This window comes from Mustela putorius, unplaced genomic scaffold, assembly GCF_011764305.1.
Source record: "Mustela putorius furo isolate JIRA1106 unplaced genomic scaffold, ASM1176430v1.1 tig00000765_pilon_pilon_pilon, whole genome shotgun sequence".
Taxonomy (NCBI): Eukaryota; Metazoa; Chordata; class Mammalia; order Carnivora; family Mustelidae; genus Mustela; species Mustela putorius.
The window spans coordinates 10,793,965-11,075,754 of record NW_025421470.1 but is presented as its reverse complement, the minus strand read 5'-3'; the positions used below and the strand labels follow the sequence as shown (position 1 = coordinate 11,075,754).

Here is a 281,790-nt window from a genome sequence, read left to right as displayed (position 1 = left end):
GGTTCCCAGCCTTTAGGATGCATCTGAACTACCCGGAGAACAGGGTAGAACAAGGTGCCGCCGGTGCCCACAGGTTTCTTATTCACTAGACCTGGGCTGGGGCCAAGAATTTGCATGTCCATCTAGCTTGCTGTAGACCCTGATGAGGCAGGTCAGGGAGCAGACTTTGGGAACCACTGGGCTGAAGTGTTTTAGGTCAACTAAAAGTGAGAATATGGAGGAAGGTGATGGGTCCCAGCGTGTTTGTGTTCCCTGACGATTTTAGAATCATAAAGAAAAACTAGTTTTGAAACAGAAGAGAAGGAAAACATGGTGATAAATCCTTAACAATACCCTGTGGTAGTAGTAATGGTTGTTATAGTTAAAATAGCGAAAGAGGATTGGGAATGACTTCATTTTTAAAAGTTTGTTTTACCTTTTAAAAAATAAGAGCAATGTAAGGCATATTCACAATGGAAATTGTATAAATAGAGAAAATTTTCTCTTCCAGAAGAGAAATTTTCTTCAATTATTATTTTATCGTGTGAAGATATTGTTATTTATTGTCTGTTTATTTTTTGGTAATTTCCATTCAGTATCTGTTTTATGCCTAGGACTTTCGATTTTGTTTCCCCCCCCTCAGAGTTTTGATTATCTAACAATATATGCTCAGTGTAACAAAAGAAAAAGATCACAAAGAATGCTTAATCTTTCCAGACACAACCACCCCTAACTGCCTACAATTTTATCATTAGAGATCGCTTGACATGAAGATACGTTTGGATACATATTATCCTGATCATAGGTTTTTATTACCTAAATTTTTTCTGCAGTATCTTTTTGTGTCATTAGATGTAATCCTGAAGCAACCTTTTTTAGGTACAGAGAATCCCAATCCGGTAAGAATGATTTATACCTAAATCTTTTCAAATAGCCCCTGAAACTCCGCACCCTTAGGATGAATTCCCTGAAGTGGAATTGTTGGGACCAAGAACATGTATAGTGTAAGGTTCTTGATACACTTTTCCAAGTTATCTTCAGAAAGGGCTTAGTAATTGCTTCCCAGGCTCCAAGTCTACACTCACTGTCACTTTAATATTTGCCAGCTTGGTAGGTGAAATACAGTATCTTCTTGCTTTAATTCTGTTCTTTTGACGATAAGAAGCTTAGCACTTTTTTTCCTGTGCTAATTGGTCATTTATATTTCTTCTCTTTTGAATTTCTGCCCTTGTCCTTGTCACATTTTCTTGTGGGGTTAATCTTTTTTTATTAATTTGACAGAACTCCTTCTGTCAAGTGCTTCAATACTTTTGACCAATTTCTTTTAAAATTGCTTGTAAAACTTGTAGAAGTGTTTAAACCCCATCATCCATCATTATTTTCCATTTTTAAGGATTTTTTCCCCATGACGTTAAACAAGAACATTCTCTCCACGGTTTTATAAATGTTAACCCTGATTTTCTCCTGGTACACTTTCATGGTTTCGTGTTTTTCATTGGACTCTTTAAGCCATCTGTAATTTATTTTGGTGTGAGCAAATAAATATACTCTAGTGTGAGCAAACGTAATTTACTTTTTTTCCTTTCTCTCATTTTTACTGTTTTGCAAGGTAATACACTTTCTTAGCACTTAATTAATCTGGTCACGTATGCAAATAGGCAAATTTAGGTAGCAATTTGGAGATAAGCATTCAGTTTTCACACTGCTCTGAAGAGCACTGGGAATTCCGAGAAGACTTTTAAGGGGTTTGCAGTGAGAATATAGAAGTAGGAAAGCAGGGAAGACCTGGGCAAGTATGTGGGCATTTATAGCTCCAACTTCTCCCAGGAACTACAGACTATGATGGTCAGCTGGGCACCTGCTAGCAGATCTTGTGTTGCTATTAATAATAGGCCATTCAAAATTAACATGGTCAAAACGGTTCTTTTTTTTTTTTTTTTTAGATTTTATTTTTAGGTCATCTCTACACCCAACGTGGGGCTCAAACCTACAATGCCAGGATCAGTAGCCGCGTACTCCACTAACTGAGCCTGTCAGGCGCCCCAAAGAGAATTCTTAATACTATCCCTACCATGATCTGTATATCCCAGACCTTTCTCATCTTAGTAAATGGTGCCATTAGCCATGCAGGTGGGCAGCCCGAAAGTGTCACAGCTGTCCTTTGACCCTCTCTTCCACTCACTTTCTGTCTACTCCATTGTTAGATTCTGGAGGCTTTCTGTCCAAAATATATCCCGAGAATCTGACCCCTCCTCATCTGACCCCTGGTATCTGTCGTCACCTCCTCGCTGGTTTTCTTGATTCCAGTTTCCCGGGAATCTCTTCCCCACAGTAACTTCCCCAGCATAAATCAGATTATGTTCTTCTCTTGCTTAAAACCTTTCAAAGACTTCCCACACTTAAAATCCAAACCTCACTTTACGAGTTCCTTGTGGTCTGGCCTCTCTTGCCTTTCCTGCCTCTCCAATTTCCTTTCTGTACTGCCCTCACTTACTGTTGACCAGCTAACCTGCCCTCCTTCTGTTCCTTGAACAGCTTCTGCTCTTTCTTTCTTTGGATCTTTGCATCGGCTGAACCTTCTCCGGAGCCACCCAGAAAATACCTCGGTGTCTTCTTAGAGAGGCCTTTGATAACTCAGGCTCATGAAGAAACCCCAGATACCACCTCCAGTCATGACCTACCTCGTTTTCTGTGGATTGGTTCTCTGTATGTGAAACGATCATATTTATTTGTTTACTTATTTATTAGCTGTCCCCTCATTCTAGAACATAAGCTCCCTAGCAGCATGGGCTCTGTTTTGTTCCCTTCTCAAATTCCCTACCCTTAGGCCTGTGCCTGACTCGTGGTGCTGGTCCTGGGTACTGGGTCACCATTTGTGGAACTCCCTTCCTGTGACCCAGCCCACACTTAGTCAGAGCAGCTCAGCTTTTATATCTTGAGCTTGTGTGAGGCTTTGTTTACAGAACATTTTGTGGGTTAACAAAAGTTTGAAGATAATTTCCTTAGAAGGTAGGAATTTAAGGATATATGGGAAAGAAAAGATTTCATGGAATTTAAAAACAGATGAACAGGGGCGCCTGGGTGGCACAGTGGGTTAAAAACTCTGCCTTCATCTTAGGTCATGATCCCTGGGTCCTGGGATCAAGCCCCACATGGGGCTTTCTGCTCAGCAGGGAGCCTGCTTCCTCCTCTCTCTGCCTACTTGTGATCTCTGTTTGTCAAATAAAAAAATAAATAAAATCTTAAAAGATTATAAAGAAACAGATGAATATAGAGGAAGGGAAGGAAAAATAAGACAACTCAGAGAGGGAGACAAACCATAAGAGTCTCTTTACTTAACTCTAGGGAAGAGAGAGGGTTGTTGGGGGAAGGGGGGGATGGGAAAATGGGGGGGTGGGAGATTAGGGGGATTAAGGAGGGCGAGGGATGGGATGAGCACGGGGTGTCACCTGCAACTGATGAATCACTGAATTCCACCTCTGAAGCTAATGATTCCCTATATGTTAATTAAATTGAATTTAAATTTAAAAAGATTTTAGTTGAACATTTGTCAGAGCATTCCATCTGCTTCTTAAATATATTGTTGTATGCTTCCTGACTTTTTAACCTGAAGGGGCACACTTGAGAACGGCATATGATTTTAAGCATTTCTTGCCCAAGAGTGCTTTTTCTTTACCTACGGAGTTGCGTACCCTAGATTATTTTTATCCTATAATTAGGGAGTTTATAAGATTACATCCTTTTACGTTTACCCTTTTTAGAGTGCTTCCTGAATCCCCAGCCAAAGCATGTATGTAGCTTTATTGTGTAAATATTTGCGTTCCAGGTGTATTAGCATATAAATGTATGTTCCCCTAGATGTAGATGTAGGTGCATAGTATTTTTATGTGTTTTCTTTTTCCCCATTAAATTGTAAACACTTGAGTTTATGACTTCTGTGCTTCCTTTTGAACTCCATGCACCCCAGCCCCCCAGCCAATTCTGATGTGCGCCAGGTTGCTACTCCCTAAACAAGTTGGTTTTTGTGCCGCTGGTCCTATGGCAGTGCAAGTAGGTTAGTTTGGCTACTGCGTTAATTAGGTTGTGTTTTTAAGTTTTATTACTTTCTGCATTTTAACCAGTAAGTACCAGAAGATTGCCTTTTGTTTTTGCTTTATGTGTTTTCATGTTACAGCGTGGGCAGTCTATGAAGTTTTCACCCGTTTTCATTGTGGGTTATATAGCTTATGAAAATAAATTTCTTTATTTTTTAATCACATTTTCCTTGAAAATGTGACTTAATCACATTTTCCTTGAAAATCACTTTTTCCTTGAAATGGTGCTTTATTAATTTAGTGACTCTTCCTTGCTTTTTATGTTTTTTTTTGGTGGGTCTTTACTAATTCTTGAATCTCTAACTTCGGGTGCATTCTAGCTAGCTTGGCCTGCTTTCTTTACAGCAGCCTCTTATTTAATAGGTATGATATTCTTTCGCATTTTGTTGTTTCTAAAGCAGATATCTTCTAATTAAAAAAATAACTTAATAGATAATTTTTAAAAAAGTGAGATATAGGGATTCCTGGGTGGCCCAGTCGGTGAAACACCTGCCTTTGGCTCAGGTCCTGATGCCAGGATCCTGGGATCCAGTCCCACATTGGGCTCTTTGCTCAGTGGGGAGTCTGCTTCTCCCTCTCCCTCTGCCTGCTATACCTCCTGCCTGTGCACGCTGGCTCGCTTGCTCTGTCTCTCAAAAATAAAGAAATAAAATCTTAAAAAAAAAAAAAGTGACGTATAATTAACATGTAATGCTGTATTATGTTCAGGTGTACAACATAATGATTCTTGCAGTTCATTTATTTCAAATGAAAGGGGTAGATTTCACGACTCTGGACATTTCTTGTTATCTTGTGTCCTGTGGAGTATTTTCATTGGTGCCATTTTTTTTGAGGGTTTTTTCAAGAAAGGGATGGTGATATGGCTAGGGGTTGAATGAGAGGTGGTCTCCACCAGCTTGAAATGCAGCTGGTTGGCTTGCCCGGACTTCGGGGAAGAAAATGAAACAAAACAAAAGAAGCAGTGGGCAAGTGACTGCTCCCTTTAGGGGCCGAAGTATTATCATCTGTCTCTTACAAGATTAAGTTACATACTGTGGAGTGGGCACAGCTAGGGAGAAGGTTATTTTCTTCTACCTCCTGCCCATTGGGCTGTAGTGTTCTTCTATATATCAGAAGTTTTGTCAGGAGCACAGGAATTAGTTCAGCTTTTGCTAAATTATAAACAATCCTGGATCTCCATAAACTACAACAACAAAACTTTCCTTTTCACGTGAATGCCCTTTGTGTGGGCTTCATTCCAGGACCCAGTATGAAAGAGTGAAAAGAGGCACGATAGAACCTCCCCATGGTTCCTAAGGTTTCTTCTGCTCAAAAATGCCGCATGTCATTGCAACTCATACTTCACTGGCCAAGGCAAGTCACGTGGCCGAACATGGACTGAGTGGACAAGAGGTATAATACCTTGCTGGGATGGGCAGGTAGGGAGGTATGTGTTATGGGAAGGGCAACAGTATTTTGACAAAAATATTGTCTGTTGGAGTATATTTTTGGATATAGTGACATTACAGAAAGGTTCCCTGCTTTGATGGGTGTTCAGAGTTGGAAGGGGGGGGCAGGAAGGTTTGCAGCCTATGACAATGAGAACTGACAAGGAAATATCTTTATTACCATGTTTGGGACCTCAGCTGATAGTGGTTCTAGTACATGATAGCTTCTTCTTCTTCTTCTTCTTTTTTTTTAAAGATTTTATTTATTTCTTTGTCAGAGAGAGAGAGAGATCACAAGTAGGCAGAGAGGCAGGCAGAGAGAGAGAGAGAAAGGGGGAGGAAGCAGGCTCCCTGCTAAGCAGAGAGCCGGATGTGGGGCTCAATCTCAGGACCCTGGGACCATGACCTGAGCCAAAGACAGAGGCTTTAACCCACTGAGCGCCCCAGGAGCCCCACATGATAGCTTCCTAACAAATGTTTATTGAGGGAGTGGGCAAAGACTTCTGACAATAGTAAGAAAGTCGTTCTTTTCATTGTAATGCCTTCTATAGCTTCACTTGAGACCATTGTACAGAGCAGTTCCTATGAATAACTCCTTGTATTATTGAATGAAAAAATGCTTTTTGGACGATCTTTTTTTTTTTTAATTTTTTAAAAAAGATTTTATTTATTTGACAGACAAAGATCACAAGTAGGCAGAGAGGCAGGCAGAGAGAGAAGTGGAAGCAGGGTCCCTGCTGAGCAGAGAGCCCCATGTGGGACTTGATTCCAGGATCCTGGGATCACGACCCAAGCCGAAGGCAGAGGCTTTAATCCACTGAGCCACCCAGGTGCCCCTGGACGATCATTTTTGCTGTAAAATTTTTTAAAATGAATTTTCTAGAAATTTTGAAAAATGTGCATTCAGTACAAGCAAGGCAAAGATTATCTTCTGTCTGGCTACTCAGGAGCCCACTACTGATCATGTTTATTATATGCTGTCCAATAATTCCTTTTCCTCTTTTTTCTCCATATAGTTTTGAATAGTGCCATGGTGATAGTCTTACTATGATCACTTATTTTTCTCCTTTTTGCAGTATCTCTTGCTTCACTTGTCAATCAACAATTCCGAGGGCCATAGATGACACAGGGAAGTAATAGAAGATGAATTGTAACTTTCCTTGTTCTCATTCTCTTTCCTCAAGTCTGGACTCCACTCAGTCACAAGCATTACCTCCCATTTCCGTGCCCTCTCTGACCGCAGCGAGAATGGAAACAGGCAAAAGAAGGATGAAAGATGCCTGAAAACTAAGGGACGAGGCGATTCTCAGACTAGACAGTCAGCTCCTAGAGAGAATCAGGCCCCCCCCCCCTTTTCCTTTTTTTGTTGCTCAGAGATCACTTGTTCCCATTTGGGAGTTTGCACAGTCTTTTGAATGTCCTGGAAGTCAAGAACTTGATAATAAATTGGTTTTAGTCCTATCATCTTTTTGTGACCGATACCCTGGAGAAGTTAAATGTGAGTCATTCAAGAATTTAGCCCCTGCCTGAACCTCTGTCTTGAGTGCCTGCTTTATCTAAAGTTGAAGCATTTTTTTAAGGCAGCCACTGACTCTTGTAGGCGAGCCATTGAACACGTTCCCCATCCCTTGTTCTTTTGAATCATTAATCATCTTCCCTCTGAGCTCTGGCAACAGGACTGAATCTTGAGCCATTTGGCCCTTCACAGCGCCGGGAAATCCTCTGTGCTGAGGTATTTGTTGTCTCAGTATAGATCGGAGAACTGGTTTGTCTCCTCTAAGGCACAGATGCATTCTTCCCCTGTTACTGAAGGGGTACCTTTTGTGTCTGTCTATAAAGAGCTCGGGTCGGAGCTGTAAAATTACCCTGCAGAAGATAGAGATTAGCCCATGAAACTCTTTGGAATTAACTCCTGGTACTTCATGTAATTTCCAAATATTTTGAAATGCCAGGTGTAGACTCAGATTGCTCAGTGGCCGGTTTCTGAGCTTGGGTGAATTTTTCTATTTTAGTTTTTCTGGTCGCTCTCCATTTTAGAAACCTTCACTCTGCCAAATAGGTTAGCGGTGTGTGCAGGACAACAGCTTAAATAATGTGCGTGTTTTGTGTTCAAGAAGCTGCTTCTAAGTAAAGCTGCCTGGATCAAAGAGAGAAGGCGCCCCCATGTAGTATCTGCTCGAGACTAATGGGAGCCCTTCAAGTTCTTCGTTTCCTCGCCGAGATTGTACTTTTCTCTGTTCTTATAAAGGATTTGCGATCGTTCTGTGTTGGTAGCACGCTGATAACTTCGTAAAGAAATGGGAGTCAGTAATCACTTTGAATTTCCATGTGGCTACTTATCTAATCGGACATGTATCTCCTTTAAGAAAGGCGTCCGTTGTAAAGGTCAACTCACAGGTCAGACATTAATCTTGATTGTCAAGTGCCTCCAATCATTTATGGAGACGAAAGCGTTCTTGATGGCACTCGTCTGAGTACCGAGTCTGTTGAATAAAGGACAGTCTTTGGTCTCTTTTGTGTTGTATTTCTTAGCAGGATCCAAAAGAATGAAGTTTTCCAAAGACGGAATAGCATGATTTATGGGAATGTTTATTAAGCTATAGGTAATGTGTTAAAAATCAGCTTTATTTAGTTTGGTCTAAGGTGAGCGCTTAGAAACGAATGAAAAGCATGGCTTAAAATTGGCTAAAGCTTTATTTAAAGTCTGGATTTGTGGGTAGAAACAATTTCTCTAGAGTATCCCATAAGTCCCTTTGATTACATTTCAGAGAGCATGTCTGTTAGGATGGAATTAAAAAAAATAACCGGGCATTATTTTAAGTCAGGCTTAATTGCAGTGACATAAACGTTAGTAACCCTAACCCTAACCCTAGAGACAGGTGATGTCTTAAGTCTGCTTCTTACTCTGGTGTGAGCAGAAAACCACATGGTCATTTTGATTGTTGTTTTATAAGTCTAAAGAATTTTTTACATGCTAGTTACATTCTTTTCCTTTTGAATTCTCAGGTAAGTAATTTCTGAGCTGTTGGTTTATAAAAATAGGCTGGTTCAGAGACATTTTCTAAAAAAAAACTAGCTTGTTTCTCTTTCTCTGTTGAACCTTTTATTATGAAAAAGTCCAGCACCTACAAATGTGGGGAGAGTAGAAAGCCCATGAACCGTATCCATTACCCAGCTGTGGGTGCTGTTAACTCTTGGCCCGTCTCTTTCCATCTGTTCCTCCAGGCCCCACTCCAGATTATTTTGAAGCCAATTCTAGACATCCATTTCATTAAAGCGAGTTGCTTTTGATAGGGACAGTTGAAGCCATTTTCCCTCATGGCCTTAGCACAGACGCCAAGGGCTGAATAGAATTTATAAGACAGACATTGCATTGAAGAGTTTACCTTTAAAGAAAGGAGCTCATATTTTCACTGGATACTTTCTTCAAGTTTCTCTTGTCTTTCAAATAGGGGTGTATTTGCAAAGTTCTTGAGTTCTTATCTGTTTGGAAATTCCTGTAGCAAGTTCGGGTTTAGTTATCCCGCACTGTTTTGGCTGTGCCTTATCTAAATAGTACTGAAGAGAAGAAAGAATTATTTCATCAAGAGTTGGCTTTGAGACGAGTTAGGTATATTCAGTATATTAAGGAAGTGCCCCTTAATGTTGTAATCATATACTGGCTTTTAAAGTTACTTCATAATAATGGCTCTTAAAAAGTAAGAATAAAACACTTAAAGGTGATCTTTTGTCCTCGCCAAATAGTGGGACAATTTAATTCCTTTTTTGAGGCAAAATAATTTTTTTTTTTCCAAGTACCTGAGATCTGTAAGTATTGGTTGACTCATCCTTTGTTTTTAAGCCTATTAGTTTCCCTGGGCCAGTGTGTTTTTTCGTATATGTTGACCTTACACTTTAAACTGAATTCCTTTTGTCCTTTGAATGAGGCATAAAGCTGCAGTTTATAGTGGTTAGTTTGAAAATAGAACTTTAACTTTCTGTGACTTCTGAAAAATGTCAAGTGGCTTTAATAATAATAATGATAGTTTCTCAATTTACCCTTTTAAAAAAAGTAGATTCAACAGATTTTAAATAGAAGAAATTGATTTCCTTCTAAAACTAAAGCCAGTTTTGCTCTAACTTGATTCTTAGAGTTGAGTTCTTGAACACAGGTAACTGTGGGGTTCATTTTTAGATTTTACATTGTAAACAGTTATAGAGTGCTTGGTGACCTGGCCACATGGACTGCTGGAAGTGCTGGACGGAGTGCGATCAGGAATCTAATTCGCAGTATGATTAAATATGCCTCTACTTTTCTTCAGTAGCTAAACAGAAGTAATTATATTTACATTTTACCTATTTCGCAGAAATGTTGTTAGAAGTACTATAATTAGATTTTTTTTTTTTAATTTGCGAAAATATTTGAGCTGCTTCACAGATAGGTGCTATATAAAAGCAAGGTGTTGTTAACATCTCATTTTTCTTGATTTGACGCTAGAAAGATATACTACTTTTTGTCTTCTGGGGTACGGGTTCTGATACATGTTTTGAAATTTGTTCCCTTAATGTTCTTAGCAGCTGCGATGCTATAAAAGCCTTCTTGTGTCCTATTTTTAGTACACAGTGATGAGTCTGGATAGATGGCTAAGTTGATGGCAAGGCAATTGAACTGTGCTAAGTGCTCGCCTGCCTGGCTTTCTGGCCTCTCCACTTTCAGGGTAGAGTTACTGTTTACAGTGACGTTTTGCTCTCTGGGACCGGGAAGTCTGAAACCATTTGCCTGTTGCCTGACTGCCTTGAACTCACATTTTGTTTTATTTCCCTCTTTCTGTTTTGTATCTTCAATTTCAGGATGGATGATCTGGCTGGTTAACTACTGCAGGGAAGATGAGTACGGTCCAATAAAATCAGAATGAGATTCTTCATGTGGGGGGATGAGTTAGAGAGTCCTAGAACTAGTAAGTGAGCAGATCTGATCCTAGAGCCAACCACTAGACTCTGCAGTTTTCCCAGACTCTTGTTATGTGTTTATGGGTGAAGTTGTTCTCTTTAGCAATGGTTTGGGTGGTTTTGTTTGTCAGTGGCCAATATGGTTAATTTTTCAACACCATTTGGACATGTTTATGTATATTTTACAGGATATTCACTTTCTTTTAACAATAGCTCGTCAATCTTATACTTAATTAAGTTTAAAGAATGTTAACCTTAGTAATTAAACAATTTCCCGCCTTCACTGGGATGGCTATAGGCACTGCTTCCTTTTTTAGTAGGAGATAACCCATGATGTGTTGAGGTTTTGATGTTTCTTAATTTGTAGAACTTGAAGAGTGGGGGTGGGGGTGTCTTGGGAGCAGGACCGAGTCTTTCTCACAGGGTGGTCTCCTTTGTTACATTGTTATGTTGACCATCTCAAAGGGTTTGTATGAGTTCCACTGGGAAATGAGTTAACTTTTGAGAACAAATGAGAGGACTTGCTCAGGACGGCATTCCAGATAAGGAGATAGGGACAGTTGTCAGTGGATTATGAAATGTTCTCCAGTAGCCCTCATTATCTCATACAACGGGAATTGGCATATCCTTCGGCAACCACCTTGCTTTTAAAAAGGTTCTTTAAAAACAGTGATAACCTACTTTTGGTACTGAGTAAATAAACAAGGAGCCTTTGATGTTAAACTGAACTTGTTTGATTTTAAGGCCAAAAAAATGAAGACTGTTTCTAAGAAGAATCTGTGGTGTGTGCCGATAAAGAACAACTCTTAAGCATTTTTATTTTTGCCTCTAAAATAACGTATTTCTAGAATATGATTACCTAGTTTATCTTAAAAAAAAAAAGCCACCTTGCCTATGTTAAGATACTAATGTAAAACAAGTCATCAGTGTTCCAATTCATACTTTTTTTCCTCAAAAAGACATGTGTTTAAGCATCTGCTTCATTAGTTGGACTATATTTTAACATACTTCTGTCAGAACTCCAGATTACTGACTTAAAAATGACATGACTAATATAAGCCTGTGAAGTTTAGGAAAGTAGTGATTCATTTCTGTTGAATTCCTTGAAATATTATTTGGAGTCGAAGTCAGCTTTTTAAAATTAGCGTTTTGTGGGGGGGGGGTGTTTTTGCTTTGATATCTGTTACTTTGGAGAACTGAAATTGGTTCCTGAACATTTGGAGTACTTAGACTCTAGCAGGAAGCTCCGCGGGAAAAGACTCCTTGTTTAGTTTCCAATCTGTGTAGGTGATCCCTGAAGATAGAAGGGTGATCACATGGGGTTCTCAGTGTTTACTTCATTCATTCATTGGACATCCTTTGTATGCATTTTATAGAAGCCAAGACCATGTAATAGACTTAAGAAACAGACAGTAGGGCGCCTGAGTGGCTCAGTGGGTTAAAGCCTCTGCCTTTGGCTCAGGTCATGATCCCAGGGTCCTGGGATCGAGCCCCACATGGAGCTCTCTGCTCAGCAGGGAGCCTGCTTCCCTTCCTCTCTCTCTGCCTCCCTCTGCCTACTTGTGATCTGTCAAATAAATAAATGAAAATATTAAAAAAATACAAAGAAAGAAACAGGCAGCAGACAAGCAGTTTACATGCATCTAGTTCTAAGCTAAAGGCTTGCAAAAGAAACAAGGGCAGAGGGGCCCCTGGGTGGCTCAGTGGGTTAAGCCTCTGCCTTCCATGCAGGTCATGATCTCAGGGTCCTGGGATCAGCGGGGATCCTGCTTCCCCTTCTCTCCCTGCCTACTTGTGATCTCTGTATGTCATATAAATAAATAAAATCTTAAAAAAAAAAAGAAAAGAAAAAGAAACATGAGCAGAGATTCAATGAAACCATTCTAGGGTCTAAATAAGATAGGGGCCCAACTTTAGAATGGCCAGAAGAGTTGGCCAGGGCAAGGGAAGACAGAGGGAGCATGAGCAGAGATCTGCAAATGGTAGGTAAATTCAATTCTTTTGTAAGAATAGTTCACTAGTAAATAGTTACCAATCTGTAGTAGTTGTGCAATAATTGAACTACTCATGGTTGCCCAATGTTGACATATTAATTTTGGATGTCTTTGCTTGATGTGTTTCTATACACTGTCTAGGCTCAATTATTTTCCTTTTTCAGTTTTGTACTTGTTGATGGGCAGTGTCTACATTTCTCTTGCCAGTTCTGTAATGTGTGCCTGTTTGGGCTTCAGTTGCCTGCTCCCCAGATCCAACAATTTTGTCGCCTCAGGAGGGCAAAGTAAATTGGAAAAGGTAAATCCGGGCCTGACGCATTCCTGTGAAATCTTCATGTAGCTTCTTGTTCAGGTCTGTCAGTGGAACATGGTCTAGTCCTAGGACTACCCCTAACCCTTGTCCCTGGGATGGCTTCCTTCCTGAGTGTTCACTCTCAGCCTAGGCAGTGATTCTTCTGCAAACGTATCTCCGTTCTCCAGAGCGTATGTGCTGCCTGGTGACCTTTCTACCATGCTCCGTTCATCATTTTCTCTTCTCTGCTGCCTTTGTACCCTGACCTGCTGTCCGTTGTTGTAGGAAGCACATGGTGCCAGAATTATTTATTTACTCTCTGTTCCTGCTCGAAATCTGAGCTGAGGCGGGACCTATATCTTTCTGTCCTTGAATTTTTTATGTTTCTCACAGTAACTGTCATGTAATAAATAGTCATTTTATTTAAGCAGAGCTTAATAATTAAGCGGAGCTTAAATAAACTTTTAAATATGTAGTTATTGCGCTACATTTTTTAAAAGATTTTATTTATTTATTTGTCAGAGAGAGTGAGCACAGGCAGAGGCAGAGGGAGAAGCAGGCTCCCTGCTGAGCACTGGGATCGTGACCCGAGCCGAAGGCAACCCCTTAACCAACTGAACCACCCAGGTGTCCCTATTGTGCTACATTTACTAATAGTTTTGACTGAACGAAAGTACATACGGTACAGTTTTAAGCCTTTTACTTACATTAAAGCTCCTTTAATCTTTGTTATTGTTAGAGAAAAAAATTTTTCTGACACTTAATTTTTTTTTTTAAGATTTTATTTTTTTATTTGACAGAGATCACAAGTAGGCAGAGAGGCAGGCAGAGGGAGAGGGGGAAGCAGACTCCCGCTGAGCAGAGAGCCCGATGCAGGGCTCCATCCCAGGACCCTGGGATCATGACCTAACCCAAAGGCAAAGGCTTAACCCACTGAGCCACCCGACACCCCTATTCTGACACTTATTAAAATTGTAAGGAAAACGTTGTTGAAGACTGTTGTATAGAGGAGAGAGATGGGGTTCATCTCTGAACACAGGGACAAGTAGGGGTTTATAGCCAGTGAGTGGGGGGGTCAGTGGAAGGAAAATTATTAAGAAGAAACATCAAGGGGGGATTCTGGCTAAAGACAGACCAAGAACTCACCCATCCAAGTTGTTGATGAGGAACTTGGATTGTGAATCGAGTGTGATCCAATATTGGTGGAGCAGGATTCTCATTGAAACTGGCTTAGCAGGACTCTTGCTAAAATTGAGCTAAACAGACTGAAGACAAGAGCCAAAGCCAAGGCCTAGTCAAGAGAAGGAGGGCTTAGAGCAACCCCATTAAAATGTGGTCAGGGAGAGAGTCTTTGTCATTATGAGCCTTTTCAGTTAGCTACTATAACTATGGACATTTTACAGATAAAGAATCTAACTCAGAAGTAGCCAGAGGAACTCAAAACAAGGCCCAGAGGCAGTAAGGACCAGAGCTGGATGCTTACTGGATGCTTTCTGTCTGATGACTTTAAACTGTTGATCGACTTCTGGCCTCTCTGCCCTGCCTAGTGACAGCTCAGTGGATTTTTGCTAACCTATTGTGAGGATCAATAGAAGTTGGCTTTTATTTCAGAATGACTTGTGGTCTCGCTGCTGCCAGTGCTGTTGTGAAGCCCATGATTTCCATTGGAGCAACATATTCAGCTCGTAATACAGAGTGACATTTAAGAGTGAGCAGCTTTATTAGAATTTCAGCTAAATGGGGTGAGCATATACATTTCTCTTTTCTATTCTGTTCAGCAGAGTAACATTTTCAGTTAGATCTCTGGATCTTAACTGTTGAAATATAGCCTCAAAGGAAAAATATATAAAAATTAGGACTTTAGATGTTCTGAACGTAAAAGGTGATTTTAAAAACATTAATTAGTCAAGTATTTCTCTGCAAAGCTCATTAAAAAAAATGGGTGAGTTATCCTGTAAGCTTTATGAATCAGCTGCCTTCGAAATGCTGTTAAGTGAAACATGACCATTTTTGTGTGATTTCACTTAAGTTTTTTTTTTTTCTTTTTAAGATTTTTAAAAAATTTACTCATTAGTGACAGAGCCAGTGAGAACAGGAGCAGGGGCCAGAGCAGAGGGAGAAGGAGAAGCACTCCCCACTGAGCAGGAAGTCCTCCATGGTGCTTGATCCCAGGACCCCAAGATCATGACCCCAGCTGAAGGCAGACGCTTCAGCCACCCAGGCCTCCTGTTTACAAATATTAATCCAACTTTTATTTTTTAGTATAATTTCTTCTATCAGAGCATTTTGAAAAAGAACCACATGGTAGACATAATAATGTATATAAAGTTCTAAACTTTTTTTTTGATGCGCAATTTAAATTGTTTTAGTGGTCATATATTTCATTGTATAGATTTGTTATGACATCATAATTTACCGGGACACCTGGGTGGCTCAGTGGGTTAAGCCTCTGCCTTTGGCTCAGGTCTCAGGGTCCTGGAATGGAGCCCTGCATTAGACTCTCTGCTCAGGAGGGAACCTGCTTTCCTCTCTCTGCCTGTCTCTCTGCCTACTTGTGATCTCTCTCTGTCAAGTAAATAAAATCTTAAAAATTTACCTGTACTATTAATAATGTTCCAATACTGTCAAACATTTAAGATTGTTTCAGTTTTTAACTGTTCAAAATAAAGTCACAGTGAACACTTTTTGGACATATATCTTTGCATTTTGGATTATTTTCTTAGTGCAGATTCCCAGAAATTGAATTACTGGGTACAGGAGTAAGAACATTTTTCCCCCCTCTTGATACTTACCTTGTCACATTGCTTTCCAAAGGGGTTGGAAGAGTTCACCCTCCCACCAGCAGTATGAGAGAGGGCTCTCTTTGCTATATGGTTAATAATGTTGGAAATCTGCAATAATACACTTATTTTGAGGCTATAAGATGCATTTAAAAGTTGGGATGTCAAGAAAATAAAAGCTTTGTCAGAGAGGGAATAAAGGGATAGTTTCATAATGTCCTTATCTAGATGAATGTTAGGCAGTGAAGTGCATATTGAATGAATTAACTTTTCTTCCCTTCAGTAACAATAGTTATCTTTTCAGAATCTTGTGAATGTTGTTTGGAATTATAAAGCTTAATAGCTCTACTGGATTTCACAACACCAAAATGAAATACAGTCAACTTTAAGTGCGCAAACGTGCCTAAGTTGGAATTCTGGATGAGCTGTAATCCACATTTTGAGTATAAAATTGGCTTCTACCAAGTTTTTCATATTATAAATAGAAGTTGAACCTTTTTAAAGGGACCATGCAACTGAGAAAATCCGGGATTTTCTTCTTTTGCAGTTTTATTCCAGATCACATTGTATTTGTGATTCTAACAGAAACTTCCAGATGTCCTTTCTGTATTTCAGTGGTACAGCTGGATCTACTTAAAGAAATTAGTGAAATCTTTAGCAAATGATGACCACGATTCTTTTCAGCTTTTCTCAGTTTCCTCAGGCTTAAATATATTTCAGTGTATCTCAGTCACTGAAGTGAAATAAAAGATTTGAATCTTGGAGCTGTTGCCTTCTAAAGGGGTCTGGTTTTCTGTTAGTTCCTGTCTATTTAGTGTTTTAGTGATGCTAATATTACTGAATGGTTTTTTAGTCTTAAAACTTCCTAGTGGTGATAAATCCTATCCTGTGTAAAAGTCCTGGGTCACCTAGCAGGGCGCAGTTGGTTTTATTAATGATTGCATTGTCCTTTGGTCTCATTCATGACACTCAGTGACTTTTCATTGATGTTGCGGTAAGACTTTTTCCCTTGGACTTTGCCCATCCTATACGCCCGTTGGTAGAGAAGCTTCAGCTCGAGGAGGAGGCTACTAGCATCTCTGTGTGGATCAGATGAGCAACATGGACCTATGCAGATTTCCTTTATCTCCCAAATGGGCAAACCCTTGAACTGTCCTTAGCAAAAACTCAAAGGGATTAAAACACAGCTCCATTGAGTTTTCTGCTTGCTGGCATCTGGAGTTAGTTGCGTTGGACTGGAGGGTCTAATTGATAACTGCCATCCATTGTGGCACTACATCTGTGCAGATGTCAGAGATGTGAAATGTTTGCTGGCTCCTCAGTCGTTCTCATTACCAAAGCTTGCATGTAGCCGATTCAGTGTAGATGAATACATTCAGATGAGAGCAGTTTATAAATACTAGCACCTGGTTGGTTTGTTTTTTTTTTTAAACACAGCATGCATATGTTTCATTTCTTCTTTTACTATGATTTATAAACCCATATTTAATTTATCCAGATGCAGCTGGTGCACTATTTTTGTTGAAGCAGGCTTAAAAATCTGGCAGGAGGCCTTCCTGCTTTCTTGCTCTTTTCAGTGTTGCAATGTTATTTTGCACCATTTGCGCTTTCTGGGTGGTTTCTTGACTTTTTTCCTAAAGCTGAAGGCTCTCTCTAAAACTTTTCCTCTGCTTAGCCGTCCACTGTTACGGCAGAACTGGTAATACCGAGGCTTGGTTGTTGGCTGTGTTCAGGGGTGTGTACAACTTCATTACCTAGAGATAAAGGTGAGAATACTGAGGCTGTGTTGACTTAAGGGCAAGTGTGTTATCAGTTGGTGTGCTGCAGTGTGGAAAAATGTAATAATGGAGAAATTATTTTATTTTATTTTATTTTTTTTATTTTTTTTTTGAGAAATTATTTTAATGTTTGCTTTTAAGGGTTCATGTGCCTTTTAATGTGTGGAAGCTAAAGTTTTTATTTGGAGGGAAACTTCAGATTTCTTTTTGAGTGATCGTATACGTCCACATGACAGAGATGACATTTTGTTCTCCGCATTTAACCTGGATTATTGGTTTTTTTTTTCATGTGACAAAATAAATGTTTATAATTACCTGTTAAATTTCCTTTTGGGGGGGGTCACTTATTCTGCGTGAGAGGGTACTGAAAAGTCTGTGAGTTCAAGATAGGTTAAATTCACGTAATCCCATTTGTTTGGCTGATAATCTTGTCATTCCGTATTTTGTATTTAGAATAAAAGTTTGATCTGAAATGCTTTTCTCCCACCCTGTGATTCTTAACATTATGGTTTGTTGTTTAGTTTTACCTCATGCGATTCTTCCAGGAATTACTTTTTCAGCTTTCAGTACCTTGAAATAGTTTTTTTTTCTTAATGATTCTCTTGAAAGCAGAACCTTTGGGAATAAATGAAGTCCCTCACTCACTGTATTGAAGCCTTATGAATGTTTATTCTATCTGCAGCTGTAGTGCTCTTGAATCTAATTTCTTTAAAAAAACAAACTGTGGTTAATGACTTACTTTTCAGAGGTTGCTCCGCAGTTAGTTGGTGGTCTAAAGGTGGAAATAAACGTCAAAGAGGGGTCGGTCAATTTCCACTTCTCTCTTAAATTCCTTTCTCAAGTTTTTTTGTCTCCTGCCCTTTGTTTTTTAACTCTGTAGCTAGGTCTTGGTTTTATTACTCTGGGATGAATTCTCTCCCATTGCCAATATTAACGTAAGGAGAATTTAGAAGAATAGGGGTTCAGATCTGTTTGTCGAAGCTCTGTAGGCTACTGCTGGGGCATTTCTCTTTGTGGAAAGTAAGCAGGAATAAATGAACAAATAGTCTGAAATGCCAGTGGTGTTGCCAAGTAATGTGCTGACAGCTGGGCTTGACAGTAATTCCTCACCACTGCTCCTAACCTGTCCCCTTCTCACCTCTGTTCCCAGCCACCACCCCCTCCCCCAGCAACACAAATCTGGGATGAATGCCTATTCCCTTTTTAGAGAACAGCTTGAATATTCACTAAAGCTTTTCAGGCCGAATGTTGTTGACAATGTCTCTTTGAACTTAGTAATAAGGTTCTTCTTTTTATCAGGTTCTTTACACTTCCTGCACAGTCTTAAAATCTTCCTCGTGAACCTGCTGTCCATCCCTTAAGGGTCGTCTTGCCCTGCTTGAAACAGCAGCACATGTAGAAGCCGCATTTGAGGCCCATAACTTGAGACATGACAATTTGGCATTGATCAGGTTGGCTATATGTTTGGAATTTGTCAGTTCTTTTGTCCATTTATTGTTTGGGTTTCAGTACCTTTTCTCTGTGTTTCAAAAGGGCTTTGTGTACCTCCTGCCTTTATGGGTAATCTTACAGGGAGACTTCTGCTTTGTGCTCAAACACTTTTCACAGGGGTGGGATTTGTTATAAGATTCCCTATAGAACATGGGTGTAGGCTCTTTTGATTTCCATTCATTGCAGAGTTGTTGTTGTTTTTTTTAATACGAGAAAGATTTCCTTTGATTTCTTTTTTTTTCTTCAAGGTTTCCTAAATTTTGAATTTGGTTTCCTAAACCAAAATTTTCCTAAATTTTGAAACCTCTTTCGATATCATTTGAAAACCTCCGGAAGGAAGAGATGTGGGGACAGTAGTTTTTAGTGAATCCTTTTAATTTTTATTAAAAGTATTATTGTAGATTAGGGGTAAATGTGCATGGACAAATACCTAAAACCAGATTGTCATAACTCTCAAATACTAGATAGTATCATAGTATGAGTAGAGTGTGAGTTACGTATTTTTTTTAATGTTCCTGAGGATATTTTATACCCTTTAAGGATGTTTAAAATAGTTAGTTTTTTATTCTTTTCTTACATTTTGACATTTTTTCCTTCCTTTTCGATATTTCCTTGACGCCAAATTTCTCTTATGTACCTTTCCATACTATAGCCCTTTAACCTAAAACTAAACCTTTTGAGCAAGTTGTTTTTAAAATTTTTATTCATTTTGATTTTTTTTTTTTTAAAGTAATCTCTACACCCACCTTGGGGCTCAAACTCGTGATCTTGAGATCAAGAGTAGGATGCCCCACTGACTGAGCCGGCCAGGTGTCCCCTTTTGAGAAGCTTTCAAACAAAAGTTTAAAAAAAATATATGCTTTATAAGAAATGAATTTAAAGTTCATTACCTTAGTACCACGAAAATCTATTTCGAGTAAATTAGCCGGAATATTGGGAAAGGACTTCTTGAACTGAATGTAGACAATAGACCTGTTAAAATACAAGCCAAAAATTTTAAATATGAGAAAGAATAGGTCTCTTGTTTCCTTACCTCTGTAGCCCCTGATAGCTTCCAGCCTGCTTGCCTTTTTTCTCTGGCAACACAAATGGAGCTATCCACGATCTGGGACTGCTGGAGTATTGTAAATTTAAGGTCAACTTAAAAATGTTCCAATATAGGGGCGCCTGGGTGGCTCAGTGGGTTAGGCTGCTGCCTTCGGCTCAGGTCATGAGATCGAGTCCCACATGGGGCTCTCTGCTCAGCGGGAGCCTGCTTCCCCCTCTCTCTCTCTCTCTCTCTCTCTGCCAGCCTACCTACCTCTGATCTCTCTCTGTCAAATGAATAAATAAAAAATCTTAAAAAAAAAATGTTCCAATATGTAAAATACCTTCTCTACCAAGAATACACTTTAAAATACTGAGGCCAGGTGTTTTTTGGTTATGAATCCAGTAACCTGGGTCAGTGGAGTGTTTGTGACACACACACCCCTCCCCACCTATGCCTCACCACTCCCTGGTCCCTCCCTCACCCCTCCTATAACCTTTCCCTATTTATGTAAGAGGATTACAAGATTTTCACGAGGTAGTGGTCAGTAATTGAAAAACTGATAATGTATGTTCATAATCTCCTTTTGCTGTTAGGTTATTAAATCCTAAATTAGCCCTGTTTTGGTAGATTAGAAATTTGCTGATTATGTGAATTACATGATTGTGAAGATTGCTGCTTCTGTGAACTCTAGTGTCTATTTTATTTTATTTATGTATTTTTTAAAGATTTTATTTATTTATTTGACAGACGGAGATCACAAGTAGGCAGAGAGGCAGGCAGAGAGAGAGAGAGAGGAGGAAGCAGGCTCCCTGCAGAGCAGACAGCCCGATGCGGGACTCGATCCCAGGACCCTGAGATCATGACCTGAGCTGAAGGCAGAGGCTTTAACCCACTGAGCCACCCAGGCGCCCCGAGTGTCTATTTTAATTGCCTCATTTCATCCATACATGTTTTCATTCATGCCCTTCCCTTCCCCTCCTTAATTTAAAAAAACCTTAGAATATTAAAAAAAAAAATGCTTAAAATATTTTCAAACCTTCAGGAAATCTGAAAGATTTGTATGACATACCTGTATTTAAAGATGCTTCAGATAGTTCAATTATTTAATATAAAATAGCATTTTAAATTATGCCAATAATTTGGAGTTTAGAAATTTTATTTCTCAAAAATCATTTCTCATGTTAAATGTAGCCTTTTTTAAACTGCTAAATTTAGTACTTGTTGGTACTTTTTTTGTTGTTTTTATGTAATCGTTTCATATTTTCTGAATAATCTCCCTTTATGATAATAAAACATTGGAAATCAAATAACCTCTTTCAATATCATTTTCTTTTCCATGTGAAATGACATTTAATAAATACTGTTTTATAAATGGTCTTCCTATTTTATAAATACACATTTATAGAGGTTTTCTACTTTAAATATGTCAACATTTGAGATTTTAATGTAAATACTGAAATTAAGGATCAGTACTTATTCCTTTAGCTTTCAATAATTCACTCTCTTTTCTGAAGCTGAAATGAAGAAAGGTTCAAGACTGCTCAAACATATTCTGGCTGTTTGTTGGCTTAAACATCCTAACATTCATCTGAACTTTTAAAAAAACGAATTTTGCCTACTTCTTGATTGCTCCGTGTTTAGTCTGTCTGTTTTTCTATTTTTTGTATGTAAATATAGGAGTGTTTGCCTCCCTCTGAAGATTACTGTCTAATTCCAGCAACATGTTTATGAAAGGCTTTAAAATAACTTGGGAAAGGCTTATATTATAATGTAAAGCGGGAAAAGAAGGGGACAACTGTATATTTATAGGGAAAGGACTAGAAGGAAATATAAATTGAGGCCCTTAACGATGTAGGACAGTACAGGCCATATTTGTGTATGCAGTGGTCCCCCTCTCGCCTGTAAGAGGTGCAGATGCTTTACCCCCTGCCTCAGTGCGCGCTGTGCCCTTGAGCTTTGTGCCCTCCTAGGCCAACCGTCCTGCCTGTTGCTTCCCAGGCAGTAGGCCAGGCACACCTTAGAAGCAGCAGCACGTCCTTCTCTGCTTTGGCCTAAGTAGGTGCCTGCTCTTCTGTTTTAAGAACTCCACTGAAATCCTCTCCTATGGATAGAACCACTGCCTTTGCTCATTTTTTGTTTTCCCTTTCCCTTCCTTTTTTTTTTTTGGTCTTTCTTTCTTTCATTGTGTTGCTGCTGTTCTGGATTTTCTGTTTTTATTTCTGTATATAACTTCGGGATTCTGTGTGAGAAATATTTACACTTCAGGAAACTTTGTTTTTTTTTTTTTTTAAAGATTTTATTTTTTAAATTTATTTATTGACAGAGAGAAATCACAAGTAGACGGAGAGGCAGGCAGAGAGAGAGAGAGAGGGAAGCAGGCTCCCTGCTGAGCAGAGAGCCCGATGCGGGACTCGATCCCAGGACCCCGAGATCATGACCTGAGCCAAAGGCAGCAGCTTAACCCACCCAGGCGCCCCGAAGCTTTGCTTTTTTACATAAGAAATAAAAGCTTCTCGGACTTACATAGCCAAATTCTGTCAGATGTATTTCTCCCATTCAGTTTCCTCTGTGGTCTGCTCTGATGCTTTTAAAAAACAAACAGTTGGTTTCCCTTTCCGCCTCCATTCTGTTTTCTAGCGCTTTTATTGCTTGGAACAGGATCCCCTCCACCCCACCTCCCACCTCCAGCCCGTTTGGGTTGCTGGGCTAATAACTACTTCATGGTTGTTCCAATAAGTTCATAATCCTGAAAGAATGAGGTTATGATCATGTGCCCTACAACCAAAGTGACTTCCTCTTTTACCATTCAATAATTGCAGAAACTGTTGCCTTAGTTTCTACATCTGTAAGATGGGAGAGCAGTGTTCTGTAACCCATAGAGCCGTTCATAAAATGCAGTTGGCTAGTACAGATCAGATGTACCGTTAAGCATTTCACAAAGTTTTAGTTAACTATAACGTGTTGCTTCTATCTCTCTCTGTATGCGTATAGACACACACAAAGATTTTTGATGTGTATTTTCCATCCTCTATTTAATTGGTAACTCCTTTTCCCCCCAAACTTTATGGAGGTAATATATCTTTTGGGTATAAATGTGATGATTTAGTAAGCATGTACATTGTGTAGTGATTAACACAGTTGAGCTAATTAAACACATCCACACCTCACAGTTAACTGTGTGTGTGTGTGTGTGTGTGTGTGGTGAGAACACTTAAGATCATTCTCTCAGCAAACTTCACATGTAAAATACATTATTATTAAATAAATATAGTCACCATACTATATATTAGTTCCCCAGAACTTAACTTATTTGATAACTGAAAGTTCCTAACGTTTGACAAGTATCTTCTTGTTCCCTCTTTGCAAGCACCATTTTACTTTCTGGTCCTGGGAGGTTGGCTTTTTTAGATTCCACATATAAGTGAGATTATATGGTATTTGTCTCTCTGTGTCTGGCTTATTTCACTTAGCAAAATGTCCTCCAGGTTCATCCATGTTTCAATTAGCATGATTTCCTCACTTTTTTAAATGGCTGAATAATTTTGCAGTGTGTGTGTATTTTACACACACACATACACACATACATATATACATATATACATATACCACATTTTCTTTAATTATCCACTGACCAGTATTTGGATCGTTTCCCTTATCTTGGTTATTGTGAATAAAGCTGCAGTAAACACGCAGTTCATACATCTCTTTGAGATACTGATTTCATTCCTTCGGATATGTACTCAGCAGTGGGATTGCTGGATCACAATACTAGTTATGTTTTTCATTTTTTACAAAAAGATTTTATTTATTTATTTGACAGTGAGAGAGGGAGCACAAGCAAGGGAAGTGGGAGAGGGAGAAGCAGGTTCCCCTCTGAGAAAGGAGCCCGATGGTGGAGCTTGATGTGGGGCTCGATCCTAGGACCTTTGGATCATGACCTGAGCCGAAGGCAGACACCCAACAACTGAGCCCCCCAGGTGCTCCTATATTTTCAGTTTTTTGAGGAGCCTCCATACTGTTTTCCATAATGGGTACCAATTCACATTCTTCCCAATCGTGCACAAGGGTTCCCTTTTCTCCACATCCTTGCTGGCATTTGTTCTCTGTTCTCTGTTCAGGAATAGCTATCCTATCTCATCGTCGTTCTGTTCTGCATTTCTCTGATGATTAGTGAGGTTAACATCTTCTCATATGTTCGTTTGCCATACGTGTATCTTCTGTGGAAAAATGCCTGTTCAGGTCCTTTGCCCATTTTTTGGTTGTTTTTAACATACAATGGCATATTGGTCTCAGGTGTTCAATATATTAATTCAGCAACTCTGTACATTACTCATGGCTTCCCACAGTGTCGTGACCATCTGTCCTCACACGATGTTATTACAGTGTTATTGACTGTGTTCCTATGCTATACTTTTCATCTTCATGACATATTTTGTAACTGGAAGTTTGTGACTCTTAAATCACCTTTATCTATTTCACCTCCCCCCCACCGCCACCTTCACTCTGGCAACCACCAATTTACTCTCTGTATTTAAGAGTTTGTTTGTTCATTTGTTTTTTAGATTCTACATACAGAGGAAGTCATATGAATTTGTCCTTTGTCTGACTTTTTTTTACCTATAATGTCCTCATTGTCCATCTATGTTATCACAAATGGCAGGATCTCATTCCTTTTCATGGCTGAGTAATATTTCAGAGAGAGAGAGATTGAGAGAGAGTGTGTGTGTGTGTGTGTACACCCCACATCTTCTTTATCCATTTACCTGTGGTGGACATTTGAGTTGCTTCCTTATCTTGGCAGCTATAATGCTGCTATAAATACAAGGGTGTGTGTATCTTTTGAAATTAGTGTTTTCATTTTCTCTGGGTCAGTACCCAGTAGTAGAATTCAGAATAGTGAATACCAGATCATGTGGTATTTCTGTTTTTAATTTTTTGTGGCACCTCCGTAGTTTTCTGTAGTAGCTGAACCAATTTATATTCTAACCAACAGTACAGAGGGGTTTCTTTTTATCCACATGCTCACAAGCACTTGTTGTCTTTTTGATTCCAGTCATTCTGACAGCTGTAAAGTTCTATCTCATTTTTCTGATTTGCATTTCTCTGATGATTCATAATGTCAGACATCTTTTCATGTGTCTGTTGGCCTTCTCAATATCTTTAGGAAACTGTGTTCAGGCCCTCTGTCCATTTTTTAGTCAGATTTTTTTCTGGTGTTGGCTTGTATAAGCTTTTTAATTCATTTTGGGTATTAACCCCTTATTGGATATGTCATTTGCTAATATCTTTTCCCATTCATCAGCTTGCCTGTTCCTTTTGTTGGTTTCCTTTGCTGTGCAAAAGCTTTTTATTTTTATGGACATTGGGGAGGGTATGTGCTATGGTGAGTGCTGTGAAGTGTGTAAACCTGGTGATTCACAGACCTGTACCCCTGGGGATAAAAATACATTATATGTTTATTAAACTAAAAAAAAATAAATTAAAAAAAAAAGCTTTTTATTTTGGTGTAGTCTCAAGTTTATTTCTGCTTTTGTTTCCCTTGCCTGAGAAGACACATCTAGAAAAATGTTGCTAAGGCTGACACCACAGAGATTACTGCCTACGTTTTTTTCTAGGAGTTCTGTGGTTTCAGATGTTAACACGTAGGTCTTTAATCCCTTTTGAGTATATTTTTGGGTATGGTGTGAGAAAGTGGTCCAGTTTCATTCTTCCAGTTTTCTCAGCACCATTTATTAAGGAGACTGTCTTTTCCCCAGTCTTGCCTCCTTTGTTGTAGATTAATTGACCATAGAAGCATGAGGTTATTTCTGGGTTCTCTATTTTGTTCTGTTGATCTATGTGTCTGGTTTTTTTGTTGTTGTTGTTGTCGTTGTTGGTTTTTTTGTCAGTACCATACTTTTTTGATTACTACAAGTTTGTAGTATTCTTGAAATCGGGGCTTGTGATACCTTCAGTTTTCTTCTTTCGCAGGATTGTTTTGGCTATTTGAGGTCTCACGGTTCCATACAAATTTTAGTATTACTTGTGTGAAGTACTACTTCTGTGAAGTAAGCTATTGATATTTTGATGGGGGTTGCATTGAATCTGTAGATTGCTTAATTTTTAAAATTATTTGTGTCTTTGCTATTGAGTTGTACGAGTTAATTGTAGACTTTTATAAAAAAAAGATTTATTTATTAGAGAGTGCGCACGTGTGTGAGTGGGGTAAGGGGCAGAGGGAGAGAGAGTCCTTAAGCAGACTCCCCACTGAGTGCAGAGCCTAACCCTGGGCTGCATCCCAGGACCCCGGGATCATGACCTGAGGCGAAAGCAAGAGTCAGATGGTCAACCAACTGAGTACCCAGGTGCCCCAATTATAAACTACTTTTTTTTTTTTTAGATTTTATATATTTATTTTAGATAGAGTGCTAGTGAGGAGGGGCAGAGGGAGAGGGAGAAAGAATCCAAAGCAGACTCCAAGCTGGTGGAGCTTGGATCCAAGATGGTGAGGGTCCATCCATGACCTTGAGACCATGACCTGAGCAACAAACCAAGAGTCAGATGCTTAACTGACTGAGCTACTCAGATGCCCCTGTAAACTTCTTAATATCAAGGATCACGCTGATAATTCCTCACCTAAGCCAACTCCCTAATTTTGGCATGATGTGTAGACCATTGTCTCTGATTCTGGGAGTAGACCTTCATGGTATCATTTGAATGAGATGAGGATTTAGAAATGAGCTTTTTTAAGATAATCCCGAAATGCTTCAGTGAGATAAAAATTACCGACACAAGCCTGTTTATGTGTTGGGTCAGTATAGCTTTTATGTTGTTAGTGAGTAAGACTTTGAAGAGAGGAAGTCTTTCAAAAGTATAAAGGATTATTTTCAAGTAAGATCTAAATAGGAATGATTATCTGATCATAAATTAGGAGAATGTGAGAATACCAATATGCTTATGCTCAGCCATGACAGAAAAAAAAAACCTTCTTTTTTTGTTTTTATACCCATATTTCTTAACATTTGAAAATTTAGCTACATCGAGAGAGGATTTCTACTCTGGAAATTTGAACGAAAAGGTCTTAAAATATCTAGCTAGCCAAATGATATTACTTAGAGATGAAGGGACTGAAGTTTACATCTCTCACATTATTCTAAATTTGTGTTTTAGCTTTATTTTTATAGTTAATGGCAGTGAATGCAGTTTTAATTTTTTTCTGAAAAGCCTTTATAATTTGCCTCTAGGGTTATATATATTTTCCTTACACAAACTAAATGCTGTTTTTGTGAGGCTTCATATCTACTGTTACATTGTATTCAAATTTTGTTTATATACTTAAGGATATTTTGATGTTCCTTTTTTTTTCCCACTTAATCTGCATTAAGATATATGCAGAATTTGATCAGTGTTTACAGAGATGGATCCGCTTTTAACTGGTGGCATTTTTTTAGAGTACCTGGTTTTTATTCTGTACTTTCTAGACTTTTATCCCCACTTCAGTGAAATTGAAAATCACAATATGGCTGTTACATGTATTTATTATTTGGTCATAAAGGTATTTGGAAAACCCGCTAGTCTTTGTGTATCTAGTAAAGGGCATTCGTTATTTTGTTATATATTTCTATATTATTTGTAATATAATTTTACAAAAACTGGACATAATGAAATTAAGATGAGTATTTTCTGTTTTCTAGTAAAGCATTTTTGTTTCATTCAACATAGATTATACCCCACTCCACTCACTTCTAAACAAACAAACAACTTTTTAAAAATAAATTTTCTCGCTATCCTTACTAAATATGTTATAAAGGATTCATAATCACAATTTTAGATACACCACTTAATTATATTAAACATTCTTGCTCAAAAGCCTTATTGTTGGGGTGCCTGGGTGGCTCAGTGGGTTAAAGCCTCTGCCTTCCTCTCAGGTCATTGTCTCAGGATCCTGGGATCCAGCCCCACATTGGGCTCTCTGCTCAGCAGGGAGCCTGCTTCCTCCTCTCTCTCTCTCTGTCTCTCTGCTAAAATGTAATTTCTGTCTGTCAAATAAATAAATAAAATCTTAAAAAAAAAAAGCCTACTGTTCATTTGTTCTGTCTCTTCAATTAACTTTTTATTTTTTTATTACTGTTATTATTTATTTATGTATTCAACAGAGAGGCAGCAAGAGAGGGAACACAATAGGGGGAAGAGGGAGAGGGAGAAGCAGGCCCCCCACAGAACAGGGAGCCCAATGTGGGGCTTGATCCCAGGACCTTGGGATCATGACCTGAGCCAAAGGCAGATGCTTAACGGACTGAGCCACCCAGACTCCCCTCAATTAAATTTTTTAATTGAGCTTAAAGTTGCTTTTTTGTTGTTGTTTTAATGATTAAAATACTTGTTGGGAATTTTTGGGAAAAAGTTCTTCTCTCACATGATAGTTCAGCACAGATACTCTAATTTGTATGGAACTGCTAGGATTGCAGAACTCTTGACATTTATTCCGAGGGTTTTTTTGTGCATGTGACTTGTAACTTTTTTTTAACGTTATCAAGATATAATTAAACTGCACCAAACTGCATATTTTTGAAGTGTGCTATTTGATCAGTTTTGATATGTGCAAATACCTGTGAAACCCTCACCTTTCCCCAAAGTTTCCTTGTGCCTCTTTGTACTTTTGTAATCTGTCCCTTCCTCTACTCCCATCTCCTGACAAGTACTGATTGGTTGTCTGGCACTATAGATTAGTTTATGTTTTCTAGAATTTTTACAAAAATGGAGTCATATTTTATACCCACAGACACACACACCCCTGGCTGCTGCTGCTTTTTTTTTTTTTTTTTTTTTTTTTTTTTTTTTTTCCACATAGCATGATACTTGGACATTCATGCATGTTAGGGCTTGTAGTACCGGTTGGTTCCTTTTTATTGCTAAGTAGTACAACAGATATGTCACTGCCCATTCATTCATCAGTTGATTAACTTTCAGGTTTCTAGTTCTGGCTCTTCAAAATAAAGCTGATATGAATGCTCATATAGAAATATTTGTGTTAGTGGCTAGATTTAGTGAGATCTATCCCAACTTTTTGCTTCTTTCTTTAGTAGGCTCCACACGCAGCATGGAGCCTAACACCGGGCTTGAATTCATGGTCCTGATACCAAGTCTCCAGGTGAGATCAAGAGTCAGACATTTAACCAACCGAGTCACCCAGACACCACTGTACAACTTTTTAAGAAAGGTATATTTTTCCATCAGGTTGTAGCATCTTACATTTCTGTCAGCAGTGCATGAGATTCCTTGCTAGCCCTTGGTATGGTCAGTCTTTTCCGTGTTTGCCATCCCAGTGGAAATACCATTGCAGTTTTATTTCCTTAATGGCTCATAATGTTGAGCATCTTTCCATGTGTTTATTGGCCATTTCTGTAAGTTAATTTGTGAAGTGTCTGTTCATGTCTTTTGACCATTTCCTCTCTCAGTTGTTTGACTTTTTTTTTTTTTTTTTGTAAAAAAAAATATGCTTATTTGGGAATAGCAGAATTGCAATTCAGGATAAGCAAGCTATGGTGAACCATAGGCAAATATGTCTTATTATTTTTAAGTTGTAAGAGTTCCTTGTAGGGGCTCCTGGGTGGCTCAGTGGGTTAATAAGCCTCTGCCTGTGGCTCAGGTCCTGATCTCAAGGTCCTGGGATCGAGTCCTGCATCGGGCTCTCTGCTCAGCAGGGAGCCTGCTCCTTCTCTCTCTGCCTGCCTGCCTCTCTGTCTACTTGTGATCTCTCTCTGTCAAATAAATAAATAAAATCTTAAAAAAAAAAAAAGAGTTCCTTGTATACTCTGAGTATAGTTTCTTTGTCTGATGATTATGTTGCAAATATATTTTTCCTGCTTTATAGTTTGCCTTTTTCTCTTTTTAATGGTACTTTTGAAGAGCTAATTTTTCATTTCGATGACACCCCCCCCTTTTTTTTTTGTTAAATAAGTCACACTTATTTGAGTCCTAAAAAATTATTGTTTAGCTGCTCAGGGTCATGAAGGTATTCTCTCATCTTTTAGAATTTTAATGTTAAACTACAAGGTTTTAAATTAGTTCAAATTTAAATTTCAAAATTTGACCCATTTTGAGTTAATTTTTGTGTGTAGTAAGGAGTTAGAATCAATGTTTTTGTTTTTGTTTTTCTTTTTTTCCACATGGGTATCCAGTTGATCCACTTCTATTTGTTAGAAAAGCCCTTTTTTCCCTCCAGTGATTTGCCTTTGCTACTTTATTAAAAATGAATTCACTAAGCATGTGTAAGTCTATTTCTGAACTTCTGTTTTCTGCTCCATTGATCTGGTAGTTTCCCTTTACACCGGTTCCAAAGGTCTTGATTACTGTTGCTTCATAGTAAATCTTGAAACCAGGTAGGGTAAGTCCTCCAATTTTGTTCTTTTTAAAAACTGCTCTGGCTATTCTAGGTCCTTTGCATTTCCATGTAAATTTAATATGAGCTTATTTAGTTTCTTCTAAAAAGCCTGCTGCAGTTTTGATTAGAATAGCCTTGAACATACAGATCCATTTGGAGAGAATTGCAATTTTAATGATACTGAATTTTGCAGTCCATGAACTTAGTATATCTCTCCATTTATGTAGGTCTTCCTTAATTTCTGCCCCCGCCACCTCCAGTGTTTTGTAGTGTTCACTGTAGAGGCCTTGGATGTCTTTTCTTTTGTTTGTTTTGTTTTTTCAGTAAGCTCTATGCCCAGTGTGGGGCTTGAACTCAGGACCCTGAGATCAAGAGTTGCAAGCTTTACAGACTGAGCCAGCCAGGCACCCCTGGATGTCTTTTATTAAATTTATACCTAGGGCTTCTACATTTTTTGGCACTGCTGTAAATGGGATTGTCTGTCTAATTTCACTGTCCAGTTGTTTCCAGTATATGAGGATTCAGTTTATTTTAATATGTTATTAACCTTCTATCTTGCAATTTTGCTACATCACTTTGCAAAACCAGAATTTGATAAATTTACTTATTATATTTAGTGGATTCCTTGGAGTTTTCTGTAAGTAGGGTGAGTTTCATTTTGTTCTTTTCCAATTTTTTAGCTATTATTTTGCTGTTTTTCTTATCTTATTTCAATGGCCAGAACCTCCAGAACAATGTTGAATAGGAGTGGTAAAAGCAGATTTTCCTGCCTTTTTCCTATCTTTTGGAGAGAAATTGTGGTTTTTTTGTTTTGTTCTTTTAAATTTTATTTATTTACTTGACAAAGAGAGAAAGTGTACAAGTAGGGAGAGCAGCAGAGGGAGAGGGAGAAGCATGTTCTCCGCTGAGCAGGGAGTCCACGGTGGGGCTCCATCCCAGGACCCTGGGATCATGACCTAAGCCAAAGGCAGACCCTTAACCGACTAAGCTACCCAGGTGCTCTAAAGGGAGAAATTCAGCTTGAAACCATTAACTACGGTGTAGCTGTGGGGTTTCATAGATGCCCTATATCTGAGGAAGTTTCCTACTAATCTGGTTATCTGTGAGTTTTTATCATTATTGGGTTTGAGTTTTTGTCAACCCCCCCCCACACATTTATTGAATTGATCATATTGGGGTTTCTTGCTTTATTATTTTGATATGGTAAATTACATTAACTGATTATCAGATGGTAAGCAAATCTTGTATTTCTGGGATAAACCCTACTTGGTCATGTTTTATTATCCTTTTTGTATAGTATTAAGATCAAAGTTTTAGTATCTTCTGAAAGATTTTGGCATCTGTATTCCCTAGGATGTCTTCTAATTTTGGGGGGGGGGGTAATATCTGTCGGTTATTAGCATCATTCTGGCTTCAAAACATGAGTTGGGCACTGATCCTCTGTTGTTTGAAAAAGTTTGCATAGCTTTTGTATTATTTTTTTTCCTTGAATGTTTGGTAGAATTCGCCAGTGAAACCATCTGAGAATGCCCTTTTCTTTTTTGGGAAGGGTTCTGTTAAAATCAGTTCCTTGGGGCGCTTGGGTGGCTCCTTGGGTTAAAGCCTCTGCCTTTGGCTCAGGTCATGATCCCAGGGTTCTAGGATCGAGCCCAGCATCGGGCTCTCTGCCGGGCAGGGAGCCTGCTTCCTCCTCTCTCTCTCTGTCTGCCTCTCTGCCTATGTGTGATCTGTCTGTCAAATAAATAAATAAAATCTTTAAAAAAATAAAAATAAAATAAAAATCAGTTCCCTTAATAAGCATAGGAATACATGGATATTCTGTTTCTCCTTGAATCAATTTTGGTAAGTTTTATTTTTCAAGAAGTTTGTTCATCCACGTTGTCAAATTTGTTGGCATAAAGTTGTTTTTAGTATTTCTTACCGTATTATTATGTTTAGGATTAATGGTAATTCTGATCAGATTTGTGTTCTCTCTCTTTTAATCAATCTCAGAAAGGACGGACTTGTCTTTTTTTTTTTTTTTTTTTTTTTTTTAAAGGTTTTATTTATTTTGGGGAACTTCGGTAGTTCAGATGGCTAAGCGTCTGCCTTCTGCTCAGGTCATGATCTCCACATCCTGGGATTGAACCCCATGTGGGGCTCCCTGCTCAGCAGGGAGTCTGGCTCTTTCTCCCTCTGCCTCTCCACCTGCTTGTCTTCTCTCTTTCTCTCTCTCTCAAATGAATAAAGAAAATCCTGAAAATATTTATTTATTTATTTATGAATGAGAGAGTGCGAGCACAGACAGGTGGGGGGCAGAGGGAGAAGCAGACTCCCCACTGAGCAGGGAGCCCAAAGTGTAGCTCCGTATCAGGATCCTGAAATCATGACCTGAGCTGAAGGCAGACACTTAGCTGACTTAGCCACCCAGGTGCCCAGGCCTTATCAATTTTTTTCCCCCCAAGGAACCAGATTTTGGTTTCATTGCTTTTTTTTTTCCCCTCAGCTATTATCTTCCTCAGTATTTAGACCATTAAAATTTAATGTCATTATTGGTATGTTAGAATTAGACCTGCCATTTTTTTGTTTTGTTTGTTCCTCTCTGTATATTTTTCTCTTTTCCTGCCTTTTAAAAATTATTTCAGTAATTTTTAACATTCTGTTTTCATTTATCTATTCACTTTTTCACTATACTCGTTTTTTATTTTTATTTTTCTAAGTAGTTGCTCCAGGGATTAAATATATTTACCTAACTTTCATAGTCTGCTTACAGGTTATATTATACTACTTCAAATAAAATGCAGAAGGCTTGACCTTATAAGTCCCTTTGCTCTTATGGCATAGACCTTTATATTAAAGGTTGTCATAGGTATTATATTTGTGTATATTGAAAGCCCCACTGGACAGTGTTAACAATATTTGCTTTCAACAGTCTACATATCTTAAGGAGAATTATAGGAAAAATATAATTTTATATTTTATATTTACACAGATATTTACCATTTCTGTTCTTCTTCCTTCATGCTTGATGGTCTAAGTTTCTCTCTTAAATTCCCATTTGATTCTTTTTAAACTAGTGTTTTCTTCTCCGCTGAGATCTTGTGTATTTTCAGTCCTTTCATTTGTGTTTACCTTGACCTCCTGGAACATATGGATGATAACTGCTCTAAAAAGTCTTTATGGTAATTTCAGTGTTTGTATCATCTAGGATTTGGGACCTGTTGATGACAGGTGTTCCTTTCTTTGAGAATTGGTGAGGTTTTCCTAGTTCTTTGTATGTCACGTAATTTTGGATTACATCCTGGATACTGGGAATTTCACGTCTGGTTCTGTGTGCTGCGTTAATCCCCTGCACAATGCTGGTGTTTGTTTTAGCAGGTCTTCATCCTGATTAGGTTCAAACTACAAGTTCTGTGTGCTGTCTGCACACAGAGGTTCCATTGTGAGATCAGTTTTCAAGACCTTTGCTGTGTTGCTTTTGCTTTGTCCTGCAGCTCAGGTGTGAGCCTGAGTCTTGTGGGAGTTCATTTATAGAATTACGTGATCCTTACACTCTCCTGCCCATAGAGGCCATTTTCATTAGTCCCTTTGCCCAGAAAGACTGGGTTTGAGTTTGTTTTTGTTTTTAAGATGTTATTTATTTATTTGACAGAGACAGAGACCGTGAGAGAGGGAATACAAGCAGGGGGAGTGGGAGAGGGAGAAGCAGGCTTCCTGCTGAGCAGGGAGCCCGATGGGGGCTCGCAGGGCTCAGTATTGGACCCTGGGATGATGACCTGGACCGAGGGCAGACACTTAACGACTGAGCCACCCAGGCTCCCCAACACTGGATTTCGAGTTTTACTCTTTGCTCTTCTGCCTCACTCCACATCTGGGCCCACCCTTGGGCCAGAGCTGCTACTGAAAAGTGAACAAAAATGGGGGGAGCTTTTGACTCTCTTCTGAAATCTGTCTACTTTTCTTTTCTTACTGTCCTCAGAAAATCGCTTTTTAAAGTTTTTGCCCGGTTTTTACTTTTGAGTGGGACAGAGGGCCTGTAGTGGCCATAAACTATTTTACCCAAACTAGAACTCAGGCTTTTTTTACATTTAGAAATCTTGCATATGTGATATTTTCTTTCTTTTTTTTGTTTTACAAATTTTTTTATTTTTTCAAATTATAGTAATAACGTATAACCAGTATATTCAAAGTAGGAACAAAATACCTTGAACCAGTATGTTATCACTATGATTTGTCTGTGCAGCGTAGAACTGAAAAGAAGGAGGGATTGCCAGGTTTGGCCCATTTGCTGCTTCTGTGTGTTACTGCTTTTGTCTGGGGTTCCCTAGGAACTGAACAGAACCTATTTGTGGATGGTATTTGAAGCCCCTGTGGTGAAAAGAAGTGTGTGGGGGGCTATTCCAATATTCTTATCCTTCAAACAGCATTTAGGCTTTTGTGTTAATAAGTCTGGAAGGTACCTCATCTTCATACCTCCGTGGCTTAGTTTCTATGAGGTCCATTCCTTACCAATATCCAGCTGAGACCAGTGACAATTTTAAGGAACAGGGGAGGAAAGAGAGAGAAGGGCGTTAGTTGACAAGTGTGGGGCGTACGCTGGGTTACAGTGCATCCCCTGGTCACTCATGGATGTCAGATGAAGGGGAAGCAGAGAGGGAGGTTAGAAGGGTCAGAAGACAAATTTTGTCTAACGTTGCTCGTAACAGGTGAACGCTTTTGCGGAAGAGGTTCACAGAGGGTGGGGAATTATTTCCTGAATTCTAGGAAGGACGGTGAACAGCAAATACTCTTAAATGCTTTGCAAGGAGCTGCTGATGATTAGTGTGCTTTGGACCATAGGAGTTGTTCTGCTTTGCCAGACTGTGTGACTCTCAGAATAGCTGTAAAACATTTAAAGTGAGATATATAATTACTGTATCTACAGAAAAGTGACCATAGTTTATGCTTTCCTAGTTACGGTTTAGTATTGATGATGCTAATTTCTTAACCCGAATTGAGGAATATTTGATCTTTCTCTGTGGAATGTTTTTTTTTTTTTTTTAAAGATTTTATTTATTTATTTGACAGAGAGAGAGATCACAAGTAGGCAGAGAGGCAGGCAGAGAGAGAGAGGAGGAAGCAGGCTCCCTGCTGAGCAGAGAGCCCGATGCGGGACTCGATCCCAGGACCCTGAGATCATAACCTGAGCCGAAGGCAGTGGCTTAACCCACTGAGCCACCCAGGCGCCCGGAATGGTTTTAATAAAAGGAATTATTTGTTCCTTGAAGGTTAGTTCAAACACACCCTTAAAATTATTTTTTCTTGGGGCCTTTTAACTGTTAAATCTTTACATTTACATGTATTTCTTGATCTGTTAAATGTATTATACCTTTTTAAAAGATCCTTGGGGAAATTCATAGTAAGATAGAAATACATCTATTTTCTCTCGATTCTAAGCTTTGCGCAGTGGCAGTATTGTAGCCAATGAGGTTTATCCGAGGCATGATTATTGCTCTTTTCTCTCAATTCTCTGTTGTGTAGAATTATGCAGAACACTTCCCTAAGCAAAAATTCTGAAGAAAATATGAGCAAATTGGATGTGGTTATGTAGTAAAAGAATAACAGGCGTATCTGAGCTGGGTTTATTACATACATTCTAGGATAATTTGTATTAGGAACTATGTCACTATAGTCTGCAACTTAAAAATGAAATACATGATCATCTTACTAAATACTCAAAGCCTCTGAACAAATTTAGCAGCCATTTCTAATGAAAATTTCAAGTCAAATAAAAATAATAGGAAACTGCCTAAATGTCTTAAAAGGTATTTACCAAAACACAACAGCAAACATAACTATTCAGAACGTATTTCATTGGTTATGAAATGCCAAAACCATCAGCATGACAGGGAAAATATAAAAGTTCCCGCAGTCCCAGCTATTAAATAGCTTAGCTTTATTGGTTTGGGCACATAATGTAAGCTTAAATTCTTCATTCCCAGAGAATGTAGATCTAGAAAACCAGAAAGACTCATCTGAGAGACTTAGACCCAATAAGAAAACGTAGTAAAGTGGCTGGGTACCAAGAAGATCGATAAATCAATCTTTTCTTTATTTAGCAGTAAATAGTATAGAAGGAAAGTAGAACAGAACAGAATGTTTTCTTATGTTTTATTTGCCTTACTATGGTTTTTTTTTTTTTTTAAGATTTTATTTATTTATTTGACAGAGAGAGATCACAAGTAGGCAGAGAGGCAGGCAGAGAGAGAGAGAGAGGGAAGCAGACTCCCTGCTGAGCGGAGAGCCCCATGCAGGGCTTGATCCCAGGACCCTGGGATAATGACCTGAGCTGAAGACAGCGGCTTAACCCCCTGAGCCAGGTACCCCTTGCCTTACTGTGGTTTTAAAAAATGAGAGCTTACTGCTTTTGTAAATTCAGCAAAAAACAGGTGTGATCTGTCCGTTTAAAGAGCATTATGAAGATTAAGTGAGATGAAACACATTAAAATTTTCTGGAAAATTATTGGGGCACTTCGGTGGTGCAGTCAGATGAGCATGTGTGACTCTTGATTTTGGCTCAGGTCATGATCTCAGGGTCCTGGGATGGAGCCCCGCCTTGGACTCTATTCAGCAGGGAGCCTACTGACCCCTCTCTGCCTGCCTCTTTGCCTACCTGTAATCTCTCTGTCAAATAAATAAATAAAATCTTAAAAAAAAAAAAAGAATTTTCTGAACTAAAGAGTGAATAGAATGGTAACTGAGTTTGGAGAAAAGTGCAATGTAGTGCCTACAGAGGCCTGATGAACGTGGAGGCCAAGTCAGCTGGCCCCAGGAATGTCTTGACAGGCTCCAGAGTGTTTGGTGGCTGCCAAAGACCGAGGTCGGTTCTGCAGCTGAAATGGAAGTTCTTTAAAAATCTGTATCCAGGGGCACCTGGGTGGCTCAGTGGGTTAAGCCTCTGCCTTTGGCTCAGGTCACCGTCTCAGGTTCCCGGGATTGAGCCCTGCATTGGGCTCTCTGCTCAGCAGGGAGCCTGCTTCCCCCTCTCTCTCTTCCTGCCTTTCTGCCTACTTGTGATCTCTCACTGTCAAATAAACAAATAAAATCTTTTTTTTTTTTAAAGATTTTATTTATTTATCAGAGAGAGAGGGGGGGAGAGAGCGAGCACAGGCAGACAGAATGGCAGGCAGAGGCAGAGGGAGAGAAGCAGGCTCCCTGCTCAGCAAGGAGCCCGATGTGGGACTCGATCCCAGGACGCTGGGATCATGACCTGAGCCGAAGGCAGCTGCTTAACCAACTGAGCCACCCAGGCGTCCCAAACAAATAAAATCTTAAAAAAAAAAAATCTGTATCCAGATCTTTGGGAATGTCTTCACCTGCATCCCCAGCAGAGAGGTGACTTCTTTAGTCCCGTTTTACGTAAACCCACAGAGGCTGCTTACCAGAAGGGTTAAGCTTGTGGCTGAAGATAAAGGGTGTATGTGCTAGCGTACAAATGGAAGTGTAGGCCACTTCATGTCTTCCTTCCTTTTCTGCCCCCCCTCAACTCCTCCCCTCCCCCCCAAAGCCAGCACTCTCCCTGTACCCTTCTGTCGGGCAAACTGAATGGCTCCAGCGAAGAGACCTGTGCATACTGATGTTTGGAGGTGGCCCAGTGAAATGTGACTGGGCACGTCTGACCATCGCGTGCAGAAGCCCATCTGTCAACACACCTGGCACCCAGGCCTGCTTTTTTAGTGCCTTACTCTTAAATATGAAGGAGCAGCCAGGGATCACCAGAGAGAGGAGGAAAGCCTCAAAAGTGAGAGAGACCCAAAACAAACAATCAGCCAACAAACAAAAAAGGAGACAACTGTAAGAACCAAGACAACGAAAGAGCAACATACTCCCTTCCCGCCCCTTCCCAGGTTAATAAAAAGCTCAGGAGATGGGGCGCCTGGGTGGCTCAGTGGGTTGAGCCGCTGCCTTCGGCTCGGGTCATGATCTCAGGGTCCTGGGATCGAGTCCCGCATCGGGCTCTCTGCTCAGCAGGGAGCCTGCTTCCCTCTCTCTCTCTCTGCCTGCCTCTCCGACTACTTGTGATTTCTCTCTGTCAAATAAATAAATAAAATCTTTAAAAAAAAAAAAAAAGCTCAGGAGAGTAAAAGATGTGTTATTAAAAGAAAGGATAGAGTAGTAGGACAGAAGAGTTGAGAACAAGGAAGAGCTCTTGGAAGTTTAAAAATACAACAGTTGGGGGAAAAGAATCCATGGACAGGTTGGAATGTAAAATTGAAGAGTATTAGGGCAGGGGACTGTCATTTTAAAAATCTAAATGTGTTTAAATTGTTTTGTGTATGAATATTTAGTACTCATTTTTAACTGTAGGCATCTGCCGTGTTGTTAAGTGTAAGGATGGTGCTTATTGTGGATTATTTTTGTTGGGGAAGATGCTGGGTTAGGTTTCACATTGGCTGTTCTTGAACAAAGAATGCCTGGTGGGGATTTTGGAGCCTTGGGCTTGTGTCTGGTATTCTGGACGGGCGTTAGTGCAGTAGACATTGTTTACAGGCTTTCGCAAAATTGGCCATGTTTCTCAGGGGTAGAATGCAGACTCTGGGGTCTGCTGGCCTTGTTCAAATCCAGCTCTGTCGCCAAATGTGTGGTATTGCTCGAATCACTTCACCTCTCTGATTCTCATTTTCTTACTCTGTAATAAGGGCATGGAAGTAACCCGTGCGTCTCACCTGTGTCATAGGGCTGTGACAATGAAGGGATAAAGAGCTATAAAGCTCCTATGAGTGTGCAGCGTGTACTACGTGCTCATTTAAAGAAGCCAGTGTTGAGGCCACCAAGCAGATGGGCGGGTTGTGTAGATGGGGAGAAAGCATGTATTTAAAGAGTAACAACCCACTGGTAGTGATGAAACAGGCTGTCCTGAGCTGCTGGTGTCACTCCCCCGACTGAAATCCTAGTTTCAGGAGAGTCTCACATCCACGTTCCCCAGGGCCCCTCCTTGGACCTGGCGCTAAGAAGCTGCGGAGAGTGAATGAATGAACCCCTTGGTTGTGACACTGATGTGCAGTGCTGTCCCCCAGCGCTGGCACTACTGCCAGTTCCGATCATTAAAGCCACCGTGTTAGTGTGTTTATAAGTATATAAGAAATGAGGTTTTCAGAAACTTAAATGTTGTATTTCAATTACAGGCGTCGATTAGCAAGGTAAAAGTGACAGAACCATGGCTCAGTTTCCAACACCTTTTGGAGGTAAGTTTTCAAACATTTTTCTCTTTTAATGTATTCGAGACCTTTTTCTTTTTTCTTCCCTATTTTTTTTTTTTTTTTAAAGAGGCACCATGCCCAGTGACCCTGAGATCAAGAGTCACATGCTCTATCTGCTGAGCCAGCCAGCAGGCCCTGAGACCCTATTTTTTTTTTTTTAAGATTTTATTTATTTAGGGGCGCCTGGGTGGCTCAGTGGGTTAAAACCTCTGCCTTTGGCTCAGATCATGATCTCAGGGTCATGGGATCCAGCCCCACGTTGGACTCTCTGCTCGGTGGGGTACCTGCTTCCCTTCCTCTCTCTCTGCTTGCTTCTCTGCCTACTTGTGATCTCTGTCTGTCAAATAAATAAAATATTTTTTAAAAATTTATTTATTTATTTGAGAGAGCGATAACGAGAGAAAGCAGAGCAGGAGGGAGGGGCAGAGAGAAGCAGACTCCCCACTGAGCAGGACTCAGGACTCTATCCCGGCACCCCAGGGTCACCACCTGAGCCCAAGGCAGATGCTTAACCCACTGAGCCAGCCAGGTACCCCTCTGAACCCTATTTTTAATATTGTTTCTTCTGGATTCCTTGGAAGCAACTCCTGGGCATCATCTTATATCATCCACAAATATTTTAGCGTGTGTTTCTCAATGATCTGAACGCTTTCAAAGACATAATTATAATACCATTGTCATACCTATAAAATTCTTGATAATTCGTTAATATCCTCATCTATCAAGGCAGTGTTATCCCTGACAGTCTTCAGACCTTTTTTTGTTATGGTTTGTTGGTTCCTATCAGGGTCCAGACATCGCTCTCAGTTCACGTGCCCCTTCTGCCTTTCACTGTTCTCTCTTCACAATTGTATTCGTCGAAGTAACTGGATCATTTATTCTGTACTTTTCCCAAAACTTGAATAGGAAGCAGGACATTTTTGTTTGTTTTACTTTATTTGCTTAAAACATATTAATCTGCATAAAGTAGAGTTTTGGTTTTTTTTTTTTTTTTTAGGTTATATTCCCAATATTATGATGAAAGTGTTAAATATTTTGCTTACTGGCTCGGTTTTTATTTTGTTTTGTTTTGTTTAAAGAGAGGTTGCCGTTATTATGGCTTCCTTTTGGCAACTGTCTGACTAGTCATAAGGAGAGTGAGGCACGAATCACCACCCCTCTGATCACATCCGTTGAGGTCCCTGCGGATTTCCAGTATAGAACCCTCTAAACTCTTTTTTTGTCCCTGTTCTTAGTTACGGGGCAGGTTTGTGTTTTGTTGTGTTTTTGCTTTTGCTTCAGTTCATCGTTCTAGGGACGATTTCAACAAGGCAGGAGGAGTTGCAGGATTACAGGCCTCTGAGTGAAGGGATCATGTCTGTTTCAGTCACTACAGTGTCTCTGATGCCTGACACAGTGCCTGGCACATAGGAAGTGGCCAGTAATTATGTTTCCAGCAACTGACTGGATCCTACCTTTCCTGTCACTGTCTGACCAGACAACATAGAGAGGGGAGGGGTGACGTTAAGACATTTTTGCTTTTGTGCCAGTCACATTGGTATTTTGTATGAACATCTGTATTGCCTGTTCTCACCTTTTGGGAGCATCTGAACTTTGGACGGTCTTCCATCTATGTATAAAGCTACAATTATTTTTAAGACACTGAGGAGACCTAGGACGAAAGCGAGGAGGATCTCAGAAGTGAAGGGGCATCTGGTCAGTCTTAGAGCTGAAACTGAAGGAGAACCCAAATCCCGTTCTCTTCAGTTTGCCTTTGTGTTTTTCCAGGATACCTGTTTTCAAACGCGTCTTTATTGAGGTATAGTTTACATAGCATGAAATTCACCCATTTTAACTGTACAATGCAGTGACTTTTCGTAACTTTTTACAGAGTTGTGTAATCATCACTACAATCCAGTATTTCAATATTTTTGTCACTCCAAAAAGATTTTCATGGAATCATTTGCGATATGAATTATGAAACTATGCTTTGTGCGTAACGTTCTCATGACATTTAAAACACCTGAAAATACAGTTTTAAATTGGTTTGTTGCTTGAGCTTATGTAAATAAATGACTGTTAACTTGTGTCTTATACAGTCCTGCTAGCTATAAGATTATGGGACAAGATTTAAAAAAAAAAAAAAAAGAATTTGTCCCAATATCTTTCTTATTTTGGCCTGTTTTAATTTTCTAACTTGTATGCATAACTTCCAAGGATAAAGAGATGTTAATTAATGAGATTATTATTATTACTATTTTTAAAGATTTTATTTATTTATTTGACAGACAGAGATCACAAGTAGGCAGAGAGGCAGGCAGAGAAAGAGGAGGAAGCAGGCTCCCTGCTGAGCAGAGAGCCCAATGTGAGGCTCGATCCTAGGACCCTGGGATCATGACCTGAGCCAAAAGCACAGGCTTTAACCCACTGAGCCACCCAGGTGCCCCAATTAACGAGATTATTGATAACATAATGGGAAAGAATCTGGAAGTATGAGGGAAATAGTGCATGTGAGCACTTTGGTATTCTTTTTGCATTGACTAATTTGTCTTTTCTTTGGATTCCAGGCAGCCTGGATATTTGGGCCATTACTGTAGAGGAAAGAGCGAAGCATGATCAACAGTTCCATAGTTTAAAGCCAATATCTGGATTTATTACTGGTAATTGGAATCCATATTTTTACATTTTTATTTATCATTAGTGCTTCTATCTGTGGAAAATCTGTCATGCAAAGCTAAGGTGGGCACATATGACACAGAGGACATCTGCCTTTGTCTTGGGCCTGTATTTTTTCAGTTGCTTTTTCTCTACTGCATTCAAACCTGTTTGCACCCCTTTGTGGATGTCAAGCCACATGTTTTGAGCATATCACTGATGGGAATTGGTAAAGGTCAGTGAACCATATTCTCTTAAATAGTAAAGCAGTGTAAAATGCTTGTTTAATTTTGGCCTTGAACTGGTATGGGAAATGTAAATAAATGAACAGATTCTGAATATTTAAAAACAACAACAACAATAACAGAATACTCTTAGTGCTGTATCCCTAAAGTTCCTTTTGTATTTTGCTTGCTTGCTTGCTTGCTTTCTTTCTTTCTTTCTTTCTTTTTTTTCCCCTAAATATTTACTTATTTCTTTATTCATGTGCTCATGAAGGAGGGAGTGAGGGGGGAGGAGGAGGGAGTGGGAAAAGCAGACTCTCTGCTGAGCACGGAGGCTGACGTGGGGGCTGATCCAGGACCCTGAGATCATGACCCCGAGATCATGACCCCAGCTGAAACCAAGAGTCAGTTGCTGAACTGACTGAGCCCCCCAGGTGCCCCTGCGTTTCCTCTTATCTTTTCTGTTTGGTTATTCTTTCGGAGATAGCTTTAGGAAACATGGGATCTAGATTTCCTGGGGACTTTGTGTGTGTGTGTGTGTGTGTGTGTGTGTGCCACAGTTCTCTTTAAACTATTAATTCTTTTTTTTTTTTTTTTTTAAGATTTTATGTATTTATTTGAGAGAGAGACAGTGAGAGAGAACATGAGCGAGGAGAAGGTCAGAGGGAGAAGCAGACTCCCCCTGGAGCTGGGAGCCCGATGCGGGACTCGATCCCGGGACTCCAGAATCATGACCTGAGCCGAAGGCAGTTGTCCAACCAACTGCGCCACCCAGGCGCCCTAAACTATTAATTCTTAATTGTTGATATGACTCTTGTAGTCATTTTTACTTTTCCCCATAAATGTATTCCAGAAGCACCAACTGTTTGACATGTAGATAATAGGAGTCACAGGGAACTTTGAAAAGGAGAAGAGTGGATCATCGGTTTCTTGAGGATTCCTGTAGATGGGCTTTGTTGTATGTGTAGCTGTCCCATCTTACTTAATCGCCGATTAAAGTGGACAGTCTATGCCTACACTTATTAGGCCCTTTTTTGAGATGAATTTTTAAAGTTTTAAGTAGTGAGCTCGTCAATCTGATGGATTCATTCTGCTTTTGCTTATAGATTGACCATGTGGCTTTTAGCATATATTTAAGTCAATATTTGCAGAACTACTAGCCTCCTATTCTTGCAATTTTCTTGTAAGAAGATATCTGTCAGCTGTTTTTTTCTGAAACTTTTTCTATTTAATTTACAGGTGATCAAGCTAGAAACTTTTTTTTTCAGTCTGGGTTACCTCAACCTGTTTTAGCACAGATATGGTAAGTTGGAACGTCACAGAAGCAGAAGGAGGTAAAATAAAATATTCCAGTAATATGGCTTCTTTAGATCTCGAAGGAAACATAAATCTCTAGTCTGACATACTCTACGACTTTTTACCAGAGAATACTTCTGAAAAGTCTTTTCCTATGGAACATTAAAAGAATAAAAGGAAAAGTGATGACATTTGCAGGATAGCGCTGTCAAAAAACTGAATTTCCAGTGGAGAAATTGACATTTTGATATTTTCTCATGAATTTGTTCTAGCTTTATCCCCCTTGTCCATACTCATCTGAATGTCCCACATTTCTTGCTCTATAGTGCAATGGTTCTCCATCTTTCATGACCACAAGGTGAGGAAAATATTTGAGGGCCAGTAGTGAAACAGCCTTACCTTGTATTTATGACAGTGTTGTACAAGGTCAGTGCATAATAAATACTGTTGAATTCCTTGATTAACTATCACCAATTAGCATTCAGTCCTTTGAACGTATAGGACAAAAAGGGACAATAAAAAAGAGAGGCAGATATTTTGGATTTTAGGGTTATGACTTTGGTCATGCCATGCTGAGGTCTGTTGTGAGACGTCCCGGTTTCCTCGCACCGTGCAGTCCTCACATAGTTCATTTCCAGGCTTTATTGGTGTTGTGGGGCTGGCTGGCTGTGTAGTAGAAAGACGACAGGATTTGTAGTCACTCACCTTTGTTTGATCCCAGCTGCACGACATTCGGTCTTCGTCATTTGAGCATGTATTCATCCTCTCTGACCTCTGTTTTTTAATCTAGAAAATGGGCAGATATATTTTCCCAAAGATTGTTGAAAAAATCAGTATATAAAGGACTGTATAAAAAACTGTAGATAAGGGATGTAGTGTGGGGCCCAGTATGTAATAGACCCTCAAAACAAAACAAAATGGTACCACTGTCATCATCAGGGACTGGGGAGTCCCCATAACTAAATCGTCCAATTTATTATATTTATTTATATAATTATATTATAATTATATATAATTATTATATAATTAAATTATAATTATTATATAATTAAATTATAATTATTATATAATTAAATTATAATTGCCTGTCCCCTGAAATGATCAACCTTTTATTTTTATTTTTTTAAGATTTTATTTATTCATTTGACAGAGAGATCACAGGTAGGCAGAGAGGCAGGCAGAGAGAGGGGGAAGCAGGCTCCCCACTGAGCAGAGAGCCCGATGCGGGGCTCCATCACAGGACCCTGAGATCATGACCTGAGCCAAAGGCAGAGGCTTAACCCACTGAGTCACCCGGGCGCCCCATGATCGACCTTTTTTAATAGTATAATGGAAATTAATAAAGATTGACTAATCCCTTGTGGCCTTCAAAGCAGAGTCTGCAGAATGTGGTCCAAGCTTGATTACCAGTGTCATCAGTATGAAAATCATTCACTGTGTTCTGAATAGCAAAACTCTCATGGGAAATATAGATATATTTGTATACAGATAAATTTGAATTGAAACTAAATGATACCAGACTCCTGTGCTTTTTTGGGTGTCTGCTTTATGTTCCGTTTCCCGGTTGTCAGCATATTGGCTGCCAGACCGTCTCTTCCAGTTAGCTGCTTCCGTGATGCCCTTCTCGCTCGCTCTTCTGATCCACTTTGAGCTGGGAATGGCACATAACCCAGGTTTTTGGAATTGCTTTTAAAATAAAGAGGTGGGATGGTGGGGGGCAGGGGAGCGAGAACAGGGGCACTGACCTGGCAGTTAAGTGCCTGAGTTAAATTCGAGGGACACGTGACATCTATTTTCCCTTTAAGAAGCTTTCTTTTGCTTTGCGTTCTGGTATATGATTGTATTTCGCACCAGCAGTCAAGGTCACTCACTAGCACCTTCCTTTCGCAGGCATTACATCTTCCCTTGAATTCTGCTTTTATGTCATATTCCCAATTTATGAATATTCATTCGAGAAGCAGTTTTATGATGCATATCTGCTTCTGGAAAATCTCACTTAACATTTATTCATTCAGCAGTGGAAAAATACTTATTGAATATCTTCTGTGGGGCAGTGACTGTTGAAGCTGCTTGGGATGCAGCAGTGAACAGAACAGACAAAATCCATGCTTTCCTAGCAATTACAGTCTGGTGAAAGGGTATAGTTAAGAGCAGTATAAAAAGTGTCACATGATAATAAGTGTAATGGAAAAATAAAGGGTCATCTAGTACATTTCACTTTTTTTCCCTCTAAAAAAAATTTTTTTTTTTTTTTTTAGATTTTATTCATTTATTTGACAGAGATCACAAGTAGGCAGAGAAGCACTCAGAGGAGGAAGCAGTCTCCCTGCCGAGCAGAGAGCCCGGTGCAGGGCTTGATCCCAGGACCCTGAGATCACGACCTGAGCCAAAGGCAGAGGCTTTAACCCACTGAACCTCGCAGGCACCCCCAGAGTTAGGCTTTTAAATGTATAAATAATAACAGCTGATCCAGTGAAATAGTGTTCACTCCCTGTCTCTGTGCTCATCTTGTGTTCTGTTACAGTTTTTCTGGTGCGGTCCCAGGGAAGGCCAGTGACCCTTTTGGTAGAAGGAGGGTTGGGTTGGAGTCTGAAGGTTTGGGCAGTCTCTTTGTCAGTCATGTGGGGAAGAAGAAAGTACCGGATTGAGAGTTAGGGATTGTAATCATCTCTATCTGGGCATTATTTTCCTCGGTGTGGATCCATGAGTGATACATGTGTTACACACCCTGGACAGTTTTGTTCCAGGTAGATGCTGTATTCCATGTAGCTAGTTTGGGACATTGATCTGTCTCTCCTTTTTTTTTAAGTGGGCTCCTATGCAGGGCTTGAAGTCATGACCCTGAGATCAAGACCCAAGAAGAGATCAAATGTTGGAAGCTTGGGCGCCTGGGTGGCTCAGTGGGTTAAGCCGCTGCCTTCGGCTCAGGTCATGATCTCAGGGTCCTGGGATCGAGTCCCGCATCGGGCTCTCTGCTCAGCAGGGAGCCTGCTTCCCTCTCTCTCTCTCTGCCTGCCTCTCCATCTACTTGTGATTTCTCTCTGTCAAATAAATAAATAAAATCTTTAAAAAAAAAAAAAAAAAAAAAAAAAAAATTGGAAGCTTAACCTGGGTGGCTACACCACCCAGGCTCCCCTAGTTTGAGAACTTTTAAACTGTAACCTACTGATTCTTTGGGGCTGCTTATCTTTCCAGTCTGCTTTCTAGTTAGTAACACAGGAAGACCTGAATTTCCAGAGGATGGAGTCAAGTCAGTGGGTATAATGCCAAAGCATAACAGTGGCCAAAGATGGTATAACTTCCTAGAAATTGTCTTACTAATAAGGAACTGAAAGGAAACTGCCAAATATCCTGTATCCTTTTGGCAACTTTGGATACTTAACGTTGTTCAACCTTGGCCTAATGTGCAGAAGGAAGAGAGAAAGAGGAGGGGGGTGGACAGGAAGGAGCCTTGTGGGTCCAGGAAATAAAAAGAGGCTGAATGAAGAAGGCTTTGGCATCAGAGGCAGTGGGGGCCACAGAGATGGAGATTAGAGGCTGCTAAGGAGAGAAATGAGGGGTCGGGAGGCCCACCGGGGCACGGGCCCTGAGACAGAAGGCAGGATCCAGAGACATAAAGGCAAAGACGAGAAGAGCTCGGTGATCTGTTTAAGGATGGGGCGTGGGTGAGGGCCACCAGCTGTACAACATCTAGTTTCTTCGGACACTTCTGGCAGAAGAACCTTCAGCCCTCAACGAGATCAGTTTGCCAAATTCATCCCCCTCACCAAAAAGGCATCCTGGACTCTTGTTCCCTCGCCGCCATCCCTCATCCCCTCCATCCTCAGCGCATGGCATCAGGCATCTGTCCAGCTGCTGGGAGCCACGCTTGGTGCCTCTCTTTTCCTCACCATACGCCTTCAGCCCATCAACACATCTTCTGGTTCCATTTACATACTTTGTCCCCATTCTGGCCATTTCTTTCTGTCTCCATTGCTACTGTCTACTGGAGTCTTTCTCATACTTCCCCCTTTAGATTTCCTTCTTCGTACAGTGCCCACACTCTCTTTGGAAATGTAAATCCATTATAAGCTCCCCGTTGAGAAGAAAACCCGAAAGTTCTATCTAGGCTCCAAGTCCCAACCCGAGCTGACCCTCGTCTATTTTCCTCTTCTCTTATTTTGTACCTCTCTCTTCCTCCATTTCTGTATCCCAGTTTCACTGACCTTCTCTCTGTTGAAATGCACCAGGTTCCTCCTTGCCTCTGGGGCATCGCACTTGGTACTTCCTCCTCCAGTAATCTGTAATGCCCCTTGCTGGCTGATTACCCTTCTGGTTTCAGAGAAGTACTTCCTGACCACTCATGCAGAGTAGTTCCCTCTGCCCACCTGCTCCTACCACAAGCTTCCCTTTTTTATTTGCTTTAGGGATCTCCTTTTTTGTGAATTGTGGACTAAATTCTATTTCTGAGTACGGCACACATTAACAAGGTTCCAAAAGCCAACACTGTACCAAAATGGGAGCACGGAGAGAGGTGTCCCTTCCCGTGCCAGCACTTTGTCCCTGTGCCCTGAATTAGTTTCTTATCATCCTTCTGGAAAAAACAGCAACTTCATAATACCGTAATAATATTTTAATTATTTCCTCTTCCTTCTTATTTTTAAGGTTACCGCCTTTAAATGTTCTTTTGTTCCTCACTTTTATTACTTAACACATTCTGGAAATCACTGGTATCATTCCCTAGAGATGCCTTTCTCTGTTTTTGTTTTTTTTTTCCTACAGTTACATAGTACTCATTGTAGAAGATAACACCTTTAGTATATCCAACCAGTCTCTTTGTGTGTGTGTGTGTTACAGTTATTTCTAATAATGTACCAGTGAATGAACTAAAGCATAAATATTTTTATATTGCTGGTGTATCTTCAGAGTAAATTCCTATGAGTGCATTTGCTAGGTCCAAGAGTAAAGGCGTGGGTAGTTCTGTAGATGTTGCCAGATTTCCCTTCATTTAGAGTTGGAGCACTTTTTCCTACCTCCAGTGCATAGAGGGATACGTGGTTTGTTTTTCCCTTAAGATATCAGCATACCTGTGGTCCCCTTCTCATCTCAGCCCTGCCTGTTGCTACGTATGTGTGCTGCGTATTTCAGATTAATTCATTTTTTTTTAAAGATTTTATTTATTTATTTGACAGACCGAGATCACAAGTAGGCAGAGAGGCAGGCAGAGAGAAGGGGGGAAGCAGGCTCCCCACTGAGCAGAGAGCCCGATGCGGGTCTTGATCCCAGGACACTGAGATCATGACCTGAGCCGAAGGCAGAGGCTTAACCACTGAGCCACCCAGGTGCCCCAAGATTAGTTCATTTTTAAGAGTCATAAACAGCTATTGTTTGACCTAAGCTTGTTTTTTGCATATGTATTTTTTCACTTTGGAGGTTTTTTAAATTTAATTTTCAGATTCCTAGGCTTTTAGTTTATCTTTCAGGGGGATTATTAGAAATGAGTGTACTGTAGATGGGAGAGGAAAGTGGAAGGCAGAACAGAGGTGTTTTTTTGGGGCAGAGGAACCTCCAGAAATAGAATTTCAGGTCTTCCAGAGTTCCAGCTTTTTCGCTGGGGAAGAGGGGTTGGGGAAAAAGCTGAGCTTTGTAGAAATAACTACTGTGTTTGCATAAAGCCGTTTGAGTTATCACTACCAGTGAATCCCAACACTTACATTCTGTTAGTTGAGGAGAAAAAGGTTTTAAGAAAAAATCACGCAAGATTCTCAAAAAAAAATGTGGGATTTTGGTGGGTGGCTTAAAGTCAAGCACCAGGACCTTGAGAATTACATGTCTCCTCTCCTCTCCCACTGAGGTATTCAGTGGAAGGCTTTTAGAAACACGACATTCTTCTAATTCAACTCTTAGGGTACAGGTCTCTTCTCCAACTAGTCGTTATCCCACAGGGGATATTTGTTTCTCTTTAGAAAAATGTGTTTGGGGGGCTGCGGTGTTGGGGACAGGGAGTGAGAATCTCTCTGCTTGATTTTTTTTTTTTAAGCACGCATGTTGATGTTGATCGTTGGCAAGTTTTTCTTTTCCCTGAGACCCATCTAATATCGCTGAGTATCTTTTTAGAAAATCTCAACAAAAGAAGGAAGGTTGATCCTCTCATTTTACTTATTTAACTTCTTTTATAAAACCTGAAAGATAGTTACAAAAATAAGGCAGCCAGAGACCATCTCAATTATGAATATAGATGCAAAAATCAAAACAAAATGATAGCAAATAGAATTCCACAATATATTTAAAATTATGACTAACTTGAGTTTATGCCATGAGTGCCAGTTTGGTGCAGAGTTAAGGCATTCTCTCAGTATTATAGCAACAGATGAAAGGAAGTGTGATCCGATCAGCAGATGCTGAGTAGGCATTTGATGTTAAAAAAAAAAAAATACACACATACACACACCCCATACCTAATATGTAGAAAGGAAACTTTTTAAATATGTCAGGTTCTAAAGATCGCTACCAAAATTTAAACAGTGAAACACTACAACCCACTACTGAAACCCAGAACTTAGGGGATGTTCATACATTCAATGATGTCTTACACTCAGTAAGACCAACCAAAAGAAAGGAAGTGTATAAATATTGGAAACGAAAGTTAACTCTTCTTTGCTAGTTATGCAATAGTATAGTTAGCTATAACCTAAGTGATTATAGGTTAAAAAAATAATACTTGTAGAAGTTTGGTAAGATAGCTGATTATAGCATAAATGATTATTGAAATCAGAATTTTTCTGTGTTGGAAGTAAGCACCAAAATATACAGAAACGGGGGGCACCTGGGTGGCTCAGTGGGTTAAACCTCTGCCGTCGGCTCTGGTCATGGTCTCAGGGTCCTGGGATCAAGCCCCGCATCGGGCTCTCTGCTCAGCAGGGAGCCTGCTTCCTCCTCTCTGTCTGCCTGCCTCTCTGCCTACTTGTGATCTCTCTCTCTCTGTCAAATAAATAAATAAAATCTAAAAAAAAAAAAAGAAAAGAAATACAGAAACGGGCAAGTGTTCATTTAAAATAGTGATGGCATGGTAAAACTCCTAAGAACACATTTAATAAGAAAAGTAATTGGGGCGCCTAGGGGGCTCAGTCAGTTATAAGTGCCTGACTCTTGGTTTTGGATCGGTTCATGATCTCAGGGTTCTGGGAACGAGCCCTGCGTGGGACTCCGGGCTCAGTGTAGAGCCTGCTTGAGATTCTCTCTCTCCTGTCTCTGCCCCTTCCCTGTTTGCGTTCTCTCTCTCATTCAGTAAATCAATCAATAAAATCTTTTAAAAAATTACAAAAAGCAATTGCTTACATAAAAAAGTGATCAATCCTTTTTATTTTTTTTAAAGACTTTTTATTTTATTTTATTTATTTGACAGAGAGAGAGAGATCACAAGTAGGCAGAGAGGCAGGCAGAGAGAGAGAGGAGGAAGCAGGCTCCCTGCTGAGCAGAGAGCCGATGCATCCCAGGACCCTGAAATCATGACCTGAACCGAAGGCAGAGGCTTAACCCACTGAGCCACCCAGGTGCCCCTGATCAATCCTTTTTAAAAACAGATTTATTACTCATTTATTTTAAAAAAGAGACAGAGAGAGTGTGGAGGAGCAGGGGCAGAGGGAGATTGAGAGAGAAAATCTCAAGCAGGCTCCTTGCTAAGTGGGGAGTCCCACACTGGGCTCCATTCCATGACCCTGAGATCGTGACCTGAGCCAAAATCAAGAGTCTGGTGCTTAATTGACAGTTAAGTGACTTACCCACCCAGGTACCCCCAAAGTGATCTAATCTTATTAAAGGAAATGTTTGTAAATTTGAATAGATGGACATGCTATTGTCTTTGGTGGGCTCTTTAATGCAGTGGCAGCTTGGTTTCCCGTAGGGTTGTTTGTAGAATAGATCAATGATCTTAAAATTCCTAGGGAAGAAAACAAACATCTGTGAATAGCCAAACAAAATCCTTTTTTCAGATTTTATTTATTTATTTGTTTATTTGGGAGAGACCACATGAGAGAGTAGAGAGCTAGTGGAGGGAGGACCAGAGGGAGACGGACAAGCAGACGCCGCGCTGTGTGGGGAGCCCAACGTGGCGCGTCATCCCACGACCTTGAGATCGTGATCTGAGCCAAAATCCAGAGTCGGACACTTAACCAACTGAGCCACCCAGACACCCCAATAAAGGAAAAGGCTTCCCAGATACCAGACTGTACCATGGAGCGAGTTTGATCAGATGACTGTCATATTGAACTGGGAATTGTTAATCCAGAAATAGGTCACTTCATGTGAACATTTAATATACAGCAAAAATATTTCTTAGTTCCATGAGAAGAGGCTGGATTAGTTCATAAAAGTTGTATTATGTTAGTTTCAAGCGTGTAACAGTGCCTGACATTTATGAGTCTGTTACCGTTTAATTTTGTTTGTTCAATTTGTTTTTTGGATTCCACGTGTAAGTGAAATCATATGGTATAAAAACAGAATTTCTTACAGTAACGATATTATGCACAGACCAATGATAAATTTTAAAAACTAAACAATTGAGAGATAAATTTGGCAGCAAAGACATCACATACAGCAATCTCTTATAAACTGACAAGAAAAAGACACATAGTCCCTCAGAAAACTTATTAACAAAGGGTATGAGTGATCAGTTCATGTACGAATTCAGGTGACCAAGATCCATGTGCAGAATGACCCTCAGGCTCTCGGTAGGTGAGTGGAATTCGGACTCCACTGGTGGGGTTTGCCGAAGGGGATCACAGACTGCAGGAGAGCGGAGGTCTGCTCCCACCTGAGGCATAGACATGGCTTCTGTAGCCCATCTCCCACTTTGATGACTTTTTCTTTCTTTCTTTCTTTTTTTTTTTAAAGATTTTATTCATTTATTTGACAGCCCAAGCAGGGGGAGCCCCAGGCAGAGGCAGAAGGAGAGGGAGAAGCAGGCTTCCCACTGAGCAGGGAGCCCCATGCGGGGCTCGATCCCAGGACCCTGAGATCGTGACCTGAGCCGAAGGCAGAGGCTTAACTCACTGAGCCACCCCGGCATCCCTTTTTCTTACTTCCCAAAAGAAGAGTGTTGACTCTTAAGAGCTTTTAGAGATTTTTAATCTTTACTGTATATCATTCTTTTCATTGTGTTTTATGTTTTCATTCCTCGAGTTAACTCCAGCAATATAGGATAATTTTCTGTGAAACTTAATTGTCTTTTTTGGACACTTATGTAGATGTGGATCATTTAAAAGATGGCTAGTGGTGGCAATTTAATTGGGAGTAGCTGTTCTTATAATTTGTTTTTTCAAATAAAGTAGATCGCTTTTTAAAAAATAAATCATCTTAACATCTTTATTTTTATTTATTTTTTTTTTCTTTTGAAAGATTTTATTCATCTATTTGAGAGCAAGAGAGATCACAAGTAGACAGAGAGGCGGATGGGGTGGGGGAAGCAGGCTCCCTGGTGAACAGAGCCCAATGCTGGACAGATCCCAGGACCCTGAGATCCTGACCCCAGCTGAAGGCAGAGGCTTAACCCACTGAGCCACCCAGGTGCCCTCTTAACATTTTTACTATTTAGACTAAAAGAAATGAAATCTGGATGATTTTTTTTTTTTAAGATTTTATGTATTTATTTGAGAGAGCGAGAGATCCAGATAGCGAGAGAGCATGAACAGGGAGGAGAGGGAGAAGCAGGCTTCCTGGTGAGCCCGGAGCCCAGTGTGTCCTTGAGCTCAAGACCTGAGCGAAAGGCAGGCACGCACTTACCTGACTGAGCCACCCAGGTACCCAAAGGGATGAACATTTTTCAGGCAGAAGAGTTGAAAACTGAAACAAGATGAAACCAGAGAGGGAGACAAACCATAAGAGACTTAATATTAGGAAACAAACTGAGGTCTGCTCGAAGGGAGCCGGAGGTGGGGGGAATGGAGAAGCTGGGTGACAGACATTGGGGAGGGTATGTGCTGTGGTGACTGCTGGGTACAGTTGTATAAGACTGATGATCACAGATCTGTACCCCCGAATCAAATAATACATTATGTGTTAATTTTAAAAATTTAAAAAGAGGTTAATTGTCAAAATGCACAGTTGTGGTTTGCATGAAAGTCGTTCCCACTTGCAAAAACCTTTTTTGCTTATTAAGCTTATTTGAGAGAATATGCATTAAAGCTCATTGCACCAAAACTGAACATAGCATTGTCAAATCTACTAAAATTAAATTAAAAAAAAGAAAATGAAATCCTGGGGAGAAAAACACTCATTGCAAGTTACACTTGACCATTTCTGAGTTCCATTTTATAAAAAAATTTATTTATTTATTTGACAGAGAAAGACACACAGAGAGAGGGAACATAAGCATGGGGAGTGGGCAAGGGAGAAGCAGGCTTCCCGCTGAGTAGGGAGCCCAATGTGGGCCTGGATCCCAGGATCTTGGGATCATGACCTGAGCCAAAGGTAGACGGCTCATGACTGAGTAACCCAGGCGCCCCCTGAGCCATTTTTAAATGTTGTAAGCTCATTTAATATTCGCAGCTTTAAAGGTTGTAGAACTATATCGTAGCATAGTCTCCATGGGAAGGTTGGTAGAACCCCACAGAGGAGTTGGTGCTGTCTAGACGAGTATCTGTAGAAATAAACTCTGTTTTCTGACATTTTCCCCCCGGACATCTTTTTAGGGGAAACGTGGGGCATGAACTCATGACCCTGAGCCAGCCAGGTGCCCCTTCCCCTAACATCTTTATTATGACATAATTTACACTACAAAATTCACCCTTTTAAATGTGTAATTCACTGGTTTTTACTGTGTTCACAGAGTTGTGCAATCATGGCCACTATCTAATTCTAGAACATTTTCCCCATCTCAAAAAGAATCCCATTTGATATCCAAAGTACATATCCTGGCATTCAGACTGAAAATTACCTCCTGTTTCCTTTAAGTCAAGCATAACACAGTAGAAAGTATTTTACTTTTATACAAAGCCTTGCCAGTATTCCCAGGTTACTCCCTGTAGCTTGGTCAACAAGTTTTGGTTCCATTTGGTCTGCTTGGATTTCTTCTCTTTTGTTTGCCCCAGGATGAAGGTAGCTGACTGGTGTGGGTAGGAAGGGTGGTTTAGGAAAGGCCCTTTTATGGTCAGAGTCATTCTTCGCCCTTGATGTTGGTTTGCAGGGCGCTAGCTGATATGAACAATGACGGACGAATGGATCAAGTCGAGTTTTCCATAGCTATGAAACTCATCAAACTCAAGCTGCAAGGGTATCAACTCCCTTCCTCACTTCCCCCTGTCATGAAACAGCAACCCGTTGCTATTTCTAGCACACCAGCCTTTGGTAAGTCTGAAATGGACTTGGTTCCTGTATTTCATTGTAGACCTTAAAAATTTTTTCTTCTTTTTCCCCTTTTCTGTTTGTAGCCTTGTGGTATTCTAGTAGGAGGCAGTTCTGTCCGAAAAATGATGGTCCTGGTGTTAAAGAACAGAAGTTCACCTGAGTAGATTTGAAGTTGTAATTGGTTTTATTAAGCGGCTCCTGAAGGGGTAGCCGCCTGTGGAGCCACTAGAGGGGAGCTCAGAGAGGTTGTCTGAAATGGAAGGTTTTACAGGAGGGAGGGTGGGGCAAGAAAGCTGTTAGCAAAAGAAAAGAAAGGACTGTACCTGGCTAGATCATTTTCCCTGGAGGGATAGGTGTGTGTGGGGGGTGCTTCTTATCAGGTCAATTACCTCATCTTCCTTTAGGCGATGAAGAGCGTGGATCGGACAGCTGACCTCACTGGTCCTGATCCTGCTCCGAAAATTCATGACTGACTGACTGCCCAAGGCCGCGTTGCTGGAAGAGGTTGACTCTGCCATTAGTTTGGTATTAAGTCCCAGGTTTGGTGACTTGGTCTGAGTGACACCATTTGGTTCCTGTGGTTTTCTTTTTAACAGGTGCTAGTAAACAAAGCAAAAGCAAAGGTTCAGCCTGTTGGGGCAAACCACATACACTTGCGGTCTACTGCTGCATTTTCTTTTCATTGCCCTCACGACATCTTTGACCCTTGACAATGCCACATGCTTCCTTTTGGCTTCATTTTCCCCAGCACACAAACAGCTCCTTTGGATAATGGTATCTAGCAATATATTTTTAAATTCATAGTATTGAGAAACTGGCCCCATTAAAGTCTTCCTTGGAACAAAAGAAGCAGGACGAAATAAACAGTATCTCAGCTAAAAACACAGCTCCATGAAAAGATACCTTTTTAACCAGGTGTTTTTCTTAAAAACTAATCAGGAATTAATTGACTAAGATCACCAAGAGTTCTGATTTCTTCTGCTCTCACCCTAGACTTTAAAGATTACAGTAATCAGATCTAATATCTGATTCATGAGAAAGTTCTTAGACAGTTTTAACAAAACACAGAAGCTGTGGCTAGAGTTTCCCTTTCTTCCTCCTAATAGATCCGGATGACAGGTGATCCGGTGAAGTAGGTTTGGAAGGGGGCAGTCCATAGCAGTGCAGGTTGTCTCTGATATAATTAATGATAAGCTGAGATAAAGACATAACTGTGGTTTTACTGAATAGATTTACTCTTAAAAACAAACTGTGCATTGCCTTTGTTTTGGTGATGTTTAATCACAAGACTTGTGGTCATAAAGGGAAGGGTGCAGGTTTGGGGTCAGGCAAGGATCTGGGGATCCAAGAGAAGAAAAGAGAAACTCAGGAAATCACACAGGAGCAAAAGCTAGGAAGAGCGGAGGTGGAGGACGGCTTGTCCTCTCCACGTGACCAGGGCCTTGGTTGGCTTTGTCCATTGTGTGTTCGCAGCCCTCAGCCCTTAGCTGGCCAGCTTATTGAAGGACAGATGGTTCTGAATTCCCAGAAGGTCCTTGTAGCCAACCTTTGGTCAGGACCTGTGGGGTAAAACGGCTAAAGGGTATTTGGTTTTCTTTTGGCTTTCCCTTCCGGTGCTGCAAGAAGATAGCTCAGGGGGGCAGAGAGTCGAATAACCTGAGGCATCCCATTTCCTCTTTTTCCCTCAAACCCAGGGGTCAGTGATTCTCCCTCTAACATTTAATATGTCTTCTCTTATTCCATTCTGCAGCAGGACTTTCAACTCTAGAGTCACTGCTGCTTTATTTCCATGAGGTTGCGGCCTCGCTTGCCCAAGGGGTTCACTGCCACTTAAGTAAGCTGCCCATTCCTCCAAGGGAGCCTGGAATTTCTTTCTTTCTTTTTTTTTTTTTTTAAGATTTTATTTATTTATTTGACAGACAGAGATCACAAGTAGGCAGAGAGGCAGGCAGAGAGAGAGGAGGAAGCAGGCTCTCCGCGGAACAGAGAGCCCGATGCGGGGCTCGATCCCACGACGCTGGGATCATACCTGAGCCGAAAGCAGAGGCTTTAACCCACTGAGCCAGCCATGCACCCCCGGAGCCTGGAATTTCTGAGCCCCCATTCTGCCATCCAGTCCTGAGCTCCTGCCCGGGGCTCCTCCACTGCCTTTCTTCCCCCTCCTTTTCGTCACATCAGCATCCTCAGTAAATTATTTCCAAGAGGCAAATCACCAGGGAATGGCAGAACATGAGAGAAGTTAAAAGTACGTTGTGTCCTAACCAGGTTTTTGCTTAGCTTTGCTCAAACACCTGACCTTTGCTAGTATTTCTAGTTCTACCTCTCAGCTTAACCCAGGATAATTTTTTTTTTTTACACTACTTATGTGGCTATTCGAAAAGAAAATCATTTGTTACTAGGATCATTACTTTCTAGTTAATAGTAAAAATTATGTGGCCAGGCATTTCCTGGCCCTTTTACATATTATACCTGCAGGTATTGTATTTTATTTGGTCATAACAGTAACTGTAAAATCTGCAGAAATTATTAGCCCTGTTACATGAATGAGAGAACTGAGGACACACGAAGGTGAACAGTTGGCTTAAGACCACATTCCTAAAAAGGGAGGTGGAGCCTCTCCAGACAGGGTTTATCAAAGGCTCTTGGTTTCCTTACCACCTTCTCTCTTCCCATGTTCATTCTCCCCAAACCATAGGGGTGGCATGGAGTGGCACTGTCCACGCTTCGTGGTCTGCAGGGGTGCTGAGGCACGGTTAACACATGGAATTAAGGCTAGCTGTGGGTTTAGCAACTGTTTTGTTCACCTCTTCTGTTACGGAGAGAAAAAGGGGTTGTAGTGAGTGGTGCTGTGACTTGCCCAAGGGTAGCGAGCTGTATTGTAGGAAATTCTGTAAGTGTGCCGGGTCTCTTTTTCTTTCAGTGGAGGAAGGAATATTACACAGAGAATAATTCCTTTTTGACTATATATTCAACAACTGTTTCAGGGGGAGTTTGTCTTTTGTTTAAATTTTTTTTTTTTTTGCCAGATCCCATGGTTTTATTAGATTAAACCATCATTATTATTTTTATTATTATTATTATTATTTTTTAGAGTGTAGAGGGGCAAAGGGAGAAAGAGAGAATCTTAACCAGGCCCCATGCCCTGTGTGGAGTCTCTTACGGGGAGTAACCCTGAGATCATAATCCGAGTCAAAAGAGTCTGGCTCCTGACCAACTGAGCCACTCAGGCACTGCAGATTAAACCATTATTTTTATTTATTTATTTATTTACTTATTTTAAAGATTTTATTTATTTATTTGACAGAGATCACAGGTAGGCAGAGAGGTAGACAGAGAGAGAGGAGGAAACAGGCTCCCTGCTAAGCAGAGAGCCCTATGCGGGGCTCGATCCCAGGACCCCGGGGTCATGACCCGAGCCGAAGGCAGAGGCTTTAATGCACTCAGCCACCCAGGCACCCCTAAACCATTATTTTTAAACCCCAACTGTGTGTCCTAGTTACTGGGAACAGGTTGGTAAGCAGGACATCATGGCTTCTGCTACTGTGAAGCTTCTTGTTACGTTGGGGAAAGTAAGCAAGTAGATGAACGGCTTCAGGGCAAGATAAGGGCAATCAGTTCTGTAAAATGGTAATATGATAGAGATACTGATGGGAGAAAGTGATCAGGCAGAATTCTCCTTGGAGAGATGACTTTGAGCTGACCTAGACAGGAGAGCCGTGTGGAGAACCAAGGCGAGAAACCTTCCAGGCAAATGGAACAGCAATTAACAAAGGTCCTAAGGCAAAAATGAAGTTGGTATGTGCAGGAAACAAAAACGAGAGCAAAGCAGTACTGGCTGAGGTATTGGTAGGCCTTATGGGCAAGGAGGGAGGGCAAGAGCCAGATGGTTTAGGGCCTAATAAAACCACTAAGGAATCAGACTTGTTTTCTAGGGGCAGTGGAAAGCTACAGAGAACTTCCAGGTAGGAGAGTCTTCTGTTATCTGAAGACTGGGTTGTGGGGGGAACCAAAGTAGCATCAGGGAAATGGGGGGGGGGAGGTTTTTGCTGTGGGCAAGAGGTGATGATAGTGATAATCAGTATGGAAGTGATAATTAGTATGGGTAGTGATAATCTGTGGAAGATAGAATAGGGTTAGGCTCATTGTATCCTGTATTTTGGAGGAAAAGTATATCAGGCTTTGGTCTCATTAGGTTTGAAAGATTTAGTGGATTTCCAAGGAGGCAGGTGAATCCATGGGTCTGGATCTCAGAAGAGAGACCATCAGCTCTGGGAGAATTGGAATATGCGTGGCATTAAAAGCCCTGGGACTGGATGAAATATCTTAGAATGTGTAGTTAGAGCAGGCAGAAGACCTGGGACCAAGCCTCTGCATGCTGTGACGTTTAAAGGTGTAGTCAAAGGGGAAGAAGCAAGAGGAGGCGGGTTGCCCAGTGGCCAAGAACATTTTCAAGGAGGGAGCGTTCTATTATTTGAGTTGCTTCTGTGAGAATGAGGAAGAATGGGACAGAACAGTGATTGGATTTGGCAAGATGACCTTGAAAAGCGGTTTCTTTGGAGTGGTACAGACAAAAGCCTAGTTGGAGGCTTGGAAGAGGGGAGAGTTTGACTGTGAAGAGAGACCCCTGGAAGAGCCTGTCAGCCTTCCCAAGGCTGGTGTGTTCAGGATGGGAAGTGCCCCTGGATTTTTATTTTTATTTTTAATTTTTGTTTTTCCTAAAGGTTTTATTCATTTAGTTGACAGAGATCACAAGCAGGCAGAGAGGCAGGCTCCCTGCTGAGCAGAGAGCCTGAAGCGGGGCTCCATCCCAGTCTCTGGGATCATGACCTGAGTCGAAGGCAGAGGCTTTAACCCACTGAGCCACTCAGGCGCCCTGCCCCTGGATTTTTAAAAGAGAGAGGGAAAACCCAATGGTTGAAGAGAGGTGGGAAAATATCAAGAATTAAGATTGATTGATTGATTGATTTTAAACATTTTATTTATTTGACACAGAGAAATCACAAGTAGGTGGGGGGGGGGAAGAGTGGAGTCCGATGCGGGACTCGATCCCAGGACCCTGAGATCATGACCTGAGCCAAAGGCAGAGGCTTAACCCACTAAGCCACCCAGGCGCCCAGGAATTAAGATTTAGCACAGTCAAGAGAGATGGTATACAAAACACAGCCTCTGGTAGATTTATTTCTTCAGAAATATTTAGAAAATACTCATTTAGTAAAGGTTGTCAGTTGGCAAGAAGATGATGATCTTCATAGCAGCTACTTTTAAAAGCTGGCCCAATAAAGCTTCTACCTGTGACAAACCCCCCACACTGTGGAGAAATGACTGGGGGTGGAATCAGTTGAGCAGGGCAGCGACGCAGACACCACAGGAGGAGAAGGTTCAGACCAACGTGGGGGTGGAGAACAGAGGCTGGAAATCCCAGGAAGCAAGGCGCACATAAAAATGAGTGACGGGCAGTATCAGGCAAGGTCAGATCCCACACAAAGTTATTATTAGAAAAAGGAGAATAAAGAGCCGACTAACGCCCCATGAACAGTGATGGCACCCCAGTAACCTGCAATTTCCAAAGCTAAAAAATACTAAGAAAATGACACAAGTCGTGGAAGACCAACACAATCGGAATTTTAAAGCTGTGGAAATAAGGCGACAGAACTCAGGAAAGAAGCAGAAAGGGGGGAAAAAAGTCATTTCAGAAATGGAGACCAAACTAGAAGCCACTCCAGAGACACTATCGCAAGAGAAACCGAAGGTGAAGAGGACGATTTCAAGAATGAAAACAGATTGAACAAGAGATAATAAGGAGTTGAGGAAAAGTGACCCGTATTGAAGGCAAAGGAAGTTAAATAAAGGGAGATGGAGTCCCTAAAGAAGAAGACCGAAGCAAGGGACGAGAACAAATGGCAAAGACTAGTTGAAGACAACTTCCTGGACATAAAGGATTTGAAACTGTGTTTGAAAGAGGATTTCACGTGCTTGAGAATATCAGCCTGGAGAAACCAACACTAAGATAAATTCTAATAAGACAAAAAATTATTTGCGTATGTAGAAGAAGGAAGCACATGACTTACAAGGGAAAGAAAATTAGAATATCTTCAGACTTTTTCTCCAGCAGTGCTTTATCTCAGAAGGAAATGGTGACATAGTTAGGATTATCAAGGAACTACTAAGCCAAGAATTTTGTGTCCAGAAGAACCAGGCCACCCAATTTTCCAACTCTCTGGACACTAATTTACTATCTTATAATTAAACTCAATTCTGACGGTAACTGCTGGAGTTAGCGTCACATTCTGAGGACGGAAAGGCCCAGTCCCACAACGCTGCCCTCACTTCATGCTTGAGTCACAAGCGCTGGGTCCCCAGGGTACCCCTACTTCTCTCCGACTTGTCTACAAAGTCCGAGGCTCCCCACACCCTGCTTCCCCTTTCTGTAATTTGCTAGAACAGCTCACAAAACTCAGGGAAGTATTTACTTAGGTTTGTCAGTTCGTTATAAAGGATATGACGAAGGATACATACAAAATGTGTAGGCACAGGAAGAGGTATAGAAGGGCAAAGCCCGGTAGGGTCCTAAGTGTGAGAGCTACTGTCCCTAACTGTGAGAGCTAAGTGTGAGAGGGTGGGCCACCCTCTCAGCATGTGCTTGTGTTTTCCAGCGTGGAAGTTCTCCAAACCCTGTAGTAGGGAGTTTTTATGGAGCCTTCATTATACAGATGTGATTGCTACATCCTTCCTTGGCCATTGATTAGCTCAGTCTCTAGCCCCTCTACGCTCGCCTGAGGTCTGTATGGATGTAGGGAGGGGTGGCATGGGATTGAACATTGTGTCCCACTGACCATGCTGTGGTCTTGCCGATGACCAGCCCTTGGCCTGTATCTGTTTAGGGACCCCGCCACCAGTCTTCTTATCCGAATACAAAAAGATACTCTTATCACTCCAGAAATTCCAGGGGTCGTAGAAGCTCCTGTGTCAGGAACCAGGGACAAAGACCAAATGTTGTAACAAAAGATGTTCCTATCAGTCAGGAAATCACAAGGGTTGTAGGAGCTCTGCCAGGAACAGGAATCAGGAACCCGGTTGGAGAGGAGGTGGACAAAGACCAGATATATATTTCTTATTATGTCACAGTACCAGAAGTTCAGACAGAGAAACAAAAAAGGAAGGAAGCATTTATTTAATTCTATGATTTCTTCACTCTGGTTAGAATGCTCTGTAAAGAGTAATTTCCGTGTCCAGTGTTTTGTCTCTCTGAGGTTCAGTGTGTAAAGGAAAGGCAGGATAGAGGTTTGATTTTTTTTCCTCTTTTATTTTTTTTTTCTTTTCCTCCTTTATTAATACCAGTTTTCAGCATAAATTTATTACCCATGATGGCCAATTAGAATTTTTTGTTTGTTTTTATGTATCATTATGAATTCATAAATTTAATTCTCTTTGGTGGTTTTTGTTCTATTAGTTACGATTCTTACTGATCCTCAACCTTGGCCCGTAGGTCCCTCTTCAAGTTGGGTCTTGTGCCCTTACTATGTGATCCTTGACGTAATTTTTGGTATTCTCCAAAGTGATTAATCTGACTTTATATGTATGTATATATATATATAAGTTTTTTTTTTCTGAGTTTCTGTTGTAAATGGAGCTATATTACAACTGGAAAGTGATTTGCTTTTTCGAATACTCTTGGATTAATTGTCACTGAACATGGACAAGGGATTCTGTGTGAATTTTGTTGGGGTTTTTCCTCCCTAGGAATAGGAGGTATCGCCAGCATGCCGCCACTCACAGCTGTCGCTCCAGTGCCAATGGGATCCATTCCAGTTGTGGGAATGTCTCCACCTCTAGTATCTTCTGTTCCTACAGCAGCAGTGCCTCCCCTGGCCAACGGGGCTCCCCCTGTCATACAGCCTCTGCCCGCATTTGCTCATCCTGGTATGTGACCTGCTCAGTCCACAGGCTGAATTTTTATGTGTGTTTTACTCTTCCGTCTTGCTGAATCTTCTGTCTTCACTTTCTGATTCTCTTTGAGTGGCATTTTGTTCCGGAGGAAACTATCTTCCTTCAAACTTGGTATCTCATTTTTTCCGACATATTAAGCGGGCTGTGCGAGGCCAAAGAGAAGTGCAGGAGAGTGAAATGCCGGATCTGGTACTGTATGGGCAAAGGTGAACTTGACAGCTAAAATCCAAGAGCATAATTCCCTTTCCAGGGCTTGACAGGAGCAAGTGAGATTTGAGCAGTAATTGAACATTTTTTATTTCCATGTGTCAGTTACTACTTTCCTCCAGCTGCTAGGAATTGCTGATAAACAGCCCATTCCCTTAGGAGTTGGATTATGTTTGGGGAGAAGAAGGAACATTGTATATTCCTTTTTTTTTTTTTTTCCCTTTGAAGCGGCACAGCGAATCAGGTGGAAGGGAGAAGGACATTGATTAAATGGCTGGGTGCATTAAGGATGGAGCAGTACCCTCTCGCTTCATTGAAGGAAAGGATTAGAAAGTTCCTGGTGTAACTAGTTTCATTTTGAGACTTAACTGGAAGGCTTTTCCCTTTAGTGAAAAGAAAGCATAAACTATAGATGTGGTCTACAAATCTTAGTAAACTCATATCCGGTGGGGGAAGAATTTTTTTCAAAGATTTTATTTATTTGTTTGAGAGAAAGCAGGGGAGGAGCAGAGCAAGAGGCACAAGCAGATTCCGTGCTGACTGTTGAACCCGAATTGGGGCTCTGTCCCATGACCCTGAGATCATGACCGGAACCCAAACCAAGACTCGCATGCTTAACTAACTAAGCCATCCAGGTGTCCCTGGGGGAAGGTTTTTTTTTTTTTAAAAAGTACTTCGGCTGTGTCTGCCTAATTCGGTAGTGAGGATGCCCTGGGTTTTAGCTATGGGTGATGATTGTATTTGAGTCATCATTTCTCTTCCCAGCTATGTGGGTTTATTACATCTGTCAGGATCTGTCTTTGATTTAATAGACAAAGAATCTAAATATGCCACCATTTTTTGTTATTGTTTTTAAGATTTTCTTGTCCCACGTAGTTCCCCTCTCATTTGTGACCATGTCTGCAGGTAGAATGACAGCTGAGAAAATTGTGGGCAGTTGCTTTTCCAATAGTATCTGTGAATCCACACGCTCTGTCACCCTTCTTTTGTGGCTGGTGGTACATGTTGCAGGATTAGTGGGCGGAGGAGGATGAGGCTGCGGCTCAGCGTTTGTCCCTGGGACATGGCTAACCAGGCTGAATTAGAATCAGACATGAGAGCTGGCCCTCCCTAGCATCCCCACGGTGTCAGGCCAGGACTTCAAGGCTCTGACATTTTGGCTCTGCTCATTTGGAACTTCCACTCCATTAGCACAAGTAAAGAAAATGGCATATCCTATGTATTTAAGCTGCTGTTTCTTAAGCTGTTGGGATAGATCCCATAAAATGTGATAGGAAACCTTTAACAGAGAGTTAAATCCATGGATTGTAAACAGTTCTACTTAGTAAGGTGATTTTCAGCAGAAATGAGCAAATGTGGAAAATTTTTTGCCAAGGGGCAGGGAGTGAGGGGGGAATAACTCTTTTGGAGTCCTGGCTGATAAGGGAAGAATAATTTTTGCCTCATATTTGGTGACTGTGTATTCTCATTTTCTTTCATTAGTAGAGAAATGTTTCTTTTCTTCATAGGATTAAAATTTTCAGCATTTATTTATTTTTACAGCAGCCACATTGCCAAAGAGCTCTTCCTTTAGTAGATCTGGTCCCGGGTCACAGTTAAACACTAAATTACAGAAGGCACAGTCATTCGATGTGGCTAGGTAAGTGTGCTTGTTTAATATCTTCTATTTTGTAGGATGCCAGTAATTAGTTCTAGATAATGTTACCAGGTTTTATCACATACATGTTACAGAGATGATAAAGAACATGACTTTTCTTCGAAAAGCTTTGGGTGTTATTTTTTTAGCAAGGAAAACAAATAGGTACCAGTTTTACTGATGTTTAAACATATTGAAATCGAACTCCAGGTAGGAGGGAAAATAACTATTTTGTATTAATCATTTAAGAGTTTATATATAAAATTCTTTAGATGAAGATTAGAGCCACCGTTTGCCTTATTTTTAAATATATCTCAGATAATCTCATGGCATCTGTGTGGTTTGTTACTGAAACCTTATTTTAAACCACCTTTTGTGAAATGAATTAATTCAGATTAGTGGACGGTCGTTACTAATCAAATACGTGGCCCAATTTTGGGAAAGCTGGTATGACCTTACTGCTTATATTTTGACCGATCTTGGTTTCATATGATCTTTCTTATTTTTATTTCCTTTTACCTCTTAATTTCCCCCTTGCATACTGTTGCACTAGGATGAAAAGTTAAGTCTCTCTGTAAGCCGTCTGAGAACTATTGCAGTTAAAAGGGGACGTAAATGAAGATGTTTCCGTCTTGTCTTGTTTTAGTCCTCCTTCGAAATCTTTCCGAAGTAATCCAAGTCATTCTCCCACTTTAACGAGAAGAGTGTATAGAACGTAGTTGAACAATGTATAACCCTTTATAAAATGATTTAAAGGAAATGCATACACTGAAAAGCATCATGCCGAATGCTGATTTATGCACACTATAGCTCTCGAAATGCTCACTGTCTTCCCTAAAAGCTGACTCCATTCTTCTATGTTGTAGATAAGGAGGAAGCCCAGAGACATTAATCATTTGCCCAGAATAGCCCAACTCTGAAGTGGCAGAGCCAGGAGTTGAACTGAGTTCTTTCTGATGTTAAGGCATGATTTCCTAACCATGGAAGTTTGCTCTGGGAGCTTGGTTTAATGGTGGTGTACTGGTATTTGTACTCAGTTAAGGTTGTACTCCTAAGATTCCAGAACATCATTGAGTGTCTGTATGCTAAACACCTCATTAATCCCACTCAGGCCCCACTACCACCTGCAGTTAGATACCGTCTCAGAATTGTGAATGAGGAAGAAAACCCCGAGAGGTTAAAATCCTCACTGATGGTTTACATGTTACCACAAGGCAGAGCTGAGATGTATCTAACACTGAATTCCTTCTTTCTTAGTCTCTCTCTGTTACTGTGCTGAAGTTTGGGGTTTTCTGTGTCTCTTCCACGAGAGATTTTCACATCTGCCTTAAAATTGATTTGTGACACAAGAATGAATAAATAATCAGTGTCAGCAAACATTAATGCTATTAAGACAACTGCTATTGGGGATTTTTCGGGTAGTCACCTTTTTAATAATTTAAATTTCCAGCAGATTTTTAGAATGTGGCATCTAGTTTTTGGTTACCTGTTAGTGAGGAGTTCAGTGCATTTAAATTTTCAGGAAAGTCTCAGCAGAAAACTTGGACTTGATAAGTATAATCTGGGGCAGCTTCTGTGTGCAACACCCTGTATTTCTGGGGTGCAGGGGAGAGATAATTAGCTTTTGACAAGTAGGCAAGCGTTGGAATCAGCAAAATATTAGTTAGTTTAAAATGAGAGACGTGTTGTGGAATTACTCACAGCAGAATCGATCTTGGTAAGTGTTTTTTATTAAGAAATGTGTAAGAATTGAAAAAGTGGATATAATTAGATACTTTTCAAGTGTTCGGGAGTTGTTTACTGTGCTTTATGGAGTGTGTATTACAAATATGAGTGCATAGATAACATATATAAATGATGACTAAGAGATTTAGTTTTTTAAAATTTTGCTTTTTATATATGAGAAATAGATATTTTTGTTGAAATCAAAGGAAATTGCAAATGGGACATTAGTTATAATCTGCCCTGGAAATGGAATGCCATCTTTTACTGAGAGCTTAGCCATTGTGTTTAAAGTGTCCAGCTTAGACCCAGGCTCTGGCAAGCCGTAGGTGATAGTTGTGTGGAACTACCCTGAGACCTGATCACTAAGGAGGTGTAGACCCCACTGACTGCTGGTAGTTGTTTCCGTGGCTCAGCAGGGAAAGGTCAGCCCTGGATTGCAGGCCAGAAAGCAAAGCTCCTTCCATTACTAGCCCCTGATTTGCCATGACCCTGGGCATGTTCTGTTCACTCTCCCTTTGTGGGAATCGAAACTCCCCAGAATGAAATGGTTCCCCTTCATTACGAAGTTAATGTATTTTGCTCAATAGAAAGTTATAAATATTAAAGAATGAATATTTTTATTATTTTTTAAGATTTTATTTATTTAACAGAGAGAAAGAGATCACAAGTAGGCAGAGAGGCAGGCAGAGAGAGAGGGGAAAGCAGGCTCCCTGCTGAGCAGAGAAACCTATGTGGGGCTTGATCGTAGGACCCTGAGATCACGATCTGAGCTTAAGACAGCAGCTTAACCTTAACACCGAGCCACCCAGGTGTCTGGAATGAATACCTTTGGAGGAAGTTAATCTGTTTGCTATCAGCATTGCTTTTTAAGCCAAAAGAGAACTGTTCTAGAAGTTTGGAAAAGCCTGGGCACTAGTGTATCACTTCATTGACAAGGAGATTTTTCTTTATTTTGTAGAACCTTTCAATTATGACTGGTATCAATAACTTGGAGCTGTCACTTGGTCTGCTGTGTTTACCCTCGATTCTGTGGGGGAATAAAAAAGCATATCTATTTTGAGAGAAATGTTTCTAACCTTAAAATAAAGAAATACTCATTACAGAAAATCCAGAAGTAGTGATTAGAAAGTGAATAAAATGGTAAAGCTGTTTTCTAGAGAAGTTCTTAGTTCACTGGTGTTAAGGAATGTCAATATGTTCCTCATTGTTCATCCTCTTTCCACACAGTGTCCCTCCCGCGGCAGAGTGGGCTGTCCCGCAGTCGTCCAGACTGAAATACAGACAGTTATTCAATAGTCATGACAAAACTATGAGTGGACACTTAACAGGTATTTACAAATGAGAATGAATTTAGTGAAATGTGATTTTGATTCCAAATGCAGATTGCTTCCAGATGTTAAACTATAGATAGTCTCCAAATGCCTTTCTCTATTTGCTTTTTTTCGGAAACAGGGTTTTCATTGTCCTTCTTGTCGTGAGTTCTCGTCTACTGATAACGCCACAGTTAAATTTCTTCTCCAGTGCCTCAGGCTTTGAGCTGGGTGCTTCTTGGTAAATGGAAGATACACCCAGGGTCCTGCTGCACAGTGGACACCACTAGCTTGCAAATCAGAGTGCTAGCGCAGAAACACTGCTGTAAGCGCAAACTGGTTCAGGTTCTGAAGTCCTGCTTTGTACATGAACTTAAACCTGTCTGCTCAAAGAGCCCGTGTTTAAGGCAGTTTGCAGGCTGAAGTTAATTGGTCAGGGAGTTTTGAATCTGCCTCTGCCACTATCTAGCTTGGAGGTCAGTTTACTTACTTAGATCTTATTTCTTGTACAAGAGGTCAGAGTTAGGTTATATGAACTCTGTGGATTTAAGGAAAGAAAAAAAAAAAGAGTTGGTTATCTATATCACTCGAAAGGATTTTACGATACTATCCAGAGGTGTTTCTAATGAGGGCTGCTAAACAATCCAGAATTGTAAAAAGTGTAATTTTAATAAGGAGAATAGATACCTCTGATCTGAACATTGAGAAGGGACGAATTGTAATTGCCCTTTAACAAATACAGAAGGAAGAAGGAAGAGTGGATTTTCCTGCAGTGGAGCAAGATATTTTAAATTTCTGAGTCTTACTATCTTTTTTTTTTTTGTGCTATCACTTACAATTGTAATTTTTACTTCCAAAAGAAAAGTTCATCTGTTAAAAAATATCAGGGTTGGGTGAGATTTGGGAGGGTCTCATCTAATCGTGAGCCTTACCCCTAATAGAAGGATCTCAACAGTCTTCTCAAGTAAGTATATATTTATATCCAAGGGGGGGCAACTTGTAATTATACACAAATTTTCTAAATGCCACGCTCACTCTGTTAAAACATAGCTGTCATTTTTGTGCATACTGTGGGAAAACAGTCCTGCTTATTATATAGGCACTGAAGGAATATTCAGTAGTACAGTTTTGTTTTGTTTTTAAGATTTTATTTATTTATTTGACAGAGAGAGAGATCACAAGCAGGCAGGCAGAGACACAGGGGGGAAGCAGGCTCCCCACCAAGCAGAGAGTCTGATGTGGGGCTCGATCCCAGGATCCTGGGATCATGACCTGAGCCAAAGACAGAGGCTTAACCCACTGAGCCACCCGGACACCCCCAGTAGTACATTTTTAAGTATAATTCTACATGGTCTGTTTCACACTAGTGCTTTGTATAGACCCAAAACTATGTTGTCAGTGAATCTGAGAACAATTCTTCTAAGCATAGTTGGTGTTTGCTGGGAATTAATTAAAAGAATATTCCGATGTGACATCGATGCACAGCAGTCCTCTTTCTTGGTAGGATCTTCGTTTTATGAATGAAATGCAGTGTCTTCTTCCCAGAGATAATGATGCAGGGTCTTAATATTTAGAACTTTTAATATGTGAGGTAGACGGTAAAATTTGATATATACCTGAATGAGCAGATTTTGTTCATGTTTATCTGCGTATTTAACTCTCTGAGCTTGTGATACGAGCTCGTCCTCTGTGGGAAGTGACGCTAATCTAGCAGCGGCACATTTGACCCCACTGATTACTTGGGTTCGTTTAGCTGAAACACCTGTTGTGGGGGGGTCCCCCTTCGTTCCTTCTCAATTCGATGTGTTTGCTGTTACATGCTATTAAGAGAGACAATTTTAAAAAACAGAGCCCGTTCTTTAATCAAGATAATGTAATGTAATGCAGCTATGGAATTCTGACAATCCTCTCCATGTGAGCCTCTCAGAGAGGGATTTTATTAGTCTTGCATTCTGAAACAATGAATATGCTATTTAGTTATTCATATATTAATCACAAAGGCTGAAGTGTTAGGTGTTTGAGATAAAGCATTAACTCTAATCATTTCTGTCTTTCCTGTGCTTGCTTTCCCACACGAACCTGGGTGCCCACAGTACAAGCCGTACTTATGAACTGGGGATTTCTGTTTCTCCCCATGTTTCCCTAGAAGCCAGTATCCCCAACTGATATCCCTTTACGGATGTGGGCTTCCACAGGATAGTTCTCCGTTCAAGAGTTCAGTTTTATGCTGTTCTGTTAGGCTCGGAGGCCGTGCTGGCCATCTCTTCTGTTGTTTCACAGCCTTGTCTTAAGACGTACGGAGTCAAGTATTAGAATTGCAGAAGACAGCGGGGTCTTCTAGTGTGGTAGTTAACAAACTATTATAGAGAACAAAACCATAAGCATATCAGGCTTCATTTTGTCTGCCACAGCTACTCAGCTGTGCCATTGTAGTATAAAAGGAGCCAGGGTCACGCTCCAGTGAATGGGCAGGAAAACGTCATTTACCAAAACAGATTGGGGGGTGGGGCGTCTGGGTGGCTCAGTGGGTTAAAGCCTTTGCCTTTGGCTCAGGTCATGATCCCGGGGGTCCTGGGATGGAGCCCTGCATTGGGCTCTCTGCTCAGCAGGGAGCCTGCTTCCTCCTCTCTCTCTCTCTCTCTGCCTGCCTCTCTGCCTACTTGTGATCTCTGTCTGTCAAATAAACAAATTTAAAAAAAAAACAAAAACAGATGGGGGACCAGATACGGCCTGTGGGCCATGGCTGTCTACTAGATAGCTGCAGATCGTTCCCTGTACATACAGAGGAAGGACCTTAACTCTGAGAGAGTGAAAGTACCTTTGTTAGTGTCATATACCATTGGGGAGCCGGAAGAGTTGGGACTGGAATCCAAGTCTCCTGCTGCCCATCCAGGCCCAGGACAAGATCTTTTTGTTTATTATTACATTTTTTATTGTTTATTGGTAGTAGGTCAAATACTCTGTTCCTTGTATGCAGTTCTGAAGTGGAGAGAATTGTTATAAGTATCAATTAAAGCATTCACCAAAGTTTTGCTAATTCTACTTTAATGTTCCAGTATGCCAAGTATAATATTAGCGACTAAACAAAATGATCAGTGTACTTTCCTCATTCTAGTGTACCACGGAACTTCTAGAGCTGTCACATTAAAGAGAATTGCTTCTCAGAGTCTCCCAGTACACAGACGCCGACACATGTGCAAGCGCACACACACACACACACACACACACACTCGTCCAACAGGAATGTGTACATATGTGTGCCAAAACCTAGAAGGTTTGCTCTTCATAATAGCCTCAAACTGAAAACTATCTGAATGCCCATCAACAGAATGGATACATAGATTGTTACGTGTTCACAAAATGATACACCACACAGCACTTAGGGTTCATGTCCTACAATTACATACAGTATGTGGAATCAAATAAGCCAGACATAACAAGTGCTCTTAGAAGTTGGGCTACACTTGGTTGGGTGGATGATTAGAAGGGAGCTGGAGCTGGGGTTCCTGCATGGCTTCGCTCATGTAGCTGGTGAGATAGAGCCCTGCACTGGCTCCGCACTGGGCCTAAGATTGTCTCCTTCCCATGCCCCTTCTACCCTGTACCTCCCCTTCTCTAAAAAAAGAAAGGAAGCTGGTTAGGGTTTCTAGGGTACTGTTTCATAGTCTAGGTATGATTTACTTGACCATTTTCAGTTTGGAAAATTTAAGCTGTATACCTGTACACGTGTAAAAATACACATGTATATGTTTATGTGTGCTTTTCTCACCATATTTTATATGTCAATCAAGGTTAAATTTTGTCTCTAATACTAACTGCCATTAATTGAGCATTTTTTACATGTGACCACTCTCTTAAGCTTCATGTTATAGTTCCTTATTTGATGGAGCACAGATTCATAAATCTGGAAGGGACATCTGAAATGAGAAAACTAGGTCCAACGAATGAGGAAACTGCCTGCCCGAATCTCGTGGCAAGTTCTTGGGCACTTCCTGTGCTGACACATTGGGGGTGATTCACCGAGGTCCCTAACTGCTACTGCTTGCTTTGCAAAAACACATCCACTTTTATGTTCTTTTGATGAGGTGCCATTTGAAAAATGAAATAGCTAAAAGCAACAACTTATACTTGGCAGTCTTCCCAACAAAATGGTGACAGCTCTCCATTCCTTCATCCGTCAGTCATCCTGGGGCCACAGCTTGAGAGTCAGTGATGGATAGAAGACATATTTGTCTCCCTCCAGCACTGGTTTATTTCAACACTCAAAATTTCCCACTGCAGACTTTATCTGATATCTAAGCCCAGTTTCATGCCAGAGGTGAAGATATTTACAAGTGCTTTAAGAAACGAGAGGTGATTCGAAGAGCAGAGTTGGAATTCCAGGCATTTTTTATTGCTAACATAAGAAATGATTGTGATATTAGCCATTTGTGCAGCCTAGAGCAAGACCCCCTTTCTTTTCTTTTCTTTTCTTTTTTAAAGTCTATAACAAAACAGTTACAAGAATTGTCCTCTCTTAAGTCCTTCCCCCATAAGACTCTCAGTCTTCTCCGATAGTGGTCCTGTGGAGACAAAGATGCTGAGTTTAGAGACAGTAAGTTTCAGTTTTGTAAATAAAAGCCTGATACAAACAGAGATGATAATATGGATCAAAGGGCAGGTTCCATTTTGAAACTTTGATCTTTTACATACTCTTTTTTCATTAAACATCCATTTAACAGAAATTTTATCAAGTCGATGCTGGATTTTGCGGTGTGCATTTTTGGGTTTTTTTTCCCCCTCTTTTCATTGGGGCTTAAATTTTCTTGTGAAAAAGCCCCTTGGGTACTAGCAAATATCGTTTAAAGCACTGTGATTGCATGAGATTGCATAGTGCTTTACGTGCACAACATTGGGCTTCCTGGACAGTGATGATTTGCTGATTCATCTTTATATTTTTTCCCGGTTTCTGTTTAGGTCCCCAAGCAAGAACTATTCTTATGCAATCAAGTTTGCCACAGGCTCAGCTGGCTTCAATATGGTAAGGAATGAAAAGTTCCTTGGTTCGTATGAAGTGGCTCAAATTGGTATGGTTTTATGGGTCTTTAGATTAATACCCATATTTATAGGGGGGGTATAGGAATTATGCTTAATTTTCCTGTCATCTGTGACTATTACCTCTTTTACTCTTCCCCCTTTTTGATTTTGAAAGATACAGAAGCAGAGAGATTAATGAATTCTCTAGAACTCATAACACAGTTTAAAGTAAGTCTCAACTTGTGATCAGTCCTGGTTCCCCCCTCTTTGTTCCTGATTATTTTAAGCCAGATCTTAGTAATTATATTTCATTTTCATCTGCAGATATTTTAGCTTGTATTTCCAAAAGAGATAGGGATTTTTTTCAAGAAGACTAGGATACCAGTAGTCCACCAAAACTTTTTAATAGTAATTCTTATCATTAAGTTAATCAGATACTGACAAGATTCGTTAGACTGGCTCCTAATTTTTTGTTGTTGACTTTTTCAAATCAGATTCTTGTTCAAATTAATCTGTATTTTCCTTCAATTGGTTGACACATCTTTTAAGTGTTCTGTAAACTCCTCCTTTTTCTCTAATCCCCCTGAAAAAGAAAAACCTAGATTGTTTATCCTGTAGTTTCTTCTAGTCTATCTTTTGGTGGTTGGCATCATTTATTCCTGTGTTTCCTGGAGATTGGTAATCAGATCTAGAGCAGATTTTCTCCTCTTCAACATGACGGACCCTTTGGGCCTGATAATTTTTTGTTGTTGGGGGCTGTCCCTTGTATTGTTGTGAGGGGCTGTTCCGTGTATTGCAGGCTCTTCAGTAGCATCTTTGGCCTCCACCTGTTAGATGCCAGGAACATGACCCCCTCCCCCATTTCGACAATCCGGGATGTCTCCATGTGTTGACAAATGCCCCTTGGGGGACAAAATCATCCCACTCGTGAGAACCACTCCTCAGATTCAAGTTTGATTTTTTTTTTTTTTTTGGCAAGACTGTATCAGAGATATTACAGTGTACTTTCATCAGAAGGCACATAAATGTCTATTTCGCAATGACTTCTTTTTCTTTCAGAGGGAGAGGGAGGAAAGGAGGGTGAGGGGGGCACAGAGGGAGAGAGGAAATTTTAAGCAGGCTCCATACGCAGCACAGAGCCCAGTGTGCAGCTCGATCTTACAACCCTGAGATCATGACCTAAGCTGAAATCAGTAGTGAGATGCTTAACTGACTGAGCCACCCAGGTGCCCCTATTTTGTAAGGATTTTTAATAGGCTTTGATTACTTTTTTTTTTTTTAAGATTTTATTTATTTATTTGACAGAGAGAGATCACAAGTAGGCAGAGAGGCAGGCAGAGAGAGAGAGGAGGAAGCAGACTCCCTGCCGAGCAGAGAGCCCGATGCGGGACTCGATCCCAGGACCCTGAGATCATGACCCGAGCCAAAGGCAGCGGCTTAACCCACTGAGCCACCCAGGCGCCCGGCTTTGATTACTTTAAGTGATTCGAGGTTCATGATTTTGCCATAGGGTCCATTGATACGGTTGCTCCATAAATCAGCCCCTTCACCCATCCTGGTCCCTTCCGCTCTGTATTAAGGGGTCTTCCTTTGAAATAGAAAATAATAATAGACCAGGTAATAAACATAATATGTTAATATTATTACCAGTTACATATTTATAAATATAAAGTTATATTTATCTATAATATTTATATTATAAATACTAGTTAATACGACACATCCAGATCTCTCTAAGTCTGAGTATGTACCAGAATCCTAGGACCCTCTGAAACGTAACCTTGAGAGCTAACACTTATGGAGGCTGATTGGTGTTCTCATGACGCTAGAGTATATTGGAATGCTTAAGTATCTCATTTACAAGCTGCCCTCTTTGGAAAAAATACTTGAGTCTTCTCCTACTAGAATGTTATTATATTCCCTTTCTATACAATAAAAAGATGTTTTAATGAAGTGTTTACATCCATTATTTAGGCAAGAATGGGGAGGGGGGAATCCCACCTTCCTTCTAATTGTATTTGCCGGGGAGTGGCTGTAGCGGGCCGGGAAGGAGGAGAAGATGAGGAAGAGCAGGCAGGAGTGCGGCATCTGGAAATCCAAAGCTCGAGGGACAGAAAGGAGATCATCAGTTGCCAGGGTCTGTGCGCAAGGCAAAGGGCTAAGAAATGCAGAAGTTTGCCTGGTGATGGAACTGTTCTGTATATTGGGATACACAACGGAATCAGTCAAAACTTGCGGAACTGTACTCTAGAAAGGGCAAATGTCACTGCACGGCTGTTATACCTTATAACAAAAACTGGCTTATGCCACCCAAGGAAATTTCAGATTCAGAGGAATTTCTTGATTTAGGTTATCAGCAAAGCCAGGCTCCCAGTGTCGTATCTGAACGGTTGGCATGCTGGCGGACATCTTGGTTGTCTTACATCCTCTTTTGGCGCCCAGAAGGGATTAAAGTAAAATCCTGTTCTTAGATCCGCTGGAAAAATCTGTTTACTCTTACGAGCTACTAGGGCAAGCTGATTATGAAGAATGGTAGTCATTGAATCTTGTGACTGAGGAGCAGCAAACATCTTGAGTCTGGGCTGAAAGCTCTGAAGATCCGCCCTTGGAGGTCTAGATCAGCCATTGGCCAGCTAATCTAAAGGAGTAGAACTTGGCCTGCACCTGTGTTTGTAAATGAAGTTTTATACCCATTTATTTATGTATCTGTGGCTGCCTTCCTGCCACAGGGGCAGAATTTAGTGTGAATAGAGACCACATCTTGTGAAGCTTTGATGTTTACTCTCTTGACCCACTAGTTTGTCGAGCATAGTGTTTAAAGACACATAGAATGTGAGTATGATACATTTTAAATGGGCTGGCAAGGCTTGAGAAGAGGATAATTATAATCATAGTTAACATTTGCTGAGTGCTGGACACCATCCCAACGATTTGGATTGTCTCATTTTATCTTTGCAGCAGTACTACGAAGTAGGTACTATTTTTATAAACCAAGGCCCAGTGAGACTCAACTAACTGGCCTAGAGTCAGAATAAGGAAACAGAACATTTCAGTCTCTTGTGAATAGTAACACACATGCATTTTCATGAAACTAGAATATGGTTATCTTTTGGTTGAATAGGAATCTTTCTGACATTGATCAAGATGGAAAACTCACAGCAGAAGAGTTCATTTTGGCCATGCACCTCATCGATGTGGCAATGTCTGGCCAACCACTGCCACCTGTCCTGCCTCCGGAGTACATTCCACCTTCCTTTAGGTAAGGAACACTTGGCTCTTACAAGAAATTGTGTATCTGGTATGTGAGTTTCAGACGGGGCTTTTTGCTGGCTGTGTCTCTTTTAGTCATTTTTATTCCTGGCAAGGAAATGAAATATCCATGAATTCAAGAAGATGTTCTTATCTAGGTCCTGTGTTAATCTTGGGTGTGTTCTGTTCTTTAAAGTACCTATAGTCTATTAGTAAAACATCAAAAAGTTGTTGATTTTTATACCAATCTATCTAGTCAATGTTTACCAAAAATTTTAGCAGTTAAAGTGAAACCGTATTAACCCATACATAGAAAGTAAGGCAGGGAGATTCTGCCTATGAATTCTACACATCGGTTAAGTAACAAAATATGGGCGGTGTAGAAAATTACAATCAGGAAGATAATTAAAGAAATCTATCCTGGCCCGAAACACAGCTTCAGCGGAGTTGTCAAGAGAGTAGAGCAAAGTCCAGTTGGGAGGAATGTGCCGGGACTCATACCCTCTGCCTTGGTGCACCACACACGCCTCCCTCCCAGACAACGACGGCTCATGGCTTTAACCTTAAAAGACAAGTATGAAATCTTAAACACACAGAATAGAGAAAGAAAGACAAATAGGAATTTCTGTCCTGATGCCGTGCTGGGTGGGGGTAGATCCCCATAAAGGTAAGAGAAACAGTGCCATGGCTGTCAGTGGGTGCATGACGCGAGCCGAGAAATCTGGCTGTCGGAAGACACCGTAGCTGGACACTTTGTCCTCAGAGTCTCACAGCTGCACGGGTCACTCACTCCAAGAGACTCAAGACTGGAGGCTAATAATGAATGGAGGCATTAATGAAAAGGTAGATTTCTTTAAAAAATGAAGGTAATGGTTTAAGGTGGAACGAACCAGTAAACGAGATGATTTGTTTTAGGGACTGTAAAGTATACTATGTCTTCCCTTGGTGGATCTAATGTTCCATGAAAGGGTAGTGATATCCACAGTGAGCACTTGACTGTGACCCAGGCACTGTTCTAGACCACATGGTGGTGATTCACCAGGTCAGTCCTCTGGAATTGCCCTGATTTTGCTGATGGCTCTAGACATTTGAGCGAGCTGGATGCTCTAGGGTCTGATGATCCTCACATAGCCATTTTTTAAAAACTCTTTGTAAGCGAGGAGGACCAAATCTTTACCTTTTCCTCACTGTAAGTGAAATTTACTCCATGATGTGGCATACTCCTCAACAGTTCTTTTCCATGATTTGCTCAGTTCTACTGGGACTGCTTTCTATGACTTTGATTTTTCTCTTTTTTTACACCATTGCAGACGAGTTCGATCTGGCAGCGGTGTATCTGTCATCAGCTCAACGGCAGCGGATCAGAGGTTACCCGAGGAACCAGTTTTAGAAGATGAACAGCAGCAACTAGAAAAGAAATTACCTGGTAAGGCTGTCTTTATATCATATTAGAGATGTGCTACCTCTGAGGCAACAGTGGAGGTAAAAATATGTTTAGCTTCTGACATTCTTGCTGTGTTCCTTTAGGTCACCTTAGTCAGAAAGCAGCCGCTCTTGATATGCTTTTGGATTTGAATATATGTAGAGAAAATAAGAACATGATGTACTTGGCTAATGCATCCTTGTTCGTTTATTTATTTATTTATTTTAAGAGTTTATTTATTTATTTGACAGAGAGACTCAGTGAGAGAGGGAATACAAGCAGGGGGAATGGGAGAGGGAGAAGCAGGTTTCCCACTGAGCGGGGAGCCTGATGGGGAGCTCGATCCCAGGACCGTGGAATCATGACCTTAGCTGAAGGCAGACGCTTAACGACTGAGCCATCCAGGCGCCCTCGCTTTGTTCTAACTTTTAAATTAAAATCTGATTATTTACCACTAAACAAAAATTTCATAAATGTTATTTATAAAACACTCAAAATTGGTACACCTTTATGGCGCTTGCTCAGTACGAGCAGGATAGAAATAGCATGTGAAACTGCTTCTTGTTAATTTCTCCTATTGTTATAAGAGAATTGGAAACTCGTTAATGACAGAAAGCTATTTTAAATTTAATATGAACCTATTTTTAAAAACCCTCATTTATAATAATAAACCTATCTCACTATTAAAATGTGCTAAGGTGGCTATGAATTATTAATAAGGAAATGATAATTGATACTAAGAAGCAAGTGAAATTTATTCTGGGAGTCTCTTTATATTAAATACTTTGTCAGTGTTATGTAGCTGCATTTAAAGTGCTCAGTGGTTAATTGATCTACTCAGGACACTAGTTCTTCCAGTTTCCTCTTTCAACTAAGTTTTTGTTTACTGATAAACTTCTTATTCATTTGTTTATTTTTTTAAGTTTTTATTCATTTATTTGACAGAGAGATCACAAGTAGGCAGAGAGGCAGGCAGAGAGAGAGAGAGAGAGGGAAGCAGGCTCCCCACCGAGCAGAGAGCCTGATGTGGGGCTCGATCCCAGGACCCTGAGATCATGACCTGAGCCGGAGGCAGCGGCTTAACCCACTGAGCCACCCAGGCGCCCCTAATAAACTTCTTATTGAAAATGTCTTTGGGGGCACCTGGGTGGCTCAGTGGGTTAAGCCTCTGCCTTTTGCTCAGGTCATGATCTCAGGGTCCTGGGATTGAGCCCCGCATTGGGCTCTCTGCTTGTCAGGGAGCCTGCTTCCCTTCCTCTCTCTCTCTCTGCCTACTTGTGATCTCTGTCTGTCAAATAAATAAATAAAATCTTAAAAAAAAAAAAAAAAAAAAAAAAGAATCCGCCTTCAGCTCAGGTCATGATCTCGGAGTCCTGCGATCGAGCCCCTGCTTGTGCCCCCTCTCTCTCCATCTTAAATAAATAAAATCCTACTGCTTGCATTCTTTCTCTCTCTTTCTCAAAAACAGGCTTTAAAGAAAATGTTCTTTATGAAAAGCTATGTGTTGAGTATAGTGAAGAATTTAAATATTAAGAATGTGGTCCATACCCTCTGGAAGGTTATAATATGATTGAGGATGTAGGGCATCCATAGAAACAATCATCAAAGCAGTATATAAGTGCAGTAAATCCCCAAGGACAGATTTACAGATGCACAGCAGAGTTTACTTAATAGATCGTAATAGATCTTAGTAGATCTATATGGAGGAGTTCACAGTTGTTTTGAGACTGGAGATGAATGGAGTCCTTACAAGTGGAAAGGAATAACATTTTGGGAAGATAATAGTGGGAATGAATGGGAATGAAGTTTCAAAGGCAGATAAGGACAGGTATCCTTTGAATTTGTGATTTTCTTTTCCTCTTGGTGGTAGACGTTCGTGTAGAGTTCTGAACAGGAAGTGATGTCAGCAGAGATTTTCATTTGTTCATTCCTTCTTTCCGTGGCCTTGTATTATTTGCCTTTTACGGAGCAGAAATAGGGCCGGATATGTGTAGGGACTTTGAGGTATTTTTTAATTGAGGTAAAATTCACATAACAGGAAATTGATCATTAAAACGTACACAATTCATTGCCTTAGTTTAGGCTGCCATAACAAAATACAGTAGTCTGGGTGGCTTCAGTAGCCGACATGGATTTCTCACACTTCTAGAGGCCATTAAGTCTGAGATCAAGGGCCATCCAGCTTGGTTCCTGGTGAGGCTCTCTTTCCGGCTTGCAGATGGCGGCCGCCTTTTAGGTCCTCCTATCCCTTTTCCTTGGTGTGTGTACATGTGGAGAGAGAAGTAGAGCTGTTTCTTTCTTCCTCTTTCTGATACCCATCCACACTGTAGCATGTATCATTACGTCATTCCTTTCTGTACTTGAGAGGGTTTTCAATTTTAAGGTGGGACGGATGCTGCCTCTTCCGCGGCCACTAAAGGAGCAAAAAGCACAAGAAAACCAGAATTCACTTGCTGGGTTTGATCTCTATTCCATGACGGTAACATGTGAAGAAGGTCTTTCTAAAGCAGTCAAGGCCAAGCTGAGAATGTAGGGAGAAGCCAAGAAAGGATGCTCACAGCTACAGATCTTAAGACAACGGGTGAAGTGACAGTTCTTGAAATAGAGAACAGTGGGAATGGCGTGTGGCACAGGAGGGCGATTAGAGCTTCTCTTGTCTGGGTTGGTTCCAAGGAGGAGCATGTGAGAGAAACATGAAATTGAATAGACACTGCTGAAAACATAAGGGACATGGAGGTTGGGATTTTTTTTTTAATATTTTATTTATTTATTTACTTATTTTGAGAGGGAGAGAACGTGCTTGCATGTGGGGGTGCATGCGTGAGCTAGGGGGTGCAGTGAGTGGTGCAGAGAGAGACAGTCTCAAGGAGACTCGTGCTGAGCGTGGAGCCCGAGACAGGTCTTGACCCCATAACCCTGAGATCATGACCTGAGGCGAAATCAAGAATCAGACGCTCAATGGACTGTGTCACCCAGGGGCCCCGGGACTTTTTTTCCCTCCTTTAGAAGGAAAATAAAATGGTTATAAACAGTATGCTAGCTAGGATCAGAGAAAAAAATGATTGGCTGGGAAGTAAGGCTAAAATTCATAATTGGTGTTCTCAAAGAAGGAAACTATTCAGTTTCCTGGTTTAGAAAAAATTTACTGAATGTGACCCCCATACTGATGAGGACGCAGTTAGATCTTCATTATGAAACACGGGATACTCACCCTCCTACCTCTCCTTTCAGAAATCATCTTATTTGTTAAAATAGTAGACACATCAGCACAGTTACTGACTAAGAGGAGAGGGGAGGGAGGGGGAGGGGGGTCAGTTGCTCAATCAAGGTGATGGCGAAGGGAAAGCGTAGAGTAACAGGGAGGGAAGGAGGTTGGTGGTGATGCGGAGTGGCTGTTTTAGAAAGATTCTAAGTGGGGGAGGAGAGAGTATGTTAGCAAAGAATTCAGGATTTTTTAAAACTGAGCTAAAATTGGTATATAATGGTAGTTTCAGGTGTACAATATAATTCAATATTGCACACACTATAAAGTGATCATTACAGTTAAGTCTAGCGTCACCATACAGTTGACCGCCGTCACCCTCTCCGCCCGCACGCAAACTCATTTCTGTATCTGAGTTTTGTTTTTTAGATTCCATACATAAGTGAAATCATGGGGTAATAAGCCATGTACGTATGTACCACTTCTGCTTTATCCAGCCAGCCATCGAGTCACACTTAGGTTGATTCCATCTCTTGGCTGCTGTGAACAGTGCTATATTGGTTAACTTTTCGAATTAATGGGTTTATTTTCTTCAGGTAAATATCCAGAAGTAGAATAGGTGGTAGGTGGATCTGATGGCAGTTTTTGTTTGTTTGTTTAGTTTTTTGAGGGGCTTCTACACTGCTCTTCTGTGGGGGCTACACCAATTCACATTCCTAACTGTGGGAGGGTACCCTTTCCTCCACAGTTGCTCCATCCCTTGTTATTTCTTAATCTTTTTGGTGATAGTCATTCCAGTAGGTGTGAAATGACATCTAATTGTGGTTTTGATTTGCATTTGACTGATGATGAGTAAGAGCATCTTTTCGCGTGCCTCTTGGCTATCTGTGTGGCCTCTTTACAGAACTGTCTTTTTAGATCCTCACCCACTTATTTGTTTGTTTTTACAATTTATTTAAGTAATCTCTCATTCCATGTGGGGCTCGAACTCATGACCCGTAGACTTAGAATGGCGTGATTCTCTGAGCCAGCCGGGCACCCCAACCTCTGCCTATTTTTAAATCAGATTGTTTTTTATTGACTTAATATGAGGTTTTAAATTTTAAAAAATTTTAAAATTTTAAAATTAAAATTTAATTTTAATTGGCTTAATTAAGCCAATTAAGCCAATTAATTGGCTTAATTAAGCCAATTACAGTGGCCAATTTAGTTTAATTTAAAAATTTTAAAATTTAAAAAATTTTTAAAAATTTATTTTGGATATTAGCCTGCTTGCAGATACGTGATTTGCAGATTTCTTCTCCTGTTCAAAAGGTTGCCTTTTCATTTTGTTGACGGTTTCCTTTGCTGTGCACAAGCTTTATAGTTTGACATAACCCTATGTGTTTGTTTTTACTTTCACTGTTACTGCCTTTGGAGTCCATTCCAAAAAGCAGTGTTCCATGAACATTGTCAGTGAGTTCAATGCCTATGTTTCCTTCCCAGGAGTTTTATGGTTTAGGTCTAACGTTCACATCTATAATCTGTTTTGAGCTCATTTTTGTGTCTGGTGTGAGAAGAAAGTGTCATCCTTTGGCATGTGGTAGATGTCAGCACCCTTTATTGAAAAAGACTTTTCTTTCCACATTGTATATTCATTCTTGCTTTGTTTGCTGTAAATGAATTGACCATTTAAGCATGGGTTTGTTTCTGGGCTGTCTGTTCAGATCCATTGATCTGTATCTGCTTTTATGCCAATAATACTGTTTTGATTACTATAGCTTTGCAGTGTAGTTTGAAATCAGGGAGTGTGGTAGCTCTAGGTTCGTTCTTCTTTCTCTCAAGACTGCTTTGGCAATTTGCGGTTCCATATAAATTTTAGAATTATTTTAGTTCTGTGAAAAGTACCATTGGACTGATAGGAACTGCACTGAATTTATAGCTTGCTTTGGTTAGTGAGGACATTTTAACAATATTAATTCTTCCAGTCCCGTTCTGACTATGGAAAACTTTTCCGTTTAATCATGTCTTCAGTTTCTTTCATCAGCATCTTACAGTTTCCATTATGCAGGTCTTTCCCTATCTTCTGTAAATTTATTCCTAGGTATTCTTTGTGACACCACTGTAAGTGGGATTGGTTTCTTAATTTCTCCTTCCAGTAGTTCGTTATGAATGTCTAGAAATGCAACCAGTTTCTGTATCCTGCAGTTTTACTGAATTATTTGTTCTAAAAGTTTCCTGGTGTCAAAAAAAAAAAAAAAAAAAAAAAGCTTGTTGTAGGGCTCCTCTGGGAGGCACAGGCAGGGCGGAAGGTTCAGGGGGCTCTGGTTGGCCTTTGCACACTACACCTCTCGGATGCGCCTGAATTTTCCTTTGAAAACAGTATGTTTTAAATCGTGACTTCTGGACGTTTTCGTGTTTCTCGTTTGCAAGTAACCTTCGAAGATAAGAAGCGTGAGAATTTCGAGCGTGGCAATCTGGAGCTGGAGAAGCGGAGACAGGCGCTCTTGGAGCAGCAGCGCAAGGAGCAGGAGCGCCTGGCGCAGCTGGAGCGCGCGGAGCAGGAGCGCAAAGAGCGGGAGCGCCAGGAGCAGGAGCGCAAGCGGCAGCTGGAGCTGGAGAAGCAGCTGGAGAAGCAGCGGGAACTAGAGCGTCAGAGAGAGGAGGAGAGGAGGAAAGAGATCGAGAGACGAGAGGTGAGCCGCCGCGGAGACTACAATGAGTGCATGTGTTCTTGCTTCCCTTCTTCCTTAGTCAGTCACGTAATCAATTAATACCATCCAGAGCATTTGCCTTATCCCAAAAAGAAATTTCCTTCCCATATGGCAGTTACTCCCCATCCCCCTCTCCTCCTGGCCCCCGGCAGCCCCGAATTTCCTTCCTGTCTCTGTGGGTTTGCTCCTGATGGACATTTCGCAGACATGGAATCACACACTGTGTGACTTTTGTGTCTTGTTTCCACTGCGCATGTTTTCGGGTCCCAAGCTGTAGCAGGAGTCGGTAGGTTATTCCTTCTTAAGACCGAATAATATTCCATCACGTAGATGGACGGCATTATATTTATCCATTCATCAGCTGATGGCTGTTCGACTTGTTTTCGGCTTTGTTGACTGATACGAATGATGTTGCTGAGAACATTCACCGTCAAGCTTCAGATAATCCAGTCTCATAACTGCTGGTGTTGATTAAGAATTTCTCAGACTTTCTTTCTCTACATTTATATGTGTATGTAGAAATATTAAAGGTTATATGGTGGAAATCATTGGGGGTTTGGTGCAATTTTTTTTTAACCCCTGTAATGGGATCGTACTAATTATTCTGTGCCCCTTTTTTCCCACTTTAAAAATATATGTGTAGGAAATCTTCAATATATTTGATGGAAGACCTCATAAATTTGGGGCCATACCTGGATAGGGACTAAACCAATCTTTCCTCTGAATTTCCAGTTTTAGAATATTGCTACAGAAGCACTGTCATGATTCTTTTGCGTGAATGAAATCTGTCTTACATATGAGAGATTTTTCTTTATGAAAACACAATACTTTGGTTTCATCTCCTGTTGTTGCTTCAGATAACTTAGAGCAGTAAGCCTTATTCAAGGAGACACACACAGATACTAATACCATTTTAATTTCCAGAATGGACAGCCCAGAAGTAGACCACTTTTCCTTTCTCAGTGTTTTGCTTTGTTTTGTATTTTTAAGACACTTCAGTGTATTTATTCAGAATTACTTAATGGTCGTTTACCATGTGCCAGGCATCGATAGTTCCCAGAGTAGTTGCAGAAAAGTACTTTAGTGTCCTCAGGCCCAAAGGGTGGTTGGAGGTAAGAAGCAGTAACAATGGGGCGCCTGGGTGGCTCAGTGGGTTAAAGCCTCTGCCTTCTGCTTAGGTCATGATCTCAGGGTCCTGGGATTGAGCCTGGAATTGGACTCAATTCCTCAGTGGGGAGCCTGCTTCCCCCTCTCTCTCTGCCTGCCTCTCTGCCTGCTTGAGATCTCTGTGTCAAATAAATAAATAAAATCTTTAAAAAGAAGAAGAAGCAGTAACAATGAACAGTGACAGTGACAGGTGGGGGCACCTGGGTGGCTCAGTCAGTTAAGCATCTGTCCTAGGCTCAGGTAATGATCTCAGAGTCCTAAGGTTGAGCCCTGAGGCTGGGAGTCTGCTCTTCTCTTCTGTCCTCTGCTCCTCCCCCTGCTCTTGCTCACTGTCTCTTTAAAAAAAAAAAAAAAACCTTTAATAAAAAAGAAGAAAAGAGTACCAGGTGCTCTGGACATGTTTACCTAGCGGCCATCAGAGTCCGCTTTAAAGAGAGTGGTCATTGCCGCAGAAATTATGGAAGCTTCAATGGTAAAAAGAAAATGGACGCTTATGGGGATAGGGGATTAATAAAATTTAAAACTTGAGATGAGTAATTTCTCATTTGATAAAAGTAAGTTTTTGTTTTGGGGGTTATTTTTTGTTTTTGTTTTTTATTCTAGGGGTTTTAGTGTGACTTTACTAGACTAAAGACATTTTTCTTCTCTTTATGAGTCAGTGATTAGGAAGAACAGTTTTTTATTACTTCAGACATTCTTAAAGGCATAATAATCGAATTCCAATGATGGCGTGAATCCTGCCTGTCCTTATCTAACTATAATAGCTTTTCTAAATATTCTCCTTTTGCTAGAGAAGGAATACTGTATTTGTGTAAATTTGGTTTTGCTCTTTTTTAATAGAAGTTTTTACAATGTGTAACATTTTATCCCTAAATGAAAAGACTTCCTGGATGTTACATTTATTAAGAGACATTGTATCATGTCAGGACTAAAAAACTACTAAGTTGTCTGTTGGTACATGTCACAGGCTGCAAAGCGAGAACTTGAAAGGCAACGACAGCTTGAATGGGAACGGAATCGAAGACAAGAACTACTCAATCAAAGGAACAAAGAGCAAGAGGACATAGTTGTACTGAAAGCCAAGAAAAAGACTCTGGAATTTGAATTAGAAGCTCTAGTGAGTCAAGTTTGATTATGTTTTGGGAATACAGTTGAGCCGTGAATGACACGGGGCTTATGGGCACAGATTCCATGCAGTCAGAACAGTTTGTATAATTTTTGAATCCCCTAAAACCTAGCTGCTAGTAGCCTATTGTGGACCAGAAGCCTTACTGATAACATAAGCAGTTAATTGACACGTACTTCGTATGTTACACGTATCATATACTGTATTCTTACAATAAATAAGTTAGAGGTAAGAAAATGTTAATACATTCATAAAGAAGCAAACATACATTTACAGGACTGTACTGTTACTTATTGAAAAAAATCCGAGTTGAAGTGGACCCATGTAGTTCAGCCTTGTGTTGTTCAAGGGTCATCTGTTAACCCTGAACCGTTAAAAGTGGTAAGAATAATTACTATTTTTCATTTGTTAAAAGAATGATAAAAAGCATCAACTAGAAGGAAAACTTCAAGACATCCGGTGTCGACTGACCACGCAAAGGCAAGAAATTGAGAGTACAAACAAATCCAGAGAGTTGAGAATTGCTGAAATCACACACCTGCAGCAACAATTACAGGTGAGAAAACACACCCATTAAATGCTTTTAGGGTTTACAAGCCCTGCCTTTCCTCTCTGGTTTCACTCATTCATTCCTGCAAGCATCCAGCATCTGCCATGTACTAGGTGCTGGGAAGCGAAGATGGAGGTAGACAGGAGTCTAAAAAGTAGGTTGTTGAGGAAAGAAACTCAACACAGTGTTTGCTGAGCCCTGCTGTGTGCCAGCCGGGGGCTCCCGGAGGCACTGAAGGTCCGGCAGTGAACAGGAGAGTCACAGGAGAGTCGAGGACCTCACCTTTGTGGAGCTTACCTTCTATTTGCAGGGCAGACAGACAGTACCAAAAGAAGTCAAGTGTGTTCTCTATTAGCGTATGAAAAGTGCTCCAGAGAGTGAATAGGAAAAGAGCCCTGGGAAGGAGGAGGGTAGTAGGTTTGTTTTTTTTTTTAAGATTTTATTTTTAAGTAATCTTGACACCCAACATAGGCCTTGAACTCATAACCCTAAGAACAAGAGTTGCACACTGCACTGACTAAGCCAGACAATACAGCCTGAGGGCAGTATTTTTTACTTTATTTTTTTAGGTAAGTATTTTTAGGTATTTTTTTTTAGGTAGTATTTTAGACAGTATTTTTTTAGGATTTATTTATGTCTTCACTCATTCATTCATTCATTCATTCAGGGCTGGGAACAGAGGGAAAGAATCTCATCTCAAGCAGACTCCCCACTTAGTGTGGCACCTGACTTGGGGCTCGATCTCATGACCCTGAGATCATGACTTGAGCTGAAACCATGAATTTTGGACGCTCAGCAGACTGAGCCCTCCAGGTGCCCCATCCAGCACAGTATTTTTTGTATTAGGTGGTGAGGACAGGCTTCTCCGTGAGGGTCCCATCTGAGCAAAGACTTGAAAGAGAAAGAGCTAAGTGGTGCGGCTGTCTGGCACAGCAAGCTGAGGGCGGGGAGACAGTAGCGTGAGCGTTGTGACCTTGTACCCTGTGCTCAGGATGTGGTCATAGCAAGGAGACCACTGTGGTTGCAGCTGGTGGGATGGATTATGTAGGACCTATGTTTCGCTCATGCAACTGGCTTTATTGGGATCGTGACAGTATAAGGAGGTGCAGTTCAGTAGTCTAGGGGCAGTACCAGGGACGGACAGATGGTCAATAGTGGGGAATGTAATGGAATGCCATACGCAGTTCTACTTTCATTTTATTATATATCCAGTGGTGACCACCATGTCGCCATATTATCACCTGGCTTCCGTCAGATTCATGTAGGTACGTTCCTGCATGTGGCTGAGCATTTTTGAAGTTTGTGATTTTTCTCAGCCTGATGTTGTGGAGATTCATCCATATTTCTGAGCAAATCAGTAGTTTGTTCCTTTTTATCACGGCATAGTATTTTCCCTATTCAGCCGTTCACCTGTTGATTGAAATTTAGGTTCTTTCCAGTTGGGGACTTTTGTGTATAAGACTACAGTGAGTATTTAATTACAAGTCTTGATGTGGAAATACATTTTCTTTCTCTTGGTTTAATTTTAGGAGTGCCATTAATGTGTCATATAAATATATGGTTAACACTATAGGGAACTGTCGGACTGTTTCCAGTGTGATCGTACCATTTTACACTCTCCCTAGCAGTGTGTGAGTGCTTCAGTACCCTGTGAATAGAAGTGGTAAGAGGCTTGGTTTTAAGGGGGAACCAGTCAATTTCTGACCATTAAGTATGATGTGAGCTGTAGATTTTTTTTTAGATGCCCTTTATCCAGTTAGGGATTTTCCACCTGTTCCTTTTTTGCTGAAGGTTTTTTAAACCATGAATGGGTGTTGAATTGGGTCATTATTTTCTTTTTCTGCATCTACTGAGATATTTACCTGTTTTTTCTCTTTGTTTTGTTCATATGGTGATTTCCGTTGATTGAAATTTGAATGTTAAGCCAACCTTCCATTCCTGAGATAAGCCATACTTGGTTGTGGTGTATTACTATTTAAAAAAATAATTACTTGATTCAGTATGCTATTATTAAATATCTTTTAATTTAAATTCTTGAAAGATACTGGTTTATAGTTTTCTTGTAATGTCCTTATCCTGTTTTGGTATCAGGGTAATAAACAAGAAAATAGTTGGAGAGTATTCCTTCCTCCTCCATTTTCTAAAAATGTTTGTGTTGAAATGGTGTTTTTCCTTTAAATTTTCATTCATCAGTGAAGCCATCTGGGCCTGAAGGGTTTTTTTTTGTGGTAGGATTTTAATAGCAAAATGTAGTTAATAGATACAGGGGTGTTCAGATTTTCTTTTTGAGTCTGATGATTTGTATCTTCCAGTGAATTTTTTCTTTTCATCTAAATTGTCAAATTTATTTGTATAGAGTTGTTTACAATATTCTGTTAATTCTTTGCAAGTCTGTAGTGTCTGTAGTGATGTCACTTCTTTTATTCCTGATCATGGGAATTGTATCTTCTTTCACCCTTCAACTTTTCCTCCTCTTTCCCCTCCTCCTCTTCTCCATCAATCTACCTAGAAGTTTATTGATCTCATTGATTTTATTTTTTAAATAAGCTTTTGGTTGTATTGATTTTTCTCTATGGTATATCTGTTTTCTGTTTCATTCATACTCTTTATTATTTCCTTCCATCTACTTATTTTGGGTTTAATTTGCTTTTTCCTAGCTTCATTAAAAGGAAGCTTAGATTATTGAATTGGACCTTTTTACATTTCTGATACAAACATTTTATTAAGGTATATATTTCCTTCTAAGCATTGTCATAGCCATATTACCCAACTTTTTAATGTGTTTTCATATCCATTCAGTTCAAAATCATTTTCTTGGTCATTTCTTCTTTGATGGATTATCTAGAATTATGCTAGTTAGTTTCCAAATATTTTGTTTGTTTTCCAGATATCTTGCTGATTTCTGATTTATTATGTGATAAGCTGTGAGCATACTCTGATTTCAATTCTTTTTAATCTTTTTAAGTTTACTGAGATGTATTTTATGGCTTAGCATATGATTGTGTTGGTGAATATTTTATGTGCACTTGTAAAGAATATTTTATGTGCAATTGTACTCTGTTGTAGTTGGGCAGAGTGCCTCATAAACGTCAATCAGAGCAAATTGATTCGTGGTGTTTTTTGTATTTTCTATGTCCTTACTGATTTTGTGACCTCTTCCAGCTGCTGCCAGAGGATATTGAAGACCCTATCATTATAAATTTTTCCTTTTTCCTTCGAGTTCTGTCAGTTATTGCTTCCTGTACTTTGAAGTTCTAATAAATTTGAGATATTAAGATAATGACTTATGCTATAAATAGTATCAGATGTTCACTGCTGGAAATTGTTCAAACATACTAAAAAGTGCGTGTAGATTTTAAAAGGATATTGTTCTATATGATAATTTTTTTTATATGTCTTTCATTAACTATGAGAGATTTCATAAAATATTCTCTTGGAAAATTTAGGAATGAAGGCCATGTATTTATTTATTATCCCATTGAATGCCCTGTGACCAAACATATTTTTTTTTATTATGTATGATTGACAGTTGTATGTTCCCTTATTGACAATAAAATACAAATTAGGGTTCCTGAAAAAGTAGTGAAGTGAAAAATAATACATGGTTTGAAGAAGGCCAGGTATATCATGGGCTATGAGATACTGGTTCCCTTCCTTACTGTTACTCATGGATGAGTCAGGTAGCCCTTCCTGTTGGTCTGTGACATCTTTTAGAAACTTGGGTTGACATTTTAAAGTGATGTTTATATAAGTTAAATAGTCTCAGTGGTCTGATCAAGGTTTTATCTTGATGTGTCATTGTCTTGGCATAGGAAAGAAACTTTGGGATTGGGTGAGAGATCTTTCCTAAGTATGTGAATGAATGAGGGGAGAATAGGAGAAGCTCAGCTGGCTGGGCCTTTTGGGGGAAACAGTGTGAATTGGGTATTCTGTTTTGTCCAGATTGGGGGAAACAAGTGTGGATTATTCATAAGAGAAGATGCTTCCAGATCCTCTCTGTTGAGCTATCTCTCTCTCCTACTCAGAATTGTGGTACACAAAGATTTATTGCTTACGAGCCAGTCTGTAGCTAAGGATGGTTGTTCCAAAAAAGACTGCTTCTTGGTCTCTGATGGAAATTTTCAATTAAGGCATTTTTATTTTCTCAAACCAAAAACCAGTGCATAGAGATTTTTTTTTTTTAAGTTTTTATTTAAATTCCATTTAGTAATGTACAACATTTAGGAAGTTTCAGCTGTAGAATATAGTGATTCTTTACTTACGATGCCCAGTGCTCATCACGGGTCCCTCTTTCGTGAGACTTTGTTTTTTCTTCATCAAGGTAAAAATGAAAGTCAAGTATTCTTTCTTCTGTGCTGGAAAGGCATGTTATTTTACCGAAATGTGTAGGAACTATATGGGATAATCTCAGCTGAACTTAAGCAGATACAGTGCTTGACAGGTCATCCATGAAAACTTCAAATAGCCTTTCACAGTGTGGGTTAACTTTTTTCTTATATCAGGTAAAAAATGGTTGGTTCAGGACTTTTATGTACCTGTTTAAAATTCTAGGTCCATCCTCAATGGTGGAAAACATATGGCAGCCAAGCTTCTACCATGAGAAAGCTCTTCTTTCTATTTCCGTCTTCAGCTGTATGGGTGAACCTTAATTCAGCCCTACTAAGTATCAATATTCAGAGTAGAGTAGTTCCTATTCAGACTACTGTCAGTTCACAAACAGTCACTGCATTTACATTGGATCCCAGTGCAAGGAAGAGATCGATACTTTCAGTTTTCTCTGCTGAGTTGTACTTAAAGTACATTTTTGAAAGCTTCTAAATAGGCAGTAAGTCAATAAAAATTTAAGAAATCTCAAGAGAGCTCTAACTGTCTTAACTTTATTTCAGTGAAAAGCATTTGGCACATAGTTAATTGCTTGGCAAAAAAGCAAGAACTGCCCTGACTGGTGATTAAAGGCAGTTTCTAACGTAGGATTTGGGATGAGATTTAGAAGAGTCTTTGAGGGATGAGAAAACGGTCCTGTCTGCCTGGAGGTGGAATGTCCACGTAGTTTTCCCTGTCAGTTCATTTTTGCTTTCCTCCTTCTCTCCTAGGAGGCTCAGCAAATGCTCGGAAGACTTATTCCAGAAAAACAGATACTCAATGACCAACTCAAGCAAGTTCAGCAAAACAGTTTGCACAGTAGGTCTTTGCTTTTTAAAGTCAGCCTTCTCCTTTTCTACTGGTGTGATGCTCCTTCGGTGAAATGAGAACATTAAAAACCATTTTCCTCATTGCCAATTTGCTTTTCTTATCTTGCAATGTTCTTCCAAAATAGGAGATTCACTTCTGACACTCAAAAGGGCGTTAGAAGTAAAAGAACTTGCTCGCCAGCAGCTACGAGACCAACTGGATGAAGTTGAGAAAGAAACAAGATCAAAACTACAGGAAATTGATATTTTCAATAATCAGCTGAAGGTAACTGTTCTCTGTGTCCCTACGTATATGTTCTACCCTTTAATTTTTCTAACTGGCAAGGTGATGAGTTGGTACTCGATTCCAGAGAGAAAAATTTATGATGCTGCTTTGTCAGCCTTCCGGCAAACCTGCATACTTAAAGATGAGTGTTATGCAATCCAAAATGCACTTTCTCCTAAACATATAGAGATGAATTTGGCATCTGTAAATGAAAGCTGAGTAGCCCCCACACGACATCTGTCTTTAACCGGGATTATGTTTTTCTACGTCTCCATCCCCTCGTCTGTTGACAACTCCATCAAGTTCAAGTCCAAAAGCAAGGCTCCAAAAGAGTCTTTAGCATTCTTGAAGACTGCTAAAAAGGGATGGTTTTCTCTCTCTCTTTTTTTTTTTTTTAAACTAAGAATTTTTCTGCCACTTCTTACCTTCAAGATTGTCCTTGAAGGTAAATCTGTATTTCGTAACCTTTCATTTTAAAGTGTTACTGTTGAATGGAATAATTGCTTTTGTCTCTGTGGCAAAAGTGGTATGTGGTTTTGTCACATTTACATGGTAAAATTCCGGAAAATGCCAGAGCTTTTAGGAATGTGGAAGTGGTTGTGACAGCCTTCTTTGGATTTGATTTAATTTGCAACTTTATCATCTTACAACCATTAACTCTTATCTTATAACAAAACCAGAATGCAAGCACTTAACTGTCCTACCAACAATGAGTACATATAATATAGATTTAAGTAGATACTGGAGTTTTTAATCAACCATGTTCTTTTTTTTTTTTCCCCCCAGAGTTTATTTATTTTTATTTGAGAGAGATCACAAGTAGGCAGAGAGGGGGGAGGCAGGCTCCCTGCTGAGCAGAGAGCCCAATGCGGGGCTCCATCTCAGGACCCTGAGATCATGACCTGAGCCGAAGGCAGAGGCTTAACCCACTGAGCCACCCAGCCGCCCCATTATCAATCTATTCTTAAAAGAAATGGAGTTCCCACTGTTTTTCAAACACTCAGTTTTGTTTTCCATCTCAAAATATTTTATACTTAACTCTGGGTAATTTTGCGTTTGGCACTGGAAAAAGGAAAACTATTTTATTATTAAAAATAGGAAAAAATTAGAAAGCGTATTTGTGATATTTAGTTGGCCTTTGAATTGAAATTCAATTTTTGCTTCTCCTGCCCCCCCCAGAGTAAAAGGTAATGAAATTTTTCTCCATTGTACAATGCCAGGCAAGTGCTCTTAGGGGACATATTATTTGAACCAACTTCTTAGTGTTTATCTTTGCTTTCATTCTTACACAGAATCTGTGTGTGTGTGTGTGGGAGGGTATATGTACGTTCCACACTTACACATATATGATGGTATGAGATAAGTAAGTATGGAAAGTAGAGCTTCTCTGTCTTGAGAATAAACACAGTAAAAATGCCCACATGAATTCTCACTGTGACTTGTCACTATTGCAGGCAAAAAGAATATGATCACAGTGCTTTTTAATAGTCTCTTGGAACATAAACGGTTAAACATTTGGGTCTCTTCTGAACCTAGGCAGTAGTCCAGATTTCTGCCTTATTCTTAAGATTCCTTTTTCTTGCAAAATGACTCCCAAAGCAAAGTTCATGTATTAGAGGATGATGCTGCAGTGGGTAATTTTTTTTTTTCCCCCGAAATGCCTAGCCTGTTTATGGTGTGTTTTGGCCTATTGGAACACCATTGCCTTTGCCGAAGAGAACACCTGCTGAGGTGGCTTCAGTCCCTCTTGCTATGTGTCATTGACCGATGTTGTCTTGACTTAGAGCTGCTGACACAAAGGCTGGCCCCAGCCTTTCCTTCCACTCTATTCCTTTCCCCAAATATACTCATTCTGAAATAAGAGCAGTGCTGTCTTCCATTTTTATTTTGTTTTGTTCTCCATTATTCACTTCAAATTTAATGTAGAGTGTGAAAAAGGATGAGCCAGTGTAGCTTTATTATTTTATTTAACAACTCATTTGGAGGCCTTAACAAATACATTTTATTGCCTTACAATTACTTTTTTTAGTATTCCTCTCCTGTGTGGTGAAACCAAAACAGAAACAGTTAAATTGAAGCATCAAAAGATTTATAATGTGATTGAGACAACCCTAGAGGCTGATTTTAGATACAGTCTCCTGAGTCTCCTTTTCCTTGTTGGAAAAGGATGTTGGAAAATGATGTTGGATGATGTTAGATGATGTTGGAAAATAGGAATCATTTTCCCCCTGACTTTAGAGCACGTGTTCATTAGTAGCTATCATCATTGTACGATGAGACAGACCAGGAAAGCCAGCATTCCAACCCCTGGGGTTTCCTCAGTGCCTCTCGGGTCTAGCAGTGTCTTCACAGCATTCACGCTAATGATGCAAAAATTACTTCTGCCTTGCTGGGAGTGAAACTTTGGCGATCATCCAGTCATCTCACGCATCTTATCTGATGGTGTGGACTCGCTACCTCCGAAACCTCCCCTCCCAGAAGGAAACCAGCTGGAGAGTAGAGAAGAAAATGTAGGACTTAACAGTTTTATTTTATAGTCACATAGCTTGTTCTCCTAGAGAAAGTTTTATTCAGTCGTTAGCGGCTTGGTATGGAGACACTGGAGAGTGCCTTATGGCATGCAGAATATAAACTTAGTTGAGCGGAGCGTTAAACCTATATTCAGTGACTGACTCCCCAAATGAGGATTCCAGTGAAAAAAAATCAATTTCCATATTTCTCTGGTAGACAACTGCTTTCAATAAGTTACTCGCTTCTTTTGATGCAAACTTGAAGAAGTCGTGTGCAATCCCTAACTTAGAAGGTCACATAAGCACTCTTGTTTTGCCCAGATTCTGAGGGATAAGACCATGATCAGGATATCTTAAATGTATTTAGTTTCTTCTTGTTTTTTTTTTTTTAAGATTTTATTAATTTATTTGACAGAGATGACAAGTAGGCAGAGAGGCAGGCAGAGAGAGAGGAAGGGAACAGGCTCCCTCCTGTGCAGAGAGTCTGATGTGGGGCTCGATCCCAGGACCCCGAGATTATGACCTGAGCTGAAGGCGGAGGCTTTAACCCACTGAGCCACCCAGGTGACCTCTTTTCTTTTCTTTCCTTTTTTTTTTTTTAAAGATTTTATTTATTCCCTAATGTGGGATTCGATCTCATGACTCCAGGATCACGACCTGAGCCAGAGGCAGTCAGTTAGGCAACTGAGCCACCCAGGAGCCCTGTATTTAGTTTCTTAAACACAGAAGAGTTTACAGAGTAGGTATGTTTTATCCCCCCCCCCCCCTTTAAAACATAACTGATTCAGTCTTTTCTACCAAGTTCAGATTCATTCTTCTTTTAGGAGTCTCTGCTTTCTCTTCACTTGAGGTAGAATTACATTCCTGGTTCCTCACCCAAGACCAGGTAACCAATGATGGAGATGCTGAAGTCATTAATTCAAGGGGGAAAAAGATTACTTTTGCAGTCAGGTTAGCCAGTGTATGTTTCATCTAGGTAGCAACATACTGAAAACATACAGCGTGTTTACAATTACAGTTATGATTTTAAATAGCTCTAGATTCAGATATACGAAACAAAAGGTCTCTAGAGTCCTCTTCCTGATCTCATAGAAATCGAGGGCTCCTTCTTTCCTTTCAGACAAAGCTATTTTTCCGTGTATTTTTATAGACAGTTACCTAATAGATGTGATATTTATGTATTTGATAAATAATCCCAAGATGCAACTGTCTTTCATTTTCTAATTTATCATCCCAAACCAAGAATTACTTGAGAAGAGAAGCAGAGGAATCCCAGTGTAGCAAATAGACTCTGCTTTTTTAAGGTCATAGGAAAGGGCTGGGGGGGGCGGTGGCAGCAGTGGGGAGGGCAGGGGGTCAGATACGGTAGCGCACTGAGATATTGACTCTTTTGTGCTAGAAATCCCCTGATTAGCATCCTTTGTATTTCTCCTGCCTTTTATATGAACAGTAAATTTCAGCTTTCTGATGATCAGATGAAATATTTGACCAGGGATTTAATCACGAATAATGGATTTTGTTTGTAATTATTGCTAATGAAAAATAATACTTAAACTTTTACTTTAGTGGATCCTATTTGTTTACCATACTTATTCTGCTTTTAAAATGTACTCTGTATGCAACAAATATTTTCTCATACTAAGAAATCACTAGTTCTCGCATTCATTTTCTAGAAACATCAATTTAAACATTTTCTATGAACTTCTCCTTTTACTTAATTTTACATGAAAATCAAAAACTCTTAATATTTTTTGAAGAAGCTGTGTGCCTTAGGCACATAGAGATATTCCTGTCATTATTTTTCTTACATACGGTGCCTTACCTATAGGTATGAAATTGTGGTTCTAGCAAGTGTCAAATAATGTTACCAACAGGGACTTTTCAAATAGAAGCACTTGACTTCTCCTTGCCCTTGGCAATGTTAATAGTCACTTGTACCAGTTTTCTTTGACACGGACAGCCTAATATTCCATATTTTCGTATCTTAACTATGATACAGGGTGGCAACATATTGTACGGCTTACAGTTTTCAAGGCGTTAAGTGTGTGCCACATGAGAGACTCTGCACTCAGAGAGGCAAGACGGTGTGTTTCATGTTGAAAAGCTTGAGTCGGTGTTGATTCCCGTCTAGTTACTGTGTGCTGGGCAACAAGTCCTAATGTGAATGACGTGTACGTTAGAGCATTTCTTTCTTCCAGTCAGTGTCAATGGAGGAGGCCATATTGCCGGGCCTGGCCCTTCTCCTGGGCTGCGTCATCCCCTTAAACTCCTTTCTGAAGGTGCCCATGCCCTTCTCAGGCAACGCACCTCCTTCTCAGATGAAGAGAGATGAACTATCTCCAGCTCTGTGCTCGTTTCCCCCACGCAGTCGAGTGCTCTGTGTCTAAGAGAGTTTCCCATGGGCACGAAGCCTTCTTTGTCAAAGTCAATGATTAGTTACCATAAATTGTGGAGTATAAATCGTGTCCTTTTGACAAATCGTGTGTGTGGTGGAAGCCCCGAACTACAGGCTAGATAAGGTACTGTAAACTGTGGTCTTGTCTTCATAGCAAGTATTTTAATAGGTCATTGGATTGGCCACTTGGCCGTGAAATTTTGAAAGACAGCACTCACCCGTGATTTGGTTCCGTGTGCGTATTTCCATCAAATGGGAGACAGTATTATAGTCAGTAATACTATTCTAAAAATGGACAGTATTTTATTTCTTAGCAAAATTGAGTATTTCAGACCAACTCAGAATTACGCATTGTATTTTTTAAATATACTTGGGAAATCCAGGCTTCTTAGACACAAGAGACTGTTAAGAGAGAGAACTTCTGCCCATATGATACCTGTCTGAAAAATTGTTCCTAAGAACTGAGTTGATGTTAAAATGAGAATGCCAGTTATAGTAAATAAGGGGTTTGGGTTTAACTGAGGCTTTTATATTCTTGGTTTCAGACACTTGCTTTCACGGCAGCCTCATTCATGAGGAAGGCAGTGAAGGGCAAAATGTTTAGCAACCAGGGAAAAAGACAAAAGAGCTGGAGAACAAACTGCAGAATAGAATGAGAATCAGGAAAAAAAAATGCAAGTAAGGGAAATAATGAAGGAAAGATAAAGATCCAGAAAGAGGAGGTACAGAGACAGCAGAGACAGCAGAGACAGCAAGAGAAATCAGCGTAAACTCAAATAAAAGAACAACATTGCTTTCTTCTGTTAGTAGAATGACGTTTGGCTGTTTCATGCTTTGCTGTCTGCTTTTGTTCATGCTTAAATTTTCTTTTTACCTGTATGATCCTTATGAAAAGACCTGTCCAGCACAGAAAGTAATAAAACTCTCTCATTCAATGTACTTGTGATTGTGGAAACTTTATGCAGATTCCTTGAATAAAGAAAAAAATCAGAACGTGCCCGAGCCTCAAAAGAATTAACAGGTGTTACATATACCAGACTCTGGGCTGTACCCACAGGCTTGGTTGGTTGGTTGGCTTCTTTTATGGTGTGGGTTTTCCTTTTGAGGTCTTGAAAAAAATGCTTAACAAAAGGTCATTTGGGGAAGGGAAAAATGTAGAATTCAATCTTTTGAAAAAACATTTTTTTTAATGCTCTTGTTTAGCCAGAGCCTTTGACCATTTTATGGTTTAGAATAAAATAATGGGTTAAAATAATGGGTTATTGATTTATAAGATGAAACTGAGACATTTTGGGAAAACTCAGATTTTCAGGACAAAACAGAGTCCGTTTTCTTGGTAACAGCAGGGTAGATACCAAAGCCTCTTGGGAGACATGGGTGAAGATTCTTAATTAGCTCTACGTACAGAGAGGACAGGATTTTCTAGCTCTTCTCCCTCTTCTGTCCACCTGTCTTCTTACCCTTTCGCACGCACGCAGATGCACACACACACTCCAGTGCATTCATCTCTGGCTGTCACATAGCACTTACAATAGACTGACTACCATTCGTTCCGTGGGGAACTGGAATTCCTGTTTGGTTGAATAATGACTTCAGATTTAGAATGTTTTTAAACATTAATATACCCCTCTCAGAATTTAACTGATGAGTATATATTTTTTTGTAATCTGCCCATTTTAATGCATCAAGAACAAATATATTTTATAATTTTGTGATGAGTGGACCTTCAGTTTACTTTGATTTGGGTACAGTTTCTATGTTTTGCAATAGCTACTTTTCAGATTTTTCCATGCTGGTACAACTTTCCCTGTCCTCACTGGGTTTGTTGATTGGCTTTTTTTTTAATGGCTTTTAGTCTGTTTCATAACCGTTTCCTTGGGATATTTTAAAACTATATTTTTAAACTCAAAAAGCTTTTTAAAAATTCTGATACTGTGTGCTATATAATCTCCCTGGGTGAGAAATAAAGTGACATATATATTTATATAAAAGCACTTCTGCTTTTGACTTCTGTAGGTATTAGGTTGAGCTAAAACAAACACTTGAAATTTTTGATACCGGCAAAAATCAGTTTTGTAGGTCCATTTCATATTAACAGAATGAAGATTATTATAAGCATAAGAGATGTGTCCTAAACAGCTTTATTTTGATCTAAAATGTTGAACTCATGAATTTCAAGTAATTAACATGTGTTTATTTGGTCTCACGTTTCCAAGAGACAGCCTGAGGTAAAAGCAAGAAGCAGAATAATCCTTCAAAATAATTTAATGGCCAAATGAGCAATAAATGTCCATGAACTACTAGCCTTTCCAGGTCACTATTGCTAGTTTATGTTTTTGTCTCTTCACAAGCATTTATATAAAGTAATGTTTATGAAAAGGCATCCCATACGTATTGTTCTGCTGGATACTATTCTGTATTCCCAGTAACACCACTTCACATAATACACTTATTTTTTATTGTTTCTGAGTCCAAATAAAGGGTTAATGGAGTTTTTAAGTCAAGGGATTCTGCGCCCCTTGCGTAGCAATAAAACAACTGTCATTAGGAAATTTGAACGCAAGCCATGTTTCTCAGGGCAAAGAACGAGTTGAATCTTCTGGAGTATTCAATTTGTCCGGCATATTGCTTTTGAAATACTTTGGCTGTATGCCATAGGATGTCCAAAGATGTTTTATGGTACAAATATCTTAATTCTTTAGGGGAAATGAGTGATTTTTTTCCCCCCCTGAGTTGAAGGAAGAAAGTTTTTTTTTAAAAAAAAGCAAGCTTATTTTTATTTATCTTTGCTAATACATGATGGAATCTTATATGCCAGCTATCTTCCTATTGTGGTTCCTAATCTGAATTAGATCAAAGACCCTCTTCAGAATCTAGTAAAAGCTCTGAGCCTTCTCTGCAGGAAAAATGGCTGTATACCCCAGTTTTCATGCTGTCTCATAGTGTTCCCAGAGGCAAAGCTTGTTCATAGACCCTGCTGAAGAAACTCTTGGTGATAAAGGTCTTATCTCTTTAATTTACACACACTACACATTCTGTAGTTTTATTTTTCTTACATATTTATAACACATAGCTGAAACTTCTTTGATGCATGTTTAATTACTTTTTCTTGATTAAGAAAGGCATTATGCTCTCTTAAGAGGTAATATCAAATTACCACGCACTGTGCCTATGTAAATCATCTCATATCCTTGAATAGAACTCAGAGAAGAAAAATCAAAATTGCTCAATGAATATCCAACCAATTAAGTGTGATTGTTGTAGGGTTATTGATTTTAGAAAAAACTAACTTTAGGAAGAGCCACAAGGGAGGTCATGAATCTTGGTTCTCAGTAATTTCTTATTTTTCTGTCTTTATCTTCGTTAGAATAGAGAAATAACTGTGATAAGACTTAATAGGACGTGCAGGGTTACCTCGATGAGGTTGACCACCAGGAAAAGGTGTTAAAATTCACATCGTGAGGTTTTTCATGGCTGCTTCTCCCAGTGGTTTTGTCGTTTCCTAAATAGATAACTTAATGATAACAGATTTATTTGTTACCTTAGAAATGTTTCCCTGAAGGCATTAAAAGGGCACACTCTTAGCGGCACCTAGGTGGCTCAGTGGGTTAAAGCCTCTGCCTTACGACTCAGGTCATGATCCCAGGGTCCTGGGATCAAGCCCCAAATGGGACTCTCTGCTTGGCAGGGAGCTGTTTCCCCCCACCCTCTCTCCGCCTACTTGTGATCTCTCTCTGTGTCAAATTAAAAAAAAAAAAAGGGCACTTTTAAATAACTGACTGCACTTGAGTATCTGAGTATCTTAAACAGTAGTGTTGAAAGGGAAGGACGGAGCTGTACAAAGCCCTTTGTCTACCACATGAAGGGACTGCACCCCACAAGGCCCATGTCATGCTCAGAAATCTTCCTTCATTCTGTAGATTGCCCTCCTAGAAGTTCAACTTTTAGAAAAAAGTTGTCAAGTTTCGGAATCGTGAATTTTCTGCTTTGTCTTAAGCTCCCAAGTCCAAGGAGAGAGAGACCTGGGGTGCCTGCCTCTTGGCCGCATCTCGATTGTGCAGGGCTGTGCGCAGCAGTACTTGAATTGGTTGAAGGGAATGATAGAAAGACTTCGCCGTCTTCACCTCTAGATCATGAGATGCCAGGGCCTTCTGTTACCTTATCTGACATCTGTGACTTTATGCCCCTGCCTACTCCAGTTCCTGGGAGGCACTTGAAGCTGCAACATACGTGTGAACGGTTCAGGGTTGGGTTCAGCCTTGCCTGTTAGTGAGGCTGACCTCCAAAATAAATGCGGTTTTAAAATTGCAAAATATCTTCCTTCTTGGATATTTGATAAATTTAAAAATTGGTTTTAAAAACTGTCTTATTAATAACATGATTTTCTTCCTGTAGCTTCTTTAAATTCACTTCCTATTGCTTTTTATTTTATTGTGCCTCCTAAGACATTCCTAGCTTTACTGCTGCCTGTCTTGACTTTGTATCTGGTAATTAATGATCTGTAAGTTAATGTTCAATCAGTAGAGGCCTGTATAGGAAGGAAATATGCATTGTAATTGTTTGGTAAAGTGGAAAACCACTTTTCTTAGGTGCATTGGTACATCACGGGTAGGGTTCACTCCAGTTGCTGTTGTTAAATATTTTGAATATCACTCTGCCTAGAGATACATTTTTCATGGGTAAAGTAATAGCTTTTCTCTTTTAATACATAATCAGACTCCTGAACACCAAACTCAAAGGTTCCTCTTCCCCTGCCATTTCTTACTCCTTTGTATTTAATTTCAGCTTGGTTATTTTGCTTACTAGGTATGCCTTTTTGGTTTATTCCTATAAGAAGACTAAAACCCTGAATATAAGAGACACTGAAATAAATAAGGACTAATTTTTTTATGTAATCAACAGTGTTGAAAAATTTAACAGATCTTAAAGCAGAAAGAAAACCCAGGGGTCATCCACTCTGATTCAGCTGTTGGCTGAAGATCAGGGACTTGAGATCAGAATCCAGGTTTCTTTTTTTCCCAGTTCAGTACTTTCGATTGTTGTCTGTTGTCGTAAATTATTCTTTCTGAACCTGTTTAAGAATTTTATGCAACCGGGGTGCCTGGGTGGCTCAGTGGGTTAAGCCGCTGCCTTCGGCTCAGGTCATGATCTCAGGGTCCTGGGATCGAGCCCCGCATCGGGCTCTCTGCTCAGCAGGGAGTCTGCTTCCTCCTCTCTCTCTCTCTGCCTGCCTCTCTGCCTACTTGTGATCTCTCTCTGTCAAATAAATAAATAAAATCTTTAAAAAAAAAAAAAAGAATTTTATGCAACCAAAGGTGAAATTCTATTTTTTAAATTTTTATTATTTTTTTTAAGGTGAAATTTTAAAGTAAGAAAAGGAAACATTTCAGTCACTTTTTCCCCTTCCTTTTAAAAGGTCTCAGCCACTGGGCTAATGATGGGGCAGGCCATTGCTGTCTCTGCAGGACCTACCTTTTGGGTCCCTCTTTTAGGACTGTAGAGATAGGTAGATAGATAGATTGATTGATTTTTTAAAGATTTTATTTATTTATTTGACAGAGAGAGATCACAAGTAGGCAGAGCAGCAGGCAGAGAGAGAGGGGAAACAGGCGCCCAGCTGAGCAGAGAGCCCAATGCAGGACCCGATCCCAGGACCCTGAGATCATGACCTGAGCCAAAGGCAGAGGCTTAACCCACTGAGCCACCCAGACGCCCCTGTAGAGACTGATTTAATATCACCCCTCTGCAGTTTTCCTTTTCACATAGATATATTAACTGAGCCAAGAGTACAGATTACTCTAAAAATCAGAAGTGGCCCCTTTTTCCCTTTTGTCTCTAAAATATCAAATCCAAGTCACATGCCCAGGGCACATGCCTAGGGCAGAGTCCACCACTGTGGACCCAACAGAGTTGTTTCTTTCTGCTGCATCCTGCCTAGATAGTCCCAGTCTTATCTGCTGGTTCCCCACCAAAGTCCCTTCCTTCCTTCCCTGCCTTTCCAGGGCCTGCTGACCTCCAGTGATTCCCCTGTTCCCCCTCAGTACGATCTCCCCCTAACTTTCTGATCTCCAGACACTTTTTCTTATATCTCACTGCTTCCTTTTAGGATCTCTCAAACTCACTTCTGGTTTATAAAATATGCATCCATGTGCTCGCTCTTTATCCTGAGAACAGGGCTCCTGGGCGGCTCAGTGGGATAGCCACTGCCTTCGGCTAGGTCATGATCTCGGGGTCCTGAGATTGAGCACCATGTTGGGCTCTCTGCTCGGCGGGGAGCCTGCTTCCCTCTCTTCTGCCTACCTCTCTGCCTACTTGTGATCTCTCTCTCTCTGTCAAATAAATAAATTAAAAAAAAAATCTTTATCCTGAGAACCGTTTAGCTAGCAGAAGGTTTTCCTACCCCTTAGGGCTTTTCTCTAGGAATGAGTGCATTATAACACTATAACAACACTGATCTTCTCTAGACAGTGCTCTGCCTTTGTTCCATCTCTGAATGAACCTAAAGGGAGGTTTTCAAGGCAGGAGGAAACCTGCCCATTTGGACTTGACTAGTGAACAAGATGAAGAAGACAGGGTGGTCTTAACTTTAGTTCTTGTATCTCACCAAAGGGACCCCAGGGCGTGGGGGACCAGCCTTAGTTACCCAGATGAGGAAGTCAACTGGAAATGCATCCTTGGCTGTACTGGATACTGACTCATCTGATTTATTGTTGACACAAGCAAGAGGAGTCTTGGTGACTGAATCTGCTAGTGACCATTGGGTTCCTGTATGGAATCGAGGGTTCCCCCTCAACAGGCATTTCTTTATTCTTCACACTTTAGGGTGTTTAAACTTCTGACTTGAGTACTTTAATATCATAAAATGCATTTTGTTTCAGTAGTTTGCTAAGGAAATCTCCATTTTTCCTGGGGAATGATACCAAATGAGGAAGTTGGGTCCAATCCAACATGGTGACAGTCATGTTACCGCATTTGTTTTCAGCCCGTCTGATGGGTTAGTTTGGAGGAAGTCGACAGCTTCATACTTGGATTTAGCAAGAGAAGATGCTCTGGAAGGGTGTGATGTGGTGGGGACAGTCAGGGTTGTGGAGCAGAGAGATGTCCATTCGGTCTAAGGTCGCCTAGCATAAGAAAGGGAGGTTTTGATGGAGGTGGTGTGTGTTTTCCAAGCCAGCAGAGGCTGGTGTTGATTCGTTATCAGCAGTACCTCAGGGTTTTATTGATGATCATCACCATACCTTAAAACTGGTTAAGTCCATGTCTGTTGCCAAGACTTGAACAACGTAGCTTCTCTAATACCCGTCACTAGCAAGTTCCTTCCAAAGAATGTAATGGAAAATGGTGTAATGTTTTATGACTCACTAAAACATAATTTGGAACAGCTCTTGGAGATCAGTCATGTCAAAATGTAGACTGATTTCAGCTTTCCAAGTTAACATTTTTCAAATCTGTGTGTTTGTCTTCTAAATGGCTAGACTTCCCCACTATGAAAATGCTGCATGCTGATAAACGGTGGAGATGCCTGTCACCTGGTGTCATTAAGTGAATTGTTCCCTGATTGTTTATAGGAACTAAGAGAAATCCATAATAAGCAACAGCTCCAGAAACAGAAGTCCATAGAGGCTGAACGTCTGAAACAGAAAGAACAAGAGCGAAAAATCATAGAATTAGAAAAACAAAAAGAAGAAGCCCAAAGGTGAGTCTTTTCTTGTGGATTGTGGATCTGGTAGGAAACTTTGCGTATTTATTATACTTTGCAGGACTTCTCCAAGTACCTACTGACCAGAAATAGCCTTCAGTTGTGTGTGTGTGTGTGTGTGTGTGTGTGTGTACGTAAGCACAAATACGTGTGTATATAAATCTTTGCATATATAAGTACCCCCTGAAGTTTTTGCTTAGCTTCCAGAGCTCTCCTAAGCTACTACTATGTAGATAAATAGAATTATACAAGGAAATTAGGACACTTGGTATGCTCATTTGCATGCCAATGACCAAAATATGTTTCCAGTTCACAGCCTTTTAATAACAGTGGCTGTCCCAAGCACCGGGTTTGAAATCAAAGCCCCTGAGTGCTCGCCACACAGGCTTTCTCCAGCAGGGCTCACAGTGTGCCGCTCCAACTTCTTTCTCCTTTTCTTCAGCTGCAAATTAAACTTGAGTATAAGAGGAGAAAATTTGCTTCTGCTTAGGATACAGACACATTTTTTTGTTTGTCTTTGTTTGAATATTTGTGTTTGTGGTTTGTTACTTTTACTGGTAACTTTCTGTCCTGAATCGGGGAAATTCATTTATTAACTTTTCGGTGTGTCTGATTTTGTTACTGGATATTTGCTTTCTAAAGGTCAATTAATTTTTGACTCAGGAAATAAAAATGACCAAATATTTCAGTGATATACCATAAATTGTAAAAATTGGTTATTGAAGATAGAATAAAAGGATGAAGATACAGGGGCGCCTGGGTGGGCTTAGTCGGTTAAGCATCTGCCTTTGGCTCAGATCACAGTCTCAGGGTCATGGCATCGAGCCCCACATCGGGCTCCCTGCTCGGTGGGGACCTTGTTTCTCACTTTGCCTGTGCACCCCTAGCTTGTGCTCATGCTTTCTCTATCAGAAAGATAAAATCTTAAAAAAAAAAAATACCTAGTATATTAAAAAAAAAAAAAAGAAAGAAACAGAACATGAGGCAAGTCATTGATTTTTGTGGGCTGAGCGCAGTTAAATTACCTAGAGGGGATGCACATGTGGGCGTGTGTAGTACAGTTGTCCCTTGAACAACAAGGGGGTTCGGGGCACAGACCCCCCTGCTCAGTTGGAAATCTGAGTGTAACTTCTGACTCTCCCAAAACTTAACTGCTAACACCCTACTGTTGACTGGAAGGAAGCCTGCAGATAATAATAAATGGTTGATTAACACATATTTTGTATTTGTGTTACATACTGTGTTCTTGCAATGAGGTGAGCTAGAGAGAGAAAATGGTAAACTTATAAGAGAAACTAAACTCAGAGCCCCGTGCCGTCAAACACCTGCATGTAAGTGGGACTGCACAGTTCACCAGTGGGCAGGCGGGTAGGGTCTCCAGCCAGATTAGAACACTGTTTTATAGTTCTCTTGGGGTATGGTTCAAGGATTCACTTCCTGGATGTGCTGATTACCCCTAACTCCATCCTTTCCTTATCTTCAAAGTGGATAAATGCTTTGATTATTCACTCTGTGCTGCACTGACCTTTAACATTTCTATGGAGTAGAAATCCCCACACAAAATATCCAAATAAAAAAATGGCAAATTTCTTGCTTTCAGTCATATAAACAGTACCTAAAAATTAATTTCAGAAATTACATGGTTAGACACTATACATGATGACTTTTATTAATAGCAAATATTAAGCAAATTCTGGTTTGCTTTGTTGTTGTTATGATTGATAACATAGACAGGGGACCCCTTCCAAAAAACTTTTTTGTTCTTTCTCAAAAGATGCTTTGAAAGCAAGTAAAACGTTAAAGATTTAAGTTAAAAATTTTACTGCACAAAATTTTCACATGCATACATAGTAGAAATAAATATATGTATATATTTTTTAAAGATTTTATTTATTTATTTGCCAGACAGAGATCGCAAGTAGGCAGAGAGGCAGGCAGAGAGAGACGGAAGGGAAACGGGCTTCCTGCTGAGCAGAGAGCCTGATGCGGGGCTCGATCCCAGGACCCTGGGATCATGACCTGAGCTGAAGGCATAGGTTTTAACCCATTGAGCCACCCAGACGCCCCTAAATATATTTTTTAAATGGGGAATACAAGCTTTCCTTGTTTATATTGTGTTCCTCTAGCAGTTCCCTAATTCCAGCGGATGACCTCTGTGCCTTGGCCATGCCATAGGATAGCAGTTCAGGGTGTAGAGCCTGGAACCGAGCTGCCTGGGGTTGAGCCCCAGGCAGGTGTGGCCGTGTGACCTTGGACAAGCGTTTCCACATCTCTGCCTCATTTTACTCCCGTGTAAAAATGGGGGCGTTAATAGGACCTGCTCCCCAGGTGTGAAGGCTCATGGAGCTCGTACAGGGAGCTGTATGAGGATATTGCTTCCTTTTGCATGTGAGTTTTCTGATTTTGTAGCCGATTGTGCAGTGAGAGAGAAAAAAACAAACCCATCCCTGGTCCTGTCCTGTGGGCTTCAGGTCGAGGTCGTCTTGGACCTCAGGGCCTAGACGATCTGTTCATTGCACGTGTCCCTTCACGCCCGCAGGTGGACACACACACAGTTTTCCGGTTCGGGAAAATGCCGGAGACGGAGACTGAGTAACGGGATGGCTATTGCCTGAAGGGTTCGATGGAATCTGTTGCATCTGCCCTCAGTTCTGGGGAGCTACGTGTGTGTTCGCGGGGGGCCGCTCTCTCGCCTTCGTTTGTTGTGTGTGTGAGAGGGCTTTGCGCAGGGACATGCCAGGGTTCCCGTCGAGAAGTCGCTGTCAGTCTCCAGCCACTTGGTCAGATACATCAGGAATCTCCTTCCTGTGCTTTCCCGAGTCCCGTGACTTCCTCAGCTCCCTCAGAGGCCGAGGCCCGAGAGCCTCCGTCTCACGGGTTCCGAGCGACCCTCCTGAGGCACCGTGTCCGCTCCACGGGGAGCCCCGCTCGCTCCCGGGAGCCTCTTCCGCGGCCGCGCGCAGGCGCGGCGCGAGCTTCCGGCGTAACCGCGCGCTGTGTTCGCAGGCGAGCGCCGGAGCGGGACAAGCCGTGGACGGAGCATGCGCAGCCGGACGACGACCACCCACGGCCGCGGAAGAGCCACGAGGAGGAGAAACCGCGCAGGGAGGAGAGTGTCAAGAAGAAGGACGGGGAGGAGAAAAGCAAGCCCGACGCGCAAGACAAGACGAGCCGGCTCTTCCACCCGCACCCGGAGCCGGCCAAGCCCGCTGTCCAGGCGCCCTGGTCCTCCACAGGTAGTCGGGGCCAAAAGCCATTCTCGCAGAGACGCTCCCTCTGCTGGGGTCGCCAGTGAGCGCCGCGGCTCGCAGGCCGGTCCGGGCTCCTTGCACAGAGGCGGGCGCAGCGCGGGTCGCTTGCCCAGGGCTCCTGGCGCGCCCCGCCTCTGGTCCCTCTGAGGCCGGCATCCAGAGCCTTTGCCGACCAAAGCGGCCCGAGTTTCTTCCCCGAGCCCCATCCCGGAACCCGTATTCTGGGTCGGAAAGAACCTGGTGCTTCTCCGGTTCGCTCTTCTGCTCTGGGGATTACGGAGCTGTTCCGGGCACGGGAAGTGGCCCCTTTCCCCCTTCCTTCCACTGTCCCTGTCGTCAGCCGATGCCGCATGCAGCCACGCTTCTGACCTTTTGAAAACTAGGACTTTTTTTTTTCTCTTCGATCAAAAGTTGCCTCTTTCAGTCATGATAAATGAAAGCCTTTTAAGTGGTTAGAAACAGTATCTCTCTTTTTTTAAAAGATTTTATTTATTTATTTGACACAGAGAGAAAGAGCACAAGCAGGAGGAGTGGCAGGCAGAGTGAGAGGGAGAAGCAGGCTCCCCGAGAGGCAGGGAGCCCGATTCCGGGCTCGATCCCAGGATTCTGGGATCATGACCCAAGCCAAAGGCAGTGGCTTAACCAACTGAGCCACCCAGGTGTCCCCAGTATCTCTTACATCACGTGTAACCTAGTATGTATGTTTGAGATTCTCGCGTGGCTCTGGCGGTAGCACTCAGCTGAAGAAAGTGACCGCCTTTTCCTTTGTATGGCACATGATACCGATTGTATTTGTTCCATTATGGGCATGCTTTGTGTTGGTGTACAAAAAGAAAAGGAAGCACACTGTTCAGATATGGGAGTGGGGTTCAGAGTTGCACCCCACATCCAGATGCCTGCAGTCCAGGGAGAAAGACTGGCCAACAATTTATGTTTCAATACTTTCTTGGACGTGAGAAATAATTCCACCCGCCCTCGATCTTAGGCAATTCCTTTAAATTCCGTATGTTTCCTCCTACTATATAAAATGAGGATTTCTTCTTCCTGTGGTCAGTGGGAAATGTGGCGCCTCTTCTAGTTCCGGACTGCATGAAGATAACACCTTCCCCTCACTGCTTTTCAGAGAAAATAGATGTGTGGCCAAACATCTCCATTTCTAGGGCAAAACAGTTCAGAGGGCTGTGATTAGGTTCTATTGAGTGAATCAGAAGTCACACTGTCTTATGCTTGCATGACTTTTTCTAATAATTTTACTTAAGATCTAAACTGTTTTCACATAAGGTCTGCCATTGGGCTTGTTTCCCCAGCCCTGGGAGATGTGGAGGAGGGCTTACTTCCCTGGAATTGATCGATAATAACCATTGTTGGCAAAGTCAGCACTTAACATTTTATGTGATTGCTTTAGCGGCCAAAGATAATCAACATTTCCAAGTCTTCTAATGTGGAAAGTTGGGCTTTGCTTCCTGCCAGAGGAGTTTTCTTCTTGGCTGCTTCATTTTCTCTCATTCTAACCGCTGCATTGTACTCGGCGCCCTGGGTAGGGGAGAGGGGTCCTGATGCTTCCCAGATGTGCCCTTCCAGAGCCTCAGCCAGGACCCAAGACAGCCTCACTGCGTTCAGCACTGGGATGGCCTCTGTCCAGGGAGCGGCAGCCAGTGAACTCTGATGGATTCGAGCTGCCAACATCAGATTTGGCTCTCCTTTGGCACGAAGTCTGTGCTTCAGAAATTCCTTGAATAGACGGAAAGGGTTCAGATGCTAAGGTCAATAGCAGGGTCGGCTGTTTGGCTTGTTGTCATGCATACATGTTCCGTGTAATGCTTTATTTTTGTTCCCTTCTCCCCACTGTTTTGTAAATAGAAAAAGGCCCACTTACCATTTCTGCACAGGAGAACGTAAAGGTGGTGTATTACCGAGCACTCTATCCCTTCGAATCCAGAAGTCACGATGAGATCACGATCCAGCCTGGAGACATAGTAATGGTAAGAAAGACTCCAGTCAGAGTGTGATTTTTCTGTTGATGATTAGCATCTGTTCTCCTCTTGCACTTTATTTGACAGCGTGAAGTTGTCGCCGAGTGTGAAATCCAGAGTTCTTGAAGTATGGGCTCCATCTTCCTTTCCTACTAGAACGAAAGATGATGTGTAGAAATGTATCCTAGCATCACTTGAATAGAGGTGTTAAAGAAAATGGGTTCTTATCACAGCCTTAGCGTGTTTTTAAATCTGTAAAGGTCTGATAATTTCAGAGTTGAGATTCCTACTTAAATACTATGAATAGTCTTTAAGAAATAGTTCTAAATGCAAAATGCTTTATCATCACCTTCACAATTGCCAGTGAGAACTTTTGTATCTTTAGATCAGTGCATCTTTTTGCCCCTTTAATTGTGAGATCTTCGAATTGTGTGAGGAGTCATGAATCACATACCGTTAATCTGCCGTCTTACCCCATAAATGAGCACATGAAAGAGTTCAGAATTTTGCTTTGTCATAGTTCATTTCCTTGAATTATACTAATAGTTAAATTGAATCGTGTGATTGTAACTGAGACGATAGTACCAGTTTGAGAAATAGTAAAGCCACGTGGTTGACCTAAATTATTTTCTGCAAGAAAACAATAGTTCTTCCATCTGGTTCATAGCCTCAGAAGAAAGAGCCACAAAAGCGGTCAAACTTTGCATTACTGTTGGCATTTTTTGTTTGTTTAAACATGAGGATGGTTCCAGATTGCAAAAGAATGCCGAGGGAGATAGACGGGCTTGTGGTGCCAGTAGTAGGTGTCTTTGAAGTTGAAGGGTAACGCCCAGGTCATTGCACTGTTACTCACACGTTCATCTTGCATGTATACATCAGACCTCTGTGTGGGGACCCTGTGATCCTTCCTGAGCCAAAATATATAGAAAGAACAGTGTGTTTGGTCTTCAGAGATCTCAGTCCTATCTCCCCTTCATTTCTGACAGTTTTTTTTCTCAAATTATCATGGACTTGTGTGAAGGCCTGAGTGGCAGCATCACTCACTTGTTACAGAAATTACTGCTAGGTTCTGTGGCGTGGGCAGGGCGCTCTGAGCACATGGACGGCGTCGCAAGCATCTTGTTCAGCCCTGACTCTTTCCCACGCTGTGTTTTCTTAGTCCGAAGCAGCTTTACTCGTGCTGCCTTGTCTTTGAAATGGTGCGGCTTTTAAAGCCTACGAATTGGGGGGAAAAATTAATTAAATAAAATAAAGCCTACGAATTGTTAAAATATATAAAAATACCATACTAAGACTGTAAACCTTATGAAAGGACAATGTGACATCAGAGAGGACCTCGTTACAAAGTTGTTTCTTTACACTAAAACAAAAAAAGAGCCTTAGGTTTTTGAAACTGGATTTTGTTGCAACACAAGGTACAGAAAAGTAGGGCGCTCACTTCTTGAGATCAGGAAGTGTTACAGATGTTACAGTAAGGAAGTGCTCTAGATGATTTGTACTTTAATGAGAAAATGTTGCTATATTTTGGAAACATAGTCTTATTACACGGATATTTTTCCTCAAGTTGGCTAACCACCAGCTTGACTAGATGAATAGAATTTAGATGTGTTGTAAAAATAAAACATTTCATTAAACATATTTTGCCTTGCTTTCAAACCTTTGCTTTCCTGGTGGAGGTTAAAGGGGAATGGGTAAGTCTGTGTAACTGTCAGGAAGTCTGCATCTTATTAAATGTTTTCTTCTTTTAAATCACTTTAATTCTATGTAATGTGTAAGTACACATATCTTTGGGTGTTGTCGTGGTGGTACAAATATGTTTTAAGTTTGTGTAGTAGGTTTTGCTTTACAAAAAAAAAAGGAGGTATAAAAGTTTGTGTACTGAATTTCTCTTCACTAGATTCCGTTTGAGGACTAACCCGAAGGCTGTGTATTTGGCAAATTATAAGGTTAAGTCTCCATCTCAGGCTACAGACAAAAATAAGTTCCAGGTAGTTTAAATTTAAAAGTTAAATTTCTTTAAAAAAATTTTTTTTTTTTTAAAGGAGAATATGGGAATAATTTCCTGGCAACGAAATACCTCTCTGAGTTAAAACCAGAAGCCATAAATGGTAAAAATGGGCAGTTTTGACAATATAAAAAAATTAAAACTTGCATATTGCAAAATACATCCACATTATATAAAGACTAAAAATTAATACGAAAGAAACCCAAAACTTACAAAACTTGTCCAAGGATATGAAGAGATATTCACACATGAAGAAGAGTATATTGATTTTAAAAATATACAGAAAGTCTTTATCTCATTTCCTCATTGCATCAGGAAATGCAAGTTAAAAAAGAAAAAGCAGATAGCATTTTTCATTTCCCACCTGAGCAAGTTTAGAGGTTTCATAATAGCCAGCTCTGTCAAGAGTGCAGGAAACTAGATGAAATACACGCTGTCAGCATGGTTGTATGAGTTGACTAAGCTATTTGAAAAGCAGTTTGATAATACCCGTTCAGATTTAAAATTCTCATTCCCCTTCACCCAGAAATTCTGCTATTCTCCCTCCTCTAGACGGTTTTTCGGCACATGCACAAATACATGGGTAGACAAATGTTCACTGCAGTGTTGTTGGTAAAAACAAAAAAGGAATAGCTCCATATAAGTAAGAGAGTGGTTTAGATAAATTATGATACAGCTAAGCAGGAAGATTTACGATGTAAAAAAAAAATTACATAATCTACATATACAGATAAGCTCGCCAGTAAATAAAACAACAAAAACAAAAGGATATGAACAGTATAATTGCATTTTGGTTAAATAAAAATCTGTGTGTGTGTATATATGTGAATGTTTCTGTGTGTGTGGTTCAATTCTTGAAATACAAGCCTGAAACCGTGAACATTGACTACTGCTTGGCGGTAAAGAAGGGGCTTTGTGTTTAATTTTTTGTACTTTTATATTATTTTCATATTTACAAACGTACTAACATTTGTAATTTTTAATGGAACACTGGAACACTGAAAGTAAATCCAGCTTTGACAAGTATAATAGAGGAGGAGTACCCAGGTCGGGAATGGTGTTTGCTTTATCTCAGACGTCCCAAATATGTCATGAAGGATGAAATTACACAGCTAGACATAATTTACTGGTTTGCTGAGGGGACAGCAGCTGTGTCTTCTACTGCACAGTGCAGCATTATACCCCAGATGGCATCCAACTGTATTGTCTTCGTGAGGTTAAGGATCAGCACAAAATAAAAACATGGAAAATGACATGTGATAGTAACAATTTTTTTATTCCCTGAAGTTTGAGGTTAAGAAACATGATCATGAAAATACGTATTAGAACATTATTATCAATCTCTTGCTTGACTAATCAGGATTTAACTTATTTTTGTGGGCATAATCATCAGATTCTTTGATTTCTCAAACTATAAATTAGTTGACTATCCTGTTAGATTTCAGAAGTCTAACCTTTCCTTTTTTAATGTCGGCAATCTTGGAGGGAGGTTTTAAAAAATCTTAACTGTCAGTCCAGTTTTCTCCAAAAATATTTTTTTCCACAGTTGACTAAAAAACTAAAGTGGTATCTTGTCTGTAGTCCTGTTCTAAATATTGTTTATAATAGAAAGAAGTATAAGATGATGTCTACCATTCATATGTTTAAAATCTTCGTAGAAAAGTTGGGAGAAACACATGAAAAAGCCAGTATTTGATGAAGTTCTCAGTGAATGCTTGCTAGCTCTGCTAGGAAAGAGGAAAGGAATCAGAATGGACTGATGTGCTCAGGGAAGAACTTCCTAATGGAAACTTCCTAATTTGACCTTGAGTTTGACAGCTAGAACTTAGATACTGTGAACACTGATGGCCTGTCTTCTGATCCGGAGGTCCTGGTACTTGGAGGGCAGATAGATCAAATTTGACATCCGTGATGTATTGGAATAGCATTAGAAATTAGAAGAGGGGCTCTTGGCTGGCTCAGTTGGGAGAACATGCAACTCTCGATCTCAGGGTCATGAGTTCAAGCCCCATGTTGGGTGTAGAGCTTACTTTAAAAAAAAAAATTTAGAAGGCCTTTGCTCGCTGCCCTTTTGTTGACCTTTGTCTTAAGGGCACAGGCTGATGATAACTCAGCAGGTCTGGGTGGTGTAGGGCTGAGGAGGACATTAGAACTGGTCAGGAAGCTTAGAAGAAGTAAGCATTCCAGAGCTCACCGCCAGAGACTCTGGGAACTTTACTCTGTATACAGGATTCAGAATCTCCTCCAGGTGGTTCTGTTAGGCTGACTGTCACTTTTGGGAACCGCCACTCTAACCTAATGCATTTTTCCTGTCAAGACTAATTCTCAGTCATTTCTGAAACATACCCTCTTAGAAATATCCCCAAAAGGGATACTTCTTTAGTGGTTGTCAGCCATCAACCAGTCGAGTTCATTCTGAAGATTATCTTTTAATTTGGTCTTATTCCTGTAACATTAAACTCACTGTTTTTCCTTGTTTTCTCTTGAGGGAGATTTTTTAAAATAATAGTATCTTTTCTTTCCTGCCTTCCTTCGACTTCCATAACCTTTACATCTGAGGTTGGCTTGTTTAGTAACAATTGGCCATTGTATCATCACTGTTTGGAGGGATGAGTCCACTCCCGATTCCAGGAGTGGGCCAAATGCGGCCCCCTGCCCGTTTCATAATAAAGTTTTATTGGAACACAGCTGGACCCGCTCATTTGCATATTACCCTCAGCTGCTTTTGTGTTGCAAGGGCAGAGTTGAGTAGTTCCTACAGAAGAAAGATCTGATGACCTCTAAATTAGAGCTTCAGAAAACAATTTTAATATTCCTTTTTTTTTTTTTTTCAATTTGACAGAGATCACAAGTAGGCAGAGAGGCAGGCAGAGAGAGAGAGAGAGAGGAGCAGGCTCCCCACTGAGCAGAGAGCCTGTTGTGGGGCTCCATCCCAGGACCCTGGGATCATGACCTGAGCCAAAGACAGAGGCTTTAACCCACTGAGCCACCTAGGTACCCCCAATTTTAATACTCTAAACCGAAAGTTTTGGGAAGACCATGTATTTCCAGGCTGGCAAATGCAGGAACCATTTGCTGCTCCCCGTGCTGCTCGGCACATCCCAGGCAGCCCCACCAGCTGCTCTGAGTCGGCACAGTTTACATCTCCTTGCTGTCCTCCTTCTGTGTCCTGCTTGCGAAGGGAGAGGGACTTTCTCTTTCCCTACTTTGCGACAAGGTCAGAGATTTCAGAAATATGCTGCCTGATGAATCTGGCAGCCACGAAGCATATAAACGTTGAGAAAAGACAGTAGTATTGGGCTTCAGCCATATGTACTTGAACCTCATAGCTGTGTGCATTTGACTGTTGAATCCAACCCCTGCTGCAAACAGTGGATATTAACATCCTGTAGAATAGATTGGTAACATTCAAGATATGTTCGCAGTTATCTGGGGTTGTGTTTCCCTTTTTGATGATGTTCCACTAGAATGACCCCAAATGCTTTGAGGTGTTACAGTGGGGCAGCTTAAGTGAAAGTGTATTAAGACCAGTCTTGTTACTATTTCCGATCGCCCTGACTTAGAGCCCCCAGTAGATGTATCTACTTGATGTCCATTTAACTCCACATTACAACCAGCCCTGTTGCAAAATCTGTATGCCTAACTCTTGCTCTGTTCTAATCATATGTACTGTTTTTCCACCATTGGGTTGGCATTTTGGGTTGAGTTTCCCAAATCCAGGAAGAAATACTTCTCCTTTTCATATGAGAACCGTTGTGCTTTTTCTGAGTAGTTAATTTAATGTTAAGAGTGAATTTTTCTTATATCCTCTGAATCTTAAAATTAAGTTATACATTAAAATTGATGGATTCCTTTAAAAACAAATCAGGCTAATTAAAACTATTGTTCTGTCAAAGTTGACCGGTGTATTTCCTTGGTTAAAAGGGAAAAACTGATCTCATCATTACCCTGAAGGATGGGGGAACTCTTGTTGGCACAGATAAAAGGCTGATGTGGCACCATGTCTGCTTCCTAAGTATGCAGAACAGAACAGGGCTGGGTGTGATCAGCTACTTGGGGTACAAGCTAGACCTGCCCATGGGACTTCACATCCAATTCCTGATGTCGGTCCTAAAAGTCCTGTGAAGCAGATAAGACCTTTTGTGTCAAGGGAATGACAGTAACACACAGAATATAATTGAGTAAAGCAGCAGACCTTTGAGAAGGTCCTACTGCTTGGACAGATGAGTAGCAGTTCCAGATGGGCCATGATCCAGGATTGAACTCCAGCCCCTAAAGGGTTGCTGCTGGCAAAAAGGCAAACCGAGAGGGCCTGGGTTCCAGGCAAGTTCCTAGAGCAGAGAGTGCCCCGTACAGAAAACCAGGGATGGTTCCTTACAGTGAAGGTAAAGACTAGGCTCTTAGAATGGGACCGAAGCCCAAAGGAGAGCGCTTCAGTACAGGCTGAGAGCGGGACAAAGGGAGAATTCTGGCTTTTAAAACTCTATCATTAAACACTTCTCTCATGCCAAGCAGCATTTTCAATATTTCACAATTCTCATAGGCACCATAATGATACAGGTACTGCTATCTCCATGTGACAGATGAACTTGAGACACCAAGAGATAGTGAGTTGCCCATAGTCACCTGGTTAATAAATGGTAGAACCAGTGTTGAAATTGGGGTAATCTAACAGCAGAGCTCTTCTCTTAACCATTACCCTTCGCCGTCTGAGGCTAAGTCCCTGTGTCAGGCTCTCGTTCCTTCCTCACTCACTCCTGCCTGACATCACCTTGGTCTTAGAACGAGAGGTGGAGGGGGTTGGGAGCTTGACTATTGTTGAACCTGCCCAGGAGTTGGGGGATTCCCCAGCACAATCTGGCCTCGAAACAGCTGTTTCCATTGCAGAGCTGTGGCGATGTTTTAAGTATGTCATAGTATCACCAATAAATAAAAATGAAGAAGGAAAGGCGTTTAGCCATTTGCATTTCACATAAAATCCAAATGGGGGGAAAAAATGTCATCTCAAATCTTCATCTAGAGAAACAGTTGGGGCTGCCCTGAAAAAGAAACGTAAGCACAAAAGTGCGGGGGACTTGAATGAGAAGTGGCTAATGTGTTCACATCTGATGTAAGCGTTAGCAAGACTATCAGAACTGTAAAGCCAAAAATAGAACCTCCGAAGCAGTATTGCTCTTTATCTTGGGGAAGTCCTTGGAACGTGCTCAGTTTTAAAAAATTGCTTTTACCCCAGACAGTAAGGGTTCCTTAAGGTGGAGCAGAGTGCCAGCATCTCCTGCTCACTGGAAGTTTTATAGGTAAATTGTAGAGCTAAGTTGTAAGCTATGTAATTCGACTTTTTCTGGCCCATCCCAAGCATGTTTAAAATTCAAGTATGCTAATAAACGTTGCACCGACTCTGCACTGAATACAGGTGGTAGATGTTTGGTTTTGTAGTTTGGGGCTTTATTTTTTTTTTATTTACTTATTTATTTTTCCTGTGTATTTGCATGAGTTAGAAGACTGGTATTTTTTCTGTTTTTCCAAAATTATTGTTAAGATCCTGCCTACTCATTTCTATGATTTCTCAAAAGCAACATTAATGTCTTTTGAAGTATCCAATGTTTTACCTCCTCGGACAGTATATAATAAGGGAGAAAAATAAGATAAGGTCTTTGATAGACCCTTATTTGATACAGTAATGAAAACAGTTTTCTAACAGTGAGCCTAATTTTCCTCTAAAGTCATTCTCCTGTTGCTCATAAAATAGTGGGGGTAACTCATAAAGATAGGTAGAACCATCCTGGTGATTGGGAAGGATCCTTTTAGGTTAGAATTAAAATGCAAACATTAAAAGCACTTAATAAAATAACGTCTGTGAGCGTTTTAAACAGCAGAATTCTGTATTCTCACGTGCACTTTTATGACATTAAACTTAAATAAAAGAAAAACACAGGACCTTAATAAAATTGGCTGTTGCCATGAATAAACTCGTATTCAATAAATTAGATATATGATGAGGAAATTAAAGAGCTTTTAGGTGGGTTAACAGCATCTTTTCTTCCCGTGGAAGAAATCTAAGATCTCTAAGATGGTGTTTTCATCTTTCTCATCGCTGTACTCAACAGATACCACTTAGTTATTAAGAGATTTTTAGAGTACCGGTTAATGTTGATGGCACCCTTTGGCTTCAGCTTTAAATCATAAGCCCAAGTCAAATTATTTCTTAATAATTCCATGACCTCCCGGGTGATGAAGTCGGTCACATCACTTTCCAATTCAGGGTAACTAAGAATTTCAACTATGTGCCTGAGGGCTTGAGTCACTTTATCATAACTGCCATTGCTAGGAAAGTGGGGAGGGCATTTTAAAAAAAAGAAAGAAGGAGAACTTGCATCACAGCACATACTGTTTGTTCAGAGTTAATGTTTAGAGACTGTTTTCCCAGACATAGAGAGGATAAGAGGGTGAGGAGGCATCCGTGCGGGGTGTCCCTCCGCTGGGGTGGGAGGCTTGGGGCTTGGTCCCTGGTCCCGGGAGAGCGCCTGGTGTCTTCAGGGGCTGATTGAGCTCCAGGGCGGTTAAACTTTGTGACTTTTCCTGCAGGTGGATGAGAGCCAAACTGGAGAACCGGGCTGGCTTGGAGGAGAACTAAAAGGAAAGACAGGATGGTTCCCTGCAAACTATGCAGAGAAAATCCCAGAAAACGAGGTTCCCGCTCCAGTCAAACCCGGGCCTGATCCGACCTCCGCCCCCACCCCCGCGCTGGCCGTGCGCGAGCCCCCAGCTCCTGTGGCAGTGACTGCTCCGGAGCCCTCCACGACCCCCAACAACTGGGCTGACTTCAGCTCCACGTACGTGTAGGCTCGCTCAGTCTTCTTTCCATTGTTGTCACAGTTTGGGGCTGTACTTCTGCGCAGAGGAGCGGGCTTATTCCGTTACCCCGTTCCCCGATCCCTCTGCTCGTGGACTGGGTGTGATGCGGTCAGCGCCCCGCAGTGAGCCGTCCGGGCACACGCGACATCAGGCCGCTCGTCTCACCACGCTCGGAGCTGGTCTGCAGCTCTCCTTCGGGGGGAAGGAACGGAGAAATGCCATTTCCTAATCTGATACCCAGGGTGGTCAGCACAGAGTCATTTCCTGCCTGTAAACAGCCCTTTTTTTGCTGGTTAGAAACAGAAATTGAATTGTCACATGGTTTTAAACAGGATAGAAAGCGGTTTCCTTCAAAGCTTTGCTCTGTTCTCTGTCATCGGGCTGGTACACACGTGTTGGGCGGTGCCCTGGGTCATTGGGAAATGGCCTTAGAAACTGCGTGTAAGCAGAGGTTTGAAATGATGGAGGAAACTGCTGTCCACGCTTACATATAGAGGACCGTCATCTATGTGTGCAGTTGTCAAATAATATTTATTTTTTACTCTTTTTAAAAAATATTTTATTTATTGACAGGGAGATAGAGAGCACAAGTAGGCAGAGCAGCAGGGAGAAACAGCAGACTCATGAGCAGGGAGCCTGACGCAGGGCTCCATCCGAGGACCCTGAGATCATGACCCGAGCTGGAAGCAGACGCGTAACCAACTGAGCCACCCAGGCATCCTGTAAAAGTGTTTTAGACAAGCAGTCAAGCAGGAGTGATTTGAGTAAGAAGTAGCTTACTTAATTTTTTTTTTTTCTAAGTCTAATCATCTTTGAAAAGAAACAGATGGAAGGCCAGGAGTCAAGACATAAAGCTAGAGAAAGATCAGATGGCTCAGACGGGAGAAAAGTGTGGTGACCACGGGCAGAGAAAGTGGAGGGAAGGATGGAAGGAACAGCAAGTTTTTCATACTCTTATTTTCATACAAAAGGTTGCAGATGCTAAGAAAGGTCCTCCCTATCTAGCCTCTGCTGAAAAGTAGTCTGCCTTTTTAATTGTTATTTTTTTAAAGATTTTATTTATTTGACAGAGATCACAAGTAGGCAGAGAGGCAGGCAGAGAGAGAGAGAGAGAGGAGGAAGCAGGCTCCCTGCTGAGCAGAGAGCCCCATGTGGGGCTCAATCCCAGGACCCTAGGATCATGACCTGAGCTGAAGGCAGAGGCTTTAACCCACTGAGCCACCCAGGCGCCCCAAGTTCTGACCCCTTTTTAAAATGAAGACTAACATAGAAGACAAATACTTTGTTTTCTAAGATTTCATCTTGCTGTGGTCCAGTCATTGTGACTCTCTCCTGCGATACATGAGTGGTGTGTACTTCTCCTGCTATTATTATGGGTGTCTTATTTTCCAAACCCAGAATCAGGATCTGCAGTCTCACAAAGGAATTATTTTTTAGTTTTTAATAGAGACAGACAGACAGGAAGGGGCAGAGCTCCATCCCCAGCCCAGAGCCCAGCATGGGGCTCCATCCCATGGCTGTGAGACCATGACCTGAGCCGAAATCAAGAGTCGGACCCTTAACCGACTGAGCCATCCTGGCACCCCTCAAAGGAATTATTTTGATTTTCCAATGTGTTTGTGTCTCAAAGACGTGAGGAGTAAATTGTGTTTGGATTTGCATTCGCACAGATATATTTATTTAACATTATACAAATCACAATATTAAAGCCGTCCCTGAGATCCAGCATGCCTGGTAGCTATAAGGATCCCAGTTGTCATTACCCTGGTGGCCAGACATGTGACCTGGATTTTGCTGTGAGTTGGAGGGGACAGAGAGCATTAAGTGTCAGCCGCCAAGCTGGCCTGTTTTCACAGGTGCTGTCTAACTTCTTTTTTGCTGGCTGTACTGTTGTTTTTACAAATGTCAAAGTGGCAGAATATTGTTCCCATTTTATCAACGAGGGACTGAAGATTCAGAGAGATGCTGTCATTTGCCTGAGGCTCATCACTAGGGCGTGAAGCTCGGACTTGAACCCCGAGTCGGAACCTCTTTCCACCCTGTCTTGTTTGTGAATTTAGAAAGTCCCATAAGTGCAGTGGGTCTCTGTCTGCCGTGGGTGAGAAGCGGGCGTGTAGGAAGGACTTGCTTCTCATGGTGGCCTATGTTTCCTTCCAGGTGGCCCACCAGCACGAACGAGAAGCCAGAGACAGACAACTGGGACGCATGGGCCGCCCAGCCCTCACTCACTGTCCCAAGTGCCGGCCAGCTAAGGCAGAGATCAGCATTTACTCCAGCCACGGCCACTGGCTCGTCTCCGTCTCCTGTTTTGGGCCAGGTAAGGGCAGTCGGTGGAAGTGTGAAGTCCTGGCCTGCTGGACCCAGTACCAGCACATTCGGCCAGTGCATCTGGACAGTGTTATTTCTACGTATCCGGGTCAGGTGGCAGTGTGAATTTGGTTCATGTTTTCTCAATAGCGTTAAGGGAGTCTGGAGAGTTCCCAAGAGGGGTAATCTCCTGCACAGGTTGATTTTATTCGGTAGAGGAGCAGGCTGGCCTATCAGCCGGCGGATACTGTGAGGAGAGTAAGTAGGACAGTGGGTTTCAGGAAAAGCTTGGGCCAGTCGATCTGGGGAGACCAGTGAGTATATATTGGAAAAGATTGGTTGACTATAGGTGAGCGGGATAAAGTAGTTGTTCTGAATATTACTACTCCATATAATAAAGCAGCGGTTGACGTACTATAGTAAAGTTAAAGGAAGGGAATGTCTGCAGGTAATCAAACAGAGCAGATGCCCATCTGGCAGGCAGTTGGGAGTGGGGGACAGTGTCTGACCTGGAGCAGCTTCCTGGGGTAGGGCAGGCAGAGGACTTGGGGCAGCAGCGACCGTTAAGCAGGACGGAGTCACACTCTCTTGGAGCCAAAGGAAAGGAAAGCGGTCACGGATTGAGCCAAGGATTTGACCTCAGAGAAATGGGGGCACAAGAGAAAATGATTTCTAGTGGGAAGGAGAATCCGGGTTGTAGATGTGTTCAGTTTAAGGTGAACGTGGGGCACCACGCGGGCCCATCTGACAGGCAGTGGGAACGTGGATCAGCTCTGAGGCCATGGGTGAGATCTTCAGAAGGGGTGTGTGTGTGTGTGTATGTGTGTGTGTTCTCCGACCTGGGAGAGGAAGAGGAGCTCCCGCCCAGAGGGGTTCCTTCCCTTTGCTTCTGTCCCAGCTCCGCTGTTTGCAGAAAGGGGGTTGGTGACAGGGCAGAGAGCAGTCAGTGTGGCAAGAAGAGCGTACCTGTGACTTGGGAAGGGATAAGAGAAACCGATTGCGAAGGGCTGGGGAAGCAAAGAGCGAGTGGAGACGTTTGTGACCCCGAAGTCACAGGAGCAGAGCAGAGGGAGGGCACCGGGGAGAAGGGGCCACCGAGTCAGGCACTGAGAACTTCATGGTGGAGGGTGGGAACCGTGCGCGGGGCACAGAAAGACAGCATTCGTCTTCTGGGAGACGGGGGGTGAGGAGAGGCTGGAGGAAGGTAAAGGAGAAAAAGGAGTTCAGAGGGGACCGTGGGCCGCGCTCTCGGGAGCGGGCCCTGAGGGCTGCAGAGTGTGCAGAATCAGCCGAGAGGAGTGAGGGACTCTGGGGCCGGATTTAACCCGAACGTGTGACCGGTCATCCCTGCACTTTGTCTCTGCTCTCTGCAGCCACACTTGACAGCCTGGGGTTAGAGACAGCAGGGAAAAGAAAAGCTGCTACTGTGATCATTATTACTCCCAGCAAAGCTGTGGATAGATTCACTCCACTTCCTTAACCCTTTAGAGGAAGTGTTTCTGTTACAGTGTGGAAACCAAGGCCTAGGGAGAGGAAACAGTGGTCCAAAGTCACGAAATCAGTAAGTGACACACATGGGGTTCCAACCCTGAGGCCAGGCTGTGTCCGGCTGGCCCTGGGCTGGGTTATTTGTGTCCCTGCAGAAAGGTGGACAAGGCAGGCACAGGGAAGGCGTCTCCGGGGAAGGGTTCATGAGGCGCCGGTGAGGACTCAGCCAGTCGGGAGTGGCGTGGCAGAGGGGCGGATGGAAGCTGCTGGAGGATTGGACAGCGCAAAACAGCCGCAAGCCAGCGGGCTGTGGCCATGGGAAGCTCCTGGGAACCCAAGGAGGGAAAATGGGAGGCAGAGACTCTGTGGGATTTGAAAGAGTGTGGAGCTGGGATGGAAGAGAGGAGGGACATTGCAGGTTTAAGAGGGTGCGGTCCCAGGAAGATGGGGGTGGAGCCGTGGGCCCCATGGCTGCTGGGGTGTTTGATCTGCATCAGTGCTCACCATCGAGCATCGCTAGGAAAATGTCTTCTAAGGCAAGTACGTGTTGGTTCTGGATGAGCTGTCTTTGGCCATTATCCTTTGTTTCTGTCCATTTTCACACATGATGGAAAGTTGACTTGTTTTTTAGTATTATCTTAAGATATTATAATGGTTTTATGTTACGGTTTTTAAAAAGATAATGAATGGCTCACCCTGCCTTTCCAGCCACATCTCCTTCTACACCCCTCCATGAAACTAGGCTCCACGCACCCCAAGATTGTGCTCCTCTTCCCGGACCCTTTGCAGTGCGCTGCCTCGAGGCCTTTGCCGGTGCTGTGCCCTCGGCCTGGAGTGCCCTTCTTCCGAAGCCCTAGCTCGCACAGTCTTCCTCGCCCTTCGAGGCCCGAATCCAGTGCCGCCTCCTCTGGGACATTGTCCCTGTTGCCCTCAGGCAGAATTCCTTCCTCTTTGCTCTGTGTCCCCGCAGTGAACAGTTGGAGCCTATTGGTGGTAGATTTCATTCTGCCAAGTGCTGTGGATGATTGTGTATATCTCTTTCTCCTGCATTAATTGTGAAGTCTTTGCTGAGAATATCATACTGTCCTTTTTTATGGTGCTTTGTGGTTAATAAAGTCTTTTAACCTAAATTATTTTGGGGAGCCAGAGATCGCATTTCATTCCTCTTTGTAAACCACATTGGCATGTAGACGTTCACAGGGGATCACGAGGCATTTATGCCCCGTGTCTCTAAAAAGGAGCTAAAACGAGCACAGTCCAACATGGGGCATATTTTTCCGTGTCCACCTGAACTCAGTATCAGTCCCTTATCCTTTGAGATTCCATACCGTTTCTGCTCCCATATTGGTCTTCCACCAAATGTCCATATGCTTTTGGAAATGTGGGAGGGGTGCCCTGGGCCACTTGGGGGTTAAAGTGGAACCAGACAGAAGAGGCACAGGGCCCGGTGCCACAAAACATATTATGACCTCCTGGCTTGGTTAGAGGGGGTGTTCGAGATGGCCAGACAATGTAGGCTGGCAGGTTTTCGCCTCTTGTTTTGAAAAGAAGTGATTCCCACGACACAGGGACGTATCCGGCCCCCATGCTACACTGAAGCAGGGCCCTTCGTGGCTGTGTATGCGCCCATGTGCGCTGGCTGGAAAGGGGCGTTGGTGCCAGGGCTGATGTCACCGGAGCTGGTAACTGATCGCGGAGTAACGAGAGGTCCTTTATGTGTTTCCACACAAGGGCGAGAAGGTGGAGGGACTACAGGCCCAAGCGCTGTATCCTTGGAGAGCCAAAAAAGACAACCACTTAAATTTTAACAAAAATGATGTCATCACCGTCCTGGAACAGCAAGACATGTGGTGGTTTGGAGAAGTTCAAGGTCAGAAGGGTTGGTTCCCCAAGTCTTACGTGAAACTCATTTCAGGGCCCATAAGGAAATCTACAAGGTATTTTTGTGTTTATCTGCTTCTGTTAGATGAAAACTATGTTAGGCATTAAAGTATTGCTTGCACTGGTTAAGCGTCACAGTTGGGGTTGCAGGATAATTTTGTCTTCCGGATCCTCTAACTACGGAAGTTAGGGGCTGTGCCTGCAGAAGGCAGCCTCTGACAAATAAGTGATCTTTTCTTTCTTCAGTTGTGGAAGGCTGCATATCTTGTTTTTCAGTGACTTCTATAAGAGGGAATTCTACTCTGAGACCTGGAACATTCTTGTGAATTCGTTGCAGACTATGCCTCTCTTCATGTGTAGTACCCCATACTACACCAGATACACATGAAGACTTAGAGGCTCAAAACATTTGGGGAAATAACGGAAAAAACGAATTCTCTCTTTTGTTAGGAGCCTTAGAGCATGGCTCTTTTAACATAAAAGTAGTAGTTCAATTATTGTGATCACGTAGGTGCTCAAAACAAATTATGAGCGTCAAGGAGAGAAAAATGGCAAAAATTGTGGACAAGCACCTGTCCTCCATGCTTGCAAATAGAGCAGTACATTGGCTGCTCACCCCACATAGCAAGTACTGAGAAGCAAGAACGCGAGCTCAGAATCTGGTATCTGTTGCACATTCTGTGTTTTCACTGAGCGAAGCGGGCTTCTTTCCGCTGTAGGTGGGGCAGAGTTTTAAACATTAAGCAGCTTAAAAAAAAAAAAAATCAGTGTCATTTGTATTCATTTCTTTGAAGATAAAAATTAAAGTACCTTCTCTTCCCACCTCTTCCAGCATGGATTCTGGTTCTTCAGAAAGTCCCGCTAGTCTGAAGAGAGTAGCGTCACCAGCAGCCAAGCCAGCTGTTTCTGGAGAAGGTGAGAACTCGAGTCAAATTATGCTCCTTAGGAGGGTCCTGGGGATCATGGAATATGAGCAGTGAACATTTGAAATGAGACGGGATTTCATTCTAAAATTGACTACATTGATTGACGTCCGATGTGTCCCACTCTGAGGTAAATGAGAAGTTAGATCTTTCCCGAAGCAGAGTACTTCATGGAGACTTTCAAAACAGAATCAGATACATTGACCATAAACGCTGAATCTTGTCATGATATTTGGTCACGAGCCCTTTGACCGTTAAAAGAGGCCCATCAGCGTCACTAGGGATCCAGTTTGGGGAGCATCTCTGTGGCCGAATCGTGGCCATTGCTTCCCCTCGTAGAGCCGGTTCTCCTCTGATCTTACATCAGCGTTTTGTTGTCAAACTGTAATGACACAGTCGAGTAAAGCTGTCCCGGCGACTTCTGCCGTCTCCCTGACCTCAAAAGAAACAGAGAAGCTTAGTTTTTCGGTTCCTGGTAAATAACCACATCAGGCCTAAAAATGTCATTTTGAGTATTTACAGCACAAATAATTAATGGCTTGATTTCCTGGGCTTTGTTTTCATGAAATAATTCTGAGGATCACCCGTGCCCATGCACGGTGTGGGGTTTAAAATGAACAAAACCCACATGATCCGGGCTCCAGTGGTAAAAATCTCCAGTCTTCTCTGCATTCGGTGTGGCCGTTCTCATCGAACTGAAGACCGCTGCCTGAAGCTGCCCGGCTTTCCACCAGAAGTCGGGTCAGCGCTCCTCGCTGACAGAGGTCCACCCGGTTGTGTCCAAAGTTTTCGTGGCTTCCTCAGATAAATTCTCTGCAGATAGTGTGTTTGATTTAGTTTCTTCGCCATCATGAAGTTGTTGCACTCCTTGGAAAGCATGCCTTGTGAAAGAATTATGAAAACAGTTGTTTCCGGGGGGAAACAGCAAGGATTAAGGTGCAGTGGCCCTTCAGTCTCAACGGTAACACAGTTACTTTTCTAAAAGGAATTCTGGAAGCAGAAATGTCTGTAGTTTATAAATACAGCCGTAGAGACCTCATCGCTGCCAAGCAAATCCAGCATTTTTTTGGATCTTTGCCGTTCCCACTGAAACGAACATTAGCAGAGTTCCGTTTATATGTGCTTCATCAGTCATCTGAATGAGTGTTTTATCCACTAATGTTAGCAGAACGAGGCACCAAAAAGCTTTTTAAACACACCGTGTGTGGTCAGTTTTATATAAAGCAAATTTTATGGTTCTGCCCAGATTCACTGTTATTTTATCCAACGAAGCTTATACCCGGCTCTCTCCTGCCAGCCACGTACTCGTGAGCCTGCCTTCGCCTCCTTATCTGGAAGGTGGGCATAGTGAATGCCCCTTCGGGTAGAGAGCTACTGCAGAGGATTAGGAGCTCCGCTGTGCCAGGCATTTAGGAGAGAGGTCCGTGAGTGTCCGCTGACGCTCTTGCCTTCTTACTTCGTTTCCGGGATTGTCGACGGCGAGCCACTCGGCACAGCGGGCCCTCTCGTCTAGGAACGGTTCCGATGAATGCTGATTGGTTTGGAAACACGTATGGAGGCCTTGTCCCTTGAGGCCTCGCAGAGGTCACAGGTGAACCATACACGTTTAAAGTCGGGTAACAGAGATTGTCATCCCGCTGACGTTGATTACACCCACCGCCAGGTGATTCAGCAATATTAGGAAACTCTAGGAGGGAGATGGCTGGCCTTCCAGGGGGCCGTGGGAGAACCTGGCAGTTGACGTTCAGAGGAAAGCTGTCGACGTATATTAATGAGTCCCTTATTATACTGCATTAAAGGCGATCACATTTCAAGTCAACCATACACCAGATTGAATAGATCTGTAGGTTTGGGAATGGCCAGTGCCCTGTGGTAAATGTCTCCGCAGGGAGGTCAGAGGGAGGGCCACCGTGGGGCCTCCTCCCATGTCCCCGTTCTCACGGAGTCCCCACCCCGTCCTGCAAGATGCCTGTGTGCACGCTGGGGCGAGCAAAGCCACGGTCTTTTCAGTCTCCTTGGTATCGCAGGCTGCAGTCCTAGGTTCAGCCAGAGTTCAGGCCTCTGAAGTTCCTGAAGCATTTTGAAAGTAGCTTCAACATTTGGATCCGTTTTTGAGAAAGTGACTTTGCAGCACACAGCGCAGGAATCACTGGGAGAAGCCTCCATCTGCCGATCCGCCGAGGACCCTGTCTGAGCTGGCCGCACTGGAGCTAAGGGTCACGTGACAGCAGCACAGAAGGAAGGGGTCAGAGGACGGAGAAACCAGGGAAAGGAAGATAGTAATGAAAGAAAAATGCCCTTATCAAGACCGCCAGACTTTGATTTCCGTGTGTGGGAAATCCGTTTTCCAGTTGTAGCTGGAGGTGAGCCTGAGCCACGCGGAGGACTCAAGACTCAGAAGCTTCTGTTCTCCCTGCATACTTGGATGACCTTGGGTCTGCTGCGGGCTCGGCACTCCCCAGCAGTCACTGCCACCACGGCTTACGCAGCAGCCTTGGAGGGCTCTCCCATGATGCAGAGCTGCCCACATTAGCGCTTGCATTAGGGGGCTTTGTGGTTTTTTGTGTTTGTTTTAGCTTTCATTAGTACCCCCTGCAGAGGCTCTTAAAATGAGCCAAAAGGATTCCTCCATACTAAATTTCTGCCCATTAATTAACATTAGGCTCTGAATTTAAGGGCTCCCTCTGAAGTTTTAGCCAGTAGCAGACATCATGCATCAGAAAAATGTACTTGCTGACTAGGTAAATGGTGTTTTTTTTTTTTAAACTACTTAAAAAAAAATACCCAAAAGCCTAGGATAAAATGGAGAAAAAGTAGAAGCAAGAAACCCAGGCTCATCTTTCTGTAAATCTTTCATCCAGCCCTAGTGTAGTGATATTCCAGAGAATACGATTTGCTTTCTGAGCCTTAGTAAAGTCAGCTCTTTGCGGTTAAAAAGAAAACGTTCCTCTGGAATGCACACCCTTCCCATGCAAGACCACAAAAAACATTAGTTCTCATCCTTCAAGAAGTGAATAATAAAATGTAAGAAAACGAGATTGCTTTTCAACTTGTTCAGAAAGGTTTGCTATTTTCTGGGATTGAGGAGACGGTACTTTTATCAGCCCCTGCTTCCTGTCTGTGCCCCTGAAAGACAAATGGATGCCCGTTTTTAACTAAATCGTGTGTATCCTTTGTTTCTGTGTTTTAACAGCTCCCCGCCATCTGTGTATATGGCACAAGAGGGCATAAGTTTTCACTCGGGCACTTGAATAATGAACAGTGTGTCTTATTTAATTTACAGAAAGGTTATATTGTATCTAAAACTTCTCCACAATTGTGACTTGGTACCCTTCAAGTGGAAATTACGGTATCTGATGTGGGTAGAAGAGCCCTTGTGTCCGGGCGTCCAAGTCAGTGCTCAGCACGACTACTTGGTAAATGTAAACACCATTTACACTTAAAAGGAAATCATGACATTAAAGTATAGCTCACTCCTGGCACTCAGTGTTGGTAGACGTGCAGTTGGCCTTTTTGGTTCCCGAGGCTGGGCCTTCACAGGAATTGTGCCTCTGTCTGCAGTGACTGAATGTTTATGTGCAATTGGGGAATTCGGAGCCCAGGGTGTTCTGCAATTCTGTTTTATCTGTGACAAGCCTTTCTCTTGAATGGATCTTATCCGAATCTCCTTATTCATAAACTTGCATTTGCAAAGCTGTCTGGCTTTTTCTGTAAACAATCAAGCTCTCTCCGTATCTCAATGTTTCTCCCCACCAGAATTTATTGCCATGTACACTTACGAGAGTTCTGAGCAAGGCGATTTAACCTTTCAGCAAGGGGATGTGATTTTGGTTACCAAGAAAGATGGTGACTGGTGGACAGGAACAGTGGGCGACAAGTCCGGAGTCTTCCCTTCTAACTATGTGAGGCTTAAGGACTCAGAGGTAAACCCACATTAACTGTTTCCTCTCCCTTTCTGTGCGGTGATTCTCTTTGTGGGAAGCCACTACATTTGTCAGTGGAACGCTTTGATGGGTTTGGCTAAGTTCCAGGAACTTGACAGCAAACACAGAGTGACCCGACATTGTTTGAACTTGTCATTTGGTGCGGCAGGGTAAGCCGTGGCTTCCCACAAGCAGAAGAACTCCCTGGGGCCGAGTGGAGGCTGGGCTGAGTCACTGGGTTCCTGTTCAGCATTGGTCTCTGTCCCCGCATGTGACTGATGGAGGATTTGGAGTGAACGTGTTTCATTAGGCCTTTGGGGTCACTGATCTGGGATTCCTGTAGAAGGGCACACAGCAGTATTTCCCCATGTGCTGATACGGGTCCCAGAACATGGGACACTAGAGAGTTTCTAAAATTTATATTTTTGCCTACACATTAGAAAGACGTAAGGTTTAAGAGCTCGATAACACTTTGGGCTAGTACCTTAGTACCTCAGGCCCACTGATCGGGGCCCTGAATTTTATTCTAAATGCTGTTATCCTTATAAATCAGAAATGGCTTCCATTGTTGTGACACGGGGCCCTAAAAATCCAGTTGTGTACCAAGTGGTCTTGAGGTGGTGCAAGTTTAATGAAATGGTGGGGTGCCCCCCCCTCCCGGAGTATTGGGAGCCTGTTCCTTAGTGGCACATTTCACGTTAGTGGAGAATTTCAGGGTAAATCAATGTAGTCATTTAACAGATCAATTGCACATAAATAAACCAACAAAAATTGGCTTTTTTTTTTCCTTTTTCTTTTTCTTTTTTTCCTAACACTGGCTTAGGTGTAAGCCAGAGGGACAGGGCTCCCCTCTCATCAGCATGCCAGTACGAGGGTGGACCTTGGGCTGGTCCCCAGGCCCTGGTACCTGCAGCTGCTTTAGGAGCCTGGAGCCGGGCCCCATGCTTCCCCTTTTCTTCTCGCCTTCCCTGTGGTGCCCAGGAGCAATTTCTATTTTGCTTAGGTTTTGTTTTTTCAGGGAGTGTCATTTTAGCTGCTTGGGGTTTTTTGTTTTTTTGGGTTTGTTTTGTTTTGTTTTCCCTTGCTGTGGTCTCCAGAGCAGCTTACTAAGACACCCAAGGAGGGATTTGCATTGCTTACCCTGAGAGAATTTGGCAGAAGCCTGGTAGAAAGTGCTTCTCTCTGGTAGGACAGCGGGCGAATTGTCCTCGGCAGACCCAGAGAGGGGAGAATTGGGCTTCTCTCCAAGAATCCAGTCGGATCCAATAAAAATCATACAGAAGATATTTCAGAAGCGCAGGGGAAAAACTAAAACTAAACTCAATTTCTACCACTAGGCATGAAGATTCTCAAAGTGACTACCTTTTGGAACAATTAAAAGACCAAAACCATTACTTACATTGTATTTTGATAAACTGTAGTTTTCTATTTAAAAAAAAAAAAAAAACACCTGAAATTAATAAGTTAAAAAAAAAAAACCCTGACATTTTTTAAAGGTAAGCTGAGTTATAAGATGCTTTTTAACCATGGTCTTAAAATTTGAGACACAGAAGAATCAATAAGTGTTAAAGATTATGGACAGATACTTAGCTACGTTATTTCACAAGGAAGAAAAAAGTCTAAAAAGTCAGCTCTTTGATTCTCCTTGGATGCAGAGTTCAGTGTCTAAGGAAAATTTTCTGCTAAAACCAGACCCAGCCTCAGATACAAGAATTACCCCTTCTAGGCATGGGAGAGGTTGTCCTGTCCTGGCTTCCCTGCTCTCTGGGAGAAAGGCCGGGACACAGACGCTGAGGCAGCTTTTTTCCCCGCATTCCTGAGGGGGTCCAAAACAAAACCCGGCCCTCTGAGTGTGTCTTAGTTTCTGTGCTGGCTGTGGTGTCAAAAAGGGAGCACACTGGGGCGCCTGGCTGGCTGAGTCGGTCAAGTATGTGACTCTTGATCTCAGGGTCTTGAGTTTAAGCCCCACATTGGGCATAGAGCCCACTTAAAGAAAAGCAGGGACCGCACCGAAGCTGTTTGGACCCTGTTACTGGGTGTTGCCAAATACCTTGATCCTTTCATGGACTAAAGGAGGTGTATTCTAAGTCCGTACTGAGAAAGTTAACTGGTCCTTTGGAGTCTTGTTTCATTAGTATTCCTTCATTTTGATACACAGCCTCTAAAAATAGCAAGGGAGATTGGTATTAAATATTTCATTAATACAGAAATCGTAATCAGAGTAAAAATTGTAACTTTGACTTTCCCTGGTAAATGGTTATTAAATTTCAGTAACCAAAATAAAGGGACTGTGATAAGTTAGATAAATGGCATGTTTTTATTCTTGTAGTAACTGTCATTTACTTTATTAAGCTTTTTTTTTTTGTTTTGTCTTGATTGGAATACTTAATTTACTGCCAGACAGGGACTCAAGAATGAAAATCAATTCAGAATAAAGCCCTCAGTAATGACAGATTGCAGTCTGGCCCCTGTCCTGACTCGAGGTCCCTATTGGCTTATTAAGCTGGTTTAAAATTCCATGAGTATCCATAAAGGAATTCAACCCCAGAGCACTTTTGGAACAATTAATAGTTGCCAAAAAAACAAAACAAAACAAAGCAAAACAAAAACCTCTGGTCTGGTCTGCTTCTGTGGAATGTGCAGCCAGCACTGATAGAGGGATTTCAGGGTTTACACACTCTAAGATTTGGGCGGAAAGGACACGCAGGACGGTGGTTGCCTCTGGGGGTAAAGAGGTGAATGGGATGGGGAAGGCATGTTTGAATGGCCACGATGCTGTTTCCGTTATTTAAAAAGAAAAAAAAAAGCTCTAAAGCAAGTGTAGCAGACTATTAACATTTTATGTAGTGAATATGGGTGTTGGGCTCATGGATGTCAGTCAGAGTCTCTGTAGTTCTTATGTGCGAAATGTTTAAGTCCCATCGGAACACAAGCAGGAGCTCAGTGTTCAGGACCTAGACCAGTAGGTCTGGCACCCCCTGTTGGAGTTGACCCCGGGGACAGCACGCACGTGGTCTACACACAGGCAGCACCTGAGCCCTCTGGGACCCTACAGTGCCGCATCCTTTGTTCACTTTTCTCCAAAGAAGAGGGTAAAAGCTGTGTGTTTAAAGCACTTAATTTTGTCCCCTGTTTTCCTGATACCCATCTGATGGCATCTGATACAGTGCTGCTGTGTTTCCCCAGAATGAGCAGGGGGGCGCCGGGGGCTCGAGCGGGCTTGTGTTGTCACTGATCGTGTTTGAAGTTGCATGAACGAAACTCTGCAGTATGCAAATGAGACCTTTTCCTCTGTTTTAAGGGCTCTGGAACTGCTGGGAAAACAGGGAGTTTAGGAAAAAAACCTGGTAAGTTACAAACCCTGATGCTTATTTTTCAGTGTTTTGAATGTAATTGCTAGTTGCTCCCAATCTTGGTTTGGGAGGGCCGGAAGCCTGCAAGGGAAGACAATAGACTCTTTCGTAAGAGGGGTTGGAGTTTATTGTCTTCTCAGAATCCATTCACTACATGTACGTGGTTGGGAACTCTAGCTGTTGCTTCACACGTGGGGAGTGGGGACGTCGCTAGACAGAGTGTTCTCATGGGTCGCAAAGAAGCGAGTCAGGCAAGGTGGGGACAGGTTGTAACATGTGGAGCTCTAAGGTTCGTGCGAAGCCACCGCGCCTCATCTCATGGGAGGTCCAGGAAGCTCACTTCCTCTCCTGACAGCACAGTTCAGTCCCAGGACAGAAACAGTGGCCAGGATTCAAAGAGCACAGTAGAGGTCACGTTAATGTAGGAGCCGCGGGGTGGTTCTCCTTAGGTTCATACTGAAGGTACGAAATACAGACATCCCTCCTAATTCAGTGCTGTAGGTAATTGAACCAAAATCACATGTTCTACAAATAGTACCATGAACTCAAGGGACAGGACGCAGGTGTGAAATCATACGGTTTGCGTGGCACGTCTTTTTGCTCTTGTGTCCGTAGGAGATGGTATATGGGGGCGTTCTTGGCAGGCTTCTGGGCAGGGGTGAGGGGGGGATAGTCTGGTGGTTCTGGGTCTGGTGCTTAGCTCTAGAAGGCCTTACCTGTCAAGGAAAAGTGGGTTCTTGGGTTGTCACAGGATTTTAGTCAGACTCCAGAGGCTGGGACACTTGGGTCCCCATCTCGGTTTTAGCTGTGAGGATTTTACATTTTGAATTGTCATTCCAAAGGGTCCAGATGGGCTTAACTTTGTACTGAAACCAGCAAGCTGCTAAGGGACACAAAAGACAGAGAAGAAAGCTGGGGGCAGATTGCTGGCTGTGCATGCCAGGTTCTTTGAGGAGCAGGAAAGTCTGAGGCCAAATAGGACACTCACTTGGACTCTCTCCAGACCAGAAACTCTTGGAATCTAGAGCTAGTCCTGGGCGGGTGAGGGCGGGTGAGGGGAGAATTCTTACCCCCAGCACAGATTTCCCAGCAGAGGCTCTCAGCAGGGCCGAGGTATGTGTAAGCTGGCCTCTTTCTTGCTGCCCCTGATCTCCCCGAAGCATCTGGCAGGGCCGGGCCTGCCCCCGACAGCCCAGTGGCCGCCGGCTGATGGCAGAACCGGGTCAGAAGGGATCGCCTAGTGCATGTGCTTTCTGGAGCAGGAGGAGGTACCGTCAGAGGATAGGGGGGCCTTTTTACCTCTTGCTTGCTTGCTTTCCCTCATTCCTTCTTTCTTTCAAGATCTGTTGTGGTGGGGAGAGAGCGTGGAGGACCAGAACAGTTTGTTCCGTATTGCTTCTAGAAGCTCCGAAAGCAGTCACTGCGGGTATGCCAGAATTCAGTCAGAGAAGCATTTTGTTTTTTCGTACTCGACCTCCTGTGCCAGTAGAAATGTACTTTTCAGAGCCTGGTCTGTGGTGCTGCTGGAATTTTTCCCATGAGGTTTTTAACATTTAGGGAAAGTACAGAACTGTTTACATTTTTTCCCCCCCTGCTGAACTATTTTTGCATAAAATTCTCTTAACTCCCGATTCTTTTTTTTTTTTTTTAACCTAAAATGAAAGAAAACGTGCATTGACATGATTCCCACCTGATATTCAAGGATCCCCCTCAGAATGGGAGCCACAGAGAAAATGGTCACGTGGGTGGGGTTGAGAGCCTAAAGCCACAACATCTAGATCAGCTAGCGCCAGGCCCCTGAAAGTTTCTGGAGAAAATAGAATTCATCTTTCTACTTACTTGGAGGGTGGGAGTCCCTTTATTCACTTCCCTAGCGGTGAGTGTGCTGGGTGCCAGCCCTGCAGTGTGGAGGGTGAGGAACCAGGTCCTATGGTGGGCCTCAGGGTGGGGGGTGGGACAGCAGCAAGGGTGGGGGGGCCAGGACAGAAGGGGTCAGAATTGGGCAAGAACGGGTTTCATAGAGAGAAGTTTGGTAAATGTGTTCTGAGGGAGGATTAGGAGGTCCTAGAGCAGAACCAAAAGACCAGCTGAGCCCGTGAGAGGAGCATCTGGACTATAGGCTGTGGAATGGGGGCCAAAGTGGCCCCCGTCATTGAGCAGAAAATCAGCCCAGGGCACTGGCCTTGAGCCCATTAACCTGGGAACTGGGGAGGTGGCTGTGTCTTCCTAGAATTTCTTCTCCTGACCCTGACACGGCGCCGCCATGTTTGATCTTGTTTTCCAGAAATCGCGCAGGTGATCGCCTGCTACACGGCCACCGGCCCTGAGCAGCTCACTCTGGCCCCTGGTCAGCTGATTCTGATCCGGAAAAAGAACCCAGGCGGTTGGTGGGAAGGAGAGCTGCAAGTTAGTGTCTTTTCCGTTTGTTGAAAATTCTGTCCACAATTGAGTGTGTAAGATGTCAAAGGGCGAGGGCGTCCTTGCAAAGGCCAGCGGAACCCCCGCCACCTGGTCCCGTGCTTGGATATGGGGAGGCGCCCTGTCGTCAGAGTCCATGTGTTGGTTTTCTAAGCGTCAGGCACCCAGTCAGTAGCAGAATGGGGAGAACTAAGGATTCCCGGAAAGGTTGTCCACATCGGCTGCCTGCTGCATCCCCAGGGTGAGAAGTCCTGGCCAGGGGCGCCTGTAGAGTCGTCCTCACGTGTTGTGGCCTTACAGAAGCCGCATTCGCCAACCTTAAGTGTAAGGTGTGGCACGAGAGCTGCTTCTGTGTCACAACAGGCTTCGTTCCTGCATGGGTTGGGTGGGGGGTGTGCCTGTGTGTGTGTGTGTGTGTGTGTGTGTGTGTGTGTGTCGGTGTCTTCCGTCCGCCATTTTGTCGAGGCAGACCTTGGTCAAGGAGAAGATGGCTGTTGTGGTGCGCTGAAGAGGGAAGCCCCTCTCTGTGCACATGGGCAGCCAGTGACACAATGAAGTGCCGGGAATGGCCAGCACCATCTAGAGTGTAGCCGGAGACTTGGCGAGTCGTGGGCAGCGCCCTGGTGGGCAGCCGTAACACCTGCCCAGTGGGGCTGACCACACTCACCCACTGGCCTTGGGAATCTGACCTGGGGGGGCGGCGGGCCTCCTGTGCTGGCATCCCCCGAGATGCCCACAGACGCCCCCTTCCCGCCCCAGCCGTGCACTTGCTAGTCTGCCCAGCCCTCGGTGACCTCTCCGCTACAGCATCTTCTCATTGGATGATTCGTTCTCGCTTGACAACAAGCCCTCCTCTAGGCTCGGGGCCTCCCTGAGAGTAACATGCACCCCCAGGCATGGGAGACCACAGGAGCTGGCCACCTCCCACCTCTTCCAGAAGGGACATCTTCCCCAGAGCTGTGGTGGTCCCGATGCCCACACCACTCATGGTGTTAAATATTGATGATACTGTTAGCTTCTCACCCAGCTGTCTTACGTCTGCGTGCATGTTTTGCGTGCATCACTGTTTTGAAGGTGGTAACTGTTTGGTTTGTGTTTTTTCTGTCCTCACCCTCCTAGCACCTTGCTGAAAAGACAGTTTTGAACAATTCTTGCAATCCCCAAGAAAATGGGGGAATTGCCAGGCCCGGGAGGGCTTCTGGTGCCTTCACCAAGAGCTCTCTCATTGTGGATGCACAAACGAAGAAACTGCCAATGAGCTCCGGGTTCTGCCCTTGTTTGAGGGCAGCGATAGGGCCATGGCGGAGTCGTGGCCAGCCATATGGCGGCCCACTGGGTAGAGGAGCTCGTGGGGGCTTGCAAATGAGAGGCTGCAGTCGTGGGCGGATTCACTGTAAGCCTCAGTCCTTGAGCCAAGGGCACGCAGTCTGTCAGACCACAAGGAAAGGGAAACTTGATCTGTGTTCTAAAAGTAACCCGGCTGGATCCTTCTCCATGATTTGGCAGGTGGGAGGGCAGAGTTAAGGTAGAGGAAGTTTTCTTTCCTTATGTTGCAGATAGGGAATATATTCCCAGGGTTTAAAATTCAAAAGTAAGCAAAGGGGGATAGGGACGGTCTCCCTCCCAGCCCTGTCCTTGAAGGCAACTGTTTTTCTAGAGCTACTGTGTGTGTGTGTGTGTGTGTGTGTGCGCGCGCGCGCGCGCACGTTTGTATGCATCATCTTGAGTTCTCTGTTCCCGCTGGCATAGTCGGGTGCTCGTAGCGCTCCTCGTCATTCCCAGCTGACCTTGACCTCATAGAGTTGCAGGTCTTGGCTCACCCTGTTTGAAAACAGGACAGGTTCAGACCCCCTGTGTTGTGTCTATAGCGCCTGCGTGTCATCTCACCCTGTGCATAAGGGCGCAGGCGCGAGTGTGACTGCTGGCTCACCGCTGCCTGGCTTGTAACTGTCACTGGGCTTTTCTGGGCCTCACTTCCTTCATCCGGGAACCGGGAATAGTCCTAGTATTCTCCCTCTGGAATTGCGCAGGTAAACGCACGAGGGGTGCTCGGCGCAGGGCTCGACTTATCAAAAGTACCCAAGAAGTATTGCTTGCTACTATTGGTAGTGTCTCCTTATTGTCCCCGTCACCGTTCGCCTCAAATCCATACGTAATGTTGGCTTCGCCATCATCCCTGCGTGCCCTGAAAGTCACATGTGAGAGCCAGGGCCGCCTGAGTGGGTGCCCTCTGCTAGATATTCCCCATGACACCCGGCGGGGACCCACATGGTCCCGCCCATGCAGACACATTCCAGGTTCCGCAGGCCAAGGATGACCCCGGTTTGAATTCTCGCTGCAGTGTCTTCACTGTGTAATACAGAAATCAGAGATGCTGCTGTTCACACCAGCTGGTTTGCGGCTCTGTGTGAACCTTGTGTATGTGCTCTGTTGCGTAGCGGACTGGCTCCTGAATGATGACAACCCTTTTAAGCGTTTCGCTGTCCTTACCTTACTAGGCACGTGGGAAGAAGCGCCAGATAGGCTGGTTCCCTGCTAATTACGTAAAACTTCTAAGCCCCGGGACGAGCAAAATCACTCCAACGGAGCCCCCGAAGCCGACAGCGCTCCCGGCAGGTAGGCAGCGTGCGATCTCCCCTTGGACGATGGTCCGCGGGTCCCCGTCATCCTCCCGCTGGGTTCCCTCCCGGAGTGTCTTAGAGCGGCTCTCACAGCTGCTGTAAAGACTTCTTGTACTTGCCGGGACCGATCCCCAACTAATGGGATATGGAATATGTTTTTCAAAAGGACCGAGTGTCTAAGCAGCTTGGCTGTCCTGGGCACAACAGAGCCCTTGTTGGAACTGTCTTCTGAAGGAGTTGTGAATGCTGTGGCCTTACAGCCAGACTTTTCTCTTGATTTCCTTCCAGCTGTTGAAATCGGGATTTGGGCTAGGGGCTGAGGGGACAAAAAGGGACCCCTAAAAATAAACGGCCGGGTCTCAGCAGGTCAGGAGACGGAGCTGGAGGCCGCGGGGTCTCTTGCTTGTAATGGTCACTCGCCGAAGACTAAAATAGCTCCCCCGTGACATTTCCTGTGAACAGAGGGGGCTTCGCTCAATGGACAGGATGTTGTGCACGCTCCCGTAAAGGACTCCAGAGAACAGAGGGCACCGCGGCTGAGGCCGTTGGCTATTTTCTGACTGAGGAGACCAAATTAGATGCTTTGGTCATATTTGAGATGGGCGAGGTTAGGGAAGCAGGAATCTGCCCTCGGGCCTTCAAGCCACCAGCTCTTGGGTGGCATCTCTGGAAAATGCGTAACTTTCGTTGGCGTCTGTGCCATATATCCCCAGTGAAATACGATGACAACTTGGCAGACTTTGCCAGCACAGGGATTGGCAAAGCGGGACTGTTCCCAGCCCTGGCTGGGCCTCTCGGCTGCGCTGTGGGCCTCCTGCGGGTGGAGGGGGCGGTGCCAGCCGGACCCCGTCTCCCTTGGGGTAGTTGGGCGGGACCCCCTTCAATGGGTTGGTTGAAACCCACTGAAATAATTGGCTGAAATGATTCAGTTAATTTGCAGAACCTAAACCCACAGATAACCTGGTTGAGGAAGATTAATGAGAGGCCCAGCCTAACCACCAGACTTACCCAAAGTGTGCTCAGGCCAGGGAACGAAAGCAGTTTAACCTCCCACAGGTTTGAGGGAAAGCGAGAAGGGGAAAAACCTTCTTGAGCGTGGCGATGTCCTCCTTGAGACAAAATTTTGAGCCACAAAGATAATAGCAGAAGAAAACATTGTTTTACTTCTCAGTAAGATTTTGATTTCTGCACAAGGGGCGGCTGGTGGGGAAAAAGGGGAGGGTAGAAAGAAGGAAGCAGAGCAGGGTGACTGGGTCCCCCATATACCGCTGTCTTGTGCAGTCAGCTTTCCAGGGGCGCGTTCCTCCACTCACTCGGAAGCGGTTCCGAGAGCATTCCGGCATCCTTGTAGATTTTCTGCTGACGTGAACGCACGAGAAAGAGGAAGGTATCCCACAAGCTACAGTCTTAGTGTGAAATTCTGCTGTCACCTTGGTTTTTATGCCCTCGCCTCCCCCAGTCGCCCCCGCTTTGCAAAAGCCCACCAGAGCTGCTCGCTGAATTGCGTCCTGTCCCGAGCGCGGCCTCGCGGTGCGGGAGCGTGCAGGGAGCGCCTGCCGCCTCTTGTGCGCGCCCCGCGGCCCTCACCTGGCCCTGTCTCCCGCAGTGTGCCAGGTCATCGGCGTGTATGACTACAGCGCCCAGAATGACGACGAGCTGGCCTTCAGCAAGGGCCAGATCATCAACGTCCTCAACAAGGACGACCCCGACTGGTGGAGAGGGGAGGTCAGCGGCCAGGTGGGGCTCTTCCCCTCCAACTACGTGAAGCTGACCGCCGACACGGACCCAAGCCAGCAATGTAAGTGCCCTTGGCCGCCGCGCCGCCTCTCCCCTCTGGTCTCTCACGGTCACCCGTGCGGCACTGCTCGGATCCGGCTGAGCTTTGTTTGCAGAGCGGAAAGCCAGACCATTGCTGCATTCACGATAGTCTCTTTGAAGACCTTCTGTAATGCGAGACTTGACCTTGTGGGGTTGTTTTTTGGTTTTGTTTTATTGTTTTGTTTTATTTTCATTCCTTCTGTAGCATGCCCCCTCCCTCCCCTCCCCACTTTTTCCTTTTTTTTTTTCTTTAATCATTTTGGCACCATGCTGTTTACATGCCTGACTCATTTTCCTAGCTTGAATTTTGCTCATTGTTTTGTTTTGCTTATGTGTTGTTTTCCTCCTTTTTCTAGGAATCATATGTTGTCCATCCCCCCCTCAGGCTTGAAAGTCCTCAAAGAGACCCACTATCCCATATCACTGCCCAGAGGGATGATGGGAGATGCAGCCTTGATCATGTGACTTCCAGCATGATCACCTACTGCCTTCTGAGTAGAAGAACTCACTGCAGAGCAGTTTACCTCATTTTACCTTAGTTGCATGTGATGACAGTGTCGAGCTATTACTTACAGAGCTAGAAGCGAACCTTACAAAAAATACACAGGGTAGTGGGTCCTTTTGTGGCTTTCCTAGTGACTCAAATTGATGTCCCCCCCCACCTTTGCACAGGTGCTTTCAGTAGTTTTAAAAGTGTTTTTTAAAAAAACTATATTTTAGCCTTTTAATAAAAATCAATCAATTACTCCTTTGCTATTTCGGTTTTGCAAAAAGACCCACTATCAAGGAATGCTGCATGTGCTATTAAAAAAATGTTCCAAATGTCCATAAATCTGAGACTTGATGTATTTTATTTTTTTTTCATTTTGTCCAGTGTTACCAACTAAATTGTGTAGTTTGGGTCCCCCCCCCGCCCCGCCCGCGCTGTAGATGTGCAAAGGAATTCAGTATATCTGTTTTTAAAGACGTGTAGAACGACCCCAATTAAACCGAAGGTGTTTTGTGCTTGTTTGTGTGTATCAGATGTATCTTGCCGAGCATGTAACAGTACATCGTTGTACATAAGAAATCCGTTCTTTTCCATGGCAAAAGCTACTACCTTGTACGATGCTCTAATCACACTGCATTGATTGGATTTTGCACGGTGACCCTGTAGCCCCAGGAGAAAGCACCTGTGTTTTAGTTCAGTCTCAGATTTATCTGGTTGAGCTGGTGTTTTCTGTTTTGGGTTTTTAACTTGGCGTGTTTTCAGACCATCAAAGCAGTAGACGAGACACCACTGGGTTGGTTACGACTCACAACACCCACAATCTCTTCTCGGTCTCTGTTACGTGAAGTTTTTATTCCAGTTCCTTTTCACGGAATGACCTATTTCGAACAAGTCATTTTCTTGACAAGAAAGAATGTATAGAAGCCTCCCTGTGATTAATTTCCAATGTTTACATTTTTTAACTAGACCGTGGGATTTCCGCAGCTTAATATGAAATGGAGCTCCTGGTCTGTGTACGTGTCCAGTATGTTGTAGCCGAAGCCATGTGTGTCCTTTTTAAACACTAGTTGGAAGCTCTCAATAAAAATGCCCATTGCTGACAGCCCAGGAGCCCGGGCGGGGGAAGCCTCGAGCACAGTCTCCCAGTTTCCACTAATGCCTTTGTAACCTGCAGTTACCTTCTGTTTTTACATCTCCCTCGGGAGCAGGTGCCTGTGCTGGCAGGTGTGTTGTGAGGCCCTACCCAGTCCCGGGCACGGGGGACAGGGGAGGCTTCTCCTCGTCCCCTCGCCCATCCGGATGTTCGTGGATATGAATGTAAGATATAGAAATATATAAACCTGCGGCTTTAACAACTGTAATACACCCTTTGGAATTAGTGACGTGTATAGATAATTAAATTCTTCATATAAAAGTTAGACGGAAATGTCTCTGTGTTTTGGTGTTGGAACCTGGCCGTGGTGTTGGGGGACCAGGCAGACTAGATGTCAGCGGGGGGCCAGCGGCCTGCGTGTCCCTCAGGACACTCGGGCTTTGAGATACAGACCCCGTTCCGCTCCTCTCCGAGTCTTCTCCGAACGGCCCTCCTTCTCACCTGGCTCCCCAGCCCTCCCCGATCAGGGAGTAGAGGGTTGCCCCTAACAAGACGGGTTTTGAAGACTTGAACGGCCACACAGCGGAGTGGCTAACTGTCTTCTTGGGCTCCTGGCGTGTGTCACTGATCCATTGACAGGCACGTGAGGGGACTCAGGGCACAAAACATTTTTCCGAAAGACGGATCGTAATCTGGGTCAGTTGAACATATCGAACAGAACGTGTGGGTGGAGGTGGGAACTTTCACACCCTCCAGACCGCGGTTGCCATCCGTTTCTGCCTCGCACACGCCAGTCTGGTCACCTTTGCAGAAATAAACCAGTGTACACGTTGACGAAACTTCTTTGCAACAAAGACCACATGCTCCGCTTACCCTCCTCAGCCGTTCAGTTGAAGAGTGATTTCCTTCATCAGCAAATACTTTGGGCAAGGTGTCCCCTGGGTTCTCATGGAGACAGGGTCCGTGTCTTCTTGGAATTCGTGTTCTAACAAGAAGAGCAAGCAGAAACCAAACTGCCGCAGTCCGTGTAGACATATTGGGGGGGCGGGTGTCTGTGTGGTCAGGTGATCCGTGTCAGAGGGTATAAGGCACCCCTGAGCAGGACACCCAGAGCAGATGGGGGGGGGGGTGTGTGCTGCAGCAGCAGGGAGAAGGGGGCAGAGGACCCTTCCAGGAGGAAGTGATATTTAAGCTGAGACCCAAATCCGTACGGGCCAGATGCAGCTGGGAAGGGAAGTGGCTGTCCTGGGCACAGATGTCAGGACCCGCAAAGGTCAAGAGGTGGGTGGAGGAGTCTCTCCATCTCCAACCTGCCCCCTCCCCCGCCCCCAGCTTGTGGAGCACTCGAGGCAGCGAGCCCCATCTCTTGCCTAGGACCCCTTCACCACATAAGCCAATGTTTGGCCAGCCTTGAGTTTGAGTCCAGCCTTGAGTTTGGCCAGAAGTGACACATTGTCAAGGGGGGGTAATACTCTGCACACCACGTCACTCTGTCCTCAGTACCCTCCGTGCCGATCCTCTGGGCTGCCTGCCCCTCGCAAGCCATTCGGTTTGCATTTGATTGGAAGGCATCCGTCTCACCCAGGTCTCACCCAGCGCATCTCACCCAGGGGGGAGGTTACTGGCTTCTAGCGGATGCAGCCCGGGGATGCTGTTACCTGTGCTGTGATGCACGGGGCCCCGCACCCCCGGCACCAGAGAATTATCTGGCCCCAGATGTCCCCAGTACCCAGGTTGAGAAACCCTGGTCCCACCTATTGGCCCCTGCGGTTAGAGTTCACCTGGTCGGTCAAGGCCCAAACAGGTTCCTTGTTGCTGGCGGTGGAGTTTGTGCCGATAACTACTGTTGAGTAAACGTAATCCTTTATTAAGTTCATGCCCTGTATCTGTAACATAAAAAAAAAAATCCCAGAGTCCTGGTTCTGTATTTTAGACTTGATCTTATTCTTCTTGGCTATTCCCCAAACCGTACAATTTGGTATAAAATACTTTAGTCCTGTTCTTGGAGAATCTGGCTAACAAAAAAGTTGGATAAAAGAGAGGAAAAGCATCTTTAAATGAGCGAAGTCATGCTGGCTATCTCCTTTGGCCCTGGAGTTGAAAGAGGTCAGATTGTTTTTGAGTTGTTAAAAATAACTGGTCATTAAATCATTTAATTTCATAATTGGTATGGATTTGTCATGTGAACGGACTTTCAGTACAGTGGCATATGGACAAGAAGAATACAGATGAAATCACCTTCCTTTCGTGGTTCTGAGTTGCCTTCCTAAGGCCAGCCCCCTCTCCACACTGCAGATCAGGGCCCAGGAATCTCTAGGAACAGAGTGGGGGCCTGTGGGCCAGAGCCCAGACCGCCTCTGCACTGAAGGGTGTCCGGGAGAAGCTGATCTAAGCAAGGATTCATTCCTTTATAAAGTCAAAAAAATATTACACTCCGGTGGGCACTGTTGTCTGCTCCGTTTCTGAAAGGGAATCGGGGAGATCCAGACTCCGATAGCAGATGGTGACCAGGCTCTCTACGCCTTCTTTGAACCCATCTGAAGAAAAAAAAACAAACGGGTAATGCCGGCTTAAGAAAACCCTCTAATTAGACTGAAACATGAAATCGCCAATATTCCAGTTTCTCACCGATAAAACAGCATCCCTGTTGCTTAATATGCTGTACGATCGCCTTGGCATACAGTAGCTTAGGTTCTCAGAAATGCTGTTTGAATGAGCGGGTTGAGCCATGGACGAAGGAGCAGGAAGCCCCGGGGTTCCGTTCGCAGTGTACCACGTCACCCTCAGAGAGGACACCGGGGTGTGTCTGCAGTTCCCTTCCCTTTAGCTGTGAGCTTCCCAGAAGCAATGGTGTCCTGGCGAGGGGGCTGCTCCTGGGGGCTCTTGCTCATCTGGTCTACGAAGGAGGCTAAGGACGGGGGATGCCAGTGTGTGGTGACCTTCGTCCAGGCCAGGTCTACCCCCGAAGTGGGGTGGGCGGAGGCACCCACCCAGATCATGGCTGCGGGCAGGCCTACCCCATCACGGCCCTGCTTCCTGGCCAGTTGAAAATTATTTCTGAGAGTGAATATTCATTTTTTTTTCTTCTAGCAAAATTATAAGTTAATCCTATTCATTCTTCTTAGTTCCAAAAGTACCCAAGAGAATTTTTATGGAAACTACATGGACTGCCAGCAGTCCTAAAATGCACAGGGGGGTGGGGAAAAAAAAAGCATCTTCTTCGAAACGTCTGGTATTTTGGATCTGGTGGAATAGGGGACCAATATCAAAATTCATGGTAACTTTCTGTGACTGTTACACACACAGCCAGCCAGAGTTCTCTTGGGCCTTTCTTGAAGCAGACTCCACTCCTGAAAAACCAGATTTCCAGAATGTTTCCTGATGTGTAGCTATTTCATGATCTGTCAGGAGAAAGTTTGATTCTTTAAACATTTCCCCAAGCATTTTTAACCCACTGAGCCACCCAGGCGCCCCTCCCCCAAGCATTTTTAAATGACAGGACTTGATCCACACAAAAAAAGTAAAGGTTTTGTTTGTAAAAAGTGAGAATCAGCTGTAAGACTATCAGGGCAACGTGGGGTTAAGCACACTATGTCCTAGGAACTACCAAGTTCTTGTTCGCATCTGTCCACAGGGGTGTGTGTGTGTGTGTGTGTGTGTGTGTGTGCGCACACGTGCACGTGCATGTGCACGCGTGCAGAGATGCTCCCCATGGATTGTTCCATAAAGTCCAGATCTTGGAGAATGGCGGGGACTCGCCGAGGCTCCGGGAACTACAGTGATGTTCTCTAAAGTAGCTCCCAGACTCCCCGGCTTGTACCGCGTGAGAACAACAGCCCCTCAGAGCCAGCCGCCCCCCATGGTCACAGCCGCCACTGTGGAAAGATGGAGAGTAGCTTCCTCTTCCCGTGTGGTTCGCTCGCAGCGGGGAGTGGGGGCGGGTGCCAGGTTCCAGCACCTTGTGTCACCTGCTCAGTGCACGGCCTCGTCCACCTTTCTAGTCCTCTCACCCCCACTGCGGGGTCTTCTGAAGACATGGCTTGCCACAGACACGCTTAGTGCCTCCCCACGAGCGGTGGCCCTAGGGTCTCCACTTCCAATCCCAGCCTCTGCCGGAAAAACGTGGCGCCAGATACACCGACAGCTTATCTATAAGCTCAGTGTGGTATTTCTTAACATTTCCCTTGAGACTTCGGAATATCTTCTTTTTCTTTAGGCGGATAGTCAGGGTGGAGGGCTCGACAGAGCTGTATCCTGGGCTTTTAGAGATGCTAGGAAGGGATCCAGAGCGGTGGTTCAGAGCATGGGTTCAAATCCCAGCTCTTCCCCTTACTGCTGGGGTGATTGTGGGCAAGTTACTTAACCTCTCTGTGCTCCAGGCTCCTCATTTACACATGGAGGGACAATAATGCCACCAAACAGGCAGTAAGCCCCCCTATGCCCACTGCCCAGATAGCAGCCTTCTCATTCTCACTGGAAAGAAAAGGCATTTGCACCTGGTCCCCGAGCACGGAGGAATCCATTTTCCTGGCTTCCTGCTTCCTCACAATAAGCCCAGATGGGAGAGGGTCGTGTGCATTTTTTAAGACTGAGGGTTGTGTGCATTTTGAGACATTACAGAAAATGTGCTTTTGCAGATTAGGGATTTCAGAGAGAAAAGACTGGACGGCTTCCTTAAAACCTTCAGACATCTCATTCACTCGTGCACACTCAAGGCCCTTTTCCGCTACAGCTTTATGAACCCCTTCCTCGCGGTCCCTAAACGCGCTGTGCACGCGGCCTTAGCAGCCTTAGCAGCAAATGGGAAGAGCAGCCCCGGTTTCACCCGGCCACCCGGGAGGCCGACGGAGCACACGGAATGTGCGAGGCTTCTGAATGTCATTTCTGTGGGCTGTGTTGGCAGGCCCAGGCAGCACCCCCCGACAAAGCCGACACAGATGACTTGGGTCGCTGGATGCTTGCTTTCTCACCACTGCCTTCCGGGGCCTGTGTTCTCTCGCCAGCGAAGACTGGAACATTCAGCCCCCAAACACACCAGGAGTTCCTTCTTTTTTGTTTTTGTTTTCAAGCAGCCATACAGCTTGGATAAGGGACATGTGTCCCGAGGGGGTGCCACCCCAAAGCGCCCAGCACACTGGAAGACAAGATTAGCTCTCTCCTGCTCCGTCACAGACGCCCTGTGGTGCCTCTCGGGATCCAGAGCTTTCTGTTGGGGACACGCCTGCTCCGTGTGCCAGGCCTCCAGCACGCCTCGAACCCTGTAATCCGCCACAGCAGTGAAGGCGAAGCCAGGACGCCCCTCCCCTCTGGGGGGCGCCACTTCATTCCCAGGCCACTGTGGGGAGATCCCATGCGGCTGAGTCCTCGCCACGACCCTCCACTGTCACGGTCTCCGTCATGGTGGGAACCCTCAGCCCACTCCCTCTGCCAGTCCTCTCCCCCTCTCCCCCCTGCCCCGTCCCTCCCCCCTGCTGCCTCAAGGGCAGGAACAGCATCCGGGAGACCAGGAGGGACCCAGCCCCCCCACCCCCGCACCTCCTGGCGACTCCTTGACGGTCAAGGCCAAGGACCAAGGAGACAGGGGACAGGGCTGTACTCAGGGAACCACAAGCAAATGAGAGACTCCTGCTCTCGTGGAGCTTGCAGGAACCCAGCGGCAGACAAATAAGCAGTCACTTTGGCTAGTGCTGGCTGACATGGACCAGAGTGGGTCTGAGGGCCGGGGCAATCGCATATGGGACGGCCCAGGAAGGCCTCTCGAGGGAGGTGAGAGATGGGGATGGGGGTCTGAAAAGGTCAGGGAGAGAAGTGTCTTAAGCCTGAGGAATCGCAAGTGCAAAGGCCCTGAGAACAACAGAGTTCCTCCTGCCCTCCCGTCAGGCCCGCTAGCCTTCTAACCAGTCCCTGGTCCGGGGTCCCTGTCTTCCAGACTCTTCTCCACCCCGTGGGCGAGAGCTATTTTTAATAGAACTGCTATTTTTAATGGAACTGCTCTGCTCACAGTCACCCTGGGGTTCCCAGTCCTTGGTTGCTCGCGCCCCAAATCTTTTTCTTGGGCCGCAAGTCTCTGCCTGATCCGCTCCCTTCTCCATGGCTCAACTTTGAGCGTAGCTGTCATCACTCGCTCTCAGAAGCCTCGCCTGGTCAGTGTCTCCTCTGAGCTGCTCTTGTCCAAACACTTTCCAGATTTCTAGCACCTAAATGGGGGGCAGGGGCAGGGACCGTGGGCCTCCAGCTTGCTGGAGGTGACGCTGATGTTCAACGAGGTGAAGCCCCGGGCTGAGCCCCTTACAGAGCCAGTTGCTAAGCATCCTGATCTGTCATTCTTTCGGCCACCTTCGAGGAACTGTGATGGCCCCCAACAGCCATCCGACGGGGTTCCAGGTGGTCTTCTTGAGGACTGTCTCCTTGGACTTCCAGACCACTTGATGCAAATGCCCACGTTCATCCCCGGTCCCTGCCTGGGAGATCACAAATCTCCACCTCCCAGAGCCTCATCTCCCCTCCTCCCCCCAGAGCTCGGGGGCACGTGGGCTCGGGTCCGTGGACCCCCCCCTTTGTTGGGCCCCCACACTGCCTGTCTCTTCTGACCCAACCAACACCTCCCCTTCATGACCGCTGCCTCCTCACTGCCTTGCAGGCTCGTTGGTCACCGTAGAGCCATGGGTGGGCCCCAGCCCGCCACCTCTTCCCCACCTCTGTCCTCCCACTCTGGCCCCCACCCCCACCGCCCAGCCCAGTTCCACCGACTCATCACCACTCTGCGCTTTGCTGAACCGCTGGTTACTCACCACGCGTGAAGCAGAGTGGGTGGGGGTCGATGCCCAGACATACGGATGCTGCCCCCTCCTCCCGCAGGGGACCCTGAGTTCGCCGGGGGCCAGGCTGTGCCCCGTGAAGATCTCCACAGGAACAGCACTGATAAGTAGGGATGGTAGCTCCCCATGTAGGGTCAGTATTTGCGGGACACCCTGTCCCCCCGACAGCTTCCAAACTGGACGGCAGTGTCTGCCGTGCACACATGCATAGGCCTCCCCACCGGGGTGCCGATCCCACGGGGGCTACTCAGGAGCCGTGGCGGACGGGCCCCTGGCCCCGCAGGCTCGCACCTTCCTCCCCAGCTAGGCAGTGAGGAGAGGACCCATCAGCCTTCAGTCCCTGGGCTGCGTGTGGCCTTGAATGCTGCGCCAAGCCAGGCTTGGGAAGGCCACGTGGCTTACGAGATAAATTCCCCGAGAAGACCCAAGGCTGGGCTGTGGGTCTCTCAGTCGTAAGAATTGTCATTCTTCGTTCTTGGAAGCGCCCTAACTATGAATTATTCATGCATGTGTCTGGTTTTCTGTCTCCCCCACTAGAATGGAAGTTCCGTGAAAGCAGGGACCCGAGCTCCTCTGTGCAGTTGCTGACAGTGCGCAGGAAATGTCTCGGGCTCAGGTGGGCTCTTGTGTTCCACGGGGTCGGTTTGCCAACTTAGGAGAGACTGCAGGGGACCGGGCTCTTCTTAGAGCCTCGACAAGAGAGTCCCGTGGGGAGGAGGAGCCCGCCTGTCCGTCTGGACCTCCAGAGCTGGGTCCCAGGACTGGTCAGCCCAGGGTCCTTTGGAGAAGAGACACAGCTGCCTGGACCCCAGCCTGGCTGCTGGCTGCCCCCTGACAGCCCTGGGCCCCAAGGACAGGCACACCCCCACAATCGGGCGTGGTGGGAGTGCACAGGGCGAGGACTGGGGTGGGGTCATCCTCAGGCCCACTCTTCGAGAAGCTGGTGCTTTCCTTGCGTGTCTCCATGTCCCAAGACAGCAGGAGCGCAGGTTGCATTCCTGCCAGCAGAAGTCACCGTGCCTCTCCAGCCTCCGCTGTCCTGTCAACACAACAGGGGCACTGAGCAGAGTGACCTTCTAAGCTCTGGCCCGAGCGTGGGGGACCAGGGAGTAGCAGCGTGGCCTTCAGGAACATGGTGTCAGAGGCTGTCCAGGCTCCAGGCCCTGGAAGGGAGGAGAGCTTTCCAGGTCACGGCCATCACTTCCCTTTGGACGAGCAGCTTGAGCGACCCGCCTAGGTCTGGAACCAGTTCAGCCCTTGTGACAACACTCCCGCTACGGGAGCCTGGACAGATCGAGTTTCCAAACGTCGCTCCCTCTCCCCACCAGCTGGCCTGGCTTCTGGGCAGCTGTCCCTCTGAGGCAGTGGTCCTCACTCTCGGCCGCAAGTCGGAGCTATCTGGAACCCTCGCGTGTTAAGGATGCCCAGGCCGCACCCCGGCCAGGCGGATTTGACTGGTCTGGGGTACAGTGGGGACGTTGGGCTTTATAAAAGCCGCTCAGGTGATTCCCACGTGCAGCCGGACTTCTGGCCCTCAGCCCGCACCCCACCTCCGAACAGCGGCCACGATGATGCTTCTGGAACACAGCCCAGGCCTCTCCCCGCTCCGCCACCAACGACCATGTCGCTCTACTGTTCAGACTCCTTGACCCTACCTCCCGACCTGGGCTGACCGTGTCCCCCCCCCACGATGGAAATGTTGAAGCCCCTTACCCCCAGCCCCCCAGAATATGACGTATGTGGAGGTGGACCCTTTATGAGGTCATTGAGTTCGGGTGACGCTGTTAGGGTGGGCCCCACGCCAATCTGACTCTGCTCTTGACGAGGAGAGGAGATTTGGACACAGAGTCACCAGGGGACGACTGTGCACCGAGGAAAGGCCATGTGAGGAGACGATGGCCATCTGCCCGCACAGGAGAGAGGCCTCAGAAGAAACCAGCTCCGCGGGCACCTTGATCTTGGACTTCCCGCGTCCGGAGCTATGAGACTCCATTTCTCTCGGCTGAGCCTCCCAGGCCCCAAAACTTGATTACAGCAGCTCTGGCTGACAAATAGGTCACTTTCCCAGCAAGGCAGGAGGCAGAGTGGCCCAGAGCACCGGCTCCTGGGTAGGACTCCCTCTGCCATTGATTCACCGAGGCTTTGGCAAGTTACCTATCTTCTCTGTGCCTCAGTTGCTCTTCTGTTCAATGGGAGACTAAGCAGCGCGCCGCACGCGGGATCGTGGGTGAGGGCTCAGTGAGTTCCCGGACGTCCAGTGCCTGGAAGCGCATGGCTCATGGGAGTTCAGCGTGACTTCTCTTCCTCCCCCGCATCTGCTTCTCCCTCCCCCTCCCCCGGGGCCCCAGGCATCCACTCTTCCCCTGCTCTTCTCTGCCCACTCCCTCTGCTTGGCTGCCTCACCCCTTCTTCCCACCCTGACTGTGCCTGATCGAGCCGAGTCAAATTCCTCCTCGTCTGGAATGTGCTTCCTGGGCCCTCTCGCCCAGACGACGGCCTCGCGTTCCAATAAAGGTGTGTCTGTGCTTCTGACGCCCCCAATTGCCTTGTGTACCCAAAGGATTTGTTTGTGGCCACTGCTAAGGATCCCTGAGCTGCTGCGGGGTGGCGGCACGTGGCTCAGTCGGTGGAGGGGTGGAGCGTGTGACTCTTGACCTCGGGGCTGGGAGTTCGAGCCCTCCATGGGGGCGTGGAGATGAACTAAAAGTAAAATCTTCTTAAAACAAACAAACAAACAAAAAAATAACTAAACAAACAAAAGAAAGCAGGAGCTCAGGAAGGAGGGATGACAAAGGTCTGGTGACAGAACCAGGGCCAGGAATGAGCTAAGGAGCCCATATCATAGGGCACCTGACCCCATGCCAGGGATTCCCGCGTCGGCCATAAAGCTATGAGGGTGATGCCTTTTGTTACAAAGTTACCAATATTCTTACATACAGCAAATTAAGACAGAACTGAACCCCGAGAGTTAATTGATTTCTGCAAATTTTCTGTTGTCACGAAACTGCCTGGCAACCCATGAGGACCGGAGCCCCCTTCTTGGGAGAACGCTTTATCTGGAAGCCACGTTGCTATTTTTGAAGCTCTAGGGTTCTACTGAGTGTGGCTGAGCGGAAACCCCCAGAGGGAGCTGGTGGGTCCCCAAAACAGGCCAGACAGGGCGGCCTGGGCTTTGGTGCCCTCAGGGTGCATGCCCCACACCCCCACAGGTCTCCATGCCCCCCATAGCTTCTCTAGATCCCCAAGAAAATCCAGGCTCAGGGACTTCAACTCTGAAGTCTCCAGGGCTTACAGGGGTGCCCCTGCAAGGAAGCTGTGCAAAAACCAGCGTCTGGATGGGATGCCCGAGCCCCGAGTAGACCGATGCTCCCCAAGGACAAGGACCCCGCTCGCCTCACTCACCAGGTCCCAGGCCCATGCATATGCACGGCAGGAACGGACAAGTTCGCAGCTAAGAGAATGGGGTTGAGGTGGGGGGCGGTCGGACGTCAGCTGCCAGTGGAGGACGGAGAGCTCTGACCAGAAAGACCTCCTTTATGGCACAGCCGCCGTGGCCTTTCCTATATGACGAGCCACTTGCGTGTGCCGTTCTAGCCCAGAGGTTGAAGGCAGCACAATGAGATTGATTTTCCCAGAAAAAAATGCAGTGTAGGGGCCCCTGGGTGGCTCAGTGGGTTAAGCCTCTGCCTTCGGCTCAGGTCATGATCCCAGGGTCCTGGGATCAAGCTCCACATCGGGCTCTCTGCTTGGCAGGGAGCCTGCTTCTTCCTCTCTCTCTCTGCCTGCCTCTCTGCCTATTTGTGATCTGTCAAATAAATAAATGAAATCTTAAAAAAAAAAAAAAATTGCAGTGTAGCCTTGGGGGAGAGGGGGTGTGGGCTCCCTTGGCAGGAGACCCCCGGCCTGTGAGGCTCCACATCCTACATTCAGGCCAAGCCTGCAGAAGCCTTCGGGAGACATGGGAGCTCCAGCTCGAACGTGTGTTCTGGGGGGCAGGGCCATTTAGCCAGAGGGTTGGGGACGGGATGTCCCCAGAGACATCGGAATAGCCTTTCCTTTAAAGATGAAAAAGCGCTGCCTGAGTTTCCATATTGCCGAGTGGCACCCAGATTTCTGCCGCGGCCCCTCTGGCACTGGGATCGCGGCGATGTGACATCCTTCCCGCCTTCTCCCCTTCCCACTCCCCACCTGTCTCCACCCCCTTTCCTCCTCCTCCCCTTCCCACTTCCCACCTTTTTGAACTTCCACTCCACAGTGTCTCTGCATTTGCCCAGCATGCTGGTCCAACACCCCCAACATAGTGGCCCCATCCTCCCTGAGGCGGAACCCTCCCCCCCCCCCCGCCAGGAGCCTTCCTCCCTGGGGATGAGGAGTGAGGAGCGTCCACTTCTCCGAGTCCTACAGATGCCACCAACCCCCCAGCCTACAGGCCCCGGGTCTGTTGCCTGTTAGTTTCATGTTCATGTCGAGTCTCCATCCGCGCTATGAGATTCCTTGAGGACAAGGACACTATCTTGCTCATTTCTGTGTCTCTTGGACTTCACAGGAACTTACTAAATATTTGTTGACCATCTTATAGTATATCTTGGCCCGTTCATAACAGGACCAAGTCCTGTTTCTTTGCTTTGCTTGGCGGCCAGCTTGCTGTGGGGGCTGGTTTGGTTTTGTAAAATTACGGGCCTTGTTGGGAAAGGAAGTAGAATGGTCGGGAGTGCGGAGAGGGGACCTGAGTACGTCTGTATCCTTTGAACTGTTTACACGAAGCCCGTGTTTATGTATTACTTTTGTAATAAAGCAACTTATTAGACTATGCTGTTCCTAGGAACATTGTCCAATTGAGGGGACAAGATGACCCTTTTGGGTAGCATTTTCCCATATTCTCTCCAGTGCCCCAGACTCCAGTCCTTCCAAAGGGGTATCATGGCTCTCTCCATTTGGTAATTGTGACTAACTACACAAAATTACAAGGGACAGCACAAAGATTAGGGATTTCATGTGGGCTGTAGTTGGGGATCATTTTTCAGTGCGTGGAGTCAGTTGCAGTATTATTTCAGCTGTGAGTGGATTACAGTAAGTTGTAAGAATCCCTTCATCACCCCAAGATGTCCATGCAAAGTTATCTGCTGTACTTTGTCCTCTCATTTTTCGCCGGGAAAGGAAGCCCGTGAACCATGTTTATCCTGGTTCCCAAAGGAGAGAAGGACCACATCCCTCCACCCTTAAAGAAAACTCTTTTATTTGAAATGTCTTTTCCATGTGCCCTGCTCTGAATAATGGAGTTTTTAAACTCGTTTGTTTTTCTAAATATCAAATTTTCAAAGAAAGGATATTTTTGAGTTCCAAGTGCCTACTTCAGGTCTGTAATGGTTCTCCTGGTCTGGCAGCCACCAGCAAGAATTTTTAAAAACAGCATCCTATGGGTCGGTTCAGTAGCTAAAAAGACGATTCAAAGCCAACATTGTTGGCTTACAACGCTGAGACGAATCTCCCCGCAAAATCTTGGCTTTTCCTTGCATGCCGGGGCCTGGAGAGGCCACCTGAGCCCTCCTCTTGTCCTCAGGTAGGCTGCTAGGTGGGTGGCGTGGGGTGGAATTCGTTGGAACCAGCAGCCAAGAGTCACACAGCATCTCCAGGCTCCATCAGCTCTGATGCGGGGCTGCTGGGTGGTGACCAGAAGGCCGGAGCTACCCGGAGTAGGAAGCCACGCAGCCTCCTCCCGCCCCCCAACCTTCCCACGTGCAACATACCTCCAATGCACCCCACACCAGCGCCAGCACCTGGGATTCTTGGACTGATGGCCTCAATAACCCCTAGACCTTTTGCTGTTGCTTTGGCTCTGAGCTTCAAAACCATACCGTGTAGAACTTGGAAGACTCAGAAGAACTCCCGAAACCCAGAGCAAGCCGTTTCTGGTTACGTTTCTTCCCAGATCCTCGTTTTGGATTCCTCCATCCTTCTAAATGCACTGCTGGTCCCTTGGACCATGCTTGCTCCAAGCATAGTCCTGGTCCGGTTGTCAGTTTCCCGTAGTGTCAGTGTTTCTTGGTGTGTGGGGGGTGGGGTGGGGAGGGGTGTCAGTTTTTCACCTCGGGGCAGGCAATTCTCTGTCCTGTATAACACAGGACACCTACCAGCCCCACCCACTGCCAGCCATCACCTCGGGTCCTTATGATCCCCAAGAATGCATTCTCAGCCTGGGGGTGAACCCATTAGGAGCCTTAACTTGGTGGGAGTCAGTACCACCTGCGGCCTGTAGGGGGCATCAGTACCACTCTCAGCCGCCCCCTGTGAGGAGGAGTACAGGCCCCAGCTGAGGACCCCAAGGTTCTTAGCTGTGTGCTCTGGCCGGCCGGCCTTTCTCCTCTATCATCGTGAGTCCTCAGGTCCTATCTGCTGGCGCCAGGCTCGTGATGGAAGCTCAGGAAATATTTGTGAAACCCATGAATGAGATTCCCCGAACAAGCTCCGAGAGGGCCTGTGAACCTTGTAGAACTGGGTACGAAATGTGTGTCTGTTGCATGTGTCCTACATGTGGGTTTTCTGGGGTCAGAGTTTATAGCATCCTTGATCTCCTCCAAGGGAAATCGTGACCTCAGGGGACGTTCCGAAGACTGGTCCTACCGAGGTCCGCTGCGAGCCTGTTTGCATCCTTGCAATCTCCTTGCACAGTGTTTGTGGGATGAGTCTTAGAACTGCAGCTCTAAGCAGTATTCCAGTATCCCTGCAGAAAACAATGTCCGGAAAATTCTAGGGGAGACTCTGCTCCGTGAGCGTTCATCCAAGTCCCTGTCATTCTGCCCGGTGACTAGAGATGGCCTCACCCCTGGCCCTTTGACTCACTAACTGGAAGGTTGGGTGAGCACAGGGAAGGCATGAGATGTTTCTTCCCGAACTGAAGGGTGTTTCCCGGGTGGCTTTCCTCCTGAAAGCTGAAGAAACTGGCGGCATCACGCTATCTCCCAGAAGCTAAATGTCACACGGTGGCCGGGCGGAGGCTGGCTGAAGGGACCAGCGTGAGCAATCGGGACCTGCTTCCTTCCCGAGAGTTCGCTGTTCTAATAAAGCACAGCCCATGCCCCACGCCACGAAGAACAGCTGGGCCAGGCTGGGGGCTGAGCAGAGGCTCCGGGTTCCAGGTTCATTTGCAGACCTGCCCGGTGGTTTATGCTCACTCGTGGCCCCGTGGAATGACAGCTTGGCTACGCCGCCGTGGCTTCGGTGAGGTCTTGGATGGATGGGCGGGGAGGGCAGGGATGGCTCATCCCTGCTGCTTTCCCAGCATCCATCTGCCTGCCCGTCCTGGAATCATCCTGTGCCAGGAGGAGAAGCTACAGCATTCTAGAAAGTGCCTTTGGCCGGGGAGGGGACAAGACTGAGCAGCGGAAGCACCCAGACTTGGCGTTAATCTCCGGCACAGTGCAACATTCGCTAAGAAGTCAGTGATATCATTCTTCCCAGAGGGATCATTCTCTTTGCAGAAGCTTCCAGCATATCCACTAGGTCATGAGCCCAACGAAGTACTCAGGGGGAAGACGGAAACTCAGAAATCCCTGACCGCCCAGAGCAAGCTCCTCGTTTTAGTTTGCCTAAAAAAGTCACCTGGAGAGCTTGTTGCATCAGATTCCTTGCCCCCAACTCCGGGTCGTCTATTCCGCAGGGGCCTGGTAATTTGATTTCTTCCAAGTTCCCTGGTGCTGCTGAAGTCTGCTGGTCTGGGGACCCTGAGAAGCACCGGCCCAGGCCGCGCTTTCGCATGGTGCTCCACCGCGCCCCCTTGTGGGGAGATGGTATGAGAACAGCGAGTGAATGGGACACCAAGATCCAGGACACCTGTCGGTCCCTTCGACAAATCTGTTGTTTATTTATGTATTTTTTGTGATTAAATAAAGAACCCCTCATAAAAAGGAGAGGCGCCCCACTGGCCTGGAACAGGGAGGGCCATGCCTGTAGGAGGACACGTGACATGAGGCAGCTTCTGCGGATAACCCGAGACCATTCCATGCAAATAAACCCCGAAATGACCAGCTAGGAGAGCAGAGGCAAGGGCAGGCACCACTTCCTGTGTGTGCCACCTGTCAGGTCACCGGAGCCCCTGCCCTCGGGCACCTGGGGCCACAGATGCTCCAGTCGCCTGCCGACGGAGGGGTTTCCCTGTCTGTCTGCAGGCTGGATGCTCAGCTCCTAGAGGCGTAAGGCGGCAGCCTGGCTCTGAGCTTATGGGTTGTGGTCCGAATGTGCTCCGCACCTCTCTGCCTGTCCCCACGCCCACCAGGGGCCTCAGCACAGTCCCTTCATCCTCCAAAATCCAACCTCAGGATAACCTAATGCCCTCCTGCGGCTTGGACCCAACAGCAGCGGTCTGGGGTAGAGCCCAGTTTCTGGTATCAGAGTGTCAGCTTCGGCTCTTGGCCACCACCCGGCTGAGAGATCTTGGGTCAGTCAACCTGTCCAAGCCTCTGTGTCCCTGTGTACAAAATGGGGATGACTCCAGTATCCCTGTGCGTCTTGAGCACAGCTGTCCACGTACAGCGCCTTGGACCATGCCTGGCATGGTGTGAGCCCTGAGGACATACCAGCCAATGGCTGCTGTGGTCTTCTCTGGACCTTATTTTCGTGGTTTGGAGGAAGCACGAGCGTGGCGCCTATATGAGTTTGCTGGGACTGCTATAACATGGGACCACAAACGGGGTGGCTTACAACAGCGGAGATTTCTTCTCTCACGGTTTTGGAGATAAGTGCAAAATCAAGGTGTCGGCAGAGCCGTGTTCCTCTGGAGGATTTAGGGGCAATATCCCCCCCCCCATTCGTTTCTCGTAGCTTCTGATGGCTGCTGGCAACCTCGGCATTCCCTGGCTTGTAGCTGCTTCACCCCAATCCTTGCCTGTGTCACCACAGGGCCTTCTGTCTGTCTCTGTATGTCTTTTTTTTTTTTTTTTAGATTTTATTTCTTTATTTTATTTCTTTATTTATTTTTAAAGATCTTATTTATTTATTTGACAGACAGAGATCACAAGTAGACAGAGAGGCAGGCAGAGAGAAAGGGGGGGAAGCAGGCTCCCCGCTGAGCAGAGAGCCCGATGTGGGGCTCGATCCCAGGACTGTGGGACCATGACCCGAGCCAAAGGCAAAGGCCTTAACCCACTGAGCTACCCAGGCGCCCCTCTTTATTTTATTTTAGAGAGAAAGAGAGCAAGCAGGGGGAGAGAGAGGGAGAGATAATCTTATGCAGATTCTGCACTGAGCGCGGAGCCCCATGCAGGGCTCAATCTCACCACAGAGATCACGACCTGAGCTGAAACCAACAGCCAGACGCTTAACCGACTGAGCCACTCAGGCGCCCTGGATACTTCTTATAACGACAGCAGTCCTATTGGATTATTAAGCCCACCCTAACTGAGTATGACTTCATTTTAATTGGATTGTATCTGCAGAAACCCTATTCCCAATAAGGTCAAGTTCACAGGTACCGAGGATTAGAACTTGCATGTGTACTTTCAGGGGACACAGTTCAACCCCTCCCACTGCCCAGCTAGACTGAGACCGCAGGGGCCGGCAGGCATGAAGGCCCGGAGCTCTTCACTGAGAAGCTGTATGCGCCTCCCCACACTTGGACTGAAATGTCCCCACGGTTGTGTTTTCCAGGGTGTTCAGACCTACACCTCTTGGATATGTTGACTCCAACCGAGAGAAAGAGACAAGGATACATCCATGAACTCATTGTCACAGAGGAGAACTATGTCAATGACCTGCAGCTGGTCACGGAGGTAATGGCAGCGGCGGGTGCCGGGGATGGCGGAGGGCACGGGCACGGAGGGTTGGAGAGGAGGGGGGGGGGCTCTGTGAAGGAGGAAGACCTCCTGATTCTCAACATGAGACATTTTCTGATGTGTGGGGAGCGTCTGAATGGTAAATCACAAGGAAGATTCATGCCCAAGAGAAGATGGTTGGACTCTCAGCCCTGGTCCTCTGAGTCATCCCTATAGAGGGGCACACGTGGCTGGTTGAGTCCAAGAGGGAGGAGACACATGGGCAGGGACTGGGAATCTAGACTCGACTCAGAGAAGCGGCGTAGTCAATGCCACTGAGCAGGTCGCACGATCTCCCGGTCTCCCGGCCCTCGGGGCTGGCATCTGAAGCTGGACGCCAGTCCGGCCAGTATCACAAGGTATTCCTCGTGGCTCACGTTGTCCCTGAGGAAAGTCTGCGGCTGAGGATGAAGATGCTTCCCTTCCCCCAGCCCCTCCCAGTCCCGGATGACGCCCCGTTTTCTCTCTCCTCCCTGGTAGCTGTCGCAAGGCCTGGGCCACTCAGTCTGGAAGGAAGGGGAGATGCAGAGTTGGGAATCCCTGCTTTTCCAGAAGGCTTTTGTCCATAGTCACGGGAAGCGGCCGTGTTGGCAAATGGGGGTTTGCCAAGCTAGATGTCAGGGTCACTCTCGACAGCTGGAAAAGTGCTGTGATAGGTTTGAAACTCCTGCCCTCCCCCCACCCCAGCACCGACCAGCTGTGCAGTCATCTCCTTGGAGATTTATGCCTGGGAAAGTCACTGCCCAGCTGCCCCGTGTTGAATGAGTACAGAAGGCAGGCCTGCGAGGCTGCCGCTCACACCCAGGAAGTGCTGGTGCCCACTCAGATAAGGCGCCTGTCCCTCAAGACCCTTGAGCATCCTAAATACACGATCTCGGATGTCTAGGATGCGAGTGTCGCCCTTCAATGCGGCTCTCCCATGCAGTGGTCTGGCATATGCCAGGTTCAAGGTCAACTGAAGGACGCATGAAGAATAGGGCTCCCAGGGAGCGGCCTGAGACTGGCCGCGTTTATGCCAACCAGAGGCGGTCCTATCTCCAACCTTCAGGAGCTCACCCTGGCTCCAGTGGTAGATAATGACCTCTTGGGAGGTGGGGGCTCCCCACGGGGCGGGGTGGGGGGTGCTGGGTGAAGAGCTGTGATTTACCCCGATTCGCCCAACCCCACAGGGCTTGGAGCCAGGACAGGCCCCTCTCTCCCCCGAAGCCGGTCCCTATCCCAGCCCAGCCCAGGCTAGAAGCCCCCAGCCAGGCTCCCGCTGGAGGCCCCGCTGCCCGGCGGCTGCTGCGGAGCGGAGCTGGGCGCCTGGTGTGCGAGGTGTACGCTAACCCTTTGCTCTCTGACCCGCTTCGTTTTCCGCACCCGCAGATCTTTCAGAAACCCCTGATGGAGTCTGAGCTGCTGACAGAGAAAGAGGGTGCTATGGTTTTTGTTAACTGGAAGGAGCTGATTATGTGTAATATCAAACTACTGAAGTAAGCCTCCCCCTAACCCCGGCCTTGCTTTGCACCCCCCTGACCCCCGCCCCCGGCTCTCACACACTAGCACCTCCGTGTGGCTTCGTCCGCGTGGCCCCGTGCATGCTGCCCCGTGTGTTTCCTGCCTCTTCCGCTCATTTCCGCTCATTTCCGCTCACAAGCATCGTGGCTCCTTGTGGCCCCGATGCTTTCTGGGGATCCCCCCCACCCCGATCTGTCATTGCAGAGTCCATCGCCACGTTCCTGCTTTCGCTGCGGGTCTAGAGTCTCCAGAGCGCATGGGGCCCCCCCTCCGGGTCCTGGTTCCCTCCCTCCCCAGGGTCTGGGCCAGCTCCCCACGGGCACCCCGCAGACTGCAGGTCCCTGGGGCGCGTGTTGTTCTCTTGGGATGTTCTCAGCTCTGTGGATGGAAAGCGGTTGGAGCATTTGCTGCCCACGGTCAGCGTTTTGTCAGGTGCACGCTCCCAGGAGCCGGCTTGGAGCCCTTGGTGTTTTATTCCCATTTCTGTTTCCAAAGGCGGCTGTAGGGCTGGGAGGCAGGAGACCTGGGTTCAGAGCCCAGCTCCCTGCCCTGCCTCTTTGAGCCTCCGTGTCCCCAGCTGTCAAGTGAGGCGATGGGATTATGTCATCACAAAGGCCCCCTCCAGCTCTAAAAAGAGCCCCCCAGATCTGGGCCCAGCAGCCATCCACGCTTTGAAACACAACTTGCTAAGATGGTGGACTAGGTCTGCGCTGGTCCGGCGGGGAGGACGGGCCCCCCTCTGCCGGGCCAAGAGAGCAGGGGAGCCCCAGGGAGCTGGCGTCCCTCCCTGAGCTCTACTCTCCTGTAGCGAGGAAGGGCGGATTTCCTAAGTGTGAGCCCTGGTTGTTAGAAAGTCATTTCAGGTTTCCACTCTCCTGAGTGTGTGTTCGGGCACGGCTAGGGGATGGAGAGAGAGGTAGAGGCAAGGTAAAAATAGGACGTCTGCTTTCTCTGGGTTCTGGAAAGCAAATACTCAGAGATGATGACCGGGGGTGCTTTGAGAAAGTATTTCCATCCTTTGTCCTCGAGCACCATGCTGTGGAAACTTCTGGACCTAACTGTGGGACAGATGGTTGGGCTCACGCCTTGCGCTTTGCCCTGCTGGCTGTGTCTTTGGGCGAGTGACTTATGTTCCCCAGGCCTTGGTGTCCTCGTCTGTAAAATGGGGATGATAACTGTACCTCCTGCATAGGGTGACTATTGGGGCATCTTTAGATGACACGCACCTGGCCTCTGTAAGTGCTGGCTTCAGCCCCCTGGCCTGGGAGAAGGCCTGTCGCATCACCTGGGGCAAAGGGGTCTGGTTAAGGCCCGAACCTCTGCATGCTGAACCTGAAGGGTTCCAGCACCTTCTAACTTGTTCTGGATGGTATCCGTGGGCAGATGAACTCTCGGACCCCTTGTTTCGGGACCTGTAAAGTCGCAGTCTGGTGTTAGCCTTCTGGAGCACGCAGTGTCATTCTGAGAAACTAGGAGGCCAGCCGCGGTCCTGGAGTGCTGTCGGTCACGTCAACCCTACTGGGACAGCCGCCTTCCAGCGTGGTGTCCCTGTGCTCCGGCCCCGTCCTCTGATGACCTGATCAGTTCGTTTGGGTGAACTGTCTAATGTCTGGATATTCTAGATAAAATATTTAACAGGGGCCTCCTGGAGACCTGATTTCTTTTTTTTTTTCTCTTCTCTATATGTTATTATGAAGATTTTTAAACATACAGAAAAATGAAAAGGGTTATAGGGTGAGGACCTATATTGTAGACCAGTCAGGGGACATTTTGCTACACTCCTTTGTTGCATAAACTTAACTTCCTCATGCAAAGGAATCACCCCAACGACAGGGAGATTTTAGGGCGCCTTGCAGAGTGAGAGAGGAATTTCTGTTGGAGAAACAGGACTTACGGCAGGACTCCCTGGAAAGTCACCGGTGAGCGGCCGCCTGTCTGTCACTCCTGATCCAAGGGCCAGTGACTCCTTGTACTTGGGGTGGGAGTGGGGAGAATATGGGACTTAGGAAGCAGAAAAAGAAGACGTAAATAAAACGAAGGCGAGCTAACGGGGCGTAGGGACTTCCTGCTATGGTTGGGGGTTAGAACGGATGATTCGCTCTTACTGGTGAGTGGAGAGCTGTGAAATTTGCTTTCGAGAAGCGGAATAGGGCAGAAAGATCTAGAACCTTTCCACACTAAGAGTGGGTGCGGGACCCTCAGCGTAGCTGAAGGGACACAGATGAGACGTAGGCCGTGCAAATCCAGGTGCTGGAACTGGTTTTCGTGTTTAATCAAATCCTTTCCTGCCTCCTTACTTGGAGGAAAACGAAGGGGCTTCTCAAAAGAAAAAATTAAAAAGTTCTTCTTAAAGTATTCGACCTCTTTTTAACTTAATTAAGATAGACATAATTTCATTTTGAGCAGAAAACAAAAATAAAGAGTAACAAACCTATCTCAGGGGTAGAGACAGGGTGGGGAGACAGGAAGGAACTTTGGGCCGGGGGAAGGGGAGGGGAGGGGTGCGGGGAAGGGGAGGGGAGGGGTGCGGGGAAGGGGCAGGAGGCAAAGGCCGGGCAGATGCCAGGAGTGGTGCCAGAGAGAGGAGCCGAGGGCCGTGGGACAGAGGGAAGTCGAGATGGCAGGAGTGGGTTCTGGAGGAAGGACAGGGCCTGCGGGAAGCATCTCGAGCACAGAGGCCAGTCTCGGCCTGGGCCTGTTGTCCAAGGCTCAGGGCTTATAGACTTCAAGCTACTGGGTCACACTGCCTGGGTTTGAGAACGGCCTCTGTCGGTTTCAGCTGTGTGGGTTTGGGCAAGTGTCTCGGTTTCCACATGCCTCCGGTGTGCCGACAGCCAGGAGGGAGAATAAGCAATGTATGCAGGAAAAGGGTTGGACATTATAGGATGTATTAATGCCTGCCAGGTCTGGCCGGATGGGCTTCAGGGGGCCGGGAGCACTCATTCATCCTGTAGACAACTGAGCACTCTTTGAAATGTTCATTAGCTGATTGATTACCATGGCAGTCCAAGGCCTTGGCCCAGTAAACCTTCAAATGAGATTATGAACCAGCTCACCGAAGGCCAGAGCTGCTGTGACTGAGTCACGTGACCCCTGAGCTTGGTGACATCTTCCTTCAAACCCATTTGGACCCAGTCCTCGTAAGTCCTGTCTGTTCAGAACATCCCAGAAGGGGACCCACCACAGAACCTGACAGGTGCCTGGCCCATAGCCGGGGCCTGACCATAGGCCTGTCCCCTGGCTGGACAAGTTGAGTGTGTTCTGGATGAGTTCTTCCAGAACTCAGGTACTGGTTTAGCCTCTTCAAGACAATGGCCATCTATGGTGCTCTTTCTTCTTTTCCTTGTGTCCTCCATGATTTTTGAAAAGTGTGTGTGTAGAGTGGGTGGTCATTTTATTCCCTTAGAGAAAGATTGTTTTGTTCTTCCTCATACGAAAATGATAGAAAGATGGAATTTCTTCTTGTTTCCATCCATAGCAAGTTTATACCACGGTTATGCAGGGCTCTGTTCCCCCAGAATTGGGGGTGACATCACCCTTGAGCAAATTTCTCCATGTTGGGAAATATTCCATGCCAACATCCCCATTGAGTGGTGACTGGCCATCCTCAGGGCATCCTGCTGCCACCCCTCACACCAAGCAGCCGGTGCTAACCAGCGCCTCTCCCCACAAGGGTATCTGCTTGAGGTGGAATTACTAATTGTTCAGACCACATAACTTACTGTCCCTCGGATTTCTCTCCTTGACTTGTTTGCCCAGCCCAGGGATTTTTCCTTTAGCCAAAAATGTAGGAGAAAGAAGGTAAAGTGGTCTGAAGTTTCCAAAGCCTAATGCTAATATTGCAGAACTTCCTTGGAATTCTTATAGAACCATACCCTTGCCTCAGGGCTTCTCCAACATGGCCATGAGCAGCCAAAGGAATTTATAGTAACAACCTCCCAACCTTATGTTAAAATTGTATATCATACCATTCTGCTCCATCCATCCATCCACCCATCCTTCCATCCACCCATCCATCCATCCAACCGCCCATCCCACCACCAGTCCATCCATCCACCCATCCATCCACCCACCCATCCATCCATCCATCTTTCCATCCATCCATCCACCTGTCCATCCATTCATCCATCCACCCATCTATCTATCCACCCGCCCATCCCACCACCAGTCCATCCATCCACCCATCCATCCACCCACCCATCCATCCATCCATCTTTCCATCCATCCATCCATCCATCCATCCATCCATCCATTCATCCATCCATCCATCCATCTATCCATCCATCCACCCGTCCATCCATCTGTCCATCCATCCATTCATCCATCCATCCATCCATCCATCCATCCATCCATCTATCTATCCATCCACCCATCTGTCCATCCACCCGTCCATCCATCCACCTGTCCATCCATCTGTCTGTCCATCCATCCATCCATCCATCCATCTATCCATCCACCCACCCACCCGTCCGTCCATCCACCCGTCCATCCATCCACCCGTTCATCCATCCACCCACCCATCCATCCATCCTCCTGTCCACCCACCTGTCCGTCCATCCATCCATCCACCCACCCGTCCATCCATCTATCCATCCATCCATCCATCCATCCATCCATCCATCCATCCATCCATCTTTCCATCCTTCCATCCATCCATCCATCCATCCACCCGTCCATCCATCCACCTATCCAACTATCCATCTATCCATCGTCCATCCACCCACCCACCCACCCGCCCAACCATTTTTCCATCCACTCACGCATCCATCCATCCATCCATCCATCCATCTACCATCCCTGGAGGAGGCCTCCTGTGTTGTGGTCCTGCCCGCAGACCACATTGCTCTCCAAGCAGTGTAGAAGCTCAGTGATGTGCCCTGCTAGAGGCCAGTGTCAGGAGTTTATATACGGGAGTGGGAGGGTGAGATGCACAGTCCCGGCTCTCACAGCCCTCCATGCTCAGACTGCAGCTGCATCCTGGAACAAACTCTTCTCAGTACCTTCAGTGTCTTCTTAGCTTCCAGGAGATGAACTGGGTTTATTGGTCCATTATCATATAAATAGGCTTCTCTCTTTAGAACTCTGTAATCCAGTCAAGTTCAAATTAGCCACAGCAAGGAAGCAGCGAATGGCACAGATAGTGCAGACAGCCATTTATACCTGGCTTTGGTGAACAGAATGGGATTACTTTTCTGTGGCGGTTGACTTACCATCTTAATTATGTTCTGTTTAGTCTGAAAATGAGCCTCCCCGTCCACTGGTAACGGTAGCTTCCCTTGGGTGGCGTTGGCCCGCAACAGACTCGGTGCTGGGGCTGTACGAGCCTGGGACTTACACCACAGATAATCCATAAAGTGAGACATAGATACAGGGATCCGGTCTGAGCTGCAAAATAAATGATATTTATTTCTAAAATAAATAATTTCTATTTAAATATTTAAATAATTTATTTAAATAAATAAATAATTCCTATTTCTCCATAAGAAAGAAAGAATTATTTTTCATGCTGACTTCATTCAGCAAACCTGTGTTTGAGAAGTTGTCATTCCCAAGGACCCGCAAACAGCCATCATGCTGAAGGAAAGTGCCCCCGGTGATACCTCTCTGGAGCACCAGATGTATTTCTTTTCTGTTCCTTGTCTCCCCCAGTAGATCCTGTAGCGGCCCTGGGTTTGTGTCCCTCACACACATTCTGTTTCTGTACAACCTAGAAGTGTGCCCCGTCACTGCCAGCTAGCGTGAAGGCAGGGGGCTCACCTCCCGTGTCCCCTGTGCAGAGCGCTGAGGGTCCGCAAGAAGATGTCAGGGGAGAAGATGCCCGTGAAGATGATCGGTGACATCCTGACCGCCCAGCTGCCGCACATGCAGCCTTACATCCGGTTCTGCAGCTGTCAGCTCAACGGGGCTGCCCTGATCCAGCAGAAGACGGACGAGGCCCCAGACTTCAAGGAGTTTGTCAAAGTAAGGAGTCCGGGCTCAGCCACGCCCTTGCCGCCCGCCAGGGGCTGACATAGGGCAGCTGGATGTGTGACCAGCGAATCCAAGCCTGCAAGCCTATTCCTGCTAAAAACAGCCCACGGGACCCAGGTCGTGGCCGAGCACTAGGGGCCCGCCACGAGCTGGCAGGTGGGGCTTTGACCAAAGGGCAGGGCTTGGAGAGGAGGGGCCAGCCTGCCCCCGGACACTCGGGTCTGTGGTCCGGGTGTTAGTGGGGTTATTTGGACGCAGGTTTAAACTTTCCATCTCATATGTCAGGCCCAGTGGGTCTGGTGGATCTCGGGTGCCCCCCCTTTCCATTTGGTCTGAGCGTGCCCCCATTCTTGGCTGCAGAGGGAGTGGCCAGGAATCCCGAGGGACCCTTTGTTCCTTTCCCAGTTGGTTCTTGCTGTTGGCCTCGAGCTCTAGGAAGTGTGTGGCATGAGTGTAGGATGCCAAGACCTCTGCCTCGAGGGGATCACAGCGGTCTCAAGAGCCATGTGTCCCTCAAGGGACATCTGGGGATGTGGGCGCCATGCTGCTGGAGGCCCCAAGCCCTTGGACTTGGCCTTGGCCAGGGCGAGTCCGTGAGGGCCCCACTGGTCCACTCAAACAGCCTCTGTGTCTCCCAGAGGAGACAAGAACAGAATCAAATAATTTCTGCTCAGCATCCGCTACATTTTGGTGACTAGACTAACACTAACGGCAGGCCTCTCTTTGTACCTCGTGCATCTGGGAGCAGGCCATTCCCTCCTCCCCAATAATCACGTGTTAGAATCATCATTGTGACATCTTGCCTTGACCGCAGCATCCCACAGGCTTGTTCTTTCCTTTTCTCCTGGTGTTTCTCAACATTAATGCTTTGATTTGCTAGCCAAGGAATGGGGCATTCTAAAGTCACTTGAAGGGGAGAAATACTGGTAAGAAGTAGGCCCAGGGTGGTCTAGAGACTGCAGAGCAGATGCTGGGCTACCTGGGTTTTCAGCCAAGGGCTGGTGCTCCCTGAGGCACAAGGCAGGATGAATTCATCCCTGGATGCACTTGAACTGGAGGGAAATGCTGACACCAACCAGGGCAGGGGGCTTGTTTCCTCTCCCTCATCACCTCTCCCCGCCTCATCCCTATGGGGTGGGGTGGGGGCATTTGACATGCCTTTGCCGTGTATGAGGTGTCCCTGGAATGATGCTGTCCACGCTGGAGCAAGTTTGAGCACTGACATGTCCTGGGACCTGGGGCCTTGGTCATGGCAGCTGCCCGTTTCTAAGGCATTAAACCTGGACAGCGCCTTTGAGAGCTGGGTCACCACATAATCCCTGTGCCTTACGGATGGGATCATCTTTGGGGACAGAAGGACTCTTTCCTCCAGTCAAGTTGACAAAAGGGACAGATGGTCTAGCATGGGGACAGCCCGCAAGACTTGAGGTTGGAGTCCTTCCCCTGCTCCTGTCCCAGTGCCCCGTCCCCGCCTGCCTGGGGCTCCCACTGGCAGGTGCGGGCTCCTTCTGAACGGGATGACGAGATTCAACCCTTCTGGCCTCACTGGGATGTAAGAGTTTTTATTCTAACTCTACAGCCTCGTGCCTCTTCTTATCCTTGTGATTATTAAGAAGGTCTGGCAGATATCCAGAAGAAATATTCTCTGTAGAGCCAGAAGCTCATCTCTGGAAGGGGGGGACCGTGTGTCCCGGGGAGGGCATGGGTCTCCAATCTCCATCATCCTGGATTGGGAAAAGAGCTCAGGCCCTTCCAATGCCAGGTTCTTCTGTTCTTGTCCACAGAAATGAGACCATGTGGTGGGCCAGGACTGGATGTCCCTGACTGGCTTTGGCAGATTTCTCAAACACATTTAAACAACTCTCTCATTTCAGAGGCTGGCAATGGACCCTCGGTGTAAAGGGATGCCACTCTCTAGTTTCATACTGAAACCTATGCAACGGGTAACAAGATACCCACTGATCATTAAAAATGTAAGTATCCCTCTTGGCTTTTCAAGCAGAGGAATGTTCTCTCAGTATTTCAGGGATCCGGGGTCATGGGCAAGATCACCGCTAACGCTCCTGGTATTTGTTGTGTAGAATCCTACACCGAGGGGATGTGGGAGCATCTGCTCAGAAAGAAAAAGCTGTTTATTGTGAAAAGAGCTAATAATATACAGTCTTCAGCTGTGTGACCAAGCAGCTCTTACCTCCTAAGCTGGAAAACGGAAGCTCGGGTCTTTGGATCTTTTCTTTTTTGAGGTCTAATGCCTTCATGCCTCACTTTCCTCAGCAAGAAGGAGAAAGAAATGTCAGGCCTACTACCTAACTCCAGAAAGCCATTGTGGAGCCAATACCGAAAGATTAAAAAAAAAAATGGGGTTTCTGTGTTTCTATCTGTAATATGAGTGAGCAGACCCAAACATCGTCTGAGCCTGGGAATATATAACCACAAGGGTGCTAGCTCCTGGAGAAAAGTTTTTTTTTTTTTAATCTTTTTAAGATTTATTTATTTATTTATTTGACAGAGAGAGAGAGATCGCACAAGCAGGCAGAGTAGCAGGCAGAGATAGAAGGAGAAACAGGCTCCCTGCTGAGTTCCAACGTGGGGCTCGATCCCAGCACCTGGGATCATGACCTCAGCCGAAGACAGTCACCCAACCTACTGAGCCACCCAGGGGCCCCAGTGGAGAAAGGGTTTAGATCTGGTTTCCTTTAGTGGAGACTTTAGAAACTCAGGTCTGGGCACTGGTGTGCTCATTGCTGCTGGGGTGTTACTGCCTTTTGGGTCTCTCAGTGGCAGAGTCAGGAAATATGTGTATGTATATTAAATTCATACACACATACTTCCATCTGTGTAAGTATACGCACCTACATTTATATTTCTAGATCAGTCCATGCAGATAATGCGTATTAAAACCCTTGAGTTCACACTGATCCTCCTGTTCTAATCTCATACTACGGAGGTGATTCTAGACTCTCCCTTTCTTTACTTACAACTCCTTTTCTGAGAAACCTGCCTCTCATTATCCTCAATACTTTACTTGACTGATTTGCTCAGACCCTTGATAGTAACCCGTCTCCCGCTACATAAGCCATCTCCTCTGTTCAACCCCAGCTTGGCACCACAAAGTACACTATGGCCACCTTGGCTGGATTAAATAATTCATTTTGAATCAGGCTTTCAACCTACCACTTCCTCTCTTCCAATCTGACCGTTACTATTTAATTGGCTCAATACTTTTCTTCCCCCCCCCCCAATATTTAATTGTACATTGGAGCTGGAAATGTTCTGGATCTAGCCAATAGGGTGAGGGGCAAAAAGAGGGAAAGGATTGCGAGTCATAAATATTAAAAAGGGAAAAAGCAATTATCATTATTTGTAGAAACACGATTGCTGCCCTTTAAAGGACCTGAAAATGAATTGAAAAAAACAGTGGAACCAAGAAGAGAATTCTTTTTTTTTTTTTTTTTTTTTAAAGATTTTATTTATTTGACAGAAATCACAAGTAGATGGAGAGGCAGGCAGAGAGAGAGAGAGGGAAGCAGGCTCCCTGCTGAGCAGAGAGCCCGATGCGGGACCCGATCCCAGGGCCCTGAGATCATGACCTGAGATGAAGGCAGCGGCTTAACCCACTGAGCCACCCAGGCGCCCAAGAAGAGAATTCTTAAAAGGTGGCCAGTTATAAGATACATGTGAAAAACCACAGCAGTACTAAGATGAAATATTGTTTATGATGTTGAGGTGGAGAAATTCTTAGCATGGCAGTGAGAATAGAGACTTAAAAGATTAGACTTGGAGCAACTTGAAAAAAAATTTAATCCTGGAAACAACCTAGATATTAAGTAGAGCAAATAAATTGTGGTAGATCTGTACTCTGAAAATATATTTTTTAAAGATTTTATTTATTTATTGGACACAGAGAGAGAGAGACCACAAGTAGGCAGAGATGGGGGGAAGCAGGCCTCCTGCCGAGTGGAGAGCCTGATGCGGGGCTCCATCCCAGGACCCTGAGATCATGACCTGTGCCCAAGGCAGAGGCCCAACCCACTGAGTCACTCAGGTGCCCCTGAAAATATTTTAAAAAACAGATTTCAGGGGCGCCCAGGTGGCTCAGTCGGTTAAGTGTCTGCCTTCCGTTCAGGTCATGGTCCCAGGGTCCTGGGATCGAGCCCCACGTCAGGCTCCCCCCTCAGCAGCGAGCCTGTTTCTCCCTCTCCCTCTGCTGCTCCCCCTCCCTGTACTCTCTCTTTCTCTGTCAAATAAATAAATAAAATCTTAAAAAAAAGACAGAGGGATTTCTATGTATTAGCATGGAATGACATCCAGAAAATGCCATTTCAATTAAAAAAAAATACCAAAAACCTCCACGAGCAATCTTACAGTGTTTTACATTCTGTAAAACAGAGGAAAAACTATGTGTTTATTATCAAATACATGGAAAGCATCTAAAAGGAGTTCAAGGGATGCCATTTGGCCTGTTGGCATGGTTACCTCTGGGGAGGATAGTGAAAGGGAACTCTCACATTTGCTCTATGTACTTCTGTATTGTTTGGATCTTGCAGATCAAGAATGTGCCCGTATACTATTTGCGTAAACATTTTTCTTAAAACTTTCTATGTGACAAAATATCCTGAACAACAATGAAAGGCAAATGATGGCTGTAAGCTAGGTAAACGCATTTTAGACTGCAGGTACGTCAGTACTGAAATATACATGGATCACCTATCTTTGTCTATGTATCTATCATATATTGGACAAGGGGATAACATCCACAATATATAAAGAACTCATACAACTCATACAATAGCAAAAAACCAAAAATCTGGTTTAAAAATGGGCAGAGGATATGACCAGGAACTTTTCTAAAAACACAGTGCTTAGAGGTACATGAAAAGATGCTCTTTGTAATTAATCACCAGGGAAATGCAAATCAAAACCACAATGAAGTATCACCTCACACTTGTTAGGATAACTATTATAAAAAAAAGACTAGACGGGAGCCTGGGTGGCTCAGTTGTTCGAGCATCTGCCTTTGGCTCAGATCATGGTCCCAGGGTCCTGGGATCGAGCCCAGCATCAGGCTCCGTGTTCAGCGGGGAACCGGTTTCTCCCTCTCCCTCTGCACCCTGCCTCGCTCGTGCTCTCTCTCGATATTTCTCTCTCTCTCAAATAAATAAATGAAATCTTAAAAAAAAAAAAGACTAGAAATAACAAGCATTGGTAAGGACGTAGAAAAAGGATTCCTTGTCCACTGTTGGTAGGTATAGAAATTGGTGCAGCCAGTATGGAAAACAGATTCTTGAAGAATCTACTATTCCTCTTCTTGGTATTAACCTGAAGAAAATAAGAACACTAATTCAAAAAGATACATGCACCCCCATGTTCACTGCAGGATTATTTACAGTAGACAAGACATGGAAACAACCTGACTGTCCACTGATGGATAAAAATGTGATATATATATGTATATCACAATTTTCATTATATATATATATAATATATATCAATCACAATATTCCATAATGTATTATATACATACAACATATGCGATATATATATATATATACACATATATATGTTTCAGACATAAAAAACAAACAGTGAAATCTTACCATTTGTGTCAACATGGATAGACCTTGAGGGCATCATGCTAAGTGATAGAACTCAGACACAAATACAAATACCATATGATCTTTCTTATATTTGGCATCTTAAAAACAATTAACTAAAGAAAACCCCAAGCTCATAGATACAGACAACCGATTAGTGGTTGCCAGAAGCAGGGGTAGAGGGTGGTGTACATGGGTGAACTATTTTTGTTGTTGTTGTTCTTAGTTTAAATAAATTGGAAGAAAAAAACAAAAGCAATACCAAACCAAAACCAAAACAAATGAATTCGCACAAGCCAGCTGTGTGGGCTCCTAGTCTAGAGCTGTAGTCTTTAGACCTGGCTGCCCATTAGAATCATCTGGAGAGCTCTAGAATATTCCTATGCCAGAGTCCCACCCCCAGGGATGTGGTTGGGGATGAGGCATCAGGACTTCCCAGAGGGATCTTAGCTACAGCCAGGGCTGGGAGGGTAGAGCGTGGGGAGAGGGGGGCTTTTGTTGCCGATTGGTGGAGGCAGGACCAGAACAAGCATTTTTCTCGATTTAGGTGCTTCCCTAGGACTTTAAACCAAAGGGTACCTTTGAGGTGAGATATTATTCAAGGTTAGCTCCATTTGAATTATTTGTGTGTGGTCAAGGCCTAGGTAGGTACACCTTCCACATCCTCTGGTGCATTCCCAAACTGGCTCACAACCTTTCTGCATTGCTGCTTTTAATGTCCTCGGAGTCCTTGGAGAATCTGATGGTCATGGCTCTCATTCACTGAGCACCTTCTAAGGCCAGGGACTTTGTGAAGTCAAATCTATCTTTCTCTATCAAATCATTTAGTCCTCCAGATAACCTTATAAAGGAAGGGCTATGGGGCATCCCCCCTTCTCATACAAGGAAATTGAGGCTCAGAACACTTAGGGGACTGGCCCATGCGTGGCTGGTCACTGGCAGAGCCCAGATGTTAGTGCAGGAGGTGTAGTTGTTGGCTGGGCGTGTTCTACACAGAAAACCGCACCTGTGCTCAGATGCACACCTTAGTGTGCGGTTCCGGAGGTGTGCAGATGCCTGCAGCTGGAGCGGACCTAGGAAAAGAGCCATTTTCTAGGGGGAAAATCCCTGAGGGCGCATTATAACCCCGGCTGCAGCCACTGCTGTCCTCAAACCCCGAGTCTAAATAATGTGGCATTCCCCTCCCTGCCTCCCCGCCCGGGGACTCTGCCAACAACTGGGGGGCTGTCCTGCAGCTGGGCGCTCAGAGCGGCAGCTCCCCCGGTGGGCACCCATCCGGAAAGGTGGGTGCCGCGCCCTGCCTCTGCTGGCCCCCCCTGCACTGCCTGAGGCCGCTGTTTGTGTCCTCCGTAGATCCTGGAAAACACCCCCGAAAACCATCCCGACCACAGCCACTTGAAGCACGCCCTGGAGAAAGCAGAAGAGCTGTGCTCGCAGGTGAACGAAGGGGTGCGGGAGAAGGAGAACTCGGACCGGCTGGAGTGGATCCAGGCGCATGTGCAGTGTGAAGGCCTGTCTGAGGTAGCGCCCCGCCCCCCAACCCCAGCCGAGCCTCGGTGGCCAGCCTGGAGGAGGAGGGGGCTGGCAGGATCGTGCGCTGTCCCCTCCGGGCCACCGCGTGCGCCTTCTTTCTCCCCCGGCCTCTGATCCGCCCTCCACCTGTCCACTGACTTCTTTATTTCCGTTTTCCGAAGTTCCGTTCCTGCGCCTTGCTCTTGCACAGGGGGCCCCGCTTTTCATCCATCTGCTAACACACTTTAAACACATCCCCCCATATTCCCAATCAGGTCGTTCCAATTACCCACAGCTCCGGAGACGCTCCTCTGTCACTGCGCACACCCGCTTCTCTGTCCCTGCGGGAGGGACGGTTCCTTGGAGCTGTCCCCGCGGGACCTCTGCGGTCTTGCCTCCCGAGAGGGCTGCTACCAGCGCTGCGACCCCAAATTAAATGTAGAGGGGTTTGGGGGTCACACTGCTGTGTGAATGGTCTTAGCGGACTTGGGCGAGGGCTGCCTTGTGGTTGCAAATTCTCAGGTATTTTTGTTTGTTTGTTTGTTTTCATTCCACTTAGTCCAAGGTCAGAAACGAGCCAGTCTTCTAGTCCGTCCCTTCTGTGCTTGAGTTTACTTGTTATTCTTCCTCCGGGAGTGAGTTTTTTGTGTCCATCTCCCGTTAGATCCCTCCGCTCACGTGGGCCCTCTATACATTGCGGGGCTCCCTCACTCCCCCTGACCTTTGAAGTGGAAGCTCAAGGTCACCAGATTCAAGAGAGATTCTCAGGGCTGAAGCTGGCGTTGGGGTTTGCTTATCTTCTGGGGTACACATTTTCATTCTGTTTTGCGCCTCTACACATTGAGTTTTTATATCTTTTTTTTTTAAATCAATTTGCTTGCATTTAAAAAGTGCATTTTTATCTTTTACTCAGTTCTGAAAGTTTTCACTGGATGTGTCAGAGCACGTAGTCCACCAGAAACAGAAGTTTTTCTTCTTGTATTTAATTCTTTTCTTGTCACTTACGCTTCCTTCAGTTTCATTGGTTCTCTCTGTTTTCTCTCTCTGCCGCCGCATGGCGCAAACACCTACACACGCACATGCACGCGCCATTCACCAGGGTTTACCAAAATGCCCAGGCAGAATGTGTCCCCCTCGTCCCCTCTCCCCGTGGCTTCTTCCTTCTCCCAGTACTTTGAAGGCAGTCACTCGCCGAGGAAGTCTCCACCACGGGCTCCTCACCTGCCCCACCAGCGTTAGGTGCGCGATAAACAGAGCTGTGGGAACAGCCTCGTGGAAATGCATTTTGGAATTCTGTGTTGATATGCAATCCAGGGGCATTCATTGGTTGGTTGGCTCACTTATGCTTTCCTCCGTTGGTCCATCCAATGGACCTTTCTCGAACACCTGCTGGAGGACCTTAGCTCAGTACTAAACACCCAGGACAATGAGAATCAGTAAGATGTGACCTCTGCCTTCCCCCCATTCTACAGTTTTGGAGGAGGTGGGGGAGGGGAGCTAACCCAGGGTTCACCAGAAAATAGGATTGGGAAGGCAGAAGGAGGGTGCTGTGGGAACCAAGCGGGAGGAAGGGACAGTCACCGGGGCACGGTGGGGATTCAGAGAAGCATGGGGGAAGGAGGCACATGGCTACGTGTTGAAGGATGATGATGTCTGTCCAGGAAGGGATCGAGGGGGCGGGCCTCCCAGGGGAGGGCACATGGGGAGCCGAGCTGGGCATCTGTAGGGCAATAGATGAGAAGGCGTTATGGCAAGTGGAAGCCAGGGAAGCAAGCACAGAGGAGTGTAACTTGATCTGCAGGCGGCACACCTCGACAGCTTTCTGAACCGGGCAGCAGGACGTGGCCATGTGCTCTCTGGAAAGGGGTCCTTCCCCGAGTCTCGAAGGTGCCATCAGGCGGCTTCTGTCTCCAGGCCCAGATCCGGACTGGTCCCCGTGATTAAGTTTCAAATATACACCATCTTGGGCATTATTGGCCTCAGATGGAGAAACGTCAAGACCGTTCCCCATTCACGTATATGCAGTGTGAGCCTGGCCCCGCGGTGGCCCCGCTCTTGCATGAGGATGAACTAATGACTTCCTCTTCGTGTGACCCAGGCTGCCTTCTCTGGATCTGTTGTCTGTCCCCACATGGCTTAAACTCTCCTTTGGCCAGCAAAGGGGACCTCCAGACTCCTGTTCAGAGTACCAAAGGGGCAAGGACACCGTCTGAAGGCTCTCATGGGGGTGTCACCTTCAGTCTTCTGGGCTCAGAGACCCTCCTCCCTCCTTGGGCCCAAGAGTGGAGTGGGGCGGCCACTCTTCCTTATGTCTATAGGTCTCTAGTCACAAAGGTGCTGCTGATTTTTTGCCCCACGATGGAAGGGGATGGGGGACCACCAACATCTCTTGGGGGACACATGGTGTGAACCTTGTCTCCGCTGCACAAGTACCCTCCTTGGGAAGGTCTACAGGGTTCGTAGCTCCAGGGAGTATGGGCCTTGAAGGCTGCTGGGGGAGCCTCCCCCTGGGACCCGCGGGTGGGCAGGTGGGGCCTGTTAAGGTCTGACACTTGCTAGGATCATATCGCTGCTTGGGACAGCTGTGGCCTTTCCCTCCCTCAGTCTCTCCTCTGGCTACCAAGAAAGGGAGTCTTTATGGGCTCATTTTTCTGCCTCAGTCTCCCTCTGCCCCTTGCAAAACTGCTCACAGGAGATGGGAGAGTCCAGTGGGATGATAGAGCCGGCTTTCCGCAGCCCTAGGAGCCAACATCGAGATTCGGGAAGCAGCAAGAAGAGTCCCCTTCCCATTTTCAGGACGCGGGAGTTGGTTGAGATTCAATGCGTGCCGATGCTGTGTCCGCTTGCTTGCCTTTGAGGCGTCACTCAGCACCCCTAAGTTTTACAGTCACCCACGTGCTGGGGCCTGGACTCTAGCCACACCTGGGAAAGTAGGAGGTGTCCTCTAGAATCATACAGAGCAGTTTCTGCTTTCCAGAAGCTCAAGGACTGTGGGAGCCTGTGTAGGGTTGTCCCTGGAGCAGGTTCATGCCCTCGACTGGGACACAGCCCATACTTATCGAGGTGGGAGGGGCCCCAGAACTTTCTTCCTGCTTCCCATTTCCCAATCAATAAGAGGGAGAGGGGCCCCAATCACCCCAAGACCCTAGTGGATCCCGTGGGAGAAAGCAGTAGGAATTATACTCAAGGCTCATCTGGACCCTTGGAATCCACAGAATTGGGTCTTTGACTGATGCTGACTTTTTGGCTCTGAAAGGCACTGCCTGGGGAACCTGAGTGGCTCAGAGGGTTAAAGCCTCTGCCTTCGGCTCAGGTCATGATCTCAGAGTCCTGGGGTTGAGCCCTGCATTGGGCTCTCTGCTCAGCAGGGAGCCTGCTTCCCTTTCTCTCTCTCTGCCTGCCTCTCTGCTTACTTGTGATCTCTCTCTGTCAAATAAATAAATCAAGGGGGAAAAAAAAAAAGGGCACTGCCTGACCTCTTCAAGTCACTCCTGGACTTGAACCTCAGACACAAGCCTGCTGAGCCCAGCCTCAGATTCTGACAGGGTCTGGGCTTTCAGACTCAGAAAAAACAAAAATTTAAAAAAAAAAAAAAAAAAAAAAAAGGAGGCCTCACTTCATCATGTCTTCTTTGGGTTTTGTTTCTCCTTTCTCAGCAACTTGTGTTCAACTCAGTGACCAACTGCTTGGGGCCCCGCAAGTTTCTGCACAGCGGGAAGCTCTACAAGGCCAAGAGCAACAAGGAGCTGTACGGCTTCCTCTTCAACGACTTCCTCCTGCTGACCCAGATCATAAAACCCCTGGGCTCTTCCGGCTCCGACAAGGTCTTCAGTCCCAAATCTCACCTGCTGTATAAAATGTACAAAACAGTAAGTTCGAGTCCCAGTTGCAACATCGGGGCTGCCGCTTGGGGCAGCAGAAAGTTCCTGAAAGGTCTCAGTCTTCGCAGGGTTTGGGGGCTGCAGCACAGAGGCAAAGGCAAAGGGGTGAGCCAGGATTTAGGGTGACCAAGCACTCGCAGAAGAGGAACGATGTTCAACTCGACCAATGAAATATCTATTAGCTTCCAAGTGGCCACCACGGTGGGTCCCTAGGTGAAGGCACTTGGGCTGGCAGGTCTCAAGGTCATTCCCAGACCCGCCTCCAAACCTCTCCGTGTAGCTTGGAAGGAACATCTGTGCCCCTCACCCTTTCCAGCAAAAGCCGATCCAAACAGTCAGCGTGTGGAGAAAGTCCCTCTGCTGTTTATTAGGTCTGCTCTGATGTACACAGCTGTGTTTCTGTGTCTTTGTGTCACAGGGTACCGTTTTCCTAAATTTGTCTGCGTGGGCGTGTTTTTACAGGAGAATTTTCTCTGAAGCGGCAGTTAGCCTGATTGTGGGGAAAAGAACAACGTACCTATGGGGATCTTCACTAGCAACTTTGTAGGAAAATCTTTGGAGGGAGTTGGCAGGTGGTGAAGTTAGGGAGACTGTTTGCTGATTAGAATTTGCTAAGGCCAAAACAGACCGGTCAAGTCTTCTTCTGAAGGACCTAAAAAAAACCCCCTGCAAAATGGAGGAGGCAAAAATACCTACATATGGTTTGTAATACATGAGGTTGATATTAATACAAAATCATTCCAGTAGAGTTGACTGGAACACGCGCACACGCGTGCACGCACACGCAACACGGTTTAATTTACTGGAACGCGTGCACGTAAGCTCACACGCGCTCATCGTTCACTGAAACAGAGTCCCAGTCTGGTTGTATAATGCCTGGTGTATTGCTTTTCAGCCTATTTTCCTGAATGAGGTTCTAGTAAAACTGCCCACGGACCCTTCTGGAGATGAGCCCATCTTCCACATTTCCCACATCGACCGCGTCTACACCCTCCGAGCCGAAAGCATAAATGAAAGGTAAGACCTGCTACCTCCCAGGTCCTGGGTGCCCAGGGCCCCACCAGGGGCAGGATGCACGTAGGACATTTAATGAATCAGCAGGTCCCAACATTTCTTGACTTGTAGTAACTGCTGTCTGGAGGGACAGGAGGAAGATCTTAATAATCCTTGTCTCTAGAGCCTCTCAAAAGTTTAACACGTGGCGTGGATTTTTTAAAAAATAAAACAAATTGAAACTAATTTTGCTTGCGAATTTCTTTGAAAGACATTTTCATCATTCTCTGAGTTCACGTTTCCCAAGGTTTCCCAGCTGCCAGAAGCCAAGAGGAAGGCAATCTGGGGATCAGCCCCGACCTCAGCTGGCTCACTTGGGCAGATGTTCTGGATCCCAGAGCACGGGGGTATTTTGCTTCAATTGCGTATTCAAGACTCAGCCCTAGAGCCAAATGAAATAGATCTTTTCTGGAGGGTGAACTTGACACAAGGCCAACAACATTCCAAAGAACATTTGTGCCAAGCAAGAAAATTGGCCAAAGTTATGGTGCAGATGGGTCTTTGAAAAATGAAGGAGAAAACGTTATGCCCAAGTGCTTCTCCCAGAGTGTGTTTGCTTTTCCATGTAAAGTGCTTCCCTCTCTGGGAAACGGTTTTGTCCTTCCTTTGGATGGTTTTGTGAGAGACCCTTCTGGCCATCTTTGGGTGGGCAAATGCGGGATGCTTTTCTTTTTTCTTTCTTTCTTTCTTTCTTTTTTTTTAAGATTTTATTTATTTATTTGATAGAGATCACAAGTAGGCAGAGAGACAGGCAGAGAGAGAGGATGAAGCAGGCTCCCTGCTGAGCAAAGAGCCCGGTGCGGGGCTCGATCCCAGGACTCTGGGACAATCATCTGAGCAGAAGGCAGAGGCTCTAACCCACTGAGCCACCCAGGCGCCCCCCGGGATGCTTTTCAATAAGGGAGGGGGAGGTGTATGCCAACATCTCTGGGACAGCACCTCTCTTCCCAGGGCACTAAAGCCAAGGCAGGTCGAGTACATCAATAAAAATGTTACTCATCCCTGTTTGGCACTTTTCTGTCTTTTTTCTTCCCAAGGACGGCCTGGGTGCAGAAAATCAAGGCTGCTTCAGAACTCTATATAGAGACTGAGAAAAAGAAACGGGAGAAGGCGTACCTGGGTAGGCATCGCTCAGCGGCAGGGTCCCCGCGTCCTGCCAAGCTGGGACACTGAAGGTTGGGCCCAGGGCGTCCTCGGAGCTGGAAAGATGGGCCTGGAGGGGGCCGGGGGGGGGGGCTGAGAAAGGGTGGAAGTCGGGGAGAGGGAGGGTGGGGTGCCGGATGAGGGCGGAGCGTACGTTCCGAGAGCCAGGAAGCCAGCCGTAAGGGGAAGATGGGGGGAGGCAGCTACGTGAAACCGACCTGGGGCAAACAGGGGTGGGGGGCGCGTCTCCCTGAAGCCTCTTACCTTCCCCTTCCTGCCGTCACAGTCCGCTCCCAAAGGGCCACAGGTATCGGAAGGCTGATGGTGAATGTTGTTGAAGGCATTGAGCTGAAGCCCTGTCGGTCACACGGTAAGGACCCCGAAGTCCCTCCAGCACGGGGTGGTGGCGAAGCCTTTCCTGTAAGCCCCCCGGCCAGCGTGGCGTCAAACGAGCTATTTCCATGACCCTAAATTTCCTTCCAGAACTGGTCTTTCTAACACTTGTTGAAAACCTAGGGTGGTTTTCCTTTTTTTTTTTTTTTTTTTCTTAATTTAATCCTTCCCACCGTTTTGCTTTTCGGAGAGATCTGAGCGGTTGCCCTTTCACCTTGGGTGTGACGCAACCTAAGCTTCTAGCAAGGAGACTGGAAAGGCCTAGATTTAAAGTCCGTTCATCTAATGATTTAAGTGTTATAAATATTTAAGTATCATGGTTTAAGTGTGATGCTGAATGGTGGCAGTTTTCACTCAGATTTTTAAAATTTTTAAAAAAAATTTTTAAAAAATTAAAAAAAAGATATTATTTATTTATTTGAGAGAGAGAGTGAGAGAGTGAGTGGGGCGGGGGGAGGCAGAGGGAGAAGCAGACCCCCCACTGAGTGGGGAGCCCAACGAGGGGCTTGATCCCAGGACCTCGGGATCATGACCTGAGCTGAAGGCCGATGCTTTACCGACTGAGCCCCCCAGGCAGCCCCAGATTCTCCATTTTATGTCATTTCTCACATGTGGCAATGGGAGGGGATAAAAATGAGGGGCGTGGAGGGAAGCTGCTGCCCACCGCGGCGAGGACCCTGCCCTGCCACGCCCAGGAGAGCCTGCAACCAGGTGTGAGTCCAGCAGACTCTGTCCACTCTAGGAAAGAGTAACCCGTACTGTGAGGTGACCATGGGCTCCCAGTGTCACATCACCAAGACCATCCAGGACACTCTGAATCCCAAGTGGAATTCCAACTGCCAGTTCTTCATCAAAGACCTGGAGCAGGAAGTCCTGTGTATCACCGTGTTTGAGAGGGACCAGTTCTCTCCAGACGGTGAGTAGAGAATGGCCCCCTGCGGTGTCCGCCTTCCTTCCCTGTCACTCAGCTTTTGTGGGGAAATTGCTTTCTAGCTGGGAACTTGGTGCACAGAATTTTTTGGGCTTCCCTCCAGAGAGATGAGGTTGGCATAAGACAAGACTCAGCCTCTTCTAGAAAGGGGTCTTCACGGATGCTGCGGCATCTCAGAGAAGGTAGACGAAGCGTGCGTGGTCCAGAGTGGTCCAGCCACCCTAGAGAAAGACTATGGTCCCATGTTTCTCCAAAGCTAGAGACTACAACAAAGGTTATCCCCCAAAGTCTCAGCCCAGACCTTGAGTTCTTCTCCAAAAGCCACAGTGACAATGGATAAAGGGGTTAGTCGAGCCAGAAGAACGTCAGCTCACAACAGGTGTGGTAAGAATCAGCCGGTGCCCTTTGGGCGACATGTCTGGTTAATCAAAGGGTTGGAATCACCATTTCTCACGTCTGGGCTCCTACTGTGTTTCACTGTCAGTTTTTATTCTGGTAAGTGAAGGTTTGAGACTGGATGTTGTTACGGTTGTTTTAAATAGTGAAGTATCATGACACAGTGTTCATTCCACTAGGGCATAAATTGAAAATCCTAGTGTTGTTCTTACATTGGAGATTATTTCCATGAAATGAACATAGGGACAAAATAAAGCTGTATCTGTCCCCCCAGGGAAAAAAAAAATCCCACATCTTTTAAAGATTTTTTTTAAAGCTTATTTTTTAATTTTTAGCAATCTCTCTACCCAACAGGGGGCTCAAACTCATGATTCCAAGATCAAGAGTCACACGCTCTTTCCACTGAGCCAGCCAGGCACCCCCAATGCCCACATTTTATTTTATTTTTTAAAGATTTTTTAAAATGTATTCATTTGGGTGGGGGGAACACAAGTGAGGGGGAGGGGCAGAGGGGAAGGGAGAAGCATGTTCCCCACTGAGAAGGAAGCCCAGTGTGGGGCTCTATCCCAGGACCCTGGGATCATGACCCGAGCCGAAGGCAGACACTTAACCGACTGAGCCACCCAGACGTCTGGGATTCCCACATTTTAAATGGGACCGTGAAATAAGGCTGTTTCCAGTACGGGGCATACATAGTATATTCCAATAAGGAATTCCTCAATGAATAGATGAGGAATAAATTATGGTCTGGAGGACCATTTCACACCATCCTGTAATTGCCTAGCATTTCAAACGTATTCAAACATACTCACATCTGCTCTCCTACTGATGCTCCGTATTTGACGAAAAGCGATGCCGAGAGCGCCCAGCCTGCAGCCTCCTCTCCCACACCCCCCCATTTGCTCTCTGGCTCGTGCAGGGGCACAGGAAGGACCAGCCCTCGCTCACCATCCTTGACGTTTCTGAAAAGGGTGTGACATCACGAATGTGCCTTCTGAACCCACAGAGACACTACTTTCCAATCTTTGTCCTGCTGATAGGACGTCCAATGTTGCATTGCCTCCTGGGAAGCTTATAGCCCTTTGGAGGTGCCCAGGTGTGGGGAAAGGCATAGTCTCCGTTTTTACCTACTTCTAGGCTCAACTTTGTCCCCACCCTGGTGTCCTTTTTTTCTTTCTTTTTCTTGTACTCCACTTAAAAATTATGCTCTGTCATTGTAGTTCATGGATTCCTGTAAATGGACCTACTTCTCCTTTGGAAGAGGGGAGAGTGTGTCAGTTCGCTGAGAAATTCCTAATGCCTTCCGTGCCTTGACGTAAAGGAATTCTCTCTTTGAGCACGGTGTTTTTTTCTCCTTGCAGATTTTTTGGGTCGGACAGAGATCCGTGTGGCCGACATCAAGAAGGACCAGGGTTCCAAGGGCCCAGTTACAAAGTGTCTCCTGCTGCACGAAGTTCCCACAGGAGAGATTGTGGTCCGCTTGGACCTACAGTTGTTTGATGAGCCATAGGGAGTGGGCCCAGCATGGTGCTTGGCCGACTTCCAGCCCGCGGCGGCAGGTGCAATCTGGAAATGGTGTGGCTTCCCTAAAACCACCGTTTGACATTCAGCCACAGGGCAAAGGGACAGTGAAGACAGGCCCCTCAAAACTTCTAGGAATAGTTCTTGACAATCTTTCCCCGCACCCCAAACAATTTCCCATTTTATGGGAAACAAAAACAAAATGTCTTCCTTTGTCCTCACTGCTGGTCTCATCGTGGCTTCTAGGAGCTTTGAAATCCCAGAGCCCCCAGCTAGATACGGTTGGGAGTTCGGCCCATCCCTGGGCCTGAGGTGTGGGTCTGGTTACTGTACAATAGATTTATAAATGCAATGTCTGTATTTTTGGAGAACTCATGTAACGCTCCTATTTCTTATCTCCACCGGTCCCTGAATAGGCCCGTTGATCTACAACGCCTGGTCCTTTGTGTATTTAGAAATTATTATGAAGGTCCTGTGGCTGCCCCAGAGTCTCGTTTCCCCGCTGGGACCTTGTTTGAAATGCTGCCCTGAATACGATCACTCGGGGAGATGGTCTCCTGATCAGAGAGCGTGCTAGCTCTTTGAAAAGCTGGTCCATGGACGATTCTAGCAGGTGCACTGTTAGAGCCATTCCAGTCCCCTCCAGGTCTTTTATTGATAGATGTCAATGAAAACTATCACTAGCTACTATCAGGTGATTCCACTTTGATTTCCAGCACGTTTGGAAGATGGCTAAGGAGGCGTGTTATCTACAAAGTTCGACTCTGCTGGATTAGATCACCGCAGGTCCTCTGAAAGGCTTCTTTACGATGCCACTGGGTCCTGGTTGCCAGCCCAGCTGGAAAGTTCTCTTTGGCTTGGAGATCCTGTGGTGTTTCATGAGAAGAGTAATCGCCGCTGACCAGCTCGGAGCCTGTTTTTGCGGGAGTGTGCTGAATCCTGGTTGTCATGGGGAATTCCAGCAGCCGTCTTTGCTATGTTCCCAAGAAAGACGTCCCCAAGACGCGAAGAAGAAAAGTGACAATCCGGAAGTGGGGTGGAGGAAGGTGAAGGAACTTTGTTATGTGGTGTGGGGAGAAGCTCGAGGAGCACCCAAGCCTCACAGATCAAGGGAGGAAGACCCAAGACTCTCTCCCCTCCTCTCCCACACACAACCAATCTCTCAGTAATGGAAATACATGTGCTTGTTGCCAGAGTCGGGAGTGTATGACCATGTGCCAAACTGTTTGGTTTGAGTTCTTTGATTTTTTTCCCCCTTCAATGCCAGGAGATAGGCTGGTTAACTAGATAATAGCTTGATTTGCTAATGAAGAGTGTGGGTTGTATTTTGTTCGCATGTGAATGTCCTCCTAATCCCAGTGTGTCGTGGTCATGAAATGTTCTTTGCATGTTCTCTTGGTACTGGAGTCTAGCTTTCCTGTGTTAGATGGTGTTCTCTTTGACTGTAGGTTTTTAGAATTTAACTAGGGTCGTAGAAGTGCTTTATAAAGGGTAGCGTCAACATAGTGGCCGACTCTCCACTTTGCTGGGAATGGAATGCATAGTGTCGTAATTTCCCATAAGAGCCCTGTCATATTCCAAGCAATTTTTAATAGTGTGTGTGTTAGAGAGGGCAACAAAGTTTACATTTCATACTTTTAAGAAACACTTTATTATTTATTTATTGAAGATAGTGTAGAATTTTGTATCGAGAACAACAGACAAGTATTTTTTAAAAACAAACAGACACACCCTTTAGCTAGCAACTTTCAACTGAGCCCTGTTAGAGACCAAGTTTAACTTCAGGCATGGGTTTGTTTACCACTCCCCGGAAGAAAATACAGTTAGACCACTTTAAGTTTATATTTTCTGACCGTTGTTAAGAAACTGTGTGAAATTAAATCTATAAGTAGACACACAACTCACGCTTTCCTATTTCTGTAACTAATTCAATTTGTTCAGTGTATTTATGAAGGACATGTTCTATGGTAGAGACAAAATGTACGTGATGGGTAAAATGGGGTAGTTTTGGATAACCATTCCCATCCCTTTCCTTCTGGTTGGGGAGGCCTTTCCTTCATTGGCTCTCTTCGTGTGTCATGCCGGTCATTGCTGTTTAGGCAGGTAGGATGTGACGTGAACAGTGACAAGCATCTTGTAACCCTTTTAGGTCTGCGAGGTCACCCACTCCCAGCATCCCATGATCGGAATTCATGTAGCATGAAAACACAGTCTGTGACTCTTTTTCCCAAGTGACTCTATTAAGCATCCCTGAGATGTTCCTCCAGGGTAGTAATTACGGATTAGTGTCCTTGTCCTCTCTGGTGTAATCTGGATGGCGACCGGACCTACCTAGGGATAAGTTAACCTGGTCCTCAGATCCAGCTGTGACTCATTAGTCATACTGGTGGGGGGACAGAGACAAGTAGGCAGCGCCCGGGGTCTCTTTGACCTCTATCCCTCACTTCTGCCTTTTTGGCCACCTGGGCTCTGTTCCCTAGAGATGATGTCTCTTTCCAAGAAGCGATCTGTTTCCTAGCTCTGTGCTTCCAAATGCAGGGTGTCTGTAGGCCACTGTATCCTGGCATCCTGTTCCCAGGCCTCCAGACGCCCTGCAAGCTTCCCTTCTTCTCTGAGCTGCACTGACCTCCTCTAGCCCAGCAAGGGGCTTTTCTGCTCACAGGCTATGTGCTGAGCTCAGGAGCCTGCGGACTGGGGCTTTTCATAGACTAGCTCTCTTGAAGGGACAGACCATAGCCAGTCCCTCTGGGGCAGGGTGTCTCTGGCTGATACTGTGTTTCCTGGCAGACAGACAGGCGGCAGCATGTCTTGGAACCAGGTTCTGCTGTAACCAGGAGAGCCTGGAGGGTTGTCCATTCAGACCCCAGGCTCGCCTGACTCTGGAAAGGGGACTCTTCTAGGCGAGGGTCATCAGGGATGACCCTTGGGGCCAAGGGACAAGGCTGGAGTCCCCGGGGAAGGGTGAATGCGGGTCTGCCACCCAAGGCCAGGCAGTCTCTCTGGGAGCTGTCTCTCTGGGAGCTGGCTGGTGCATTCATAAGCCACTGACCATACAGTGTGGGAACATTCTAGAAATCAGTGGGGTTGGAGGACAAGGGCCGAATGGATGGGGTGCTTCTGGTTTTATCAGAAAGGTTGGAGATTTGGGAGTTTATTTTAGAGTTTACCACACCGCTTGGTAGGAGAAAAAGCCTTCTCTATCTCTTCTCCAAATAGTTTCTTCGAGCTGGGGGGACCTTTTGATTCATAGAAGAAAATTTGTTTCTGTGCTTAACAACTTGAAGAATTTCTGCTGGAAACTGCTAGTGGGTTTTTTTTTTTTTTTTTATGTTATTTCACGTGCTCTCTTGCCTTTTATTTTATGTTGCCTGCCTTCTCTTTCCGAGGGTGGAGATGAACGTTCCTGCAGACAGGAGCACTGTGGAATGGATGCCGGCACAGTCTAGAGGAAGCAGGGTCATTCCCAGCGTGAGGTGAATGTGAGGTTGGCCGAGGGTCTGCTCACTCCAGGTGGGCCTGCTCTCTAAGTTAGAGCCTCCTGGGCCGGAAGGTGAGGTGAGGGAAACTGGGGATCCCGGATGTTCCTTCTTTGTTTCCAGTATAGGAACTTGAGTTCCTACTAGGGAAGAGCATAGTTGGTGGTACCAGAAGCCAGTGACGAAGTGAAGCCCTCAGACGCTGTGTTCGGAGCTACCCTATGAGGTATTCGGTCAAAGTCACACCTGGAAGGTGTCACCACCTTCTCTTCCTGCCCTGAGGTGCTGACATGCCTCTTCCTGTGGGGAAGTTGGGTCAGCAGCCAACACTCTCCTGGCAGTGCCCTGAGTCATGCCTTGTGCGGGCTGTTTCATATCCTATAAATCAAGTTGGCCTGTTGATTGTACTTGGAAAATGGCTGTTTATTTGAGTGAGAGGAAAGGTAGAACTTTCCTTTTATGGCGACAGATCCAGGATGTGTTTGTAGGTCATGGAGCTCAATTAAGGTACATCACCTGATGTCTGCAGGAGCTAGGATATCTTCCTGATAAGCATGGAAATCTTCCTCCAAGGGAAGGCTAGAAACGTCTAACAGGTCTCTCTCGGGAGGATTGAAACCCAGATTCCCCCACGTTGGAAGGTCTTAGCTCTGGGTTGTGATCTCTTAGTAGCAATGCTAGTAGCATACTATTCGGATTCGGGAAGTCCCCATGCTGTTCCAGGCCTCTGTCTTAGGGGACTGGGAGGTGGACTAGAGAGGTTTGCCTCTGTGGTATCTGTGGTCTAGTTGTGGATCTGATGTTATGTTATTTAAATGACACCCAGTGCTTGTAAAAATTCATCTCCACCTCTAAATAATTGCATCAGTGACAGGCAGATCAGTTCCTCCATGTAGAGGAACCCTCTTGCTCTGACTTTTGGGGACCCCATGTGTGGTTATTGTATTTCAGGGCAAATCTGCCCCTACTGTATGTCAGGGGTTTTGTGAGTTTGTTTTTAATAGGATTCCGTTCTACTTTCTATACCAGCTTCTAGTGTTACTGTCATTTGAATAGTGTGACTATTTTAGTATTCAAAGCCCACCAAGTAAAACTGTTCAGAAGTGGGCTCGTTTGGTCAACCTTGAAAAAAAAAAATGGAGCGTTTCTCTGCTCTTTCCTGAGAACTAACCAGTAACCAGGGTTTCTTTTTACTCAGTGGGAGGAGTAGAGATTTTTTTCTCCTAGGAACACTGGTTTTGTACTTTCATCCTTTAAAAAAATAACATTCCTGTGTGGCTGAGTTTCTAAAGCTCTGTTTCTCTGCATTTCGCCTCTTATGCTCAAATGGCTTGCTTCCTCCTGTTTCTCTATCTAAAAAGAAGGGGGGCCCTCGGGATGAGCGTCATCCGGGGAACCGGAGAAGGTGGGGAGGCTCGGCGGAGTCTGGGGGAGGAGCCCGCGGCTTCCCTTCTCCCCACTGTCGCCGCCAGGGGGCGATCTCCCTCCTGGAAACCGGCGGGTCGCGCGGGGGGCTCCCGGGTTCTGGCTCCACGGGCTGTGGAGTAAATCCCGGGGCCAGACCGAGGGTGGTGAGAAGAGGGCAAGAGTTGGTGGCAGGCGTGGGCAGGGGTCTCAGCGCCCCCGGGGTACCTGGTGACCCTTTGCCGCTCCGTGGTGCCGGGGCTGGTCGTGGGGTGGGGGGAGGCCTTCAGCTTTCGCATCTGCTTTGTGAAAGTCCCTGAGACTCGGCTCCCCGGGGGTCTCGGGTGGCAGTTGGAGGCCCCCCGCCCCCCCCCCGTCCCCCCAAGGAGGCGTCCTCTCCCACGAAGGTTCTAGGAGTCAGGTCTTTACTGGGACTGGAGAACAGTCTCTCCAGGAGACCAGGACTTCCTGGAATTCAGACGCAGAGCACTGGTGGGGGACACAGAAGCTCACTGTGCGGGGTGTGTACGGGGTGTGTGTGTGAGTGCATGAGTGTGTGTGAATGTGTGGTATACGTGCGGCAGTGTCTGTGGTGTATGATGTGTGTGTGTGTGTGTGGTCTGTGGTATATGTGGTATGTGTGTGAGTCTGTGGGGTGTGTGTGGTGTGTGAGGAGAGTATGAGCGTGAGTGTGTGACAGTATCGGTAGTGTGAGTGTGTGGTGTGTGACGGTGTGTGGTGTGTGTGTGTGAGAGGGCTGTGTGTGGTCTGCGAGAGGAGAGTATGAGCGTGAGTGTGTGGTGTGTGTAAATGTATATGGTATGTATGTGAGAGGGTGTGTGGTTTGTTGCGAGTGTGTGTAGGAGTGTGTGGTGTGTGAGAGTATGAGTGTGTTTGGTGTGTGAGTGTGTGGTACGTGAGAGGATAGCATGAGTGTGAGACTGTGGTGTGTGTGAGGTGTGCTCTGTGTGTGCGCGTGGTGTGTGAGACGGTGTGTGAATGTGTGTGCTGTGTGTGATCTGTGTGTGTGGTGTGCATGCGATACATAGGTGGGGTGTGTGTGTGTCACTAGGAGAAATGAAGATACGTGGATTGAACAAGGGAACAGATGGGTCCGACAGTCCGTCGGCGCATTCAGGCCCCATGAAAAATACAACATGAAAATCTGAAGCCCCTTATTGAAAATTATGACGAATTTGGAGGCGGTGACAGCAGAGAATTAAACTAAGCGTGGGCCCTTCTAAGCACACAGTCCCCCGCGATGGCATAGATCACACCCCCAGGAAGCTGGCCCTGGGCCCGCTGGGTTTTCAGTTGGTCTTGGAGCGGGTGCGGCTTTGTCTTCTGTCTTCTTTGGAAAGTCTCCTGGCAGGTTGTGGGGAGCTGGGTGCCAGTGCTTTTGAAAATGTCTGCTTTAATTTCACAGAAGCACAGATGGTCTAGGCTAATCAGAGGGTACAAGACCCGAGCCCCTCGGTGACAGCTGCGCCCCAAGGGCCAGAAAGGGAGTCACCTGTCCATCTCTTGGCCCAGTCTGCGAGGGCCTGCCACAAGGTGCCCAGAGGCCTAAGAGCCTCTAACCCACTGATTTGAAATGAAATCCTTCCTTTTGATCTTCAGTTGGCCACTGAGGACTTTTCTCCCCTTTTCTAGTAGGACAGAGAGGCTTTCTGAGCCTCTGCCTTCAAAGGACCATCCAGGGGAGAGTCAGGAGAAGCAGGGAGGCCAGGGGGAAGGGCTCATGTCCCTTCCCCAGGGACTGGACGCTGCTTGGTCCAAGGCCATCTCTTGGAGAGAGAGCTGCAGGGTCCCGGGCAACTTCCAGTCAGGGCTTCCCGGCTGGGTCGCATGGATAGTTTTGGAGCCTGGAGAGGTCAGGAAAGAGGAGAAAACCCACTGTGTGACAGCCTCAAGTTGTAGAAACTTCTTGAGGCGGACGATCTTGGACTCGATCCTCCCGCCATGCACCTGCTGTGAGTTTCTTTCACAAAGCAGCTTTTCGCTTCTTTGTCTTGCACTGGGTCCGACCCTCCAAAACCTTTGTGGTTCTGCTGGTTCTTGTCAAATCAGTCTAATTTCTACACACACAGAGCAATAATCCTCTCTGTTTCCCAGTTCTGTCCTGGGATTAGAAAGCTTGCTAAGTAAAAATGTTGACAGAAAGTTGCACAGACATTGCAAATTCATCATTGTGGAAGTGACTGCCTCGCTTTGAAGGAAATAGCAAATTCTAGCTTTGTTTCGCCACGTACTGCAGTCTTCCACGTTCCTGAAAGCTCGGAAAATATCTCCCGGAGGCATTGACTTAGCATTGTGCTGGCATCATATTTCTCGAACGAACGTGTTGATGGGCATTTTACCAATCAGCGTCCTTCAAACGTTATTGCTAGATAGTCACGTGTCAGAAGGCAGATATGCTGGCAGGATCTTTGATAATGATATTTATTTGTACACATGCATTTAAAACACACATTGCCAATAGTCCAAGTGTCTTTGAACTGTGAAGCCAACTTCAGGTGATGTCAGCTGAAACCCAGCTATCTGAAGTCCAAAACCTCCTGGCCCCCTCCTCCCCACTCTGCGTAGATCGGGAAGTTGGCAAGCATGTAACTCATGTTGTATTGCCTTAGCTACATTAGCTTTGTACCCTCACATCTACAGGTGGTCAGCGTATGTGTAAATACATGTATATACGTGAGAAATCTACAACAACAACAACAACAAAATGTCCTGTGTATGATAATCGGCTCTTGGCATCTGGTTTTCTGCATTTGGTAGTTTCTGGCTAAGAAAAATGCAGAATTCCACCACATAATATGAAAAAGTTATGCTCCTAAAAAGGTTTGTCTTGAAATCTCTGCTGTGTGTTTTTGGGAATGTCCTTAACTAAATGTACATATGGTATGGAAGAGGCTATGCCGGTCAATGTTGCATAAACTAACACAGATTCTGTAGTCGAAATATTTAACTTGTTATTGTAAAATGTGATTTGTCATTGAGAGATTATTTTTCTGTATGTATATGAGAGTATTTTAGGAATCTAATTTAAGTGCATAGAACTATAGAAAAAAAAAAAAAAAACCTATTCCAGGAGTAGAAAATGCTTAATCAGATTACTTGGGTTCAGCCCAACTAAATTTCTTATATTCAAAAGAAAATATGAATTGCATATGTTAGATATTCAAAGAAGTCATTTTTGGGGACAGAGAATATGATTAATGGAAGTGAAAGGGGTGGTGTGAAAAAATGACAAGCATCCTTTAGCTACGACCTCAGATGGGACCTTGGTGTTTCATTAAAAACTGATTTGAGCAGGTAACATTCTGGAGGGCTTTGTATCAGGAAGTGACAAGAGGACTGAGAGCCTGTTTCCCATCAGATCCATGTACTACAGAGGCTTCTAGAAGTTCTGGAAGTTTGGTCAGGTATTCAAGACTGAACCAAACACCCTTCTAGAGAGTTCAGAACATGAAGGGAGGTGCCCTGCCCCTGGCTTCCAGATCACCCTTTACAGCTCTCTTTCTGGATAGATTGCACATATCCCTTTGGTGTTCGTGTTTTCAGTGAAATTTCCTGGGGCATCTTCACCATCTCCACCTGTTGCATAGCTGGGTGGGTTGGAGAATGAAGCGTGCACAGCAGCCTCCTTACGTGCCTGTGTCCCTCACGGAGATCCCAGGGGCAAGAGGCCTTCCTTACCTTCCCAGAAAAGGATCAGAAGTCCAGGCTGATTCTAGGGGACAGACTGGCCACCAGGAATGTCCCTGCAGGCCCCCTGTGGAAAGATGGGAGTACATGGTCCCATGAAACTCAATGTCTAAACCCCCGAGAGACATATTCGGTAGTCATTTCTGGAGGTGGCTGGACTTCCCTGATCGGAAGTGATGCAGTGGAGACAATAGCTAGTTTCTGGGAAGATGGGGCCCTGCGTCTGGGTCCCTGCCATGGAGAGTGTAGGGCTGTGTGTGTGGGGTGTGAGCTTGGGTTTTCAAGAGGTCTTTCAGCAGTTAGCTGTGTGCTTCTTGATGCTGCTAGCCGACGGTTGGAGTCCCTTATTGATAAGCCTGAAGACTGGGGGACACTGGAGTCCACGGGATTTCCTAGACTTCAGGGGGTGCTGATTCTGGAATCTGTGAGTCATAGAAGGAAACTGCAAATCACCGTGAGGAACTATGTGGATGTAAGTGACTCTGGTCCCAAAGATGGAGCCATTCAGAGATCTTGTTCAAACTCGGCCTGAGGAGCCCAATCCCAGGCCAGCCAGCAGAACCAGATGAGCTCTGGTCCATTCTGCCCAGCACGGGGGCTGACCCTCCTCAGCACCACGCCCTCTTGGCTGGGGCAGCAATAGGGCTGTGAGTGGGAACGAGTCAGTCAGTCAGTACCTTTCAGGCCCTAGTTGTCTTGAAAACTTGGGGGACAGGAGAAGCCAGAGCATGAAGGTCCTGCCCAGCAGTGCTTACAAGCCACTCTGGTTAGCCTTTACCTGTTTGGAAAAGAATGTATCAGTCTGAATGAGTCCCTTGTGTTTCCAGTGACAAATGGGTCATAGTGCTGGTGGCATGTCGCTCCCCTCACAACCCTTCCCTGGTAGGGGTGGGGGTGGAGGTGAGACCAGTCCCCCCCCACCCCGCCATGGATGTCCTGTTGACTGTAATATACTTCTGTTGCCAAATAATGGTACTATTTAACTTTCCATGGAAGGGAGACTATATTGTCTGATATGTAATGTCTATGGAGTTCTAAACATTATTAGACTCTATCATAAATTGTAGAATTATGTGTATCTGTCTAAGGTTTGATGAAGCAGGGCCAAAACACGAGGTCGCTTTTTTCGTTTGTTGAAAAGAAGATGAGGTTATTTCTGCTATTTGAGTGTCCCTTCGGCACCTTATTGTGTATGCAATGTTCAATTTTGCCGACTCAGCCTATGGTAACTGATTTTTTTCCCTTAAACCAGTAGCGACATCGGTACAGTTTGCTATTCCTGTGTATCTTGAACCTAAAAAGAACAATCTCTTCAAAACAGCTCTGTGTTCATTTTGACCTGGATGGTTTAAATTCACATGGTTCATGAATAAAGTGAGAAAGCCAACCCTGTCACGGTGGATTATTTTGGGTTCTTTCGGTCCCACCTCCTTTCTGAGCAGACAGGAAGCAGATAGCTTTGCAAATGGCTTCTCTTCCGGTGCTCTTCTTTCTCCTACGGATAAGGTAGTCGTGGAAAGAAAGCCAAACTTAAAACCAAACTAAACCAACGAGCCTTCCTATGCTTTCTTCAGACAGATGTTAGTGCCAAGTAGAACTCGATTTCCCAGTACTGAGTACTTCTGAGAATTTGAGAAATCGGTGAGGTGTGGGGGAAGAAACACCGGGGGTGCGGACAGGGGAGCAGAAAGCTAGGATTGTCTTACGAAGGCATTCAGAGTATTACTCTGGCTTTCCGTGAAGTTTCCTACACCAACAGCTCTGTGTTCAGAGCCTTGAGTTTTAGCTCTGGGCACCATTAGCAAACCCAATACTGAATTTTGTTGTTATCTGAATTTTAGGGAATGATTTATAGCATTTTCTTCTGATCTGGTTTTAAGGTAATTCTTCCCAACTTCATCACTGGTTTCTCTGAATATGAATCAGTCCTTTAAGCTCTCTGGTTGGCTTGAATGCCAGTTGCATTGTTAGAGCACATTAAAAAAAATTTGCACACTAAAACAGCATGTCTTCACCCTTTTTAAACCAGGAGGCTCCATTTTTCATAAACCTAAAAATCCTATGCCCTTCCCTTGGTTTCCTGAGGTTTTAAAAAATAAATTAAATCTCATCATAAACAAAAAAAATAATGCATTTCTTTTCCAAACTATATCTAGTTCTCTTTGAGCTTGATAAGGTGCCTCTTGCATAGCTCAGAGGGCAGAAGGAATAAATACCTATTTAACCCAGTTTAGGAGCCAGCATAATCAAGGAAATAGTTTATTCTAGAATATTTATTTTTTGCTAATTATAGAAGACATATTTGTTAATGCTGAAAATTCAGCAAACACAGAAAAGTACAAAGGAAAGAAAATCAGTTCATGGAGATATTCTTCCACATGAAAATAAATGTTAACATTTTGATGCTCACCATTCATGTATTTTCTTGCTCTGTGTGTGTGTGCTAGATGCTCTTTTTGTTTTTGTTTTTAAAGTAGGCTCCGTGCCCAGCGTCAAGCCCAACACAGGGCTCAAACTCATAACCCTGAGATCAAGAGTTGGATGCCTAACCAGCTGAGCCACCCGGGTGCCCCAAGGTGCTCTTATACTACTTAATAGCTAATATTCATCGAGCACTTCCCTTATGCAAGGCAAAGCCCAATTATGTAATTTATATAAATCTTTTCACTACTATTTTATTGATTGCTTTCTTTTAAGTCATATGTGTGTGTGTGTACATATATTTATGTATTACATTATGAATATATATATTCTTCCACAACTTGATTTTTAAGGACTGCATAGTATCTCATTGTCTGAGTGTACCGTAATTTATTTAAACAATCCCGAATAGTCACATTAAGTTGCTTTGTAATCATCCCCTTGCTTGAATACCAATGTACATGGATCTGTGGGTAGAGTGACCCACCGGTGATCTGATAATCACATAGGGCAGTATTTGAAGCATTTTGTCATTTCCCTTGTTGCTGTGTGCTTAACCAACAGGAACGTTGTTGGGTTTGATCTGAAGGATTTGGGCAGTGCTACAGCAAAACATTCTCCTAAAGATATTTTGTCCATCAGCTGCCACATGTCTTAGAAGCTTCTGGTTTTACAGTGATTTGCATGTGTTGTGCTTTGCCTAGTGCCCTGTGGGGCTGGCTGTTGTCAGGAGGCAAACTGTGATGTAGAAAGACAGGGCTTTTGAGGGAACTTGGGGTACTGGTTGGGCTACAGACTCAGGTATTGGCACTTAGACCCAACATCCCATGGCTTCAACAAGAGAGGTTTATTTTGCCCTCTTGTTAACGACCCAGAGGTCCAAGTTCTGGGCAGGTAGGGTGGCCCCGCCCTTGAAATCATCGGCTCTACTCTGGGGTGCCGTTGCTCCAGCTCCCACCTTGTCGTCTGCATATAACCAGATGGAAAGGGGACCTCCTGAGAGGATTGCATGCTGGTTCCTCTTGAGGTTAATCCAGGAAGATCCATACATCATTTCTTCCCCTCGCTTGTTTGCTGGAACTTCATTCCTTGGTCAGGCACTACAAGGGACACTAGTAAATGGAGTCCCTAGCTGGGTGGCCCTATGCCCAGCTAAAAGTTGGGTCACCGGATGTTGGGGCCAACCAGCAGTCTGGGTACTCCTGGCTTCTGGGAAGGTACCAAAAGGCCCCAACAGGGTGTTTTGTCAGTTATCAGGTGATTATGCAGTTGGCTGGCCAGAGTTTCAGACCAGCATGATTGCCAGGAGGGATGTGTTGTTCCAGCTGGAGGGCATGTTGGTTCCAGCAATGGGGGTGCACAATGGCCCCAGGCTTCGTCATGCCTGCAGGACTTCCGAGCTACAGTCGTCCCCCCACCTGGGGTAGCTCTAGGAAGGGAATCAGTTTGCTGTCCAAACCCTCTTGGAGGGTGACCAAGAACAGGCACTTGAGACAGCTGGTGTCTGGGGAACTTTTTTTCTAGAAGGCCAACAGGAGGGAAAATGTAGGGCAGATCTGACCTGGGTGAAGGTGTGAATCGGGAGCATCTTAGGGACAAAGTGGGAAGGGACACAGAGACTCAACTAAGATTCGCTTTGCCTGTTGGCTCCAGCAATGGAAGGCCGTGTGCCAGCACATGGTCAGGGCCATGGTGGACCAGCACAAAATGGAGGGTGAAAGACCTGCGCTTGGGGACTTGATCCACCAGTTGGTCAAGCACGTGATGCTGAGCACACCCCAGGGCCCCTCAACCTCTTTCCTCATTTGAAAGTAGGGTGATGTCTGTATCACAAGGTTGTTATAAATTGTAGGTATGTGAAGTGGTCTCTAATGTGGCATCCTATATGGGGAAGGGGGGAGAGATATGCCAGATTAAGGGTATTTTACTAGGGAAAGGCCTCCTTGGAGGACCGATGGAGCAGGAGTCATCCTAATGCTCTATTAGGAACCAGGAGTGCTGGGCAAGCCTTTGAGGACCTGAGATGTTCACAGGCAGTACCAGACGGACTCTGTCATGTGACTGTCAGGTGAGTGCTGTCTCATCAATCGATCTTTGGGGTCAGGTGATCCTGGGAAGTGGGAGATGGTGGAGCCAGTAATTCATGTTTACTGACATCTTGACATTTCCGAGGACCTCCACTAAATTCTTTGATATCTTGCTCCCCTCTTGTAGTGACTGTGGAAGTGGGTGTTGTCGCTCCCATTTACAGGGGAGGAGACCGAGGCTTGGAGAAGCTGGGGTGCCCCCAAGGTTGGAGCAGCAGAGCAGGCTTGCACGCACACTCCCTGGGTGATCCCGGGACATGTTCCCAGCCACCCAGCGACCGTCCCAGGGTGTAGAGCAGCTGAAGTCTACATCCTGAGCTTTACTGTAGATGGTGTACTAGCCCCTTATTTATGGACTTTCTGGTGGTCTGTGCCTGGCCCGTCCGAGGTAAAGGTTCTAGGCCCACAGGACATCCTTCTAATCTGAAGTGTGATGATGGCTTCACCTGAAACTGGTCATTCTCAGAGGAATCCCTTCAGACAGCCCGGTCAGGTTAACTGTCATCATCAGAGAAGCATGTCTTATCACCTTGTGTTGGGTCCCAGCTGGTGGAAACAGGACTGTACTAACATTTGTGGCGCTGGCTTGCTGGTTGGCTAGAAAGCCCTCTGAGAATTGGCAGCACCAGCGGGCTGAGCTTTTCAGCAACCGGGGCTGCCATCACTGTAATGGCGGCTTCCAGCGGGAGAGAACATCCCAATTTCCTACTCTGGGCCAAACGTCCTGGCCATTCCTTGGTTGAGGACATGCACAGGGGCTGGGGTTGCTTTTCTGCTGGCTTCTTTTGCTGAATAACCAGCTCTCACCCCCACTCTGTCCCCAGGGGGATTGAGGGAACGAATGCCTATTAGCAGATTAATGGCATTCTTCTAGTAGATTCTAGAACGAAGACATCTTTTTGGCAAGAATCTGAAAGCCTTTACAGAAAGCATCAATGCCTTTACAGGTAATAGAACAATACGTCTTACAGATGAGTCACTTTGGGGTCAAAACAAGACCCACGGGACTTAGAAACTTATTAGAGCCATCAGATGAGCACGGGCTGGCCCTCTCCGAAGTACCTTCTACAGACCCAATCCACCGGACTGGGTGGACGGATGCAGGACACAGCAACAGGCGTTGGTCCACGACGGGCAGAAGCTGTAAGAAGCATGGAGAACATGGTGCCCGTGTCTTGACCGGCCCGGAGGACCACTTCCAGTGTCTGACTGGGCATGGGCACAGACAACAGAAACTCCAGGACAGTAAGTGGCCTGGTTTGCTGGTGTCTAAACTCCACCTGCAGGGTCAGCCCCTCCCCTGGCTCTGGGCTCAGAGGCCAAGGACCCAGGTAAGATAAGATACATTACTAACTTAATAGTGCCTGGCATAAAAGGCCTCAATAAATGACAACTTTTTTTTTTTTTTTTGGGTTAAGATCTTATCCATTTGAGAGAGAGAGAGAGACAGAGCACAAGCAGGGGGCAGAGGCAGAGGGAGACGGAGAAGCAGGCTCCCCACTGAGCCAGGAACCTGATGTGGGGCTTGATCCCAGGACCGTAAGATTATGACCTGAGGCGAAGGCAGGCGCTTAACTAACTAAGCCACCCAGATGCCCCTTAACTGTTTCTTGTAATGATACAAGCTTCCATATATTCCTAAGAATAATCTACACAAACTAAAATCTCCAGACAATGGGCCTTTTAACCTTTCAACTAGGGGGATTCTGAAATAAAGATAGAAAAATAAGGCTCCCGTATATCCACTTCAAAAAAGACAGAAAACACTATGTTTTATTCAGGAAGCATTTTACTGTTGCTCCAAGTTTAGGAATTTTCACCGACAGAAAATCAGCACTTTCAGAAAACCTCCCGCATGGCCCTGCTCAGCTTCTGAATCTTGGTTTTTGCAGACATATCAGCGTATTTCTCTCCAATACGGACAATCATTCCACCCATGATTGATGGATCAGTCTAGAACACAGGTTGGAAACATGAAAAAGCACTGACATTTCATTGATCAAACAGAAAGATGAAAAGTGCTTTTGAAAGGTCTACATGCTGCATAAATCAGGGTGTTACAATTACATCTAGAGAAAAGCAGAAGTCAAATTGTGCCTGGAATCTGCAATCATTTAAGTGGAAAATATAAAATTTCTAGTACAAGCAACTGAGTATATCATCAGATTTATTTTTCTCTTTCCATAGCCATTAAACTGTCAGACAACCTGAGGAGACATACCAGACATAATCAGAAACCTACCTTAACTTCCAATTTTAAGACTTGGCCTTTACTCAGGAAGCTCTTGAGGACCGTTTTTAATTCAGTAAGAGTGGCTTCATCTAAAGGCTAGAAAGGGACAAAACCACTCTTTAAATTTAAATAAAGCACAACAGAAACTTTCCACAGTAAAAGGCCGAAAATCTCACTGGCACATACCCACAAGACCGGCCTGGTGAATCCCCGTGTGGAGCGGCCGGGGAGCCATCGGGGAGTGGCCAGAGCCCTGTGAGCACAGCTCCCTCCCCGTCTCTGCTGCCCGGAACTAGCAACTAGCAGTGCTAGGAACTAGCAGTGCTGCTCAGACCCAGGCACAGGGGAAAACCCAGACGTGAACGATGCCTGAAGACACAGCCTCTTCTCTGTGCAGCTATTTCCCCAGATGGAAAGCTGCAGTTTAACCTGGTCCTAGAACCCCAAAGCCCCAGTTAGCAGGAGCTCTAGAGGCACACCCCTACCTTCTTGGAGCCTTGGGGAGGGCCAGGGAAGGTGGGGGGCAGCTCTGGCCTCTCCTCTGACAAGCGAACACCAGCAGTTCAGCCCCTCCTGAACCCACTCTAGCTCCTGGTGAGATGTGGGCGAGTCAGGCTGAAGGAGAGGCCTCTCACCTGTCACAAATCTGAGCTCCCCACCCTGACATCTGGGAGTCCAAAAACTAGCAGAAAAGTCTTCTCTCTTTGCACAGATCTAACAATGTCTCTTGTGAGGGGTGGTGCTGTAACAATCTATCAGTGTTTTGTTTTTTAAGATTTATTTATTTAAGAGAGGGAAGGAGAGAGCGTGCATGCGTGGGGGGGGGGTGGGGAGAGGAAGAGAGACAAGCAGACTCCCCACTGAGCTAGAACCTGAAGCAGGGGCTTGGACAAGCCTGAGATCATGACCTGAGCTGAAATCAGGAGTCGGACGCTTAACTGACTGAGGCCCACAGGTGCCCCAAGTCGATCGGTGTTTCATCAAAACATTATTCACTGAGCTTCCAAGGTGGGAGAACTTCGAAGTATGTGCACACCTTCCACTGAGACGCATACTAGGTGCCGGGCATTTTACACCCACCGTCTCCTGGAATCTAGAGGATTCAGGGCAGCGAGAAGCTCTTGATTATTAATCAAGAAGTGATTTTTTCCTTTTGTTTTCAAACACTGGAAACCTATTTACTCAATAAGTTTTAGCTTCAAAAGCTTCAAAAGCATTATCAACAGTTGGTTCTAAGAAACTTTACAACAATATGCACCTTTAAAGAAATCACGTCCTTATATCTCTGAGTGACCTGCACCAGGGCTTAGCCACGGGGACGGTGTGACCACCTGCCGGGTGAAGCCTCGCCCGGGCTCCCGCTGGGGAGAGCTGCTGCAGTCCCAGTGCGCCGGGGTGAAGGCCGGAGCTGTGCTGATTCTCGGCCAGTTATGTGCTTCCGTGGCACCAACTATGGAGCTACAAGTGTGCAAATGTTACTACGTGCTAAAATGTCTCTTTTTTGCGCTCTTTTGGAGAGTCAGAGTATCTTGTAAACACCAGAAATACCAGACAAGGTCAGGTGTTGTGTATTCCAAGCCAATCTACCATCCTCTGCTGATAATTAAGCCCCACAGGTTGCTTTCCTGTAGCAAGTGAACTGCAGTAGGAAGGAAACAGGTATTTAAGACATCAACAAAATTAATTCTGGGGACACAGTGTAGCTTATGGAACATGTACTTCTGCAAGAGAGGCCCATGTTCAAATCCTGATTGCATGCGTAGTCACCTTGGGCAAGCCGCTTAATTTCCTGTGTTTCCTCATCTATAAAATAAGGATAATTCTACCTCACATGGAACTCTGCTATTAAAATAATAAGTTATAAAGTACCAAGCATACAGCAGATTTCAAAAAAATGTTGTCATTATGGCCCATTTCAGCAACACAACGAGATCAAAGGGCCTATGTGCTCAACGCTCCCATTCACCACCACAGAAAATTAGACACCCCAGTTTCAAGAGTCTACTTAATAAGATATTTACAAAATATCTCCAACTAGTAAAGGAAAATAACCACTACTTCCCAATACATTTTTAACCAGTCTGGTCCTTCTGAGTGGTCACTGGTTAGGGAGGCACGAAGAAGATATACACTGGCCCTTCCAGAGCAGAACTGTACAAGAACTGAAGTCAACCTCCTAAGTGACAAGTCACCTTTACCAATTTCTGGATTTCAGCCCGTTTTTTCCTGTTCATTATGCAAAATGTGACTCATGACATGTCAAAGCAAATCTAGCGGCACCAGGCTGCCACTTACAGATGCGGTGGTCACTGTGCATGGTACTTCCCCACGGTGGACGCTCATCATGGTCGAAAAGGCAGAAATGACTCCAGGGGTGTTGTCCAAGCGACCGTTCTCCGCAAGCAAATCTGGGAAAGGGAAGGTTGTCTCTGTAAGATGAACCTCACTCGAAACAGATCATTCATGAGATATTATATTCACCTCAAAAACAAGCTTAGATTTGTAGTCTTAAAATACCATATTCGACGTCCTTCAAGAATGTGAATTAAGAGGATGCAACTCGTTATTTAAAAAGTATACTCAGTGTTGAAAAGAACCAGCACTGACTCACATCTAAATTAGTAGCGTGGGTATGGGGGGGGGGGGTCTCACAGATCTGCAACGGCTGCCTTCTTCACAGCTTGCCACGTGACTCTCTTACTTCTGGTTGGAGTCTAACCTCAAATTGACATAGATCCATATTCAAAGATGACGACATGAATGCACTTTCTTTGGAGCTCATACTCTGGTTGACCAAGGGACTTTAAAAAACAAGCCAAATGCACCAACGAATGCAAATGTCTTCAAGTCTTCAAGGACAGAGTCACAACCACTGGCTCCAAGCCATTTTCTTGGTATGGTTCCCGCTGGTCTTCTCCATAAGTTAAAAGTACTGACTGCAATTACTTTCTTACATCTTAATATGCTTTGGAGAGTGCTCCTCAAGCTTTAACGCACAATTAATTCACATGGGGAGCTAGTTAGGGCGCAGATTCTCATTCAGCAGGATGGCTAAGTCCTGAGATTTTCCACTTCCAAAAGGCAGGCAATGCTAACGGCTCCCGGTCCATGGACCCCATTTCTGGTAGCAAGATGTTCAGGGGCTTCAGTGGGAAAGATCTAATACTTACTGATCAGGTTGGATGTGAGAGGAGAGAATCTCTCTTTTGCGCTCATGTCATTTAGGCTTTTCACTTTCACGGAACGCTTGATGTAGGGATTCATAATGGAAGCAGCCATTTTGGGTTCCTTCAAGATTTGCTGAAAGTACCAAAAAATATTACAGCATTAATGATTCTAGCTGTCACAGCATACTTTATTATGAATCATGTATTTCGTTAATGAAGTGAGCACTCAAGCACATATGAAGAAAAGTTTACAGTCAAGTAATTTTCTTTGCCTTTGAGAATACCATACCTTGATTTTGCCCAGGATATAATGGTATTTCTTGAAAAAAATTTAAAAAAACACTTTATATAAAGTTTCTTAAATTTGTGTTTGCTTTTCAAGAGAGATAAAAGAAACTAAGCAGCCAAAAGAGTCAATGACTGCCTATGCTAATGTTATTTAATGCAGGTAGGACTCTAGATTTTCACATACTATGAGGAGGCCAGTGATGCCAATACCTCACGTGCAGACCTAGAAAGGAGGTCTGATGGCAAAGGAGGCCTCCTTGTCATGCACTTTCCGGGGGCCTCTCTGTCTCAGACTGATTCTGACTCCGTCCAGCCTTTTATAGAGCCCGTGAGACCTCTGGTGTTTCCAGAGCAGCCTCAGTCCGGCTGGGAGGGAAAGCGGACAAACAGTGGGAGTGCAGCTACCAGAGACTCACCTCCTCCACCGCCCCTGCGCCATGCATCTCCATTTTGTTAATTCATAAATGTCTGTTTTCAGTGACCCAGGGTAGCTTCTGGCACCTTGCTCCCTCAGTATCAGGCCAGAGTTCAATGAACTAATGGCCTGTTTCCATTTGGACACCTTCCAGTTAAATACCTCCAGTAGCCCCTTCTCCCAGGCTCCTGGCTGGAATTCTGGTTCTAACCTAGGCTGCTTGTCAGGCTAAAACAATTTGAGTGACTCCACAGAAACAATATTTCCCCCTAAAAACTGCTGAGTTACACAAATGAAAGAGCATTCTGGTGTTAGGGGAATGCAGTCCTTCATGTTTCTCATCTTTTTCTGCTGCATCACCCAGCGGGCAGCTCACGGCATCTGCGTAGCACCACCCCTTTCCTGCCAGTACTGAAACACTAATGTTTTACAGCGTCTTAAGGTAACTGCCTCCTTTCTATGTCTCTGCACCTTAACTGGTTTCCAGGTTTTAGTCAAATCCCATTCTAATGACCACAGCCCAGGTCAGGCTCATGAACGTGACCACCACCGTTCAGGTTTAAGATGGGCGTAAACGGCAAGCAGCGGGCAGTCATTCCCGCCTCCAACAATTCCCATGTGTGATCCTGCCTGCTCTTGCTACCCTCCTCCCAAGCGTCTCCAACAGTAAGGCTGCTGGCTCTGGGTGGACCGTAATCACACCAACTAAGGCCGCAAGCACTACCTGTGGACATAACTGGACAAAAAAGGAACAGAGAGCTAAATCGTTGTCTGCCAAGGACAAAAGTTCCGATAAAAAGCTTAAAATGAAAAATGTACAAAATATGTTAAGTATTATCCTACATGACTAGCCTGTGAGGGTTTTTTCTCCCAAACAGTAAGATAAAAAAAAAAAAAATCTTTAAAAATAAGCAGATTAAGAATATAAGAACTTCTTAAAACATAAAACCAAAAAAGAGCAAAAATTTTTCTGGAGAGAGTATATATTAGACTCTTCTTCTTTCATCTAGAACTTACTGTCGGGGGTGGCAACTACAAAGCGAAAAGAGAAGGGGAAGCAACAAAATGGGCAGAACTTGTTACCTAGAAAACGGAGTTCAAATCACAGCAGAGATTCTCCTCTTTAATTTAAAGAGTAGACTTCTGTTAATTCAACTAATTACTCCTTTTATTTAAAAAAAAAAAAAAAAACGTAAAAATAAACTTTCCCCTGTAAGCTTCATGATCTTTGTCAGTTCTCTATTATCATTACGGAGCCCATACACCTTTCCTAATTTTGCTGCTCGGCAAGCTCTGGTCATTTTCCTCTCACATTTTGGGAATAAAATGAAAATTGAAACTGAGGAAAGGCTTCATAAAGAAAATAAATTCCTGGTAAAGAAGGTTATAATACACTTTCTAAAGACTATTTTGGAAATACCTGAAATACAAAGACAGATTTTCAAAGGGGACTTCTATTTCTTCTCTTAGCCCCAAATCTTGGTTCCTAATAACAATATCCTTGATATGCTCTACCTGTATCTATTATACAATAGGTTCAGAATAGTAAGACCCACTACTCTCACTACCAACATGGTTACAGAAAACCCGTTCCCCCTCCCCTTTTTGGGGTACTCCATTGTCTTTTAGGATATACCTCATTAGGGATACATGGTCAGATAATTAAAGCAAAAAACACACGATGGAAACTTAGTAAGTAATGAACAGAAACGCTACTTACTGCTACTCTCAATAATTCTTTCTCTACTTGTTCCAGTTTATTCTGTTTTGATGCAGCCGAATAAAGAGCAGTGGCATAGCGACCTTCAATACCATATACCTGAACAGGTGGCTTTAAAAGGATGGGGTAGGGGAGGAAGAGTAAAAGAAAACCAGTTAAGACAGCATCATATTACCAAGAGGAGCATTAAATATGTATATTAAAAAATGACATCACTTAAAGCACAAAACAGTTTAAACAGGTCATCAAGGAGCTATTCTGAAGGGCAATTCTCAAACAAATCAGGGCTGTCTCCTTGGCCGGGTCACTCAATCTTTGAGCTTCTGTATTTTTCATCTTAAAACAAGGTGCTGAGGAAACACGGTGTCCTTTTCAGCTCTAACTATAGAAATCAGTTACGTTAATTCTGAGATGAGCTTATGCTTCCTTGGAACTCAGTAACTGGTCACTTCCAAGTACTGGAGATTTTAAACACTGATAGAAGCCCGTTTTGCACATTAGAGCCAAGAAAACAGGTATTTATCAAGCATACACCAGGGTATTTTTATATATTTCATAATAACATTATAAATTCCCCCTACAGTGCCTCCTCACCCATGCTCAGTTTCACAGAGCTCTTTAGCAACTTACTGAGTGCCTCAAGCTTGAACGATTTCTCACAAGACACTGTAGCCTTTTCCCCACACACCATCATCAATATATGACTACATATGCCTGGCAGTGCGATATGGTTGTAGTGGGAAAGCTCAGGCCTTGAATGAGAAAGATCTAGTTCCAGTCCAGCTCTAAGACCAAGCTGAGTAACCTTAGGCAGGTTTTCCCAGAGTCCATTCCCTTTTTTGTAAACGGGAAGACTGGTTACTTTCCATCACTGTAATGGGGTTTTAAGAAATTTCTCACAAAGGTAATGCACAGGCCTGTCACACACCAGGCATTCAACTTATTCCATTCTCTACCCCCATGCACACGTCACGTTTTGGAAACCATTAATTCATGCAGAAAGGTTTAGGTAGTACTTATACAAAAATCTATGCCCTAATTGTACTGCTGTTTGACTTACACACTTTCATCTATTTTACAGTTAATTACAAATACAAAAGTTGACATACCCGCACGAGCTTGGAAAACGGCCTGACCACGGTTGTACTAAAGCATCGCACCTTCAAAACAATAAAAACATTTTAAATTATTAGTTTCTGAGCATCATCACGTAGGTTACATGAGCTGCTCTTTATTACCCAGAAGTCAATTTCCCCACTGAAGAATCACCCCGAGTTGCCTGGGAAATCTGCTTTCCCACCAAGTCCTTCATTTGCTAGGAACAAGGAAAGGCTAGGGCATCCAGGTAAGAGAGAGAACACAAATCTGGCTGAAATGCAGGTTTCAAAAAAACACAAGATTTTTGGTGTTTATGTTACCACCCATGAGCAAGGATTTTAATAAAAAATGGGACGACTGCAATCACGATGTGCACGAGATGTCACTTTCTTAGACTCCAAATGCTATAGGAAAATAAAGATTAACTGCAGCACTCTGATGTAAGCACAGGCCCTAGCTCTGAGAAATGTATTTTGTCTACCAAGGAACACAGCTGGGACCCACTGTTTAAAAAATCTGCAAAAGCCCGGGTCACCTGTAAATAATTTCAGTTCTGTTGTGTATTATACTAACTGGCGGTGGGGATGAAAAGACTTATCGCTTACAGGCAAGTTACCTAAGCTGCAAGGTGTCACGATATGCAAAGCATGGTGCTGATACCTAGTTTATATATAAAGAGAACGAATTTTCTTTCCAACTTCATCTTCTGCGTGACTGTGGGTTCGAATCTCAGCTCTACCTACCCCTTCCTGGCTGAGCTGCCAAGGACGAGTCATTTAAACCTTTCCGTCTCATTTTCTTTATAAAAAAGTGAAATGGGCTTTGCAAATAATCCTTAGCATTATTGGTGACCCCTGACCGGTTTAACCACCACCACCACCACCACCACCACCACCACAGAAGTTAAGTGACTTAGGGGTGGGCCGTGTCCTTTCTTTGCGGCCCCCCCTCCATTGCTCCTCAAGCTGCCTGCTTCCCGAGGCTGTACTCGGGGGTCGCCAAGGTCAGGCACGCGTCACTCTGCACCACCTGCCCCGCGAGCTTCCACAGAAGGGAGGAAGGGCTGCCTGAGCTCCTGTGTGTTGCCCCCACTTGCAGGGCCCCACAACGCTGAATGGCGGCTACGCTTCCCCAGCTGTGGCCTCACCCCGTGGCCCTTAACGACCTGGTACGTTTCACCCTAGGAGGGATCGTCTCGCTAGTTTTCAGGACGTCCGTTCTCTCACCTGCCGGGACAAGCCAGACACTGCTGGGACAGCCATCTTGTCCAGGAGGCTGTAGGTCAAACCCGAGTTAGAGGGAGAGACGCAAGGGCGCACGCGTGCGTCAGCGTAGCCGCTCGGCCTGCTGGGAAATGTAGGCGTAGGTCTTCAGGCCGCATGCGCAGAGGTCGCAGTCAGGCTGGGATTTGTGGTCTTTAGAAGTGGGTTGGACCCATTGAGCTAGGGGGCTCCGACAGCCCCGTAAGATAAAATGCTTGCGTTACTAAATGGTCCTTAGTGTAGGATGGATCTATTGTCCCTAGTTTTTAAACTGCCATTTAGATACATAGGTGGCATGTGATCAATTTCACATTCATAGCTAGCTTTATTAGCATCTTTTTACCCCTTCTTTCTACCGCTCCAAAGGGTGTATCAAGGACAGTTCCTCCCGCTGCAGAAAAAGAAACGAACCTTCCCGCGGCCGGTGCGGATTCTTCTTGTCCAGTGCCTGGGCCCTGACTGCTCCTCTACCTCCACACCCTTATCTCCACATCTCACCACTGACTCGTTGATTTGTGAGGGCGTGTGAGCTTCTGGTGACTAAATTCTTCATTCTGGGTAGGGCGGAGTGGTTATCCGAGATTATCTTGGGGTTTGAGCAAATGCGACCTTGAAACTGGAACAGTAGCCTTGGCCAGTTTCTGTGCATTCGTAAAAATAGCCGATTTTCAACGTATTTCACCTTAAATGGAGCTTCCTTTTATTTTTCCCTTCTGTATAGAAGAGAACTGGTGAGTAGAGCACGGACCGGAGTTCCCTGTTGAAATAAAGGGGTCCTGTGGGCAATTAAAAAGTTTTTTCCTGTTCAGATATATTATAGGAACACAGATTAATTCATTAACTTACCCTTTTAGAGTGCAGTTTTCTCATCACTACGAAACACTTGTAAAAATGCAGGAAAGTACAAGGAGCGTAGTTGCTGTCTCTTCGATCACTCAGGGGCAGCTGTTGTCACTATTTGGGTGTGTTATCTCCCAGCATTTTTCCAGTATTATACGGAGTATTGCAATTGCAATAGTGACGGCCTTATAGATTATTGGGAAAATAAAGAAGTTAGATGTATGTAAAGTATTTAGAACAAAATGCCTGACAGAGTAGCACTCAATGTTAGTTTTTTTTCCCTGAATTTTTAAAATATATATATATATATATATATATATGCATTTATTACATATATGGCTTGCAATTCCTATATAGTTTAGTTTCTTGCCTTTTTCCTTAATACAAGAAAAAAAAGGATACTAAATTATATATGGTTTGTGAATACATGCTTACAATATAAGAATATTTCTAAGTTACATCATTTCCATAAGCATATTATGCACAGAATAACCCATCAAGTGGATATTCTGTATCTTAGTTATTCAATGATTTTTGAACATAATTCAGATTATTTTCAGGTGTTTTTTTTTTTTTTTCCATTTTAAATAATACTACATCTCCTGAGCATCTTAAATGCAAACTTTTTTTTTTTTCATACTTAGAATAACATCCAAATAAATTTCCAGAAGCAGCACAACTTGGTGAGAGGGTAGGAACCCTTTATAAGTTCTTCACCAGGCTGCTTTTACCATACTTTCTGCTTTTCAAAAATCTTAACCTATTTACACTTTTACTAGCAGAGCATGAAAAACCACGTTTCACTTCACTATGCAAACTCTTTTCAGATGCTATTAGCTTAATGGAAAGTATATTCATTATGCAATGAATGTAAATTTTATTGAGTACCTATTATATGCAGGCAGCTCTTCTATGCCTTGAAGATACAGCGGGGTACAGAACAAAGTGCTTGCCTTCAGAGACCTTATATTCTATGTGAAATCAAACCCCCAAACCCATGTTTCCTAATATGGGGTGTTATTAGATGTGATGCAAATCAAAAGTTCTGGGGCCAGACATACCTGGAAAATTCTAGACTCTCTATTGTATTGATCATTATAAGTGAACTGTAAGGTTGCATAACACCAGGGAGATGCCCTCCACTTTCTTAATATTTACTCCCAATGCTCTCCAGCCCCTTGGATGTGACCATCAATCAGAGTAGTTTGTGATTATCTGAATTTTAGAGTTATTTAATGATTAATTTATTTACCGGTTTATTTAATGTGATTACTTGAGTTTTAGGGCTCATTTAGACCACATAGATGGTTTCATTTTCATGTTGAGTGTCAGGACAACTCTAAGATTAGGTAGTCTGGTACTCCCCCACTTTGTAGGTGTGGAAATTTCTCAGATCCTTTTCAGGCAGCTCATGGAGGAAATGACAGTCCTGGGTCTCAGGATGTACTTCTGAGCATAGGAGTCTGATGCCGGTGTATACTGCTTACATCTTGGTGATTTGGAGTATGGGAGAGACACAGCAGAAGCCCTGAAGCCTGATGTCTTTGCATTTCAACTTCCCTTCCACCTGCTCTTGGATTGGTGGGTGTTTGCTGAACTCTCACCACAGGCAAAACACTGCAGTGACAGGCCAGGGTCCCAGATGCCAACCCTCGTGGACAAACAGCCAGCAGTTTCCCTGCTGTGTGACTGCCATAATTTCTGCTCTGCAAGAATAGGGAATTTGGAAAGGAAAAAAAAAATGTTATTCTGTAGAAGAAGGGAAAAGACTTAGCATGCTGCTTTTATAGTACCTTCTCTCTGGATAACCTTGAATTGTTTAAAAGTTGTGAAAACAAAACCTAAATGTCAAATCTCAACTTTTAAATTTTACGCTGAGTTTCAATTCAAAACAAATATTTTTCCCAGACGTATTTCCTCTGCAAAGGCACCATATGCTGGCATGGAAAACAGAGGCCTGGGGTCATGAGACCCTTAACTGCATGTTTCAACAAATGAAGTGACTTTCCCCTTGACCCAGAAACTCAGAAATCTGAATGAAGGTTAATGTTCAAAATGTTTACTACACTCACTGTTTAAAAAATATTTCAAGCTTTTATTCGAATTTTAGTTAGTTAAAATCTAGTGTAATATTAGTTTTAGGACTAGAATCCAGTGGTTCATCAGTTACGTACAACACCCAGTGCTGATTACATCATGTGCCCTCCTTAATGGCCATCCCCCAGCTACCCCATCCCCCCACCCAGCAACCCCCAGTTTGTTTCCTGGAGTTAAGAGTCTCCTATGGTTTGCCTCCCTCCCTCTCTCTTTTTTTATTTTCTCCTATGTTCCTCTATTTTGTTTCACTTTAAAACAGGAAAGGAAAAAAAAAAAAAAAAGGAAACATGTCTTAGCATTAAAGAAAGGTTTTAAAAGTAGAACATTGTGCAACCATTACAATGAGATTTTCAAAAAATATTTCACGACATGGAAAATATTTAAGGACACCGAGGAAGAAAATTACAAACTATATTTTGTATTTTTCTTTAATGAGAATGTGTCATTACCATAATCAGAAAAAATAAAAAAGAGCTGCATGATCTTGTCACTTTCTTATGTGCCCCATAAAGGAGAGGGACACTGTCCTAACTTATAGTAACACTCAACTTCTGACATGAAGGGGAATGGCTTGAAGCAGATACATTCTGTAAAGGACCAGCCTCCAAGGTGAACCAGAGCACTTTCAAGGTTTCTTTCCTTGCTTTAGCATTGACTCCTCCAGCCTCGGGCCATTTTCTTTAGCTTTGCCAAATGCCTACTGAGGCTGGTATCTTTAGAGCAAAGCATGGTAATATGATTTTCCCCTACACATTTTGTGACACTGAAAGGACTTGGGAAATATTTGCATTATTTGTGTATTTCTTTATATTGGACTGAATTCTGCATCAATTCTCTCTCTTTTTGGGGGCGGGGGGGTTCTGTTCTCCAGTGAATTTATTTTGAAAACTGTGCATGTCGCTTTTTTGAATCTTTGGAGAAAACTGTGTTGGGGGTTTGCAGCATTGAACGCAGGATCTGGGGGCGACAGAGGGAGGACCGGCTCTGGGTCAACTCTCCCCCCAAGCTGGGCACCTGCCTCCTCCTTCCCCTTCTCTTCCAGGCCTGTGGGTCACACCACCTTGAAGCGGTCAAGGTCATGGCTCTGGCTTAGTTTCCTTTGGGTTTCTGAAGAACCATCCTGACACTGGGGGGAGCCATCTCCTCACGTTGCAGACGTAGCCTCTGGCTTCAGAAACAGTTTCTTTCTAGAGCTTTCCTTGCTCAGACCTCAGTGTTGGTGCTCACCCAGCGAGCAAGAATCAGGTCTGACCCGCAAAATGGTCCCCGGGAGATGCTCTCCCGCCGGCCGCGTGTGTTTTGGGCTCAGACAAGTACCGTTCTCCTTCCCACTGCCCGGCCTCAGTGGGGAAGCCAGTCTCAGAAGCCACAGCAGCTCCTCCCTGGGCCTCCTCAGCCCTCAGGCTTCCTGCAGCAACCATCAGCTCTCACGACCTACTGGTCAACAAGAAAGCATTGAACACCATTTACCTAAAAAAAGAAAAAAAAAAGAGTATATGTATTTTTGGTGCAAATAAAAACGTGTGAACAGTAGAGGCTCTGTTGGAGTTTGGCGGGAAACAGGAAATTATATGGTAAAAAAAAAGGGGGGGAAATTACCCATTTTTTTTCCCCCTCTTTGCACAATTATTTGGCTGTAGTAAAAGCGAAAGTAAAAGTTTAGGGCAAGGAATGCATGCCCACTGGAGGGGACGTGCTGGCGGAACAGGGACCGGGGTGTGTGGTGCGGGGGGATTCTGAACAGCCCAGGGGAGAGCTGTGATCTTTCTGGATCCCAAAGTGGGATGTACTGCGCAAGGGAGTGTCCATCAAACTCGGGGCCAGAGCGGTCATTTGTTGTTTTTCTCAGCGAGAAAGCACCCAGAGAGGAATGCTTGCTTTGAGGTTCCTCGTAAGTTAGGCTGGGCCTCTCGGGTCATGTAGTTCAGAGCAAGGGAGATGCAGAAGAACCCCAGTAGGCCAGTGGCCTCAGCCAGTCCCACGGGGCTGGGAACTGCGCAGGGGAGGTGTTTGAGTATAAAGGAAGCTTTTTCTACCCCTGGGTTTAAATGCAGCCACAGTTTCGGCAGCGAATGAATTAGTGCGACCTTGCAGATGGCCCCTTGAGCCAGATGTGGTAAGGGATCCTGAAGATTTTCATTTTGCTAACTGAGTACCTCTCTAGGGGGAGACAGGAGTGGTGATATAGCTTGGTGGATTTTGATCCTGTGCATAGGATTGCTGGATGAAAGGTCTACCTATTTGAGTTTTTAAGCAATACAGGAGTTATGAGGGGGCTGGTCTTTGGAGACTAATACCAAATCTGCAGGAAAGCTGAGTAATTCAGACCCTCTCTATTGTGCTCTATTGTGCTTAAAATGGGATAGAGAACCATCCCTTCATCCATCCATCCATTCATTCATTCACTCAAGTATTAATCCATTTAACAACCATTCACTGTGCTCTAGATCATGACAGATGCTGCAGGAATGAGAGCAACCAAGACGGATCCTGCCTTCAGGGGTGTGTCGTCAATTCCCTTTGCATCAGTTCCTAACTTTTATTTTTATTATTTTAATTTTTAAAATTTTTTTAAGGTTTTATTTATTTATATGACCAAAGTCACAAGTAGGCAGAGAGGCAGGCAGAGAGAGAGAGAGAGAGGCAGGCTCCCTGCCGCACACAGAGTCTGATGTGGGGCTCGATCCCAGGACCCTGAGATCATGGCCCAAGCCAGAGGCAGAGACTTTAGCCCACTGAGCCACCCAGGCACCCCAGTTCCTAACTTTTAGAAATCACCTTTCCTTTGTTATAGTCCAGAAGAAACTGGTACAGGTGTTTGTTTAAAAATCAAAAGCACGAGGGGCGCCTGGGTGGCTCAGTGGATTAAGCCGCTGCCTTCGGCTCAGGTCATGATCTCAGTGTCCTGGGATCGAGCCCCGCATCGGGCCCTCTGCTCAGCAGGGAGCCTGCTTCCTCCTCTGTCTCTGCCTGCCTCTCTGCCTACTTGTGATCTCTCTCTCTGTCAAATAAAATAAATAAAATCTTAAAAAAAATCAAAAGCACGAAATTGCACCTAATTTTATAAACTCTGGGCTTTCTTTAATCTTTGAGTCTTTAAATTTATAGGAGTTTCTTCTATATCCGAGCCCCAAAGAGATAGCAAGCTCCTCCTGTCATATCTTGGCAACTAATTGAAGCAATGAAAGGGAAAGAAATGATAAAAATAAATCATTCCAGTTGGCAGAGTATCGCTGTGTGGCTCTCCAAGTGGTTGTTCATCAGAGATGAAGTTGGTGCCATCTTGGACGTGCTGAAACACATTGGTCCCCTTGTGACGATACAATAGTACCTGCTTTTTCCTCTTGTCATCTGTGACAATGCTGTGCACACTGAAATCAACAGAGTTTACATAATCCAGGTCTGCTGATGTTCTTGAGGCATGGAAATTTTCCTTATTTGTGTTTTAACTCCAAAAGTTTCCCGAGAACATTCTAGAAGTAGGCTTTTGGGGGCAGTAGCCATCAATCCTGGCTACTGATTGAAATCAACTGTGAAACTTAGAAAAATACAGATGTCCACTGAAGATGTGAATTAGAATCGACATGTACATTTCATTTTTAGTTAATTACTGAGTTTGAACATTCAGTGACTGGATGGGGTTGAAATAAATCATAGCATATCTATGATGGAATACTATGCTGCCATCTAAAATTATGCTGAAAAAGAATTTCCTGAGTTGAGGAAATATTCTTAATGCATTGTTAAGTTAAAGAAAGCAGGCTCAGAGAGTACTGGGTTATAATAGGATGATATTTTTGTTAAGCACTCCTGTGTTTATATGCATCACACAGAAGACCAGAAGGAACTACACGAATGTGTTGAGGATGGTAATTTCTGAGTGGTGATTTTTATTTGTCTTTCCTTTTGCTTTTTTGTGTTTTCTAAGTTTTTAGCATCGGTCATATGTTGCTTTTACCCTGAAAAAAATTCTCTCAATAAATGTTAATGGTTTCCTCTTCAGGAACAACATGATAAAGAGGAACAAAGAAACTTGATACACGTGGTTGCTTCATCTGTCCATGCATGCATCTATCTATCATCCATCATCCATCTCTCATCCATCCATCATCCATCCATCCATCCCTCCATCATCCATCCATCATCCTTCCATCCATTCATTCATTCATTATCCATCTATTCATTCATCCATTATCCATTCATCCACCTATTTATTTTTCATGATTTTTGCTGAGTCATAAATTTTTTTCATTAGTTTTCTTTTTTCTAAAAAAATTTTATTTATTTATTTGACAGAGAGAAAGAGCACAAGCAAGGAGAGCAGCAGGCAGAGGGAGAGAGAGAAGCAAGCTCTCTGTTGAGCAGGGAGCCCGATGTGGGGCTCGATCCCAGGACCCTGGACTCATGACCTGAGCTGAAGGCAGATGCTTAACCAACTGAGCCACCCAGGCACCCTGTCTTTTTTTCTCTATTATTAAGACAAAGATGCCTTAAGCATCTGCCGTGTGCTTGGCACTGTTAGTAGGCACTTGGGCTGCAGACCCAAATCTAGTGCTATGGCTCTCACTTACCCTCCAGCATGCCTTGATTGGAGAAGTGTCTGTTCATATCTTCTGCCCATTTTTTGATATGTTTGCCTGTTTCATGTGTGTTGAGTTTGAGGAGTTCATTATAGATCCCGGATATCAACCTTTTGTCTGTACTGTCATTTGCAAATATCTTCTCCCATTCCGTGGGTTGCCTCTTTGTTTTCTTGACTGTTTCCTTTGCTGTGCAGAAGCTTTTGATTTTGATGAAGTCCCAAAAGTTTATTTTCACTTTTGTTTCCTTTGCCTTTGGAGACATATCTTGAAAGAAGTTTCTGTGGCTGATATTGAAGAGATTACTGCCTATGTTCTCCTCTAGGAGTCTGATGGATTCCTGTCTCATGTTGAGGTCTTTTATCCATTTTGAGTTTATCTTTGTGTATGGTGTAAGAGAATGGTCGAGTTTCATTCTTCTACATATAGCTGTCCCAAGAGGCTGTGAGGAGCTCCTTCAAATGCAGAGTTATTCCCTCAAGCCTTCATGGGGAGCAGTTCTAGGTGGGGCCTGGCAATTTCCTATTTTAAACAAGTGCACCCCACATGGTTCTGACACAGACAATCCCATACCAGCCTTTGAGAACCTGTGAGGAGTGGGCACTTGGGCTTAAGCAGTTTAAAGTCTACAGCTGATGAGCAATGTCAAAATGCAAAAATCTCATTTGTTGGTTCCATCATGGTATTTGACTTAAGTTCCTCTAGGATCCATAACTTCACTGTCTCATTTTAGAGTGCAACAGTTTAAGTGGGTTGACAATTGAAATGTGCCCAATCAGGTTGCCAGCCTCCTTAAAGATATTAGATATGGCAAACACCTTCCTTCCTTAAGGACAGTTAGCAACAGCCCAAGAAGTAGTAATATTCCTAATAGTGGCCACCGTTTCTTAAGTGGTGAGTGCATGCCAGTCATATCTCCAAGCACCGTAGACTCATTTACTCAAAACCCTGTGGGTTACCTATAGATATGATCACCCCTGTTTGACAGAAGAGGAAACTGAGGTCTAGTGAGGTTAATGAACACATGCAAGCTTATACGGCCAGTCATCTTCCAAGAGTCCATGGGCTCAACTGTGATATTGTCCAGCCCCCAACTCTCCAGGTGGCCACTAAGCAGCCTCCTGATGTGACTCCACCTCCAGGGCTCCAGAATATTGATCCACCTAGGCAGCTTTGGATAGGTGGCCCCAGCTGAGTGTTTCCTGGTGTGAAATTATTATTTAACTTCAACCTTCTAAAACTGTGCCCTTCATGGTTGCAGCTAGTACAAAGTTAAAAAACACTTGATAAAATGCATAAAACACAGCCAGCAGCATATTTCCAAATCACGTTGTAAGCCAGGCAGCATTCACTTGAAACACATCCTTGGGGGCAAAGTAGTTACGAGAACTTCCATGGAGTCAGTACACAGGGGTATCCATTGAGCCAGGACAAGCTGGGAACTGGGGGAGACCTGGGCCCTGTGGAAAGAGCCTGGGGAGGGCATCAACAAATGCAGAGAAGTTTACTACAGTTTTTGTTCAGGAGCCAACCTGAGACTGAAAGAAGACCTGTCTTGTACCCTACCTCCAGACATTTTTTCACTCTTTTTGTTAATAGTACCATGTGTCATTATCATGATTTCCATTTTTTATTTTATTGAGATATAGTTCACATACCATATATTTGTATACCCTTTAAAAATGTACATTTCAGTGGTTGTTATCTGCAGGAGGTTGTGCTACTACTACCACTGTCTAATTCAAGAACATTTCGTCTGGCCAACAAGAAATGCCATGTCCATTAGCAGTTACTCTCCATTCTCTCCTCCCCCAAGCCACCAGCAAACTGTGGTGATTTTTAATGGCTAGATCTTCTCTCTTTGAATAGATTACAAGAGACCATGGAACTCCTCACTCTTGGCACACAACAGGTGCTTAGTAAATGTTTTTCCTCGGTGATAAAGCTCTCAAATGCTCTACTCTTTTTCTGACTGGTATGATAATTTTGAAATTCTATTAAAGGACCACAAGAAGGAAACATACAGCTGAGTTTTACTTTTTTCCCGTTCCCCTCAGCCCCCCGCACTTCGGAAGGTCTAAACTCAGAGGTCTCATGTCAACAGGATAAATATTTTATTGGTCTTATTTTTCATTCAGTTTGATTTAGGAAAAGACAAGGTCATCTTGGGTCTTACATTGTAACACGGATATCGGCAGGTCAGTGGTGTTTCATGTTTCTCCTGCTCCTAAAAATACAGTGAGGAAATTCACAGCCTGGACTGTGGGAAAAGGAGAAGAAATGCTGAAACTCTGAAATGCCTGGGTCTGAATTGGTTGTTTACAGAGTGAAAAGCAGGTCACACATAGGCTGAGACGCTACTTCCGTCATGCCTGGGAATCTACAAACTCAATTCTCTCTCATTGGCAGAACATGAAAGCTAAAGATTATCCCCTAATCCTGTGGCATTTTTTAATCCATGGAATGGGCTTTGCTGCTCAAAAATTTTCACTTAAAGTCACACACTCTCTGGAGATACAATTATTTTGTTTACCCCTGCGTTATCTATGGAAAAAGGTGTTGGAATGAATGTCTACAACAGTTACTGTGGATGAAAATGGTTTTGTCACTGTCCAGGAGTGACCATCCTCCCTCCATCCCAAATTTCCACTTCTTTTTAAATTCAAGCCGTGGCAGCTCCTGTGATAGCTTTTCCTTGAAAAATAAGAGCATAACATTAATGCATTGCCAAAAAGTAGAGAAAACCTGGATGTCCATCGATGGATGAACAGATAAAATGTGGCCTATCTATACAACGGAATATTATTCAGCCATAAGAAGGATGAATTTATACAGGCTACCATGTGGGTAGATATTGATAATAGAACAAAAGAAATGATCAAAACCAGACACAAAAGGCTACAGATTGTATGATTCCATTTATATGAAATGTCCGCATAAAAGCAAATTGACAGAGACAGAAAGTACAGTGGTGATCGCCAAGGGCTGGGGACGGGTGGGGAGTGACTGCTAACGGTCACAGGATTTCTTTTATCAGGTGATGAAAATGTTCTGGACTTAGACAGTGGTGAGGTTTGTATGACTTTGTGAATATGTGAAAAACTGCTAAATTGTCTATTTTAAAAGGGTGAATTTTATGGTATATAGGTTATTTCTCATTAGAACACGTGAAAAGAAAGTATTTGCTGCAAAACCACCCAAGGGCTTAAAAATAAGAGTAAGAAGGGAGTATCTGACCTTATTTTGTTGGTGCCTGAGATGACTTAGAAGCTCTGTCCGAGAGGCACCTGCTAGAGTAAGACCATTCCTCTCTTCACCACTGCAACTCTTGCTTGGATCATGGAACTAAAGAATTTTGACAGCTGGGCAGGGCTTAGAGATTCGAATCTGTTCTCCCATTTGTCTGGTGAGGGAACTAGTCATAGGCAGTAGAAACGACAGGTTCAGAGTTGCCATATTAGTGGCTGAACTAGACCTAAAACCTTGCTTCCTTTCCACTTGATGTATATTACAGCTGTTTTCCTCCTCTATTCAAATACGATTGTACATTCTACAGACCTTAATCTTCTTGAAACACAGATCTTAGGTTACCTCCCTGCTGAAAAATAAAAACCTTCAATGGCTCCCCACTGCCCTCGGTCTCCTGTTTGCCACTTGGTTCCCATGGCTCCTTGGATGGACAGTCTTTGCTGCTCCAAAACACAATGTGCTTTTCAATATCACACCTTTGTTCAATATCACGTTTTGTTACTAAACTTTGTATATTTTTATGTCTTCCCGCCTCAGTGAAATCCCAAATTTCTTGAAGACTCTGATCATGTTTTGTGCATCTTTGACCTCTGAGAACAGGGCACAATGCTGTTCCTTGAACTTGGTAGGGTTCAGGAAATATTTGTAGATCAGTTGATTCCAAATTCAAGACTACAGTGTGTCTTTGCCTGGATAAATCCAAAGCGTATCTTAGAGGAGGTCTGGCGACAGGTGAATCTTTCATGCCACATCTCTTTTGTTGGAGAATGAAGACTGCATTTAATTTTTGGAATTAATTTGGACAAAAAGATTCTAGAAAACTCTCATGAGGTGAGATTTAGTTTCAAAAAGGCAAAACACATGGACTTTAAAAAGAAAAAAAAGAAACCAACGTTATTTTTGAAATAACATTTTTTTTGGTGTTACAGAAGTAATTTGTGTTCCTTGTAGAACATTTAAGAAAATTCTGAGAAAGTTCCAGGAGTATAAAGAAGAAAATAAAAAGTGTCCATAATTGTAGCCCCTAGGAACTATCTATTGATAATCTTTATTTTGTATAGCCCTTTTTCTCTGTATGCCACAGATACCTCCTTTACAAAAACGAGATCCCATTCTGTATGCAGTTTTGTAACTTGCTTTTAAATTAAATGAGAAATAAAAAAATGTAATAGTTCTGCATAGTGGGAAGAATTTTGTTGCTGTCAACTCAAATGATTCATTCTGATGACATGGAGAAAAAACAACTCAGTATTTGTTTTGCTTCTTTGCTTTTCTTGGTGCAGGAAAGAGTAACACAGAGGAAGAGCAGTTCCGAGAACTAAGAAGTGAGTACCTTTCTAGCTACTTTCTCCCTAAGGGACGTGGAGCCATGTCCCCTCTCTGGGTCTCTGACTTCTCACCAGTTCTGTGAAGGAACTGTATCTTTGAAGGTCCTTTTCTAGCTCTTGACTTCTGTGAGCTTTATGATGCCCCCACCCCGTCTGGTCTTTGACCTGTGGTACTTCAGAGCCTTCTAAGTGCTTAGAAGACAGGGAATATGACTGTTTTCCCCCTGGTTTATGCCAGCACGGTTCCTGGCAAAGAACTGTCCCTCAATAAATATTTATTAATGAATGAATGAACGAGACTGCCATGAATACGATCCTTTGTCATGAACATCGTTAGAACACATGGTCTGCTTTTGGAAGCACCAAATAGGAATTCTATATTTAGGTTCTTGGAATTGGGATAATAACATAACTCAGTAATACCACGCGCTGATTGATTAATGGGAAGTATTTGCCCATCTTCAGGATTCCATTTGGCTCTCCCTGTGGCCCCAGTAAGGAAGATGTTACCAGTTCCATTCTGCAGGTAAATGAGGATGGCCAAGTTCTACTGCTGACCTCCTAATTCCGGGGCCCTGGTTCTTTCTGCCACACTGCGCTGTCTGTCTTTTCCCTCTGAACGGAAAGTTACTGTACATTCGGGTGAACTTAAGGCAGAAGTTCTCAAGATTTAGCGTCCCTAAGAACTGCTGAGGGCTTAGCAATCCACATTGAAATAATCACTTGGGGTGATGTTGGTGCAGGTGGTCTGAAGAGTACACTTTGAGGCGCACTAGCTTAAAATATTTCAGATTCGGTGTTTTGTCAAGCAGAGGAGGTGGCCATGAGAAGACCATTAGGATCTTCATCAAGCATCGGTTTGCCCAAGTTTTGATTTCCAAGGAGGCCGGGGAATAACGATATAATAGTTGATGTTCCTTATGGGTTTACTGTGCCAGGAGCTTTTCTAAGTGCTTTACATACATTATCTTCTATTAATTCTCTGAAGAGCCCTGTGGGGTATGCCCTGTTACTACCTCCATTGTACAAGGAAACTGAGGCTCAGGCAAGTACAGCTGGCTTATCTTTAATCAGGTGACTTTCACAATGGGATTAACTACTCAAGTCCTAGTATTGCCAGGTTAAGGAAACCTAACTCTTAATTATTTTTATGACAGCTGGGGGAAGCTGGTGAGTGTCATTGGCTGATAGGGAGAGTAATTCATATTTTGGCTTACACATTCATGTCTTTTCCCTTACGTGGATCGCTCTTGACAGTCGTGAAACTGGAAAACAAAACAGAACAATGAAACGGATGATAGTCATGCCGTGGCCCCTTCTTCCCCTGGGAGACCTAGAACCAGCACCTGCTATATACCGGACCTAACGCTACTTCTACCTCAAAACTGAACTGTTCCTTTGGGGCTATTTGAATGCTAACTACTGACCAGATATTTGACCATGTTAAGGAATTATTGTTTCTTTCTGTTTTTTGTTGTTGTTTGTTGTTTCTTCTCTCTCTCTCTCTCTCTTTTTTTTTTTTTTTTGGTATGATATTGATATTGTGATAATGTTAACAGTATTTCAATTTTGGAGCTTTGTCCTAAAATATGCACACATGAAATATGAAAAAGGTTTTGGATTTGCTTCACAATAGTTCAGTTTGGGGGGGCGATAGATGAAACCAGATTGGTTTTAGGATGATAATTGTTGAAGCTGGTTATGAACATAGAAGGGTTTATTATATGATTGCCTTCGGTTTTGCATGTTTAAACATTTTCCTAATAAAGAGTAAAAAGTAATTACTTGTCTTACGTCCCTTTCACTCGGCAAGTCGACTTAATAAGTTTAGCTGAAGCACTCGAGGTTAATAATGGATTAATATGTAGTTGCTGCAAGAGAACATTTACATTTTTAACAAGGATCGGTGATGTCTTAATCGAAGAAGCGAATGTTTTGGAAATTTCAAGCATTACCCCCGCCTGATGGGAGAAGTATTTTGTATCAGCTCAAACTTTCTCCTTCCCCAGCTTACCTGTGTGTAGAATTGGCCTTGATCCCTGACTTCGGAGACACTTTTGGTAATCATTATCTTTTCTTTTTTGTTGTTGTTAAGATTTTTTTTTTTAATTTATTTGACAGAGAGAGAGAGAAAGAGAGAGAGTGAACAGGCACACAAACAGGGGGAGCAGCAGAGGGAGAGGGAGAAGCAGGTTCCCCACAGAGCAGGGAGACCAATTCAGGGCTTGATCCCAGGATCCCGGGATCATGACCTGAGCTGAACGTAGACACTTAACAGACTGAGCCACCCAGGTGCCCTACCTTTTCTTTTCTAATAATGTTTTATTATGACTTGGCATTGTATGACATTCAAAACATTTCCCAGACCCTTGTTACTTTCCTGTCAGTGGACAGTGTGTATTGTTCAGCGCGTGAAAAAATAGGGGCCCCAAGAGGTTAATTAGATGTAGTTATTGGGCTGGTTAATGAATTCTTTCATCTCTCTATCTCTCCTACAAACAGGCAGCATGCGCTGAGCATCTACTATAGAGTTGACGTGGTGCCAGGGTAACGTGATACAGAGATGCATGAAAGGGTGCTTGACTTTGAGGTGCTCATATTTTAGGAGAGAAAACCATGTGCTAAGTGGGTAAGTCTAAGAGGCTGAGGACTTTGTAGAGAGGATGAGACTTTACTGGGCCATGCAAAAGAAGCAGAAGTTCATCACACAGCCAATTAATGTCAGAATCAGGGAATTCACCAATTAACCCAAACGCAGGGATCTTGCCATCTGCCTGGTCTGACACAATTTCTGTGTTGGTATTGTGCTTCTCTTTTCTCGTCTGAAATCCCAGTTTTCCTTGTTGCTTGTTAACTCCTGCAGGATTTTTCTGAAAGCCTTACAACGGTCCTGTTATCTAAACCGCACAGAATGAAGCAGACCTCTTTCTTCTTGGGGGGTGCAGGGAGCAGCAGGTTGCTTGAAAGGAATGGGTGGGAAGTAGAAGGATAACCAGGGCATCGTCCTTCCTAGGATGTAGCCCAGGGGCGTTCCCATCCCTCTGTGACACAGATGACTGCCTCCTCGACTCCGATCACTTTCCAGGCGACCGACGGCGTGGAGAACCTCACTCATGTTTACCTGTTCGGGCAGCCATTACTCACCTCTTCCCACACACCCCCACGCTTGCACACAAAGCCACAGAGTGACAAAAAATTTCTTTAAAAACCTTCCCCCAACCCCATTCTAAAATGTCAAGTGTTTCAGTTTTGAGAAAAAAGAAAGCTGAAGAAAGCATGACTCATGGCAGGGCTGACAAACAACTATCTGGAGGTATGCTGGTGAGTCACGCCGTGGAGATCTGCCTTTATGTTGTGCAAAGGGCCCGGGATTGAAGGAGCATCATGGGACCAGCCAGTAAAATTCCACTACTCTCTGAAGCCCATTTCGAGGTAATTTAAAAACCCTGGGCTTTTTCCAGCCCCAACCTGGTGTACGGCTCTGGGTACCCTCAGGTATGTTGATCTATACAGGAAATCAGGAGGAATGATTATTAATAACTGGAACAAAACCATTATTATCTTTCCATGCCCAATGCCATGCTGAACCAGCCCTGCTTGCTTCTGCAAGCCAGCAGACTGCTGGATTTTCTTGAAGGGTATTGGGTTGCTAAGCAACAGCGCTGCCAGCATCCATCATGCCCAGCAATGTCAGCACCCGAGTGTGGCCTGCAGAGTACGCTTGCTCCCCTCCCCCAGCCTCCCCTCTGCAAGCTCTCCCCACCAACTCCCCATGAAAAACGTTAATTTGCATCTTGGGGACAGGAGCGGTGCCAGGTAATTCTGTGTATAAAACACCACAGTGCAGGACATGAAGCACAAATATTGTTTTTGGTTGCAAAACAGGACATGTGACGTAGTTGAAAATACAGACTCATTTGTGTACACACCTCATATAAGGAGTGTGGGCATAATTTAAAAGCCTGCACGCCAAATATCCTGGTGTGTTCTGCCTTTAAATCATTTGCCCCTCTCTGCCCGTGCGGCATCTTATTTATACCCTATTCTGTCCGTATCTATCTCCTTCCCTTTGTTCTGTGGTCTCCTGGGTGATCGAGTTATTGTTTCTGTGTAGGGCTCTGTGGACAAAAGGGAGCCTCTTTGTGGAAGGGAGATGGCCCTGTGCTTACTGGTTGGAAGATGTTGTTTGCAAGGCCCGTCACTATGGCCGTTTTGCTCCGGAAGTGCCCATTTTCTGGGCAGAGTTTCCATCTATCTGTGTCTTTTACTTTCTTTCAAGGGGCCGCAGGCTGAGTAAACTGGTCAAGTGCCAGAGGCTGAGTGATGGACAAGAAAGAGTATCTATCCGTTCTGGGGTTAGACAGACCCAGATCCGAATCCTTCCTCCTCCCCAAGCAGCTCTGGCATCTTGGCAAGTTACTCTCCCCATTTCGGAAAAGGAAGATAATGGGAACGACCTCACTGTGTTGTTGGGGGAGGGCCGGGTGTGATAACGCATCAATACGCCTGGCCCACAGTGTTGATGAAATGGCAGATATTACAAGGATTGAGTGAATCATGGATGATTCCCAGTTGGAAGGGTGTTAAAGACGTCTTGGGGTTCAGTAAGAGTTTCTAATTCCCCCATGCCTCCCTGTGGATAAGCAGGGCAGGCTGGGGCTGGGTTGTCAAAGGCTATACCGAGTTGACCCTTGGTGACAGGGCTGGGTTATAAGTTCTCAGACTCCTGGCCCCAGTGGTCTTTCTTCTGGGTCCATTATGATACCTATTGCCTTCCTCAAAGTTATATTGGGGACTTACAGTAGACTGATGTCCCCCTGCCCCCTTGTAACTTGTTCAAGGCTTACTGGCAGGAACTTTTGTCTAACTATAGGATTTGGGTGGCGATCAAAATCTGGAATTTGACTGGAGGCGTGGCAAAGATGAAGCAAGTGCCCCAGGAGCCCAGGAGGATGACTTTACTGGGTTTTCCTCTGACCACTGCATCATGCTTTATGCTACCTCTTCTCTAAAGCCGTGATAGAGAAGATAGAAGCAAGGACTGCGTCTCTTCAGTTGTTATCAAAAATGCTCCTTTATACATTTAAAGTACCTCCTTTCTCCCCCCAAATCTATACCCTTCTCTCTTAGAGAAACCATCTCCCCTCAAGGAAAGCTGAGGCCTTCCTGGTCTGGTATTCCCAGTGCAGGAAGAGCCAAGCAGGCAGCCCTCAGCTTGAGTGCAAGGAAGACATGTCGGTCCAGTTGGGTGTACCATTCCTTTTTAGGAGCCTGGGAAGATGAGCAAGGGATCTGTCTAGGTTTACTCTAGGTCAAAGGTGGGTTGGGGAGAAGACCAATGAGCAAAGTAAATTCAAAGGAGATAAATAGGCCAGTGCCTTTGGGAGACCCTGGCAACAAGGAGTGGGAAGAATGCATCAGCAGCCACGAAGGGGGAAGTGAGTGAGGAAGGGCTCTTGGGAGATCCTACCAGGGAGGCTCTCTGTCAATCCCTCTCTGTCTCTTCTCCCCCCTAATGGTCCATGGGGTCACCAAACCATGAAGAGGTGGGAAGCATTCCTCCAAAGTCAGGATGGTGTGCACTAGAGGTGACTCAATGTCTAAGATCAGTGACAAAATACTCATATCTAGGAAACAGGGTCAAGGACATGAGTCAGACTTATGGGTTTCAGTCCTGGCTTTATCAGCCTCCTGTGTCACCTCAAGCAGGTCATACACACTTGGAGCTCAGTTTCTCCATCAGAAAAAGGGTGATAAGAATATATGCTTTAGAAAAAAAAAAGAATATATTCTTTAGGGTTGTTTTCAGAATAAATGAGTTAATCTACATAAAGCACCATGTACAATGCCTGACATGCAGAAAAGTCCAGAACAACAAACTCTTTTTGTTGTTATGGCCCGAACATCTCTCAGGAAGAAAAGAACATTCATTCACACTCATTCTTCAGTCACAGTTTAGAGAAGCCCCAATTCTACCCCAAAATGTGAAAGCCTTTTCACTGAACCACAGAGAAGTGGTCTGCAGAAAACTTACCAGCATGGCTTTGGGGCCCAGTCCAGCTCCCTGGAAAAAACTATCAGCGACAAATTCCTTCTTTTGGGTGGCCCTGAGCACAGCACTAGGCCCTCATGGACTATTTAAAAAGTAGGACACAAAAAGTGCAAGCTGCATCCCATGATTATACTGGTCTTTCCATCAGAGAGGTGTGACTCTTAAGGGGAGCCCACATGAGATCGCGGGGCTGAGCCAAAGCTGAGCACAACTTTCCCAGGATCCAACCTCTCGGCAAATAAAATAATGAGGAATACACAATAGGAGAATGCTAATTAAAAGAAAGCTAGTATGGCTACAACAATATCAAACGAAATAGTTTTTAATTATAAAAGTACAATTAGGGAGAATAACATAGTCATTACATATTATAAAAGCAACGTTTATTTTTAAAAAAATTTAATTTTATTTATAATCAATTAACATATGGTGGATTATTAGTGTCACAGGTAGAATTTAGTGATTGGTCAGTTGCATACAATGCCCAGTGCTCATTGCATCATGTGCCCTCCCTAACGCCCATCACCCAATTAGCCCATCCCCTCCCCCACCTCCCCTCCAGCAATCTTCAGTTTGTTTCTTAGAGTTAGGAGTTTCTTATGATTTGTCTCCCTCTCTGATTTCATCTTCTTTTATTTTTCCCTCCCTTCCCCTATGTTCATCTTTTCTGTTTCTTAAATTCCACATGTAATTATCTTTCTTTGACTGACTTATTTTCCTTAGGATAATACCCTCTAGTTCCATCCACATCATTGTAAACAGTATGATTTCTTTTTTTTTTTTTTGATGGCTGAGGAATATTCTATTGTATGGAATGGATCCATATGCCACATCTTTATCCATTCATCTGTTGATGGACTTTTAAGCTCTTTCCATAGTTTGGTTATTGTGGACAATGCTGCTATAAACACTGGGGTGCAGGTGCCACTTCGAATCACTATGTTTGTATCCTTTGGATAAATACCTAGTAGTGCAAATGCTGGATTGTAGGGTAGCTTTATTTTAAACTTTTTGAGGAACCTCTATACTATTTTCTGGAGTGGCGGCACCAATTTAAAGGAATAGTTCACTAAGATACAGCCACCTGGATTGTGCCTAACAAAATCACCTTAAAAAAAAAAATATATATATATATATCAAAAACTTACATGATTACAGGAAACTATTGACAAATATTTCTCCACATTTATAGTGAGAGAATGTAACAAACCTTCCATAGTAATTGATAGAACAATAAGACAGAAAATTAGTAAGAGCGTAAAAGATTTGAACACAATGCATAATCTCGAACAATAATCATACATGTAATTCCTCCCTCAACAGTAGAGCAGATACATTCTTTTTAAGCAAATTTGGAGAGTTTGTGGAAGTTGACTGTATACTAGATATTTATATTATGAGGCCATTTTATGTAAAGTTTAAAAACTTATAAAACTATACTATATAATATATATGGATGATATGCATACTAAAAGCATACAGTGCACAGGAGCAATAAATCACAAATTCAGGCTGTGGGCTCTCGACATGGAAGGAAGAAAAGGGGATGAGAGAAAGAAATATTAGAGCCCTCAACAGTACCTGAATTGCTTTTAAAAAATAACTTGAATAAAAGAAAAGACTAGGTCCTGATCCTAGTCAAGATGGACTTTACCATCATAGCCTACCTCTCACACTAATGACATCCGAAACCCTGGACAAAGGAGCAACTACCTGAGGACTCTGAAAAGTAACAGCAGGCAGATTGAGGAGGGGAGTCAAAACTTGAAGAATAATCGATTCAGGGGTGAGTTTCTCATCTCCCTTCCTTTTAGGTCCCAACTTTGATCTGAAGGAAGCCTTGTTGTGGCCCAAAACTCTGACAGAAACTATACCTTTTGGCTAGAAGACTGAGAAAAGGGGCCCCTGGAGTGGGCAAGTGGACAAATTCTGGAGAAGAGAGAGTTGGAGAAGTAGATCCTCCAATTCTTTAGGTAAACTAACACCAGCCCTAAGTTGTCCAGAGTTGCATATGCCCAGGACAGACCTAAATGTAGTACTACAAAGGCTTTGACAACTGACCTGATCCTGGAACCTCATAAACAGAAGATGATACAGCAATTATGATCTGAACTCAACTGGGTTGATTGTCTGCTAAAACCAAAGCAAAGCAAAGCAAAGCAAAGCAAAACAAAACAAAATCAACATTCTGCAGTTTTTTTTTTTTTTTTAAGATTTTATTTGTCTATTTGACAGAGAGAGAGCAAGAGAAAGAGAGAGAGCACATGCGCACAAGCAGGGGGAGTGGGAGAGGGAGAATCAGGGAGCCTGATGTGGGGTTCAATCCCAGGACCCTGGGATCATGACCCAAGCTGAAGGCAGATGCTTGATGAATGAGCCACACAGACACCCCCAGATTTTTTTTTAAACAGGATTTTGAATCTTACAGCATAATATTCAAAATATACATGATACAAACAAATTTACTTGACACACAAAGAATCGGAAAATGTGACCATTTCTCAAAGGAAAAGACAATCAATGATGTAAATCCTGAGATGGCCCAGATGTTGGAATTAACTCACAAATACTTTAAGGTGGCTAATAGAATCATGCCTATAAGATAATGGCAAACGCCTTCAAATGGAAAGTTAGAATTGGTCAGCAGAGAAATAGAAAGTATGCAAAAAAGATTGCAGTGCAAATTTTAGAAAGGAAAATGACAGTATCTGAAATGAAAAAGCTCACTGAATGAGTTTAACAGCAGAATGGAGTCAGTGAACTTCAAGACAGATCAATAAAAATAACTGGATCTGAAGGAGAGAAAATTAATTGAAAAAAAATTAGCAGTGTCTCAGGGGACTATGGGACAAGATCAAAGGGTCTAACATCCTGTTGTTAGAGCACCAGATGGAAAGAGTGCAAGAATTGGAACAGAAGCAAAGTGTTTGAAGAATTAATCACTGAAACACCTCAAATTTGGTGAAAAGCATATATTCGTAGATTCAGGAAGCTCTGCAAATCTTAAACAGGATAAACTAAGAGGGAATCACACCTAGACACATCTAATCAAACTGTTGAAAAATAAAGATAGTGGCAAAATCTTGAAAACAGCCAGAGATAAGTAACACATTATATATAATGGAGTAATGACTCACATGACTGAGGATTTCTCACCAGAAACCATGAAGGCCAGAAGACAGTAGAATAACATCTTCAAAGTGCTTAAAGAAAAGAACCGTTAAAACCAGAATTCTATATCTAGAGAAAATATTCTTTAGGAATGATGGTAAAATAAGGGCATTCTCAGATTAAGAAAAAGTAAGAGAATTCTTTGCCATCAGACCTGCTCTAAAATAAATGCTAAAGGGAGTCCTGTAGGCTCAAGGTAAGTGATACTGGAGGGAATCTTGGAACTTCAGGAACCAAGGGGGAGCAACAGAAATCATAAATATCTGGGTAAGTATAATAGACTGTTTTTCTCTTTCTAAATTCTTTATGCTATATAGCAAAAGTTATAACATCAGTGGTATTCTTAATATATTTAGAAATAATATATGTATAATAATTATAATAGAAAGAGGGGAGAGAAACAAGATGTATATGATTGTAAGGCTTCTACATTTTCTTATGAAATAGTAACTTGAAGTAGACTCTAAAAGTTTAGGGGTGTATATTGTAGTCTCTATAACAACCACTAAACAAATTAATATGAAGAAGGGCACCTGGATGGCTCAGTCAGCTAAGTATCTGCCTCTGGATCAGGTCATGATCCTGGGATCTAGCTCCATGTGGGAAATCCCTGTTCAGCAGGAAGTCTGCTTCTCCCGCCCCTGCCCCCCACTCTGTTCCTCTCCCTCTGCCCCTCCCCTGCTCATTCTCTCTTTCTCTCTGTTTCAAAGAAATAAATAAAACCTTTAAAAAATTAATATGAAGAGATATAGCTAAAAAAGTGAACAGATAAAGTGGAATACTAAAAGATTTAAATAATCTAAAAAAGGACAGGAAAGAAGGAACAGAACCAATAATAGAAAATTAGATCAAAAGAAAATCAAATACTAAATAATAGCCCTAAATCCAACCATACTGATAATTACAATTAATATAAATGATCTAAAGATACCAATTAAAAATAGATCAAAAATAGATCAAAAGAAAATCAAATACTAAAATAATAGCCCTAAATCCAACCATACTGATAATTACAATTAATATAAATGATCTAAAGATACCAATTAAAAAAACAGAGATTGTCAGGTTGGATAAAAAGAAGACCCAAATATAAGCTGTCTACAAAAAACTCAGTTTAAATATAATGACATAGATTCAAAAAAAGGAAAAGATATAAAGCAAATATAAAGCAAAGAAACCATCCGATAAAATGATAGAATCAGATGGTAGGTACTTGTGACTTAATTACATTACTTGCTACTATACTCTATATGTTTGATGTATTTATAATATAAAAGGAAGTTGGAAAAATATATTTTCTCCATAACTTCCCTTTTCCCTCAGTTAAATTCATAAAAGATCTTAAGATGTCTGGATCCCATCTGACTGTCCCATCTTATTTCCCTCTAGCTCCCTATATAACTAGATCAGTGTAGGGCTGAGAACCTAAGATCTGGAATTAGGCAGCCAGACCTCATATTCCACTTCCTAGCTCCTGAGCATAGACAAAGAAATTAACTCTTTTAAATATCAGAAGGCTTTAACTGTAAAATAGATAAATAAAATAGATTAATTAATTGTAAAATAGATTCCTAACTGTAGGAATTTATTTTGAGGAATAAAGGTAATATTGTATCAAGGTACTTAGCGTAATGTTTGGCACATAGGAATTATTCAGTAAATTCCATTATTTACCACATTGATTTACCTAGTGTTCAAAAACAGACTGTATGTAATCTTATTTCCCTGCCTTTTCTTACTAACAGATTGCAGCTTTCCACCTATTAATGAGTGGTAAAAGCAGTTGAGTTGATTATGACCAGCATATTTTAAGAACTGGAATAAAATGAGATAGGATAGAATAGAATGTGATGGAATGTTATGGAACGGAATGGAACAGAATAGAATTTTTAATAAGTTGATTGTGTGTAGTTAGATTAAGTATTGTTTCAGTGTCTGGGTATAAAATGTAGTTCTTCCTGTGGGTTTTGGCCCAAAGAGGTTTAAGAAACCCTAGTTTCCATGATTCCTTTGGCCTGGGAGAGTGAGCTCTCTGTCCCTCTCCAGTGGATTATCAAGGCCGTACTTGACATCCACTTCTTTTGAGAAGTTTTCATGTGATCCTTGTTGTTATGGACTGCTAGTTCTGTCTAGGATCAAATCTGTCTTCACTGTGGGGTAGTTTCAGAAATGCTGCAGAACAGTTCTGGGGACAAGGAGTAAACCTCAGACTTTGTGTTCCAGATTTCCTAGCTAGGTTTCTACATTATTTCTGTGATCTAGTCCCCGTCTTGTGCTTTGACTCCAGTAACAGGCATTATAGACCCTCAGGGTCTGGCATGGGTGGGTAGGAGTCTCTCAGAGCACTAACATAGCCACCAAAGAATTGGTGCATAGGTAGTTCCTTCCTGCTCACTCCCATATTGGCCACATTAAGGGTGGTTCTTGCCTCGCTTCCCTAGAACAAGCCTCAGGATATCCATCCATTCCTTTGTTGTAACCATTCAATCCACCTACCAGTCATTCTCATTATTTGCAAACATGGAATTAGAGAATACTGAATCATGGCTCCAGGAGAAAAACAGGGTTGGGTTCCTGAGAGCTTCTGGTCACATTTTTGTCAATCCAATATGTAACTTTGTTTTATGTGTGTTTCTGTTTAAAGAGATTTGTTTTAATATATATTATTGATTCATTAACATTGACCTCACAGTCAACATAATAACACACACCAGAAGGAAGTTTCTCTAACTGTGTATTTTTCTCTGTAAGGCACATCCCAGTCTTCTTGCACTTAGGGACACAAGGCGGCACATCAGCACTGTGCTTGGGGCATTTTAAACAGTGAGATCATCAACAAAAATCTCAAAATGGGAAAAATGTGGACTGAGTAGCCTCAGAAAAGGACACAGTATGAGAGCCAAAACAAGAAAAATGTTGTCTAGTTCCGCTTCACCTGGGAATGTGTACATAGGAGATTCAAATTTTTCACTGCTTAGAGCACACGTACATCCCTGTATGACTATAAAGGCACTTGTGAGTACTGATTTGGGGCTTACAAATATGTTTTAGAAAGTAGGAGAATTTGCAAACATGGAATCCGTGAAAAACAACTGTTTGCCAAGCACCAGGGTAGAGAAGCTCAGCACAGAATGAGGACAGGCATGGCCCTTGTCCTTGTTCTTTCTGTATTATTGTCTTGCCCCTTACCTGCTCTTGTCACATGCCCTCCAATTCTGGTAGAAGCTTCTGTGTGTGTCTTACCTGTCCAAGTGTCCTGAAGTTCTTGGAGGGTCCCTTCCTCTTATGTGCAACCTCACTTTTGAAGATGCCCAAGCTGATATCTCCCACTTGGACCCACCCCCTGAATCCAAAATTCATATTTGCCACTGTCCACGCCGTACTTTTGTTGGAACAACTAACGGGCATCTCAGATGTGACTTGTCCAAGACCGAGCTCTTCACTTCTCCTCTCCTGCCCCCAACTGTTCCTTCCCACAGTCTTGCTTCCCAGTTGTGGCAACTCTATTCTCATGATCCAGGCCAGAAGGTTTGGAGTCGTCCCTGTTTCCTCACCCACACCCCAGATTGAGTCTGTCTGTCCTTTGGGCTCTGCCTCTCAAACAGATCTAGAATCTGACCATTTCTCCCCACCTCCCCATCCCATCTGCTTCAAGCTACCACCCTGGTCCCTCGGAGCATCACAATAGCCTCAGATGGAGTCCTCCAGGTGGTTTGCTTCTGATGTCACCTCTGGGTGCTCTGCCATCCCTCAATCCCCTCCTGAAGGATAATGCTAATTAACATAGCAAGGAACCCCCTTTCCTGAACCCACTTCCCATCTTCTCAGCCATTTCTCCCCATAGCACTGGTGATCTACATCATATAGTGTTCTTATTTATTTTGCTTATTGTCTATCTCTTCTTGCTGGAATATAAAGTCTTTGCGCGTAGGAGTGTTTGTTTATTTTGGTAACCTTGTGTTCCCAGCTTCCAGGCCAGCTGTAGGGACAGCCTGGGCAGTCACACTGGGCCATGTGCTCAGAGGGCCCTGCACTTGGTTTAATGCTCTGAACTTGTTATCTTGAAATCCTTAATAATTTTGAAAAAGCCTCTCTCCCCATTTTCCTTTTACACTGGGACCTTCCCCCTCAATTATGGAGCCAGTCCGGACTGCCAGGCACATAGTAGGCACTCAATTAATAGATCAAGGAATGCTGACTGTGGTGACTAACAAAGCAGATGGTAATGTAAATGGTTGCTGACTGAGTGACTGATTGGAGAGGGAGTTGATCATTTCTTCACTTATTCATTCATTCACCACATGTGTCATTCCAACATTCCACAGAAATTATCTGAAGAGACTGGAATTAAGGTATTTGCACATTGCCAGCCAGCCTTGTGTATCAAGCTCACTTACCCTGCACAAACTCATAAAATTTTGAGAATCACATCACATGATGTTGAGTATGACAGTCCCCTTTTACAAAAGAGGAAATTGAAGTGTAAAGACATTGCCTGAGGTCACATAGCCAGGGAAAGCCATAGCGAGCTCTGGGCCATGCTGCTGGCCCGGCTGTCCTCGGGCTCTCCTCACCCTGGCTCCCCATCTGTGGGCTACCCCTCCCAGACTCAACCTTGCCCATTTTTTCTTACTTTACCCATTTGCCTTGCAGATTTGGAAAGAATCTGCTCTCAGACATTTTTTTTTTAATTTTAAAATTTTTAAAATTTCTTTTCAGTGTACCAGAATTCATTGTTTATGCACCACACCCAGTGCTCCATGCAAACATGCCCTCCATAATACCCACCACCAGACTCACCCAACCTCCCACCCCCAACCCCTTCAAAACCCTCAGATTGTTTTTCAGAGTCCATAGTCTTTCATGGTTCATCTCCCGCTCCAATTTCCCCCAACTCCCTTTTCCTCTCAATCTCCCCATGTCCTCCGTGTTATTTCTTATGCTCCACAAATTAGTGAAACCATATGACAATTGACTCTCTCTGCTTGACTTATTTCACTCAGCATAATCTCTTCCAGTCCTGTCCATGTTGCTACAAAAGTAGGGTATTCATCCTTTCTGATGGAGGCATAGTACTCCATAGTGTATATGGACCACATCTTCCTTATCTATTCGTCCGTTGAAGGGCATCTCTGTTCTTTCCACAGTTTGGCGACCCTGGCCATTGCTGCTATGAACATCGGGGTACAGATGGCCCTTCTTTTCACTACCTCTGTATCTTTGGGGTAAATACCCAGTAGTGCAATGGCAGGGTCATAGGGAAGCTCTATTTTTAATTTCTTAAGGAATCGCCACACTGTTTCCCAAAGTGGCTGCACCAACTTGCATTTCCACCAACAGTGTAAGAGGGTTCCCCTTTATCCACATCCTTTCCAACATATGTTGTTTACTGTCTTGTTAATTTTGGCCATTCTAACTGGTATAAGGTGGTATCTCAATGTGGTTTTGATTTGAATCTCCCTGATGGCTAGTGATGATGAACATTTTTTCATGTGTCTGATAGCCATTTGTATGTCTTCATTGGGAGAAGTGTCTGTTCACTCTTGTTCAACATAGTATTAGAAGTCCTAGCAACAGCAATCAGACAACAAAGAGAAATAAAGGTATTCGAATTGGTAATGAAGAAGTCAAACTCTCTCTCTTCGCAGATGACATGATACTTTATAAGGAAAACCCAAAAGACTTTACTGCCAAACCACTAGAACTCTTACAACAATTCATTAATATGGCAGGATACAAAATCAATATACAGAAATCAGTTGCTTTCTTATACACTAACAATGAAAATACGGAAAGGAAAATTAGAGAATCGATTCCATTTATTATAGCACCAAGAACCATAAAATACCTGGGAATAAACCTAACCAAAGAGGTAAAGGATCTGTATTCAAGAAACTATAGAACACTCATGAAAGAAATCGAAGAAGACACATTGGAAAAATAAACATTGTTAAAATGTCTATACTGCCTAGAGCAATCTATACTTTCAATGCCATTCCAATCAAAATTCCACCATCATTTTTCAAAGAGCTGGAGCAAACAATCCTAAAATTTGTATGGAATCAGAAGAGACCCTGAATTGCTAAGGAAATGTTGAAAAAGAAAAATAAAACTGGGAGCATCACATTTCCTGATTTCAAGCTTTACTACAAAGCTGTGGTCACCAAGACAGCATGGTACTGGCATAAAAACAGATACATAGACCAGTGGAACAGAGTAGAGAGCCCAGATATGGACCCTCAACTCTATGGTCAAATAATCTTTGACAAAACAGGAAAAAATATGTAATGGAAAAAAGACAGTCTCTTCAACAAATGGTGCTGGGAAATTGGACAGCTATGTGTAGAAGAATGAAACTCGACCATTCTCTTACACCGTACACAAAGATAAACTCAAAATGGATAAAAGACCTCAACGTGAGACAGGAATCCATCAGAATCCTAGAGGAGAACATAGGCAGTAATCTCTTCGATATCAGCCACGGCAACTTCTTTCAAGGTGTCTCTCCAAAGGCAAAGGAAGCAAACGCGAAAATGAATTTTTGGGACTTCATCAAGATCGAAATCTTCTGCACAGCAAAGGAAACAGTCAAGAAAACAAAGAGGCAACCCACGGAATGGGAGAAGATATTCGCAAATGACAGTACAGACAAAAGGCTGATATCCAGGATCTATAAAGAAATTATCAAACTCAACACACACAAAACAGACAATCATGTCAAAAAATGGGCAAAAGATATGAACAGACATTTATTTCTTACTGTGGGGGATCCCTGGTGTCACCTCTGCGAGTGCAGCTGCCTGTTTCCAGCCTCTCTGAGGAACGGGAGGCGGTGCCCACTGAGAAGGACTTTCAGAGCCCAGGAAGTAAGTGTTGCAAAGCCCTGATGTCATCCCAGGTCGGTGTCCCCCAAATCTGTGCCGGCAGCAAGCCAGGTCCCAGGATATAGAGACGGAAATATAGTCCCACCTCTGGTCACAGATGCTAGAGAGCTATAAGGTGCTGAGGACATCCCTTTCCAGTCACACCTTTTCTGTGAAGGAAGAGGAACTTAAAAGCAGTTCACCAGACAATGTAGGTAATAGAGTCGCTAATGCTGCAGTAATCCGATCGGTGACAGACAGTAACTACATTTATCATGGTGCCCAATGTATAATGTGTATAACTGTTGAATCATCACGTTGTATGCCTGAAATGAATACGTTCTATGTAAATACTACTTCATTAAACAAAAGTCTTTAATCACAAGACGAGTTTTGTTAGACAAAAATGGCAATTCAGCTGGAAACACAAATTTAAAACTCTTAAGTATACACAGCTGACATCTCAGGGGGCTGGGGCTGGCAGATTAAGTCAGAAGTTATTGTTCGCATTCTCCAGAGGGGACATGCTAAAAACGGGGGGGGGGGGCAGATCTTGGAAATATAGGAAAGACTGAGTCCATAGGAGCCAGATAAAAAGATGACGGCTCCAAATATTTCACCTTGACATTTGTTTTTGAGGTTTCATTTAAAAGTGGCATGGGTTCCGGGATGCCTGGGTGGCTCAGGCAGTTAAGCGTCTGCCTTCAGCTCAGACCATGATTCCAGGGTCCTGAGATCTTGTCCCGCATGGGGATCCCTGCTCATTGGGGAGCTTACTTCTTCCTCTGTCTGCCCCCCCCACTGCTTGTGTGCACGCTCTCTCTCTCTCCCTGACAAATAAATCAATCAATAAATAAATAAAGTCTTTAAAAAAAAAATTGGCATGGGTGTGTGAGTGTTCACATGCCTGAAAATTTCAGAACTTATAGAACTCTACATATGACAATTAGGAATATAAGAAATAAGTATAACATAAAAGTATAATATATAATATAATAATATTTTCAACATACATTTTATACATAGGGTTAAAATAAATACAAGTAATAATAAATATATAATGTAAGACTATAACATATGAAGTAAGAAATAAATAAAATAAATATTTGAATTCTATTGTGAGCTTGCTTTTGGCACCCAGTCCCACCTTCCCTGCTGTATTAGAACACTTTTGGGGGGCACGTGGGTGGCTCAGTAGGTTAAGCATCTGCCATCAGTTCAGGTCATGATCCTGGGGTCCTGCCATTGAGCCCCGCGTGGGGCTCCCTGCTCAGCAGGGAGCCTGCTTCTCCCCATCCCTCTGCGATTTCTCTCACTCTTGCTCTCTCTCAAATAAATAAATAAAATCTTGGGGGAAAAAAAAGAAGGCTTTTGTTGGCAAGTTAAAGTAACCGGACCCAGCACATCTTAGGACATAGGAGATTTATTTTTTATTTTTTATTTTTTTGCTTCTCTCATTAGAAAAGTCAGGGAGTGGGCTCAGGACTGAGCAGCCGGGAGTCTCTCCCCCCTCCTCTGTTACCACAGGTTGGCTCCCCCGGGCATTCTTCGTTCCAGCTCAAGCTGCAGACTCCTGTCCTCCTGCCAGAGGAACGCGCTGCCTCAGCCCCAGGCCTCCATGGCATGATGCCCAGACTGGCAGAGGGATCTTCTCAGCATCGTGTCCGACCCGTGGGTGAGCTCGGTGGCCCTGCTTAGGTCCTATGCCCCTCAGCCTTCCAGGTTGACAGGGGTGACGAGGTACTGTGATCAGCCAAGGCCTGTGCCATTGTCACTTCCTCCTCGGAGGGCCAGGCACTGCGACTCAGCCCCCTGGAACCACATCGGCTTGGGGAGAAGCAGCTCCTCAGAGGAACAGGGAGGGCAAAAAACAATCGCCCATAATCTTGGCTTTTTTCCTCAGGCTAACAAGAGACATTTTCTCTCTGAGACTGATACAAAGCACCATTTTATAAAGAATGTTTTATAAAGCCCTTTCTCCTAGCTGTTTCCATATTCTGGGTGTTTTGTGTTCCAGTCAGAAGACTGGAGAAGAGAAGAAAATTTCCCCAATCTGTGGACCAACATTGTTTCTTATTCTGGGAGCATTTGGTGAAACACGGGCTCTAACCTCAAACCACAAAGATTCTACACAGCTTTGAAGGAAGCCATCAACAAAATGAGAAGACAGCTGACTGAATGGGAGAACATATTTGCAAGTTATGTATCTGATAAGGGGCTAATATCCCAAAATACACAAAGAACTCATCCAACTCAATTGCAAAAAACAATCTGATTAAAAAATGGCCAGAGGTTATGTGCTGGGAAGCAGGTGTTAGTTAAAACTATGGTGGCAATCATTTTAGGATATATTTAGTGTATCAGATAACACATTGCATAATTGAAACGAACACAGTGTTAGATGTCCGTTGTATCTGAATAAAGCTGGTGGGTGAGGGGAGATGGTGGGGGACAGGGAGGGAGAGAAAGAAAGGAAAAATGGCCAGAGGATCTCAAGAGACACTTCTCTATAGAAGCCATACAGATGGCCAAGGGGTACATGAAAGGTGTCAAACGTCACTCATCATCAGGGAAATGCAAATCAAAACCACAGTGAGATATCACCTCACACCTGTCAGCATGGCTATTTATCAAAAAGACAAGAAATAACAGGACTTGGTGAGGATGTGGAGAAAAGGGAACCCTTGTGTGCTGTGGGCGGGAATATAAATCGGTGCCGTCACTATGGGAAGCAGTGTGGGGGCTCCTCAGAAAATTACAAATTCAACTACCAGATGATCCCGCAATTCCACTTCTGGGCTGTTATCTGAAGAAATGAAAACACTAATTTAAAAAGATATATGTACCCGCATGTTCACTGCTGCATTATTTACAATCATCAAGGTACAGAAACAGTGTGTCTCCTGACAGACGAATGGGTAAAGAAACATGGTGTAGATAGGCAAGGGAATGTTACTCAGCCATAAAAAAGAAGTCTTGCCATTTGTGACAATATGGATGGGACCTTGAGGGTATTACCTTAAGGGAAATAAGTCAGGCAGAGAAAAACAAATATTATAAGATCTCACTGATTTGTGGGATCTAAAAAGAAATACAAGGAGACACAAAAAACCACCCCCCCCAACACACACAAGCTCATAGATGCAGAGAAGGGGCTGGTGGTTGTCAGAAGCAAGAGATGAATGAGGGGAGGTTGAGATTGGGGAAGGGCGTCAAAAGGGACAAACTTCCAGTTGTAAAATAATTCATGTATAACATGGGCACTATACTTAATAATACTATAACATATATTTGAACGTTGCTAAGAGAAGGGATCTTAAAAGGTCTCATTGCAAGGAAAAAGAATTTATGACTACAGGCGATGATCAATGTTAACTAAACTTGCTGTGGTGATCCTTTTATAATACATACCAATACCAAATACCAAAAACCTCAATTAAAAGCAAAACAAGATAAAGCAAGAAACGTAGACAGACAAAACAACCTGTGGGCTCTGGAGTCAGGTAAACCTAGATTTAAATCCCACCTCTGCTGCAGAGTGTTCCAATTTGGGGGACACAGATTCTATTGGCCTCACTTTTCTCACCTGTAAAATGGGCATAAAATTATACCCTTTCGTTTCAGGGTAAGAATCAGATAGCACGTATTAGGAAATAGCACAGAGTTTCAGAAGATGTTCTTTTATTTTCCTTCCCCTCAAATTCTTTACCCCTTGAGAGGCCCTGGAATTTGCCACATTCGTTGCCCTGAAATAACCCATTAGAGTCTTTTTCTTTTCCACTGAAGGATGATTTCCTTGAAACCCGGATCATATTATCCATTTTTACGTCCCCAGTATCAAACTCAATGCCTGGAACACAACAGGAATTCAGTCAGTGGAGCCGCGGAACCACCAGGAAGAGCTTTTGAGTGTGACCAATCAATGGTGCCTTTAGGAAAACAAGCCGTGTGTGGGTTCCATGCTCACGGAGCCAATGTTCTACTGTTTTCTGGACTTGTTTAACCTGGGATACATGTATATCTGGACCTCAGAGGGAATGTTGATGTGAACCTGCCATCTCACTGGTTAGGGGCAGCACGGGGAAGAGGTCGAGGTATACTGCCTAGCCTTGAATCCTGACTCTACTGCTTAGTGGCCTTTGAAAATTTGGGGCAAATTTCTTGATATATTTGCGTCCTTGGTTTCCTCATGTTTAAAATGGGGCAGGATGGATGTCGACCACATAGGGCATAAGAGAATTAAATGAGATGATGCAAACCACACCCCCATCACTTCTTCTGTTACCTAGTCACATGATCACCTCTACTGCAGAGGGAGCTGGGAAATGTAGTCTTAGGCAAGGCGCCATGTTGGCAGCTGAAATGTTACACTAGAGCCAGGTAGAAGGACAGAAATTGGGGGGACAACCAAAAACCTCCCACTCAGCGGCCACTCAGGACCTCATAAAAAAATACAACAGTGGTAGTTACCTCTCAAAAGGACTCTTTGCTGGATTCCCGCAGCAGCAAGGCTTTGTACGAAGCCAACTCCCCATGAACCAGAGGGGAGTTTAGGAAATGATTCAGGCTCCCTGGCTGACTCAGACCCTGAGCATCCTGGAGAGAAAAGTAGCCATACACCCATTTGGGGCTTGGGGTTTAGTTTATAATAATAATAATGACTTTGGCACAGAAAACTTCCTGAGGGTTAATGAATGACTGGCTGGATTAATAGCCCAAATCGCTGCCTGCAGTCTATCAACTCCTTCCAGCTTCATATTAATCTACAGGAAATTCTTTGTACACCCAGCTATTACTGCTTCAATCTCACAAAATAAAAATGAATGGATGCTTCCCTGGAACTTGGAAAAAAAACTTGGTCACCATTGTGTGTGGCCACCATGCTATTATTTATTTTTTTTCACGCACATTTCCTGCATTTTGTTTGGTTCTCTTTCTGGCTTGGGTTTGCTGCAGTGGCAGCCACTGCACCAGCAGCTGGCCCTTTAGATTAGCTTTAATCCCTTTGCTATTTATAGTGCGCTCTGTGAAGCTCGTCACACATGTGATGCCTTCCCAGCTAGACGGGGAGCTCCATGAGGTCAGAGACAACCAGTAACACTCTGCAGAGCCTCTCAGCGACCCATTTGTTGAATTTAACCAAATGGAATAGCTGCTGAATTTTAAACAAGTTACCATCAGTCCGGTGGATTCCTCAAAGCAAACTTGGGAATCTCAGCATTTTAGCTAGGTTTAAGGTGGTGTGTACTTTGAGCTCTTCAAAATTTGATCAGTGTTTCCCAAGGGAACAACTTGAAACAGAGAGGCAAGGATGTAGAAGAAGTTGTAGAAAGCGATGTTTAATGTCATCCAACTGTCGCCTACGAAAAGAGACCAGGGGACGCTGAAGTAACTGGTGATTTCTCTTGCCTGTAGGGACTCGCACTGCTTCTGTGGGGTTGAGATCTCTCTGCCAGAAGAGGTCAGGGATGGCAGAAATGTGTTTCCCTCGGCAAAGCCCCATGGTTCAGGGAATTTGAGTTTGTATGCATGGCTCCAGATTTCCTCAGCTGTGCTATTTAAACTCCTACCTTCTTGCCTGTTGGGCATGCAGTTGGCGTGTGTGAGGACTTGCCGAGTGAAAGATGCAAGCCCTGAGCAAGATTTCACAAGAACATCTTGTCCTCAAGGCTTGGTGAGCCGAACCATGCAGCAGCATCGGCAGGACCCTGCCTGGGTGGAGCATGGCCACCTGTGCCATGAATAACCTTTTACTCTGATTTCTTACTGGTACCCCAAGGTGGGCTTCAGATGGCCCTCCTGCATGAACCCCCAATTACACCAAGCCAGGTGAGTCCCAGCCCCAGAGAATTTCTGGCATCAGTGGAGGTGTTGGTGGCTTTTCAACTAGGGGTAAAGATTGAGTTAAAGAAACAGGAAGCCTGACACAGTGAGGAAGGTTAGGTAGGAATAGAATTAAGGGCTTAGAAAATGCTTGCTTCCTTCTGTTGTCGTTCTGAGAGCTGATAAGGGGACTTCAGAGTTTGGGGTGGGGGGAGCCTTGGAAAAGAATGAGGGAGTTTTAATCAACTAGAGGGACCTTCCCAACTTACATTTCCCAGTGTTTGTGGCATGGGAACTTTGCCTAAGGTGAGGGTGCCAAAACCAGAAAGGTCCCTGATGTTAAACTTTGATATGCTGTCGTCTTCTGGCTAGGGACTCTGTTTTCATTTTTCTCTTTTTAACCCAAGGTATGGAATGTGCTGCGACCCCTCCAAAAACATGATGGCATCATTTCCAAGCAGTATGCATCTAACCAGACGTGTATATATATGTCAACACATAGCTTGTTAACGCTAGCTAAGGTCAAAGCAGCTCTTTAGACCATAGGGTTTAGTGGATTTTACATATGTAAAAAAAAAAAATACTGCATAGTCACACACTTTCATGATAAATTGTTTTCCGAGAAGATGATAAAGGCACACATACTGGTTGTTCTTCCATCAAGAGCTTTAAGAAAGTAAGAAAAGCTTTCCCTCATGCCTTCAAGTGATAATGGCCCATCAGATTTTGTAACCAGTGGCACCTGAGACTTTCCTTAACCTCTCTGAGCCTCAAGTTCTTTGTTAAGTTCAATAAGACACCTTCCTAGTCTACCTTTCTAGGGTTTTTGGAGGAGTTAAAAATAAAGGGGAAAATTCAACCCATGCCAGGAGAACAGGTCTCAGGCATGGGCCTAGCCGCTGCAGAACAATTATCTCTGAGTGATGTGCTGGCCTTCAGGTCTCCTTTAGAGAAGACAGCCACCAGGGTGCCTGGCTGGCTCAGTCGGTTAAGCGTCTGCCTCCAGCTCAGATCCTGATCCCGGGTCCTGGAATCGAGCCCTGCATCGGGCTCCCTGCTCTGCAGGAAGTCTGTTTCTCCTTCTCTCCCTCCCCCTCCTCATGCGTGCTCTCTCTCTCTCTCTCTTCAATAAATAAGTAAAATCTTAAAAAAAGAAAAAGAAAAGGCATCCTCTGAAACTCAAGACTGGAGTCCTGACTTGTAAAGGCCCGGATTACATCTTCTCCATTCACATTCTGTTACTTGGCTCCCAAGGACTCCCAGGGAACAGTACACTTGTTTTCTTTCACACCTTTCTGTGAGTCCACGTGTTAGGGGAGCAGGTGGGCTCGAGGAGGACCAGCACAGTATACTGTGATATGAAGACTGCAGTGGGACCAGAGAAAACAAAGCACCAAATTGAGTTTCATGAGGTCTTTAAGAATGACCTGTGGCTCAGTCGTTTAAGCAGTTGACTTTGGCTCAGGTCACCATCTCAGGATCCTGGGATGGAGCCCTGTGTCAGGTTCCTCGCTCATCGGGGAGTCTGCTTTTCCCCCCCGCCCCCTCCCCACTCATACTCTCTCTCAGATAAATAAATAAAACCTTTTAAAAAATGACTTTCGTCTAATTTTTATTTGGTTCTTCTCTATTTTCCAATGGATCGTTTGAAGAATGAATACAATTCAAGGATATGTCTCTTTCTCACACTTCTCTCTCCTTCTACTAATTTTATTTTATTTTTCATGAAGATCAAAGTGTTTTTATTTTTTTAATTCAAGTTCAATCGGCCAGTATATAGGACATCGTTAGTTTTTGATGCAGTGTTCCACGATTCATTGTTGCGTATAACACCCAGTCTTCCTACTAATTTTATTTATTTATTTTTTAATATTTTTATTTATTTATTTGACAGACAGAGATCACAAGTAGGCAGAGAGGCAGGCAGAGAGAGAGGAAGGGAAGCAGGCTCCTTGCTGAGCAGAGAGCCCAATGTAGGGCTTGATCCCAGGACCCTGAGATCATGACCTGAGTCGAAGGCAGAGGCTTTAACTGAGCCACCCAGGCGCCCCCCTCCTACTAATTTTAAATGGGGAATGATTATATCCGGAACTGTGGCCATCTCAGAAGCAGCATCGTGTAGCAGAAACATTGTGAGGTTTAGAGCAGCCTGGAGTGTGAATTCCAGCCCCACTTACCTGCTGAGTGGCTTGAAACAAGTCAGAGAAAACCTCTCTGTTTGCTTATTTTGTTTCCTGTTGCCCCTGGAATATATCACCACAATGCACATTTCTTCTAATTCTAGAGGTCAGAAGTCCGAAATCACCTTCGCTGGGCAGGAATCACATGTTGGCAAGGGCACGATCCCGTCGGAGGCCTGTAGGGTGAGTTCGTTTCTTTGGTCTTTGCAGCAACGAGTGCTGCGTTCCTTCTATTGCTTGGTTCTTGGCCCCTTCCTCTGTCTGCAGGGCCAGCCACATACCATCTCGCTTCACGGATCACAATGCCTTCCTTCCCTCTGCCTCCCTCTTGTAGGAACATTTGCGATTGCATTTAGAGCCCATCGGGATACTTTAGATTAAGGATTCATTTCAAGATCTCTGATCGCGTCAGCAAAGTCCGTTTTGCCATGTAAAGTAGCATTCACATGTCCTAGGGGTTAGGGCATGGACATCTTTGGGGGCCATTATTCAGCCCGCAATATTCGTCTGCTAAGTGAAGACAATAATCCCTCTCTTCTAAAGGACACAAAATTTGAAAAACGTAACATTTGTGGAAGTACCCAGAGTGGAAGCCGATAAATGTCACTGAGTCTGGAAAAGGGAGGAGCTCACCTCCTACTGGCAGGGGTCTACCCCAGTTGGACCCGACGAAAAACGATGGAGCCTGGATTGATGTGGGCTGGGGCACGCTCCGGGAGGCTGAGGTGGCTGTAGGGACCAGTGGTCTTGGACCCCAGATGAATCCAGAAGCAGGCTCAGAGGAAGGCAGAAGGTGCTTCTAGAAAGGGACCCAGATGCTCATAGCCAGGGGAGACCGGGCTTTATGACTTCCCTTGGAGCAGGACATGGCTCTGTGTCTCCCAAGGGGGAAGCTTATTATTTTATTGCTTAGAGACCGGATAGCGCCTGGTTACCCCATCACGCCAGGATGTGGCTCTCTCCCATCGAGAGTCTTCATGCATCGGGGGCCCAAGCCCCAGTACCAGCCGCAAACATCATCTTCCTTCTGCTGGATGGAGCTGGGTGACCATCAGGTAGTTGTGATGTTACATGGGGAGAGAAGACATCTTTTGCTTTATGAACGTGGCAAGGTGACATACTCAGTGGGTGGCTGACTTTTACTCCATCCCTTTTCCCCGGAAAGTTTTATTATCCTGGAGAATGAGATTACTCCTCAGCATCCCCGGGGCAGGGGGCTGGGGCCAGTGTGTGCAGCCTGGAATCATCACCCCGCCTCTGGCCTCTGGGGGAGAGAGCCTGTGTGCAGGGGGTTAGGTGTGCTGCAGGAGGAGAAGCCAGGAGAGGGGCACGGCCTCAAGGAGGGCTCTTGCAAGGAAAGCTGCTGGTCCTCAAAGTCCAGCCGGGAGCTAAGGAGTGGCCGTGGGGCTTCTGCTTCGTATGGAAGAAACACGATGCATTCGCTACTTGAGAATTCGTTACCTGGAATTGCTTGAGCCGACGGATACTCTTTGGGTCACCACAGGAGGGTAAGAGGAGGCAAGGGGCTCACTCTGCCTCTCCTTGCCTTTCCAGGTGCTTCTGAGACTTCCCTCTTCTGACTCACCTGGTAACGCAGGGGTGGGGGTGGGGGGTGACTGCACAGGAGCCTAAGAGTACTTCGTGCTCTATAGGAACGGGGCCCAGGGAGCTCAAGCGACTGCTCAGTCACATAGCGCAGGGGGCCAGCCTGCACCTGGGGCTCTGTTCACGACACCAAGAACCAGGAACTTGCTGGCTTCTGACCCTTTCTCATGGGTTTATTCCTTCTGAAGACCATTTCTTTTCCTTTTCCCAGAGCCACCTTGTTGAGGTGGCTGGTGACCAGATGTCACAGTTTGCTTGGGACTGGGGGGGGTCTCCTGGACTGGGGATTTCTAGTTGTTGTTGATGTTATTTTAAAATTTTATCTTTTTTTTTTTTTAAGATTTTATTTATTTATTTGACAGACAGAGATCACAAGTAGGTAGAGAGGCAGGCAGGGGGAGGAAGCAGGCTCCCTGCTGAGCAGAGAGCCTGATGCAGGGCTCGATCCCAGGACCCTGGGATCATGACCTGAGCCGAAGGCAGAGGCTCCAACCCACTGAGCCACCCAGGCGCCCCAAGATTTTATCTGTTTATTTGAGAGAGAGAGTGAGCAAAAGAGAGCATGATCAGGGGTGGGGAGGGTCAGAGGGAGAGGGAGAAGCAGACTCCTTGCTGAGCAGGGAGCCTAATGTGGGGCTCGATCCTGGGATTCCAGAATCATGACTGGCGCCGAAGGCAGATGCTTCGACAACTGAGCCACCCTGGAGCCCGCATTTCCAGTTCTAGAACTGGTAATGTCCTGGGCAAATTAGGATGAAATTGTCACCCTACATAAGGCCTCCCACTGGCACAGAGTCACCTGGCCAGAGGGGACTTAAGGGGGACTTAAGGGGACTTAAGGCTGTGTCTGGGCTTCTCTAGCACACAGTCCTGTGAACTGCCAAGGTCCTTTTGGGAAAATAGAAGGCTCTTGAAGGATTTTAAACCAACGGAAGTGGAGCCTGGGTGGCTCAGGGGGTTGGGCCTCTGCCTTTGGCTCAGGTCATGATTGTAGGGTCCCGGGATCGAGCCCCACATCGGGCTCTCTGCTCAGCGGGGTGCCTGCTTCCCCCCCCCCCTCTCTGCCTACTTGTGATCTTTCTCTCTCTATCAAATAAATAAATAAAAATCTTAAAAAAACAAACAAAACAGTGGAATATCATGCCGGGGATTGGCAGGGAAACTGAGAAGCCAAGTAGGGACCATCACACAATTCTGAGTTTAGCAACAGCAGACACTATGACCATCCCTTGGCTGCCGGGACAAAAGGAGGGGGTAGAGCTGCTGGACCCAAGGGTTGAGGTCACTGGCAGAAGCCACAGCCACCAGAGGCCTGACCTGTGGAAGCTGGAGCCATGGAAGAGCCCGGCCACTGGTGGAAGCACCGGGGCTGGGCACAGGGAAGAAAAGGCACTGGCTTCTCCCTACTTCTTGTCCTCTGATCTCCCACCAGCACTTTCTCTTCTTTTTTGTGGAAGGTCCAGGGGGTGTGGACTGTAAGCTAAGGCTGGCCCGTTGGCCAGGCTTCCTGTCCTGGGGTAGAGAGAGGACTTCTTTACACGTCAGCTTCTTTGCTGACACATGCGTTTGGAACCAGTCCCCTGTGACAATCAGCACTTCCATCAAAGCAGCTCAGAATCATCGGACGCAGAAGCTGGCAGGCATCTCGAAGGTCATCCGTGCGGGGGTGGGGGGGTGGACAGAAACCTGGACTGAGGATGGCGGGCTAGTGGTGTTAGCATGGGACCAGAATGGGTCCTTCTGCCGCAGGCTGCCTCTGCCCTGAGGCCCGCAGGTAGGCACGAGGCTCTGGTCCCCCTTCCCTGGGCACCGATGGAGTGAACCAGACCCAGCCCTCCTCTGGCAACAGTGGGGACCCCGGCTTGAGTCACCTAGCCTTAGAAGGCTGATGGGAAAGAAGGAAAACCTTTTCAGAAAAACAAATATGGCTGTATATTTTGCTTCCCCCTTTATCCAGAACGACAGGAGGGAACACGGAAAAATTCAGTGCTTTGATTTCCTGGGATGGTGGGACTGAGAATTGGAATTTAAAAATTCTTCTTCCCTTTTGTTCTCCAGTAACATTACGTTGCTTTAACAGACTGTGTGTTGTAAGGCACATACTATGTGTGTTCTACCATTTAGTCATTTCGTAAATGTTTCTTAGGCGCCTAATATTGAGCGAGGCAGGCACAGTGTGTTCTCTCCGATATTACCATTTGAGTACCAGGAGTTGGAGTGGGCATGGCGTCTCCCTCTGCCTTCGCCCTCTCCCACCACCTTCCCTGATTCTCAAGCCCCGCCACCCCAGTGGTGGTGGTGTCTCTTCCACTCCTGCCCCTACCTGCTCTGGCAGGACCCCCAAGCCCTTCACAAAGCTCACCTCCAGCTGTTTATTTTTATGTCGCAACAAGTGTAAGCCACGCCATTCTTCTTTAGCTGAATTTCACTCCGACTTTGAGCCCCCGTCTTTCCGAGTCATTTAAGGGTTCCCATGTTTTCCCTGGGGTTATATATGTTTTGGGGACTTTGATGTGCCAAGGTATGGGTGGAGGTCTGTCACTTTCTTGCTGGTGTCCATGAACATGTCCATGGTCGCTGGTCCACACGGGTGGCCAGGAGTCTCTCCCCTGCTGGAAGCTCCGTGCAGTCCATCGCTCTGTTTCCCATACCCATGTAGGTATGCAGGATCCTGTTACTGCTTCTGCCCTGTAGTGGGGGCCGAGGACCCTTCCTCTGGCAGTTTTTCCTCCTCTGAGCCTGGGAGGCCCAGGACTTCCCTGCTAGCAGATTCCACAAGGACATTTGTCCTGGGATGGGGGGGTAGGGCCCGTCTCATGGGACCCACAAACATCTAAGACAAAGTGTCTTAGATGTTTGTTCTCTTTGTCCCTTTTCCCATTCCAGTGGGATTTACCTAGGTGGGCACACTTGTTCACTGGGTGTTCTTTCAAATCTTTTATCTAGGGATTGGCCCTTTCCGTGTCTCTTAGAAACTCAAAACCAGAAGATTTTCTTTCTTTTTTTGAAAGATTTATTTATTTATTTGAGAGAGATAGAGAGTGCAAGCATGAGCTGGGGGAGGGGCAGAGGGAGAGGGGTAAGGAGACTCCCTACTGAGCTCCGGCTGCTTGCATCATCTCTTTGAGGTCTGCCCAGGGTACCTGCAAATCAATTGCTCATGCACGAGGGGGTCTGAGCTTAGGTGGCTCCAAGCAGGCTTCTGACGCTGTGGAAACCCAGTGACTTTTCCACAGGAAGATATTCATCCTTCTTCAATTCTCGTTTCCTTCTTGCACTTCTTCCATCTGGGGTTATTTTTCTTTTGCTTCTTGATACTGGTCTGCTGGTGGCGAATGCTCTTGCTTTTTGTTAGTTTCCTTTCATGTCCCCAAATATCTGTATTTCACCATTGTTTTGGAAGGATATTTTCCATGAGTAGAGGATCTAGGTTTCTCTTTCGGCAAATTGGTCGTCACACTATGGTCTAGCCTCCACTGTGACTTTGGAGAATTCAGTCGATTGTATCTATGGCTCCTTTAAAGGCGATCTCTTTCTCTCTTTTTAAAATTTTATCTTATTCAAATTTAATTAATTACCATTATGTATGATTAGTTTTAGAGGTAGAGGTCAGTGATTCATCAGTTGCATGTAACACCCTGTGCTCATTACATCATGTGTCCTCCTTAATGGCCAACACCTAGTCACCCCATCTTGCACGCACCTCCCCTCTAGCAACCCTTAGTTTGTTTCCTAGAGTTAAGAGTTTCTTATGGTTTGTCTCCCTCTCTGATTTCATCTTGTTTTATTTTTCCCTCCCCTCCCCTATAATCCTCTGTTTTGTTTCTTAAATTCCACATATAAGTGAAATCATATGGTATTTGTCTTTCTCTGGTTGACTTATTTTGCTTAGCCTAATACCCTCTAGTTCCATCCATGTCATTGTAAATGGCAGGATTTCCTTCTTTTTGATGGCTGAGTAATATTCCATTATGTATATATACCACATTCTCTTTATCCATTCATCTGCCTATGGACAGCTGGGCTCTTCCCGTAGTTTTGCTGTTGTGGACATTGCTGCTATAAACATTGGGATACAGGTGTCCCTTTGGATCACTAAGGCATATATTTCTTTCCCAGCCTCCCCCCTCTCTATTTCTCTTTTATTTTATATTTTTTCTTTCTTTCTCTCTCTCTCTTTCTTTCTTCCTCTTTTCTGAAAATGAGGATTTCTTTTTCATTGTCCTGCTTGTTTAGGATTCATTGGTTTTCTTGACTATGGATTCTTGAGTGTCTCTCATCAGTTTTGGATAACTATCATTTTATATATTCAAACATTTCTTTATATATTCAAACATTTCTCTCTATTTACTCCTGATACTTTAATTAAATGTATATTAGGTTTACTCACTATATACCCTATCATCCTCTCTTCTATCTTTGTAATCTTTTTTGGCTCCCCATATATAACCTTGATAGTTTTTCTGCTTTAGTTTTAGGATACAAATTCTCTCTTCAGCTATGTCTAACGTGTGGTTAAACTACCCACTGGTTCCTTAATTTTTTTTTAAAAGATTTTATTTATTTATTTGACAGAGAGAGATCACAAGCAGGCAGAGAGGCAGGCAGAGAGAGAGGAGGAAGCAGGCTCCCTGCTGAGCAGAGAGCCCGATGTGGGCCTCGATCCCAGGACCCTGGGATCATGACCTGAGCCGAAGGCAGTGGCTTAACCCACTGAGCCACCCAGGCGCCCTGGTTCCTTAATTTTAACTAGTGTATTTTTCACATATAGACACTTTTCTGAGTTCTTTAAAAAAAAAAAAGTTATTTATTTATTTGACAGAGGTACAGAGTACAAGTAAGCAGAGAGGCAGGTAGAGGGAGAGGGAGAGGGAGAAGCAGACTCCCCACTGATCAGGGAGCCTGATGTGGGACTCGATCCCAAGCCCTGAGATCCCAACTTGAGCCGAAGGCAGCCATTTAACTTACTGAGCTGCCCAGGTGCCCCTGAATTCTTTTTTTGTTTTGTTTTGTTTTTAATATCAATTGTGACCCTTTTAATAGTTTCTAGTTCCTTGGAAAAGTTTTCCAGCTTTTGGTTATTTCTTTGAATGTAGTAGCCAGTTATTTTAGTCTGTGTCTAGTAATTCATACATCTAAAATCTTTGTTTTTCTTTTGTCTCTTGGCTTCACTCATGGTATCATGTTTTCTTATATATCTGGTTGTCTCTGAACATGGCCAACTCCAGTTATTTCTGGGCATGTCCAGAGAACACACGACATAGGTTCATGAACATAACCTTTCCAGATATCCACTATAGTTGTCCTCTCTTGTCCTGGTAGCCCTTAGTCACATTGAAGGAAAGTCCTCTGTTATTTATAGAACTCTGTGAAATTATCTCATTTTTGCCTTTAATGAAAGTTGCCTCCTACAGGTCAATGCTACTTTCTCAGACAGCTGGGACCACTTCTCTTTGTTGTATCAAAATGCTGATGAGTTCTCAGAGGCCAGAACAATTCTGCACCCTCTGAGGTTCTCAGAAAGCTGAGGTCACACAGCCATCTGTGCAGGAGCGACAGGTGGAGGTGGGCTGCTAAGCTGGTTGGACCAGTATTTCATATTTTGGGTGAAAACAGTTCCTGTGGCTTCATCCCATAGGGACAAATATCTGGTCACAAGAATCAGAGTAGACTGTAAATATAGTCGCTCCTCCCCTTTGATGATAGGGATTATTTATTTTTTTTTAGGGGGCGGCCAAGCTTGTCAACCTAGCTTTTCCTTCCTTTTAGGTGCTCACCTGAGCTGGTTGGTCCATACAAATTAGCTTCTGGAGGCTCACTTCATACTCTGCCAGATATATTCAGACATACAAGGATAGGGGAGCTGGTGTAGGGGTGGGGGAGTGGGAGGATTTGAGTTGGGGAGAGCCACAGCTTGTCTTTGTAAATCACCATTTATAAATCTTTTTAAATCCTGCAACACACACACATACACACTCGCATTCACTCACACTCACACACACACTCATCTATTTTTGGTCTGTGTGCCTTCAGGCTCTTTTTCAGGAAAGCACATGAACTCTTTTCGAGTCCCCAGGTTTTGCTTGGTAACTTTCCTATAGCTATACTCTGAAAGTCCCTCCTGCCCTCCTTCCAGTCTCTGAGCACGTGCTGCCCCAGGCCTGCAGGCTTGCCTTCTGGTTTCACCTCAGTGGACCGTGAGTCAGCTGTAAGCTTGTGGAAGAAGGGCTCAGGGGCACCCACAGCACCCCTTCCCGACCCTGGGCACTTAGGCCCCAGTCCCTGGAAGTGTTCCCACCAGAGTTCCATTCTCTGTGCCCTTCCCCTGAGACCCACACCCCGACTCCCTAGAGATGGACGTTACTCTTTTTTTATTGATAGGATGGGAACTCCATCATTCTAATATCATATGCATGTCTGAGGGATTACATTTTACACCCTATGAGAAACACAGTAGCTTGTCATGATGAACGATGTTACTGTGAATAATGAAGTTTTGGGTTGAAACTCTATTCTAAGAATCAGTAAATTTCCCTAGTCTTCTCTATTTCCTCCCAACCCCTCCCCTGTTAAATTTAGGTTTCACAAGTCATGAATCATTGTGGTTTTACTCCTGAGTAGAATTGGCTTTTTTTTTTTTTTTGCTGTTATTGCATTGCCAACTGATGAAAGGAATAAAAAGGAATTTGATTAATTAGTAGTTTGACATGATCTTAAAATCTCAAAAATCTTGAAGACAGGATGAACTATAGCTATTTAAAGTTGCTTGAATGTTCAAGTAGGAAGGAACCCGTGGGACATCAACCTGGTCCTTTTGCAGGACCAGAAAGAAAACCAAGACCTAGAGAGGGAAAGTGGTTTGCCCAAGGTCACACAGCAGGTAAATGGTGGCCATGGTGCTAGAGTCCATGTGTCCTGACCTCAGACCAGCAGCTTCACTTGTGCTTGGAGAAAATGGAAAAACAGCTTGTTTTTGAGTTTCTGTATCCTGCCAGGACAAAGATCTTTATTCTATGAACATTTAGCATTGCTATGTGTACATTGTGATATGTTTCATAATTATTTTTTCTAAGAGCTCAGTATATTTTACATATAGGATTCCATTATTTGCCATCTCAGTCTTGGAAACATCTGAAGGGATCCTATTGTCCAGGGAGGAAATTGTATGTTTTGAGCAGTAAGTGGGTGGTTCAAGGCTCCTGGGACCCTGTCCTCATTTTATGATGCCTTACAGAGCTCCCATTCATTCTCTCAAGTCATTCCACAGACATCGTATTTATTGAGCACCTACTGTGGGCCGAGAGCTGGAAATAGGGTGGTAGCAAAGCAGAACCCACACCCCCCCACCACAAAGGGGAGAGAAACAATAAACAAGCAAACAATCAAACTTGTAACATAATGCCAAGTGTGGGAAGATCCACAAAGAAAAATCAAATGCAGGAGCCTGCAATTGTAGAGGTCCCCCCACGCAGCGGGGAGGCAGGTGGGTAAGTCATGGGAACATTCCAGGTGGAGGGAAGAGTGTCAGCTGGAAGACCAGAAAGACTAGAATAGAGGGAAGAGGGAGAAAGCCTTTGGGAATGAGGTCAGAGGTGGGGCTGGGTCAGATCAAGCTGGTGTGCAGGAAACATGGTATGGGTTGGACTTGAAACAAATAACATAACGCTTACCATCTTAATCATTTCTAAATGTACACTTCAGTAGTGTTAAGTATATCCATACTGTTGAGCAACTAGTTTCCAGAACTCTTTTTTTTTGTTTTACAAAACTAAAACCCAGTCCGCATTAAACAGCAGCTCCCACCCTCCCATCCGCCCTCCCCCAGCATTCTACTTTCTGTCTTTACGGATTTGAGTCCCCTTGAGTAACATACCTCATACATATAGAATCATGTTGTATTTGTATGTCCTTTGGTGTCTGGCTCTTTTTCACTGAGCGTTACGTCCTCAACATCCTTCCATGTTATAGCATGTGTCTGAATTTCCTTCCTTTTCAAGACTGACTACTATTTCACTCTATGTGTTGCCACATTTTGTTTATCCATTCATCCGTTGTTGGACACTTGGGTTGTTGCTTCCATCTCTTGGCTATTTTGAATAATGCTGATCTGAACATGAGCATGCAAATATCTCTTGGAGGCCCTGCTTTAAATCTTTTGGGTACATACTCAGAAGGTAGAGTTGCTGAATCATATGGTAATTCTTTAAAAAAAATTGTTTATGGTGAAGAAATTTTTACATATTCTTAAAAAAAATAAACGCACCATACTATTTTCCATAGTTGCTGTAACATTTTACATTTACACAGTGAACCAGGGTTCCAATTACGCTACATGCTTTCCAACACTTGTCATTTTCTGATTTTTTTGGTAGGAGCCATCCTAGTGGGTATGAGGTAGTTTCTCATGAGTTTTTCATTTTCAGGTGTTGGATTTTATTCTAAGAACAGTAGGGAGCATTCAGAGGATTGGAGGTAGGCTTGGGGGCAGGGACAGAGTGTGTTCAGACTCAAAAGAATCCCATTGGTTGCCCTGTGGAAAAGAGATGGCAAGAGATCCAGTGATGACTTAGGAAGGACTGATAGTCTGGACAAAGATGAGAGCAGAGGAAGTAGGAAGTTGTTAGGTCTGCACTTTGAAGGTAGAGTTGACAAGTTTTGAAAATGGATTGGATGTGAAGTTTGAGAAAAAGAGAGGAGTCAAGGATGACTACAGATTTTTGGCCTGATAAGAAATGGCGACACCATTAGCTGAGATGGGTACTAGTGGGACAGGATAGGTTTCAAGAAAGGAGGGAAATCAAAACTTGTTTTTAGATTATGTTACATTTGTAAAGGCAAACATTAGAGATTCAAGTGTACATAGACTGAGATGTCTGAAACTCAGAGAGAGAGAGAAGGCTGGACTGGAGTTGGGATTTGTGGGTCATCATGTATATGGGATGTTCATCCATGGAGATCCAATGAGATTGTCTAGGGCAGGGTCAGCAAACTATGGCCCATGGGCCAAATCTAGCCTTCTGTCTAGTTTTGTATGTGTTTTTATATTTTTGGCCATATAAGAATAGTTTTTCACATGTTTGAATGTTGGAATAGTTTTTTTTTTTAAAAGAATAGTATTCATCATTTCTTTTTTTTATTTTAATTTTTATTATTTTTTGAAGATTTAATTTATTTATTTGGCAGAGAGAGAAAGAGAGAGAGAGAGATCACAAGTAAGCAGAGAGGCAGGCAGAGAGAGAGGGGGAAGCAGGCTCCCCACTAAGCAGAGAGCCCAATGTGGGGCTCGATCCCAGGACCCTGAGATCATGACCTGAGCCGAAGGCAGCGGCTTAACCACTGAGCCACCCAGGCGCCCCCAAACATGTGTTCTTTACCATCTTCACTTCCTAGGGCTGCTGTCACAAATTACCACAGACTGGGTGTAAAACAATGGATATTTGTTCTTTCGTTGCTCTAGAGGATGTAAATCTGAAGTCAGAACGGTTATGCCCCTGACAAAGACTCTAGCAAGGATCCTAGATTGAAGCTACCAGCTTCTGATGGCTGGTTGCAATCCCTGCTATTCTTTGGCTTATGAACTGTACTGCTCCAACCTCTGTCTCTATCAGCATCTGCCTTCCTCCTGTGTCTAAGTTTCCTTCTCCTTCTAAGGACAGAAGTCATTGGAAAGGGCCTACCCTAATCCAGTATGACCCCATTTTAACATGATGGTTTCTGCAAAGACCCTATTTACAAATCACCTGTCACATTTACTGCTTCCAGGGGCTAGGACTGTAACATAATTTTAGGGGAGACAAAATATTACCCACACACTGGCACACCCAGGTATCACATGTTTCAAACTAAGAGTGCATGTGTTCTTGAGATTTTTTTTTTTTTGAAAGAACACAACCAAGTGACTAATCTAGGGGAAAGAAAAAAGAAATAAAAGCCCCAGAATTGGTTTTTAAGATTGGTTTTTAAGGGTGGTATTTCATTTCCTCCCATACCCCTACTGCCTTGGGGCATGCTGGCTCTCTTACCATGGGCAGGTTTGGAGAGAGAGTAACACTAATGTCTCTGATGTCACCACTGAGCTCAGACAAGCCACAGTGGAGCCTTGTGTGTTTAGGGCAGAGAATCTTTGCTAAGGATTTCAAGGCATGGGGACAAGATACCATGTCAAGAGGCTTTGACAAGTCAGGGCCCCTCATCCCCATGAGTCTCAGTTTCTTCTCCAATAGGAGTTCAAGAGCCACAGCCCCATCTCCTATAGAGCATGAGGGGAAATCTGAGGACTTGTACCTGGCAAGCTAAAGGATTTTACTGGATTGCAATTCAGATGAGGCTCAAAAGGCCTGTCCTGCTTTGGCACCAGTCTCTCCAGAGTGGAGCCCGAAAAACGTGATACTGTTTCCAGATGAGGCAAGCCTGACATCATAGAATGACTCATAGCTTGAAACTTAACATTTAATCTGTTGTGGATCAAGTTTTGTGAATTTGGAAAATTGCCGGATAACTCTTTTTGGTCTCCCCTTTCCCCCCAGTTGTGGTGAAATACACACAACATGAACTTTTTCATTTTAACCACTTCAAAGCGTATAATTAGTGGCATTAAATACCCTCTATTTCCAGAAGTTTCCATCACACCCAACTGAAGTACTATACCCATCAAGTGGTAACTCACCATTTCTGCCACCTTCAGCCTCAGGCCACCACAAATCTGTTTTCTATTTCCTTGGATTTGCCTGTTCTGGACATTGGATATGAATTAAATCATACAATATGTGGCCTTTTGTGTCTGGCTTCTTTCACTTAGCATCATGTTTGCACGTTTCATTCATGTCATAGCATGTATCAGTACTTCATTCCTTTTAATGGCCAAGCAATATTCCATTCTGTGGCTATGCCACACTTTGTTAATCTATTCATTTGTTGATGGATCCATGGGTTATTTCTCCCCTTTGGCTATTGTGAATAGTGCTACTATGAACAATCTGGGATGAATTTTTGTTGGAACACCTGCTTTCAATTCTTTTGGGTATACACCTTGGAGCGGAATTGCTGGATCCTATGGTATGTTTAGCTTGCTGATGAACTGCCAAACTGCTTTCCATATTGGTTGCACCATCTTGCATCCCTATCACCAATGAATGGGGCTTTCACTTTGTCCTGGATATGTTTTCACACCTGGTTTATTACATGCAATGACCCCTCCTGGGTCAGGTCTGGGGGTGGGTGCTGCATCAGCTGGCCGCTTGCTGTCTCTTGCTGTGGCCAGAGACCCTGGGAACAGGCAGCGGGTAACCTACTCTGATCACCTTGTTGACTTTTCCTTGTGGGTCACTCTTGGCCACTTATTTAGAAAGGTCTTCTAGAACCATAGGGCTGAAGTTGGCAGTGAGGACACTGGGTACTATTGACCAGAACCTCTGGGGCAGTAATGGGGACAGAGAGCAGCTGTGGCAAGAGTGGTGACCATCCCCATGGTTCCTGGACTTGATCTGAGTTAAGTGTCCTTTTTCCCTGCCTCCTACCTGGCCCTGCTGGTTGGGAGTTATGGTGAGGTTATGTTTGCTCCTGCCCATGTCTTCTGGTGACTCTGTACTCTGCTGTGATAAGCCTGCTGGTCCCTCCGGATTTTCTCTTATCCTAGACACCTCCCCTGCCACTACTCCCCCTTACTCTCCCAGTGCCCAGTGGGCTGGCTCTTATAGCTCTTTGGTTTTTATAAAGAATCTTCCCCTGTTCCTTAGGACAGAGGAAGAGGCACCCAAGCATATAGTCAGAAAATTGACCATGAATTCATAACTGACACACAGTAAGTCATTTATATGCAGCCAACTGGATTGAGTCATCCAAGTCAATCTATCATTTCTTCTCAATGTTCTAGAGTTATGGAAAGGATGTGAAGACAAAGGATCCCTCAGTCTGGTGGGCTCTCATCTGAATTTCCTCTTCTCTTACCTGGAGATAGAATCCCCAGGAGAAATGCATGTCTAGATTACTATCAGGGATTCAGTGAGAGTACATACCTGGGTGCCTTTTGAACATGGCAGCATTTTTTATCCTGTGTGGAAGAATGGAGCATCCTTACCACAGCTGACTTGGCTGACTAGACAACCCACTGCCTTTCATGGTAGGAGGTCTTTTGAAGAACGCCATCTATTCCAGAAGTGGAGGTCTGGCCCAAAGCCCCTTTGAGGCCTGGTGCCTGCCTTGGGAAGAGGCTGAGGAGACAATGATGCATGACAAGAATCACCTTGGACGGAGGAACGTGGCAGGAGAGGATTTCTGGTGCCTGGATGCATTCTGGTTTTGGTTTTTCGTTCTTCACAAACTATTACAGGAAACCATGTTTTCAAAAACAAAGTTGTCCCTGGCCCAGTGGCACCAGGTCATTCCATGCAAACAGCCCCTGTGGGCTGAGGAAAGGCCCAAAATATGCAGGTGCATGAGCGATACTACTTGGCACGTGAGGTTGCATAATTTTCGCGGACCCTTGCCTAGAAGTTCCGGTGAGAGTCTGGCTGTTTCAGAAGCAGCCTCTAGGCCTGGCTTTTGGCCTTTTTGTCACCTGTGGGGTCTGTGCTCAGCTCAAGATTCCAGCGGCAAAGGACACGCTGCTGGTGCGCCAGATCCCCAAGATTTGTGCCCTTCATTTTCATATAAAATCTGTTTCCATCTTTGAAGCAGCGCTGTGGGCTGGGCTGGGAGGCCACACAGTATTTTACATCTAAAGATACTCATCTGGGGAAGGAAGAGGCAAAAATAGCAGAAGGGTCAGAACCATGTTCTGTTTTTACTTTTTGTGTGTGTGGTCTTGTCTTGCCTATGATTTTTTCAGTCAATGAAGAAGATAGAGGTCTGCTTTTTTGCTGCCTGGCCCAGAACTGAACTGCTTGCTGAGAAAATGTCAGCTCACCTCAACCTCAAGGTTGACATTTTGGCACTGGAGTTTAGGGCCAGGAGGGAAAGGCAAAGGAAATGGAGAGGAACTAGGAAGGATGGATACTTCTCTCCTTGTTGCTCTGTTCTCTGCTCGAGGCCGATGGGACGGTAAATAAAAGAAGTCAGCCTTGATGGGCCCTGAGTGGAAGGCAGGTAGGGTGGAGAGGTGGCCTGAGGGGACCTCTTCTGTCTCTGAGCTTGCCCTGGCTACAAGGCCCCCTCCCCTGCTCCTGCTTCTGCCCCGACACCTACGGCATTGCCTCCACCCCTGTATCACACACCGCACCACACCCCTCCCATCATATACACAAACACACCACACATACACAGATCACATACCACACCACATACATACCACGCCATATATACCACACACCAAACCACACACTGTACACACAATACACATACCACATACATACCTATCACACACCACAACACATATACCACACACACCATATACCACATATGTACCAGGCACATACCACACAACACACACCACATTCTGCACACCACACCACACACCGCACACATACAAACACACCATCACATACACAAACACCCACCACACATCACATCACATACACACCACAGCACATATATCACACATACCACACACCACATATCACATACCACACACAAATACCATCATATACATACATACCACATACCACACTCACACACCACACCACATATTACACACATACCACACACACACATACCACATACACTGTGGGGCTGTGTAGGGAATTCTTCAGGAGAACTCACACTCCTAGAAGAACAGCCTGGATACATATTTCCCAGGCTTTCCCTCACCTTGTCAGCAGTGACATGTCTAGCAAATACGGTGAATCCTGGAGCGGGATTTTATTACACAGCCCTAGCAAACTGATGAGGCCCTGGAGGACTGTGTAACAAAATGCCCCAAGTGAGTGGCCGAAACAGCAGAAGTTGATTATCTCACAGCTCTGGAGGCTAGATGTCTGAGGTCAAAGTGTCTTCAGGTTGGTTCCGTCTGAGTCTGTGAGGGGAAGTCTGTTCCAGCCCTCTCTCCTGTCTTCTGGCAGCTTGCTGGCATTCCTTGGAGTCCCATGCCTTGTAGATGCATCACCAGGTCTCTGCCCTCTTATCATATACCTTTTTCCCAGCGTGCAAGTCTGCATCCAAACTCCCCCTTTTAATATAGAGACATCAGCCATATTGGATTAGGGTCCGCCCTACTCCAGGGTGATTTCATCTTAACCAACTACAGCTGCAATGACCCTATTCCCAAACAAGGTCACATTCTGAGGTCCTGGGGATTAGAACTCCAACACATGAATTTGGGGGGACTCCATTCAGCCTCTAATACCAGGTAGACAAGTGCTCACCTGCCAAGTAGGGCTCACTGCCCTCTGGGGCTTTGGACTCAAGAGTCGAGACTTAGGGCTTTTTGAGTACATGCCTTGGGAATCGGACAAGATGCTCAGGATTTCAAGCAGGTTAGGTGCTTGTTATTATGAAGAGTGCAAAGATAAGCAAAAATCTATGTGTCCCTGGGCTCTCAAGAAATGTATAGCCTGGTCATAACAAACCTTGACAATCGCCCAAGGCATCATAGCTGGCAGAGTGTTTTTATGCTTATTATCCGCTTGAGCCTTACAACGAAAAACCTTGAGAGGCAAGTCTGGCAAGAGTTCTTATCTCCATGTCCAAAAAGAAGTAACTCAGGCAAAAATCATGCTGTTGGTTGGAAACAGAAGTTGGGTCATCAGACTCTGTGCTTGGCCTTCTTGGGAGGTAGAATCATGCACATGGGGGTGAAGGTGGTCATGGAGGTTCATCTTTGATCCAGAAAGACTTCGTGAGGGATGTGACATCTGAGGGAGGCCTTAGGTAACATCTGAGGGAGAAGGGAGCTTTCTAATTGTAGTGACAATGATGTGCATAGGGCTGTTGACTCAAAGTGTCCCTGAGCCCAGGGTGCACAAAAGCTGCACAGTCCTTAGGTGACATGGTTTTCTCACCAGATCTGTGTCTGAATGTTTGTGCTTCCCTAATTCCATATATTCAAATCCTACTGGCCAATTTGAGGGCATTAGGAGGTGGGGACCTCAGGCAGGTGATTAGGTCATGAGGATGGAGCCCTCATGATTGGGATTAGTGCCCTTATACAAGGGACTCCAGAGAGCTCCCTTGCCCCTTCCACTGAGAAATCTGCAGCCCACAAAAGAGCCCTCAGCTGACCATGCTGGTACTCTGCTTGTGGACCTCCATCCTCCAAAATCGTGAGAAAAACTGTTTACCATTTATGAGCCACCCAGGCTGAATTTGTTCCAGTCGCCCAAATAGATTAAGCTACCCATCATCAGCTCTATCTCACTCATTTTCTCCAGCTTCCCACCATCTACTCAAAAATAGAAACTCTTGCAGCTTTCTTTTCACTGGAACTCAAATCCAGTGCTTGAGACCAAGAGAACCAATCTTCCTGTAAACTCTCCTCCCTCAACAAAATTCTTCCCACAGCCTTGGTGTATATCAATTAATGCCAATACACACAATGGATGACAGCAAGCTGGACTCAACTATTTTGTGTTCTATTAGGACACTCTCATCTCCCCCCATGGCTCAACCCCCTTCTGGATCCTGGCATATCTGAGCAGGGTTCCCAAATGAATCCCTCAAATCCTTGGAGGAAAGTGACCGGCAGCTGTGTCTGCAGGCTCTCTCTGGCCTCAAGGACCCTTCCCAGCAGAGCAAACAAGGCTTTGCACACAGTCCAGATTCCCAGCTCTCTGCTGCCCACTGTCCTAGGTAGTCTAAGATGGGCCTTGTAGGACAGGTGGGGCCCTGGAAAAGTCCACAGGATGCACCTTGTGGAAGGAGAGGGGAGGCTGCAGACATCTGGGGAGCTTGATGTTCCCCAAGTTGCTTTTCCATATTTGATCTCATCTGCTTCTGAGAAGAGTTTCCTTATAGGACTGGGCAGGTCCCATTGTTGCCATTGCAGAGCCATGGAAAGGAGCCCTCATGACTTGCTCCAGGGCCCACAGTTGGAAAGCTTGAGTGAGGGCAAATGCAGCTTTCCTGCATTCAAGCTCAGTTCTCACTTCCAGCCTCTGGATGGAGGCAAATTCTCGTGAGATTATGCATCTGATGTTCTTCCAGAAGAACCCTCCATGGAGGCTTCTTGATTTGCCAAAATGTAGGGTGATGGTTGGCCCTGCTAAGAGTGTCAGAGTTCCCAGGAGGGTGGGGATCTGCAATTCTCCTGGGATCTCATGAGTGATTTTTCTAGGGAAAAAGGTGATATCTGCTGTTTAATCTCAGATGAGAGGTTTGTGTCTTGTATTTAAAACTAAGAAGGACAAGGATCCTAGAAACCAGTCATTGATCCCACCTAGGATTAGTTATGGGGTCATTTACCAACTCTCCTCTAGATCTTTCCTTAAACAATGTTGATTTGTTCTCTTGTTTAAAGCAAAGCCCATTTGGCATCACTCCTTTCCATATAAGTATGGGCTCAGGAGTCAGGAAAATCCTTGAAGTGGCTGAGGGGGCTGGCCTGCTGACAGGTGAGTGCATCTGCCACACAGCCTCTACAAGGAAGCAAGATGGAGTCTGGCGCCAAGTAGCTGCTGACTTCATGAGGACCTTGGGCTGAGAGCATGGGGTCCAAGCCCACAGACCCCAAATGATCTGTGAGGAGCTGGGGACACAGAGGATGGTCAGCCAGGCAAGCTGAGAAAAGGTGCTGCTCTTCTCTCTGACACCTCCCTGTGCAGTAGCCAGCTTGGACTGTGGGGCTCACCCTGACCAGACAGGAGGTCCTAGCCACTGGGTGCCAGACTCCTGGGGAGACAAGGGGGCATTGCGAGATGTTGACCCAGGCTGTGTACTGGATGTTGTCCACACACTGATATGCCTCCTACTTCCTCAAGTGCAAGTTTCGGATGCATGAGTGTTGTGATGAATGAAATACTGATTCCAATGTTTTATTAATAAATATTCATTCAATAATCCTCACTTAACATATGCTAACATTGAACATATATGGAAATATAATAAGGACACACAAAATGATTAGACACTATTGCAGGCTGAATTGTATTCCCTCTCCAAATTGGTCTGTTGAAGCCCTAACCCCCAGGAGCTCAGAAGGTGACTATACTTGAGGACAGGGCCCTTAAAGGGGTGATTATGTTAAAAACTGAAGCTGTAGCAGTGGGCCTTAATTCAATCTGACTGGTGTCCTTATAAGAAGAGGTGATTCGAACACAGAGGGAAGAATATGAGGACACAGCTAGAAGATGGCCATCCCCAAGCCAAGGAGAGAGGCCTTGGGAGAAACCAACCAAGTCAACAAACACCTTGATCTTGGACTTCCATCATCCACAACTGTGAGAACATAAGTGTGCATTGTTTGAGCCCCTGAGTCTGTGGTATTTTTGTTATGGCTGCCCGAGAAGACTTATAGATACTCAAAGGGGTTGTCCTACTTGGAAAGGTCATCAGGTACTGTTTCCACTGTGGGCCACGTGTGGAATCCAGGAGTCCTATGGTGGAGGTGGGAGCAGCTCACTGGTTGGTTAGCTTCCCCCCATCACCAGGTACCCATATGACACAATTGGGCCATTGACAGCCTGTGTCGAGATGCTTGCCCCTAGCTGGTGTATTCATCAGGCTTTTGTGGCAAGCCAAGCTCCTGAAGTTAGCAGAAGTCTTTAGACAAGGAAGAAGGAAGTGAAGAGTGTAGCCAGTCCTTTATGGCTCTAATCTTCAGAAAAAGAAATAGAAGAGGGAGGAAATTAAAAGCTGACTGCCACTCACCAGTCTGGACTTTGGCCTTGCTGGCTCTGCCCTCAGTATGGAGCCCTCAGTGGCTACTGCTGGACAGCTTCTCTGGGGGTCTGCTTCTCTACATCGCCACTCCCGAGTCGACTCTGGATGGGCTGAGCCCAGGCCACGTGCTTGAGTCCTAACAGCAAGACTGTCTGGAAAAGAAAGCAGTCAGGGTGGTCAGCTTCTGTTCCAGAACGTTCTAGACTGCCTCCCACAAGATCCGTCTAGAAGAGGGAGCATTCCCCAGATGCAGGGATGCTGGACAGCCAAAATAATCACAGGTGGCCTCTAACGTTGGGAAATGTGTGTGTGCGCGCACAAATACCTACAGAATGGGGCTGAAAATGACCTCAGAGGAGAGGAATAGCTAAGAGACTGAACTTAGGCATTGCACAGATGGGTCTGAGTATCAGCAACCTTATTTGTTAGCTTTCGAGCCTAGCAATATACAACCTGTTTGAGCCTCATCTGTAGAATGGGGATAATAATACCTACCTCATAAAATGATAGTAATTATTATTAGTAGTAGTACTGATGTTATTATTGGAAATTTCATGATAGTCATGTTGTGATGAATCTATCATGGATTCCAAGACTAACTACAAGGTCTGACTAGACTGACTTTCCAGTTTTTTGACCTGTCTTCTTGCAGACAGATGGTCAAATCATCTTTTTCACCTGTGTCCTGATAGACCCCTCAAAATGCAGGTGCCTTAGAAAGGACTAACCTAAGCCTTAAAAAGGATTAACTTGGCCCTCTAGGGCTTGTTGGCTCCCCAAAGTCCTTTATGGCTCTAATCTTCAGAAAAAGAAATAGAAGAGGGAGAAAATTAAAAGCTAAGATAAAATAAAACAATTGAGTTTTCCACTGGAATTTGCAAGGAGATAGAGTCTGGGAGTGGGAGGGCTGGAAGGGTGGTTCAGTGGCTGGTTTTATTAGCAAACAGATGAGTTATGAGGGGTCACTGGAGTTTGTTGACATGAAATCATTACAGGGTGGGCACTGAGATACAGACTGACCCAATGTGTGTGGAGGGGCAGTGTGTGCCCAGTCAATACACACAACACCCTTTCAAATGGATTTTTTTAAACCACAATGCCTCTATACCTTTTATAAAAAGATATTGCTGCTGATAATGATCCTGGGGTCATGTAACCATCAAAGAAAGATTGGATCCTGTTCAATAGATTTTTACTGTGAAGTGCATTTCATTGTGTTCTAATTCTTGGAAACTTATGGATGGGTGAGTGATGTTAACAGCAATCCTCTATCAACGACAATGTTTAACAGAGCAGAATACTCTGTTCTTCCACCTACTCAAATAGTTACTTGATTAGTAATAATAACTAACAGTTACCCATAAAGTTTGTACAGCAGACTCCATTTTTTGGACTTAGGGGGAAAATAAGTACATGGTCAATTTCTGGACCGTATCATATTTGGAAGAATTTACTGAAGCTCCAAACCGGTATATTTGCACAAAAACTCCTAACCAAGATAGGATGATTGTTAAATGGGGATTTATAGAAAGTGGCTTTCATTCCGGCACCCACCTTGGTCTTCTTGAGAAGTAGTCCAATCAGAGCACATCTATTTTTGGACTGGAAGCTCCTGAAATGATTGATTTGTCCAGATGTGGGTTTTTTGTGCCCTTTTGCTTCTTCTGTTATGTTTGCCTTGGTCGTGACATGAGGATATGGAGAAGACAGTCCTCTGGGGAATGGAGAGAGCTGGGCAGAGGAGGTGGATTTAGAGTAGAGCAATAAGATTGAAGGATCGGTCCATAAAGTCAACAGATATCCACTGAGCATCTTCAACATGGGCACTGTTCTGGGCCCTGCAGATACAAGAGGGAACAGAATAGGCACCACCCCTGCCCTCATGGTACATGTGGTTTTCTGGTACTCCAGGCCCAAAGAAAGAGAGTTGAGAAAGATGGAGGAGAGACTGAGTCGTGTGAGTGGGCTTTTCTCATTTGTACATTTATTCAATTCACCCAGCATATAGTGACGACCTACCATGGGCAGGTTTGGGCAAGATGGTGGGGATACAGACGTGACCATCTCTGGCATGTGAGGAATTGGAAGGAGGTGCAGAGATTCCAGAACAATATGTCTGAGCTCTGGCTCAGAGGCAGAGCTCTGGTCAGAGACAGGCTTAGAGGAAGACGATGCAAACCCTGCTGGAGAAGGTACCGAATGCTTCCTGGAAAAGGTAGAGGATGTAAGTCTCCATCTTAAAGGACAAATGAGAGTGAGCCAGATGGCACAGAAAGGACAGGAGGATTCCAGGAATAGGGAAAAGAAGCCACGAATTGGGGGAGGAGGCACAAGTAGAAGACTCTTAGACAGAGGAGCGCTGATGGTGAAGAGCCTTGATGGGAAATCTGGTTTTAATTGAAATTTGAGACATGATAGGAGCAATAGCCAGGTTCTGGGAGTAACTCAATGAAAATTACGATGAAGTCGATGACTTCTGTGTGCTTGTTCAGGATCACGTCCTTAAACAGGGAATGCCTCTTAACAGATCAGTTAAGGCCCTTTTGAGGCAGGACCATGATCTGTTGGATTCTGAAGACTTGGAGGTTGGGGAACAATAATGTACTAAAAATATTGATTGGGTTTAGGTTTGCCAAGAAATTCAAGTGTCTGCACCTCACTAATACAAGTGAAATGAAAATATCATTTTGAAAAGAACTAACACTAAGGCAGCGATGGCTGTCATTAATCAGAAATCCTTTGTCCACAGACCATTCTGGTTGACAGGAAGAGATTAAACATGGCTCTAATTGAGAAGGAAATTATCAATAACTGCTACTTATCTGTAGTGATTTATTGCCAGTCTCTGGGGAGGGGGCAGCTGCAGAGAGATGCAGGTGAAAATGGCTTTGAAGGGCATCAGCGATACCTTTCTTTTCTCCTTTCTCTTCTCCCCATTGCCTTTTCCAGTCTGAAAGGCTGGATTCCACACCCAGGTGGCCTGAGGGAGGAGCAGGGAGCCATGGGAGATGGGGAAACAGGCTAGGAATAGCAGTTTGAATTCTTTAGGTGAATTCTGTGTGTGTTGGTATGGTTTTACTTTTTTACACCTTGTGACTGAGTGAACTTGGGAGTTCCAAAGCATCCACTGGACATTGCCTCAGAGCCCTGGTCCTCAGCCTTGGCAAGCATCCGAATGCCTCAAACAAAAGGTTGAGAATTGCACATTGCTGGCCTCACCCCGCCCCTTTCCTGGGTATCCCACTGAGCTAGTTGGGGAATGGAAATACAAAATCTGCATTCTAGGTAAGCTTCCACAGCGGATTTGGAGGGCTTTCCCGTGTTGAGGCACTGACATGGGGACCATTCGTGTTCCCTGGGGTTCTCTTTTAAACTGTTAATAGTCCTGAGAAGGTGGAGTTGCTCTGGACTTGTCATGGCTCTGAGTGAGCCGCATTGAATAGGTTGCTTTTCCAGATACACTGTAGGACTGGTGTGCCTTGATGGCCATGGAGTCAGGACGTTTGCAGGAAGGCTCTTAAAGACTGTTCTGGAAGAGGTTTGGAGCATGGCCTCCACATTGGGTGCCTTGTGGCAAAGAAGACAAGGAGACAAGGCAGAGAAGGAGATCTAGGTGGTAAGAGAGGCATCCAGAAGCGAGAGGAGGAGTCACCAAGGCCTTCAGAGGCTGTGGCTTTGCTGTGCAGGCCCACGCCCTTGGACCTCAGAGTCCGCTTATCTCCAGCTTTTCCGTTGCCTGTGGTAGGTGGGGCAGAGCGGCCTGCGGAGGAAATACCTGGAAAGGGACCACGGCGCAACCCTCTGGACTGGTACTTCCCCACTCCGTGTGCTGTGTGCTGCTAGGACTCCTGACATGGACTCCCATCTCGTCTTCTGGAGTGCTGGGTTCTCGGGGTGGGGGGCGTGGGGGGCGGTGTTCAGGCTCAGGCTGCATCATATAAGGGTGACTCTTTGACTTGGGAGAGGTCACCACAGAAGGGTTTTCTCCTCTGTTCTTCACCATCTTTGTTTCTCCTCAGGCTAGTGTCGGCTCTTCTTCAGCAATGTTTGACAGGGGGACCTGTTTTCCACGGTGGCCTCCACTTGCCACCTGCGCCCCAGGTGTCCTGTTGCCTTTAGACATGAGTTATTCTTACAGAGGAGCTCTCCTCCCTCTAACCCAATCTGGTCCAAGGAGCCTGCCTCCTCTAAGGTAACGGCCGCTCTCCTCTGCCAGCTGCTGTCCCTCCCTTCACGTCAGTGGACATGTGTTTCCTCTCCTGGTTCCTCTTTATTTCTCTGCCCTTCCCGCTTTGTGAGGCCGAGGGCAGCCAGGGCTCCTCACACCAGGCACCGCATCCCCAATCGGCGCCCCAGAACTGACTGGCAGTAAAGTCTGACCACATTCAGGTCTTCCTTCAAAGCCTCCACCAGCATCTGGAGGTTTGGCCACAAGACAAGGGTGGGTTCCCCATCCATCAGCCTTACCAACGTCTTCTGTCCCTGGGGTCCGTTCTGGTGTACATTGCTTTAGATTGGTTCAATGCCAAATGTTGTCTGTGCTGGGGGTCATGAGGGAGACAAAACCGAAAGAGACTCACCCACTTCAAGAAGAGATTAAAACAAGATTGAATTTTCTTTCTTTCTCATGGAATAATCTGGGAACCCTTAGTGTTGGGGACCAAACCCCCGATAGGGCCTTCCTGAAGCCTGAGGCTCGGCCCCACTGCAGCTCCAGCTACTCGGCTGGACCCCCTGGCTGTGGTCTCAGCATTAGTCAGAAGCTCTGTTAGCTCACCCTGACCTGAGTCCTAGGTATTTTGTGCCTGCTCCTTCTCTGGACTGGGATGTCCCTAAAGGAGGTCACCGCAGCCCTCCCTCTGCATTCCTTCTGGCCCCTTCCCCCCTCCATCCAGAGCAGCAGCCACTATGAACCTTGAAAAGCCTCCGTGAGCTCACATCACTCACTTGCCCTGTGCCCTTCGATGGCTTGGCTTGATTCTTCAAATAAAATACTCATAGGGTCCCTAAAGACCCCCAACATCATTTCTCACGACTTTCCCCTTGCTCACTGCACTCCAGCCATGTTGGCCTCTCCTGTCCCAACAAGCTCACTCCTGCCTTGGCTGTTCCTTCTGCTTAACACACTCTTCCCTGCATCTTTATGTGCCCAGCGGCTCCTTGCTCTTCATTCCACAGCCCCTGTGTTATCTCTTCTGAAAAGCCTCCTTAGATTGCCTTTCTAAGTGGACTTCCTCATCCCAACATAGTTCTGTGCCCTATTATCCTGTTTTCATGTCTTCATAGCATTTAGGATTATTAGAACGATCTGTTTGATTTGTCTTCCTGTTTATCTTCCGTCCCTTCATTACCCATACCCACCTCCCAACCACTAAATCGTAACTTCTACAAAAGACTCTATGATTGACTCATCTCAGTATCTCCGGTGCTTACAACTCTGACACATCAGGACAGGAGGCACTTGGTTATTGATTGGCTGAATCTTGAATGTTTCACAGTACTTAGCTCAGTTTGCTCCTGTAGAAAATAATTATTTCAACCAAAAGATGAATGCAATTTTTGGTGTTCTCCAGAAAAACTAATTCAGGGAGAAGCATTACAAAAACATGGCACATTTGACAGAAAGATCCTAAGACTTGATTGGACCCCAGCGTGCATATATAGGGGCACATGTGAGATCCTGAACTAAGAAGGTTGGCCAGTCCTAGGAGTGCATAGAAAATTCAGAAGAAGCTTTTGTTTGTAACCCCTGCACGAAATTTCTCTTTGGTGCCTAGGGGCGAGCTGGCAAGAAGAATCCGATGAGGGCACAGGACAGAAAGAATCGGTCCTGGATATCTGCCCTGCTCCAGCATTCTAACACCCCGGAGCAGATAGCTCTCAGCACCTGGCCCAGGCTCTTGGTGAAATCCTGGCATGGTAACCAGATGTGGGATGCTGGGCCTCCAGGCAGGAGGCAAGAGAGCCTCAGTGAAGGAGGCTGGCGCTGACGGGGGAGGGGAGGGGGTGTAGAAGTATGCCAGGGGCCACATGGAGACAGGGCCAGGGGCAGCTGGGAATAGGCTTGTGTCTCCGTCTAGGTTTCCAGCCATCCTCTGACAATGCTTTTCAGGGATTTTCTCATGCTCCCAGGTCTGAGTGATTCACCCCAATCCAGCTGGCAAGGTGGAGGGGGAGTGAGGTGTTTCCCTGGTACTTCAGCTTCATCGGGCTCCCAGGGTGGTCCCCGGTCTCCTCTGGGTGGTCTTGGGTGGGTGGCGGTTAGCATCCAAATCACAAGTCAGACTGAATTTACTTTCAAGGTGCATTTTCCACCAAACGTGTACATTTCCATGAGAGAGTCTACAGTGAGCTTTGAAACAGAGCCACGATAAAGGTTACTTGCCCAGACAAAATCTCCTAAGATCTATTTTGTGTGCTGGGGGCATGAGAGGGCCTCAAAAGCTGGACAAAGACGACTCAGCCTGTAGGTGGTCTTTGTGGTTTTGGCTTCACTGAAAGTCTCAGAGACAGAGAGGTCTGGCAATGACTGTGAGGGCATCTGGTGTGGATCCCTCATTGTGGTTCAGTTGAATTTGGTCCACCATGGCTGCTTTGTGCCAAGCACTGTGTTTGGTGTGGGCGATGCAGCACTGGACCTTACCATTTGGTGCAGGATGCAAACAGCCGCCACCTTGTCAGCGATGTGGTGGGGGGAGGGGAACGGAAGGAGGTAGCTGCCCCTTTCTCGGCCACACCCAGAGGTAGAGTCCCAAGACAGTTCAAGTTCCCAACCCACCAACCTCTAGCTGTTTGACTCTGGGCCAATTACTTAATGTTTTTAAGCCTTAGTTTTCCCAGCTCTAATACCAGAAAATGACCTCTGCCCTGTCCCCATCATGGGTTGTCAGAAGGGTCTGATGAGAGAATTTATCTGAAAGTCTTTTTGAACTCATAAGGAGACTTTTGGGTTGTTATTGGGACTATCAAGAACTTGGTTTTGGAAGTTTTCAATGATAATCTCTCACTGTTCACTGTGACATGGTTAATACTACTTTCTGTCAATGGGTTGTGAAAATCTGAAAAAAGCTATAGATATGCACTGTCCAAGACAGGAGCCACTAGCCACACATGGCCTTCGAGCTGCTGAAATAAGACTCGGCAACTTAGCAAAAAAGAGAAAAAAAGTCAAATATCTCACAATTTTTTTATATTGATGACACATTTGAACAATAATATTTTGGGTGTATTGGGTTAAAGAAAATATGTTGTTAGAATTAACTTAATTCCTTTCTTAGTGCGGCTACTAGAAAATTTTAAATTGCATACATGTTCCTATGTATTTTTATAGGGAATGCAACTGCAGAGGTCCCCTTTGGAGACTTCGTTCTGTACACAAGTACACATAGACATTCTTCTGATTTCAGAGGTCCCCTCTGAAAGGTCCCCTCTATGGCGATTTTAAAGGTTGCTTTTTAGTTGCATTCAAAATACATATAAAGACGGTTTCTGGGAAATTAGGTCATTTTGGTGGGAACCGTGGCTGTATTCTTCTCCGCAGGAAATGGTTTCATCATCACTGCCATCAAAGAGACTGCATGGAAGGTCAGCTCTGGACTGTGTGCAGGGTGCTCAGTTTGAGATGGCCAGATCTCTGCAGTTTGGCAACTAAAGCATCACTACAAATGTGGGTCAAAGGAGGAGCCCTGAAAGTTTCACTAATGAAGAGACTTTCCGAGTACCAAGCCCACAACCACACTTCCCTTCCATCCCGACACTGTCCTCTCCCATGGAAAAAAGACAAAACCCAAAGGAAGAGCAATCCTCTAGACACCTTTTATGTTCCCTCCCTCCCCGGGTTCACCTCCATATTCTTGGAGGAATTATCTATGCTTATTTATCAGCGGAGAAAAGGAAGCTCAGAACGGCTCAGAAACTTGCCAGCAGTCACATGGGTAGAAGCAAGCTTGAGAAGGGAGAAGTGAATGCTTCCCAGTGTTGGTCTGTGTCTGCACACCGCGGCTGCCAGAGGAAGGAAGACTGGTGGGGGAGGTAGTGAGTACCTACCTAGGCCTCCCCAGATCTCGGTAGAGGCAGACACTGGCCACGCCCCCACTTCCATACCTTTACTCAATGAGAAAGACACTGAAGTTAGAGACTCAATCATGGACCAGTAGCAGGGCACGCCAGGAGCTATCTTTCCATGGCTAACTTTTAGAAAAAAATTGCTAGGTGTTTAACAGCAAAAACTAACCCTAAACAAACAAACAAATAAACAAGCAAACAAAAGACCAGTCTATAGATTATAGGCATTTAGCTCTAGTTCCCTGCTGCAAGGAGCTGGCGAAATGAACCACTTCTAGCCACAGAAGACGGGCTTGGCATGTGGTCTACCTTTAAACATGATGCTCCCAGGGGCTTTGGGGTTGACTGTGGCCCTGATGAAACACCGGTGTTGGTCAATCCTTCACGAAGTCTGCTAGCTGGTCTGGTCACCCAGCAGAAGCAGGTCACCGCCCAGCTTCGATGTGTGGGATGACCAGTGGCACTATGAAGGGCAAACAAACAAGAAAGTCTTTCTTTCTGAGAATGTTTCCACTGCAGTTAGGTTAGAAAATGATCCAGGGAAGATATAAACTAGCCCTTTCATTTAGCAAAATAAAATGCCTATCCACTTGGTCATCTGTGTGGTGGAAGTCCCAGCCAGAATCTTGTTTTTAAAGGTTTTGTTTAATTTGCCACCCCCACACCTCCCCTCCCACTGCCTAGCATCAGGCTGGACAAGAAGAAATGGGACAGTGGCTTGGCAGAAGCCACCATGTGGTACGTCCTTATAGAATAGCTTCTGTGGCATCTGTGTGAAATAACCAGGGGAGAGAAAGGTGAAGTGTCAGTGATGGGAGGCATCTGCATTTCCTGGGGTTTTGTTCCAATTTTAATGAACACGGGTAATGCATGGAATGTCTCAACTTTCAGAGCTGTGTGTTTTCATTAAACACTGCCATCCTTCATGGGGAAGGAACTAGACATTCCTGACACAAGATTTGGCAGGTCTCAATCACCCATGCTCCAATGTTGGCTTTCAGGAACCCATTCCAGATTTGGCCCAAACGTCAAACCCTGTCCACGCACCAGCTAGAAGAGACCTTTGGGCCTTTGCAGAGTGCCAGCCACACTCTAAAGAATCCTTTCTGGACCTCTGCAGGTATGCTGGTGAGGAAGTGATTTGTTCTTTGAATGACCTTTCCCTCCTTGGAAAAGAGCCCAAGGAATGAAAGTGAATGACCTGTTTGAGGGATCCGCACAAGACGTTCACATAAGCAAAGGCGTTGAGGAGCCACCACCACGCACCGACCAAGTGAGGAACATTTTGTCCCAGCCCGTAGGTACCTTCCCTCCATCAGCTAATCCCACTAAAGTACAACTGGTGGCACCTGTCAAGTTAAAAGTCAAATACGCCAAACATATCATGTTCAAGGGTTGGGGTTGTGTCTTCTCCTGAGTGGTGCCCCATCCAGCATTTCTCAAAACATGATCTGGGGACCCTTCTGCATCAGAAGCGAGGGGACCTGTTTTGGTTGTAGATTTCTGATCTCCTAATCACCTACCCAGCATGTGTGGACTACAGCCAAGAATTTGCTTTGTATCAACCAGCCAGGCAATCCTGATAGACTCCCAGCGTTGTGAACCATTGGATGTCAAAAAATCCTTCATGTATTTTTAATCTATTACTGGAGAATAAAATTGGTTTCCTTTTGCTAATGGCCATGCAGATTTGTTTCATTGTGTGTCTATCTATTGCGGGGAAAGTTCGAACTGCCAAACACGGGGACTAATTTAAGCCTTTACTTTTGCTGATTGATTTGTATATCTGTCCTTTTGCAGTTATGGTTATCATCTGCCCAAGAATGGCATTTCTAAGAAGTTGCTTCTTGGTGTCTTCTATGAAGAATTTGTTCTTCAATACATGTGATTGCAACATGTTGATAGAAGCAATAAAAAACAATAAAACCCATTTGGTGGCACTTCTCAGTTTTCTAAAGCAAACAGTTTTTAAGTGGTAAGAAAGCGATTTAGGGAAGCTGCTTGTGATCTTTCATGAATATAGATGTACTTGTGTATTCATCTACTTATTCCTGCGTACTTGATCATTCAAGACTTGCCTGGTCCTCAAAGAAAATGCTTCCTGAAATTTACCATATGCATACATCTGGATTGATGTTTGTTGCTGAAAGGACACTGATGCTAGATCAATTTAGCAAGGAGTCCAATAAAGCATTGATCATTTTTGAATAAGTTAGGGTGGACCCAAACTGCTTTATTTTAAGATAAAGTGAATTTTTAAAAAAAATATTTATTTATTTTAGAGAGACGAGAGATAGAGAGAGACAGCGAGCAGAAGCAGAAGGGGCAGAGGGAGAGGGAGAGAGAAAACCTTGAGCTGACTCTGCACCGAGTGTAGATGCCAGGCTTGATCTCACAGCCCTGAGATCATGATCTCAATCAAAACCAAGAGTCAGCCGCTGAAATGATTGTGTACTCCCCAGGCCCTGCCAAGTGAATTTTCTAGTTTTAAACTTTTTAGTTTTTTTTTTTTTTTTAAGATTTTATTTATTTATTTGACAGAGAGAGAGATCACAAGTAGGCAGAAAGAGAGGGTGAAGCAGGCCCCTTGCCGAACAGAAAGCCTGATGCGGGGCTCCATCCGAGGACCCTGAGATCATGACTTGAGCTGAAGGCAGAGACTTAACTCTCTGAGCCACCCAGGTGCCCCTAAACTTTTAGGTTTAAAACTATCTGGTTAACTTAGGCAAAATCTATTACATTGGACAGTGACAAAAACAAATGAAAGCAAACCCACCCAAAGTAGCAAATGAACCTTCCACCAAATAGTCCTTAATTACTATAAAACCACCCTAGCTCTCTAAACACCCCAAGCCGCTGCATCTAGGGACCACATGACGCCAGTTAGACCAGATGAAGATGCCAATGTTAATTCACAGCCACAACATCTTTCTTCTTTAGCCATGAAGGAAGTGCTCTTTGTAGTTCATCTAGTTAACCTAGAAATACAGGGATGAGCTCCTTAGATGAGCAAAGATCATTGCTTCCCTCACTGTGTGAACGTGGAGAGTCTTAATTAAAAGTGTGTAACCAAAAAATCTATTAGTTTTAGAGGAGATTCATATAATGATTCTGCTGGTGCTGCTGGGCCAGGACATCATGTGAAGTTCATCCCAGCTTTTCTAGATCATTCTCTCAGGTCCTCTACGACTTCCTACTTGATGGCAGTGATAGGAATCCACTGCTCCGCAAACTGCTTCTATTAACATTAATTGTTATGATATAAAATAAGGAAGAAAGATGCAAAGTGATTTCAAAGCATATGTGTGTATATGTGTGTGTGCGTGCATGTGTGTGTCCTTTTCTTGATGTGGATGAGAATGAAAAAAAAATCTGGTCTTAGGACATTGCAGAGTCTAATCAGGAAATCAAAATCAACTCATCCACTATTTTAAATAGAGGATATTTAATAGAGGAAATTGGTTATGCAGGTGATGAAATGTCCAAGAAGCCAAACAAAGGGCAATGAAGGAACCCAGAAGGGAGGCCGCTAGTCCTCTAGACTGGGGAGTGAGAGAGAGGTTGGATGTTACCAGTGCGGGGAGTTGGGTTACCCAGCATCCTTGGCTGGAGTGTCTGGTGGAGCTGGAAGCATGCTGGAGATGTCCCCTGAGGCAGAGAGAGAAGGGAGGAGACATTTTGGCTTCTCCCTTCTTCCTGCTCATGCTGCCCCTAGCTAAACTCACCTGGAAGCCTGGTAAACACAATCCACAGGGACCACTTTCTCTGTGATTAGTGCAGGGAAGGAGGCAGGATGGATCTGACCCACAAACTGCCTCCTTGGGAATATGGCAGGACTGACCCCTTATGGAACTCATGCAACTACAGAAACTCTGGCCCATTGCCTTGACCACCTGCTGTAGGACATCTTTTCAACTAAACCATGTAGTTGGTTGAGTGTGATAAGCCATGATCATCAAACACAAATAAGGCAAGTACAGACCTTTATCAGAAACCATTGTGCTTGGCCATCTACTGGCTGCGGCTACCTAAGACAGTGTTGTGGCTCTGCCAGATGTTAGAAATGGAACCAGAAGCCCTTCAAGGGCCCCTGAGAAGGGGACCAGACCTTTCAGAAATCCTCCTCTGGAATGTTCTTGTGAAACTGAGATGGAGACTTCTTATTAAGCTTTCCTGGCTCTTTCCAAGGAAAAAATCTGTGCTTTTAGGTAGTTGTGCTAACCTCTACCATGCAGCTAATAGATTGAACCAATGTGGCCAAGAAAATATAGCAATCATTATTAGAATAACAATCCATGAATAAATTACATCCTTAATGGGAAGACCATTCATGTTGAGATCTATAAATAGCTTTGCTTTCCATTTCCCATATGGCTCCCTTTGTCCCCATGCATAGAATAATTGATCTGGAATTCCACCTGCATAAGGGCATGCGATAGCCTTTTAAAAATATAAACATTAAAATTTTAAAGTAGTTTTAGATTTACAGAAAAATTGCAAAGGTAGTACAGAGAATTCCCATATACCCACTTTTCTTTATTATTAATGTCTTTTATATGATATAATTATTACAATAAACCAATACTGATATATTGTTACTAATTGAAGTCTATACTTTATTAGTATTTCTTGTTTTTTTTCCTAATGCCCTTTTTTTTTTAAATGTATTTGACAGAGATCAAAGTAGGTAGAGAGGCAGGCAGAGAGAGAGGGGTGAAGCAGGCTCCCCGCCGAGCAGAGAGCCTGATGTGGGGCTCAATCCCAGAACCCTGAGATCATGACCTGAGCCGAAGGCAGAGGCTTTAATCCCAGCCACCAGACTCCCCTCCTAATGCTCTTTTTCTGTTCCAGGCTTCCATCCAGCATACAGCATTTAGTCGTTATGTCTCAGGCTCTTTCTGGCTGTGACCGTTTCTCAGACTTTCTTGTTTTTTTGGTGACCTTGACAATTTTGAGGAATACTGGCCAGGGATTTTGAAGCATGTCCCTGAATCGGGATTTGCCTGTGTTTTTTCTCATGATTAGACTGGGGTTATGGGTCTTAGGGAGGAAGAACGCAAAGAGAAGGTGTCATTTTTATCAAGCCTTATCCAGAGCACACCCTATCAACCTGACTTATTGTTCGTATTGACCTTAATCACCTGCCTGAGAGAGTGTTTGTCAGATTTCACTATAATGTTATTCTTTTCCTTCTCTTTCCATATTGTCCTCTCTGGAAAAAGTCACTATGTGGAGCTCACACTTAAGGAGTAGGAAGTTATGCCCTACTGCCTTGAGACTTGAAATATCTACACAAATGATCTGGGTTTCTTCTGCATTGGAGATTTGTCTAAACTTTCTACTTTCTTTTTATTAAATCAGTTATTAATGTCACTATGAACTCATGGATATTGACTCTTTTCTTTGGATTATAGTCCAATACTACTTTGTTTTGTTGCTCAAATTGGTTCAGTTTTTGTTAATGGAGAGACTCTTCCGGTAGGTTCCTTTGTCCTTTTGATAGCCCCCATCATTGTGAGTTGTTTTTCTTCTTTTCTGGGGGAGCATTCTCTTAGTTTCTGGCACTATACTATGTCCCAGGCTCATCTTGTTTGTTTCTTGCTTTAGTCCTAGGATCAGCCATTTCTCCAAGGATCACTGGATGCTTGTACTAGAGAACAGTTTAAGATACCAAGATCTATGTGCTAAATGTGTTCTGTATGGGTGCTTTTAATCCATCCACATTTTTCCTAAACATATACCTTTCCTTAGCTCTAACTTTGGACAAGACTCTGGAGCAGACAAGACTAATTAAATACAAATGGAGTTGGGGGAAATTGGAAGGGGAGGTGAACCATGAGAGACTATGGACTCTGAAAAACAATCTGAGGGTTTTGAAGGGGCGGGGGTGGGAGGTCATGGTGGGTATTATAGAGGGCATGGATTGCATGGAGCACTGGGTGTGGTGCAAAAATAATGAATACTATTATGCTGAAAATAAAAAATAAATTAAAAAAAATACAAATGGTTCTTTTAATCCATGGTCTAAGAGAAGTGCTTCCCATGGGATATGAGTAGAGCTCCATGGTGATTGGAAGGTGGAAGGAGACTTCCAACTGGATGTATGTCTCACAGTAGTCTTTGTTCTTTTAAAAATTTTTAAAAAGATTTTATTTATTTATTTGAGTGAGAGTAAAAGATGGTAAGAGAGAACATGAGCAGGGGTCAGGGAGAGTGAGAGGAAGAAGACTCCCTGCTGAGCAGGGAGCCTGATGCAAGGCTTCATCCTAGGATCCCTGGATGATGACCTGAGCCTAAGGCACATGCTTAACTGACCGAGACACTTAGGTGTCCCAGTCTTTGCTCTTGACTCTAGACTTACCTCCCATCTTCTAAGTCCATGTTTCAGTTGCTTTGCTCATATCTACCCTTCCATATGAGAGTCTGTAATATTAGCCTGACCTGAATTTGAATTCTGGCCTTGCCACTTATGACTTGGAGCAAGTGGCTTACCTGCTCCGAACCTCAGTTTCTTCATCTGTAGACTGGAGATGATGGAGACAACAGGAAGAGGCCTTTGGGAAGACTAAGGAGAAGACATGTGGCATGCTTGACACATCATCTAGTACATTCAGGCCCAGCAAATGTTGGCAAACAAAATAGTAATGACAGCTAGTGCCCCTCTTGCGGCAACATTGTCTTGGAATGGTAGCTGGTTCCCAGGACAGAGATGCAGAAAAGACTATAATTAATACAAGTTATAAAAGTAGAAGCCAGGAAGTAGCCTGACTCTTGGAGTCACAGTCAGTTCTGCCCTGCAGATGACATTGCCTTTGAGAAGTAAACTATAAATAATCAGGGTCTTGGGGTCATCTGGTATTTGGTGGCTCAGCACAAGCTCTAGCATGAAGAGGTAGGGCATCTGCTGCAAAAAACCCCCATGACTAATGTTCATCAAAATGCATTAGCACAGCCTCCAACAACAACATCTTCTTGATGTTCCAGAAGGGATCCTCATGCTTGGCCTCCCTACCTCAGGGCTGCTTCCTTAGACAGGGACACTGTACCTAATAAATGGTTTTCTGTTCTGTTTTCCTATGGGGTTTAAACTTAACCCCTTCAGAGAGACTTGAGATCTTTTAGGAGCAGACAAAACATAGATGTCATGAATTTTCCCTTGGGTTAGGTGTATCTCAGAAGCCTTAAAACAGAGCCTAATATAGAGGTTGTGGTTGTCCCATTTGGTGTTTTTCAGTACCTAAGGGAGGGTGTGGTTTTACTTGACATTTTTCTTTCATCTGAGAAGCACTGTTTCTCAAGGTGTGGTCCCTGGACCAATAGCAGCAGCCTCATCTGTGAACTTGTTAGAAAGACAAATTCTGGGTCCCGTCCCAGAGCTACTGAATCAGAAACTCTGGAGGTGAGCCCTGTCTCCCTCCTCTGCCCACTACAATCTAAGTGATTCAGATGCCAACTAAAGTTTAAAAATCGTTGATCAAAAAGATGTAGTCCTTTATCAAAACTTTCTACTTTAAACCTAAAGGTATTCTGAACTCTAAGCAACTTAAGAGATTGATTGTCTCTGTGTATGACATTAATTAGGTGCAGATGAAATATTTATTGGATGAATGAGTTAAAAAAATACTGACACTGACAGTACGAAGTGCTGGCCAGGAAATGGAGTGATAGGAACTTTCATTCATTGCTAGTTACAATGCAAAATGCAATTTTGAAAGGTAGTTTCTTGACTTCCAAACTGTTTAGTTTCTTATAAAACTATGTACGTTTAGTTTCTTTTTTTTTTTTTTAAGATTTTATTTATTTGTTTAACAGAGAGTGAGAGCACAAGCAGGCAGAGTGGTGGGTGAATTAGTTGTTCTGTCAAATGCTTTTTTCTGCATCAGTTGTAAGATCATATGGTTCTTGTCCTTTTTTAAAATTAATGTGTTCTATCACATTGATTGATTTGCGAATGTTGAACCACCCTTGCAGCCCAGGAATAAATCCCACTTGGTTTTGGTAAATAATCCTTTTAGTGTACTGTGGGATCCTATTGGCTAGTATCTGGATGAGAATTTTGGCATCCCTGTTGGTTGGGGATATTGGTTTAAAACTTTCCATAGTGTAGGGGTAGAGGGAACATACCTCAATATCGTAAAAGCCATCTACATAAAGCCCACAGAGAATATCATTCTCAATGGGGAAACATTGAGAGCTTTTCCCCTAAGGTCAGGAGTATGACAGGGATGCCCACTCTCACCACTACTGTTCAACATAGTACTAGAAGTCCTAGCCTCAGCAATCAGACAAAAAAAAAAAAAAAAAAAAGAAATAAAAGGCATTCTAATCAGCAAAGAAGTCAAACTCTCATTCTTCGCAGATGACATAATGCTCATTGTGGAAAACCCAAAAGACTCCACCCCAAAATTGCTAGAACTCATACAGGAATTCAGCAACATGGCAGGATATAAAACAATGCATTGATATAAAATCATTACATTTTTATATACTAATAATGAGACAGGAGAAGGAGAAATTAAGGAATTGATCCTATTTGCATTTGCACCAAAACCCATAAGATACCTGGGAATAAACCTAACCAAAGAGGTAAAGGATCTGAACTCTAAAAACTACAGAACATTTAAGAAAGAAATTGAGGAAGACACAAAAAAATGGACAAATATTATGTGCTCATGGGTTGGAAGCACAAATATTATTAAAATGTCTACATTACCCTGAGCAATTTTTACATTCAATCAATCCCTATCAAAATACCATTGACATTTTTCATAGAACTGGGCCAAATATCCTAAAATTTGTATAGAACCAAAAAAGACCCTGCATGGCCAGAGAAATGTTGAAAATGAAACATCACAATTCTAGACTTCAAGCTCTACTACAAAGTTGTGATCATCAAGACAGCATGGTACTGGCACAAAAACACACAGATCAATGGAACAGAATTGAGATCCTAGAAATGGACCCTCAACTCTCTGGTCAACTAATCTTCAACAAAGCAGTAAAGAATGTCCAATGGAAAAAAGGACAGTCTCCTCAATAAATGGTGCTGAGAAAATTGGACAGCCACACATAGAAGAATGAAACTCGACCATTCTCTTACACCATACACAAAGATAAACTCAAAATGAGTGAAAGACCTAAATGTGAGACAGGAATCCGTCAAAATCCTAGAGAAGAACACAGGCAGCAACCTCTGTGACCTCGGCCCCAGCAACCTCTGTGACCTCGGCCCCAGCAACCTCTGTGACCTCAGCCACCGCAACTTCTTGCTAGACACGTCTCCAAAGGCAAGGGAAACAAAAGGGAAATGAACTATTGGGACTTCATCAAGATAAAAAGCTTCCGCACAGCAAAGGAAACAGTCAACAAAACTAAAAGGCAATCTACAGAGTGGGAGAAGATATTTGCAAATGACATATCAGATAAAGGACAAGTATGCAGGATCTATAAAGAACTTACCAAACTCAACACCCAAAAACCAAATAATCCAGTCAAGAAATAAACAGAAGACATGAACAGACATTTCTCCAAAGAAGACATCCAAATGCCCAATGGACAAATGAAAAAATGTTCCACATTTCTTGGCATCAGAGAACTACAAATCAAAAACACAATGAGATACCACCTCACACCAGCCAGAATGGCTAAAATTAACAACACAGGAAACAACAAATGTTGGCGGGGATGCAGAGAAAGAGGAACCCTTTTACATTGTTGGTGGAAATGCCAGCTGGTACAGCCACTCTGGAAAACAGCATGGAGGTTCCCCAAGGAATTAAAAATAGAGGTACCCTATGACCCAGCAATTGCACTACTGGTTATGTACCCCAAAGATTCAAATGTAGTGATTGGAAGGAGTACCTGCACTCCAGTGATTATAGCAGCAATGGCCACACTAGCCAAACTGTAGAAGAAGCTGAGATGTCCTCCAACAGATGGATAGATAAAAAAGATGTGGTATATATATACAATGGAATACCACTGAGCCTCCAAAAAGGATGGATACTTACCATTTACAATGACATGGATGGAACTGGAAGGTTTTACACTGAGCGACATCAGTTAATTAGAAAAAGACAATTTTCATATGGTTTCACTCATATGTGGAATATAAAAAACAGGGAGAGGACCATTGGGGAACAGAGGGAAAACTGAATGAGAAGTCATCAGAAAGAGAGAAAAATCATGAGGGACTCTTAACTCTAGGAAACAAACTGAGGGTTGCTGGACAGAAGGTGGTAGGGGGGTGGGTAATTGGGTGATGGGCATTAAGGGGGGCATGTGATATGATGAACACTGGGTGTTACATGCAACTGACAAATTATTGAATACTATATCTGAAGCCAATGATGTACTATAAGTTGGCTATTTGAATTTAAATTAAAAAACCCAATTAGTTGTTCTGAAGAACTTTGGTGTTTTCCTTAAGATGATGGACGAGTCGAAGCTTCTCTGTGACGTAACCACACTTCACACGTACAGAAAAATTCCAGTAATATTAACTATGTGACTTTTCTCATTTTTTTTCTGTTTAACAAATGTTTATTGAATGTCAGAAGTGTGAGTGCCTAGATCTGATCCCCAATTCCTATGATAATCGAGATATTCTTCGGTTCCTTCGGTTTTCTAAGGATGGGATGGCTCAATGAGATTCTGGCTGTACCTGCTGTGTTCTGAAGATCTAGAGCAGGGCAAGCACATCGGGGAACTGACAGAGGCATATGGGTGCTGACAGTGGTGCCTCCCACAGGCACATGTATTCATGCCACAAAGGAAATAGCCCTTCTATAAGGGTATAGCCATGCTCTTTCTCATCTAACAGAGCTGGCTGAAATTTACAGCCGGACCGACATCCCATCTGATGTGCGCTCCAGGTAAAGCTGGTTAATGCTGTCCATGAGCAGGTGTGGAACTCCAAAGTTTTCAAAGCTTTACTTTTATCAGCATCCTGATTTTATAAACAACAAAGCCCATCAATCTCCTTCCTATCCAAATCTCCTCCTAAACTTAGTAGGGCTTCATGAGGATCCAAACATTTTTTTTTTTTTTTTAGATTTTATTTATTTATTTGACAGAGATCACAAGTAGGCAGAGAGAGAGAGAGAGAAGGAGGAGCAGGTTCTCCGCTGAGCAGAGAGCCTGACGTGGGACTTGATCCCAGGACCCTGAGATCATGACCTGAGCTGAAGGCAGAGGCTTAACCACTGAGCCACCCAGGCGCCCCCAAACATTTTAAATAAAGCTTTGAAGCGTCTCGGCACAAGACCACCGGCTCAGGTCACCCTGCCCTGCATGGTCAATGACTTGGAGTGTAGGCTTTTCTGATCTTGAAGATCTTAGCAATATTGCCAAAGAAGTCCACCAGAGAAAGAGTAGGTGTGGCACCATTTTTTTTTTTTTAAGATTGAAAATGATCCAGTTAAAAATCTATATTTTTAGCCACAGGTGGCCCTACAGTAGTTCTGGCTAATGCAGTGAAAGTGAATGGGGTAGGATGGAGCTTCCAGGAAAACTCTTTAAACACAGCCCTTTGCCCTCTGTCCTTATCTCTTTTCTGCTTAGAATGCTGACACAATGCTGGAGGCGGCACTTACATCTTGTATCCCTGAGGTAACAATCAACAAAGGCTAGATGAGCGGAAGGCTAGAAGAAATGGCAGTGGTAGATGCTGTTGGGCGATTGTCCTACTGGTCCTGAGCTGCTCAGCACTGGATATTTTACACTAGTCAAAAAAAACCCCACTTAATTTAAGTTGGTATTTTGGGAGTTTCTCTTACTTGCCATCAAATGCAACATCTAACTGAATCGGAGGTATTTTCAGTCTATCCCAGTGGGAGAGGTTTGGCAGACCGAGTGGTATTTTTCTGTTATGTGACTTTGGGTATACTGCCTTACACATTTTAGATACAATAATAATGCCTACCTCTGGATTGTTTTAAGGATTACTTGAAAGGACATTTTAGCATAGTGCCTTGTACGTACTAGTAGATGGTAGTAAAAGACTATAGTTGCCTCCCATGACAGATACAGGGCACCCAGTCATGTGCAAGAATTTTTGAAAGTAGAGTAGGGTCTGGCAGTGTTGTGTCTTGAACACATTGAATATTATTCTGGATGTCACTGTTATGTCAAATTCAAGGTCACCTGATGCTAAGTGAATTTGCCCAGGCCTGACCACAGACCATTATTCAGTCCCTCAGCCACCTTCTGGGGGATGATGACCACGGACCACTCTAGGGACACTACCCCCATCCCCCACAGGGCCCCTTACAGACAGACTATTATGGAGAGAATAGGCTGTATGATGTGTGCCCTTGAGGCCATCACTGTGACTCCGCCCGGTGCACCACAAGCAGACAAACAAACTGAAGGGACTCTTTCTGTAGGCTGGCCGGAAGCCTGGCAAGAAGGATCCTAGCAGGAAAGCTCCTCCTGTGAGGGGCAGTCAGTGCGAGAAAAATCCAGCCTGCTGGTTGGTGACCCCTCAGTGCTGCCCGGCAGGCTGATTCCCTGCCTCGCATCCATGTCCTCTGCCACCCTTTGTGATGACTGTTCTGAATGTTCTTATCTCTCTCCGGAACTTCCCTTCTCATTCTCATCTGAAGATAGTACTTCTGATTTTAGTGGGGGTTGGGGAGAAGAACTGTCTCATTCTCCCAGAACTGAGTCTGTACCCTTTGCTCTGCCTTCCTTCCTGCTACCGGGGATGGAATGCACCTGCACCGTGCAGAGGCCCAGCCTCACCTGGGCACTGGGGAGCCTGTCCTCTCATCACTCTGGAACATCCCCCCTTGAACACCACTTCTTCTTCTGTCCTGTGTCATAACATCCAACTCTCTCTCTCTTCTGGATCCTTTTCTGTGCAAACATGCTTTGATCTCCTCATTTTAAAACAAGAGCAGCAACAACCACCCTAGAACCTGAACCTGAGTCCCCTCCACTTCCCACTTTGCTTCTGTGCTTCTCTTCCCGCTCCGTCCTCAGGGTTCCATCCCCCCTGCCTCCTGTCTGGCTGGAATTCACTCCAGGCAGATTTCTGTCCCGACCATTCCCCTGAAACTGCTCTTATCACCTGATGACCCCTTCCTTGCTGAAACCAATGGCCAATTCTCTGTCCTCAGCGTATGCAAACTATTGGCAGTATCCCACACAAACAATCATTCCCTTTTTGGAAGCCTGTCTTCACTTGGTCTCTTCACTGTGGGAAATCATAACCAATGCTTTTATAAGATGATGGAAGCTCGGTTTTGGCAAGGGCTATATTTCATTGACAGCTATGTCCTCAGCACACAGGACAGGGGCTGCCCCATATGAGGCACACATATGTATTTGTTGCGTGGATGAATTTAGATGGGGGGGTCAGCAGAGTGACAGCTCACAGGACCATTCCAGCCCCCTGCCTGTTTTTGTAAATAAAGTTTTATTGGAACGCAGCCATACGTGTTCATTTACGAATTGTCTAAGGCTGCTTTCACACTATGTCAGCAGAGTTGCGTAGTTGTGACAGAGACCATATGGCTGGCAAAGCCAAAAGTATTTACTATCTGGCCCTTTACAGAGAGAGCTTGCTGATTCCTGATTTAGATGCTTATTTTGACTACCACTCTGGGCTGTGTGTGTAAGACCATAATCATGGACCATCAAAGAGAAAATCCACATGGAGAGGAAGAGAGCAACCTTTCTCCCTAAGGCTCATCCTGGAGCATTGTTAGGGTTGTCTGTGGCAGGAGCCAAGAAGGATTCTCCATAGTAAATAAGTGGTGGTGGGGACAAGAGGAGGAGAGGAAAGTCAAAGAAAAAAGGAAATTAACCACTAGCAACAAGAAAAACA

General features: G+C 44.4%; 2 protein-coding genes, 1 long non-coding RNA gene and 1 other non-coding gene across 9 annotated transcripts; 3 read left to right on the top strand and 1 right to left on the bottom strand.

Annotated features, from left to right (window-relative positions):
- Positions 1 to 35,570: 35,570 nt before the first annotated feature.
- LOC123393225 lies at positions 35,571 to 35,711 on the top strand. The gene has a single exon (XR_006607953.1). It is a non-coding gene; the product is annotated as a U4 spliceosomal RNA (small nuclear RNA).
- A 3,589-nt stretch (positions 35,712 to 39,300) lies between these two features.
- ITSN1 (intersectin 1) lies at positions 39,301 to 191,060 on the top strand. 5 transcript variants are annotated; one of them, XM_045084536.1, is made up of 38 exons: positions 39,301 to 39,360; positions 41,922 to 42,014; positions 43,473 to 43,536; positions 54,691 to 54,851; positions 62,592 to 62,771; positions 64,548 to 64,644; positions 67,594 to 67,694; positions 72,633 to 72,696; positions 75,814 to 75,951; positions 77,252 to 77,367; positions 82,979 to 83,241; positions 85,394 to 85,543; positions 85,968 to 86,108; positions 91,196 to 91,283; positions 91,420 to 91,559; positions 104,033 to 104,160; positions 107,170 to 107,399; positions 109,275 to 109,396; positions 117,978 to 118,225; positions 120,405 to 120,564; positions 123,774 to 123,979; positions 124,756 to 124,838; positions 128,603 to 128,769; positions 132,071 to 132,116; positions 134,407 to 134,528; positions 137,039 to 137,156; positions 138,768 to 138,959; positions 157,023 to 157,144; positions 158,555 to 158,661; positions 164,464 to 164,647; positions 166,531 to 166,629; positions 171,604 to 171,771; positions 175,419 to 175,631; positions 176,539 to 176,660; positions 177,734 to 177,816; positions 178,126 to 178,209; positions 178,975 to 179,148; positions 180,921 to 191,060. In XM_045084536.1, exons 1-38 carry the CDS (start codon positions 39,333 to 39,335, stop codon positions 181,067 to 181,069), a joined length of 5,151 nt encoding a protein of 1,716 aa, XP_044940471.1. In that variant the 5' UTR covers positions 39,301 to 39,332; the 3' UTR covers positions 181,070 to 191,060. The 5 variants fall into 5 exon arrangements, with proteins under 5 accessions (XP_044940471.1, XP_044940472.1, XP_044940475.1 ...); XM_045084537.1 differs by lacking the exons at positions 128,603 to 128,769; positions 132,071 to 132,116; XM_045084538.1 differs by lacking the exons at positions 39,301 to 39,360; positions 41,922 to 42,014; positions 54,691 to 54,851 and having other exon boundaries at positions 43,502 to 43,536.
- A 4,887-nt stretch (positions 191,061 to 195,947) lies between these two features.
- Positions 195,948 to 204,436, bottom strand: ATP5PO (ATP synthase peripheral stalk subunit OSCP). The gene is made up of 7 exons (XM_004757527.2): positions 204,324 to 204,436; positions 203,109 to 203,159; positions 202,000 to 202,110; positions 199,580 to 199,709; positions 198,705 to 198,817; positions 196,419 to 196,505; positions 195,948 to 196,129 (listed from the first exon to the last, which is right to left on the bottom strand). Exons 1-7 carry the CDS (start codon positions 204,357 to 204,359, stop codon positions 196,016 to 196,018), a joined length of 642 nt encoding a protein of 213 aa, XP_004757584.1. The 5' UTR covers positions 204,360 to 204,436; the 3' UTR covers positions 195,948 to 196,015.
- A 104-nt stretch (positions 204,437 to 204,540) lies between these two features.
- Positions 204,541 to 218,234, top strand: LOC101677775. Of its 2 annotated transcripts, none has more exons than XR_199798.3 (4): positions 204,541 to 205,090; positions 216,409 to 216,450; positions 216,919 to 216,979; positions 217,711 to 218,234. It is a non-coding gene; the product is annotated as an uncharacterized LOC101677775 (long non-coding RNA). The 2 variants fall into 2 exon arrangements; XR_006607947.1 differs by having other exon boundaries at positions 204,543 to 204,895.
- The last annotated feature ends 63,556 nt before the right edge of the window (positions 218,235 to 281,790 follow it).

Bases quoted from the DNA above. Each gene is read 5' to 3' on its own strand.
- ITSN1 (XM_045084536.1), top strand. From the start codon at position 39,333: ATGGCTCAGTTTCCAACACCTTTTGGAG. The intron at 109,397-117,977 runs GTAAGAAAGACT...CTTTTCCTGCAG, and splicing joins AGCCTGGAGACATAGTAATG to GTGGATGAGAGCCAAACTGG. The intron at 134,529-137,038 runs GTTAGTGTCTTT...TTACCTTACTAG, and splicing joins GGTGGGAAGGAGAGCTGCAA to GCACGTGGGAAGAAGCGCCA.
- ATP5PO (XM_004757527.2), bottom strand. From the start codon at position 204,359: ATGGCTGTCCCAGCAGTGTCTGGCTTGTCCCGGCAG. The intron at 202,111-203,108 runs GTATGTCAACTT...ATCCTTTTAAAG, and splicing joins CGTTTTCCAAGCTCGTGCGG to CCACCTGTTCAGGTATATGG. The intron at 196,130-196,418 runs GTAGGTTTCTGA...CCTGTGTTCTAG, and splicing joins TCTTAAAATTGGAAGTTAAG to ACTGATCCATCAATCATGGG.